Genomic DNA, 241,797 nt, shown 5'->3' on the forward strand with positions numbered 1-241,797 from the left:
TTCTCAATATTTTCAGTCTTTTCATGAGAGAATACATCTTCAATGTATATTTTCTCTCTTTTCAAAGTATTTTATTTTTCATGAGAGAATGGAAGGAATAAGGCTATAGGTTCAGAGGTTAATAGCACTTAAAACCCTTTGGTGGAGCTCGACATTTACTGTCGGCTGACAAGGAAGTCTTTATACCTTACCGTTGGCTTGATTTCTCTGCCACTTCTGGGGCGTAATCATTTGGATTCTGTTGCAAAACATTTCTTAAACTAAAGCAAACGGAATGAAACAGGGAGGGACCTACCTGAATTTATCCAATAGAAACTCTCATTTTAGTTTTGCAACTATTTGGCTATTGATTACACCCCAGGTGTGTGTGGTGCTTGTTGTGGGTGAGAGATCTGTGTTCTCACGCTCCTGTTCTGGAACTGTGATGTGTGGTTCTTCTTCAGGTATGTTAGTGTACATGTTTGTGTTGCTTGGTGTTTTCCTCAGGTGTCTACTTTTGCGTCTGTCCTGCTGACCTGATGATGACTCGATGTTGTAGGACCGTTGCTCACTTCTCTGGGCCGACTACAGTTGGACGCCACCCTTGTGGAGTCTCCATGTGCACTGTAGCACCTGGTTGAGTGGTTTTGCACTTCTGTTGTAGTACTGCTCTTGTTGTTCTTATAGTTGTGTGGACACCTTGTGGTATTGCAGGTTGGAGGCCTGTGCTGGAGCTTGGAAGAGTGCTCCTGAGTACTCTGCCCATGAGGATCTGTGCTAGGGAGATTCGAGATGTGTTTATCACCACTATGACAGCTGCTACGCAAAGACATGGCCTGGTAATGGCAGAGAAAACTCTGAAGAATTTAAAAACAACTCCGACCATGCTCCAACACTCAAGTTCTTTGATCAACAGAAATGCGTCATACCCGCAGACACCAAAAAAAAACGATGTATGCATTCAGTATACTGTAGTTGCGTAGCTACGCAAAAATGGTTTGCCCTTGTCGTGGAAATTCTTACACAGGGGCGATTGAAGTCAATCTTAAATTAGTAATTGTTTATTGTCAGCGCGCTGGAGAGGTTCCAACAAACTTAATGTACCAAGGTGAACATCTGTCAGAAGCTCTTACGAGGCAATCCCATTAGTTCCCTTATATACTGACAAGATATATTTGCATGATTTAGCTTATTCATCATTCATAATTAATGTTTGCTTCATTCATGTGACAACCAATACTGGGTCATGCATGTGACAGACCAATACCTCACAAGGCTTCTTCGCTCTACGCTGAGACCTTGAAACGGAGATATCCCTTTCTCTAAACAAGGTGCTGGGCGTTCTGCCACATTGAACAAATCCTCCCTATCAGTATCTGCAATCAGCCACTTGCATGAACACAGAAATTGGTTTATAGAAAAGCACAAACATAGAACATAGACATTTGTAAATAGAAAAGCGCCAACATAAACAATTCCATCACACCATGACTAGGGCTATGATGGTCATGGAATTTTAGATGAGGGCAATTGACCAGCCAAATTACCACTATCAGCATAATATTTATTTACATTTTTCATGATACTTATTTTTTGGAGACACATTTTCTCCTCTCCGCTTCTGCCTGCAACGGGCATCCCCATTCAAGTCAATGATGGCATAATGAGTGGACTGGCGGCCAATGCCAGGAACAAAGCAGGGAGTAAAAGCAGGAAGGGGTACCCATCAATATGTGCTGTGATTTGTTGATTCATCTTAACTGACATTACAAAAAATACATTCTGTTGCATGAGCCGCATCAGTTAACATCATTTGAAGGAACATTCTACATTACCATGGAAATTATTACATCACAATACCAGGCAGCCATTGCGAGTGTACACATGAGTTCCAAGCCTGTTCTATTCATTATTATTCATCCCTAAAGCCAATTCCTCCTTTGGCCGCCTTTCCTTTAAGTTCTCTGCTGAGAATGACTGGAACAAATTGCAAAAGGAATCACTGAAGCTGGAGACTTAAGTCTCCCTCAAAAACTTTAAGCATCAGCTGTCAGAGTAGCTTACCGATCATTGCATCTGTAAATAGCCCACCCAACTACCTCATCCCCATATTGTTATTTCTTTTTCTGCTCCTTTGCACCCCAGTATCTCTACTTGCACATTCCTCTTCTGCACATCTATCACTCCAGTGTTAATGCTAATTTGTAATTGATTTCCTCCATTATCTTACTACATTTGCACACACTGTATATAGATTGTTCTATTGTGTTATTGACTGTACGTTTGTTTATCCCATGTGTAACTCTGTGTTGTTTGTGTCGCACTGCTTTGCTTTATCTTGGCCAGGTCGCAGTTTTAAATGAGAACTTGTTCTCAACTGGCCTACCTGGTTAAATAAAGGTGAAATTATTTTTTTTATAAATAATATTTCTATGTGTGCTACTGCTGCAGGGAGAGTGGCTAGAATTAGGAATTAGAATACTAGAATGGACATGAACCTTCTTATGATGGTATAAAAGGTCAGCCATTTTGGAAGGATTTGGTCAGCCAGTGCTGCAATAAGATATTGTGTAAAACAATGAATTTGAACATTATTTGTACTGTATGTTTGTTAGCCAGACAGTTTAAGAGGAATGATTCCATACATTTTTCAAAATAACTGCTAATATGCCAACATTCCAGTCAAATAATGCAGTCAATACACAGCCTTACACTGGCTGAAATCAGTTGTAAATGTAACAAGTACTGATATTGTATCACAATAACACTCACAGCTTTATAATAAAACAAAAATTGAGACATGTATGGTCTGTTTACATATATTTTAGAGGCTATTTATACAGGAAATGTGTATAAAACTTGTATAAACTGCATTTATAATTATATGTCAATATGTTAGATATATTTCTGATATCAGATGCCTTACTTTTATTTTCCTGCATAAGTAAAAGCAAGAAATAACCTATGCCTTTACTACCATTCATTCCAATGAGACTGGTTTGGATTTGGGCTCCCGAGTGGTGCAGCGGTCGAATCCAAGCTGTGGTTGTTCGAATCCAGGCTGTATCTCAACCGGCTGTGATTGGGAGTACCATAGGGCGGCCCAGCTTTGTCCGGGTTTGGCTGGTGTAGGCAAACATTGTAAATAACAACACTTCAGTTTGGATACCGCCCCAACAGGTCCACAGACGACACAATCGCCATCACACTGCACACTGCCCTATCCCATCTGGACAAAAGTAATACCCATGTAAAAATGCTGTTCATTGACTGCAGCTCAGCATTCAACACCACAGTACCCTCCAAGCTCATCATTAAGCTGGAGGCCCTATGTGGTGTCAGGAAAACAACCTCTCACTCAACGTCAACAAAACAAAGGAGATGATCGTGGACTTCAGGAAACAGCACCCCCATCCACATAGAAGGGACAGCAGTGGAGAAGGGGGAAAGTTAAGTTCCTCGGCGTACACAGACAAACTGAAATGGGCTACCCACACAGACAGTGTGGGTGGCCTTCAACCTCATGAGGCTGAAGAAATGTGTCTTATCACCCAAAACCCTGACAAACTTTTACAGATGCACAATCGAGAGCATCCTGTCGGGCTGTATCACAGCCTGGTATGGCAACTGCACCGCCCTCGACCGCAAGGATCTCCAGAGGGTGGTGCGGTCTGCACAATGCATCACCGGGGGCAAACTACCTGCCCTCCAGTACAGGTACATCAAAGCTGGGACTGAGAGACTGAAAAACAGCTTCTAACTCAAGGCCATCAGACTGCTAAACAGCAATCACTATCTCAGAGAGGCTGCTGCCTACATTGAGACCCAATCACTGGCCACTTTAATAAATTGATCACAAGTCACTTTATACAATGCCACTCCAAATGATGCCACTTTAATAATGTTCACATATGTTACATTACTCATATCACATGTATATACTGTATTTTAGACCATCTATTGCACCTTGCCTATGCCACTCGGCCATCGCTCATCCATATACTTACATGTACATTTTCTCATTCACCCCTTTAGATTTGTGTGTATTAGGTAGTTGTTGGGGAATTGTTAGATTACTTGTTAGATATTACTGCACTGTCGGAACTAGAAGCACAAGCATTTTGCTACACTCACATTAACATCTGCTAACCATGTGTATGTAACAAATAAAATGTGATTTGATTTGATCAGCATAGCAGGTATTTGTATGGTAGTGTTTATAATGATACCTAATCAGCATAGCAGGTAATATACAGTAATATCTTTAACATTACCTAATCAGTATAGTTATTTATAATGTTACCTCATTAGCATAGCAGGTATTTATTTATGCAGTGCCATAATGTTACCTTATCAGCATTGCATCTTTACTTTTTTTATTTGAACATTTTAGTCATTAAGCAGATGTTTTTATCCAGAGCAACTTTTTCCCCTGTGGGAATCAAACCCACAACCCTGGTGTTGCAAGCACCATCCTCTATCAACTGAGCCACACAGGACCCTCCAACTTTACTATTAGCGAGTGTGTGGAATGATTCACCTACTAACTTCTGCCTATGAGCATGGCACGCTCAGGCAATTCCACCACGGTTGCTGACTAACCTATGGGCTCACTCGTGCAAAAATAATTGTCCTTTCTTTCAACCAATGGGCATGAATCTAGGGGAGTATTTATATGTCATGTTATGGAACAGTGGGATCTGTGAAACGACACGAAGACAGGCACAGACACATGCATACACACACGATAACATACTCACTATACACACACATGGATTGTGTTGTAGATATGTGGTAGTAGAGTAGTGGCCTGAGGGCACACACTTAATGTGTTGTAAATGTATTGTAATGTTTTAACATTTTTAGAACTGACTTAATTTTGCTGGACCCCAGGAAGAGTAGCTTTGGCAGCAGCTAATGGGGATCCATAAAAAATACAAATACACCTCACATGTTAGACCCAATCTATTTGACATCTTCTCAGCAATGGCTCCTTACCATAGCTACAGTATCAATATGTACTTTAAGTTTCTTGTGACACGCATGCATGTGGCGGTCATTCATATTACACTCGGCCTTTGGGTCAGACACTCTTTGGCACGTTTACTGTATGCTTGACTGGGTTCAAAGCAGCAAACGTCTCATATATTACAAATCGCATTACAGCATGTGTGGTTGGGTCCTACGTACCATCATATGTGACCGACCACCTCGATTCAGTCTTATGTTGGAACATTTGAAATTGTGCTTTTTTACATTGGATAAAAGTAAAGATTCAGAGCTACAAAATGGTATATCAAACACTGCAGTTCAGGAACAATGGGAAAGTCGTTCTGCTTTGAAAGTTGATAAACTTGTAACCCCATTTTTTAGAAAATGTCTGTGAATGTTTTGGTACACCTACTGGAGAGATCTTCTTTGTCTACACCTATTCAGCATTGTTCACACCCTCTTAAGCCTTAGCCCCAACCATCTCTTTAAGGATTCATATGTGAGGCCATGTGCTAAACAGAGTGAGTAAGGTAGTGTAGTTAACAACCAAATATTTCTAAACTACAATAAGGGGAAATCTCCAGGTAAAAATACAATATCTAGTCCTTGGCCTAAATCCTAATCTAACTTTGGGGCAGGTCATGTTGTTCTTCACATTACGGTCTCTGGTAAATACACACTATATCAAATCAAGATTTATTTGTCACATGCACAGGATACAGAAGGTGTGAATGGCATAGTGAAATGGTTACTTGCATATTTTCATTTTAGCAATATCAAAAATAGAAAGTTTCCAGATCAAAATATTGTATAAATATTTTATACACTGAACAAAAATAGAAAAGCATCATGTAGGTCCCATGTTTCATGTGCTGAAATAAAAATTCCCAGAAATGTTCCATATCAAGAAGCTGATTAAACAGCATGATTATTACACAGGTGCACCTTGTCCTGGGGAAATTCCACATTTGACCAAAAAAATAACACAATGCCACAGATGTCTCAAGTTTTGAGGGAGCATGCAATTGACATGCTGACTACAGGAATGTCCACCAGAGCTGTTGTCAGAGAATTGAATGTTCATTTCTCTGCCACATCCTCTCTTGGGTAGGGGGCAGTATTTTGATGTCCGGATGAAAAGCGTGCCTGTAGTAAACTGCCTGCTACTCAGGCCCAGAAGGTAGGATATGCCTATAGGATATGCCTATAGGATATGCCAATAGAAAACACTCTGACATTTCTAAATCTGTTTGAATGATGTCTGTGGGTATAACAGAACTCATATGGCAGGCAAAAACCTGAGAAAAAAATCCAACCAGGAAGTGTGGAAATCTGAGGTTTGTAGTTTTTCTAGTGATTCCCTATCCAATATACAGTGTCTGTGGGGTCATTTTGCACTTCCTAAGGCTTCCACTAGATGTCAACAGTCTTTAGAACTTTGTTTCATGCTTCTACTGTGAATGGGGAGAGAATAAGAGGTCTTGGAATCAGATGACAGAAAATGACATGAGTTCACTGGCTGTTGGCGGGGTGGGATGCTACCGTCCCACATACCCTAGAGAAGATATGCTGCCTCCAACTTTGTTTTAGAGAATTTGGTACTACGTCCAACTGGCCGCACAACCACAGACCACGTGTAACCACGCCAGGCCGGGACCTCCACATCCAGCTTCTTCACCTGTGGGATCGCCTGTGGGGGGCCTGGCTCCCCAGCGAGTGGGCTTGGCTGCCAAATGGGTGGGCCTATGCACCACTGCCCAGTCATGTGTAATCCATAGATTAGGGCCTAATACATTTATTTCAATTGACTGATTTCCTTATATGAATTGTAACAGTGAAATCTTTGAAATTGTTGCATGTTGCATTTTGTATTTTTGTTCAGTATAATTATTAGATGATGCTTACCCAGACACACTTGTCTAAATTGATGGTTCCTGTGAAAGAAAACCACCCCCCTGCCACATCTAGCTAAGTGGATGGGTCACTATTGTCTAGACATGTACACAAGTTCATGAAATACAATAGAGGGCCGTAAACACTCCTAAACACATGGCTAACTTGATGGGTCATGCAATCATCTGGCAAAGTGGAGTCTTTTATTTAGACAAGCAGCTAGCTAATTAATGAACCATAATCCCAGCCCATGAAGTACAAACGGATTGTCATTATTAGTCACCATGCATGAAATGCTGCAGTATGAATTTGCAGGTAGCTAAAGCTAACCAACTAGGTTCAATGTTAGCTAGCTAGCTAACATTAGGCTATAACTAGCAATGCAAATAGATTTCTGAGATACGAATAATATTACTATCACCGTTTCTTCCCCATTTCTGTCATCAGAAGACTACAATGTCTGGTTCAATGCAAATGTTTTAACCTAAATCAGGGATTTCCTTATCGTAAGATTCATTTACAGAGTCAGAGAGAGTCAGCATGGCATGATCGTCCACCAGAAAGTAGTCCATCATAACTTTTTCCCACTTGTCTTTGTTGATAGCGCCTGCTAAATTCAGGCCAGCAATGTTGTTGAGAGCAGTAGCAACACTTTTGCAGTTCTCCACGATATCTTTAAAAAAAGCCATGGTAGTAAGGATTATCTACACATACTGAGCAGCATGACAGACCAATCTGAACTCATCTCTCGGCATGCCCAGCCCATCCATTATCTCAGCCAATCATGGCTAGCGGGAAGGTTCCTTACTTTTTCCTTGGGTAAACCAACTAGGATTGTAATTTAACCAATTTATTCGTATTTACAGATGGCATACCAGTTTGTTATTAATGCACATTAAAGTTCACATGTTCCCAAAAATAATGTTTACATTAAAATGCCTCTCCTGTGAAGTAGTGACGTGCGACATATATCTAGCTTCTTGAAACGGGTCACACTTACAAGTGACATTGTGAAAATGAACAGTACTGGTTCTGGAGTAGCATGTGTACACGTGTAGATTCTGGAGTCACAAGGGCAATCGGCCTGTCTACTCTGATCAGAGAAGATGGGGGTGGAGGAGATGGCTGAGAACCCGAGAGAAGAAAAAACCCAAGGAAATCAAAAAATAGCAGTGGCAGCTGTACAGATAACTCATCCAAAAGGCTTTGACTTCTCAAACATGGTAGAAAGCCAACACAATATAATGCCCCGTCACCTTATTAATTCAGCCACGTACTTTGATAACTAGCAAGTTAAACTTAGGGGTCGCGTTTAAAGCAGAATTCTTCATTTGTCACGCTGGAAAAAATTATAAAACGTTTTAAGAAATATCTTGCTGCATTTTGTAAATGCAGATTAAAATGCTCTTTATTGTAATTTCTGCTCGGCATCAGACTAATTTTGTGCTTCAGTTACACTTCTCCATTCGAATGAGAATTCACAAACAGGCATCAGCAGACAGCACTCTGACTGATGTGTAGCTACTTTTCTCCAGTACATTCTTGGTGTAGCCAGCCTACACTTCTCAGGTAAAATGCAAGATGAACTTAAAACATTAGGACATGTAGCTGGCTACATTCTTTCTATGATAAACAGAATATGGTAGTCATGCATAGTTTTGCAAAAAATACCTTGCTTTTTAATTGTAAGCTCATTTAGCCTTCTTGTGACGCTGCCAGCCAAATAGCGTTGCACTTCTGTTGTCATCTGATGAAAATGAAGCTTTTTTTTGTAAAATGTGTTGCACTAATGTATTTTCTGTGAAGGAAAACTATAGTTGCATGTCCCTGATCACTCTATTGAAGTAAAAAACACTGTTGACTTTCAATTTAAAACACAACCCCTGTCAATACACAGCTGGACTCAACTTTTCTGGGGAACTACGATAAGCTTCATAATGTAAAATAATATGACATGTGAAATGAAGAACGCAATCTGCTTTCATTTTTTAACATATTGCACAAGTTGACTGCAGGTATTTACTTAAAAAGTAGCCACAAATATTAAATGTATAGAAAATCTTCAAAGAAATAGTTTCAACGTAATTGACGGTATTGAAAAACCATCATGTGGCTATTTATAAATACCCCGGTATATGGTATACTGCCCAAGCCTAATATCAACAAAACAAAGGATCTGATCGTGGACTTAAGGAGACAACAGAGGGAGTGCGCCCCCATCCACATTGACGGGGCGGCAGTGGAGAAGGTTAAAAGCTTCAAGTTCCGTGGTATACACATCATTGTCATTATGAAATGATTCATCCACAGACAGTGTGGTGAAGAAGGCACAACAGCGCCTCTTCAACCTCAGGAGGCTGAAGAAATTCTGTCGGACTGTATCACCACCTGGTACAGCAACTGCACAATCCACAACCACAGGGTTCTCCAGATGGTAGTGTGGTCTAGCCAGCACATCACCGGGGGCTAGGGCTGGGCGATATGGCCAAAATGTGATGGTATTTTATGTTTTTGAATAATAGAAATTCTAAATTTGCTTTATGCGTAGTGTGTGACCCTAGGGTGGCAACACATACATTCTAAGTGATTTCAATGGTTCATTCTCCATTCTGATTGTTTTATACTGTTCAATTCAACTTCAACCCAAAATAATTCTCTGCATTTTCATCAATTTCTGCATTTCCTGCACTCATTTGAGCTCATTTCCATACTGCCATGTAGGGCTACACAATATGAACAATCAATCTGTGCCTTATTTTTAACCAAATGTTATTGTGTTATTGTGACATGGTAGGAACCAGATTGTTGTTAAGTGTTTCCTAGGGGACCCTATAGTCTTTGGCTACATTGTATGTCCTCTTAGCTACTTCATGTAGCTAACATATTAATGCTTTGCATATTCCTCTTTGATTTAGAAGATACTGTTGCACAAACAACATGCTGATTTAAGTCTACACCATCACTGGTATTATCAGACTCTATAGGTAATTACATTTGCTCCGACTCAGTACATTTATTATTAGCTAGCTAACCAGTTAACATGAGATTAGCATTAGCGGCTAACAAAACTTAGGCCCAACTTGCTAAGAAAAGACAAACTAGCCATTTGCAGATGTAAGAAACACAAACTAATAGTGTAATTATAGAACGCTAGTGGATTTATATTGAGACACAAAATGAAAACAGCATCGTTGTCATCAACATTTTGTTGAATGTGCTGCATTGACTATGCAGACTGAACGCAAGTGTCTCAGGGTCGAGGAACAACAAATGAGCTCCTTGAGTGACAGGGAGCGGGGCTAGGTCTGTGTGGAAAACTGCATGGGGAGAGAGAGAGAGTGGAACATTAATCACTGTCACTGTCACTAGTACCACCCAGTACTCAACCCTGAACGTTAGAGATTGCTGCCCTATGTACAGTGCATTTGGAATGTATGAAAACCTCTCGCCTTTTACTACATTTTGTTAAGTTACAGCCTTATTCTAAAATGGATTAAATAAAAAAATGTCCTTATCAAACTACACACAATACCCCATAATGACAAAGCGAAAACAGGTTTTTTGAAATGTTTGCAAAAACAGAAATACCTTATTTACATAAGTATTCAGACCCTTTGCTATGAGACTCGAAATTGAGTTCAGGTGCATCCTGTTTCCATTGATCATCCTTGAGATGTTTCTACAACTTGATTAGAGTCCACCTGTGGTCATTTCAATTGATTGGACATGAATTGGAAAGGCACACACCTGTCTATATAAGGTCCCACAGTTGACAGTGCATGTCAGAGCAAAAATCAAGCCATGATGTTGAAGGAATTGTCTGTAGAGCGAGATTGAGCATTGAAGGTCCCCAAGAACAGTGGCCTCCATCAATCTTAAATGGAAGAAGTTTGGAGCCACCAAGACCCTTCCTAGAGCAATCGGGGGAGAAGGGCCTTGGTCAGGGAGGTGACCAAGAATCCAATGGTCACTCTGACAGAGCTTCAGAGTTCTTCTATGGAGATGGGAGAACCTTCCAGAAGGACAACCATCTCTGCAGCACTCCACCAATCAGGCCTTTATGGTAGAGTGGCCAGATGGAAGCCACTCCTCAGTAAAAGGCACATGACAGGCTGCTTGGAGTTTGCCAAAAGGCACCTAAAGACTCTTAGACCATGAGAAACAAGATTATCTGGTCTGATGAAACCAAGATTGAACTCTTTGGCCTGAATGCCAAATCACGTCTGGAGGAAACGTGGCACCATCCCTACTGTGAAGCACGGTGGTGGCAGCATCATGCTGTGGGAATGTTTTGTCAGCAGCAGGGACTGGGAGACTAGTCAGGATAGAGGGGAAAGATCAACGGAGCAAAGTACAGAGATCCTTGATTCAAACCTGCTCCAGAACTTCGGGACAAGTCTCTGAATGTCCTTGAGTGGTCCAGCCAGAGCCCGGACTTGAACCCGATCAGAAAATATCTGTCCAGTGACGCTCCCCATCCAACCAGACAGAGATAATGAGGATCTACAGAAAAGAATGAGAGAAACATTCCCCAAATACAGGTGTGCCAAGCTTGTAGCATCATACCCACAAAGACTCAAGGCTGTAATCTCTGCCAAAGTTGCTTCAACAAAGTATTGAGTAAAGGGTCTGAATACTTATGTAAATGTGATATCCTGTTTAGGATAGGGGGCAGTATTTTCACGGCCGGATGAAAAACGTACCCGATTTAAACTGGTTACTACTCTTGCCCAGAAACGATAATATGTAAATTATTGAAAGATTTGGATAGAAAACACTCTGAAGTTTCTAAAACTGTTTGAATGGTGTCTGTGAGTATAACAGAACTCATATGGCAGGCAAAAACCTGAGAAAATTCCAAGCAGGAAGTGGAATGTCTGAGAATTGTAGATCTTCTTTTGATTCTCTATCGAAACTACAGTATCTGTGGGGTTACGTTGCACATTCTAAGGCTTCCATTGCCTGTCTAAAGCCTTCAGAAAGTGTATTGAGCCGTCTCCTGTCTCTGGGCAGAGTATAGTAGCTCAGTTTCTCAGTGGTCTGCCTGGGGACAAAGAGATTGGATATGCACGGTCCCGTGAGCACGCTGTTTTTTCTTTTCCTCCTTGAATGAATACACTATTATCCGGTTGGAATTTTATTGCTATTTTACGAGAAAAATACGATAAAGAGTGATTTTAAACAGCGTTTGACATGCTTCTAAGTACGGTAATGGAACATTTACACTTTTTGTGTCTCGAAATGCGCTCGCCCGTCAGCCTTTGGATAGTGAAATGAACGCACGAACAAAACGGAGGTATTTGGACATAACTATGGATTATTTGGAACAAAAACAATATTTCTTGTGGAAGTAGCTGTCCTGGGAGTGCATTCTGACGAAGATCAGCAAAGGTATTACAATATTTCTAATACTAATTCTGAGTTTAGTTTGCCCCGAACTTGGCGGGTGTCAAAATAGCTAGCCGTGATGGCGAGCTATGTACTCAGAATATTGAAAAATGTGCTTTCGCCGAAAAGCTATTTTAAAATCTGACACAGCGATTGCATAAAGGAGTTCTGTATCTATAATTCTTAAAATAATTGTTATGTATTTTGTCAACGTTTTTGATGAGTATTTTTGTAAATTCACCGGAGTGTTTGGTGGGAATACATGTTCTGAACATCACACGCCAATGTAAAAAGCTGTTTTTGGATATAAATATGAACTTGATTGAACAGAACATACATGTATTGTATAACATGATGTCCTAGGAGTGTCATCTGATGAAGATCATCAAAGGTTAGTGCTTCATTTAGCTGTGTTTTGGGTTTTATTGACATATATGCTTGCTTGGAAAATGGCTGTGTGATTATTTTGGTCTATGTACTCTCCTAACATAATCTAATGTTTTGCTTTCGCTGTAAAGCCTTTTTGAAATCGGACAATGTGGTTAGATTAACGAGAGTCTTGTCTTTAAAATGGTGTAAAATAGTTGATTGTTTGAGAAAATTGAAATGTGGTATTTTAGTTGTTTTTGTATTTCGCGCCATGCGATTCCATTGGCTGTTGGCTAGGGGTCCCGCTAGCGGAACGTCTGTCCACAACAGGTTTTAATTTAGTTTTACATTTTTTTATAAATTTGCTAAAATTTCTAAAACCTGTTTTTGCTTTGTCATTATGGGATATTGTGTTTAGATTGATGATGGAAAAAAAAATGTAATACATTTTTGAATAAGGCTGTAATGTAACAAAATGTGGAAAGAGTCAAGGGGTCTGAATACTTTCCAAATGTAAAGTATATGTATATGATGGGATGTATAGACATAATGGACAGAAATACACGGATAGAATATGTAGTATATCTGTAGAATAGAATATATGTGGGTCTTTATATAAATAATGGGGCCAATGTGCAACATTGGGGTCAATGTTTCTAATTCGTTTGAAACAAAATAAAAATGATTTTCATGCAGTTCCACATGTGTACTTAGAGGAATAAAAGTGAATATATGGTAATTGCCCTTAAATCCACCTATACAGCAACATAGGCCTAGGACTATACATCCTTTAAGCAGGGTTCATAAAGACATTGGCAAGTCAAATTCAAAGATTTTCAGGGACTTTTTCAAGCACTTAATTGTAATTTTCAAGGAATTCAATGTTATACAATTGTATAATTTATATAATTGTACATATAAGGCCTAATATGGTACCTTCCCCAGATCTGTGCCTCAACACAATCCTGTCTCGGCGCTCTACAGAAAATTCCTTCAACCTCATGGCTTGGTTTTTCCTCTGACATGCACTGTCAACTGTGGGACCTTATATATACAGGTGTGTGCCTTTCCAAATCATGTCCAATCAATTGAATTTACCACAGGTGGACTCTAATCAAGTTGAAGAAACATCTCAAGGATTATCAATGGAAACAGGATGCACCTGATCTCAATTACGAGTCTCATAGCAAAGGGTCTGAATACTTATGTAAATAAGGTATCTGTTTTTTATTTGTAATAAATGTGAAAAATGTCAAAAAACCTGTTTTTGCTTTGTCATTATGGGGTATAGGGTGTGGATACATTTTTTATTTAATCCATTTTAGAATAAGGCTGTAACGTAACAAAATGTGGAAAAAGTCAAGGGGTCTGAATACTTTCCGAAGGCACTGTATATATTTATAATCCGGACTCTGACTTTGCTCATCCTAATATGTCTATATTTCTTAATTCCATTATTTGACTTTTTAGATTTTCGTGTAATGTTTTGTATTGTTAGATATCATACAACGGGTGGGTCTAATCCTGAATGCTGATTGGTTAAACCACTAGCCAGTGTCTAGTGGTTAGAGTGTTGGGCCAGTAACCGGAAGGTTGCTGGATCGAATCCCCGAGCTGACAAGGTAAAAATCTGTTGTTCTGCCCCTGAGCAAGGCACTGTTCCCAGGGCATCGTGGATGTCGATTAAGGCAGCCCCCCACACCTCTCTGATTAAGGGTTGGGTTAAAAGCGGAAGACACATTTCAGTTGGACAACTGACTAATATCCCCCTTTCCCTTTCTATTCCACAAGTTACCACCAGCTAAATCTATGAGGTTCAAATGTATATTTACTCTGTTCAATCTGACTGTGCAATCCACTGTCTCATCAGCCCAGCCAGGCAATTAATAAACTTGATCTCCACTATAAAAAGCATTTAGACATTCTCACATTTCTTTTAGACTAACATTTCGTTTTCAACAGTGGAGATTTGTATAAACCTTGCTGTCTGTTTCTCTGAGATTTGCAAAATTGTTTTAAAATTCAAATTCAATCTCCAGCTGTCGCATAGTAATGAGGAGTCGGGATGAGACAGACAAGCATGCAGCTTTTCTCAGCCAGTCGAAATCCCGAATGAGCATCATTTTGATGGATATATACAAAGAAATATCAATTGAATAAAGGTACAACGAAGCGCAGCTAGTTTGCAGTCTTTCCAGCTTCAGTTTGAAGTGATTGTGTTATCTCCTCTGAACTACAGTGTCCTGACAAGAGAGCACATTTTCTATGCCAGGTGAAATTGCGCTTCATTCGATTTTTTTACTCCACTCTACATTACGGTTTAATTGCCTACTGCCTGCTAAATCTTTTGTTCAACTATAAAAACAATGTTTCTTTGCAGGATCCTTGTCCTGACGGTTGGCAATGCAATCTTCACCATCCAATTATTTCAAATCTACCGGTGTGCAAGTTTCACCATGGCACAGACCGTGACAATATGTTGACACATGATAATTATTAGAATACAGTCAATTCTTGCATTCTATCTGTGTTGGCCTTTGTGGGCTATACTCTTAGAAAAAAGGGTTCCAAAACGGTTATTCGGCTGTTCCCATAGGAGAACCTATTTTGGTTCCACGTAGAACCTGTTTTGGCTCCAGATAGAATCATTTTGGGTTCCACGTAGAACCCTCTGTGGAAAAGGTTCTACATTGAACCCTAAAAAGGTTCTACCTGGAACTAAAAAGGGTTCTTCAAAGAGTTAACTGTCTTGCCTAGTTAAATAAAAGTTAAAAAAATACAAATATATACAGCTGTCGCAAATGTATTAATGCACAATTTGCCTAAATGGGTATTGGAAACACTTAAACCACTTCATTTATCAACAAGATTGTAAATGGAAAGGCACCATAGCAGGCAATTGTCAAATCTATTTTCTATGCAAATTTTCTAAATGTCACAAAAAAAATCACTGGACACAAGTAATTGGAAACATAGCTGATGACAATGATATGCCAATTGCACAGTTTTCTATTTATATAGTTGTTTTTCATTTGTTTCTTAATTTGCCCTGTAATACACTTCCTGTAGCCATTAAAGTTGTCTTGAGAATGCAAATGCATTTACAGTACAGTAAGAACTGAACATATTGTGCATTCATCCCAGCAATGGCTAACTGTATTAGAGTTAGCAAACTAAAACTGCAAGCCTCTTCATTCAAAACAGTCAGCTGACTGATGCCCTAGATGGGCGACGGCCAAAGGTCAGGAATGCATCCCAGGAGCTCGTCTCGTGGAAACCTATCTGCATTCGTTTTAGCTCGTCAGGGTCTCTCATTGCTAACTCTCTCACTGCTCCCAGATCATTGATCCTTATAAGGGGCCCCATGCCAAGTGTCAGCCAACGGTCAAGTGGTCTCAGTGGTCCCTGGAAAAAGTGAGCTGCTTAAAAATTAGGAATCCTGTGATTTTTTGAGAAGGACTAGGGAGAGATACACTTTGGCTGCGTACTACAGGCAGCCCAATTCTGATATTTTTTTCACTAATTGATATTTTGACCAATAAGATCAGCTCTGAAAAAGAGCTGAGAAAAGATCTGATGTGATTGGTGGGAAAACAAATCATAATTGGGCTGCCTGTGTAAACACAGCCCTTGAGTTACTGGTTTTGGTTTCTCTATCCATTTCAACGTTGATTGGGTGTGGGGCACTGATTGGAGTCACCTTGTTAGACCTCTTGGCCCAGTGCATCAAAATGGAAAGAAGATGTTGGGAGAGCTACACTTCATGCTAGCTGCAGTGTAATTTACAGCTCAACCACTTTAGTTAGCCAAAAGAAGCCTGAGTTTTGTGTTTTCTCCTGTTTGTTTGGCTCCATATTAGTTTTACTTCCTATCCTACGACATATTTTGTCTTGTGGGAACGAAACAAAATTGGAGCTCGTCTGGGATATTGTTTCCAATTAGTAGGGTAGTCGCTATAATCAACTACTCTGAAGCTCTACAGTGCCCAGGTATGACTGTTTAAATAATGCTTTCATTGTAGAGCTTCTGTCACTGACAACCAACACTGTGGTTATAAGATTGGTGAAATCAGTTTAAAAATTGCATAAGTACACAGGATTTTGGTTTGGAAGCATTTGTGGAAAACCCTACTTGGAAAATGCAAGATGAATGTAAGAATATGAATACGATCATTATTGCAAAGCATTATGACAGTGTGACTGCTCAAGGAGTTGCTTGATGCTGCTTTGGTGGAGAAGGAAATCCTTCAGGAGAGTGAAGCTGATGAAAAGTGCACTACGTGTATTAGGGTAAACCTCATTAGACGTGCAACTGCGGGAGTTAGAACTAAAGGCAAAATTAGAGCAACTGAAATTAGAGATTGAGTACAGGAAAAGGGAACTTGAGTAAGAGCACATAAAAAAGGAAAAAGTATGTGCAGCCAGTCTAGTACAAGAACAAGAATAACGTGCAGCAAAGGAGCAAGAACCTGAGCATCAGCATTGGATCAGATTTGTATGAACCCTTTGTTTCAGATGGGTTCGTGTCTCTGCTGAGTGGAGATGCTGTTAAGCAGCCTGTGAAGATACTGCGGGACACTGGGGCGGCCCAGTCCTTAATTTTGGAGGGTGTTTTGCCTTTGTCTAACACTTCAGCAACTGATTACAGTATGTTAGTTCAAGGTGTGGAGATGGACTGCATGGATGTTCCTTTGTGTAATGTGGAACTCGAGTCTGATCTTGTTTCTGGTCCTGTGGCCTTTGGAGTGAGGCCTAGCCTACCTTTGAAGGGGGATTAATTAATTTTGGTCAATGATTTCGCTGTTCGGAAGGTTGTGCTAAATCCTGTCGTTTATAAGGTACCCAGAGTAGAGGAACCTGATGGGTTATCAGCGATATACCCTAGAGCAGTGGTTCCCAAACTTTTTATAGTCCCGTACCCTTTCAAACATTCAACCTCCAGCTGCGTACCCCCTCTAGCACCAGGGTCGGCACACTCTCAAATGTTGTTTTTTGTCATCATTGTAAGCCTGCCACACACACACTATACGATACATTTATTAAACATAATGAGTGTGAGTTTTGTCACAACCTGGCTTGTGGGAAGTGACAAAGATCTCTTATAGGACCAGGGCACAAATAATAATATAATAATAAAAATAATAATCAATAATTTTGCTCTTTATTTTGCCATCTTACAAAAAAACTTTATTTGTTCATTGAAAATTGTGAATAACTCACCACAGCTTAATGAGAAGGGTGTGCTTGAAAGGATGCACATAACTATGCAATGTTGGGAGAGAGTCTGTCACGTCCTGACCAGTAAAAGGGGTTGTTTGTTATTGTAGTTTGGTCAGGGCGTGGCAGGGGGTGTTTGTTTAGTGTGTTTCGGGGTTTTTGGTTTATCTTCTATGTGTTTTTTCTCATTTTTCTATTTCTATGTTAGTTTTGTCAATGACCTCCAATCAGAGGCAGCTGTTTGTTGTTATCTCTGATTGTAGGCCATATTTAGTTTTGTGTGTTTTCACTTGTGTTTGTGGGTGGTTGATTCCTGTTTAGTCTGTGCACCTTACGGGTCTGTATTCGTCATTTGTTTTGTGTAAGTGTTTTTGTTTTTCCTTCAATAAAAGAAGATGATAAATATACCCTCAGCATTTTGGTCTACCTACAACAACGCGTGTGACATGTATTTAGTTTTCATGCTAATGAGGGCCGAGAATCCACTCTCACATAGATACGTGGTTGCTATAGCACATTTGACATTGTCCTTAAACTTGAGTCTATTTGCACACAATAAATCATACTATGATGGAAAGACCTGTGTGTTGTCCTTGTTAATGCAGACAGAGAAGAGCTCCAACTTCTTAATCATAGCCTCAATTTTGTCCCCCACATTGAATATAGTTGCGGAGAATCCCTGTAATCCTAGATTCAGATCATTCGGGCGAGAAAAAACAGCACCCAGATAGGCCAGTCGTGTGAGAAACTCGTCATCATGCAAGCGGTCAGACAAGTGAAAATGATGGTCAGTAAAGAAAACTTTAAGCTTTTGTTGGGGTTTATCCTAAATCCTGTCGTGTTTGTCAGCTGACAGGTAAACCGAAACAAAATGTGCCGGTTGCACCTTTGCAGCCTATAACTGCATTTGACGAACCTTTCAGCAGGGTTCTGGTGGACTAAGTTGGTCCTTTGCCCAAACTTAAAGAGTGGTAAGCAATTTATCTTAGCCATCATGTGTGCTTCCACTCATTTCCCCAATACCATTGCTCCCTGTATTGTTAAGGCCCTTGTGAAATAATTTTCAATGTTCCGCAGTGCAGTCAGATCAAGATTCAAAGGTCTTCGAGCAAGTGTTACAGCAGTTGGGAGTTATCCATTGCCCCTCTAGTACCTTCCACCCAGACTCTCTTGAGAGATTTCATCAGACTTTGATGTTGAGAACTTACTGCTTTGAGTTCGAAAAAGACTGGGATGAAGGGGTGCCTCAGCACTGGAGGTCGTTCAGGAGTCTCTCGGTTTCAGTCCGAATAAGCTTGTGTTTGGACATTACGTCAGAGGTCCATTGAGCTTGCTGCAGGACAAACACTCCATTGAGAATTTGTTGCAGGACAACACCGCAAAACAAATCTGTTGGAGCATGTTCGCACTTTTTATACAGATTGCACCACCCCTGTGAGTTTGCCAGTAAGAATATGGAAAAAATGAACGTCTGGTATGATTGAAAGTTGCACTTCGATGTGGGTGACCAAGTCCTAGTTTTGTTGCTCATTCTGCGGTCACCGTTGTAAGCTCTCTTTTCAGGCCCTTACCTCATGGAGAAAAAAGTTTGTAATCAGAATTACTTCATCATGCAGAAAACACCCAGCTGCTTCATGTCAACATGTTGAAGCCATACTTCTCCCATTGCGATCCTCTGCCTGTGGCCACTGCCATCACTGTTGACTTTAGTCTTCCTCGAGAGCATGAGGAAAGCCAAATATGCCCTTTGCCTGTGGTACGATTTAGTAACTCAGAGATTCTATAAAACCTTGATGGCTTTTTGGCACTCTTGCTGCCCTGCTTTTAGAATATAATATTTTTTTCTTAGATGTGCCAACTTGATTCTTGGGGATGGCTGGCTACTACTGGGCATTTTTCAAGGTTGTTGCACAACTTACGGATTTGACCAATCCCAAAGTCACTTTCCGTTGGAGCCCAGACTGTCAAGGGGTTTTTGAGAAGTCGAAGGCCCTTTTAGTCTCGGCACCGGCGCAGGTGCTGTGATCCTACAGCAGGACAACAGCGATACTGAGCACCCTGTGGGGTACTTTTTGAAGAACTTGGCCTCCTACCAAAAACACTAATCAACCATTTAGAAAGAAACTTTTGCTTTGATATTGGCTCTTCAGCACGTTGATGTTTGTGTCGGCCTCTACCCCGCTAGTTGTCTATACCGATCATAATCCTCTCGTATTCCTCCAAAAGACTAGTTCCAAAAAACAGTTCTTACACTTAGTATTATTCCATCATCATAGTGTGGAAATATATACACTACCATTCAAACGTTTGCAGTCACTTAGAAATGTACCTGTTTTTGAAAGAAAAGCTTATTTTCTGTCCATTCAAATAATAAATCAAATTAATCAGAAATACAGTGTAGGCATTGTTAATCTTGTAAATGACTATCGTAGCTGGAAACGGCTGATTTTTAATGGAATATCTACATGGGCGTACAGAGGCCCATTATCAGCAACCATCACTCCAGTGTTCCAATGGCACGTTGTGTTAGCTAATCCAAGTTTATCATTTTAAAAGGCTAATCAATCATTAGAAACCCTTTTGCAATTATGTTAGCACAGCTTAAAACTGTTGTGCTAATTAAAGAAGCAATAAAACTGGCCTTAGATTACAGGCTCAAAATTGCCAGAAACAAAGACTTTCTTCTGAAACTTGTCAGGCTATTCTTGTTCTGAGAACAAGAAATTGCCAAGGATCTGAAGATCTCGTACAACACTGTGTACTACTCCCTTCACAGAACAGCGCAAACTGGCTCTAACCAGAATAGAAAGAGGAGTGGGAGGCCCCGGTACACAACTGAGCAAGAGGACATGTACATTAGAGTGCCTAGTTTGAGAAACAGACGCCTCACAAGTCCTCAACTGGCAGCTTTATTAGCCCTCCCGTTGTCTCGGCCGGGTCAGAGCGACCCTCTGGGCCGGCCATGTGTTAGGAGCTGTTCCCCCGTGTCTAGGCTGGGTCAGAGTGACCCTGGCTCGGCCATGTGTTAGCCCTCCTGTTGTCTCGGCTGGGTCAGAGCGACCCCGGCCGGCAATGTGTTAGGAGCTGTTCCCCCATGTCTAGGCCGGGTCAGAGCGACCCTGGCTCGGCCATGTGTTAGCCCTCCCGTTGTCTCGGCCGGGTCAGAGCGACCCGGGCCCGGCCATGTGTTAGGAGCTGTTCCACCGTGTCTAGGCTGGGTCAGAGCGACCCTGGCTCGGCCATGTGTTAGCCCTCCCGTTGTCTCGGCTGGGTCAGAGCGACCCCGGGCCGGCAATGTGTTAGGAGCTGTTCCCCCATGTCTAGGCCGGGTCAGAGCGACCCTGGCTCGGCCATGTGTTAGCCCTCCCGTTGTCTCAGCCGGGTCAGAGCAACCCGGGCCCGGCCATGTGTTAGGAGCTGTTCCACCGTGTCTAGGCTGGGTCAGAGCGACCCTGGCTCGGCCATGTGTTAGCAATGTGTATGTTATAACCCCCCTGCTGTTGTCTAGGCCTGGTCAGAGCGACCCGGGCCCGGCTGCAGCATTAGCAATGTGTATGTTATAACCCCCCTGACGTTGTCTAGGCCGGGTCAGAGTGACCCACTGGGAGCTGCGGTGCGTCAGTGTGCAAGAGGGCAGCAGCCGTTCACGTGGCCACTGTTGGTCGGCCATAGAGATGCTACTAATATTGTCAGGAAGAAGAAGAAGAAGAAAAAGAAGAAAAAGAAGAAGATGAGGACAATAAGGACGACGATGAGGACGGTGAGGAATACGCCGACGCCTCGCAGTCCTAGTTTCAGCGCGGCTCAGGTCCTGGAACAGATAGCCTCCAGTGTCGACCGAGAAGACGAAGAAGACTACTGCGATTCCGAAGAGGAGGACATTTCGGAAGACGAAGACGGCGAGGAATACGACCCCGAACGTGACGCGGACGACTCGGCCTCGCGGTCGTGCTCCTCTTCTTCGGAGGAGGAAGAGCGAGAGGAAGAGCGAGAGGGAGACACGGCCGCTGCCCGAGAGCGAGACAGAGAGCCAGAGCGAGAGCGAGAGGACACGGCCGCGGCTGGCCAAGCCCAAAGGGAGACGTTGATGTCAAAAAACGGCAAAATCAAATGGTCCTCCGTGGCCTATCGCAGCCCGGACCGACCCCGCGCCGTCCGCCACCCCGGCCCCGCGGTGACACCTAGCCCCACGGCCTACGCCACGTCGCGAGCTCTCGACATCGAGTCCACCTTCCTGCTGTTTGTCACGCCGGCGATAGAAAGGATCATTGTGGACATGACAAATCTGCAGAGGGTGAGAAAATACGGCGACGGCTGGCGAGCCATGGACTCCACCGACCTGCGTGCCTACCTAGGGCTGCTAATCCTAGCGGGCGTCTACAGGTCCCGATGCGAGGCCGCGGCCAGCCTGTGGGACGTGGAGAGCGGCAGGACCGCGGCCACCATGCCGCTCAAGGTCTTTCACAAGTACTAGAGGCTGCTGCGATTCGACGACCGCCGGTCGAGACCTGCGAGACTCGCCACCGAAAGACTGGCGGCCATAAGAGAGGTCTGGGACCTGTGGGAGGAGCGGCTGCCGGCCCTCTACAACCCGGGGTCCGACTTGACGGTGGACAAACAACTGGTCCCGTTCAGAGGTACTGTCTGTGTATCTGTGTGTATCTGTGTGTATGTACGTATGTATGTGTAGTATAGAGAGGTAGCATTAGTGTGTACCATAAACGCCGTGCACCCCAATGATGAGCCAGCGGTAGTATAGAGAGGTAGCGTCAGCAGCAGCAGCAGTAGCATCAGCAGCAGCAGTAGCATCAGCAGCAGCATGACGCTGCTAATCTCCTTCCTCTCAACCCTGGGTCAGACTTGACGGTGGACCAACAACTGGTCCCGTTCAGAGGTACTGTCTATGTATCTTGACTTGACGGTAGACCAACAACTGGTCCCGTTCAGAGGTACTGTCTATGTATCTGTGTATCTGTGTATGTGTAGTATAGAGAGGTAGCAGCAGCAGTAGCATCAGCAGTAGCGGCGGCGGTGGCGGCGTGTAACATAAACGCCGTGCGCCCCAATGATGAGCCAGCGGTAGTATGGAGAGGTAGCGTCAGCAGCAGCATCAGTAGTGGCGTTGACGACGCTGCTAATCTCCTTCCTCTCCCTCTCCCAAAAGGACGCTGTCCTTTCCGACAGTACATTCCCAGCAAGCCAGCCAAATACGGCATCAAGTCGTGGGTGGTTCTGCGACGCCAAGTCCAGCTACGCTTGGAAGATGCAAGTCTACACCGGTAAGGCGGCCGGCGGAGCCCCCGAGAAGAACCAGGGTGCACGCGTCGTCCTCGATCTCACGCAGGGGCTGCCGGGTGGTCACAATGTCACCTGTGACAATTTCTTCACCTCCTACGAACTCGGGCAGCGGCTCCTCGAGAGGAACTTCACCATGGTCGGCACGGTGCGAAAGAACAAGCGCAAGCTCCCTCCAGCGCTGCTCCAGTCAAAGGGCAGACAGGTCTCGTCCTCCAGGTTCGCCTTCACGCCCACCGCCACTCTAGTGTCCTACCTGGCAAAGAGAAATAAGAACGTGCTACTTCTGAGCACGCTGCACACGGAGGCCGACGTTAGCGATCGCCGCGACCGGAAGCCGGCCCTCCTCCTAGACTACAACTGCAACAAGGGCGGCGTGGACAACCTAGACAAGGTGGTCGGCACCTACAGCTGCAGACGGATGACTGCCCGCTGGCCCCTGGTCATCTTCCACAACATCCTCGACGTGTCCTCCTACAACGCCTTTGTCATATGGCGAGAGATCAAGCCCGACTGGACGCCTCGGAAGCGGAACAAGAGGAGGGTGTTCCTGGAGCAGCTGGGAAAGGCACTTGTCAAGCCCTTAATACAAAGAAGGCAGCGTCTCCCCCGCACCGAAGGGGGATTTGCCTCCGGATGAAAGTGACGAGAGCGACAAGGAAAATGATCCAATATCGGATGAAGCAATTCTGAGGCTATTCAACTCCGAGTGGTTTCAGTGGTTCAGTGGTTTCAGTGCACAGGAGGCGGAAGATAGTGACCAATGACTTTCTTGGTAGGCTACTGTTTACTGCTAATTTTGTATTTTTTTGTGACAAGCCGTGTTTTGTTAAAGCCTATTTATTTTTGTTACAAGCCGTGCTTCGTTAAAGCCTATTTATTTTTGTTACAAGCCGTGTTTTGTTAAAGCCTATTTATTTTTGTTACAAGCCGTGCTTCGTTAAAGCCTATTTATTTTTGTTACAAGCCGTGTTTCGTTAAAGCCTATTTATTTTTGTTACAAGCCGTGTTTCGTTAAAGCCTGTGTAAAGTTAATTTGTTTCATTGTACCGGTAGGCACCTGCGGCTTATAAACATGTGCAGCTTATTTATGTTCAAAATAATATTTTTTTTTAAATTCAGTGGGTGCGGCTTATATTCAGGTGCGCTTAATAGTCCAGAAATTACAGTATGTGTAAATTTATTTTGGAATGCTCGCGCACGTGACTCGAGCGGTGTGGTCAGCATGTTAGCCTTAATGATGAAGTGTCTTCCAGTAACACCTTGAAACACCCCACAGTAGGCAGTCACGTAAATACTAGTGGTGAGATGTTGAAGTTCAAGTGTACTACATTTCCACAAGACCTGTCATTATAACCTGGAAAGTGAGGATCTGTTGAGAGAGCTATTGTTTTGCCTTTCAGCTGTGTATTGAGTGTTTTTCTTAAGTTAATTTGAGAGAAACTATCAGAACGTCCTCCTGCTCTCCCTAAAACTTTGCCTCCATATGTCATAAGTCATGTCCTGAAATGCCAATGAGGGAAACAGTCCCAACCCTTTGACACATTGTACTGAAGCACAATCACTAATACCACACACTCACTCCCACTCGGACTTGAAAAAGAGATGTCAATCTCAATTGTTACTTCCTTGGTTACATAAAGGATAAATACAAGTTTAAATAAATATACTCATGGCCCAAATATATTATGATATTATTGGCCATACTTCCTAATCGATTGTCTAAACTGAATCAATATGAATAACTTTTAGGAAAAGTTTTTCATATCATTTATATTTATTTAAGACTTATTATGGCTTAATAGGGCCTACCTCTTATGTCGACAATAGAGACAAATTCAAATAGCAATCAACATCATACAAATTCAAATAAGGATTTATTGAGTATTATTCAGTCTGACTTTATCAAGTTAGGGCAGGGAGGCGGAGACTTTCTTCTCTCTTGTTAACAAGACATGTGATTAACATTTCTGGATTTGCGCCCTTATGCAGTCGGTCTGTCAAGTTCTCTCAAGGGAATGTGCCACAGGGAAGGCTACGAACGAAGTTAGCGCGCAGGTCAAGGTAAGTGTAATATTTTACAGCGTTACTGTGCTAATAATAGGCTACATTACCGCTTTGTAGAAGTATAGGCCTATAGTAATGGCCCTGAAGTAAAATAGGTTAATACCTTTTGCCTTCTACATTCCCAAATGTAACATGAGGGATGGCGTGATAAGGTCCCTGTTTTGAGTCGTTTCAGTATTCCTTTTCTTGAATAACTTTCCAGATTGTCTGCACCATTGTATTTTTTTTTTGATAGCTGTGCATTCTTGCCCCAATAAATATTAATTCACTGATAAACGCGGTTTATGCGGCATTTAGCCAAATTGTATTTTGAGAGATTGAGTATAGTTTATAATGACTAATTTCCCATAAGTGCAAATATATGTTCACCTCAAGTTTTGCAAACAGTGAATACTGAGCAGATTAGCCTATACACCTGTTACATTCTGCTGCACGGCCCAGTGTGGAAACCATTATTATTGGTGTGACAAAGTATGCTTGTTTGCCCTCACACAATGGCTTGTCTGTCTGTGGGCATGAGGGCAAGTTACCTCATTTTCAGCTTATCTCAATACATGTATTGTGATGTCTGGGAAAATGTGCACAGGCTAAATTGCATGGAGTCCAGACAGACTGGCTATAATCTGCTCCACTGGAGAGTGATGTGATGGTTCTGAGTTGTGCCAATGCTAGGTCACATGATAGTGCTGGCGCAGCAGACAGAGGAACCTTTCACCACAAACAGAATCATGGAGTAAAATAGTATTTAAAAAATATAGGGGAATGAGGTGTGATGATTAGTGTTGGGCACCAATATTGATAAATATATGATATGACTGAAGCATGTTGTGATATCGTTTAATACTTATTTTACCCACCTTCTACAATCAATAAATAAATACATAAATAAATGCCGCGTTAGGCGGATAGCTAAGTAATAGCATGGGTTCACCAATGCGACCAGCTTGCTAGTTCACCCAAATTACAAAATGACATTAGTTTCCTTGCCCTTTAGTCTTTCGACAAAGTATGACAGCAATCCATGCTATGGTTTCGTTTCCCTGGCACCGTTTCCACATGCTAACATTTTAGCATTTGTGGCACAAATCCAGATGTTTTGAACATGATGTGCAACAATTTGAATATAGACATTTTTTGCTAATATTTTGAAAATGAAATACAGACATATCTTATTTGTATAAGTGTTCACATCCCTGAGTCAATACTGTTATAATCACCTTAGGCAGGGAGTAAGCAACTCCAGTGTAGATGTGGCCTTGTGTTTTAGGTTATTGTCCTGCTGAAAGGTGAATTTGTCTCCCAGTGTCTGTTGGAAAGCAGACTGAAGCAGGTTTTCCTCTACGATTTTGCCTGTGCTCTATTCAGTTTATTAAAAATAAAAACACTCACTAGGGCCTCTTGGTTGACACATCAGTTTAAGGCACTGTATCTCATTGCTAGAGGTGTCAATACAGACCCGGGTTTGATCCCAGGCTGTATCGCAACTGGCCGTGATCGGGAGTCCTATAGGGCGGTGCACAATTGGCCCAGAATCGTCCGAAATAGGGAAGGGTTTTGCCGGGGGGGGATTTACTTGGCTCCTCGCGCCCTAGCGACTTCTTGTGGCTGGCCGAGCGCCTGCAGGCTGACTTAGGTTATCAGTTGAACAGTGTTTTCTCCGACAAATTGGTGAAGCTGGCGTACGGGTTAGGTGGGCGGGTGTTAACCTCTTACATCTAGACGTTCCGCTAGCGGAACACCTGCTCCAATATCCAATGATAGGCGTGGCGCGAATTACAAATTCCTCAAAAATCCCAAAACTTCCATTTTTCAAACATATGACTATTTTACACCATTTTAAAGACAAGACTCTCCTTTATCAAACCAAACTGTCCGATTTCAAAAAGGCTTTACAGCGAAAGCAAAACATTAGATTATGTCAGCAGAGTACCCAGGCAGAAATAATCAGACACCCATTTTTCAAGCTAGCATATAATGTCACAAAAAACAAAACCACAGCTAAATGCAGCACTAACCTTTGATGATCTTCATCAGATGACACTCCTAGGACATTATGTTATACAATACATGCATGTTTTGTTCAATCAAGTTCATATTTATATCAAAAACCAGCTTTTTACATTAGCATGTGACGTTCAGAACTAGCATTCCCACCGAACACTTCCGGTGAATTTACTAAATTACTCACGATGAACGTTCACAAAAAACATAACAATTATTTTAAGAATTATAGATACAGAACTCCTTTATGCAATCGCTATGTTTGCAATATTCTGAGTAGATAGCCCAGCCATCATGGCTAGCTATTTTGACACCCACCAAGTTTGGTACTCACCAAACTCCGATTTACTATAAGAAAAATTGGATTACCTTTGCTGTTCTTCATCAGAATGCACTCCCAGGACTTCTACTTCAATAACAAATGTTGGTTTGGTTCCAAATAATCCATAGTTATATCCAAATAGCGGCGTTTTGTTCGTGCGTTCAAGACACTATCCGAAGGGTAAAGAAGGGTTACGCGCCCGAAGCGTTTCGTGACAAAAATTTTCAAAATATTCCATTACCGTACTTCGAAGCATGTCAAACGCTGTTTAAAATAAATTTTTATGCGATTTTTCTCGTAAAAAAGCGATAATATTCCGACCGGGAAACCCTGTTTTCGTTCAAAGACGAAAAAAGAAAAACATGGAGTCTTCTCGTGCACGCGCCCCCAGTCTCATTGTTCTCAGATCGACCACTATCCAAATGCGCTACTGTTTTTCAGCCATGGCCTGCAAAGTCATCATTCAGCGTTCTGGTGCCTTCTGAGAGCCTATGGGAGCGTTAGAAAATGTCACGTTACAACAGAGATCCCCTGTTTTGGATAGAGATGATCAAGAAGGCCAAGAAATAGTCAGAGAGGGCACTTCCTGTAAGGAATCTTCTCAGGTTTTGGCCTGCCATTTGAGTTCTGTTATACTCACAGACACCATTCAAACAGTTCTATACACTTTGGAGTGTTTTCTATCCAAAGCTAATAATTATATGCATATTCTAGTTTCTGGGCAGGAGTAATAATCAGATTAAATCGGGTACGTTTTTTATCCGGACGTGAAAATACTGCCCCCTATCCATAACAAGTTAACAAGCGCGGTTTGGTGGGTAATGTTTCCGAGGACGTATGACTCGATCTTTGCCTTCCGAGCCCGTTCGGGAGACAAGATGGAAATTGGGGATAAAAAAAAAAAATCCACAGACCTTGTCTATGACAAGCATACCTATAATATGATCCAGCCACCACCATGTTTGAAGAGTGGTACTCAGTGACGTATTGTGTTGGTTTTGCCCCAAACACAATGCTTTGTATTCAAATTTCTTTGCAGTTTTACTTTAGTGCCTTATTCCAAACAGGATGCATGCTTTGGAATATTTGTATTCTATACAGGCTTCCTTCTTTTCATGCTGTCATTTGGGTTAGTATTGTGAAGTAACCACAATGTTGTTGATCCTTCCTCAATTTTCTCCTATCACATCCATTAAGCCCTGTAACTGTTTTAAAGTCACCATTGGCCTCATTGTGATATCCCTGAGTGGTTTCCTTCCTCTCCAACAACTGAGTTAGGAAGGACACCAGTATCTTTGTAGTGACTGGGTTATTGATACACCATCCATAGTTTCTTCACCATGGTCAAAGAGATATTCAAAGTCTTCTTTTTACCCATATACCAATAGGTGCCCTGCTTTGTGAGGCATTGGAATACCTCCAGGGTCTTTGTGGTTGAATCTGTGTTTGAAATTACCTGCTTGACTTTCACTGCTCAACTGAGGGACCTTACAGATAATTGTATGTGTGGGGTACAGGAAGCTATATTTTTGGTTATTATTGCACACAGTCCATGCAATGTATTATGTGACTTGTTAAGCACATTTGTACTCCTGAATGTATTTAGGCTTGCCATAACAAAGGGGTTGAATATTTATTGACGCAAGACATTTCAGCTTTTCATTTTTTATTAAGTAGTAACATTTCTAAAAACATAATTCCACTTTGACATTATGGGGTATTGTGTGCAGAGCAGTGACACAAAATCTCAATTTTAAATTCAGACTGTAACACAACAAAGTGTGGTAAAAGTAAAGGGGTGTGAATACACTATGTAATTTTGTAAATTGGGTGAACTATCCCTTTAACAAAATAAAAAGGTCACCACTTGCAAGAAAATACTTTTATGGTCACAATGTATTTCATGTTTCATACATACGTGCATGTGTTTCTCCACGAGTCAACTGCCCCCACCTGCTAGCTAGCTAGTTAGCTAACTAGCTAGCCCACAAATAGTTACAGTTGATGGAACAAAGTATACCTATAGTGATCAAGATGTTATCTCATGTGAATTTAATAATTTTTTGTGAATGTGGTTTCCCCCCTGTCAAAGAAAATCTGAAAAATGTATCAAAATCCCTTGGATTACATTAAAACTGCAATATGTAACTTTTTGGACGACCCAACCAAATTCACATAGAAATGGTAGTTACAGATCTGTCATTCTTATTAAAAGTAGGTCTAATAAGCGGTAGAACTGTTTCTATGATTCCGGTGTTTAAGATGAGTTTTTTTTGCTTCTTTTACTTTTGGTTTTGTACACCAGCTTCAAACCGCTGAAAAAGCTATATTTTTGGTTATGGAAAAGATACTGTATTTCACAGCAGTTTAGGTGGCACAATGATCACGTCATTCTAAGGTCTTTGAAAGCCAAGTTAACAAACAGATTACCGACCATTTCAAATCTCACCGTACCTTCTCCGCTATGCAATCTGGTTTCAGAGCTGGTAATGGGTGCACCTCAGCCACGCTCAAGGTCCTAAACGATATCATAACCGCCATCGATAAGAGACAATCCTGTGCAGCTGTATTCATCGACCTGGCTAAGGCTTTCGACTCTGTCAATCACAACATTCTTATTGGCAGACTCAACAGCCTTGGTTTCTCAAATGATTGCCTCACTTGGTTCACCAACGACTTCTCCGGTAGAGTTCAGTATGTCAAATCGGAGGGCCTGTTGTCCGAACCTCTGGCAGTCTCTATGGGGGTGCCACAGGGTTCAATTCTCGGGCCGACTCTCTTCTCTGTATACATCAATGATGTCGCTCTCGCTGCTGGTGATTCTTTGATCCACCTCTACGCAGACGACACCATTCTGTATACCTCTGGCCCTTCTTTGGACACTGTGTTAACTAACCTCCAGATGAGCTTCAATGCCATACATCTCTCCTCCCGTGGCCTCCAACTGCTCTTAATAACCTGTTAGGGCTAGGGGGCAGTATTTACACGGCCGGGTAAAAAACGTACCCGATTTAATCTGGTTACTACTCCTGCCCAGTAACTAGAATATGCATATAATTATTGGCTTTGGATAGAAAACACCCTAACGTTTCTAAAACTGTTTGAATGGTGTCTGTGAGTATAACAGAACTCATATGGCAGGCAAAAACCTGAGAAGATTCCATGCAGGAAGTGGCCTGTTTGACAAGTTGTTGTTCTTCTTGCCTCTGTTTATTGAAGACTGAGGATCTTTGCTGTAACGTGACACTTCCTACGGCTCCCATAGGCTCTCAGAGCCCGGAAAAAGCTGAACGATATCGAGGCAACCCCTGGCTGAAACACATTATCGCTTTTGACAAGTGGCCGATCAGAAGACAATGGGCTTAGGAGCGTGCCCGAGTCGACCCCATGCTTTATTTTCTTTCGTCTGTTTACCTAATTGCAAATTCCCGGTCGGAATATTATCGCTTTTTTACGAGAAAAATGGCATAAAAATTAATTTTAAACAGCGTTTGAAATGCTTCGAAGTACGGTAATGAAATATTAGAATTTTATTTGTCACGAAATGCGCTGTGCTCGTAACCCTTATTTACCATTCGGATAGTGTCTTGAACGCACGAACAAAACGCCGCTGTTTGAACATAACTATGGATTATTTGGGACCAAACCAACATTTGTTATTGAAGTAGAAGTCCTGGGAGTGCATTCTGACGAAGAACACCAAAGGTAATCAAACTTTTCTAATAGTAAATCGGAGTTTGGTGAAGGCTAAACTTGCTGGGTGTCTAAATAGCTAGCCCTGTGATGCCGGGCTGTCTACTTAGAATATTGCAAAATGTGCTTTCACCGAAAAGCTATTTTAAAATCGGACATATCGAGTGCATAGAGGAGTTCTGTATCTATAATTCTTAAAATAATTGTTATGCTTTTTGTGAACGTTTATCGTGAGTAATTTAGTAAATTGTTAGTAAATTCGCCGGAAGTTTGCGGGGGGTATGCTAGTTCTGAACGTCACATGCTAATGTAAAAAGCTGGTTTTTGATATAAATATGAACTTGATTGAACAAAACATGCATTTATTGTATAACATAATGTCCTAGGGTTGTCATCTGATGAAGATCATCAAAGGTTAGTGCTGCATTTAGCTGTCTTCTGGGTTTATGTGACATTATATGCTAGCTTGAAAAATGGGTGTCTGATTATTTCTGGCTGGGTACTCTGCTGACGTAATCTAATGTTTTGCTTTCGTTGTAAAGCCTTTTTGAAATCGGACAGTGTGGTTAGATTAACGAGAGTCTTGTCTTTAAAATGCTGTAAAATAGTCATATGTTTGAGAAATTGAAGCAATAGCATTTCTAAGGTATTTGAATAACGCGCCACAGGATTCCACTGGCTGTTACGTGGGACGATTTGGTGCCACCTACCCTAGAGAGGTTAAATGCAAGTAAAACTAAATGCATGCCCTTCAACCGTTCGCTGCCCGCCGGTCCAGCATCACTACTCTGGACGGTTCTGACTTAGAATATGTGGACAATTACAAATACCTAGGTGTCTGGCTAGACTTTAAACTCTCCTTCCAGACTCACATTAAACATCTCCAATCCAAAATTAAATCTAGAATCGGCTTCCTATTCCGCAACAAAGGCTCCTTCACTCATGCTGCCAAACATACCCTCGTAAAACTGACCATCCTACAGATCCTCGACTTCGGCGATGTAATTTACAAAATGGCTTCCAACACTCTACTCAACAAATTGGATGCAGTCTATCACAGTGCCATCCATTTTGTCACCAAAGCCCCATATTTACATTTACATTTTAGTCATTTAGCAGACACCCTTATCCAGAGCGACTTACAGTAGTGAATGCATACATTTCATTTCATACATTATTTTTCTGTACTGGCCCCCCGTGGGAATCGAACCCACAACCCTGGTGTTGCAAACACCATGCTCTACCAACTGAGCTACAGGGAGCTATACTACCCACCACTGCGACCTGGATGTTCTCGTTGGCTGGCCCTTGCTTCATACTCGTCACCAAACCCACTGGCTCCAGGTCATCTGCTAGGTAAAGCCCCGCCTTATCTCAGCTCACTGGTCACCATAGCACGCGCTCCGGCAGGTATATCTCACTGGTCACCCCCAAAGCCAATTCTTCCTTTGGCCGCCTCTCCGTCCAGTTGTCTGCTGCCAATGACTGGAACGAACAGCAAAAATCACCAAAGCTGGAGACTCTTCCCTCACTAGCTTTAAGCACCAGCTGTCATAGCAGCTCACAAATCACTGCACCTGTAAATAGCCCATCCAATCTACCTCATCCCCATACTGTATTTATTTATTTATCTTGCTCCTTTGCACCCCAGTATCTCTACTTGCACATTCATCTTCTGCACACCCTACCATTCCAGTGTTTAATTGTTATATTGTAATTACTTTGCCACCATGGCGTATTTATTGCCTTACCTCTTATCCTACCTCATTTGCACATGCTGTTTATAGATTTTTCTACTGTAATATTGATTGTATGTTTGTTTATTCCATGTGTAACTCTGTTGTTGTATGTGTCGAACTGCTTTGCTTTCTTGGGCAGGTCGCAGTTGCAAATGAGAACTTGTTCTCAACTAGTCTACCTGGTTAAATAAATGTGAAATAAAAACAATTTGTGCAAAGAAAAGACAGAGAAAAAGGGAGTGGAGGTCGGGCTGCTTTCTGAGAATTCGTAGGCGAGTGTGTAAACCTTCACTGCCAACATTTCTATTGGCCAACGTGCAATCATTGGAAAACAAAAAAAGATTATCCTACCAACAGGACATTAAAAACTGTAATATCTTATGTTTCACCGAGTCGTGGCTGAACAACAACACGGATAATGTAGAGCTGGCGGGATTTTTCATGCATCGGCAGGACAGAGAATCTACGTCTGGTAAGACTAGGGGTGGGGGTGTGTGTCTGTTTATCAATAACAGCTGGTGCGCGATGTCTAATATTAAAGAAGTCTCGAGGTGTTACTCGCCTGAGGTAGTGTGGTCTACAGCTTATCATAAGGTACTCTATCTACCAAGAGAGTTCTCATCTCTATTTTTCATAGCCGTCTATTGACCACTCCAAAGCGATGCTGGCAAACAAGAAAATGCTTATCCAGAGGTGGCGCTCCTAGTGGCCGGGGACTTTAATGCAGGTAAACTTAAATCCATTTTACTTAATTTCTACCAGCATGTCAAATGTGCAACCAGAGGGGAAAAAAACTCCAGACCACCTTTACTCCACACACACAGACGCATACAAAGCTCTCCCTTGCCCTCCATTTGGCAAATCTGACCATACTTCTATCCTCCTGATTCCTGCTTAGAAGCAAAAACTAAAGCAGGAAGCACCAGTGACTCACTCAATACGGAAGTGGTCAGATGACGTGGATGCTACGCTACATGACTGTTTTGCTAGCACAGACTGGAATATGTTCAGGGATTCATCCAATGGCATTGAGGAGTATACCACCTCAGTCATCAGCTTCATCTATAAGTGCATCGGCAACGTCGTCCCCACAGTGACTGTACGTACATATCCCAACCAGAAGCCATGGATTACAGGCAATATCTGAGTCAAGCTAAAGGTTAGAGCTGCCGCTTCCAACTGGACACATCCGGACACTTATAAGAAATCCCGCTACGCCCTCAGATGAACCATCAAACAGGCAAAGTGTCAATACAGGATTAAGATTGAATCCTACTACACCGGCTCTGATGCTCGTCGGATGTGGCAGGGCTTGAAAACTTTACGGACTACAAATGGAAACACAGCCGCGAGCTGCCCAGTGACACGAACCTACCAGACGAGCTAAATGCCTTTTATGCTCGCTTCGAGGCAAGCAACACTGAAGCATGCATGAGAGCACCAGCTGTTCCGGACGACTGTGTGATAATGCTCTCGGTAGCCGACGTGAGCAAGACCTTTAAACAGATCAACATTCACAAAGCCAGATGGATTACCAGGATGTGTACTGTCGTTCTGCCCCTGAACAAGGCAGTTAACCCACTGTTCCTAGGCCATCATTGAAAATATGAATTTGTTCTTAACTGACTCGCCTAGTTAAATAAAGGTAAAAAAAAGCATGTGCGGACCCTGACCGAGTCTGTAATTAATACATACATGTTTTAAGCAGACCACCACAGTCCCTGTGCCCAAGGAAGCGAAGGTTTTTTTATTTTTTTTATTGAACCATTATTTAACTCGGCAAGTCAGTTAAGAACAAATTCTTATTTACAATGACGGCCTACCGGGGAGCAGGGATGCCTCTTTGGTTAAGTCAGCACTGGGCGAAAAGGTTTCAGATCAGGGGAAATCTTTTCATGACACATTTTCAATATTCCGGAGAATACAGACCCTTTCCAATGCATATTTAGAGTTTTGTGGATTTGCACCATATTCTGACAACTTCTGAATCCAGATTTGTCTTTTAGACATACACTGCCGTTCAAAAGTTTGGGGTCACTTAGAAATGTCCTTGTTTTTGAAAGAAAAGCATATTTTTTTTTGTCCAATAAAATAACATCAAATTGATCAGAAATACAGTGTAGACATTGTTCATGTTGTAAATGACTATTGTAGCTGGAAACGGCAGATTTTTGATGGAATATCTACATAGGCGTATAGAGGCCCATTATCAGCAACCATCACTCCTGTGTTCCAATGGCACGTTGTGTTAGCTAATCCAATTTATCATTTTAAAAGGCTAATCAATCATTAGAAAACCCTTTTGCAATTATGTTAGCACAGCTGAAAACTGTTGTATTGATTAAAGAAGCAATAAAACTGGTTTTCTTTAGACTAGTTGAGTTTCTGGAGCATCAGCATTTGTAGGTTCTATTACAGGCTCAAAATTGCCAGAAACAAAGACTTTCTTCTGAAACTAGTCAGGCTATTCTTGTTCTGAGAAATGAAGGCTATTCCATGCGAGAAATTGCCAAGGATCTGAAGATCTCGTACAACGCTGTGTACTACTCCCTTCACAGAACAGCGCAAACTGGCTCTAACCAGAATAGAAAGAGGAGTGGGAGGCCCCGGTGCACAACTGAGCAAGAGGACAAGTACATTAGTGTCTAGTTTGAGAAACAGATGCCTCAAGTCCTCAATATGCAACTTCATTAAATAGTACCCGCAAAACACCAGTCTCAACGTCAACAGTAAAGAGGCGACTCCGGGATGCTGGCCTTCTAGGCAGAGTTCCTCTGTCACGTGTCTGTTCTTTTGCCCATCTTAATCTTTTGTTTTTAATGGCCAGTCTGAGATATGGCTTTTTCTTTGCAAATCTGCCTAGAAGGCCAGCATCCCGGAGTTGCCTCGTCACTGTTGACGTTGAGACAGCGGGTACTATTTTCAAGTCACGGGTCCACCGAAACATGCCCAAACCGCGCTTCTTTACACCCGCCCGCTTAACCTTGAAGCCAGCCGCACCAATGTGGTGGAGGAAACACCGTTCAACTGACGACCGAGGTCAGCCTGCAGGCGCCCGGCCCGCCACAAGGAGTTGCTAGAGCGCAATGAGCCAAGTAAAGCCTCCCCCCCTGCCAAACCCTCCCCTAATCCGGACAACGCTGGGCCAATTGTGCGCCGCCCTATGGGACTCCCGATCAGACGGTTGTGATACAGCATGGGATCTAACCCGGGTCTGTAGTGATGCTTCTGACCGCTACACATGGCTACGAATGTATCATCTTGAAATTATACTGTGCAGTAGACTTAAACTATAAAAAGTACAAAAACTGTTTTGAATACCAAACATTCATTAGAGGCTTAAGTAATGCTGTATTCCATCTTTCGCTGAATTTATTCAAATACATTTCTTTCATGAATAAGACATTATAAATGCTTATGTTTTTAAATGTTGAAATGCTTATTTAGCCTAATAAAACCTAAATATACTATAAATAACTAGTTTATTATAGCATTAGACTACTGTTTGTTCACTCCTCAGATGAAATGAATTGCCCAATTCCTTGGAGGCCTTACACTGCTGTAGTCCAGAATGCTGCTATTAAACTCACATTTTTTTACACAATCTGTTGGGATTTATCACCACCTTAATGGTAGCAATTCAAAAATACTGCCAACTATATGACTGGTTTTGGAATGGGGATACAGTGGATATGTGTGGTTATACAACGGGTGTGTCTAATCCTGGATGCTGATTGGTTAAAGCCACATTCCAGCTGGTGTTTACTCCACAAGTTACCACTGGCTAAGTTTATGATGTTGAAATGCCTATTTACTCTGTTCCATCTGACTGCGCAATCCACTGTCTCATCGGCTCAGCCAGGCAATTCATATACTAGATCTACACTGTCAGGAGTCGGGACGAGACAGCCAAGCTGGCAGCTTTTCTCAGCCAATCGAAATCATGAATCAGCATAATTTTTATGGATATATATACAATGAAATGTCAATAGAAAAACACGAAATGCAGCTAGTCTGCTGTCATTCCAGCTTCAGTTTGACGTGATTGTGTTAGCTGTGTAGTTGGCTATCTCTTCTGAACAGTTGCCATGTAAGAGTGCAAATGTTCTATGCCAGGTGAAATCGCTCATTGTTATGGATGTATCCCAGAAAATCACTAGAAAACAGCTTAACTTCTTGGTGACAGGGGGCAGTATTCAGAAATTCAGATGAATACGTGCCCAAATTAAACTGCCTGCTTCTCGGGCCCAGAAGGTAGGATATGCATATGATTAGTAGATTTGGATAGGAAACACTCAGCCAATGGAAGCCTTAGGAAATGCAACGTCAACCCCACAGACACTGTAGTTTCGATAGAGAATCAAAAGAACAACTACAATTCTCAGACTTTCCACTTCCTGCTTGGATTTTCCTCAGATTTTTGCCTGCCATATGAGTTCTGTTATACTCACAGACACCATTCAAACAGTTTTAGAAACTTCAGTGTTTTCTATCCAAGTCTACTAATAATATGCATTTTCTAGTTTCTGGGCCAGAGTAGTAACCTGTTTAAATTGGGTACGTTTTTCATCCGGCCGTGAAAATACTGCCCCCTAGCCCAGACTGGTTAAACAAACACAAATGCAGCTACTTTGATGTTATTATGGCTGCACTGTTTGACATTACTGTGTCTGCCAAAGTTGGCTAGCTAGCAAGTAAGGGATAATAACGTTGCCAGCCATCATGGTAATGTAACATTTCTAACGAAGACATCTCAACATAAATTTTTCAGAGTAGACTGCGTGAATCAGGCCTTCATGGTCGAGTTTCTGCAAAGAAACCACTACTAAAGGAAACCAGTAAGAAGAAGAGACTTGCTTTGGCCAAGAAACTCGAGCAATGGACATTAGATCAGTGGAAATCTGTCCTTTGGTCTGATGAGTCCAAATTTGAGATGTTTGGTTCCAACCGCCGTGTTTTTGTGAGACGCAGAGTAGGTGAACAGATAATCTCCACATGTGTGGTTCCCACTGTGAAGCATGGAGGAGGAGGTGTGATGGTGTGGGGGTGCTTTGCTGGTGACACTGTCTGTGATTTATTTGGCTACCACAGCATTCTGCAGCGATTCACCATCCCATCTGGTTTGCGCTTAGTGGGACTATCATTTGTTTTTCAACCGGACAATGACCCAAAACACACCTCCAGGCTGTGTAAGGGCCATTTGACCAAGAAGGAGAGTGATGGTGTGCTGCATCAGATGACCTGCCCTCCACAATCACCCGACCTCAACCCAATTGACATGGTTTGAGATGAGTTGGACCAGAGAGTGAAGGAAAAACCGCCAACAAGTGCTCAGCATATGTGGGAACTACTTCAAGACTGTTGGAAAAGCATTCCTCATGAAGCTGAGAGAATGCCAAGAGCATGAAAACTTGTCATCAAGGCAAAGAGTGGCTACTTTGAAGAATCCAAAAATATAACATCACTTTTTTGGTTACTACATGATTCCATATGTGTTATTTCATAGTTTTGATGTCTTCTATTATTCTACAATGGAGAAAAACCCCTGAATGAGTTGACTGGTACTGTATGTCAATCATTATTTTAATATGTAACAACACCTGTGCCAATATTTCCTCCAAACACCGGCTTCCCGGGCATTATCACTTAAATACATGAGGCTGCACTGTATTGGGAGAAGGCAACTTAGCAAGACTTCTAAACTAAGTGTTGGATTGCTTGAATGATTATGCTTTTGACAATTACAAAAAAAACATACTGCCCAACTCCCTACTGAACATTAAACTCAAGATGAATACATTTCATTTGTCATTCACAAATGGGTTTGAATAACATTGCAACACTATGAATACCATAAATATGATTGCATTCAAAGCATTTCAAATGTATACATCTCCGGTGGGGCTATCTATCCCTCACCAAGTGATGAGGAAAAGGGAAATATAGGATGGGTAGGCCTAATGTTGCATAATTCTAGAGTGTGACAGGCTCCCCTGATAATATGTATTTTATGTACCTTTTTTACGTTTGCTGTTTAGTCAGTTCAAGGAACTGGTTCCGGTAAAATGGAGGCAAAGTGGACAAAAATGAAAGAGCCCCCAAGTCCTCCACCCAATTTCGGTTATTTGGTAACCCAGCGCTGGGTAAATATTGTGTGAATAACCCAACATGTTGTGTTGTTGGAATTACTCAAACATAGGTTAATTTAACCATCAGTTGGGTATTTTTTACTTTCATACTTGGTTGATCTAGCAGCTATGTCTTTTTGAATGTAATCCTTAGGTTATTGTCAGAAGTGTCTTGTTAGGGGTGTGGCTTTCAGATAGATCTCATTGGCCACCCATGAGAGTAAATGTGACCGACCGGCTCAAATCGGCCTTATGTAGCAAAATTTGAAATTGTGTTTTTTACATTGGATAAATGTAGACACTCAGAGCTAGGGTTGCACATTTTGGGGAATATTCAGAGGTGGAAACTTTCCGTGGGATTTAACGAGAATATATGGGAATTAACGGAAATATATGCAAATTAATATTAATACCATTTAAATGTAGATGTTTTTTTTGCATTGGATATATTTACCATATCATATGGAGACAGAAACATAAACCTTTTACCTTATCATAAGTAGACAGAATTGCAAATGATTAAATCCTTTCAATAGAAATTGAAAAAACTATTTAGTTACAAATTGAACTTTGACCCTTCACATGGGATGATTTCACTGAAAAACAAAAGAAAGGGAATATTGAAGGATCCCCAATGATCCATCGGATCTCCCAAAAACGTTTAACATACATCTGTAAAATGATAGTCTAGAAACTAATGCTTTGGTTGTCTTCCTCTCAGGCTTCCATGTCTTCTCCCTGGACCTCCTCAATGTCCACCTCTTGAACATCAGACTCTGAGGCCTCATCTTCACTGTCATTTTCCAACCTTGTTGAGGATGGCTCGTTGTCAGGCTCAAAAAGCCTCAAATTTGCCTGGATGGCCACCAATATTTCAATCCTGGTATTGGTCAGCCTGTTGCGCGCTTTGGTGTGTGTGTTCCCAAACAAGGACCAGTTGCGCTCTGAGGCGGCTGATGTTGGTGGGATTTGGAGGATGATGGAGGCAACAGGGGAAAGAGCCTCAGATCCACAAAGTCACTTCCACCAAGTGGCTGATGAGATATATTGGCACAACTGCCATGTTGCATCTCCATCCCAAAGCCCTTGCTTGGAAATGGACTTCGCCAGACTGCCAAGAACCTTGCCCTCATCCAGGCCAAGGTGACGAGACACGGTAGTGATGACACCATAGGCCTTGTTGATCTCTGCACCAGACAGGATGCTCTTGCCAGAATACTTGGGGTCCAACATGTACGCTGCGGTGTGTATGGGCTTCAGGCAGAAGTCTTAAAGCTTTTTGATGTATTTCAGAACTGCAGTTTCCTCTGCTTGGAGCAACAGTGACATGGGCAGGGCAGTACAGATTTCCTCTCATACATCTGCAAGCAGAGTCTGAACATCAGACAGGATGGCATTGTCTCCCTCAATCCATGCAATGGCTACTGCTATAGGTTTCAGGCTGCTTACCACTCTCCCAAAATACATCATCCAAGAGGAGCCTCTTGATGGGGCAAACTGTGATATGGCCATTTCTTGGAGAGACTCCTTCCCCTCCAGGAGACTGTCAGACATGATGACATCACCCCAACGGGTGTTGCTGGGCAGCTTCAATGTGGGCAGCTTCTTATTCTTCTCACTTTGCTTGGTGAGGTAGATTGCTGCTATAACTTGATGACCCTTCACATACCTAACCATTTTCTTGGCTCTTTTGTAGTGTGTATCCATTGTTTTCAGTGCCATGATGTCCTTGATGAGTAGATTCAATGCATGAGCAGCACAGCCAATGGGTGTGATGTGAGGGTAGGACTCCTCCACTTTGGACCAAGCAGCCTCCATGTTCGCAGCATTGTCTATCACCAGTGCAAATACCTTCTGTGGTCCAAGGTCATTGATGACTGCCTTCAGCTCATCTGCAATGTAGAGACCGGTGTGTCTGTTGTCCCTTGTGTCTGTGCTCTTGTAGAATACTGGTTGAGGGGTGGAGATGATGCAGTTAATTATTCCTTGCCCACGAACATTCGACCACCCATCAGAGATGATTGCAGTACAGTCTGCTTTCTCTATGACCTTCACTTGAACTCTGTTGAACTCTGGATCCAGCAAATGCGTATATAAAGCATGTCTGGTTGGAGGGGTGTATGCTGGGCAAAGAATATTCAGAAATCTCTTCCAATACACACAATGAGTATCAGACGTGAACCAGTTGCATACACAGCTCGAGCAAGACATTCATCAGTATTTCTCTGACTACATTCCTCCATTGAGTCAAAAAAACTACTGATTCCAGGAGGACCATGAGCTGTTGCTATCAATAAGGTGTCTGATTCATCATTTTCACCTTGAATAGAAGTAGAGGGACTTTTGTCAGAGGTTGCTTGTTGTGAGCGCTGAGGGAACTTTATGCACTTGGCCAGATGATACTGCAGCTTTGTTGCATTCTTCACATATGATTTGGCACAGTATTTGCAAATGTGCACAGCTTTTTCTTCTACATTAGCTGCAGTGGAATGTCTCCACACATCAGATACTGCCCGTGGCATTTTCCTGTAAATACTAGAAAAAAAATAATATTAAAATACAATTCCATGTACAGATAAATAGTTAAGCAGTTCGATTAATTAACTAATTTGTAAGATAAATGTTTTAAAATGAAACATGTATGGAAACAGGTTAATTAACACTCCTCAGTTAGCAGGCTCAAGCCAGCTAAAAACCACATGCTAGCAAAAACGAACTAAGTTAGAAATGATTTAAACACACTTTGCTGTTTAAAAAAAATATATATTTTACCTTTATTTAACTCAAATCAAAGTTTATTTGTCACATGCTCCGAATACAACAGATAAAGTAAAATGCTTACTTACAGGCTCTAACCAATAGTGCATAAAAGGTATTAGGAGAACAATAGGTAAGTAAAGAAATAAAAACAACAGTGAAAAACTGTAGCGAGGCTATATACAGTAGTGAGGCTATAAAAGTAGCGTGGCAACATACAGACACCGGTTAGTCAGGCTGATTGAGGTAGTATGTACATGTAGGTATGGTTAAAGTGACTGCATATATGATGAACAGAGAGTAGCAGTAGCGTAAAGAGGGGTTGGCGGGTGGTGGGTGGTGGGACACAATGCAGATAGCCCGGTTAGCCAATGTGCAGGAGCACTGGTTGGTCGGTAGTATGGACATATGTACATGAATGTATAGTTAGTGACTGTGCATATATGATAAACAGAGAGTAGCAGCAGTGTAAAAGAGGTGTTGCGGGGGCACACAATGCAAATAGTCCAGGTAGCCATTTGATTACCTGTTCAGGAGTCTTATGGCTTGGGGGTAAAAACAGTTGAGAAGCCTTTTTGTCCTAGACTTGGCACTCCAGTACCGCTTGCCATGGAGTAGTAGAGAGAACAGTCTATGTCTGGGGTGGCTGTGGTTTTTGTCAATTTTTAGGGCCTTCCTCTGACACCGCCTGGTGTAGAGGTCCTGGATGGCAGGCAGCTTAGCCCCAGTGATGTACCGGGCCGTACACACTACCCTCTGTAGTGCCTTGCGGTCGGAGGCCGAGCAATTGCCCTACCAGGCAGTGATGCAACCAATCAGGATGCTCTCGATGTTGCAGCTTGGCAAGTCAGGTAAGAACAAATTCTTATTTTCAATGACGGCCTAGGAACACTGGGTTCACTGCCTTGTTCAGGGGCAGGACAACATTTTTTTTTACCTTCTCAGCTCAGGGATTCGATCTTGCAACCTTTCGGTTGCTAGTCCAACACTCTAAACACTAGGCTACCTGCCGCCCCATAGGCTACTATTTACTAGTTAACAAAAAATGATATATGTCATATATATTCACCCCACCCAGTATTGTAATCAAAACTTACCAGAAAGCATGTAGTCCTTGGCTCAGACAGTGTAGTAGTGTGGGCTCAATAGCATCTCATTAGTGTGCAAGAGCTTGAGAATCAGCTGTACATGTGATGGAAAAGTGCACTGCACATGTGATGGAAGAATGCACTGGGCATGCAGAGGGTTGCAATTCCATTGAATTGGGGATAGTTTAACCAAAATATGCCACAAGACCTAGAATTATGTCTATCCCACATAAAATGGTTCACTGTTGAAAGCTAACTTTTTTGATGAATTTGAGCTAAATTCCCAAAATTCCCAGGCTTTACTACCCATGGAAAATTTCTGGAAAAATTCTGTCAATTTATCGGACAGTTTCTGACCCTTTGCAACCCTACTCAGAGCTACAAAATGTTATATCATACACTACAGTTGTGGCCAAAACTTTTGAGAATGACACAAATATTAATTTTCACAAAGTCTCCTGCCTCAGTTTGTATAATGGAAATTTGCATATACTCCAGAATGTTATGAAGAGTGATCAGATGAATTGCAATTAATTGCAAAGTCCCTCTTTGCCATGCAAATAAACTGAATTCCCCCAAAACATTTCCACTGCATTTCAGCCCTGCCACAAAAGGACCAGCTGACATCATGTCAGTGATTCTCTCGTTAACACAGGTGTGAGTGTTGACGAGGACAAGGCTGGAGATCACTCTGTCATGCTGACTGAGTTCGAATAATAGACTGGAAGCTTCAAAAGGAGGGTGGTGCTTGGAATCATTGTTCTTCCTCTGTCAATCATGGTTACCTGCAAGGAAACACGTGCCGTCATCATTGCTTTGCACAAAAAGGGCTTCACAGGCAAGGATATTGCTGCCAGTAAGATCAACCATTTATCAGATCATCAAGAACTTCAAGGAGAGCGGTTCAATTGTTGTGAAGAAGGCTTCAGAAAGTCCAGCAAGCACCAGGACCGTCTCTTAAAGTTGATTCAGCTGCGGGATCGGGGCACCACCAGTACAGAGCTTGCTCAGGAATGGCCGCAGGCAGGTGTGAGTGCATCTGCACGCACAGTGAGGCGAAGACTTTTGGAGGATGGCCTGGTGTCAAGAAGGGCAGCAAAGAACACTTCTCTCCAGGAAAAACATCAGGGACAGACTGATATTCTGCAAAAGGTACAGGGATTGGACTGCTGAGGACTGGGGTAAAGTCATTTTCTCTTTCGATTGTTTGGGGCATCTGGAAAAATTATTGTCTAGAGAAGACAAGGTGAGCGCTACCATCAGTCCTGTGTCATGCCAACAGTAAAGCATCCTGAGACCATTCATGTGTGGGGTTGCTTCTCAGCCAAGGGAGTGGGCTCACTCACAATTTTGCCTAAGAACACAGCCATGAATAAAGAATGGTACCAACACATCCTCTGAGAGCAACTTCTCCTAACTATTCAGGAACAGTTTGGTGATGAACAATGCCTTTTCCAGCATGATGGAGCACCTTGCCATAAGGCAAAAGTGATAACTAAGTGGCTCTGGGAACAAAACATAGATATTTTGGGTCCATGGCCAGGAAACTCCCCAGACCTTAATCCCATTGAGAACTTGTGGTCAAGCCTCAAGAGGCGGGTGGACAAACAAAAACCCACAAATTCTGACAACCTCCAAGTATTGATTATGCAACAATGGGCTGCCATCAGTCAGGATGTGGCCCAGAAGTTAATTGACAGCATGCCAGGGCGGATTGCAGAGTTCTTGAAAAACAAGGGTCAACACTGCAAATATTGACTCTTTGCATCAACTTCATGTAATAGTCAATGAAAGCCTTTGACACTTATGAAATGCTTGTAATTATTCTTCAGTATTCCATAGTAACATCTGACAAAACTATCTAAAGACACTGAAGCAGCAAACTTTGTGAAAATTAATATTTGTCATTCTCAAAACTTTTGGCCACGACTGTACAGTTGAGGAACAATGGGAAAGTAATTTTGCTTTGGAAGTTGATAAACTTGTAAACTCACTTTTGAGAAAATTGTCTTTGAATGTTTTGGTACTACTACTACTGGAGAGCCCTTCTTTGTCTACACCCCTTCAGCATCTCTTAAACTTTATCCCCACCCATCTCTTTAAGGGTTGGTCCGGGCGCTCTGTACTAACAGCAGTCAAGCACCCAAGCTAACTTGCTAGCTACTTCCAGACAAATGAGAGAACAGCACACTGAACATTACTTGCCCTAGCAGAGCTGGTTAGGCTGTTATGTTATCTAGAGCGTTAGTGACTGCAACTGTGCTGTCGGATTGTCCGTTAGTAAATTCAGAGCATTTCACTCAGAGTTCAGAGCGCGCAATGGACGCACAATCTGCGCACTGGCACACTCAGACGAGTATTTTGTTAAAACACGTAGCTAGGTAGGTAAACAATGAACCATAATCCCAACTCATGATGTTACTACCCTGCATGAATCTGCAGGTAGCTAACCAACCAGGTTCAATATTAGCTAGCTTTGTCAAGCTAATTTCTTTGAGATACGAAGAATAAGGTCATACATGTAATGTTAGCTAGCGAGCCAGCCAGCTAACGTTAGCTAGCTAACAGTACACCTTAACTTGAAATGAAACTACTTCCTGTCAATTTGAAATGTGTAATATCTGAAAATGTAGCTAGCTAGACTATAATGCACGTATACATCATGGATGGATGCGTCTCCTGTGCCAAAAAAATGCATTTTGATAAAAGTAAAAAAAGTTTACGTTAAAACGGCTCTCCTGTGAAGAAGTTACCTGCGACATACGCCTAGTTTCCTGAAACGGGTCACAAATGTCATTCCCATTCATCATGTTAAGTTTACATATAGTAAATGTAATTTGTCCTTAAAATGTTAAGCTTTTTACACATTCTTCTAGAATTTTAAGAATTTATTACATGTTATAATAAGGTGGTATCTATCCCAACAATGGGATTTACATAGGCTTTTAGGGACCTCGTACACTTCTCTAAGCCTCATTGAACAACAAAAATGTCAATGTTCAACCTTAACGTGACAACTATACTACAGAACAGATGAACAGGAATGACATTTACTCTCACAGGTGGGTAAAAAGAACAATCTGAAAGCCACACCCCTACTAAACTACGCGACCAGTCTTCTGATCTGACACACTGGGTCATATCTCAATAACCCAGCACCAATAACCCAGTATCAACAATGGAACCTTTCTATTTTTAAAGAAAACAACCCAACTAAGTGACCCAACGCCTACAAACCAGCAGTTGGTTCAACCAAACAACCCAGAATATTCCCTACCTCCCTCATGTTGATTTGTCAGTTACACTGTCTGCAAGCTTTTGTATTACTTTTGTTGCAATAGAAAAACAGACATTTTCATGACAAGAAGTGAATTTCAGCAAAGCTTGCAATTATTTTCTTTCTAAAATTGCTATAGCTTTACTACTCCATCCAGCTGTATCAAACATTTACTTTGGAACATCAACTGTAGTGTTTTATGTAGTAGTTATTAGGGGATTTGGCTTTTCTTGGTTGAGTTGCTGTTCCATGTATTTTTTTGTTGTTGATGACACTGTTGTTTTGTATTATAATGGTTTTGAGTAAACATTTCTTGTCTTTCTGTTGTTGCACTATGGTGGCAATCTAACTGGTTTTCTGTCCCACTTCTTGCAGTCCAATATAAAGCAGTGAATGGTCCCCGTGCGCCCAAGGTGACCATGATGCCTACCACCGCTGTGGGGAAGAAGCTGGATCTCTCCACACTGACAGAGGAGGAGGCCCAGCACGTGTTTCAGGTCGTCCAGAGAGACTTTGACTTGAGGAAGAAAGAGGAGGATAGACTGGGGTAGGCAAACCCCTTTTCATTTGATATATTATTGATCCTTTTGTTTTTCCTTTTATTTGATCATAGAGGTTTGTTGGTTCACAAAAAAACACATCTCTACTTTGTTGAAATGAAAGCAAACATTACCAAAAGCTGGACTCATAAGAGAGCCCCTGCCTTTTGTATATGTTTCAATTTAAGAAGTTTGTTGTTTTTTTGTTGCCAAATGATTGGTTTGATTTCAGTATGTTATATTGAAGTAGTATGCAAATACTATGCATATTGGATCATATTTGCTATTTCTCACTATTCTGTCTACCAGTGACTGATCTCGCCTAAGAATTAACAATGTCATATCTTAGTAACAGTCTAATTGAGTTACTGGATATGTTGAAATGTCAGAGGTTTACTGCTCTGTGATTTGGAACAGCAACTTTAAAGCTCGCTTACCATGCAGGATCAATCAGTTATTCTTTATTCATTTCATGTCATTATTTTGATACATTTGACCATATATCGGAGTCTATAGACATTACATAACATTTGAATAGGGATTATCATTCCACTTTGTTGAGGGAATCATTCTTTCTACCCAGAGAATAGCAGAGTTGGGTCCAGCTGACAAAGGCTACTTTTGAATATATCCACCATTGAATTTACATTGTGTGACCACGTAGATTAATAGTGTAGATTAGTGCAGATCAGGATATTTTGTTGGTTCAGACGGCTCTCTCTCCAGGAGACGTGGTAATCCGTCTCATTTTAATTGCAGTTTTCTGTAGACTGGAATTAGGAGTGACCTCAAGGTTCACATCAGAGTCAAATGCATTATACAGTACATACTTTCATACTTGTTGTTCCCTTAACTCCCTCTGGAGAGACACCCTAAGGGCTTTTTGTTGATATTTGATGTCAACCAAGCGTGTTTGACTAACGTGAAATTAACTAAAACCTTGACGCCTGTGATGGCCTTTGATTTCAGGCAAGACCAAAATTGAATTTTTCAAATCCAATTTGATTTCCATGTTGATACAATGATAATCCTACAATGTTAACAAGACGTTAAAGCAATGTCCTTTCAACCTGTTTGTACCCAGTGGGTAGGCATGATAGTGAACACTGATAGTGGGCCTTTATATATCTAAGCTCTACTGGGATGCCTGGTAGTGAGCCACAGATCACATGACCTGTACTGTAGCCCAGCTGTGTAATGCCAGATAATTGGCACATTCCTGATGTCCCGGTGTGTTTTTCTCTGGTAGAGATGGAGTCTACTAGTCAGCTGATTGGGCAGTTCATGATATTATTCCATAAAGGCAAGGTTGCATGATCCAATTGTGGTTTGACACTCACATTTGTTTCACTTGAAGGTTCACCTCACTTGTATGGTTTGACAAAATATGTCAACATTTTACAAAATTGCCCTCCTATATCATAACAAGCCAATCAATATTTTTTTACATGTGGTAAGATGCATTGATTCTCATAGGAGTCAGGTCAGAGCTAGCAATGTTATGAAGAGCATTGACTCTCACGCTGTGTGGGTTTCTAGGTAATGAGTCTCAGGACTATCTGTGCCATGCAGGAGTCAGCAGACAATGTGGACTATGTCCAGACTCCGGGAGGCACTGCTCCGCCTAGCCCGGCCATCACATGACTCTCTGGAGCGTCTCTGATGGTAGAGACAGATAAGCATGATGGGATGGGGATAATGGGACCTTCCCTGGCTGTGTCGTGGATTAGTTCTGCTGGGTCAAGTCTGAATCTTGCTCATCCAATATGCAGAATTGGACAAAGTTCCATGTAACCGCTGGTCCAGGGTCAGATTTGTTTTGATCCTTGTAAAGGTTAGGATCTGGGGTTGAATAATCGGTTAGTCAGTAGTTTTGAATCTAATGAACTACTAATTGCATGAATTTGTTACTCAAAGGGATGCACAGTGCTTATGATGTGTTCAAACGCCATGCAAAACGGATTTATGCAAAGGGTTTATGCAACGGTATTGACCTACCTTAGATTTTGCTTAATGCCTTACCTTTGTTTCTTTACCTCTACCAGTATGCAGATCCGAAACCAACCACTTGGTTTTACACTTTTTGACATCGCATCTAGGCCTATGATGGAGTATATACCATGTTGGATTCCTACGTGACTCCAGTTGATCAGCAAACAATCAATCCTGATCATCTGTGGATCACTATCACTTAGTAGCCTAATATAATTGTAGACAACATGCTATGTCTGATCACACCAGAGGTATCCTACGAAGCAAGCTAGATCTACTCAGGGTTTTCTAAAGCTAACCAGCTTCAGTTAGCTTCACATTCCAGCTCCGACTTCATCCATACTACGACAGTGGACGTTGCTCGTCCGCCTGCCTCTGACTCTAGCAGATTTGTAACTACGCGTGCATGTTGCACATTGCTAGTCGAAGGCCAAACTCTTCATTGAGACAATGTTGAAACATTAATCCAAGGGCAAATCAGTGCCACATTTTCATTTGTGCCGAACTGAAAATGAAAGTAAAAGTTATCTTGCAAATTCAGCAGGCTATGGTGTGAAATAGGCTTTTAGAAGTGCTGTCTTTATTTTATTACTTATCAACTTTGGTGTACTTATCAATGCACAAACACATTTACATTACATTTAGTCATTTAGCAGACGCTCTTATCCAGAGCGACTTACAGTAGTGAATGCATACATTTCATACTTTTTTTTTTCCCGTACTGGTCCCCCGTGGGAATCGAACCCACAACCCTGGCGTTGCAAACACCATGCTCTACCAACTGAGCACATCGATATAATTATTTTATTAAGTCATCCAAAAGTGTTACTGTGCGTGAAGTTTAAAATACATTGTCATTACTAAATGTGTAATGGGATATATTTTAATACTAAAACATTTTAACACCATTTTATTTATTAATAAAATATTAAATCAGTCGTCTTCCTCAAATGAAGGGGATGATGACGCAATCTTTGCAAGAGGGAGGGAATCTGATTTAATTGATCCTTAACTCACGGCTCAGTCATTTCATTCAGGGTAAGTGGAGTTCAGTGGCGGTCAGTGCCGTTTAAAATGAGCATGGCCTTATTTCTATTACAGCATATTGGATGACTCATTCATATTCCATTCACCCAGTTCAATGTAACAGCAATAGTTTTAGGCTACTACATGATACTCAAGTTTTCCCAATAACCATCATTAGGTTCCTACAATCTAGCCTATGAATGAAAGTGTACAACGTAGGTGAACACAGGTCGAGAGACAAATTTGTTGTGCGTTCTAAATGTTCTATTGCCATACTGGCTGGCAACGCTAACTTACAGTCACATCAAACAGTGCAGACAGAATAACAACAGTAGGGCATTTGCATTTGTTTTAGCTGTTTTCTAGTGACATTTATTTGGATATAACCATACAATGAGCTAATGAGACGCGATTTCGCCTGGCATAGAAAATGTGCTCTCTCGTCAGGAGAGTGTTGTGTCATAGGAGCTAGCCAACAACACAGTTTACACAAACAATAATGTAATTATTAGTCCAACAGTTGCAAACGAGAGTTTCTATTGGACAAATTCAGGTATTTTTATCCCTGTTTCGTTCCGTTTGCTTCCGTTTAAGAAATGTTTTTCAACAGAATCGGAATGAATACACCCCTGATCACGCGTAAACAGAGTTCCATTTCATAACAGCCACATTGTATTCCTTCTTTTCCCTTTGCTTGTGGACTAAAATGCACAACAAATCAGCTGTATGTGACCAGGCGAGAGAACCTTTCCAAGCCAAACCTCTACAAAAAGCCTACAATGTCATAGTCAGCATAGCTAATAGAACTAACATGTCGGTAAACCTGCTACAATCATGCAGTAATGTTAGTGTACAGTCAGTAAGCAGTTACAACTGCGAGCCCCGGTGGCAATAAATTAGTAATACCAAAAGCTTAACGTTATGTTGACTTGGAAGAGTTCCAGTGTTGTGTTGGAAAGTCATAGCATCCCTCTGTTTGAGCAGGGTGTTTCAGTAGGCTAAACAAGCTAGCCGCATTTGCTAGCTAAGTACAGTTGAAGTCGGAAGTTTACATACACTTAGGTTGGAGTCATTAAAACTTGTTTTTCAACCACTCCACAAATTTCTTGTTAACAAACTATAATTTTGGCAAGTCGGTTAGGACATTTACTTTGTGCATGACACAAGTTATTTTTTCAACAATTGTTTACAGACAGATTACCTGCAACATCGAGAGCATCCTGACCGGTTGCATCACTGCCTGGTACGGCAATTGCTCAGCCTCTGACCGCTAGGCACTTCAGAGGGTAGTGCGTACGGCCCAGTACATCACTGGGGCAAAGCTGCCTGCCATCCAGGACCTCTACACCAGGCGGTGTCAGAGGAAGGCCCTGAAAATTGTCAGACTCCAGCCACCCTAGTTATAGACTGTTCTCTCTACTACCGCATGGCAAGCGGTACCGGAGTGCCAAGTCTAGGACAAAAAGGCTTCTCAACTGTTTTTACCCCCAAGCCATAAGACTCCTGAACAGGTAACCAAATGGTTACCCGGACTACTTGCATTGTGTGCCCTCCCCCTGCCCCCCCCCCCCCCCGCTACTCTCTGTTTATCATGTATGCATAGTCACTTTAACCCCTGGTCGGGCATACGGGACGGACATCCAGCGAAAAATCCTATCGCCATTAGCATAACAAAATTATTATTATTTTTTTTTTCATTTTTTTTTTCAAATTATATTGTTTTATAGATACACCTCTCCTGAATCGAACCACGTTGTCCGATTTCAAAAAGGCTTTACAGCAAAAGCAAAACATTAGATTATGTTAGAGGAGTATATCGTAAAAGTAGCCACATAGCCATTTTCCGACCAACCACATGCATCACAAATAACCAAAAAACAGCTAAATGCAGCACTAACCTTTGACAATCTTCATCAGATGACACACCTATAACATCATGTTACACAATACATGGATTCTTTTGTTCGATAAAGTTCATATTTATATATAAAAACAGCATTTTACATCGGCGCGTAACGTTGAATAACTATTTTCCCTCATGCATCGGGTGAAACAGCGCTACAATTTACTAAATTACTATTCGAAAACATTTTTAAAATGTAATATTGTCATTCTAAGATTTATAGATGAATATCTCTTGAAAGCACCTGTAATGCCAGATTTAAAAATAACTTTACTGGGTAATCACACTTTGCGATAAAAGGGGATGCGATACTCAGAAAAATAGGCTAAGAATACAGGTCAGCGCCATCTTGGAACAATCGCATATCAAATCTAATCTTGTATACTATTGTCAATAATCCCTTACCTTTGATTATCTTCATCAGAAAGCACTTCTAGCACAACAAATGTATTTTTGTTCGAAAAAGGGAATCATTTACGTCCCAATAGCTTGTTCTTGTTAGCGCGTTCTGAAGGCTGCACCAAAAGTTCCGTCGGGCGCGGGACTATTCTTTCAACAAAATGCATTTTTTTCTTATTTAGGTTCGTTCAAACATGTCAAACGTTGTATAACATAAATCTTTAGGGCCTTTTTCAACCAGAGCTCCAATAAGATTCAAGGGGGACGGTTTCATTGTCTTTGTAAACGTTTCGAAAGGGGAGGGTAGCCAGGGGCGCCGGCGTCATAATGGTGATGGCCCTCTCCGTGTGACCACGTTCCACAGCGTGTCATTCTGTCAGTTTTCACAGTAGGAGACTCAAATCACTTTGTAAAGACTGGGGACATCTAGTGGAAGCAATGGGAAGTGCTCAATGAACCATTGCTCACGGTGTGATTTATAGGCAACGAGATGAAGTTGAGTCCGCAATTCAGAATTCCACTTCCTGTTTCGATCTGTCTCGGGGTTTTGACTGCCATATGAGTTCTGTTATACTCACAGACACCATTCAAACCGTTTTAGAAACTTTAGGGTGGTTTCCATCCACAAGTATTAATTATATGCATATCCTAGCTTCTGAGTTTGAGTAGTAGGCCGTTTAAAATGGGCACACATTTTTTTCTAAAAGCGCTGTGGCGCCCCCTATCCTAGGCGACCGTCAAGAGGTTAACTATACATTCATGTACATACTACCTCAATTGGCCTGACCAACCAGTGCTCCCGCACATTGGCTAACCGGGCAATCTGCATTGTGTCCCTCCACCCGCCAACCCCTCTTTTTACGTTACTGCTACTCTCTGTTCATCATATATGCATAGTCACTTTAACCATACCCACATGTACATACTACCTCACTAAGCCTGACTAACCGGTGTCTGTATATAGCCTTGCTACTCTTATTTTCAAATGTCTTTTTTCGCACTATTGGTTTGAGCCTGTAAGTAAGCATTTCACTGTAAGGTCTACACCTGTTGAATTCGGCGCACATGACAAATAAACTTTGATTTGATTATTTCACTTATAATTCACTATATCACAATTCCAGTGGGTCAGAAGTTTATATACACTAAGTTGACTGTGCCTTTAAACAGCTTGGAAAATTCCAGGAAATGATGTCATGGCTTTAGAAGCTTCTGATAGGTTAATTGACATAATTTGAGTCAATTGGAGGTGTACCTGTGGATGTATTTCAAATGTAGACCCCCACAAGTCTGGTCCATCCTTGGAATCAATATCCAAACACATGAAGTTACCACGTTCATTTGTACAAACAATAGTACGCAATTATAAACACTATGGGACCACGCAGCCGTCGTACCGCTCAGGAAGGAGACGCTTTCTGTCTCCTAGAGATGAACACACTTTGGTGCAGAGTGCAAATCAATCCCAGAGAAACAGCAAAGGACCTTGTGAAGATGCTGAAGGAAGCAGGAACAAAAGTATCTATATCTATTCTACCCTGCCTTTCTAAGGTCTTCGAAAGCCAAGTTAACAAACAGATTACCGACCATTTCGAATCCCACCGTACCTTCTCCACTATGCAATCTGGTTTCAGAGCTGGTCATGATGGGTGCACCTCAGCCACGCTCAAGGTCCTAAACGATATCATAACCGCCATCGATAAGAGACATTACTGTGCAGCCGTATTCAGCCATACATCTCTCCTTCCGTGGCTTCCAACTGCTCTTAAATGCTAGTAAAACTAAATGCATGCTCTTTAAACGATCGCTATCACTAGTCTGGATGGTTCTGACTTAGAATATGTGGACAACTACAAATACCTAGGTGTCTGGTTAGACTGTAAACTCTCCTTCCAGACTCACATTAATTATCTCCAATCCAAAATTAAATCTAGAATCGGCTTCCTATTCCGCAACAAAGCCTCCTTCACTCATGCTGCCAAACATACCCTCGTAAAACTGACCATCCTACCGATCCTCGACTTCGGCGATGTCATTTACAAAATAGCCTCCAACACTCTGCTCAACAAATTGTATGAAGTCTATCATAGTGCCATCCGTTTTGTCACCAAAGCCCCATATAGTATCCACCACTGCGACCTGTACGCTCTCGTTGGCTGGCCATCGCTTCATACTCGTCGCCAAACCCACTGGCTCCAGGTCATCTACAAGTCTCTGCTACGTAAAGCCCCTCCTTATCTCAGTTCACTGGTCACCATAGCAGCACCCACCCATAGCACGCGCTCCGGCAGGTATATCTCACTGGTCACCCCCAAAGCCAATTCTTCCTTTGGCCGCCTCTTCTTCCAGTTCTCTGCTGCCAAATGACTGGAACAAACTGCAAAAATCACTGAAGCTGGAGACTCTTACCTCCCTCACTAGCTTTAAGCACCAGCTGTCAAAGCAGCTCACAGATCACTGCACCTGTACATAGCTCATCTGTAAATAGCCCATCCAATCTACCTCAACCCCATACTGTATTTATTTATTTATCTTGCTCCTTTGCACCCCAGTATCTCTACTTGCACATTCATCTTCTGCACATTCTACCATTCCAGTGTTTAATTGCTATATTGTAATTACTTCGCCACCACGTCCTATTTATTGCCTTACCTCTCTTTTCCTACCTCATTTGCGCATGCTGTTTATAGATTTTTCTACTGTATTATTGATTGTATGTTTGTTTATTCCATGTGTAACTCTGTGTTGTATTTGTCGAACTGCTTTGCTTTGTCTTGGCCATTTCGCAGTTGCAAATGGGAACTTGTTCTCAAATAGCCTACCTGGTTAAATAAAGGTGAAATAAAAAAACAATTTGTGCAAATAAAAGACAGAGAAAAAGGGAGTGCAGGTCGGGCTGCTTTCCATAAAATAAAATAAAATCCACAGTAAAACGAGTCCTATATCGATATAACCTGAAAGGCCGCTCAGCAAGGAAGAAGCCACTGCTCCAAAACCACCGTAAAAAAAACAGACTACGATTTGCAACTGCACATGGGGACAAAGATCGTACTTTTTGGAGAAATGTCCTCTGGTTTTATGAAACAAAAATGGAACTGTTTGGCCATAATGACCATCGTTATGTTTGGAGGATAAAGGGGTAGGCTTGCAAGCCGAAGAACACGGGGGCGGCAGCATCATGTTGTCGGGGTGCTTTGCTGCAGGAGGGGCTGGTGCACTTCACAAAATAGATGGCATCATAAAGGAGGAAAATTATGTGGATATATTGAAGCAACATCTCAAGACATCAGTCAGGAAGTTAAAGCTTGGTCGCAAATGCATCTTCCAAATGGACAATGACCCCAAGCATACTTCCAAAGTTGTGGCAAAATGGCTTACAGAAAACAAAGTCAAGGTATTGGAGTGGCATTCACAAAGCCCTGACCTCAGTCCTATAGAAAATCTGTGGGCAGAACTAACAACGCGTGTACGAGCAAGGAGGCCCACAAACCTGACTCAGTTACACCAGCTCTGTCAGGAGGAATGGGCCAAAATTCACCTAACTTTTTGTGGGAAGCTTGTGGAAGGCTACCCAAAACGTTAGACCCATGTTAAACAATTTAAAGGCAATGCTACCAAATACTAATTGAGTGTATGTCAACTTCTGACCCACTGGGAATGTGATGAAAGAAATAAAAGCTGAAATAAATCATTCTCTCTACTATTATTCTGACATTTCACATTCTTAAAATAAAGTGGTGATCCTAACTGACCTAAAACAGGGAATTTTTTTACTAGGATTACATGTCAGTAATTGTGAAAAACTGAGTTTAAATGTAGTTGGCTAAGGTGTATGTAAACTTCCGACTTCAACTGTAACTGAAATTGAAAGTGAAAAAAAATTACTCTCTCTCCCTCTATTTCTCTCTAGCTTCTCCTTCATTTTGTTCAAATCTGTTAAACTATTGTCTTTCTCTCACCACATTTTCTCACCACACTCAACACATTTTATACACTGCACTGCAGTGCTGGCTAGCTATAGCTTATGATTTTACTACTAGATTCATTCTCTGATTGTTTGATTGGGTGGACAACATGTCAGTTCATTCTGCAAGAGCTCTGATAGGCTGGAGGATGTCCTCCGGAAGTTGTCATAATTACTGTGTAAGTCTATGGTAGGGGGTGAGAACCATGAACCTCCTAGGTTTTGTATTGAAGTCAATGTACCCAGAAGAGGACAGAAGCTAGCTGTCCTCCTGCTACACCATGGTGCTACCCTACAGAGTGCTGTTGAGGCTACTGTAGACCTTCTTTGCAAAATAGTTATTCGGTGACATGTTATTATATTTAGTATAGATTTATCTAAAAAGGATAACTTTTTAAATGTTTTAATACTTACATTTTTTATGAAATTCACTGAGGAGTATGGTCCGTGAATTAGCCTGCCCTGGAGCGGGTTAGTTCTGAAGGGTTCGTTGCCATAGAAATGTACCTGGCCAAAAGGGGAGACACTTTCATTTGACCGAAGTTACATCTCTAACTCCTCAAACCTGCTTCATAGGATACCCCTCTGGTCAAGTCTTTTACAACATTAGCCGAGTGCTTGTGACCCAAGCCACTCATTCCCTTCGGAAAACTTGCCTTTGTCCAAAATGTCACCCTATCCCTTTATAGTGTGCTACTTTTGACCAGAGCCCAACGGGTACACAAAAAAAAGTAGGACACTACATTTTTTTACATTTATTTTATTTCACCTTTTATTTAACCAGGTAGGCCAGTTGAGAGCGAGTTCTTATTTACAACTGCGGCCTGACCAAGACAAAGAAAAGCCCTGCGACAAAAACAACACAAAGTTACACATGGCATAAACAATCGTACAGTCAATAAAACAATAGAAAAATCTGTAAACAGTGTGTACAAATGAAGTAAGGAGGTAAGGCAATAAATAGACCAATGGTGGTGAAGTAATTACAATTTAGCAATTTACACTGGAGTGATATATGTGCAAATGAGGATGTGCAAGTAGAAATACTGGTGTGCAAAAGAGCAGAAAAACCAAAACAAATATGGGGATGAGGTAGGTAGGTGGTTGGTTGGATGGACTATTTACAGATGGGCTGTGTACAGCTGCATTAATCGGTAAGCTGCTCTGACAGCAGACGCTTAAAGTTAGTGAGGGAGATATGTCTCCAACTTCAGTGATTTTGTTTTTATTTTTTTAATAAAAAAATGCAATTCGTTCCAGTCATTGGCAGCAGAGAACTGGAAGGAAAGGCGGCCAAAGCAGGTGTTGGCTTTGGGGATGACCAGTGAAATATACCTGCTGGAGCGTGTGATACGGGTGGGTGTTGCTATGGTGACCAGTGAGCTGAGATAAGGCAGAGCTTTACCTAGCAGAGACTTATAGATGACCTGGAGCCAGTGGGTTTGGCGACGAATTTGTAGCAAGGACCAGCTAACGAGAGCATACATGTCGCAGTGGTAGGTAGTATATGGGGCTTTGGTGACAAAACGGATGGCACTGTGATAGACTACATCCAGTTTGCTGAGTAGAGTGTTGGAGGCTATTTTGTAAATGACATCGCCAAAGTCGAGGATCGGTAGGATAGTCAGTTTTACGAGGGTATGTTTGGCAGCATGAGTGAAGGATGCTTTGTTGCGAAATAGGAAGCCGATTCTAGATTTAACTTTAGATTGGAGATGCTTAATGTGAGTTTGGAAGGTGAGTTTACAGTCTAGCCAGACACCTAGGTATTTATAGTTATCCACGTTTTCTATGTCAGAACCGTCCAGAGTAGTGATGCTAGTCGGGCGGGTGCGGGCAGCGATCGGTTGAAGAGCATGCATTTAGTTTTACTAGCCTTTAAGAGCAGGCCACGGAAGGAGTGTTGTATGGCATTGAAGCTCGTTTGGAGGTTTGTTAACAGTGTCCAAAGAAGGGCCAGATGTTTACAGAATGGTGTCGTCTGCGTAGAGGTGGATCATAGAATCACCAGCAGCAAGAGCAACATCATTTATATATACAAAGAAAAGAGTCGGCCCGAGAATTGAACCCTGTGGTACCCCCATAGACTGCCAGAGGTCCGGACAACAGGCCCTCTGATTTGACACACTGAACTCTATCAGAGAAGTAGTTAGTGAACCAGGTGAGGCAGTCATTAGAGAAACTAAGGCTGTTGAGTCTGCCAATAAGAATACGGTGATTGACAGAGTCGAAGCCTTGGCCAGGTCGATGAATACGGCTGCACAGTATTGTCTTTTATCAATGACAGTTATGATATCGTTTAGGGAATAGGGTGCCAATTGGGACACATCCCTTGTTTTTATTCCTCCGATGTGAAATGTCCTTGTTACGTAACCCATTGCAAATGGATTAGCTGCTGGTTCCCATGTGTTCATAATGAATAAAAAGTTATATTTAACATGTTGAATGCCATGTCTGGTTTTTAAACTTGCATGTCACATATATTTTACATTAAGAATTTAAATGATTGTAATTCTTTGGTAGTAACATGTAGGATGATTAATCGTAGATATTAAATATTTTGATGTTCTACCGGTGTTTGGGAATTGCTGGGGTGTATGTGTGTGCGTGCATACATATGTACTGTACATGTGCATCTGGCATAATTTGTGTGTATGTGGTTTGAGAGAGACAGAAAAGGAAGGGACATAGCAGAGAAAGAAGCACCAGTTTGGCACACGCCCTGTCCTTTGGTCAGAAATCTAACCTGATCTAATCAAGCAATCATTCCTGGCATACTCAGAGCTCTTTTGCAGATTTGCAGAAAGCCCCCAAGTCCCCTGATGCCATGATGCTGACCTCTGCTGCTCCACATGTCTCGATAACTTAATATAGAGAAAATACACAGATGCACAGTAGCAATAAAACAGGACTAACGGTCCATTTTGTGTCCAGATTAAACACCCATGTATCCATATTCAGTGTGGTTGTTTGTGGTTAGAAAGATTTAGCTACAGTCACAGCTATACAGTAGGCCTAAGTATGCTTGGTTGCAGTTGCAGATGGTCTATGTTGTCCAGGCCATGAGTGTCTCTACGGCTCTGGAATGTACGTGGAATTTTCTTTCCCGTTGTAGAGAGGAACACAGCCATGTCACAGTCACAAGGCCAATTTTAGTCAGACTATTTCAATCTCTGAATGGAAAAACAAGATTCTCTCTCTCTCCTTTTCTCCCCTCTCCTGGGCTGTCTTTTTCCCAAAACACAAACAACACACTGTCTCCGCTTCCTTTCTAAATTCTGCCACACACTTTGCCAACGTCTTGATCCAGCTATTTATTCTCCGTGTTCTCCTGTGTTCTCTGTTAAAGTTAGAGCTGTTTTTGTCATTATGCTTGTTGTTGATTAAGTCCATTAACTAGTGGAATCTGGACACATTGTTACTCATGTGGATTTAATCAGTTTTAGGCCTAGTCTCTTAGTACTGAATAAGACATAGAAAAATGGGGTTTGAGAGATTGGTGTACCTCTGCTCTCTATGTGAAAATAATCTATTGTGAAGAATATTAACCACAAATCATGGAGCTTATTCATCACTGCCTTACTGTCCTAAACCCTCTAAGGTCGATGTCCGTGCCCCACGGAAATATAATTAGCATAATAAAAACATTCCCATAAAAGTCCATCAGTTTAAGCTCAGTTTTTTTTTTTGCATTGGATGCGTCTCAATCCACCGCATCCACCTTTGTAACACTTTTGCATCTGCAGTGAAAGGATGAAAGCGCGAGAGATGTATGTCAGACCATGAGACATCCCGAAACAATGTCTTCTCACAAAATAGTCTGTAGCGTCCGAACGGTTTGGCCTACAAAAGGAATATGACCCCTCTGTGTAAAGGTGACTCTCACGAACACCTACATGTCGGTTGTTTTGTTCTAGGTAGCGCAAAGGCCTCAAGACTCGTCTGAAAGTCCCCCAGTACCAGTCAAGAAATGATGGAAGTATACAGTATATGGAGACTGTTTAGTGACAAAAATACGGGGTTAAATACATGTAAAAAAAAAAAACTATCAAATGTTTCCTGATTTTTTTAAAACATTTTTTATATATATCTTTCAGATATAAACTCAGCAAAAAAAGAAACGTCCTCTCACTGTCAAATGCATTTATTTTCAGCAAACTTAACATGTGTAAATCTTTGTATGAACATAACAAGATGCAACAACTGAGACATAAACTGAACAAGTTCCACAGACATGTGACTAACATTAATGAAATGATGTGTCCCTGAACAAAGGGGGGTAAAAATCAAAAGTAACAGTCAGTATCTGGTGTGGCCACCAGCTGCATTAAGTACTGCAGTGCCTCTCCTCCTCATGGACTGCACCAGATTTGCCAGTTCATGCTCTGAGATGTTACCCCACTCTTCCACCAAGGCACCTGCAAGTTCCCGGACATTTCTGGGGGGAATGGCCCTAGCCCTCACCCTCCAATCCAACAGGTCCCAGACGTGCTCAATGGGATTGAGATCCGGGCTCTTCACTAGCCATGGCAGAACACTGACATTTCTGTCTTGCAGGAAATCACGCACAGAACGAGCAGTATGGCTGGTGGCATTGTCATGCTGGAGGGTCATGTCAGGATGAGCTTGCAGGAAGGGTACCACATGAGGGAGGAGGATGTCTTCCCTGTAACGCACAGCATTGAGATTGCAGGCAATGACAACAAGCTCAGCCCGATGATGCTATGACACACCGCCCCAGAACATGACGGACTCTCAACCTCCAAATCGATCCCGCTCCAGAGTACAGGCCTTGGTGTAACGCTAATTTCTTCGACGAAAACGCGAATCCGACCATTACCCTTGGTGAGACAAAACCGAGACTCGTCGGTGAAGAGCACTTTTTGCCAGTCCTGTCTGGACCAGCAACAGTGGGTTTGTGCCCATAGGCGACGTTGTTGCCGGTGATGTCTGGTGAGGACCTACCTTACAACAGGTCTACAAACCCTCAGTCCAGCCCCTCTCAGCCCATTGCAGACAGTCTGAGCACTGATGGAGGGATTGTGCGTTCCTGGTGTAACTCGGGCAGTTGTTGTTGCCATCCTGTACCTGTCCCGCAGGTGTGATGTTCGGGTGTACCGATCCTGTGCAGGTGTTGTAACACGTGGTCTGCCACTGCGAGGACGATCAGCTGTCCGTCCTGTCTTTTTTGTAGCGCTGTCTTAGGCATTTCACAGTACGGACATTGCAATTTATTGCAATTTTATGGCCACATCTGCAGTCCACATGCCTCCTTGCAGCATGCCTAAGGCACGTTCATGTAGATGAGCAGGGACCCTGGGCATCTTTCTTTTGGTGTATTTCAGAGACAGTAGAAAGGCCTCTTTCGTGTCCTACGTTTTCATAACTGTGACCTTAACTGCCTACCGTCTGTAAGCTGTTAGTGTCTTAACAACCGTTCCACAGGTGCATGTTCATTAATTGTTTATGGTTCATTGAACAAGCATAGGAAACAGTGTTAAACCCTTTAAAATGAAGATCTGTGAAGTTATTTGGATTTTTATGAATAATCTTTGAAAAACAGGGACCTGAAAAAGGGACGTTTCCTTTAGGATAGACACTTCAGAACAAACCTTCATAGATTTTTTGGGCGGACTATCTGTTATTCAATGCATTTGTATGGGCTCATAGCATTCAGGCCAAATAATAATGTTTTCTTAAAATATTTATTTTTATATATATTTTTGCTTCCATTTAAACACCTCGTTGACAAACGTCAAGGTTATGTCAGCACGGACAACAAAATGAATGATAGGCTACAGTCAGATAAACCTATTTTTTTGCATCATTTTTGATCTGAACTCTAAAAGGTTATTTGAATTAAAGTGGAACTGTGTTTTAACTTCTTTGCAGATGAAACAAACAGATAATCATAATATCAGTAAACATCAAATTCCCAGTTTATGCTACAAAACCAAGGTTTTAAAAATAGGTTCTATTTGATTCAAAATTCCAAAATGTAGAGTAAGGCATTGTTGGCAGATTAGTTCAATTATCACGGCTCAGGATTAGACCCAGATGCAGACAAAGGAGCTGGATAATTTGAATCTCAGAATGTTTATTTTAACATGGGGCAGGCAAAGGGCAGGTTGGAGGCAGGCAGAGGTTCGTAAATCCAGGAGAATCAGGCAGGTACAGGATGGCAGGCTCAGGACAGGCAGAAGGGTCAGAACCGGGAAGACTTAAAAACTAAAACTTAAGAAAAAGGAAAAAACACGCTGGTTCGACCTAACAAAGACGAGATGAACTGGCAACAGACAAGTAGAAAGTGCAGATATACACTACCATTCAAAAGTTTGGGGTCACTTAGGAATGTCCTTGTTTTTGAAAGAAAAGCAATTTTGTTGTTCTTTAAAATAACATCAAATTGATCAGAAATACAGTGTAGACATTGTTCATGTTGTAAATTACTATTGTAAGAATAGACTGACGAGTTTCAGAAGAAAGGTCTTTGTTTCTGGCCATTTTGAGCCTGTAATCAAACCCACAAATGCTGATGCTCCAGATACTCAACTAGTCTCTAAAGAAGTCCAGTTGTATTGCTTCTTTAATCAGTTTTCAGCTGTGCTAACAAAATTGCAAAATGTTTTTCTAATGATCAATTAGCTTTTTTAAATGATAAACTTGGATTAGCTAAAACAACTTGCCATTGGAACACAGGAGTGATGGTTGCTGATAATGGGCCTCTGTACGCCCATGTAGATATTCCATTATAAATCAGCCGTTTCAGGCTACAATAGTGATTTACAACATTAACAATATCTACACTGTATTTCTGATAACATAACATTTATTTTAATGGACAAAAAATGTGCTTTTCTTTCAAAAACAAGGACATTTCCCATTGACCCAAAACTTTTGAACGGTAGTGTAAATACACAGGGGGAAAATGGGAGACACCTGGTGGGGGTGTGTAGACAAGCACAGGTCTACAGATCAGGGTGTGACTTCAACGCATGAATGATATAATTTATATAATACATTTCTTGGTAGTCCAACAAATATTGCTATCAGGTTGTAAATCACAACTGGCCTGGTACGTTGTTTGCTCCCGCCATCCATTTGGGATGGACTGTTTCAGTTTCAATGACTCAATATTTTGGACAAAAACAGATCAATGTAATTTCTTGTTAAAAAACTATCGTTTTGGCAAGTCGGTTAAGACATCTACTTTGTGCATGACACAAGTTATTTTTTCAACAATTGTTTACAGACAGATTATTTCACTTAAAATTCACTGTATCACAATTCCAGTGGGTCAGAAGTTTACATACACTAAGTTGACTGTGCCTTTAAACAGCTTGGAAAATTCCAGGAAATTATGTCATTGCTTTAGAAGCTTCTGATAGGTTAATTGACATAATTTGAGTCAATTGGAGGTGTACCTGTGGATGTATTTCAAGGCCTTTCTTCAAACTCAGTGCCTCTTTGTTTGACATAATTGGAAAATCAAAATAAAACAGCCGGAAAGAAAACTGTAGACCTCCACAAGTCTAGTTCATCCTTGGGAGAAATTTCCAAACACCTGAAGGTACCACATTCATCTGTATACTTGCGTACTATCGTTTGTAAACACCATGGGACCACGCAGCCGTCATTTCTCTCAGAAAGGAGACGCGTTCTGTCTCCTAGAGATGAACGTACTTTGGTGCGAAAAGTGCAAATCAATCCCAGAACAACAGCAAAGGACCTTGTGAAGATGCTGGAGGAAACGGGTACAAAAGTATCTATATCCACAGTAAAACGAGTCCTACATCGACATAACCTGAAAGGCCACTCAGCAAGGAAGAAGCGACTGCTCCAAAACCGCCATAAAAAAGCCACACTACGGTTTGCAACTGCACATGGGGACAAAAATTGTACTTTTTGGAGAAGTGTCCTCTGGTTTGATGAAACACAAATAGAACTGTTTGGCCGTAATGACCATTTGGAGGAAAAAGGGGGAGGCTTGCAAGCCGAAGAACACCATCCCAACCGTGAAGCACGGGGGTGGCAGCATCATGTTGTGGGGGTGCTTTGCTGCAGGAGGGACTGGTGCACGTCACAAAATAGATGGCATCATGAGGAAGTAAAATGATGTGGATATATTGAAACAACATCTCAAGACATCAGTCAGGAAGTTAAAGCTTGGTCGCAAATGCGTCTTCCAAATGGATAATGACCCCAAGCGTACTTCCAAAGTTGTGGCAAAATGGCTTAAGGACAACAAAGTCGAGGTATTGGAGTGGCCATCACAAAGCCCTGACCTCAAACCCATAAAAAATGTGTGGGTAGAACTGAAAAAGCATGTGCGAGCAAGTAGGCCTACAAACCTGACTCAGTTACACCAGCTCTGTCAGGAGGAATGGGCCAAAATTCACCCTTGTTGTGGGAAGCTTGTGGAAGGCTACCCGAAATGTTTGACCCAAGTTAAACAATATAAAGGCAATGCTACCAAATACTAATTGAGTGTATGTCAACTTCTGACCCACTGGGAATGTGATGAAAGAAATAAAAGCTGAAATAAATAATTCTCTCTACAAATTTTCTGACATTTCACATTCTTAAAATAAAGTGGTGATCCTAACTGACCTAAGACAGAATTTTTACTAGAATTAAATGTCAGTAATTGTGAAACTGTGTTTAAATGTGTCATGACGTTGGCCTGTGGGTAAGGTTTATGACCCCCCCCCATAAATACCTTTCTCCCTTCCCCTCTCTTACTGACCCTACTGAAGGACTGCTGTCCTGTTAAATATAGAGAGTCTGGGAACATCAAACAAATGGGGAAAGGAACCATCTTTTGATAATAAAACCAGTAGGAAATATGCTTGATAACGTAATGAGTATGTATGTCAGTTCATTGTTATCTGAGACATTATGATTGATGACAGGACGACATAAACTGTACCTGAGAAAGTATACACCCTCTAGTTATCAGAGTCACATGGAATTGTTATGCAATTGAAATGTTTGATATTGAAATTGTTTGTTAGGAGATTAAATGTAATTTTAGCTTCCAAATGAGAGAATTGGGTTTTCATAAGGAAAGTGCCCTGCTCGATCAGTGGCCAACCCTGTGAAGAGACAGGGGTTATAAACGATGAAACACCTCCTTCCCTCCTCTCCACTATATAAGCCTTTGACGAAAAGACATTCACATGTTCCAGTACGGGAGGTCTGCAGCCTCTACGTTAGAAGGACACACACATGTTAACTAAACCATATCAAGGACAGAACTAAGCCAACCTTGGCGTGAGCTATGGTATGAACTGGTATGAGGTTTGAGCTTATTCACTACAGAAGTGATACTTCCTAGCCGTTGAGTTAGCCGCTGCTAATGTGGGCTAGGAAAGGACGGGCGACGGATCCAATCTAACAACCAGACGAAGATGCCTCCACGTATCCAATTTGCCACCATTGACATTCTTCCACTACAGGAAGATCTGTTGGCCAACCCGGCCAGCATCTACGACCAATCTACCGAAGCGCAGCTCAGAGTAAATATTTATTGCATTTTCCTTTTCCAAATGGGCGGTAATTTAGAATGCATAAAATAATGTATTTACGATAGCATAGCTGCTGTTTCTTTGTTCCTAAGTCTTCCCACTATTTCATTCAAGCCCAACCCCCTTTCCTTTGTGTAACCAGCTTTCATACAGGTTCCGTTCACCAGGGGTGAATTCTGTATGACATCATTGTATTCTGTGTATTTGTAATTCTGTGTGATTAGTTAGGTATTTAGTAAATAAATAATTAAACCCAATTTTGTATTGCTGATTCAACTTGTTAGCCAGGGTTCGTGAAGATAACCAAGAATTGACAACTTTCATTATGAGACTGAAAATAAGATAAGGGTTAATATTGACTGCTATCGATGTAAAATATTACTAAGTATTTTAAGAGTTCATTCGGAAGATAACGGCTCTATAAACGTTCTTCTGTGGTGCCCCGACTTTCTAGTTAATTACATTTACATGATTAGCTTAATCAGGTAATATTAATTACAGAGAAATAATTTTATAAGTTAGCATGTCATATCACTTAATCCGGCATAGCCAAAGACACGACAAATGTATTTGGCTTAGGTGTATGTAAACTTCCGACTTCAACTGTATTTATGTAGCTATTTATTTAGCAAGCTAAAAACAAGGAGCCTAATGTTAGCTATCTGCTGGAGGATGTTGTAATTGGAAGAGTGGATAATTTGCCAACTTCTCCCCCCCATATTATTTTTCCGTGGCTACAGCTAGAGACCCAGGGGCCGTTTGGTTAACTAGCAAGAAATGTGAATCACTTTGCTAGCAAGCTATGCTGACAGTTTACATAACTCTTAGTTGTCAATCAAATGTATTTCGCATCGATCAAATGGGTTCCCATTCAGTCGTCAAAATGTGGTTTTGGGCAAGCATGCATTGGCAGACAAGCTGCAGACGGGTGAGCAGGTTATTATTCCCCATCCTTTATAAGTGCAATTTTGACAGCCATCTACAAGCTGAAAAAATGTGAGTGGGTTTATCTATTGTTCCCTTGTAAGATTTTAGCTCATCTCGCTCTATCTATCATTAGTTATTGATCTAGTTGTTGTTGATGTTCATAGGCAATTGAGGGAGAGAGCCTACCTTTTCATGGTTGTTTGATCAATAGAACTGTAAAGTTCCCAAATGGAGGTGTCTGAAAACCCACTATATATTGTTGGCAACACTGCCCATGTGGCAAAGGGCTTATTTGCATATAGGCCTGCTGTAGCCCTGATTGGCAATGGCGCACCGGTCTGTGTAGACTCTGATCCTAGACAAGCCAGATGTTTTATTTACTGCAGTGTCTATTAACTGTCCAAACGCACGGCTGCATTTCCACTCTTAATTTCTATAGAAGTTTCACAAATGTCTTACTCTACGTCATTCCCAAACATTCTATGAATTTAATAACAATTGAAAATTACCATATCTATTTGCTTGCTTGTCAGATTTTTTTTAAAGGCATTCATATTCTTCCTGGGAGTGTATATTGAACCGATTTTAATAAGATCTCATGTTGCTATTAGCTGTCAGTTCCACTTTAAAACTCAAGCCATAATCCTCATTAGAGGTTCATTTGCATTTGAGAGGGGTTACATTTTCTTAGGGCCAGCTGTATTTCTATTTTATTTTACCCTTATTTTACCAGGTTAGTTGACTGAACACGTTCTCATTTACAGCAATGTCCTGGGGAATAGTTACAGGAGAGAGGAGGGGGGATGAATGAGCCAATTGTAAGCTGGGGATGATCTGTATATCAAAAGAAGTGGCGGGATGGCCATTTGGTTGTTTTTCGAATCCCAGAATGAAGCTTTAATTTAATAATATTATAATAACTGATTGCATTAATATAGAGGTGAGGATCTTATACTATGTGACAGTTAGGAATGAACACTTACTCTTGTATATATGCATTCACATTGATCCCCGCATTATGTAACTGTAATGTTGAAACCGGTCCATTTAGCAGAACTGTTTGGCCAAAGATTTATAAAATCAAGCTGAGGTTTTTGGGATCGAAAGGGAAAATGGCTCTTAATGCTTAGTAGTCTGCTCTGAACCGTGGGTTGCTTTTCAGTCTCTGGAAACCATTATGTTTTGGTTTTATAATTCTCTCTTTCTCTCTCTCTCTCCCCTTAACTTAATGTGGGCTATGAAGGATGTGGTGGTGGGGCTGGTGGGGCTGGTGTTGATGGGCATCCAGGAGATATCCTTGTATGGGAACAGTCTGCTAAATTGGATCTTCCCAGAATGTGGATGTCTGGCTCCCATACCAGGATTCCCAAGGAGTGCCAGCTAAGCAGAACTTTCTGGTTTAAGGTCATAATCAATTTAGTTTAATGTAATCCTAGGGACATGCTAATCCTGTGTATTTTATAAAACCTCTCAAATAGCTGTCTACTTGTAAAGTTATTTAATTTTTAGAACCCTTATACAGACTCAAACTTGGCTCAATATGTCTACACTAAAGATCACATTGAAAAGAAAAACATAAATATCTACTGTAGCTATAGCATGCTACAATTGAAGTAAAAAAAGATAATGTGCAAAACATTGTTTTTTATTACTTTGCACAAAATAAAATTCCAAGGCACTCTTCTTTGATAGTTAAATTGCTTTATTGACATAGCATATTAATGATAAAGATGTTTTTTTTTATTTTTTAAATATGTTAAAAATCATGTTAGCACTTACAATGAAGGCTATATGTGACATGTGCAAGGTAGTTATTTTTCCGGGTGCGAATCTTCCGCATCTCTAACCAGAGGGGTGTTGAATGGAACCTTGAGAGACAATGCTGCCACACGCCTCCATGCAACTAGCTAGGACTTTGCCCATGGTGCGGATATCCTCGCTATTCAAATCAGGAAGGCACAGGATATATACCAAGTCCCTGGGATTTGGGTTTTCAGAGGAGGACAGATTTAACAGATATACATTTTATATCCCATTGCTAATGCCTCACAGCTGTACTGCTGTATCTCTGAGGCACCATCTTGCTGACCGGGAATAGCTAATAAGCAGTAGTCTTCCTATTCTGACTCCTGAGAACCATGCACAGTTCGAAAAGCATGACCCCATATCATGGCATAAGTCTGTTAACCAGGGGTGTATTCAGTGAAAGGTTCAGAACCTTGCAGACCTGGGATAGCTATAGTTTTAAGTTAAAAAAAAAATTGGGAGAACAAATATTTACTTTGGAGGTGACTACAACTATTTGACTACTGATCTCAGAAAGTAACTACTTTTTTAAAAACTATTTAAATACATATCTGAGAAAGTAACTACTTAAAAAAAACTTTTGAAACAGATCTCAGGAAGTGACAACTTTTCAGAAACTGTTAGATTGACTGCGTTCAACTAATGCCAGGGCAAACTGTCCAAACAGATCCTCAAGGAAGGTGGATCCTTTTAAATATGCTATTGGACCAAAAACAGATTTCGCTAATTCATCTATATGGTCCAAATAATGATGATCCACAATTCTTAGAAAATATCTATATAATAATCTATTGAGCTCACAAGCAACAAATTACTCAATTATTATGGTGGAAGATTATAATACGGTTTTAAGTACCACAATGGACAGTAAAGGAAATCACACTAAAAACTATCCCCATCATGCAATTAGGGAAATTGCAAATATCATGGACACATTAGAACTACTGCCTTCGAAAAGTTTTCAGACCCCTTGACTTTTTCCACATGTTGTTAGGTTGCAGCCTTTTTCTAAAATTGATTTAAAAAAATGTTTTTGTCAGGTCAGGCACAGATATTTTCAAGTCTCTCCAGAGATGTTCAATCGGGTTCAAGTCCGGGCTCTGGCTAGACTTGCTGAGGATTTTTTTATTTATTTAACCCATTTTAGGATAAGGCAGTAACTTAACAAAATGTGGAAAAAGTGAAGGGGGCTGAAAAATTCCCAAAGACACTGTATGGAGGCTTAAAAATCCTGACCTAGTGAGATATACAATACCAGTCAAAAGTTTGGACACACCTACGCGTTCAATGGTTTTTCGATATTTTTACTATTTTCTACATTGTAGAATAATAGTGAAGACATCAAAACAACACATGTAACCAAAACAGTTTTAAACAAATCAAAATATATTTTATATTTGAGATTCTTCAAAGTAGCCACCCTTTGCCTTGATGACAGCTTTGCACACTCTTGGCATTCTCTAAACCAGCTTCACCTGGAATGCTTTTCAAACAGTCTTGAATGAGTTCCCACATATACTGAGCACTTGTTGGCTGCTTATCCTTCACTCTGCGGTCCAACTCATCCCAAACCACGTCAATTGGGTTGAAGTCAGGTGATTGTGGAGGCCAGGTCGTCTGATGCAGAATGCCATCACTCTCCCTTCTTGGTCAAATAGCCCTTACGCAGCCTTGAGGTGTTTTGGGTCATTGTCCTGTTGAAAAACAAATGATAGTCCAATTAAACGCAAACCAGATGGGAAGGCGTATCACTGCTGAATCCTGTGGTAGCCGTTGCTCGTTAAGTGTGCCTTAAATTCTAAATAAATCAGACAGTGTCACCAGCAAAGAACCCCCACACCATCACACCACCTCCTCCATGCTTCATGGTGGGAACCACACATGTAGAGATAATCTGTTCACCTACTGCGTCTCACAAAGACACGGCGGTTGGAACCAAAAATCTCAAATCTGGAGCCTTTTATTTGGCGAACCAAAAGCACACGGTACAAATGAACACGAAATACAAATACGGGTTGAACATAATCCAGCGCAACCAGCCTAACGTGCGCATACATGGAAACAGATAAACAATACCACACAAAGACATGGGGGAAACAGAGGGTTGAATACACAACACATAATGAGGGAAATGAGAACCAGGTGTGTGGGAAAACGAGTCAAAACAAATGAAAAATGGATCGGCGATGGCTAGAAGACCGGCGACGTCGACCGCCGAACACCGCCCGAACAAGGAGAGGCATCGACTTCAGCAGAAGTCATGACAGTACCCCCCCCCCCTCTCGACGCGTGGCTCCAGCAGTGCGTCGCAGCAGAGAAGGATCCAACACGTCCTCCACCAGAACCCAGCATCTCTCCTCCGGACCATAACCCTCCCAGTCCACGAGATACTGAAGGCCACTCGCCCGACGTCTCGAATCCAGTATGGAACGAACGGAGTACGCCGGGGCCCCCTCGATGTCCAGAGACTCCTGGAGCGGGCCAGCCACCACTGGCCTGAGGAGAGACACATGGAACGAGGGGTTAATGCAGTAATCGGGGGGAAGCTGTAACCTGTAACAAACCTCGTTCACTCTCCTCAGGACTTTAAATGGCACCACAAACCGCGGACCCAGCTTCCGGCAGGGCAGGCGGAGGGGCAGGTTTCGGGTCGAGAGCCAGACCCAGTCTCACTATGGTGACGGTCTGCGCGCTAAAGGTGAACATGGGCGGCGTCCCATGTTTCCTCCGCGCGCCGGAACCAGTCGTCCACCGCAGGAGCCTCGGTCTGACTCTGATGCCAAGGAGCCAGAACCGGCTGATACCCCAATACACACTGGAAGGGGGTGAGGTTAGTGCATAACCCCCCCCTAAACACCTACCTGAGCACTCTCGCGTGAGAGCCCTCTGTGGCCAAGAAACAGTGGGGTTATGACAAGCTAACCAGGGTAGGCCCAGCACCACAGGAAATGCAGGAGAGTCAATAAGGAAGAGACTAATTCTCTCCGTATGACCCCCCCTGCGTCACCATGCCCAAAGGAGCGGTGACCTCCCTAATCAACCCTGACCCTAATGGTCGACTATCTAAGGCGTGAACGGGGAAGGGCACATCCACGGGAACGATGGGGATTCCAAAACTATGGGCAAATGATCTGTCAATAAAATTCCCAGCCGCGCCTGAATCGACGAGCGCCTTATGTTGGGAATGTGGGAAAAACTGAGGAAAAGTAACAAAACAAAAACATGTGTGCAACAGAGGGCTCTGGGTGAGAATGGTGCCTTCTCACCTGGGGTGCCGCCAGAGTGCCCTGCCTGCTGCCTCAAACCCTAGAGGAACCAACACGGCACCGACCGGCAGTGTTACCTCTGCGGCCACAAATGGTACACATGAAAGCCGCTCCGGTCTCCCTGTGCGCAGCACCTCCCATCTCCATAGGCAGAGCCCTCTCTGAACATCCGTGGGTGGCCAGCAGTTTATCCAACCGAATGGACATGTCGACTAGCTGGTCGAAGGTAAGAGTGGTATCCCTGCAGGCCAACTCCCGACGGACATCCATGCGCAGGCTGCAATGGTAGTGGTCGATGAGGGCCCTGTCATTCCATCCCGCTCCGGCGGCCAAGGTCCGAAACTCCAGTGCAAACTCCTGGGCGCTCCTCGTCCCCTGCCTCAGGTGGATGAGACGTTCACCCGCCGCTCTACCCTCGGGCGGGTGGTCGAATACTGCCCGGAAGTGGTGGATGAACTCCGTGAAGTCCTCCAACGCCACATCTCCTTCTCCCCACACGGCGTTGGCCCACTCCAGAGCTCTCCCTGAGAGGCACGAGACGAGGGCGGACACCCTCTCCCTTCCCGAGGGAGCTGGATAAACGGTGCCCAGGTAGAGGTCCAGCTGTAGCAGGAACCTTGGCACCGTGCCGCCGACCCATCATACTCCCCGGGAAGGGCGAGACGCATCCCACTGGAACCGTGTACAGGAGGGACGGGTAGTGAGGACCCCTGTTGTGCTGGGGGAGGTACTGGAGGACCTCCCTGTCTCTCTCAGCGATCCATCGTCTGGATGACACGGTCCATGGCGGTGCCGAGATGGTGAAATCAACGCCGTGTGCTCCTGGACGCGCTCCTCAACTCCGCTACCATAGGTACCTGCTCCGGCTGACTCCATAATGGGTGTAGTATTCTGTCAAGGTATGCGTGAAGGGCTGTAGGAAGTCAGGCGCAGAAGAGCAGATATTTGGTAGCAAAACGGAGCCTTTTATTTGGCGAACCAAAAGCACACGGCACAAACGAACACAAAATACAAATACGGGTTGAACATAACCCAGAGCAACCAGCCGAACGTGCACATACATGAAAACCGATAAACAATACCACACAAAAACATGGGGGAAACAGAGGGTTAAATACACAAGACATAATGAGGGAAATGAGAACCAGGTGTGTGGGGAAAAAGAAAAATGGATCGGCGATGGCTAGAAGACCGTCGACCGCCGAACACCGCCCTAACAAGGAGAGGCATCGAAGTCGTGACAATAATTCACTGTATCACATTCCAGTGGGTCAGAAGTTTACATACACTAAGTTGACTGTGCCTTTTAAACAGCTTGGAAAATTCCAGGAAATGATGTAATTGCTTTAGAAGCTTCTGATAGGCTAATTGACAAATTTGAGTCAAGGTGTACCTGTGGATGTATTTCAAGGCCTACCTTCAAACTCAGTGCCTCTTTGCTTGACATCATGGGAAAATCAAAAGAAATCAGACGAGACCTAGGAAAAGAAATTGTAGACCTCCACAAATCTGGTTCATCCTTGGGAGCAATTTCCAAACACCTGAAGGAACCATTTTCATCTGTACAAATAATAGTACGCAAGTATAAACACCATGGGACCACACAGCCGTCATACCGCTCAGGAAGGAGACACGTTTTGTCTCCTAGAGATGAACGTACTCTGGTGCGAAAAGTGCAAATCAATCCCAGAACAACAGCAAAGGACCTTGTGAAGATGCTGGAGGAAACAGGTACAAAAGTATCTATATCCACAGTTGTGGCAAAATGGCTTACGGACAACAAAGGCAAGGTATTGGAGTGGCCATCACAAAGCCCTGATCTCAATCCTATAGAACAATTTAAAAATAATGCTACCAAATACTAATTGAGTGTATGTCAACTTCTGACCCACTGGGAATGCGATGAAAGAAATACAAGCTGAAATAAATAATTCTCTCTTCTAATTTTTGGCTAAGGTGTATGTCAACTTCCGACTTCAATGTATGTCCAATGCTAGAATTCAGCCATTATGCATACATAGAACTTTTCTGTCATGCAGCCACCAGCCAGCAGCCAGTTGTGAACGAATCGGCTTAATGCAGATTGACACGTAGCATAAGCCTACAAGTTAGAGCTAAAAGTCAGTTTTCACTCAAGAAGCACATTATGACATTTACCATTCCCTTACCATGGACTGTAAATATGTTACATTTGTCTTTCATTGTTACAAGTAAGCAAGGCTTTGATATTTGCAAAGAAAACTAAACATATGGTACCGCTTAAAGGAAGCAATAATGCTTCAGTTTTCATCTGCTAAGTGATAGCATTTTAGCCTTTGGCTAGTCATGTTGCTGTATATGAGATGGCTCACATGGCCTCACGGACTCATTTCCCAGGGCCATGTTTGCAGTTTATGTAAAATATATGTAACCACAGATGTGAGCCGTGCCTCTCGGGCTTCATAGAAAGCCTTTATAGATACCAGTGCACCTTCATTACTTTGGATAGCCCAAGGATACGCATGCCTTGGTTCATCACTGAACATATTACAGGATAGGAAAGGGACTGATTGCAGGCTTACAGAAAAATTGGGCCATTGTCTTCAACTCCTGTGACTGGTATAGAATAATCAATCTACTGTCTTTCCTATCTACTGTCAGTTTGTCCCTCCATTTGTCCTTTCCTATGTTCATTCTTCTCTCTTTACTTCTGTCTGTCCATCCATCCATCCATCCACTACAGCAGGGTTCCCCAACTGTGAATTTGGCCCGCAGGTGATTTTATTTGGCCCCCCAAGTTTTCTGAGCAAAATAAATTCTAGTTTTTTGGGGGGGGTGAAACCTATGATCCCTTATTGATGTCATTTGTTAGATCCAATTCAATCAGTGTAGATGAAGGGGAGTAAACAAGTTCAACAAGGATTTTTAAGCCTGGAAACAATTGAGACATGGATTTTGAATGTGTGCCATTTAGACGGTGAATCGCAAGACAAAATATTTAAGTGCCTTTGAACGGGTATGGTAGTAGCTGCCAGGTACACCGGTTTGTGTCAAGAACTGCAGTGCTGCTGGGGTTTTCACACTCAACAGGTTCCTGGGTGTACCAAGAATGGTGCATTACCCAAAGGACATCCAGCCAACTTGACACAACTATGGGAAGCATTGGAGTCAAAATGGGCGAGCATTCCTGTCCCAGTGCCCAGCTGTAGAACTCTTTCGACACCTTGTAGAGTCCATGCCCCAACAAATTGAAGCTGTTCTGAGGCCAAAAGCGGTGGTGCAGCTCAATATTAGGAAGTTATTCCTAATGTTTGGTATACTCATTGTATGTGATTGTATACAAATTCAAGCAAGGTTTGAAATTATTATGTTTTAGTCTAATATTATATCTGTTTGGGCTTCTTGCGGTCAATTTGCAGTCTACAAATTATTTGTAACTATCTGGCCTCTGCCATTCTATCCATCTTCTGTTTATATTTCTCTGTCAATCAATTTATCCATCCATTCTTGTGTATTTTGCAGAGAGCTAAAGACGCAGCTAGAGAAGGAGGACACCAAGAGAGAGCTGCTGGGCACTGGGACCAGCCTGACAGAGTCCCACTGCATCCGCTGCTTGCAGCCCTTCAAGTTCCTGGTCAACAGCAAGCGCCAGTGTCTGGACTGCCAGCTGTACGCCTGCAAGGCCTGCAGCCGCTACAACAAGAAGGAGCGCGGATGGGTATGCGACCCCTGCCACATGTCCAGGTGAGCTGGAGAAACATACTAATGCTAACGTCTCGGTATAACAACCTTCACGCTAATATATGCTGACAGGCTAGGGCCTGAAGCCACTACAACAAAAAGTATGTCAGCTGGGTGTGCGACCCCTACCGTATGACCAGTTGAACTGAAGAAACATGCTAAGGTTAGGACATTAGCACAACAACTGTAATGCTAATATATAGTGCCTTCAGAAAGTATCCACATCCCTTGACTTTTTCCACATTTTGTTGTGTTACAGTCTCAATTTTAAATGGATTGTTTGTAGAATTTTGTTGAAATTAATTAAAATGAAAAGCTGAAATGTCTTGAGTCAATAATTATTCCACCCCTTTGAAATGGCAAACCTAAATAAGGTCAGGAGTACAAATTTGTTTAACAGGTCACATAATAATTTGCATGGACTAACTCTGTGTAATAGTATTTAACATGATTTTTGAATAACTACCTCATCTCTGTGTCCCACATACACAACTATCTGTAAGGTCCCTTAGTTGAGCAGTGAATTTCTAACACAGATTCAAGTACAAACACCAGGGAGGTTTTCCAATTCCTCGCAAAAAGGGGCACCTATTGGTAAGATGGGTGAAAATAAAAAAGCAGACATTGAATATCCCTGCTCCAGTTCCAACTGTTCTGCCTGCAGCTATGGAACCCTGACCTGTTCACCGGACGTGCTACCTGTCCCAGACCTGTTGTCCCAGACCTGCTGGAACCCTGACCTATTCACCGGGCGTGCTACCTGTCCCAGACCTGCTGTTTTTAACTCTCTAGAGACAGCAGGAGCGGTAGAGATACTCTCAAAGATCGGCTATGAAAAAGCCAACTGACACTTACTCTTGTGTTACTGACTTGTTGCACCCTCGACAATTACTATGATTATTATTATTTGACAATGCAGGTCATTTATGAACATTTGAACATCTAGGCCATGTGCTGTTATAATCTCCACCCGGCACAGCCAGAAGAGGACTGGCCACCCCTCATAGCCTGGTTCCTCTATGGGTTTCTTCCTAGGATTTGGCCTTTCTAGGGAGTTTTTCCTAGCCACCGTGCTTCTACACCTGCATTGCTTGCTGTTTGGGGTTTTAGGCTGGGTTTCTGTACAGCACTTTGAGATATCAGCTGATGTAAGAAGGGCTATATAAATACATTTGATTTGATTTGATTTAAGCATGGTGAAGTTATTAATTACACGTTGGATGGCGTATCAATACACCCAGTCACTACAAATATACAGACGTCCTTCCTAACTCGGTTGCCGGAGAGGAAGGAAACCACTCAGGGATTTCACCATGAGGCCAATGGTGACTTTAAAATAGTTACGGAGTTCAATAGCTGTGATAGGAGAAAACTGATGATGGATCAACAACATTGTAGTTACTCCCCAAAACTAACCTAAATGATGACTGCAACTCCCCTCCAAGTCTCCGACCACTACCTTGTATCCTTTTCCCTCTCGCTCTCCTCCAACACTACTCACTCTGCCCCTACTCAGATGGTATTGCGCCGTCGCAACCTTCGCTCTCTCTCTCCTGCTACTCTCTCCTCTTCCATCCTATCATCTCTTCCCTCTGCTCAATCCTTCTCCAACCAATCTCCTGATTCTGCTTCCTCAACCCTCCTGTCCTCCCTTTCTGCATCCTTTGACTCTCTATGTCCCCTATCCTCCCGGCCGGCTCGGTCCTACCCTCCTGCTCCGTGGCTTGACGACTCATTGCGAGCTCACAGAACAGGGCTCCGGGCAGCCGAGCGGAAATGGAGGAAAACTAGCCTCCATGCGGACCTGGCATCTTTTCACTCCCTCCTCTCTACATTTTCTTCCTCTGTTTCTGCTGCTAAAGCCAAGGAAGTCCTAGGAAGCTCTTTGCCACCTTCTCCTCCCTCCTGAATCCTCCTCCCCCTCCCCCCTCCCCCCTCCTCCCTCTCTGCGGATGACTCTGGCACCCAGAGCGAACAGTTGTCCATTTGGAAGACCCATTTGCGACCAAGCTTTAACTTCCTGACCAATGTCTTGAGATGTTGCTTCAGTATATCCACATAATTTTACTTACTCGATTTTTGTGAATTGCACCAGTTCCTCCTGCAGCAAAGCACGGTTAGGATGGTGTTCTTCGGCTTGCAAACCTCCCCCTTTTTCCTCCAACCATAACGATGGTCATTATGGCCAAACAGTTCTATTTTTGTTTCTTCAGACCAGAGGACATTTCTCCAAAAAAGTATGATCTTTGTCCCCATGTGCAGTTGCAAACTGTAGTCTGGCTTTTTTATGGTGGTTTTGGAGCAGTGGCTTCTTCCTTGCAGGTTATGTCGATATAGGACTCGTTTTGCTGTGGATATAGATACTTTTGTACCTATTTACTCCAGCATCTTCACAAGGTCCTTTGCTGTTGTTCTGGGATTGATTTGTACTTTTCGCACCAAAGTACGTTCATCTCTAGGAAACAGAACACGTCTCCTTCCTGAGCGATATGACGGCTGCATGGTCCCATGGTGTTTATACTTGCGTACTATTGTTTGAACAGATGAACGTGGTACCTTCACGCGTTTGGAAATTGCTCCCAAGGATGAACCTGATTTGTGGAGGTCTACAATTTTAAACTAGTTTTAATCACTCCAACCTGAGTGTATATAAACTTCTGACTTCAACTGTATGTATGCTTGACATTTGGAAGGACTAAACAAAATAAAATAATATAAACAGAATAGAGCTAAGCACAGGCAAAATCCTAAAGGAAAACCTGGTTCAGTCTACTTGTCAACAGACCAGACACTAGAAGACAAATTCACCTTCCAACAGGACAATAACCAAAAACACAAGGCCAAATTTTCACTGCTTACCAAGATGACATTGAATGTTCCTGAGTGACCTAGTTACAGTTTTCACATAAATTGGCTTGAACATCTATTGCGCGACTTAAATGACTGTCTAGCAAATATCAACAACCAAGTTGACAGAGCTTGAAAAAAAAGTATAATAATAATGTGCAAAATTTGTACAATCCAGGTGCTCTAATAGACTTACCCAGAAAGACTCCCAGATGTAATCGCTTCTAAAGATAATTCTAACATGTATTGACTCAAGAGTGTGAATAATTATGTGTTTGAGATATTTCTGTATTTCTTTTTTTTTTAACATTTTCTAAAAACATTGTGTGTATATGGGTGAGAGAAAAAAACAATTTAATAAATGTTTAAATTCAGGCTGTAACACAACAAAATATGGAATAAATCAAGCGATATTAATATTTTCTGAAGGAACTGTATGCTAACTAAAACAAGCTAACAACTGTAATACTAACATATGCTAGCTTATATATGCTAGTTTGTTAATATATACTATGCTGACATGTTAGCATAACAAATCAATCAAATGTATTTATAAATCCCTTCTTACATCAGCTGATGTCACAAAGTGCTGTATAGAAACCCAGCCTAAAACCACAAACCGCAAGCAATGCAGGTGTAGAAGCACGGTGGCTAAGAAAAACTCCCTAGAAAGGCCAGAACCTAGGAAGAAACCTAGAGAGGAACCAGGCAATGAGAGGTGGCCAGTCCTCTTCTGGCTGTGCCGGGTGGAGATTATAACAGAACATGGCCAAGATGTTGAAATGTTCATAGATGACCAGCAGGGTTAAATAATAATAATCACAGTGGTTGTCGTGGGTGCAACAGGTCAGCACCTCAGGAGTAATTTCAGTTGGCTTTTCATAGCTGACTATTCAGAGTATTTCTACAGCTCCTGCTGTCTCTAGAGAGTTTAAAACAGCATGTCTGGTGAACAGGTCAGGGTTCCATAGCCGCAGGCAGAACAGTTGAAACTGGAGCAGCAGCACAACCAGGTGGACTGGGGACAGCAAGGAGTCATCAGGCCAGGTATTCCTTAGGCATGGTCCTAGGGCTCAGGTCGAGAGAGAGCGAGAGAGAGAGAATACTTAGATTCACACAGGACACCGGATAAGACAGGAGAAATACTCCAGATATAATAGGCTGACCCTAGGCCCCCGACACAAACTATTGTAGCATAAATACTGGAGGCTGACACAGGAGGGGTCGGGAGACACTGTGGCCCCGTCCGACGATACCCCCAGACAGGGCCAAATAGGCAGGATATAACCCCACCCACTCTGCCAAAGCACAGCTCCCACACCACTAGAGGGATATCTCCAACCACCAACCTACCATCCTGAGACAAGGCCGAGTATAGCCCACAAAGATCTCCCCCACGGCACAACCCAAGGGGGGGGGGACAGGAAGATCACGTCAGTGACACAACCCACTTAAGTGATGCACCCCTTCTAGGGATTGCATGGTAGAGCACCAGTAAGCCAGTGATTCAGTCCCTGTAATTGGATATGAGGCAGAGAATCCCAGTGGAGAGAGGGAAACCGGCCATGCAGAGACAGCAAGGGCGGTTCGTTGCTCCAGTGCCTTTTCGTTCACCTTCACACTCCTGGGCCAGACTACACTCAATTATAGGACCTACTGAAGAGATGAGTCTTCAATAAAGACTTAAAGATTGAGACCGTGTCTGCCTCTCTCAAATGGATAGGCAGACCATTCCATAAAAATGGAGCTCTATAGGAGAAAGCCCTGCCTCCAGCTCCAGCTGTTTGCTTAGAAATTCTAGGGACAATAAGGAGGCCTGCGTCTTGTGACCGTAGCGTACGGCAGGACCAAATCGGGGAGAGAGGTAGGAGCAAGCCCATGCTTTGTAGGTTAGCAGTAAAACCTTGAAATCACCCCTAAACTTAACAGGAAGCCAGTGTAGAGAGGCTAACACAGGAGTAATGTGATACATTTTTTTGGTTCTAGTCAAGATTCTAGCATCCGTGTTTAGTACTAACTGAAGTTTATTTATTGCTTTATCCGGGTAGCCAGAAAGTAGGGCATTGCAGTAGTCTAACCTAGAAGTGACAAAAGCATGGATACATTTTTCTGCATAATTATTGGTCAGAAAGTTCCTGATTTTTGCAATGTTACGTAGATGGAAAAAAGCTGTCCTTGAAACAGTCTTGATATGTTTGTCAAAAGAGACCCCGAGGTCCTTCACTAGTTTTATTTGAGACGACTGTACAACCATCAAGATTAGTTGTCAGATTCAACAGAAGATCTCTTTGTTTCTTGGGACCTAGAACTAGCATCTCTGTTTTGTCCGAGTTTAAAAGTAGAACATTTGCCACCATCCACTTCCTTATGTCTGAAACACAGGCTTCCAGGGTAGGCAATTTTGGGGATTCACCATGTTTCATCAAAATGCACAGCTGTGTATCGTCCGCATAGCAGTGAAAGTTAACATTATGTTTCCGAATAACATCACCAAGAGGTAAAATATATAGTGAAAACAATAGTGGTCCTAAAACGGAGCCTTGAGGACCACCGTAATTTACAGTTGATTTGTCCGAGGACAAACCATCCACAGAGACAAACTGGTATCTTTACATCAAATAAGATCTAAAACAGGCCAGAACTTGTCCGTGTAGACCAATTTGGGTTTCCAATCTCTCCAAAAGAATGTGGTGATCGATGGTATCCAAAGCAGCACTAAGGTCTAGGAGCACGAGGACAGATGCAGAGCCTCGGTCTGACGCCATTAAAAGGTCATTTACCACCTTCACAAGTGCAGTCTCAGTGCTATGATGGGGTTTAAAATCAGACTGAAGCGTTTCGTATACGTTGTTTGTCTTCAAGAAGGCAGTGAGTTTCTGCGCAACAGCTTTTTCAAAATGTTTTTAGAGGAATGTGAGATTTAATATAGGCTGAAAGTTTTTGATAATTTCTGGGTCAAGGCTTGGATTTTTCAAGAGAGGCTTTATTACTGCCACTTTTAGTGAGTTTGGTAAACATCCGGTGGATAGAGAGCCATTTATTATGTTCAACATAGGAGGGCCAAGCACAGGAAGCAACTCTTTCAGTAGTTCAGTTGGAATGGGGTCCAGTATGCAGCTTGAAGGTTTGGAGGCCATGATTATTTTCATCAATGTGTCAAGAGATATAGTACTAAAACACTTTATTGTCTGCCTTGATCCTAGGTCCTGGCAGAGTTGTGCAGACTCAGGACAACTGAGCTTTGGAGGAATACGCAGATTTAAAGAGGAGTCCGTAATTTGCTTTCAAATGATCATGATATTTTCCTCATAGAAGTTGATGAATTTATCACTGCTGAAGTGAAAGCCATCCTCTCTTGGGGAATTCTGCTTTTTAGTTAGCTTTGCGACAGTATCAAAAATAAATGTTGGTCTGTTACAACCCCCAAAACTAATTGGAGGTAGGTCTCAGGCTGCTTCAGGCAACCAGGAAGTTATATAGAATATATAAGTAAAGAAGAATTTAATGCATACTGTGGTTCCTCCTTAAAACGTTGTGTCATACTGCAGCACACCTTGCGGGCTGCTACAGCATTCCATGGCACGTTATTTAATTGTCAGCCATTTTTTACGTCAATGCAAGTTAGTGCTAGTTTGACCACTAGAGGGCATCTTTAAGAAGGATTTGATAGTCTCCCATATTGGCTTTACTAGAGAATTTAAAACATTTTTTGTAATAACATAGTACATCTAGATGTTCCGCTAGCGGAACACCTGCTCCAATATCCAATGATGGGCGTGGCGCGAAATACAAACTCCTCTAAAATCCGAAAACCTCAATTTTTCAAACATATGACTATTTTACAGCATTTTAAAGACAAGACTCTCGTGAATCTAACCACACTGTCCGATTTCAAAAAGGCTTTACAGCGAAAGCAAAACATTAGATTATGTCAGCAGAGTACCCAGCCAGAAATAATCAGACACCCATTTTTCAAGCTAGCATATAATGTCACAAAAAACAAAACCACAGCTAAATGCAGCACTAACCTTGGATGATCTTCATCAGATGACAACCCAAGGACATTATGTTATACAATGCATGCATGTTTTGTTCAATCAAGTTCATATTTATATCAAAAACCAGCTTTTTACATTAGCATGTGACGTTCAGAACTAGCATACCCCCCGCAAACCTCCGGTGAATTTACTAAATTACTCACGATAAACGTTCACAAAAAACATAACAATTATTTTAAGAATTATAGATACAGAACTCCTCTATGCACTCGATATGTCCGATTTTAAAATAGCTTTTCGGTGAAAGCACATTTTGCAATATTCTCAGTAGATAGCCCGGCATCACAGGGCTAGCTATTTAGACACCCAGCAAGTTTAGCCTTCACCAAACTCCGATTTACTATTAGAAACGTTTGATTACCTTTGGTGTTCTTCGTCAGAATGCACTCCCAGGACTTCTACTTCAATAACAAATGTTGGTTTGGTCCAAAATAATCCATAGTTACGTTCCAACAGCAGCGTTTTGTTCGTGCGTTCAAGACACTATCCGAAGTGTAAATAAGGGTCACGAGCATGGCGCATTTCGTGACAAAAGATTTCTAAATATTTCATTACCGTACTTCGAAGCATGCCAACCGCTGTTTAAAATCAATTTTTATGCCATTTTTCTCGTAAAAAAGCGATAATATTCCGACCGGGAAAGCGTGTAAACGTACAAAGAGAGAGAAAATAAAGCATGCTATCCTCTCGTGCACGTGCCTTAGTCTCATAGTACTTTTACTGGCCACTATCCAAACGCGCTAATGTTTTTCAGCCAGAGCCTGCAAAGCCACGATTCAGCTTTTTGCCGCCTTCTGAGATCCCATGGGAACCGTAGGAAGTGTCACGTAACAGCAGAGATCCACTGTAATGGATAGAGATAATCAAGAAGGGCAAGAAATGGTCAGACAGGGTACTTCCTGTACAGAATCTTCTCAGGTTTTGGCCTGCCAAATGAGTTCTGTTATACTCACAGACACCATTCAAACAGTTTTAGAAACGTTGGAGTGTTTTCTATCCAAAGCTAATAATTATATGCATATTCTAGTTTCTGGGCAGGAGTAATAATCAGATTAAATCGGGTACGTTTTTTATCCGGCTGTGAAAATACTGCCCCCTAGCCATAACAGGTTAAAAAAAATGAGGCTTAATTCATTCGATTAATATTATGGTGTTTATATTCCGAGAAAAACTAAACCCTCAGGGTTTCCGTTAGGATGGAATGGAGGGGCATTTTCCGTTAGGATCTGTGAAAATATCTAAGTGAGACGTTCTCATTCATTTGTAAATAAAGCCAGTTTGTTATTTAGAATTATTTATTTCTGGAGAAACCTACCTTGATTATTTAATAGACATCACTTCCTTATATTCAGTCAACACATAAAATCTGCAAAAAAAAGAAACGTCCTCTCACTGTCAATTGCGTTTATTTTTAGCAAACTGAATGTGTAAATATTTGTATGAACATAAGATTCAACAACTGAGACATAAACTGAACAACTTCCACAGACATGTGACTAACATAAATGGAATAATGTGTCCCTGAACAAAGGGGGGGTCAAAATCAAAAGTAACAGTCAGTATCTGGTGAGGCCACCAACTGCATTAAGTACTGCAGTGCATCTCCTCCTCATGGACTGCACCAGATTTGCCAGTTCTTGCTGTGAGATGTTACCCCACTCTTCCACCAAGGCACCTGCAAGTTCCCGGACATTTCTGGGGGGAATAGCCCTCACCCTCCGATCCAAAAGGTCCCAGACGTGCTCAATGGGATTGAGATCCGGGCTCTTCGCTAGCCATGGCAGAACACTGACATTCCTGTCTTGCAGGAAATCACACACAGAACGAGCAGTATGGCTGGTGGCATTGTCATGCTGGAGGGTCATGTCAGGATGAGCCTGCAGGAAAGGTACCACATGAGGGAGAAGGATGTCTTCCCTGTAACGCACAACAAGCTCAGTCCGATGATGCTGTGACACACCGCCCCAGACCATGACGAACCCTCCACCTCCAAATCGATCCCGCTCCAGAGTACAGGCCTCGGTGTAACGCTCATTCCTTTGACCATCACCCCTGGTGAGACAAAACAGCGACTCGTCGGTGAAGAGCACTTTTTGCCAGTCCTGTCTGGTCCAGTGACGGTGGGTTTGTGCCCATAGGTGACGTTGTTGCCGGTGATGTCTGGTGAGGATCTGCCTTACAACAGGCATACAAGCCCTCAGTCCAGCCTCTCTCAACCTATTGCGGACAGTCTGAGCACTGATGGAGGGATTGTGCATTCCTGGTGTAACGCGGGCTGTTGCTGTTGCCTTTCTGTACCTGTCCCGCAGGTGTGATTTTCGGATGTACCAATCCTGTGCAGGTGTTGTTACACGTGGTCTGCCACTGCGAGGACGATCAGCTGTCCATCCTGTCTCGCTGTAGCGCTGTCTTAGGCGTCTCACAGTACAGACATTGCAATTTATTGCCCTGGCCACATCTGCAGTCCTCATGCCTCCTTGCAGCGTGCTTAAGGCACATTCACGCAGATGAGCGGGGACCCTGGACATCTTTCTTTTGGTGTTTTTCAGAGTCAGTAGAAAGGCCTCTTTAGTGTCCTAAGTTTTCATAACTGTGACCTTAATTGCCTACCGTCTGTAAGCTGTTAGTGTCTTAATTACTGTTCCACAGGTGCATGTTCATTAATTGTTTGTGGTTCATTGAACAAGCATGGGAAACAGTGTTAAACCCTTTACAATGAAGATCTGTGATGTTATTTGAATTTATTTACGAATTATCTTTTAAAAAAGGGACGTTTTTTTTGGCTGAGATTATATTTTAAGAATATCATGGAAAATAATTGAACATTTTCATTTCTCCATGCTTGTCTCAGAGCAGCGCGAAACCGTGCTGAAAAAGACGTCCACAGCGGGAAGGCTATATATAACGATATTTTGGAGATTATTTCATTTTCAAAAAATTGACAGTGAGCGATTGTAATCTGAATAAAGGCAAAAATAATATTTATAAAGGCCAAAATATAGCCCTGCTAATAGCCATAATGACGCTGTACAATGTGACCATGTGTGTTTGAAAGCGTATTTCAGAAAGCAACAATTTGTTTGCCTTCATTAGACAACTTTGTTCCAATATTTCTGTAATTCAGTGAGATTTATTCCCATAGTAATTTGTTATGGATCAATAACTAAATCAACAATTGCATTTTGAAAGAGTATTTTTATCATTATTTTATTAATGAAAGCATAAAGATGCTGATGAAGAAATCCAGTACTGTACAGTATGCTTTTACATTTGGATAATAAAGCATTTAAAGCGTTTAAGATATAAGCCACCTGCATTTGTTTACTAGGCTACTGTGCAGTCTGACAAGTAAACATAGTCTACAATACATACTGTTGTAAACATGGGAAGGTGCCAAATTCCTTACATAAGGGAGAGCAGGCCATGTCCAGACTTTCTCGGTGATCTCAAGTACCTTCAATAATGGCTGTACTAGAGAATGCGGGCACGTGGGAGAGCGGGGTTCAATTCCCTGACTGGGAGGAAGGAGTAGGCTGTCCTTGTAAATAAGAATTTGTTCTTAACTGATTCCATATGTGTTATTTCATAGATGTGATGTCTTCACTATTATTCCACAATGTAGAAAATAGTAAAAATAAAGAAAAATCCTGGAATGAGTAGGTGTGTCCAAACTTTTGATTGGTACTTGCTTAATTAATTTGATTAATATTATGGTGTTTATATTCCAAGAATAACTAAAAACCATCTGGGTTTCCGTTAGGATGGAATGAAAAATATGGTGCTGTACAACGTGATGGTCGGCAGTGGGCTATTTAGCTAAAGAATCCCCATGTCTTGCAGGCAGGGCTCGTGGGAGACCGGGCTTCAATTCTTCGATGGGGAGGAAGGAATAGGTTGTCCTTGTAAATAAGATTTTGTTCTTAACTGACTTGCCTTGTTAAATAAAGGTTACACTAAGAGCATAACATTTCTGTACCCTATTTTTTAAAATTCTAGTCTAACCAACCAATCTCATTGATTTATCAAGACCAGTCCCCATGATTGTTTCAGAGCAGCGCAAAACAGTGCTAAAATAGTTTTAGGCTATTGCTTCAAATCCTATTGCTTCTAACTTCAATATGCTCTTTAAATAAATAAGGCCTACAGCACATTACTCAACACTATACAGTATCATGTCGCCTACGGTAGGCCTACAGTATATCGAAAAATATGATGTGACACTCCGCCAATAATTACATATAGAGGATTGGAGGATTCTAAATTAAAAACATATGCCACCTCATCGGTCTCCCGGTGGTGGCTGGCACGGGTATCGAACCTGCATCTGTAGTAACACAGCTTGCGTTGCTAAGCAGTGTCTTAGACTGTTGCCCCACTCAAGCGCTGTACAACGTGACCGGTCAGGAGTGGTCTACAGTATTACTGTAAGAGCAAAGTAATCCTAACAAAATAAAATAATAAAAACCTTAGTGTAACAACAGGTTTAGTAAGTAATGCTGAAGTCATGCACAATTATCAGTTTCTATTTAGGTTTATGTCACCTATTCATTGTTTTTTAGAGACACAGTAGGACCCAAAAGCATAATCAGTGCTCTAACTCCCCCTTGTGCTGGTCTGGAGCAATGAAGTGGTGACGCAGGGTACCGTACTAAACCACAAATTACCTTTAAGTCCCCCGGCGTAAGCTCACAACTTTTAAAACTTATTAAGGATCAAATCCCGTTAACGGGATAGATTTTGACAACATCCGGTGAAATTGCAGAGCGCGAAATTCAAATGACATAAATAGAAATATTTAACTTTCATGAAAATACAAGTGTCATACATCAAAATAAACCTTAACTTCTTGTTAATCCAGCCGCTGTGTCAGATTTCAAAAAGGCTTTACGGCGAAAGCACACCATGCGATTATCTGAGGATAGCGCCCGCGTACAAATGCATGTAAACCATTTTCCAACCAAACAGATGCATAACGAAAGTCAGAAATAACAATAAAATAAATCGCTTACCTTTGAAGATCTTCATCTTTTTGCAATCCCAAATGTCTCAGTTACACAATGAATGGTCGTTTTGTTCGATAAATTCCTTCTTTATATCCCCAAAATATCCATTTATTTGGTACATTTGATTCAGAAATACACCGGTTCCAACTCGCCCAACATGACAACAAAGTATCTAACAAGTTACCTGTAAACTTGGTCCAAACATTTCAAACAACGTTTCTAATCCAACCTCAGGTACCCTAAAATGTAAATAATCAATCAAATTTAAGATGGAATAAACTGTTTCCAATACCGGAGAAAAACAACACGGAGCGCGCAGTCATTCACGCGCACCAAAAGACTAGAGTCCACCTGAGTGACACTTCGAATACTTCTTCATTTAAAAAATAAAAAATAAACAATTTCTAAAGACTGTTGTCATCTAGTGGAAGCCATAGGAACTGCAATCTGGGTCCTAATAAATCAGGTTTCCCATAGAAGAGCATTGGATAATCCAATGACCTCAGTTTTTTTCCCCTGGATGGTATGTGCTCGGGGTTTCGCCTGCCAAATCAGTTCTGTTATACTCACATACATTATTTTAACAGTTTTAGAAACTTTGGAGTGTTTTCTATCCAATACTTCCATGCATATCCTAGCTTCTGGGCCTGAGTAACAGGCAGTTTACTTTGGGCACCTCAGTCATCTAAACTTCCGAATACTGCCCCCTAGCATTAAGAAGTTGTTTAAAGGAGGAACCACTGTATTTTTCATCTAAAGTTCCTCTCCCAATTCCTACTCAAGGTTTGAGGGCAAATAGATAGTCCCTTTCATCCATCCCTCTGACAAATCTCCCACACACCTGGTCTGATGCATTTTGCAAACTCGCATACTGTATATCTAACATACTGTGTGTGATCCAAGTACTGAAATGCTTACCCTACTCACTTGGGAGAGTGTGGTAAGTTGAGCCTAAGGCTTTGTTGAGACACCCCTTGTTTCTAGGAAACTAAACACAAAATTAATAATGTGAACACATATTTAGGAAGAGGTCATAATTTCATGCGTTCTGTGAAGGAAAAAATCGCATGGTAAAAAGTGGTAAACAAGTTCGGTCCAAAAACAGATTTCCACAGTCAAATTAATTATTTGGGGTACAGGTTTCATGATGCTTGTATGTAAACCAAAGTAAATACTGTAATTGTGTAAACTGTTCTATACATTAGTTGGGGTATCTATAAGCTTCAGTATGAAGTCCTAAACATAGCATGAAAGTGTATCCTTGTAGCTTTTTGGGCTAATATAGTAAAAAAGCTTTGCTGTGGGGCAAGTTGAGCAATTGGTTGAGCCAATGGAAAGTTGAGCAAATTTAAGTGTTTTCTACCCAGGTTTAATGCAAGGCATTATCACTGGGATATGAGGTAAAACCATGGCCTGGCCTATGTTAAGTTTTAAACCTGTGTTAAAAGATGCTTAAAATTACTAAAAGACAAAGTGATTCTGATTGTGCTGAATTGTGTAATATAATAGTTTTAAAAAGGTTGTGGTAATATCTAATTCAGTATATACATTTGTAGGCAGCTCAACTTACCCTGTCCCTATGCTCAACTTAGCCCATATCCAGGATAAGGTATGTTTTAAAAACTATGATGTAGATATCTTTGTTAGAAAGGATAGTATATTTCCCTTGACGTAGTGGTGCGTTAATGTACCAAAAAAAAGGCTCAACATATACCTTAAGAACATACTCCTAGAATAGCCGCTTCAGATTATTTAAACCTTGTAACAGTAACTTAGTGTTTATCTATTAAGGCATTATTGAAGTTCTCCCTCTCTCTCTCCAGGGTCCTCAAGATTGGCACTTTGGAGTGGTACCATGAGAATGTGCGCTCCCGTTTCAAGCGCTTTGGCAGTGCCAAGGTTATGCGCTCGCTCTACAAGAGGTTGAGTGGTGATCTCAGCGCCTCCCAGAGTGACCTGAGAGGTGGGTACTATGGGTTCCATGCCCACACCTGAAAAAGCCCTTAGGAGACCCCATCACCCCTGTATAAACCCTTAGGAAACCCCGTAGCCTCTTGTCATGGTGGATGGAATGTATTTACTGTAGGCTGCATCTATGGTATGGAAAATATCACCCAAAATGATGGTGTATGCGTCACCATGTTAACTCTGGAATCGTCATTTTTAACTCTGGAATCGTCATTTTTTGTAAACAACTCATAAAATGATGGTGTTTATAACAGCCTATGCAGGCATTGTAAATGTCACCAAAGCACATTTTAAACCAATTCTCTTCTCAACTTACCATTTATACTCCATAAATCAAACATTTGCATGGTATCTAACATGGGAGCTTTTGTAATCTGTTAAAGTAACTTTTTATCCATCTTTGCATAGTGCTTTTTGGGTGTGTGGAAGATTTACATGCAAACTTGTGATACACATTACTAATTTGTCCCACTTGGTGAATTCTGAATCATTGGAAAAGTTTTTCTTTCTTTCTTTCTTTCTCTCTTTCTTTCTTTCTCTCTTTCTTTTTTCTTTCTTTCTTTCTTTCTTTCTTTCTTTCTTTTCAGTCAGGGAGCTGCCTGCCAAATAGGACAGAGGGACTTAATCTTTTCCATCTTTTCTGTTTTTCTGGCTTCTTACAACTGTGTGGAGCCGTGTTAAGAGTAGTGTAGCACAAAGGCCTGGATTCAGTCTAAATGTCATGCCATTTTATCCTCCACTGACCAACAATGTTAGAGAAACGTTGCCTCCGTTGGTCCCTATATGACGCGGTCAGTTCCGGACGTTGCCTACGTTACCAGACTTATTGACATAGCAATGAAATGCTTTGTGTATGTTTGTCTGACATGTTTAAAGTTTAACGCAGTGACGATTGGGTTTAATCAAAGCAAAACTGACATGTTATTTGCCTGATGTTAACTATACAATGGAGCTTATCTGCTTATCTACACCCAAGGCATCATTAAAACGATGATACCTATGATGTATTGGCCCTGACGAGTTTGTGACGTTGCTTAAAGGAAAAGGAAATCATGCAAATATGAATTATAGTGAAAAGAGTTAAGTCACTATGGAGGATTGTGGGTAGGATGAGGGAGCTGGTAGGCTGGATCCAGCAGTCCGTGTGATTGCATGATCACATCTCGCTCTGTGTCTGAAATGTCATGTCTCTGGTTGATCCAATCCTGCAGAGTTCAATTGGCCAGATACAGGGAAAAAGAGAACAGACACCGGTTTTGCTTTTTTGTTAAATTAGTAACACACATTTAGGCAAATGTACATTTAAAGATATACACAGAAACACCCACACCTACAAATACATATACAAACAGATGCTTACACAGTCTATACACAGTCCACACGCAAGCACATACCAATGTGAACATATTGCTTCACACACACACATGCTGCATACGCCAGAACAGTGTGCATGTGCACAAACACATAATCCTTTCTGACAGTGGTCCATGAGGCCCCCAAAGCTCAGAGGGTGTCATCCCCACACCACTGTCTTCTGGTGTACAGAGAGACTATGACGACAACTTATGTTGAGACTTTCCATTCTGTTGAGGAGCAAAACTACATAAGGTTTCTTTACACATGCACAGTACAAGTCTCATTCTTCACATATGAGCATACATTGAAATTAGCAGCAATAGCAACAGTGTATCTTTACATTTTATGTTATGTCATCAAGATTATCTCTGATTGTGCATTTATTTACAAAGGAACCATCATTACTGATGACGTCAGGGGCCTTTATTTTGAATTGTTTGATTTTACCTCAGATTGTTAGTCTTTCTCCCTCTGTCTCTCTCTCCCAGAGCCTCGTGAAGATGACACACACAGCATGCCCGAAAGCCACAGTAAGTAGAGCTCTGTGTCTCTGCACAATTCTCAAGCACAATGGCTTTGTCCAGTGTCATTCCATAGACAATCTACCAAGAATGGCTTGTCTCACTGATCACTCACTCACTCCATCCACATACAGTAAAGAATGGGCATTTCAGACTTTGGAATCTAATTTCTTGTGAAGCACAAACATATTTTACCCTAAAACTTATTTGGTAATGTTTAAAGTGGATGTATTTTAATATTTTAGATGAGGGCAGTCAAAGACATAGATATTAACCAGCTAGCCAGAGCACGATTTAGTTATGGCTTAGGAAATCTGATTAAGGTAAAATATTAAATACAACTTCATTTACATTTATTTGATTGAAAAAGACCCGCTTTGTAGCTCTAGGCAGAGCCGTGGGCACTAGCTTGGGCACATACCAAGCGCCCTTTGGGTTGGCTGGCACATAGTTAGCCTCTCACACCCCGACACATTGGCAGTGGTGGAAAAAGTACTCAATTGTCATACTTGAGTAAAAGTAAAGATACCTTAATAGAAAATCACTCAAGAAAAAGTGAAAGTCACCCAGTAAAATACTACTTGAGTATAAGTCTAAAAGTATTTGGTTTTAAATGTACTTAAGTATGAAAAGTAAATGGAACTGCTAAAATGTACTTAATTATCAAAAGTAGAAGTATTTTTTATTGACAGATAGCACGGGGCACGCTCCAACACTAAGACATCATTTACAAACGGAGCATTTGTGTTTAGTGAGTCCACCAGATCAGAGGCAGTAGGGATGACCAGGGATGTTATCTTGATAAGTGTGTGAATTGGTTCATTTTCCTGTCAAAATGTAACGAGTACTTTTGGGTGTTAGGGAAAATGTATGTAGTAAAAAGTAAATTATCTTCTTTAGGAATGAAGTGAAGTAAAAGTAAACATTGACAAGAATATTCAGTTGAAGTCGTAAGTTTACATATACCTTAGCCAAATACTGTCACGTCCTGATCCTAGTAAGATGTCATTTTCTATAGTAGAGTAGGTCAGGGCGTGACAGGGGGTGTTTTGGGTTGTTCTATGTTTTCTATTTCTATGTTTAAGTTCTAGTTTTTCTATTTCTATGTTGGCATTGTTTGCGTTGATCTCTAATTGGAGGCAGCTGATTCTCGTTGCCTCTGATTAGAGATCATATTTAAGAAGGCGTTTTTCTTCCGGGGTTTTGTGGGTAGTTGTTTTCTATTTAGTGTATGTCACCTGACGGAACTGGTTTCAGTCGTTTGGTTAAAGTATATTCATTAAAACTAAATATGAGCACAAAACACACTGCGCCTTGGTCCCCTTTTATACGACCCACGTTACAAATTCATTTAAACTCAGTTTCACAATTCCTGACATTTAATCCAAGTAAAAATTCCTTGTCTTAGGTGAGTTAGGATCACCACTTTTTTTAAGAATGTGAAATGTCAGAATAATAGTAGAGAGAATGATTTATTTCAGCTTTTATTTATTTCATCACATTCCCAGTGGGTCAGAAGTTTACATGCACTCAATTAGTATTTGGTAGCATTGCCTTTAAATTGTTTAACTTGGGTCAAATGTTTTGGGTAACCTTCCACAAGCTTCCCACAATAAGTTGGGTGAACTTTGGCCCATTTCTCCTGACAGAGCTGGTGTAACTGAGTCAGGTTTGTAGGCCTCCTTGCTCGCACATGCTTTTTCAGTTCTGCCCACAAATTTTCTATAGGATTGAGATGGCCACTCCAATGCCTTGACTTTGTTGTCCTTAAGCCATTTTGCTACAACTTTGGAAGTATGCTTGGGGTAATTGTCCATTTGGAAGACCCACTTGCGACCAAGCTTTAACTTCCTGGCTGGTGTCTTGAGATGTTGCTTCAATATATCCACATAATTTTACTTCCTCATGATGCCATCCATTTTGTGAAGTGAACCAGTCCCTCCTGCAGCAAAGCACAACACAATGCTGCCACCCCCGTGCTTCACAGTTTGGCTTGCAAGCCTCCCCCTTTTTCCTCCGAACATAACGATGGTCATTATGACCAAACACTTCTATTTTTGTTTCATCAGACCAGAGGACATTTCTCCAAAAAGTACGATCTTTGTCCCCATGTGCAGTTGCAAACTGTATTCTGGCTTTTTTATGGCGGTTTTGGAGCAGTGGCTTCTTCCTTGCTGAGCGGCCTTTCAGGTTATGTCTATATAGGACTCGTTCTACTGTGGATATAGATACTTTTGTACTCGTTTCCTCCAGCATCTTCACAAGGTCCTTTGCTGTTGTTCTGGGATTGATTTGCACTTTTCGCACGAAAGTACATTCATCTCTAGGAGACAAAACACGTCTCCTTCCAGAGCGGTATGACGGCTGCGTGGTCCCATGGTGTTTATACTTGCGTACTATTGTTTGTACAGATGAACGTGGTACCTACAGGTGTTTGGAAATTGCTCCCAAGGATGAACCAGACTTGTGGAGGTCTAAAAAAAATTATTGTAGTTCTTGGCTGATTTAAAAAAAAAAAAAAATTATTCTCCCATGATGCCAAGCAGAGAGTCACTGAGTTTGAAGGTAGGCCTTGAAATACATCCACAGGCACACCTCCAATTGACTCAAACAACGTCAATTACCCTATCAGAAGCTTCTAAAGCCATGACATCGTTTTATGGAATTTTCCAAGCTGTTTAAAGGCGCAGTCAACTTAGTGTATGTAAACTTCTGACCCACTGGAATTGTCATACAGTGAATTATAAGTGAAATAATCTGTCTGTAAACAATTGTTGGGAAAATTACTGGTCATGTGCAAAGTAGATGTCCTAACCGACTTGCCAAAACTATAGTTTGTTAACAAGAAATTCATGGAGTGGTTGAAAAACTAGTTTGCATGACTCCAACCTAAGTGTATGTAAACTTCCGACTTCAACTGTAAATAGTAAAGTACAGATACCCCAAAGAACTAGTAGTTTAAAATATTTTTACTTAAGTACTTTACACCACCGCATATTGGTATGTCAACAGGGATATTAGAGTCCGGGACGTTTTAGGTCAATTAGAGTCTCGTGGAATTTATTAGAGGGTAATTTTGTGTATTTTGTTTGTGTGTGCACGTGCATGCGTGTAAGAGCATGTGTGAGCATGTGTGTGCTTTAAGCATCTACTGTGCCATTTATTTGCTGCACGGCCATTAGTTAATTTGCACGATCTTAACTTTTACAATCTTGTTTCAGTTTTTAGTTGTTTATTTTTTTGCTGAGCAGAGCAGCTGCTCATCCTTAAATCTTCTCCCACTTAGCATATCTTTTTCCCCCTCTCTCTCTCTGTCTCTCTTTCCCTGTCTCCTTGTGTCCTCTGATTCAATAAGCGCAGGAACCAGTAGAACAAAATGTTACTGAGCAAAGCAAGTCACTCATAAAAAGAGACTGAGAAACACTTTGTGTGCTCGCACTTTACCTACTTGTGCTGCTTTCGTGCTGGCAGACAGAAGCCCCATATGATTTGCTCTCTGACGTGTTTCTTAAAAAGGTCACTTAGCTCCTGCATTTCCATTACCTTATCTATTTAGAGAGCTATAAAAAGAAACAAACACTATACAGCTACAACATAGAAAAGAAAAGCACCTTTGTGCTAATGCTAAATTAGTCTTTGCTAATATGATCATGTTTTTTGACGTACAGTAGGGCTAGACGATATTGCCAAAATCTCATATCCGATATAGGTCATTTCATATCCCGATAATGATACGTATCACGATATAGCACATTTTCTGTAAATTCAATGAATACATTGTTTATATAAAATGTGGTCACATTGAAGGCCTATTTCTTAATACATTTTGAATTATACTCAACAAATAAAAGGTACTTAGTCATATTTGATTATTTCTCCTTTTATTTAAAACCTTTGTGCACATTTTCAATTAAGCATGTAACAAAATATAAATATTAATGTATAAAATCTAAAAAGGTAAATAGAAAACACTTAAATATAGGCCTAAAAAAAATTTAAAAAATTGGGGGGGTGGCTTGCCTGTTTTGCATGTTATTTTGGCATGAATACGTGTCACAGATCAATTTGCATTTGGTACCGTGTTAACCACCAACTCATTAAACCCCCGTTTCTCGACTGTGTAAATTGGGGCCATGTCTTTGCAGATGTAAGTTGTAACGGCAGCTGTTCTCTCCTTCCAACTTCGTGATTCTTTGCCATATGGTGTGCTGCGGGCAAAAGCCTCTTGCAATGTCTGAGTTGGGGGTTTGTTTTGAGCACTCGACTGTACTGTTTCACATGATTCTTGCGTAGGTGGTAAAAGAGGTTAGTGGTGTTTGAGCCTGTTGTCGGGACCGGCATGCGGCATATTTTGCAGAGGGCGGTTTCTGGTCAGTGTCAGACGTTTTATACCTAAATCACGTCTTTGCGACCGAAGTAGCCCCTCTTTTAGGTACGATCTCCGTGTCTCCGTGCTCTGTGTCACGTTCACTCTCGTCAATGTTTGTTTGTGTTGCAAATTTCCTTCTACACGGGAGGTGTGGAAGAAAGCAAAGCGTCGTCCAATTGACGAAAAATATTGCCGTAAAGAGTGTGATTTGCGACACAATGAAATAAACGATAGAGCAAAATCTAAAACAATAGACATTTTTCTATCGTCACACGATATACACTGCTCAAATATATAAAGGGAACACTTAAACAACACAATGTAACTCCAAGTCAATCACACTTCTGTGAAATCAAACTGTCCACTTAGGAAGCAACACTGATTAACAATAAATTTCACATGCTGTTTGGCAAATGGAATAGATAACAGGTGGAAATTATAGGCAATTAGCAAGACACCACCAATAAAGGAGTGGTTCTGCAGGTGGGGAGCACAGACCGCTTCCTGGCTGATGTTTTGGTCACTTTTGAATGCTGGCGGTGCTTTCACTCTAGTGGTAGCACGAGACGGAGTCTACAACCCACACAAGTGGCTCAGGTAGTGCAGCTCATCCAGGATGGCACATCAATGCGAGCTGTGGCAAGAAGGTTTGCTGTGTCTGTCAGCGTAGTGTCCAGAGCATGGAGGCGCTACCAGGAGACAGGCCAGTACATCAGGAGACGTGGAGGAGGCCGTTACCTCCGCCTTTGTGCAAGAAGGAGCAGGAGAAGCACTGCCAGAGCCCTGCAAAATGACCTCCAGCAGGCCACAAATGTGCATGTGGCTGCTCAAACGGTCAGAAACAGACTCCATGAGGGTGGTATGAGGGCCTGACGTCCACAGGTGGGGGTTGTGCGTACAGCCCAACTTAGTGCAGGACGTTTGGCATTTGCCAGAGAACACCAAGATTGGCAAATTCGCCACTGGCGCCCTGTGCTCTTCACAGATGAAAGCAGGTTCACACTGAGCACGTGACAGAGTCTGGAGACGCCGTGGAGAACGTTCTGCTGCCTGCAACATCCTCCAGCATGACCGGTTTGGCGGTGGGTCAGTCATGGTGTGGGGTGGCATTTCTTTGGGGGGCCTCACAGCCCTCCATGTGCTCGCCAGAGGTAGCCTGACTGCCATTAGGTACCGAGATGAGATCCTCAGACCCCTTGTGAGACCATATGCTGGTGCGGTTGGCCCTGGGTTCCTCCTAATGCAAGACAATGCTAGACCTCATGTGGCTGGAGTGTGTCAGCAGTTCCTGCAAGAGGAAGGCATTGATGCTATGGACTGGCCCGCCCGTTCCCCAGACCTGAATCCAATTGAGCACATCTGGGACATCATGTCTCGCTCCATCCACCAACGCCACGTTGCACCACAGACTGTCCAGGAGTTGGCGGATGCTTTAGTCCAGGTCTGGGAGGAGATCCCTCAGGAGACCATCCGCCACCTCATCAGGAGCATGCCCAGGCGTTGTAGGGAGGTCATACAGGCACGTGGAGGCCACACACACTACTGAGCCTCATTTTGACTTGTTTTAAGGACATTACATCAAAGTTGGATCAGCCTGTAGTGTGGTTTTCCACTTTAATTTTGAGTGTCACTCCAAATCCAGACCTCCATGGGTTGATAAAATGGAATTCCATTGATTATTTTTGTGTGATTTTGTTGTCAGCACATTCAACTATGTAAAGAAAAAAGTATTTAATAAGATTATTTCTTTCATTCAGATCTAGGATGTGTTGTTTAAGTTTTCCCTTTATTTTTTTGAGCAGTATATATCGTCATATCGCCCAGCCCTAACGTACAGTGCCTTCAGAAAGTATTCGTACCCTTGACCTATTCCACATTTTGTTGATAGATCCTCAATTCAAAATGTATTACATTTTATTTTTTTGCTGTTTCATTCCTCTCCAGCAGCTGTTAGGAAGGATGCCTGTATCTTTGTGGTGACTGGGTGTATTGATACATCATCCAAAGTGTAATTAATAACTTCACCATGCTCAAAGGGATATTCAATGTCAGCTTTTTTTTACCAATAGGTGCCCTTCTTTGCGAGACATTGGAAAACATCCCTGGTCTTTGTGGTTGAATCTGTGTTTGAAATTACCTGCTCAGTTGAGGGACCTTATAGATAATTGTATGTGTGGGGTATAGAGATGGGGTAGTCATTTAAAAATCATGATAAACACTATTAATGCACACGGAGTGAGTCCATGCCACTTATTATGTGACTTGTTTAGCACATTTTTATTCTTGAACTAATTCATGCTTGCAATAACAAAGGGATTGGATACTTATTGGCACAAAAAACATAATTCCACTTTGACATTATGGGGTATTGTGTGTAGGCCAGTGACACCAAATCTAAATGTAATCAACGTTAAATTCAGGCTGTAACACAACAAATTGTGGAAAAGTGAATACTTTCTGAAGGCACTTTATAATGTAATGTGTGTATGCATGTACCTAATGTATTTAAACTTGCACTGTTTTGCCCAGCACAGTTGCTTTTTGAGAGATAATTGAAGTCTTATGGAATTGAATTAAATAAAAATGTAACTCACACGAGACACTTCTCCCTCCTCATCAGATCTCTATGATGAGAACAACATGGACACCGTGGCAGATGGACGACACTACAGAATGGTATTGCCCACTCTCTATTCCTGACTTCCTGAATTACAGTATTACCTTTTTTCACAGTACCGAGCCAAGCCAAACTGGCCTGGGTTCGCATACACCAGAGTTGCTGGAACTGTACGCAAAAGGACAATGTAAAGAAAAGATATCAGAGCCAGCACAGTATGGTTCGGGTTGGCCCTACAGTGTTAATCAGTCAATTGTATCCTTGACTGTTCATGTTGGGGGGTAGAGGACATTCCTCTATGGCAGTGTTTCTTAGCTTGGGTCCTCGGGTGTGCCCGAGTGTTGCACATTTGTATTCCAGCCCTGCACAAACACATGCGATTCAACTAACAAAGGGTCTTGAGGAATTGTGGAATAGTTTAGTCGTTTGTACTTGTGCTGGGCTAGAACACACATGTGCAACCTTACCCTATGAACGATTATGGGAAACGTTTATTTGTGTTATACTGTACGTTTCATATCCATAAAACAAACACAAAACGTAAAATTAACAGTGACTCATTAGTGTGCATACAGCAGTATATATTTCTAAATGTTGCTGGGTCTTGTCAATGGTAATCCATGCTGAAGCATTGAGACCTTGACACATAGTAACATGTATACACAAATGAAAACCAAGTTTCTCTTGTTATATGCAGACTACAGTACCAACTTTGTCTTTTAAGTTTTATATGTTTGTTTTAACCCTCGTACTACAGACTGGGGTTTTTGACCCCAGAGGCATATTTTTGATCATAGCCCAAAAGATGGTTTATCAATTCTTCCAATATTTCATGACTTTGTCTATCAACTTGTTCTTAACGAAACTAAATCATTGTTTAGTGTTTCCGTATTCAAATGGATTAGAAAGAAAAGTCCTTTGGGGTCATTTTGACCCCAGCCAAAAACACCTAAATCAGCCTATAGTAATTTGGTAAATAGGACCTTTATTTGAATCTAAGTTTATCTGGGGACATAATTACCAGCTACCCTCTAAATGTACACATAGTGCTGTATTCGTGTGTATTCTCAGAAAAATAGTTTTTCTACGGTAAATGTTACATAAATTCCAGAATCTCCTCAATATCTTCCAATATTCTATATGTGCAACTTGTTATGATATTTGGGTTGCTATAACATTTAGTTTGAGCATGCTTTTTGAATCATCCTGCCATAGGCTCAACCACTCCCATTGTTTCAATGACAGCAATGCTAATGCTGGCTGTGGGGTAAGTAAATAAAGAAAACAAAGGCATATTCTTTGTAATTTCCTCTCAGGATCAATGGATGGATCACTTTTTGTCAATAAAATTAAGTATATTAAAAATGTTGGTGTACCGCCCCAAAATATGGCACAATTCTAAAGTCTAAATGATAATACAATCAAATTATCTTTTTAGTAACTACGTTGATTTATAATATGGGAAAAAGATGGGTCACACTTATTTGGATAGTCCATCAGTAGATGCTGTACAGATGGTCATACTATCTGTTGATAAGCAACTGCTTCCTAAGGCTACGGTTAGGGTAAGGCTTAAGGTTAGGCTAGGGTTAGTAGATAGTTAGTTGAAATGTCCAAATAAAGTGTTTGTCAGAGTGTGCGCAACTGGTCGAAGGAAGTCAGGTGCAGGAGAACAGAGATGAGTGAACAGGCACACTTTATTCAGGCAGAGGAAAACAGCCGGACGCAACTGCGTCACAACATTTCGGCCCAAGGAAAAAAGCGATAGCGCACAAATTATACAAATAGGTACAAATAACACAACCACGGGTTACAACAATACCCGGCGCAAAACCAGCCTGTAGCGTCACACACGTAACGAACAAACAATACCACACACAGACATGGGGGAAACAGAGGATAATATACACGTAGAGTAATGAGGGGATGTAAACCAGGTGTGCGGGAAAACAAGACAAAACAAATGGAAAATGAAAGGTGGAGCGGCGATGGCTAGAAGACCGGTGACGCCGAACGCCGCCCGAACAAGGAGAGGGACCTACTTCGGCGGGAGTCGTGATAGTGTTACAAAAAGCTGTACATTATTTAAGGGGAAAATGTGTATTTTCATTTGACAGAATATACAAATGACCTGTAATTTAGCTGAAATAAGTCTGTTTTGGTTATTCTTTATTTCAGATAAAATAATTTCTAATTATGTTTTTATAAGAATGAAGTTGATATTTGGCTATGATTGTTGCTTTTTCAAATAGTTTCTTCTTGGGGTCAAAATGATCCCAGTTGGTAATCCATGTATGTATAATATGTTGGTAGTATGAGGGTTAAGTTGCTTGTACAGGTCTTCTTGAGTGTTTGAGACACCTACGTTCATGTTTATGGTTGAGACATCCCTGTGTGCAAGTAAAGGTGAATTCAGACTTCAAAAAGTGGACATGTTTGTACAGCCCCTTTCTAAAAATGTATGTAGGCCCATAGTTTAGGAAAAGGCTGAAATTATACATCAACCAAAAGTCATTTAATTGGTCCTACGTGAATGCTATGTGGTCCTGTATGGCTCAGTTGGTAGATCATGTCACTTGCACCGCTAGGATTGTGTGTTCGATTCCCAGGACAACCCATATGTAAAATGTGTACATGCATGACTGTAAGTCACTTAGGACAAAAGCATCTGCTAAATGGAATAAATACCATATATATATATTATGTAGCACCTAGCTAGGCGATCTAAACCATAGATTCCTTAATCTTTATTCATACAGATCTTTTATTTGTTTTTATTATTTTATTAAATGTTTTTATTTTTTCTACCCACTTTTTCTCCCCAATTTCGTGGTATCCAATTGGTAGTTACAGTCTTGTCTCATTGCTGCAACTCCCGTATGGACTCGGGAGAGGTGAAGGTCGAGAGCTGTGCGTCCTCCAAAACACAACCACTGCTTCTTGACACAATGCCCACTTAACCTGAAAGCCAGCCGCAACAATGTGTCAGAGGAAACACCGTGCACTTGGCAACCGTGTCAGCGTGCACTGGGCCCGGCCTACCACAGGAGTCGCTAGTGCGCGATGGGACAAGAACATCGTTGCTGGCCAAACCCTCCCCAAACCCGGACGACGCTGGGCCAATTGTGCGCTGACAAGCAGCTGGTCAGGGTTAAGGCATTGCAAAACCAGCACTGGCCCGGTGCATCATTGGTAAATAAATACCAGGCTGTCATAGGTCATGACACACATTAAAGAGTCCCAGGTTGTGTCCCAAATTGCACTCTGTTCCCTATATAGTGCCCTTCTTTTAACCAAAGCCCTGTGGGCCCCGGTCAATAGTAGTGCACTACATAGGTAATAGGGTGCCTTTTGGGACGCAAGCCCAAGAAACGTCAAGTGTGAGAGACCCTGAAGTGTCTCCTGCTGGTTTTTGTTATGACTGTTGTACAGTCTAGATTGGTTGTTTAGTTCCAAATCACAATGAATAACCAAAACGAAGCACTTTCTCTCATTGTTGTCTGCTGACACAATAATCCTTGGCTCGTATTTACAGTGTTGAGAAGGAGTGCTTATCTAGGATAAGGCCAGGTCTCTGACCTCCTCCCTATAGGCTGTCTCGTTGTTGTTGGTGATCAGGCCTACCACTGTTGTGTCATCGGCAAATGTAATTTTTATTAAAAAAAATATTTAACCTTTATTTAACCAGGTAGGCCAGTTAAGAACAAGTTCTCATTTACAACTGCGACCTGGCCAAGATAAAGCGAAGCAGTGCGACACAAACAACAACACAGAGTTACACATGGAATAAACAAACGTACAGTCAATAACACAATAGAAAATTCAATAAATAGCCCGTAGTGGCGAAGTAATTACAATTTAGCAATTAAACACTGGAGTGATAGATGTGCAGAAGATGAATGTGCAGGTAGAGATACTGGGGTGCAAAGGAGCAAAAATAAATAAATAACAATATTGGGATGAGGTAGTTGGATGGGCTATTTACAGGTAGGCTGGGTACAGGTGCAATGATCTGTACGCTGCTCTGACAGCTGATGCTTAAAGTTAGTGAGGGAGATATGAGTCTCCAGCTTCAGTGATTTTTGCTATTCGTTCCAGTCATTCTCAGCAGAGAACTGTCAGGAAAGGCGGCCAAAGGAAGAATTGGCTTTGGGGGTGACCAGTGAAATATACCTGCTGGAGCGTGTGCTACGGGTGGGTGCTGCTATGGTGACCAGTGAGCTGAGATAAGGCAGAGCTTTACCTAGCAGAGACTTGTAGATGACCTGGAGCCAGTGGGTCTGGCGACAAATATGTAGCAAGGGCCAACTGACTAGAGCATACAGGTCGCAGTGGTGGGTGGTATAAAGCGATTTGGTAACAAAACGGATGGCACTGTGATAGACTGCATCCAATTTGCTGAGTAGAGTATTGGAATCTATTTTGTAGATGACATCGCCGAAGTCGAGGATCGGTAGGATAGTCAGTTTTACTAGGGTAAGTTTGGCGGCGTGAGTGAAGGAGGCTTTGTTGCGAAATAGATTTGATTTTGGATTGGAGATGTTTCATATGAGTCTGGAAGGAGAGTTTACAGTCTAGCCAGACACCTAGGTATTTGTAGTTGTCCATGTATTCTAGGTCAGAACCGTCCAGAGTAGTGATGCTAGTCGGGCTGCCGGGTGCGGGCAGCGAACGGTTGAAAAGCATGCATTTGGTTTTGCTAGCGTTTAAGAGCAGTTGGAGGCCACGGAAGGAGTGTTGTATGGCATTGAAGCTCGTTTGGAGGTTAGTTAACACAGTGTCCAAAGACGGGTCAGATGTAGACAGAATGGAGTCATCTGCGTAGTAATTTGAGAAACCAAGGCTATTGAGTCTGCCAATAAGAATGTGGTGATTGACAGAGTCGAAAGCCTTGGCCAGGTCGATGAAGACGGCTGCACAGTACTGTATTTTATCGATGACGGTTATGATATCGTTTAGTACCTTGAGCGTGGCTGAGGTGCACCCGTGACCAGCTCAGAAACCAGATTGCACAGCGGAGAAGGTACGGTGGGATTCGAAATGGTCAGTGATCTGTTTATTAACTTGGCTTTCAAAGACTTTAGAAAGGCAGGGCAGGATGGATATAGGTCTGTAACAGTTTGGGTCTAGAGTGTCACCCCCTTTAAAGAGGGGGATGACCGCGGCAGCTTTCCAATCTTTAGGGATCTCGGACGAAATGAAAGAGGTTGAACAGACTGATAATAGGGGTTGCAACAATGGCGGCGGATAATTTTAGAAAGAGAGGGTCCAGATTGTCTAGCCCAGATGATTTGTACGGCTCCAGGTTTTGCAGCTCTTTCAGAACATCTGCGATCTGGATATGGGTGAAGGAGAAGATGGGGAGGCTCGGGCAAGTAGCTGCAAGGGGTGTGGAGCTGTTGGCCGGGGTTGCGGTATCCAGGAGGAAAGCATGGCCAGTCGTATAGAAATGCTTATTGAAATGTTCGATTATCATGGATTTATCGGTGGTGACCGTGTCACCTAGCCTCAGTGCAGTGGGCAGCTGGGAGGAGGTGCTCTTGTTCTCCATGGACTTTACAGAGTCCCAAAACATTTTGGAGTTAGAGCTACAGGATGCAAATTTCTGTTTGAAAAAGCTAGCCTTTGCTTTCCTGACTGACTGTGTGAATTGGTTCCTGACTTCCCTGAACAGTTGCATATCGTGGGGGCTATTCGATGCTATTGCAGTCCGCCACAGGATGTTTTTGTGCTGGTCAAGGGAAGTCAGGTCTGGAGTGAACCAAGGGCTATATCTGTTCTTAGTTGTACATTTTTTGGAAGGGGCATTCTTATTTAAGATGGTGAGGAAATTACTTTTAAAGAACGACCAGGCATCCTCGACTGACGGGATGAGGTCAATATCCTTCCAGGATACCTGGGCCAGGTCGATTAGAAAGGCCTGCTCGCAGAAGTGTTAGGGAGTGTTTGACAGTGATGAGAGGTGGTCGTTTGACCGCGGACCCATAGTGGATGCAGGCAATGAGGCAGTGATCGCTGAGATCCTGATTGAAAACAGCAGAGGTGTATTTGGAGGGCAAGTTGGTCAGGATAAAATCTATGAGGGTGCCCATGTTTACGGATTTAGGGTTGTACCTGGTGGTTTCCTTGATAATTTGTGCTCGAACTGTTTCGGCATAGACCTGGAAAGTATGACAGAACTTTGCAAGCTATCTCTGCAGTAGATTGCAACTCCTCCCCCTTTGGCAGTTCTATCTTGACAGAAAATGATGTAGTTGGGTATGGAAATTTCAGAATTTTTGGTGGCCTTTCTGAGCCAGGATTCAGACACGGCAAGGACATCGGGGTTGGCGGAGTGTGCTAAAGCAGTGAGTAAAACAAACTTAGGGAGGAGGCTTCTGATGTTAACATGCATGAAACCAAGGCTTTTTCGATTACAGAAGTCAACAAATGAGAGTGCCTGGGGAATGGGAGTTGAGCTAGGCGCTGCAGGGCCTGGATTAACCTCTACATCACCAAAGGAACAGAAGAGGAGTAGGATAAGGGTACGGTTAAAGGCTATAAGAATTGGTGGCCTAGTGAGTTCGGAACAGAGAGTAAAAGGAGCAGGTTTCTGGGCATGGAGGAATAGATTCAAGGCATAATGTACAAATAAGGGTATGGTAGGATGTGAATACAGTGGAGGTAAACCTAGGCATTGAGTGACGATGAGAGAGGTTTTGTCTCTAAAGACACCATTTAAACCAGGTGAGATCCAAACATGTGTGGGAGGTGGAACAAAAGGGCTAGCTGAGGCATATTGAGCTGGGCTGGAGGCTCTACAGTGAAATAAGACAATAATCACTAACCAAAACAGCAATGGACAAGGCATATTGACATTAGGGAGAGACATGCGTAGCCGAGTGATCATAGGGTCCAGTGAGTAGCTAGGCGAGCTGGAGACACGGCGATTCAGACAGCTAGCTGGCCGGGGCTAGCAGGCTAGCAGAAGGAGCCTTAGGGACGGAAGAGTCTGTTGAAGCCACTTGGACGGTTACGTCGGCAGACCAGTCGTGATGGATCGGCAGGGCTCCGTGTAGGCAGTAAAAGGGTCCAGGCCAATTGGCAAAATAGGTATTGTAGCCCGAGAAATTGGCTGGTGGACCTCTTCAGCTAGCCGGGAGATGGGCCTAGCACGAGGCTAGCTCCAGGCTAACTGGTACTTGCTTTGGGACAGAGTAGCCACTCGGACAGCAGCAAGCTAGCTGCGATGATCCAGGTGAAAAGGTTCAGAGCTTGCAGTAGGAATCCAGAGATGTGGAGATGTGGTTGAGAAAAAGCAGTCCGATATGCTCTGGGTTGAATTGCGCTGTGCAGACTGACAGGAGTTGTCCGGGCTGAGGTTAGCTGATGACCGCTAGCAGTGGTTAACTGACTACTAGCTAGTTAGCTGGCTAGCTTCTGTTGGGGGTTCCAGTTCTAAAGTATAGAAAGTAGCAGATCCATACCACATTCGGTGAGGCGGGTTGCAGGAGAGTATGTTGAAATTGAGGTTAAAAATATAAAAAATATATACGAAGAAAAAAAAGATATACACGGGACAAAACAAAGACAAAGACGTCTGACTGCTACGCCATCTTGGATAAAATCAATGATGGTGTTGGAGTCGTGCCTGTCCGTGCAGTCATGAGTGAACAAGGAGTACAGGAGGGGGCTGAGCACGCACCCCTGAGGGGCCCCTGTGTTGAGGATCAGCGTGGCGGATGTGTTGTTACCTACCCTTACCACCTGGGGGCGGCCCGTCAGGAAGTCCAGGATCCAGTTGCAGAGGGAGGTGTTTAGTCCCAGGGTCCTTAGCTTATTGATGAGCTTTGAGGCCACTATGGTGTTGAACGCTGAGCTGTAGTCAATGAATAACATTCTCATATAGGTGTCCATTTTGTCCAGGTGGGAAAGGGCGGTGTGGAGTGTAATAGAGACTTAATCATCTGTGGATCTGTTGGGGCGGTATGCAAATTGGAGTGGGTCTAGGGTTTCTGGGATGATGGTGTTGATATGAGCCATGACCAGCCTTCCAAAGCACTTCATGGTGATAGACTTGAGTGCTACGTGTCGGTAGTCATTTAGGCAGGTTACCTTAGTGTTCTTGGACACAGGCACTATGGTGGTCTGCTTAAAACATGTTGGTATTACAGACTCGGACAGGGAGAGGTTGAAAATGTCAGTGAAGACACTTGCTAGTCCATATCCATGTAGCCTATGATTTAAACCTAATTTTGTTGTTGCAATTGAAGTGATAGTGAATACTTTTGTTTTCATGTTTATGGCCACAACTTTAGCATGGTCTTGCCAGCATTTCCTGCTTTGGTTATCTTGGGAAGATAGAGAGGGAGAGCACCCTCAAGTGGTGTAAGCAGAACAAGTAATTTGAATGACTCAGGGAGACATGAACCAGTGTAGTTGGGTGAAATGCTTTTTTCTGCTTATGTACTGTTCATTTCTGAAACAACTCAAATCCCACCTTCAAGAGCCTCAGTTTAGCATATGGTGATCCTTTGTTATTCCAAAAAAGGAAAGGTGACACCATCTCCCATAAATGACCACAGCAACAAACTTATGGTGATATTTCCATCATATAGTGAAATTTACTCAGGGAACGTCGTCCTCATTGTCATTCAACGTATGGCAGTCCACCCAAAGCCATGGGAATTATGCTTTTGCATGGCCTGCATAATATCCATCATTTAGCAAACACTTTTATCAAACCCATGTCCTTGGCATTGCAAGTGCTGTGTTCTACCAACTGAACCACACAGGGAGCCACGTGCATTCCTTATTGACTCATACAGTATTGGAAAGAAGAATAAACATCTGTTGTCACGTTCAGTAAAAGGATCATCTTCCTAAAAGAACATGTCAGCATGGTAAGCCTTATTGGACCAATGCTAACCCCACTCTAAGAGCTCTGGTCCCCTCCAGAGCTCTTGAGGGAGTGTGTCTCAGTAGTTCTTATTAGTGGAGAGTTACCATTTCTCACCGCCTTTACCCATCTTTGGTGTCATCCCTGTCTCCTCTCCGCTCTCCTGGTTCTATGTGTGATGATGTCTTTATCTCTACTCTCCTAAAGATGAAAAAGACCAAACGACTGCTCACTGTACACCCCGTCGATTTCGGTCTGGACCTTAACTACTCCACCCACTCTCTGTCTCGACAAGAATCCTGTCAGGTACTGTCTGGAAGACAAAGTCCTCTGTCTCCCTTAGACTCTCTCTTAGCCCTTGCTTGTCAATTTGTTGTCAAAATAAAAATGTACACCCATATAACCACACAATGCATACGGAAATACACACACAGACACACGTTTGTTTTACTATCCTTGTGGGGACCAAACAATTGATTCCCATTTAAAAATCCTATTTTCCCTAACCCTAACACTAATTGTAAGCCTAAACCTAATCCCTATACCTAAAATAGCCTTTTTTTTGTCCCCACTTGTCTGAATTTAACTTGTTTTACTATCCTTGTGAGGACTTCTGGTCCCCACAAGGATAATAAAACCAAACACACAGTAGTGTCTTTTTTGGCATTAACTTTAATCCAGTAACTATATTAAATTGGCCATATTTCAATATCTATTGTTTTATTCATACAGTCTAGTCAGCATGGTTCCCCTGGTTTCGCTTTCAAAGTGGACAATAATTCTTAACTGTCAATGTTGAGTTGCGCTATCAAGTCTGGAACACATTTGAGCTTGATTCAATAAAACAATCACATTGTACCAGCCAGATACCCTAGGGGAGGCTCAAAATATCTCCAGACCTATCTAAACTACTTGACTTTATGTGCTAGGGCTAACATGGCATTTTTATGAGAAACAGGTCCACACTTTGTAAACAGGTCCACACTGCTCTAGTTTATTGTCAATTTGTCAGTTAATTATTGTAACTATTGTGAATAGGCTTGTTGTGAATAGGCTTGGGCGGTATACCGTATAAATCAAATCAAATGTTATTAGTCACATGCGCCGAATACAACAGGTGTAGACCTTACAGTGAAATGTTTACTTATGAGCCCCTAACTGACAGTGCAGTTTCAAAAAATACGGATAAGAATAAGCGAAAAGTAACAAGTAATTAAAGAGGAGCAGTAAAAAATAACAATATATACAGGGGGGTGCCGGTACAGAGTCAATGTGCGGGGGCACCGGTTAGTTGAGGTAGTATGTACATATAGGTAGAGTTAATTAAAGTGACTATGAATAGATTTACATTTACGTCATCTAGCAGACGCTCTTATCCAGAGTGACTTACAAATTGGTGCATTCACCTTATGATATCCAGTGGAACAACCACTTTACAATAGTACATCTATATCTTTTTTGGGGGGGAGGGTAGGGGGGGGGGTAGAAGGATTACTTAATCCTATCCCAGGTATTCCTTAAAGAGGTGGGGTTTCAGGTGTCTCCGGAAGGTGGTGATTGACTCCGCTGTCCTGGCGTCGTGAGGGAGCTTGTTCCACCATTGGGGTGCCAGAGCAGCGAACAGTTTGGACTGGGCTGAGCGGGAACTGTGCTTCCGCAGAGGTAGGGAGGCGAGCAGGCCAGAGGTGGATGAACGCAGTGCCCTTCTTTGGGTGTAGGGACTGATCAGAGCCTGAAGGTACGGAGGTGCCGTTCCCCTCACAGCTCCGTAGGCAAGCACCATGGTCTTGTAGCAGATGCGAGCTTCAACTGGAAGCCAGTGGAGTGTGCGGAGGAGCGGGGTGACGTGAGAGAACTTGGGAAGGTTGAACACCAGACGGGCTGCGGCGTTCTGGATGAGTTGTAGGGGTTTGATGGCACAGGCAGGGAGCCCCGCCAACAGCGAGTTGCAGTAATCCAGACGGGAAATGACAAGTGCCTGGATTAGGACCTGCGCCGCTTCCTGTGTGAGGCAGGGTCGTACTCTGTGAATGTTGTAGAGCATGTACCTACAGGATCGGGTCACCGCCTTGATGTTAGCGGAGAACGACAGGGTGTTGTCCAGGGTCACGCCAAGGCTCTTAGCACTCTGGGAGGAGGACACAATGGAGTTGTCAACCGTGATGGCGAGATCATGGAACGGGCAGTCCTTCCCCGGGAGGAAGAGCAGCTCCGTCTTGCCGAGGTTCAGCTTGTGGTGGTGATCCGTCATCCACACTGATATGTCTGCCAGACATGCAGAGATGCGATTCGCCACCTGGTTATCAGAAGGGGGAAAGGAGAAGATTAATTGTGTGTCGTCTGCGTAGCAATGATAGGAGAGACCATGTGAGGATATGACAGAGCCAAGTGACTTGGTGTATAGCGAGAATAGGAGAGGGCCTTGAACTGAGCCCTGGGGGACACTAGTGGTGAGAGCACGTGGTGCGGAGACGGATTCTCGCCACGCCACCTGGTAGGAGCGACCTGTCAGGTAGGACGCAATCCAAGAGTGAGCCGCGCCGGAGATGCCCAACTCGGAGAGGGTGGAGAGGAGGATCTGATGGTTCACAGTATCAAAGGCAGCAGATAGGTCTAGAAGGATGAGAGGAGAGAGAGTTAGCTTTAGCAGTGAGGAGAGCCTCCGTGACACAGAGAAAAGCAGTCTCAGTTGAATGACCAGTCTTAACCTGACTGATTTGGATCAAGAAGGTCATTCTGAGAGAGATAGCAAGAGAGCTGGCCAAGGACAGCATGCTCAAGAGTTTTGGAGAGAAAAGAAAGAAGGGATACTGGTCTGTAGTTGTTGACATCGGAGGGATCGAGTGTAGGTTTTTTGAGAAGGGGTGCAACTCTCGCTCTCTTGAAGATGGAAGGGACGTAGCCAGCGGTCAAGGATGAGTTGATGAGCGAGGTGAGGTAAGGGAGATGGTCTCCGGAAATGGTCTGGAGAAGAGAGGAGGGGATAGGGTCAAGCGGGCAGGTTGTTGGGCAGCCGGCCGTCACAAGTCGCAAGATTTCATCTGGAGAGAGAGGGGAGAAAGAGGTCAGATGACAATAGAGAGTGGCAGTGGTGTGGAGAGGGGAGGGGGCAATGTGAGTAGTCTGGGTAACCATTTGACTAGATGTTCAGGAGTCTTATGGCTTGGGGGTAGAAGCTGTTTAGAAGTCTCTTGGACCTAGACTTGGCGATCCGGTACCGCTTGCCGTGTGGTAGCAGAGAGAACAGTGTCTGACTAGGGTGGCTGGAGTCTTTGACAATTTTCAGTGCCTATATACCTGGGTATTTGAAATAGCCAGGGGATGGTTTTTCAATAACATTAAAAGTTTTAATTTGACGTTTTTCAAAATGTTGTTGAATTTGTAGCCACTTTTTAAGTAAATACCTGGTGTCAACTTGTGCAATACATTAGGAGATAAAGCAGATCACATTCTTCATTTCACCTGTCACATTATGAACCTTACCATAATTCCCCAGAACAATTGAACCAGTCATATGTTTGTAAATAGCACAAAGGGTGAAAGCGGGAGCGGGTGAGTCCAGCTGTGTATTGACAGGGGACATGTTTTATATTGAAATTCAACAGTGTTTTTTTTGTTGCTTCAATAGAGTGATCAGGATAGTGTTACTATAGTGTTCCTTCACAGAAAATACATTAGTGCAACACATTCGGCAGAAAATAGCTTCATTTTCATTAAATGTCAACAGAAGTGCAATGCTATTTGGCTGGCAGCCACACATGTAGCCTAATTGAGCTTGCAAAAACGATGCATGGCCATCATATTTCTGTTTATCATAGAAGTAATGTAGCCAGCTGCATGTTCTAATATTTTGTTTAAAGTTAATCTGGAATTTTACCAGAGAAAAGTAGGCTGGCTACACTGAGAAAAAAGTAGGCCTACCAAGTACAAGAGAAAAAAGCTACACATCAGTCAGAGCGCGATGTCTGCTGATAGAATGCCCATTCGTGAATTCTCATCCAAGTGGGGAGAAGTGCAACAGATGCACAAAGTTAGTCTGATGCAGAGCAGAAATTACAATAAGTAGCATTTTAGATCAGCGTTTACAAAGCGCAGTACTGGATTTCTTACCCGTTTAATTTTTTCCCGCGTGAAAAATTAAGAACTATGCATTAACGCAACTCCTAAGTTTAACTTGCTAGTTATCTAAGTAAGTTACTGACTGAATAAGGTGATGGGGCATCATATTGTGTAAGCTTTCTGCTGTGTTTGAAAAGGCAGCCTTTTGAATGAGTTATCTGTACAGCTGCCACTGCCATCTTTTGATTTGCTTGCCTTTTTTCCTCCTCTCCATTCTCAGCCTGTCTACTCCTCCCCCATCTACTCCAAGCAGAGCAGGCAGGCCCATTGCCCTAGGGACTCCAGACAGGCACAGAGTGTACACATGCTACTTCAGAGCAGACAAGCGTGCTTCAAAACGTTGTTAGTTTGCACAATGTCTTTCATTTACATTCGCTTGTAAATGTCTAAATTTAGCAAAAATGACATTCGGTAACTCTTACCTATCTATATATGTACAACTTTATGAGCTAGATTGCTTGTCTTTGTAAATTGTTTATTTTCGTTTGCGCTCATTAGCATATTTAGCTAGCAGACTCTATTGAAATTCTATATCACTTGTGCTAATTTTGTTAGCATTCTGGTAACAGATGCCTAAAGGTATTTTTAGTTTTTTGGTGCCCCCTTCTGTACTAAGCCGGTAATACCATAAATCTCAGAATGAGATGTATGTCGATTTAAACTGAAATGTGATTCGGTGAATTCAAAGACTAATCTCTCAGAGGTTTGATTTTTGGTGCCACACTTCATCAAATTGTATTTGTCACATGCGCTGAATACAACAGGTGTAGACATTACAAGCCCTTAACCAACAATGTGGTTTTAAGAAAAATACATGTTAAGCAAGTATTTACTAAAATAAACTGAAGTAAGAATATATATATATATATATATATATACACACAAATGTAATAAAATTAAAGAAGAAAAAAATAACAAATATTTAAGGAGCAACAATAAAATAACAGTAGTGAGGCTATATACCGGGGGTACCGGTACAGAGTCAATATGCAGGGGGCACAGGTTAGTCGAGGTAATTGAGGTAATTATACATGGATAAACAGAGTCTTAGTGCTCTACACTGAAGAAAAATATAAATGCAAAATGCAACAATTTCAAAGATTTGACTGAGTTACAGTTCATGTATTGAAATCAGTCAATTGAATAAATTCATTATGCCCTAATCTATGGATTTCACATGACTGTTGGTCACAGATAGCTTAAAATAAATCTGAAAATAGTTAGTATCTGGTGTGACCACCATTTGCCTTATGCAGCACAACACGTCTCCTTCGCATAGTTGATCAGGCTGTTGATTGTGGCCTGTGCAATGTTGTCCCACTACTCTTCAATGGTTGTGCAAAGTTGCTGAATATTGGCAGGAACTGGAACACGCTGTCGTACACGTCGATCCAGAGCATCCCAAACATGCTCAGTGGGTGACATGTCTGGTGCACATACAGGGCATGGAATAACTGGGACATTTTCAGCTTCCAGAAATTGTGTACAGATCCTTGCGACATGGGGGCGTGCATTATCATACTAAAACATGAGGTGATGGCGGCGGATGAATGGCATGACAATGGACCTCATGATCCCTTTGTGCATTCAAATTGCTATCGATAAAAGGCAATTGTGTTAATTGTCCGTAGGTTGTGCCTGCTCATACCATAACCCCACTGCCACCATTGGGCACTCTGTTCACGGAGCTCCTCAGTGGGTGGGCCTGGCTGCCAAGGGGCTGCACCCCTGCCAGTCATGTGAAATCCATAGATTAGGGCCCCATTTATTTATTTCAATTGACTGATGTCCTTATATGACTTGAAATTGTTGCATGTTGCGTTTATATTTTTGTTCAGTATAGGTCAAGCAAAAACAAATCTACATCACAATTTTTCACACATCTGCATACAGTAATTGTTTCATAATTCACCCACAGAAATGACATACATAGAAATACTTGGAGTATATGAAGGCCCATTGTTTTATTGAATTAATTATTAATAAGAGTGTTGTGGATGGGTAGATCCTCATCAAGGACCGCTGATCACAGAAGGAGAGTAATGGCCCTCTTGAAGAGTCGTGTGATGGGTCAGATCTGCAGTGAAGAGAATCGTCGTGTTACAACTTTGTCAATTTGAGATTTTATAAGCAAAATAGAAAAGGACATTCTTGAAGAAACTTTGGACTCAACTGGCTGAAAGTATTTCAACGGTACTTGTTGAGTAGATGTCTTGGTACTGTATATGAGCAAATAGCTCATATACAGTACCAGTCAAAAGTTTGGACACCTGCTCATTCAAGGGTTTCTTTATTTTTACTATTTTCTACATTGTAGAATCATAGTGAAGACATCAAAACTATGAAATAACACATATGGAATCATGAAGTAACCAAAGAAAGTGTTAAACAAATCTTAATATATTTTAGATTTTATATTCTTCAAAGTAGCCTTGATGACAGCTTTTCAAACTCTTGGCATTCTCTCAACCAGATTCATGAGGAATGCTTTTCCAACAGTCTTGAAGGAGTTCCCACATATGCTGAGCACTTATTGGCTGCTTTTCCTTCACTCTGCAGTCCAACTCATCCCAAAACATCTCAATTGAGTTGAGGTCAGGTGATTGTGGAGGCCAGGTCATCTGATGCAGCACTCAATCACTCTCCTTGATAAAATAGCCTGGAGGTGTGTTTTGGGTCATTGTCCTGTTGAAAAACAAATGATAGTCCCAGTAAGCCCAAACCAGATGGTGTATTGCTGCAGAGTGCTGTGGTAGCCATGCTGGTCAAGTGTGCCTTGAATTCAAAATAAATCAGTGTCACTAGAGAAGCACCCCCACACCATCACACCTCCTCCTTCATGCTTCACGGTGGGAACCACACATGCAGAGATCATCTGGACACCTACGCTGCGTCTCACAAAGACACGGCGGTTGGAACCAAAAATCTCAAATTTGGTCTCATCAGACCAAAGGACAGATTTCTTGTTCGCATTTCTTGGCCCAAGCAAGTCTCTTCTTATTGGTGTCCTTTAGTAGTGGTTTCTTGGCAGCAATTTGACTATGAAGGCCTGATTCACGCAGTCTCTGAACAGTTGATGTTGAGATGTGTCCGTCTGTTACTTGAACTCTGTGAAGAATTTATTTGCGCTGCAATTTCTGAGGCTGGCAACTCTAATGAACTTATCCTCTGCAGCAGAGGTAACTCTAGGTCTTCCTTTCCTGTACTACACTTCAGAATTTGACAAATAAACAAACATTCTTTGGATATTTGAATGTCTAGCATCTGTTTGATGCGGCGGAGCCCTGTACAGCTTATATAAATATATTATGTTAATCCATGAGGGCAGACACATTTCAAAGACTTATAGAAGAGATCCATATTAATTATACGGTGGTATTAAACCAGTGCTCTCAAACCCTTGTTCCTGGAAAGCTACCTTCCTGTAGGTTTTCACTCCAACCCTAATCTAGTACACTTGATTCTAATAATTAGCTGGTTGATAAGCTGAACCAGGTTACTGACAACAGGGGTTGGAGCGAAAACCTACAGGAGCATAGCTCACCAGGAACAGGGTTGGAGACGCCTGTTCTACCACAGGAGGTTTGTGGCACCTTAATGGGGGAGAACGGGCTCGAGGTAATGGATGGAGCGGAATGGTATCAAATACATCAAATCTCATTCGCTCCATTCCGGACATGTATTATGAGCCGTCCTCCCCTCAGCAGCCTGCTGTGTGTTCTACATTGTCTTAAGCTGAGCCACACTGGCTGCGTTTACACAGGCAGACTAATTCTGATATTTTTTCCACTAATTGGTTTTAATCACATCAGATCTTTTTCAGAACTGATCTCATTGGTAGGGCTGACCCCATTTAGTCAACTGGTCGATTGGCAAATATATTTATAAAAAATTATGGCACACTAGACACCTGTCTGAGTGGACTAATCTTTTGCAGAGGCCACGTTGATGGCACACTAGTCAAATGAAATGTTATTTGTCACATGCGCCAAATACAACAGGTGTAGTCCTTACTTACAAGCTCTTACGTTCTCCCCTCGGGTGTAGCTCGTCTGAGGAGACGATAATGCCTGTGCTTACGCACACAAGGTAAACCAGATGGATGGGGAAGAAATGTGGGGTGTAATGAGCGGAAATAACCAGACCACAACTCAAGGATAGCCCTCGGGGGATGTTTAGTGAAGCAATTAAACAAATATAAAAACACCCAGAAAGTATCAGTAAGAGAAAAAAAAAACAGGGAAGGTAAGAGAAGAGAATGTTTGGGATCGGGGTCCAATTAATGAAAATAAGAGGTCCCTCTTCTACACACCTAATCCTTCCTAACACACTAAACCCTAACCCACTGTCCTACCTGGTTCCAAGAAAATACAAGGGTGACACCCGCCCGGCTAACCTAGTGTATAAAACAATGGGTTATCTACGTGGGAATGTACACCCATGGGCAGATCTACCTTTTCCCTTCTCCAGGACCTAGGTAGGGTGGAGTACCTCAGGAGGACAGGCTGAAACACAAACAAAGATAAATTAAAACAACAAATCATCAAATCCTCAACTAGTCAAACAAAACAAGGGTCTCTCGCTTTTCTCACACGGCAAACAGATATCCTCTTGTCAATCAGCTACAGCTGCCAGGACTCCGGACCGAAGCCACGCCCACCATCGTCAGCCGCAACTCAGTACACCTGTAATGCCTAGGACACAAACACACTAACATGGGAAAATGGGGAGCAAGAAAAACGTGTCACACGTAATACAAGCCCTTAACCAACAATGCAGTTAAGAAAAATACCTAAAAAAATAAGAAATAAAAGTAAAAAATAATTAAAGAGCAACAGTAAAATAACAATAGCGAGGCTATATAGGGGTAGCGGTACAAAGTCGATGTGCAGGGGCACCGGTTAGTCGAGGTAATTGAGGTAATATGTACATGTAGGTAGAGTTATTAAAGTGACTATGCATAGATAATAATCAGAGAGTAGCAGTCGCGTAAAATTGGGGGGGGCAATGCAAATATTCTGGGCACCCATTTGATTAGATGTTCAGGAGTCAGTATCACCAGTATTACATTTACCGTTAATTACCATAATTTCTAAGCTACAATGTTTGTTTGGTTATGGTCATTTCTGTTAATGCATTCAATATATTATTATTACAGTGTTTATTTTTTATTGTATACATTGTTTGTATGTTTTTGTATTATTTTTTTAAAAGTATATTGTTTTTTTATCCCTTCTTCTCCCCAATTTCGTGGGTTCCAATTGGTAGTTACAGTCTTGTCTCATCGCTGCAACTCCCGTACGGACTCATGAGAGGTGAAGGTCGAGAGCCGTGCGTCCTCCGAAACACAACCCAACCAAGCTGCACTGCTTCTTGACACAATGCCCACTTAACCCGGAAGCGAGCCGCACCAATGTGTCGGAGGACTCGAATCCAGAATCTCTAGTGGCACAGCTAGCACTGCGATGCACTGCCTTGGACGACTGCGCCACTCGGGAGGCCTATTATTACAGTCTTACCGTTGTCATTGTAGGAGTGGACACGTTGTTTGCAGAGCTCACAACCTAGTCTACACTTGGGAGGTTAAAGTTTTGGTTCATTTCATTCCATTTCTGTGTTGTCAATTTATTCATTGTCTTTTGTTTGGAGCGCTCCTTTCAATCTTGAGTAAGGATACGCACCTGATGATGTATAGAACTAGACCTAGACTACCTGGCCTGCGCGCAATAAATGTGCCTGTAGGCTAATAAATGTGCCCATTTAGGGATCTGATACTATTTCTGATTGTCTTAACTCACCATCACTGGATCTTCTCAAAGTAATTTGTTCTTCGCCTCAAAAAGCTAGGTAACTAAGTATGTTTTTACATCCATTGAGAATGACAATAGTTCCTCATCGTAGCCTATTTGATAACCACTCAGCATTAAAGGGGAACAAATGTCATGCTCTGATCCGGTGGAAATAAAAAAGGCCTACCTCATTACTTCTTATCGCTTGAGATAATAGCCTACAGCAATGTCTGTCCAGAGCTCACTGGCACTGCAAACTCTGCCACTACAAACAATGTTGCAAGTTTGCACGAATGAGTTTCAGGCCTGACCCAAGTTAATAGTTGATATAATGTTTCAAGTTCCTTGCAGACAGGCCATGTGTAGCCAATTTGATTTATAGGATATTTATTTTTATTAGATTTTGTACCTGCGGGTCAATGTTTTAAGTTGTTGGCTTTATATAGGCTATTTTTACATATTGGTAATGGCAATAGAAGTTACTTTTAGATTTGTATAATTTTCATTTAAATAGAATTTTGATTAACTACGTGACATTGATTTTGAGATATGAAGACTTTATTTGAAATTAAAACTGTTCCACGAAAATATGCATATGAAAATTATAACTGGCACGCAGATCAGTAGAAATGGTACGATAACATGGCACTACAAATGGAAAAGGTTGCAGACCACTGGTGTAGCCTATTACAGGCAACGTCATGAGCTTAATGGCAGAATCTGCGAAGGCCAGCAGCATCTGGCAGCGGGAGGGGGGTCGGGAACTGTTTTTTTTCTTCTGGTTAGGCTATAATGATCTCTGGCTCCCTCTTTAGTAATTTGTGTCTTTATTTATAATTGCAGTGCTTAAAGTATCAGGAAAAGTAGCCTACATACAGTATATTTGATTTATTTCAAACATAGGGTGTGTCCATATGTGGAAAAATACATGTTGACCAATCAAAATAACAGACGACTCTCGGTCAACCAAGATTTATTTTTGTTGGGGACAGCCCTACTGATTGGTCAAATATCAGAATTGGGCTGCCTGTGTAAACACAGTCATAGTCCTTTATCCGGCTTCGGTACACTGGCAATTGTGTTCGGCATGGTGGGCTGGACTCTTTGGGCTTATGGCGATGGGATTGTCCTGTCTGCAGTGAACGGCCAGCTGTATAAGACTGACGAAAGTGGTGTTGGGCCTCTTATCCACCGTTTAGCCCTCTTGCAGAAAATGTGCTGGTACTGCACGAGTCCTGGAAAGACATGGTTGTGGTTTTAGCATTTTACTCTTTTTGTGGAAGTGACGTAGTGCAACACACTTTTGTTGGTAAAGGTATCAACCGAATGGGACCGGCTATCTTATTGTTTAAGGATAATGAGGAGACATTGGGAGCTGCTTTTGACAGGAAAGCTCAGTCATCTAAGTGAATGGGCTGATGGGGGGGGGGCTAAAGAACCAAAACCCCTTCCTCATCTCAAAGTACTGTCTGTAAACCTCCCCCAGCCCATTGACTTTGACAGATCATTCTTGTCAATAGTAGCCCTTTGCAGGGGAATTTTGTAGACATGTCGTTGTGTTTTGTTTTGAGAATCTGCAGACAGAAGAATGAGGTGGTTGTGACATTACTATTGTAGTCTTCATTTTATACCTTTCAGTGCCCCTTCATAGGTGTGTCCGCTTCCTCATGCTTGTGTACCCAAGGTGTGTCCGCTTCCTCATGCTTGTGTACCCAAAATGCCCCCGCTTTGGGGTATTTTTTAGCAGGGCACTGTGGAATGACTCCAGATAATGTGATTTTTACAAAAAGAAAAGGTAAAAATAGAAGAGGGGCAGACTAAATTGCTTACATGGTCTGGAAGGTCCTCAGGCTACCTCTAACCACCTGTAACCCCATAGCACAAACCATACAAACACTACCCAATTTCTGTTTATGCCATGCTTACTGTAAATACAGCTATTTTAGCCATTAGCTTGTAAATATTTTGTCTAACTTACCTTCACCTTGTGCAGAGCTAGGGGTTAGAAGAGCATGTTGGTGGAATCAGATTCTGTACCACCTACAACAGAATACAGAACCATACACAATTTAGCCACCCCACTAATTGTATTGATTTCTATTAGACTGGCTAGCTAAGCATACCTAACATGGACATTTCAATATTGTCAGCTTGCTGTTAGCTAACTAGCGTCACTAAATTAGCAGCAAGATTGCTAGCCAGCTGAGACTGGCTAAGAATCAACTAACCAACCATAGACAATTTAAATCCATTCATCATTGCTACCAACACACAAACAGAGAGTGAGTTAGCTATATCAAAAATTATATTTTTAGTAATTGAGTGATTTCCAAACAAGGGTGGAATAGTTGGCTACCAAATTGAGATACCAAATAAGAGTAACATTAGCTAGCTTACGTTAGCTAATGTCAGTCAAAGATAGAACGAACAAACAAACAAACATGTTTACTCTGCTGAAGGTAGCTAACAGTCTAGCAATGACTAAGTTACCAGTATCATGGCATAAGCTAAATTGATTGACTGTGTATACCAAAAGATAGCTATTTGATTTAGCTGATGGCTTTCAGAGTTTAATACAGGATGTTAAGTTAGCTAACTAACTTACCCAGCTTGTCCAGCTAGGCTAGCAAGCTAGCTAACATTAGGTTATTACATCACTTCAGAGCTGTCTTCGAAATGGATTCCCCATTCGTTCAGCCTGAAAATCCCTCTGATAATCTTTGGTCACTGCATCATTTTTGATAGACGCATGCCACTAGCAGAATCGCAGTGAAACTCTGGTAGAACGGTTAAAGGTGGCAAATTTTTACGCTTGTTTGCAATTAGCACAGCCGGGCTCAAAACACCACAATGGCACGATGACAAACATTAGTGAAAAACAAATGTTTTCTAAAATAATCTTGCCTAGAGAAGTACTGACATGGTGGTGGTGATGTCTCCAGAGTCCACAGAGCAGTCTGGAGGGCGGCACACGGGAGTCCCTGACAGCCGAGGCCGACATGGCCTGCATGTTCCAGCAGATCCTGGAGGAGCAGGGTGAGAGAGACCCCGAGTTCAACACTGAGGTCCTCCACAGCCGCCGGATGAGTCTGCTGGACAAGCCGGCCCGCTTCGGTGAGGACTACGCCACGTGTGTTAGACGTACACCCCCACTAACATAAACATATTCTTATTCTATTGTATGTTGTCATTGATATTAGGACACAAAGTACATACACACAATTTAGCCATAGGTCAAGCCTTAGCTGTTCTTAGGGTTGCAAAGGGAGGGTATATTACTGTAACTTTTACCAAGTTTACCATTACACTACCAGAGGTTTGGTAACATTCAAGTTTTTAAAATTCATTTTAACAGATGACATCTAGTGGCATTTTCGGGTACTTTAGATTATCACATGTCTGATTATCTCTGGCCCTCTGTGTGGCCACGTAAAATATATAAAATAATTCAATTTGATGATTTTTAAATAAAAAATAGAATGATAAAGCTGTAAAACATTATCCTAAATATAAACCATCAATTTAGTGAATACCATTGGTGTTTAATATTAGGGTTTCAGCATGAAATATTTTTTTACAACTTCAATATGTCTTTGTTGTAAATGTTTTGGCGGCAAACTGGTGGCAGTTGTGAAAAAAGTCAATAAATTGAAGAGATGCAGCTCATTGAAAACAATGCCATTGTTTATTAGATGCTTTTTTAATTAATTAGGCTATTTTCTCTTGAACCAAAACTCATGGACAATATGAGCATAGATATAAAAAATGAATACTATATATAAATATATATATTTTTTAAGTTATTCAAGTACAAATGACCAAAGTTACCATAGATTGCCATAGATTACTTTGATAAATTACTGGTAGCTTTGCAACCCTTGCTGTGCTTGATTGAGCTTTCCTGGAGCAAAATGGAATAGTCCCAAAAGTGCAAATCCAACCTATTTGGCACTCAATATGGTATTCCAGTACTCCAATACTATTTGAACCAAGAATGCACTCTGGCAAGAATGCACTCTGCTAGAAGTAGCATATAACTGATCACCCAAAAGGTACACATTATTACACTAGGTACAACATCTCTTGCTCTTTCCTACACTAACATGGATTCCGTAATAATAACTTCACTAGGCCCCCCCGTCTATGAACTCTCTATCCGGACAGACGAGGTGCCGTACCCAGAGAACTGGATGATGCGGGCACGATCCTTGTCCAGGATGAGCCAGTCTTCAGGTGGCAGTGCCAACAATGGGCACCTCCGCAGCAGCGGACAACTGTATGGCCTGGAGGACTCGGAGGAAGAGGAAGAGTACCAGCGCCAGTATCATCGTCTGCTGTCGCGCCGACGTAGTCACAGCCACTTCTCCTCACAGGAAAGCCTCAACCACGGGGCACCACCACAGGTAAAGGACACAGACACACTAAGGGGCTCTGCTCCGCCAAATGTATAGGTCATTGGAAATGACACACCCACAAACACCATGGGACTCCAACTAGGTTTGCAGGATGTCTATAATGAATAGTTAACAATCTATTGAGACCAACTTGCCAGGATAAGTGTATATAAGGCTGTGTTTACACAGGCAGACCAATTCGGATATTTTTCCACTAAATGGTCTTTTGACCAATCAGATCAGCTCGAGTCAATAATTGGGCAAAAGATCAGATTTGGACTGCCTGTGTAAACACAACCTGAGTGTCTTATCTTGCATAATTGTTGGACTCTTGTGCTTAGAGTGGATGTTGGTTCTGTAACATAGACGGGAAGTGATCACTTGAGCTGAGTTGCGTTGAGATTTTCATGCAAGCATTCACCCAGGGTCCCCACCAACACAGGGAACAACATCAGTGTGACACATGGAGTGATGGAGAGGAGACACAGCTGTTAGAAGGGAGATATGGAGAAGAGGATATTGCATCATATTCATATGTTACTACTGACTCCGACCTTTACAGTGCCTATCATAAATATTCACCCCCCCCGGATTTCTTAACACGGTATTGTGTTACAAAGTGGGATTAATCCTATCAGACCTGAGACTTCAGCAAAAATCGACATTTCATTTATTTGACTTTCATTTATCTGCATGTCCAACCCCTATATTTAGCCTCGCAATTAAGTTTTCAGGACAACCAGGGCTACAAGTAGAACACAAAACAATTTGACATTAACAGTTGCATTCATCTGTTTTATTAACAAATGTGTCTGGATCGCTCAAGTGCTGTAAAACCGACATTCCTAATTCAAAGGAGATTTTTTCATAACAATGTTTATTCGGGGGGGCAGAAATGCCTTATTAAACATGTGTACTTTCATGTGCCTCAATAACAAACACGTAGGTGATCTGCAAATATGAATGAAAAATAAATGATGACGAGCTAGGTTTATTTCTCATGGAGAAACAAAGGATTCTTCCTGGCTAGCCTTGATTGTTAAGAATGTCGTGATTTACTTCTTTCTGGAGGAAGACGAGCTGACTCTCTGACTGAAAATGAATCAGATGATGAACAAATCCTTGACAGTTTTCTTATAGTGATGGTACACTGTCAGTGTGAACTGGAGCGAAATGACACAACTTCCCAAGAAAACTGAGCAGAAGAAATGCAAATAACAGAAGACATTTTACTTAGATGTACTATAGAGAAATTGCTATGCCATTTCCTGGTTGCTAAAATTAGAATAGTTTCCTGGTTGCTAAAATGTTTTGGTGAACCTACTGGAGAGCTCTACTTTGTCGACACCCATTCAGCGTCATTCACACCCTCTAAAGCCTTAGCCTCACCCATCTCTTTAAGGATTCACATGTGAACTTGGACACTGTCTCATTGGCCTAACGTTATATCCTAATTTGACTTTAGTGCAGGTCATGTTTTTCACATTACCGTCTCTGGTAAACACATACTATATCAAATAAAATCAAAGTTTATTTGTCACATGCACAGGATACAGAAGGTGTACTGAAATGGTTACTTGCATAGTGGAGTCTTTTGTTTAGACATTTAGTTAGCTAGCTAAACAATTAACCATATTCCCAACTCAACTTTACTACCCTGCATGAATCTGCAGGTAGCTAACCAACCAGGTTCAATGTTAGCTAGCTAATATTAGGCTATAACTAGCAATGCAAATGGCTCTGAGATACAAATAATATTACTACACAGATCATACACGTAATATTAGCTAGCGAGCCAGCCAGCTAACGATAGCCAGCTAGCTAACAGTACACTTTAACTTGAAATGAAAATGAATACCTGACAAAATTAAAAAGTATAATATCTGAAAATGTAGCTAGATAGACTATCTTACCCGTATACCTGGATGGACACTTCTCCCTCTCTGTGATGGATGCCAGGGTTGCCCTTAGTTTGAAGATGTAATCTGGAGATAGGTGTTTTATACAACAGCCTTCAGTGTTCTCTTTTTGACATCCTCTGCATATTTGCAATCAAACACCAGAATTGTCTCCATCTCCTTAGCTATCATACTCTAATTCCAATCGGCATTCCACTGATTTCAAAACTCGGTCCTCCAGAAAGTGGAGAGCAACACTTTTGCATTTCTACTATGTGATATCTTTCAAAAAAGCAGCGTTAGAAAGGATTACCTACACATCTTCTTCTGTGGGTTTTATGGCAGACTACAACCCCAAAATATGTATAGCCGCCACCATCTGGACGGGTTGAAAAACAAAAACAATGTAAAAAGAAAATCCATACGTGATAGGGAAACTAACTTAACCTCTCTAGGGTATGTGGGACGAAATCGTCCCACCTACTCAACAGCCAGTGGAATCACGTGGCGCGATATTCAAATACCTTAGAAATGCTATTACTTCTATTTCTCAAACATATGACTATTTTACAGCATTTTAAAGACAAGACTCTCGTTAATCTAACCACACTGTCCAATTTCAAAAAGGCTTTACAACGAAAGCAAAACATTAGATTATGTCAGCAGAGTACCCAGCCAGAAATAATCAGACACCCATTTTTCAAGCTAGCATATAATGTCACATAAACCCAAACCACAGCTAAATGCAGCACTAACCTTTGATGATCTTCATCAGATGACACTCCTAGGACATTATGTTATACAATACATGCATGTTTTGTTCAATCAAGTTCATATTTATATGAAAAACCAGCTTTTTACATTAGCATGTGACGTTCAGAACTAGCATACCCACCGCAAACTTCCGGTGAATTTACTAAATTACTCACGATAAACGTTCACAAAAAAAATAACAATTATTTTTAAGAATTATAGATACAGAACTCCTTTATGCAATCGCTATGTCCGATTTTAAAATAGCTTTTCAGCAAAAGCACATTTTGCAATATTCTGAGTAGATAGCTCGCCATCACGGGCTAGCTATTTTGACACCCACCAAGTTTGGCACTCACCAAACTCAGATTTACTATAAGAAAAATTGGATTACCTTTGCTGTTCTTCGTCAGAATGCACTCCCAGGACTTCTACTTCAATAACAAATGTTGGTTTGGTTCAAAATAATCCATAGTTATGTTCAAATATCCTCTGTTTTGTTCGTGTGTTCAAGACACTATCCGAAGGGCGTTTCGTGACAAAAAAATTCTAAATATTCCATTACCGTACTTCGAAGCATGTCAACCGCTGTTTAAAATCAATTTTTATGCGATTTTTCTCGTAAAAAAGCGATAATATTCCGACCGGGAAACCCTGTTTTCGTTCAAATACAAAAAATCTAAAATGGACTCTTCTCGTGCACGCGCGCCCCAGTCTCATTGTTCTCTGATCGACCACTATCCAAATGCGCTACTGTTTTTCAGCCATGGCCTGCAAAGTCATCATTCAATGTTCTGCCGCCTTCTGAGAGCCTATGGGAGCCGTAGGAAGTGTCACGTTACAGCAGAGATCCTCAGTTTTCAATAAAGAGAGTTTAGAAGGCCAAGAAATGGTCAGAGAGGGCACTTCCTGTAAGGAATCTTCTCAGGTTTTTGCCTGCCATATGAGTTCTGTTATACTCACAGACACCATTGAAACAGTTTTAGAAACTTCCGGGTGTTTTCTATCCAAATCAAACAATTATATGCATATTCTAGTTTCTGGGCAGTAGTAATAACCAGATTAAATCGGGTACGTTTTATATCCGGCCGTGCAAATACTGCCCCCTACCCTAGAGAGGTTAATCCACCCAAATAAAAATAGTACATTGACAAAAACAAAAACTCACTCTTCTTTCTTCTTTCAAATATCCATATCTCCCTTCTCAAGCTCTAGGGCCTGAGAGGGTGGTACGTTTGTGACAATATTCCATGTAACTCCTCCGCTGAGAAATTTTTCAGTCCCAGGAACCTCTCCGCCGCATCCACAATGACGTCTATTTTCCTGGACCGTCTCTCCACCTTGGCAGTGCTACACGTTCCGCTAGAGGAACGTCTGCTCCAATATCCAATGATGGGCGGGGCGCGAAATTCAAACTCCTCTAAATCCGAAAACGTACACTTTTCAAACATATGACTATTTTACAGCTATTTAAAGACAAGACTCTCCTTTATCTAACCAAACTGTCCGATTTCAAAAAGGCTTTACAGCGAAAGCAAAACATTAGATTATGTCAGCAGAGTACCCAGCCAGAAATAATCACACAGCCATTTTTCAAGCTAGCATATCATGTCACATAAACCCAAACCATATCTAAATGCAGCACTAACCTTTGATGATCTTCATCAGATGACACACCTAGGACATTGTGTTATACAATACATGCATGTCTGTTCAATCAAGTTCATATTTATATCAAAAACCAGCTTTTTACATTAGCATGTGACGTTCAGAACTAGCATTCCCACCGAACACTTCCGGTGATTTTACTAAATTACTCACGATAAACGTTCACAAAAAGCATAACAATTATTTTAAGAATTATAGATACAGAACTCCTCTATGCACTCGATATGTCCGATTTTAAAATAGCTTTTCGGATGAAGCACATTTTGCAATAATGTAAGTACATAGCCCGGCGTTACAGGGCTAGCTATTTAGACACCCTGCAAGTTTAGCCTTCACCAAAATCACATTTCCTATAAGAAAAATGTTCTTACCTTGCTTGTTCTTCATCAGAATACACTGCCAGGACTTCTACTTCAATAACAAATGTAGGTTTGGTCCCAAATAATCCATCGTTATATCCAAACAGCGACGTTTTGTTCGTGCGTTCTAGACACTATCCCAACGCTAAATCTCGGCCACGAGCATGACGCAAAATATGACAAAAAAATTCTAAATATTCCATTACCGTACTTCGAAGCATGTCAACCGCTGTTTAAAACCAATATTTATGCAATTTATCTCGTAGAGAAGCGATAATATTCCGACCGGGAATCTGCCTGTCTGTAAACTGAGGAAAAAACCGAAAGCCGGGGGCGGGCGTGTCACGCGCCTAAGGCTTAGTCCATTGAGTGACCACTTAGCTTTTGCTCTCCTTTGTTTCAGCCAGGGCTTTGAATTACGTCATTCCTGTTTTTCCCGGGCTATGAGACCTCATTGGAGACGTGCGAAGTGTCACGTAAGAGCAGAGATCCTTTGTAAACGATAGAGATAATGAAGAAGGGCAAGAAATGTTCAGACAGGGTACTTCCTGAACAGAAGCATCTCAGGTTTTTGCCTGCCATAGGAGTTCTGTTATACTCACAGACACCATTCAAACAGTTTCAGAAACTTTGGAGTGTTTTCTCTCCAAAGCTAATAATTATATGCATATTCCAGTTTCTGGGCAGGACTAATAATCAGATTAAATCGGGTACGTTTTTTATCCAGCCGTGAAAATACTGCCCCCTAGCCATAACAGGTTAATCACCATAGCTATAAAGGACACAAAGTCCACCATCTTAACCTTTAAAATGTCAGGGTCCTGCTGGTGAAAGGCAACCCCTGCAGCCTGCAATGCTGGCTTTTTCCACCACCATGGACTCTTCAGGAGCATCATTCAAACCCTCAACCCTTTTAACAGCTGTTGCATATGAAATGCTCTGGACAGCCCTGACTTTGGCCACCTTATTCTCTTTCATCCTTGTCGGGCATTCGAAAGACGTGACTTCATGGTTCCCACCACAATTGCATCAATCACTCCAGGAATACTTCAACATCGACTTCCCACAAGACGCCCCCTTGAGAGGTGCCTTCCAACGTATCAAATCGGGTGAGAAGCAACACACGTCCCTTCTGTTCCGTAGAAGCATAAAAAATCTAAACAAGCCCGCCTTGTGATCCTCACAGCCTTCACTTTACCCAGCACTCTCTCCACCAGTTTGGATATCTTCAATGGATTCTTCAAGATTGGTAATCCGATCAGCTGCTCCTCATTTAATAAACCGTACTTCTACAAGATACGAAGGGACGTTCTCATCACTGTACACTACTTTGCTCCATGTTCCATTATTTTGGAGAATATTCCAATTCTCCTTGATTCTACCCCCATTAGATTCAGAATCCACTTTATTGTCCGCTTCCTCCATCTTTTTTTCCGGTAATTACCTACTGACCAGCTCATGTTATAGACAGATGCGTATAACATGGTACACCAATCCGACTCATCTTGTCACGTCCTCACCAGCAGAGGGAGTAATTGTATTAGTTTTGGTCAGGATGTGGCAGAGGGTTTGTGTTTTTGTATGTATTTCTACGTTCTGTCTAGTTTAGTTTTCTATGTTTAGGTTTGGGTGTTGGACTCTCAATTGGAGGCAGGTGTTTCTAGTTGCCTCTGATTGAGAGTCCTATAATTGGGTGTGTGTTTGGTTTGGGTTTTGTGGGTAGTTGTTTTTGCATTGCTTTTAGTATAGCCTGCAAGACTGTTGTACTGTCGTGTTTATTTGTTTTTTTTCGTGTTCACTAATAAATAACAATGATGAGCACGCAACCCGCTGCGCCTTGGTCCATTCCTGACGACAGATGTGACACATCTCTCGACATGTCCAGTTCATCCATTATCTCAGCCAATCATGGCTAGCGGGAAGGTTCCTGGCTTTTTCTGTAGCTAAACCAACTGCCCTCGTAATTTAACAATATTATTTGTATTTACAGATGGCATACAAGTTTGATATTAAGGCACATGAAAGTTCATATGTTCCAGAAGGTATTTCTGGCAAAAAACACATTTTGATAAAACAATTATGTTCAAATGCCTCTCCTGTGAAGTAGTAATGCACAATATATTCCCAGTTTCCTGAAACCAGTCACAAATATTGTATATTCAGCTGTTGGAAGCTGTTGTACAAAACCAAAACTTAAGAACGGGAAACATAGAAATAGCGCACATAGAACAGATCTACCGCTTCTTAGACTTGCTTTCAATGAGTGACAGATCTATAACACATTTATGTGTGAATTTGGTCAGGTCGCCCAAGTTACATATTGCAGCTTTATTTATCAAAAAAGTTCCAGTCTGCCATGAAGCATCCATCCATGTATTTGGGTAAGAGTCTAACGTTAGCTTCATGTACAGGTATTGTTCGTATATCATTTTGTTATAAAGTTGTTTGCATTCTGTATACCACCCCTACCTTGTCACAACACACCTGATTGGCTCAAACGCATTAAGAAGGAAAGAAATTCCACAAATTAACTTAACAAGGCACACCTGTTAATTGAAATGCATTCCTGTTGACTACCTCATGAAGCTGGTTGAGAGAATGTGAAGAGTGTGCAAAGCTTTGATCAAGGTAAAGGGTAGCTACTTTTAAGAATCAAAAATTTGAAATATTTTTTTATTTGTTTAACATTTTTTGGGTTGCTACATGATTCCATATGTGTTATTTCATAGGTGTGATGTCTTCACCATTATTCTACAGTGTAGAAAGTAGTGAAAATAAAGAAAAACCCTGGAATGAGTAGCTGTGTCCAAACTTTTGACTGGCACTGTATGTCTCGTTTCGGAACCGTTGAATTGTGACTCTACTTTGTCTCTGTACTGACGTTTTGCTTGTTTGATTGCCTTGCAGGGGGCAAAATTACACTATTTATATTCAATCATATTCCCAGTCACCTTACCGTGGTTAAATGCAGTGGTTCACGCTTTCAGTTTTGCGTGAATGCTCCCATCTATCTACGGTTTTTGGTCAGGTTTTAATCGTCAGTGTGAACAGCATCCCCTATACACTGAAGTCATCGTGTCAGTGTATACGTTAATGTTATTCTCAGAGGCAAATCGGAACATGTCCCAGTCCTCGAGATCAAAACACTCTTGACTAGCGTTGAATAGACCTTAGCACGGGTACTTCCTGCCTATGGGAAGGGAGGGGCAAAATGTAGTCGTGATCTGATTTGCCGAAGGGAGGTCGGGGGAGGACCTTGCAGCCATCCCGGAACGGAGAGTAACAACGTTTGAGTGTTTTTGAAGTGTGAGTACTGCAGGCAATGTGTTGATAGAACTTTGGTAGCGTTCTTCTCAGATTTGCTTTATTAAAGTCCCCAGCTATAATAAATGCAGCCTCAGGATATGCAGTTTTCAGTTTCCACAAGGTATTCTACGTCGGCTGAACAAAAGGACTTGAGTGTCTGTACGTTACCACAATCACACCATGGGTAGTTAATCATGAAACATACAACTCTGCCTTTCTTCTTCCCAGAGAGTTCATTATCCCTATCCACACAATGTATTGGAAACCCTGCTGGCTGTATGGATGGGGACAGTATATCTGGAGAGAGCCATGATTCTGTGAAACAGAGCATGTTACTGTCCCTGAGGCCTCTCTGGAAGGAGATTCCTCACCCTGAGCTCGTCAACTTTATTGTCCAGGGACTGAACTTAACCTCTCTGGCGCATGTGGGACGAACTCGTCCCACCTACGTAACAGCCACTGAAATCCAGTGGCGCGATTTTTGAATCGTTAGAAATACTATTACTTCAATTTCTCAAACATATGACTATTTTACAGCTATTTAAAGACAAGAATCTCGTTAATCTAACCCCACTGTCCGATTTCAAAAAGGCTTTACAACGAAAGCAAAACATTAGATTATGTCAGCAGAGTGCCCAGCCAGAAATAATCAGACACCCATTTTTCAAGCTAGCATATCATGTCACATAAACCCAAACCACAGCTAAATGCAGCACTAACCTTTTATGATCTTCATCAGATGACACACCTAGGACATTGTGTTATACAATACATGCATGTCTGTTCAATCAAGTTCATATTTATATCAAAAAACAGCTTTTTACATTAGCATGTGACGTTCAGAAAAAGCATAACCCCCGCAAACTTCCGGGGAATTTACTAACAATTTACTAAATTACTCACGATAAACGTTCACAAAAAGCATAACAATTATTTTAAGAATTATAGATACATTACTCCTCTATGCATTCGATATGTCCGATTTTAAAATAGCTTTTCGGATGAAGCACATTTTGCAATAATCTAAGTACATAGCCCGGCATCACAGGGCTAGCTATTTAGACACCCACCCAGGTCAGCCTCCACCAAAATCACATTTCCTATAAGAAAAATGTTCTTACCTTGCTTGTTCTTCGTCAGAATACACTGCCAGGACTTCTACTTCAATAACAAATGTTGGTTTGGTCCCAAATAATCCATCGTTATATCCAAACAGCGACGTTTTGTTCGTGAGTTCTAGACACTATCAGAATGCAACATCACGGTCTCGCGCATGGCGCATTGGCGTGACAAAAAATGTCTAAATATTCCATTACCGTACTTCGAAGCATGTCAACCGCTGTTTAAAACCAATTTTTATGCCATTTATCTCGTAGAAAAGTGATAATATTCCGACCGGGAATATGCATTGAGCCTAAACAGCCGAATAAAATTTCTCCTCAGGAGCGAATCGTGCACGCGCCTCATTCAAAGGTCCTCTGAGCCGCCACTTGCCAAAGGCGATAATGTGTTTCAGCCTGAGGCTGCCTCGTCAACCTTCAGGTATTTCCCGGGTTCTGAGAGCCTATCGGAGCCCTGGGAATTGTCACGTTACAGCTAAGATCCTTACTTTTCAATAAACAGATGCAAGACGCACGACTCCTTGTCAGACAGGGTACTTCCTGCTTGAAACCTTGTCAGGTTTTTGCCTGCCATAGGAGTTCTGTTATACTCACAGACACCATTCAAACAGTTTTAGAAAATTCTGAGTGTTTTCTATCCAAACCTGAACAATAATATGCATATTCTAGCTTCTGAGTTGGTGTAGGAGGCAGTTAAAAATGGGCACATATTTTTTCCAAAATTCTCAATACTGCCCCCTATCCCAAACAGGATAAGCGAGTAATATACTCGGAAGCGGTGGATGGTGTGCACGCCTCCTGAGTCGGATTAAAAGTCCACTCCGAATACTTCTTCTCCGCCGGCGGCGTCTTGGTGCAGTTTCTGGGATAAGTTCAATCGCCTTGGAACGTACAAACAAAGGTTCCAATTTAGGAAAGTTGTATTTCTGGTCGAAATGCTGGTGAGTTACTGCCTATTTGATATCCGAAAGTTATTTCCCGCTGTATATAATAATACAAAAAAAATTTCTGTGCTAATAACATGAGAAAGAACATTTAAAAATAAAACTACAAAGTTGCTTAGGAGCTAAACAAGAAACAAGGCGGCCCTGTCTAATGGCCCATCTTCACATCTTTTTTGTTGTTGTTGTTATATATATATATATAGTGTATAGTTTGATATATATAGTGTATTTACCAGAAACAATGTGAAGAACAACATGTTAGGATATAGGCCAAGGACTAGATAAAGTGTATTTTTACCTGGAGATGTACCTTCTTTTAAGTTACTACTTCAACCACTTGTTTCCTACACTACCTTAATCACTTAGTTTAGCACATGGCCTGACGTGAATACTTAGAGATGCGTTGAACTAAAGCTTAAGACGGTATGAATGATGCTGAATGGGCGTATTCAAAAAAAGAGCTCTCGAGCAGAATGCCATGGTACTTGTCTACAAGGTGGAATAACACGTTTATCACATTTTAAATAAGCATGTTTCCACCAACTGCAGTGTATGATATATAATTTTTAAGCTCTGAGTATGTACTTTTAGAAAATGTACAAAAAACGAATCTCGGAAATGGTATATCAAATTCAAATGGGAAATGTAGTCACAAACGTCAATACAAAAAAATACGTTCTTCCAAAGCAAAAACATAACAAAAATTAATGAATATGAATGCTGTAAGTACAGAAATTGTTTGCTCAGAGATTAATATCCAACCAGTTTTATTGTCCCCAGCACAAGATGCACCTGTGTAATGACCATGCTGTTTAATCAGCTTCTTGATATGCCACACCTGTCAGGAGGATGGATTATCTTTGCAAAGGAGAAATGCTCACTTAGAGGGATGGAAGGAGAACTTTTGGGAGAACCATTTAAGAGCTAGAGTTATTATACAGTCTGACAGCAGTGGGTGGAGTGGCGTTTCGCAGGCGGTTCGTACGGGCAGTTATACAGGACAGTTCGTAGCTGTTTCTCAGGAGCCTGGTGGTGCAGTTACCTCCTTTTTGGAGGGAGCTGTTCTTTCAGTGGATGGTCAAGAGTGTGCATGTCCTTCACTAGGTGCACTGCTGCCTGCCACTCGCATGCTCTGCAGTGATGGGAGCTGTGGTTGGACTGCTCCACCTCTGGAGATGATCCTCAAGGCCCTCCTCTGCACCCTGTCTAGTTGGGCTTGCTGCTTTTTACTGCATCCAACTAACCGCACTCCACTGTATTCCAGACAAAGCCTGACCAGTGTAGTAAAGACTGTGACTAGATCTTCAGTGGGTAGGCCATTTCTGGCAAGAACAGGCGTTTTGAGGCCTTCCTCACTGACTGCTCCACATGTGTGTCACCACTGAGGTTAGAGTCTGGATGAAAAGCAAGATACTTAGTTGTAGTTACCACTGGTACTAAAAAAGTAAGAGATAAGAGTCAATGTGGCAATGTGCGGGGGGCACCGGTGTCGAGGTAATTGAGGTAATTATGTAGCTAACAGCTAACACTAGACAATCTTACCTGTTTACATTATCATGCATGATTGACGCGTCTCCCTGTCAGGATTGCCATACCACAGTTTCCCTTAGTTTGAAGATGTAATCCGGAGACAAGTGTTTTATCCATCTCTTTAGCTATCATACTCTAATTCCACTGATTTCAAAACTTGATCCTCCAGAAAGTGGTGAGCAACACTTATGCAGCTCCACTACACAATACATATTTTTAAAAACAGCGTTCAACAGGATTACCAACACAGACTGATGAGCTCAAATAGACAGAAGGCTTCTATATGGCAGACCAATCCTCTCTCCTCTCTCGGCATGTCCAGCCCACTCATTATCTCAGCCAATCATGACTAGTTGGAAGGTTGCGCTCTTTTTCTGTTTTTCTGTTCACATGTTTAAGAAGGAATTTCTGCCAAAAACCGCATTTTGATTAAAAAAAAAAAGTTTTTACATGCAAACGGTTCTCCTGTGAAGTCGTGACTTGCGACATATGCCTAGTTTCCTGAATCAGGTTTAAAATGTTATGGGATGCATTTTCTCCATTGCTTTTAATGGTAGGCCACTCTGGGTGGCCTACGTTATGATCAAATAGCCACAGTAGGCTACATTGCCACTGTTAAAACTGTAACTTAAAACGGGTACAGCCTCAGTGTTCACAGTAAACGTGCGCAGGAAGTGTCTTTTAAGACACTTTGCTGATTGCTTTGCCAACTTTCAGACACCATTTGAAACTCATTTTCTTTTTATTTAGTTGTCAAAGTGACTCATTTGTTAGTTAATTTTTCTGTTGAGCGACAACATCCAGGTTTGTCTTTAGGATACGTAACAAATTAGGGGCTCGTCCGGGATCTTTTTCCCCAGGATTATAGCAGTTGCAGGATTGTTGTACAGTTTCTGTCACTGACAAACAATGTAGGTGTTATAAGATTGATGAAATCAGTTTGAAAGTTGCATAAGCAAATAGCCCTTTGGGTGGCCATAGTGCTATTTGCAGCACTGGAGGATGTTCAGGAGTCTGTTTCAGTTCGAATGAGCTTGTTTGGACATTATGTCAGAGGTCTATTGGAGCACGTTAGCACTTTTCAATACAGATTGAACCGCTCCTTTGGTTTGCAAGTGATAGTATGGAAAAGATGCAAACGAAAATGAAAGTCCTGTATGATCAAATGGCCCGAAGTCGCACTTTTGTTGCCTGTTCTGGGGCAAGCTGGCTTTTCAGGCTCATACCCCATAGAGAGAACAGTTCCGTAAATTGCCGAAAGACTGTCGCAAAGGAACAGGCATGTCTTTTTGGTGGGGTGCTTCTCAAGAGGTCAAGAATTAAAGACACTCATACTGCTCTAGCAGTTCAAGAATTGCCTTCAAGAAAGAGTTGCTACCTACATTAATGAGCACAGTTCTCGCAGATGAATTTGTGTTGACACATAAAACTACCTTCACAAGCAGTACTTATTATCCCTACACAAAAAACTATCCAGATAAGTCACCTCAAACTACATGTTTTCAGCAGTCTTTTTCCCCAGTGCCCAAAGACAGGGATAGGCAGAAAACTGGTTCTTCGTATCATGATGTGGTAGAATTTAGTGCCACCTGGCCAGAACACCTTCAGGACATTATGGAGCCTGTTTGAACTATTTGCATCTGCCAACTTGACAGTTAATCTGTCAAAGAGTGAAATACTAAGGAAAAGTGGTGGGCCAAGGAAAAGTTGACCAGTCATGGCAAAAGTGGAGGCCATCAATAACCTTCCTGTGCCAACTTCTCGCCAGGAACTGTGCCGATTCTTGGAGATGGCTGGCTACTACCAGGCATTTTGAAAGAACTTTGCCCAGGCTGTTTCCCGCTTATGGATTTGACCAGTCCCAAAGTCACTTTTCTTTGGAGCTCAGACTGTCAAGCTGTGTTTTAGAAGACAAAGGCCATTTTAGTCTCCCCACTGGTGCTTGCTGGTCCAGATGGCCGTTCTCCATTTTCTTTGTACACATGCCAGTAATTAAGGAGAAGGTACTATGTTTCTACAGCAAGACAGTGATATTGAGCATCCTGTGGGGTACTTTTCAAAGAAGTTAGCCTCCTATCAAAAACACTACTCCACCATCGAGAAAGAAGTGTTCCCTTTGATCCTGGCTCTTCAGTACTTTGAGTTTTGTGTCGGCTTCTACTCTGCTAGTTGTCTGTACTGATCACAATCCTCTCTTATTCATGCAAAAGACTAGTTCCACAAAACTCTGACTCCTTTCACTGGAGTCTGATGTTGCAGGAGTTTCCCCTTGAAGTTCGACGTGTCCGTGGTAAGGACAACTTGTTCTTTCGAGGGTGGGCAGTCAATATGATTTTTGTGTTCTGTGTTTAGCCAGTAAGTAGACCTGGTGCACATTTTGGTTTGGCTGCATGTTTTCCCGTATTGTAGATGTAAGTTTTGATTTGGATTGGTTCGTCCGAGGGAATAAGTATAATAGAAAAATGTAAAATGTTTAAAAAAGTTTTGTATTGGGTTTTCTTTCTGTTGGTTGTGAGAATTTCTTGTGTTGGGGTTTGCACAACCACAACTTGTACAGCCTCAGGTTCCCTCGAAATCAGACCTTCTCCACCTGTATCTCCCTGAGAAATATATGTTTGTGTGATGTTAACGTACTGAATTTTATAGCTAGATTCATTCTTTGGAGTGGTCCTGGGCTGAAAATGCTGCAACCACCTAGGTAGTTAGCATTATCTACAAATGAAACACACTATCATGTCAACAATATGCATATTTAGTTTTAGCTAGCTAACATTAGCTAGTTGAAATAAAGCATTGGGCATCTTGTGGGGTTTATGCAGTGTAGCTACATGATGCTATCGTTGGATTCATTTGAATACAAAACAGTCAGAATACAGAAGATGTTACCTAGCTAAGTAGACTTGTTAGCTAGCTTGAACATTGAACACACTAAGGTTAGCAACTAACGTAGCTAGCAGGCTAAAAACGGAACTGTGGCCATTTTGGCGTCACTCTTCCACCTTTCAAAAATCCAATGTTTATCCGGTTTATGTATAGTTCATGAGCAGTCATTCTCGTTTCTTTTTCTCTTTTGGGGTCGAGTTGATTCAGATCCAAGAACAGAGAATGATGCTTGTTGACTTCGTCTGCTCTGTTTATTTCTGGTGGCTGTAACTTAAGGTTGCAAGTGACTTTCACTTCCTTTCCAGCAGGGTCATTCGAGTGCCCAAGAACACTAAGGTAACCTGCCTAAATGACTACTGACCTGTAGCACTCATGTCTGTAGCCATGAAATGCTTTGAAAGGCTGGTCATGGCTCATATCAACACCATTATCCCAGAAATTCTAGACCCACTCCAATTTGCATACCGCCTCAAAAGATCCACAGATGATGTAATCTCTTTTTTACTCCACACTGCCCTTTCCCACCTGGACAAAAGGAACAGCTATGTGAGAATGCTATTCATTGACTACAGCTCAGCATTCAACACCATAGTGCCCTCAAAGCTCATCACTTAGCTAAGGACCCTGGGACTAAACATCTCCCTCCACAACTGGATCCTGGACTTCCTGACGGGCTGCCCCCAGGTGGTAAGGGTAGGTAACAACACATCCCCCACGCTGATCCTCAACACGGGGGCCATTCAGGGGTGCGTGCTTAGTCCCCTCCTGTATTCCTTGTTCACCCAGGCACGACTCCAACACCATCATTAAGTTTGCCGATGACACAACAGTGGTAGTCCTGATCACCGACAACGATGAGACAGCCTATAGGGAGGAGGTCAGAGACCTGACCGTGTGATATAAGGACAACAACCTCTCCCTCAAAGTGATCAAGACAAAGCAGATGATTGTGGACTACAAGAAAAGGAGGACCAAGCACACCCCCATTCTCATCAACGGGGCTGTAGTGGAGCAGGTGGAGAGCTTCAAGTTCCTTGGCGTCCACATCACCAACAAACTAACATGGTCCAAGCACACCAAGACAGTCGTGAAGAGGGCACGACAAAACCTATTCCCCCTCAGGAGACTGAAAAGATTTGGCATGGGTCCTCAGATCCTCAAAAGGTTTTACAGCTGCACCATCGAGAGCATTCTCACTGGTTGCATCACTTCCTGTTATGGCAACTGCTCAGCCTCTGACCGCAAGGCACTACGAAGGGTAGTGCGTACGACCCAGTACATCATTGGGGCTAAGCTTCCTGCCATTCAGGAACTCTATACCAGGCGGTGTCAGAGGAAGGCCCTAAAAATTGTCAAAGACTCCAGCCACCCTAGTTATAGACTGTTCTCTCTGGTACCGCACGGCAAGTGGTACCGGAGCACCAAGTCTAAGTCCAAGAGGCTTCTAAACAGCTTCTATCCATCCCCAAGCCATAAGACTGCTGAACATCTAATCAAATGACTACCCAGACTATTTGCATTGTGTCCCCCCCTTCTACTCTGCTGCTACTCTCTGTTATTATCTATGCATAGTCACTTTAATAACTCTACCTACATGTACATATTACCTCAAATACTTCGACACCGGTGCCCCTGCACATTGACTCTGTACCAGTACCCCCTGTATATAGCCACGCTATTGTTATTTACTACTGCTCTTTAATTAGAAGTTTGTTTGTTATTCTTTTTTGGTATATTCTTTAAAACTGCATTGTTGGTTAAGGGCTTGTAAGTAAGCAGTTCACTGTAAGATCTACACCTTTTGTATTCTGCGCATGTGACAAATACAATTTGATTTGATTTAGCGCAAAGACACACCTTGCCCAGAAGGTCAGCCCAAAGCAGCTCAGGGCTCAACCCCCTTGTTTTCGTTGAAAGTGAAAACACTACACAATAAGTGGGGCGGCATAGGTTCGCCCACGACATGCGGATTTCATTTGGAAAGGAGATGTTGGGAGAGCTACACCTCACATTAGCTGAGTTGCGAGTTACAGCTCTTTCACTTTACGTAGCCAAACAAAGCCTGAATCTGGCCTTTACCCCTGTTTAGTTGGTCTGTATTCATAGTTTGTTCTTTCTTACTCACTATCCTCCGTTCATGTGGGTTTTTCCTTTAGTTTGTCTTTTCTAAAGCAAATCTGGTGGGCATCCATGGTGGGTGTCAAAGTGACTCCTTTGTTAGTTCTCTTTTCTGTTGAGCGACGACATTTAGGTTTGTCTTTAGAGAACGTAACAGTTCTTACTGAGGCATTTGAAAAACTCCATGGTCTTTGTTGTTGAATCTGTGCTTGAAATACACTATTCGACTGAGTGACCTTAACATTTTCTTTTCACTTTGACATTATGGAGTATTTTGTGTAGATCAATGACCAAAAACAAAAATCTATGAAATCCATTTCGTTCCCACTTTTAATGCAACAAAATGTGACAGAATCCAAGGGAGGTGAATACTTATGATAGGCACTGTACATGTACAATTATTGACATGGTCATGTTTACGTCCGTCAATCAAGCAAAAATACTCTACTAATTAGTTGGTGTTAAGTCCTGACCATTGAGTGCTCTTATTTTCTATGGTAGAGTAGGTCAGGGCGTGACTGGGGGGTTTATTCTAGTTTAATTTTTCTATGTTGTTTGGTTCTAGTTTCTGTTTTTCTATGTTTTTTTGGATGATCCCCAATTAGAGGCAGCTGGTCATCGTTATCTCTAATTGGGGATCATATTTAAGTAGTTGTTTTTCCCACCTTTGTTTTGTGGGAGATTATTTTGAGTTAGTGCATGTTGCACCTCTTCGTCACGGTTTGTTGTTTTGTTTATTAGTTTATTGTTTGTCTTACTAAGTTTCACATTCAAATAAAGATGTGGAACGATATTTACACTGCGCCTTGGTCCGTTCCTACAAACACACGTAACAGTTGGTCAGTTTACCAATCAATCAATCAATCAATCAATGTCCTCTCCACAACATAAATATAGCTTATTTTACTACTTGTATCGAGTTATTTATCAGAAGATAGGAGACATAACACAACATGTCTTTTTTAAATAAACATTTTAGCAAATATCAATGTTTCCCGAAACGATCAGATCATCTATCACTGAGGAGTAGAGGAGATAAGGCCAAAGAAAACAACAAAACAAAAAGGCATTAAGACAGTAGTCTGTCGCAATATCAAAGAGCTTTATCTTCTCAATCCCAGCTGTTCTCTCTCATTCCCATCTTAGAAAATATTGAGATATCCTGTGTCATGCTAAATTAGTCTCACAGCTGGGCAACACTAGGGAAGTTAGGGAGATGTTGAATAGAAGAGAGCAGCGCAGTCAAACACAGAGGAGACAGCAGAGCAACATGTGTTTGTCAGAGATCAAAAGAATCCATGACATCAATCTATGCATCAGTCTCCAAACTCTTATCGGCAGCCAATGGCAAGCCTTTCTCAGTGTCTATGTGAAATCATCATCCCTAACTACAACGTTTTCAGACAAGATAGAACGACCAAAGGGGGCGGTGTTGCAATCTACTGCAGAGATAGCCTGCAGAGTTCTGTCCTGCTATCCAGGTCTGTACCCAAACAATTTGAACTTCTACTTCTAAAAATCCATCTCTCCAAAAACAAGTCTCTCACCGTTGCCGCCTGCTATAGACCCCCTTCGGCCCCTAGCTGTGCTCTGGACACCATATGTGAACTGATTGCCCCCCATCTATCTTCAGAGCTCGTGCTACTAGGCGACTTAAACTGGGACATGCTTAACACCCCAGCCATTCTACAATCCAAGCTTGATGCCCTCAATCTCACACAAATTATTAATGAACCCACCAGGTACAACCCCAAAGCCGCAAACTCTGGCACCCTCATAGATATCATCCTAACCAATGTGCCCTCTAATTACACCTCTGCTGTTTTCAACCAAGATCTCAGCGATCACTGCCTCATTGCCTGCACCCGTAATGGGTCAGCGGTCAAACGACCTCCACTCATCACTGTCAAACGCTCCCTGAAACATTTCAACGAGCAAGCCTTTCTAATCGACCTGGCCCTGGTATCCTGGAAGGATATTGACCTCATCCCGTCAGTAGAGGATGCCTGGTTATATTTTAAAAATGCCTTCCTCTCCATCTTAAATAAGCATGCCCCTTTCAAGAAATTTAGAACCAGGAACAGATATAGCCCTTGGTTCTCCCCAGACCTGACTGCCCTTAACCAACACAAAAATATCCTGTGGCGTTCTGCATTAGCATCGAACTGCCCCCGCGATATGCAACTTTTTAGGGAAGTTAGAAACCAATACACACAGGCAGTTAGAAACGCCAAGGCTAGCTTTTTCAAACATAAATTTGCTTCGTGCAACTCCAACTCTAAAAAGTTCTGGGACATTGTAAAGTCCATGGAGAATAAGAACACCTCCCAACTGCCCACTGCACTGAGGATAGGAAACTCTGTCACCACCGATAAGCCCACTATAATTGAGAATTTCAATAAGCATTTTTCTACGGCTGGCCATGCTTTCCACCTAACTACCCCTACTGCATTCAACTGCACTGCACCCCCCACAGCTACTCGCCCAAACCTCCCCCATTTCTCCTTCTCCCAAATCCATTCAGCTGATGTTCTGAAAGAGCTGCAAAATCTGGACCCCTACAAATCAGCTGGGCTTGACAATCTGGACCCTTTCTTTCTAAAATTATCTGCCGAAATTATTGCAACCCCTATTACTAGCCTGTTCAACCTCTCTTTCGTGTCGTCTGAGATTCCCATAGATTGGAAAGCAGCTGCTGTCATCCCCCTCTTCAAAGGAGGTGACACTCTTGACCCAAATTGCTACAGACCTATATCCATCCTACCCTGCCTTTCTAAGGTCTTCGAAAGCCAAGTCAACAAACAGATTACCGACTATTTCGAATCCCACCGCACCCTCTCCGCTATGCAAGCTGGTTTCAGAGCTGGTCATGGGTGCACCTCAGCCACGCTCAAGGTCCTAAACGACATCGTAACCGCCATCGATAAGAAACAATACTGTGCTGCCGTATTCATTGACCTGGCCAAAGCTTTTGACTCTGTTAATCACCACATCCTCATCGGCAGACTTAGTAGCCTTGGTTTCTCAAACGATTGCGTCGCCTGGTTCACCAACTACTTCTCTGACAGAGTTCAGTGTGTCAAATCGGAGGGCCTACTGTCTGGACCTCTGGCAGTCTCTATGGGGGTACCACAGGGTTCAATTCTTGGGCCAACTCTTTTCTCTGTATACATAAATGATGTCGCTCTTGCTGCTTGTGAATCTCTGATCCACCTCTACGCAGACGACACCATTCTGTATACTTCTGGCCCTTCTTTGGACACTGTGTTAACAACCCTCCAGACGAGCTTCAATGCCATTCAACTCTCCTTCCGTGGTCTCCAACTGCTCCTAAACACAAGTAAAACTAAATGCATGCTCTTCAACCGATCGCTGCCTGCACCTGCCCGCCCATCCAGCATAACTTCTCTGGACGGTTCTAACTTAGAATTTGTGGACAACTACAAATACCTAGGTGTCTGGTTAGACTGTAAACTCTCCTTCCAGACTCACATCAATCATCTCCAATCCAAAGTGAAATCTAGAATTGGCTTCCTATTTCGCAACAAAGCATCCTTCACTCATGCTGCCAAACATACCCTCGTAAAACTGACCATCCTACCAATCCTCGACTTCGGCGATGTCATTTACAAAATAGCCTCCAATACCCTACTCAACAAGCTGGATGCAGTCTATCACAGTGCCATCCGTTTTGTCACCAAAGCCCCATATACAACCCACCACTGCGATCTGTATGCTCTCGTTGGCTGGCCTTCACTTCATAATCGTCGCCAAACACATTGGCTCCAGGTCATCTACAAGACCCTGCTAGGTAAAGTCCCCCCTTATCTCCGCTCACTGGTCACCATAGCAGCACCCACCTGTAGCACGCGCTCCAGCAGGTATATCTCTCTGGTCACCCCTAAAGCCAACTCCTCCTTTGGTCGTCTCTCCTTCCAGTTCTCTGCTGCCAACGACTGGAACGAACTACAAAAATCTCTGAAATTGGAAACACTTATCTCCCTCACTAGCTTTAAGCACCAGCTGTCAGAGCAGCTCACAGATCACTGCACCTGTACATAGCCCATCTATAATTTAGCCCAAACTACTACCTCTTCCCCTACTGTATTTATTTATTTTATTTATTTTGCTCCTTTGCACCATATTATTTATATTTGAACTTTGAACTTTCTTCAAACTACAAATCTACCATTCCAGTGTTTTTCTTGCTATACTTTATTTACTTTGCCACCATGGCATTTTTTTGCTTTTACCTCCCTTATCTCACATCAGTTGCTCACATTGTATATAGTCTTATTTTTTTTTCTACTGTATTATTGACTGTATGTTGTTTACTCCATGTGTAACTCTGTGTTGTTGTATGTTGTCGAACTGCTTTGCTTTATCTTGGCCAGGTCGCAATTGTAAATGAGAACTTGTTCTCAACTTGCCTACCTGGTTAAATAAATAAATAAAGGTGAAAGGTCTATGTTAGCTCATCTGGCATATGATCTGTCTATTGTGTACTGCTAGACTAGGCATTCATTTTGTGTTTTCAAATCAAGAGCTGGATTCAATCAAACTGGTGCTGTAGATACACTAAATATACACAAGAGTATGTGATCACCCCTTCAAATTAGTAGATTTGGCTATTTCAGCCACACCCGTTGCTGACAGCTGTATAAAATCAAACACACAACCATTCAATCTCCATAGACAAATATTGGCAGTAGAATGGCCTTACTGGCAGTAGAATGGCTCAGTGACTTTCAACGTGGCACCATCATAGGATGCCACCTTTCCAACAAGTCAGTTCATCAAATTTCTGCCCTGCTAGAGCTGCCCCGTTCAACTGTAAGTGCTGTTATTGTGAAGTGGAGCAACAACGGGACCGCAGAGTGCTGAAGCGCGTAGCACGTAAAAATCGCCTGTCTTCGGTTACAACACTCACTACCGAGTTCCAAAATGCCTCTGGAAGCAACTTCAGCACAAGAACTGTTCGTCGGGAGCTTCATGAAATGGGCTTCCATGGCCTAGCAGCGCACACAAGTCTAACATCACCATGCGCAATGCCAAGCGTCGGCTGGAGTGGTGTAAAGATTGCCGCAATGGACTCTGGAGCAGTGGAAATGCATTCTCTGGAGTGATGACTCATACTTCACCATCTGGCAGTCCGACGGGCGAATCTGGGTTTGGCGGATGCCAGGAGAATGCTACCTGCCCGAATGCATGGTACCAACTGTAAAGTTTGATGGAGGAGGAATAGTGGTCTGGGGCTGCTTTTAATGGTTCGGGCTAGGCCGCTTAGTTCCAGTGAAGAGAAATCTTAACTCTGCAGCATACAATGACATTCTAGCTGATTCTGTGCTTCCAACTTTGTGAGGAGTATTTCCGTCTGTAATAAAGCTCTTTTGTGGGGGAAAAAAACTAATTCTGATTGGGTGGGCCTGGCTGCCAAGTGGGTTGGCCTATGCACCCTCCATGGCCCACCTATGGCTGCACCCCTGTCAAGTCATGTGAAATCCATAGATTAAAGCCTAATGAATTTATTTCAATTGACTGATTCTCCTTATATGAACTGTAACTCAGTAAAATCTTTGAAATTGTTGCATGTTGCGTTTATATTTTTGTTCAGTATACATAAAATGCAGATAGCGTAACTTTGAAGGGTCAAAATAGCACCCATTCATTCAAATTGAAAGGAATGCAGTTTTGGACCTCTCAATAATTGTGAAAGTGTTTTTCAGAATTTAGTGGTTTGGGTTGGAACCCACTGCTTTAGATACAGTGCCTTCAGAAAGTATTCATACCCCTAGATTAATCCCACATTTTGTTGTGTTACAGCTTGAATTCAATTTTTTATACATTTTTTCTCACCCATCTACACACAATACCCCATAATGACAAAGAGAAACAGGATTTCGAAATGTTTGCTAATTTATTGAAAATTAAATACAGAAATATCACATTTACATAAGTATTCACACCCTTGAGTCAATAAAGGTTAGAATCACCTTTGGCAGCGATTACAGCTGTGAGTCTTTCTGGGTAAGTCTTTAAGAGCTTTGCACACCTGGATTGTATAATATTAGCACATTATTCTTAAAAACATTATTCAAGCTCTGTCAAATTGGTTGTTGATCATTGCTAGACAGTCATTTTCAAATCTTGCCATAGATTTTCAAGCTGATTTTAAGTCAAAACTGTAACTAGGCCTCTCAGGAACATTCAATGTCATTTTGGTAAGCAACTACAGTGTATATTGGACCTTGTGTTTTAGCTTATTGTCCTGCCGAAAGGTTATTTTGGCTCCCAGTGTCTGTTGGAAAGCAGACTGAACCAGCTTTTTCTCTAGGGTTTTGCCTGAACTTAGCACTATAGAAGGATTACTTTATCCTATCCTAGGTATTCCTTAAAGAGGTGGGGTTTCAGGTGTCTCCGGAAGGTGGTGATTGACTCCGCTGTCCTGGCATCGTGAGGGAGCTTGTTCCAGAGCAGCGAACAGTTTTGACTGGGCTGAGCGGGAACTGTGCTTCCGCAGAGGTAGGGAGGCGAGCAGGCCAGAGGTGGATGAACGCAGTGCCCTTCTTTGGGTGTAGGGACTGATCAGAGCCTGAAGGTACGGAGGTGCCGTTCCCCTCACAGCTCCGTAGGCAAGCACCATGGTCTTGTAGCAGATGCAAGCTTCAACTGGAAGCCAGTGGAGTGTGCGGAGGAGCGGGGTGACGTGAGAGAACTTGGGAAGGTTGAACACCTGACGGGCTGCGGCGTTCTGGATGAGTTGTAGGGGTTTAATGGCACAGGCAGGGAGCCCCGCCAACAGCGAGTTGCAGTAATCCAGACAGGAGATGACAAGTGCCTGGATTAGGACCTGTGCCGCTTCCTGTTTGAGGCAGGGTCGTACTCTGCAAATGTTGTAGAGCATGTACCTACAGGATCGGGTCACCGCCTTGATGTTAGCGGAGAATGACAGGGTGTTGTCCAGGGCAACGCCAAGGCTCTTAGCACTCTGGGAGGAGGACACAATGGAGTTGTCAACCGTGATGGCGAGATCATGGAACGGGCAGTCCTTCCCCGGGAGGAAGAGCAGCTCCGTCTTGCCGAGTTTCAGCTTGAGGTGGTGATCTGGCATCCACACTGATATGTCTGCCAGACATGCAGAGATGCGATTCGCCACCTGGTTATCAGAAGGGGGAAAGGAGAAGATTAATTGTTTGTCGTCTGCGTAGCAATGATTGGAGAGACCGTGTGAGGATATGACAGAGCCAAGTGACTTGGTGTATAGCGAGAATAGGAGAGGGCCTAGAACTGAGCCCTGGGAGACACCAGTGGTGAGAACACGTGGTGCGGAGACGGATTCTTGCCACGCCACCTGGTAGGAGCGAACTGTCAGGTAGGACGCAATCCAAGATTGAGCCGCGCCAGACATGCCCAACTCGGAGAGGGTGGAGAGGAGGATCTGATGGTTCACAGTATCAAAGGCAGCATATAGGTCTAGAAGGATGAGAGCAGAGGAGAGAGAGTTAGCTTTAGCAGTGTGGAGAGCCTCCGTGACACAGAGAAGAGCAGTCTCAGTTGAATGACCAGTCTTGAAACCTGACTGTTTTGGATCAAGAAGGTAATTCTGAGAGAGATAGCAAGAGAGCTGGCCAAGGATGGCACGCTCAAGAGTTTTGGAGAGAAAAGAAAGAAGGGATACTGGTCTGTAGTTGTTGACATCAGAGGGATCGAGTGTAGGTTTTTTGAGAAGGGGTGCAACTCTCGCTCTCTTGAAGACGGAAGGGACGTAGCCAGCGGTCAAGGATGAGTTGATGAGCGAGGTGAGGTAAGGGAGAAGGTTTCCGGAAATGGTCTGGAGAAGAGAGGAGGGGATAGGGTCAAGCATGCAGGTTGTTGGGCGGCCGGCCGTCACAAGTCGCAAGATTTCATCTGGAGAGAGAGGGGAGAAAGAGGTCAAAGCATAGGGTAGAGCAACGTGAGCAGGACCAGCAGTGTCGTTTGACTTAACAAACGAGGATCGAATGTCGTCAACCTTCTTTTCAAAATGGTTGACAAAGTCATCCGCAGAGAGGGGGGAGGAGAAGGTGGCAAAGAGCTTCCTAGGGTTAGAGGCAAATGCTTGGAATTTAGAGTGGTAGAAAGGGGCTTTAGCAGCAGAAACAGAGGAAGAAAATGTAGAGAGGAGGGAGTGAAAAGATGCCAGGTCCGCAGGGAGGCTAGTTTTCCTCCATTTCTGCTCGGCTGCCCGGGGCCCTGTTCTGTGAGCTCGCAATGAGTCGTCAAGCCATGGAGCAGGAGGGGAGGACCGAGCCGGCCGGGAGGATAGGGGACATAGAGAGTCAAAGGATGCAGAAAGGGAGGAGAGGAGGGTTGAGGAAACAGAATCAGGAGATTGGTTGGAGATGGATTGAGCAGAGTGAAGAGATGATAGGATGGAAGAGGAGAGAGTAGCAGGAGAGAGAGAACGAAGGTTGCGACAGCGCAATACCATCTGAGTAGGGGCAGAGTGAGTAGTGTTGGAGGAGAGCGAGAGGGAAAAGGATACAAGGTAGTGGTCGGAGACTTGGAGGGGAGTTGCAGTGAGATTAGTAGAAGAACAGCATCTAGTAAAGATGAGGTCAAGCGTATTGCCTGCCTTATGAGTAGGGGGGACGGTGAGAGGGTGAGGTCAAAAGAGAAGAGTAGTGGAAAGAAGTAGGCAGAGAGAAATGAGTCAAAGATAGACGTAGGGAGTTTAAAGTCACCCAGAGCTGTGAGGGGTGAGCCATCCTCAGGAAAATAACTTATCAAGGCCTCAAGCTCATTAATGAACTCTCCAAGGGAACCTGGAGGGCGATAAATGATAAGGATGTTAAGCTTGAATGGGCTAGTGACTGTGACAGCATGGAATTCAAATGAGGAGATAGACAGATGGGTCAGGGGAGAAAGAGGGAATGTCCACTTGGGAGAGATGAGGATTCCAGTGCCACCACCCCGCTGACCAGATGCCTCAGGGTATGCGAGAACACGTGGTCAGACGAGGAGAGAGCAGTAGGAGTAGCAGTGTTTTCTGTGGTAATCCATGTTTCCGTCAGCGCGAAGAAGTCGAGGGACTGGAGGGTAGCATAGGCTGAGATGAACTCTGCCTTGTTGGCCGCAGACCGGCAGTTCCAGAGGCTGCCGGAGACCTGGAACTCCACGTGGGTCGTGCGCGCTGGGACCACCACGTTAGAGTGGCAGCGGCCACGCGGTGTGAGGCGTTTGTGTGGCCTGTGCAGAGAGGAGAGAACAGGGATAGACAGACACATAGTTGACAGGCTACAGGAGAGGCTACGCTAATGCAAAGGAGATTGGAATGAAAATTAACTAAACAACTGGGGAAGCGAGAGCGCGGGGCCTCCCTCAGTAACCATTCACTGAAACACTCATATAACTTTTCCAACTTCCACTTTAGAAATATAATTGATGTAAACTACAGTGGTTCAATGTTTCCAGGAATAGGCTCAAACTTAGTTTATTCAGCTAGATAACTTGGTACAGTATTCTTCCGTGAATCCCACCCAGTGCACCGTGTCCTATGACGCCGTAGCTAACTAGCATGCTAGCATCCAATAACACACGGTTAGCACAAATACACAATGTTAGCACCAATACTTGGTTACAACAAACTACCAATGGATCATTCGTGTCCGTGTCTAGTACCTTTCATAACGCAGAAGTGATTAAACGTTGACCAGCTAACACAAAATCAGTCCTGCTAGCTATACAAGTGGACTACACATCTCGAAAGTTCAGAAAGTTAAGTGTAATTAATAACTTCACCATGCTCAAAGGGATATTCAATGCATGCTTTATATATATATATATATATATATATATATATATATATATATATATATATATATATATATACTGCTCAAAAAAATAAAGGGAACACTTAAACAACACAATGTAATGTCCAAGTCAATCACACTTCTGTGAAATCAAACTGTCCACTTAGGAAGCAACACTGATTGACAATAAATTGCACGTGCTGTTGTGCAAATGGAATAGACAACAGGTGGAAAATCCTATGCTTCCTGGCTGATGTTTTGGTCACTTTTGAATGCTGGCGGTGCTTTCACTCTAGTTTTAGCATGAGACGGAGTCTACAACCTACACAAGTAGCTCAGGTAGTGCAGCTTATCCAGGATGGCACATCAATGCGAGCTGTGGCAAGAAGGTTTGCTGTGTCTGTCAGCGTAGTCAGCGTAGTGTCCAGAGCATGGAGAAGCACTGCCAGAGCCCTGCAAAATGACCTCCAGCAGGCCACAAATGTGCATGTGTCTGCTCAAACGGTCAGAAACAGACTCCATGAGGGTGGTATGAGGGCCCGACGTCCACAGGTGGGGGTTGTGCTTACAGCCCAACACCGTGCAGGACGTTTGGCATTTGCCAGAGAACACCAAGATTGGCAAATTCGCCACTGGCGCCCTGTGCTCTTCACAGATGAAAGCAGGTTCACACTGAGCACGTGACAGACGTGACAGAGTCTGGAGACGCCGTGGAGAACGTTCTGCTGCCTGCAACATCCTCCAGCATGACCGGTTTGGCGGTGGGTTAGTCATGGTGTGGGGGGCCGCACAGCCCTCCATGTGCTCGCCAGAGGTAGCCTGACTGCCATTAGGTACCGAGATGAGATCCTCAGACCCCTTGTGAGACCATATGCTGGTGCGGTTGGCCCTGGGTTCCTCCTAATGCAAGACAATGCTAGACCTCATGTGGCTGGAGTGTGTCAGCAGTTCCTGCAAGAGGAAGGAATTGATGCTATGGACTGGCCCGCCCGTTCCCCAGACCTGAATCCAATTGAGCACATCTGGGACATCATGTCTCGCTCCATCCACTAACGCCACGTTGCACCACAGACTGTCAAGGAGTTGGCGGATGCTTTAGTCCAGGTCTGGGAGGAGATCCCTCAGGAGACCATCCGCCACCTCTTCAGGAGCATGCCCAGGCGTTGTAGGGAGGTCATACAGGCACGTGGAGCCCACACACACAACTGAGCCTCATTTTGACTTGTTTTAAGGACATTACATCAAAGTTGGATCAGCCTGTAGTGTGGTTTTCCACTTTAATTTTGAGTGTGACTCCAAATCCAGACCTCCATGGGTTGATAAATTGGATTTCCATTGATTATTTTTGTGTGATTTTGTTGTCAGCACATAAAAGTATTTAATAAGATTATTTATTTCATTCAGATCTAGGATGTGTTGTTTAAGTGTTCCCTTTATTTTTTGAGCAGTTTATATATTTATATACACACACAGTACCAGTGTACTGTGTGTGTATATATATATACACACACAGTACCAGTCAAAGTTATTTACTATTTTCTACATTGTATAATAATAGTGAAGACATCAAAACTATGAAATAACACAAACTGTTAAAATCCAAATATATTTCAGATTATTCAAAGTAGCCACTCTTTGCTTTTAAGACAGCTTTGCACACTCTTGGCATTTTCTCAATAGCTGCCTTTTTTTGCGAGCCATTGGAAAACCTCCCTGGTCTTTGTGGTTGAATCTCTGTATGAAATTCACTGCTTGACTGAGGGACCTAACATATAATTGTATGCATTGCGTACAGAGATGAGGTAGGTAGTCATTAAAAAATAATGTGTAACATTATTATTGCCCACAGAGTGAGGCAATGCAACTTATGTGATTTGTAAAGCACATTTTTATTCCTGAACTTATTTAGGCTTGCCGTACAAAAGGGGTTGAATACTCATTGACTGAAGACATTTCAGCTTTTCAATTTCTATTAATTTGTACAAATTTCAAAGAACATAATTCTACTTTGACATTATGGGGTATTGTGTGTAGGCCAGTGACACAAAATCTAAATGTAATCAATTTTTAATTCAGGCTGTAACAACAAAATGTGGAATAAGTCAAGGGGTGCTGTATGTTCTAGTATCATAGATTCAAGATTACTGGTATTTGAGACAATAGTCTCTGTTCCCTTGTTCACAACTGGATTGGTGCATTAAGCTCAAGCTCAGCATGTTTGGAATGACCCAAAACTCATGGCTGAAGTTTGCTTTAATTTTATACACAGTGAAGATTTTTACTCTTCAACACATACCATACAGTCACAATGTGCGGCAGCGTAGCCTAGTGGTTAGAGCGTTGGACTAGTAACCAAAAGGTTGCAAGTTTGAATCCCCGAGCTGACAAGGTACAAATCTGTCGTTCTGCCCCTGAACAAGGCAGTTAACCTACTGTTCCTAGGCCGTCATTGAAAATAAGAATTTGTTCTTAACTGACTTGCCTAGTAAAATAAATTTAAAAAAATGGTGTTTTGTCTCTCCTTTCCTCCCTTTCCTTGTCTCTGTGTGTGTCTCTCTCTGCTGTAGATAACTGAGCTGAACAGACGCATGTCGGTCATTGAGAAACTACTGAACCGCCTGGAGCAGAAAGTGACATCCCCCTATGACCAGGTAAAGGGCCTTACCCCTAGAGACTGTACAAAGAACAGAATGTTTGGGACAGTGCTCTCTACACCCGTCTGTTGTAAAGCTCTATGTTTTTCACTGTTATTTGTATGCTCAAAAGCTCTTTTGTCTCATAAATGTTATACCTGAAAGCAGGTTTTCACTCTAACCCTTTGTTAATGAGAGAAGAGAAGCCATACACACTAAAATCTCATGATTAATGATTTGTCATGCAAGTCTGAGATCATTTTTGCATCGACACTTCCGAGACCTCGTGTCCAAGCCGTCAGGTGCCAGGGGAAAACCAGCAGACCTTTGAAAATGTGTATTACGTTAAATTTAAAACACTTCACTATAAACAAGGCAGGCTTCGAGCTTGATTGCTCATTCTTTTCTGCTTCCAAAACGAATCAGCTCGACATTAACGAATCATGCTTTGCCTTTTTGTGGCTATTGCGCTATTACATTAATTATCTTTCAGTAAACATTTTTGTGAAAGCAGGATCTGCAAAGCATCTGTAAAGCAACTCCCGTACAAAGTCAAGAAAACATTTGGACATTTGAAAAATGTTGGCTTCTGGTTACACAACTACAGAATATTATTCATCCCTATAAACATCTGTCAAGAATTGTTTGTAAAATGATAAATCTGCAGTAGGCCTGTGTTTATGTAGTTATTACAGTAGTTGTCTTTATCTGTTCAGCAACCCTCTGATAAATTGAATTTTCCTTGACTGAAGAAAAGGCAAAAATATTTGATAGGATTTATTTAAGACTTTTAGTTTGTACTGTTGTTATGGTAATAGTGTCTTCAGCTTTAAAAGCAGGATTTTATTGTATTAATAAAGGGGGTTCATACAGTAAGTTTGTGTAGTCCATTGCTCTGTCAGACTGGATTACATTTAATTACTTTTGTGTCTCTGCTTCTATTTCTATTATTGAATGATTTGCCATGCTCAACTCTAAACAGAAATATATAGATGCGTTTTTGACTGGTTTAGCAAGTAATACATCTTCAAACAAGGCAACAGTAAAACCATGTCGTGCCCCACGAATGATGCAGCGCCCAAGGACTTTGTTTTGAGAGAAAAAAACAGCTAAAGGCAAAAAACATAGAAATATAATCCATAGATGACAGTTCGCATTCTAGTCAGGACTGCCAGCCATTGCTAGTGTACCCATGAGTTTAACAGTCACATTGCGGGAGTAAGAGGTTCCAAAAGCCTTCTATGGCCACAACGCAACAAGCTGTATATTTGGCACGATGCTGCCCAAACTGTTGCCTTTCCGACTGTAGGCATGCCAGTAACTGCCAAAATAAAATAAAAACACTTGAGTAAATGAGGGATACAAAGTATATGTTATGGTGTGGGGTGCATTTTCCTGGCATGGTTTAGGTCCACTTGTACAATCTATGCCAAGAATCTACCCCAAAATCTATCCCCAAATAAATTTAATTCAAAGGCGCATTGAAGCTGTTCTGGCAGGAGAGGGACCTACGTACCGAATTTCACGACTTTAGGTCAAACGGGTGAGAGGCATGACCTTTCAAAGTTAGCATATTCAATCGCTTGTTATTGCGCCACCATCTGGCCAATCAGTGTAATTTTGTAAATGCCGGATCTCTATGGCCAGACGCATCCTTCACCCAAGTGCCGTCAAAATTGGTCAGTGCTGTCTGAGATATCACGTGTGACGAACGTACTAACAGACGGAGATAGGTCCTCAGATCCAATAATAAAGAGGGTCATAAATGCTTTTTTTTTCATAACATAATAAACATTATGCCATTGTGTAATGAAATGAAACAAACAAAATAACCATATTTCTAAGTGATGACTGTCATTTCTCCCCGTTCTGTGTTTTCCTAGGGCCAATCCTGTACTTCTCCCCTGCCCCAATGGGAGGAGGTGGACCTGGAGGAACTGCAGCTGAGGCAGAAGCTAGACCAGCTGACAGGCAACATCAGTGACAAGGGTCTGTCCTCAGAGGAGGATGAACCCAAGAGGCCCCCATCACCCAAGGAGAGCCCAGGGAGGAGGAGGCGCCTTAGGGGGGACGTGAGCCCATCCGGGTCCCTCTCCAGACCCTCCTCCAGACCGGGCATCATGATCAGCCCACCCATCGATGAACTGCAGGAGCCCTCTGAAGTACAGGTAGAGAAACGCAAGGGTGAACAACTGGGTTTGACCTCAGTCATCTGTGTGCCACAAGATTGTTAGCCCGTCGAGCTAAAGCTAAGGCAATAGCTCAAGGAGCTAATGCAAGTCTTTAGGTCTCAAGCAAGGTTACTCATCATAGTATTTCACCGAACCACCTCAATTTCATCCTATTACACACCTCCAATGCACTGAATCCTGACCTGAGATATTTGAGTCAATGGAAGATTTGCATGTAAGTTTACAAAAAAATTCATCACTAATACTCATATGCACAACATTACAAACATGCGCACACACATATTGTAAACGAACATGCCTATTCTAGAAAACGCGTCACACCTGCACTGTGTTATGGATATATAAACTTACTGGCAGAAATTCAACGTACAATTGTAAGGCAACCAGCTGCAATGTTTACATTTTTTTGTTATATTTTGTTGAGAACTCACAATTCTATTGCAGCTCGTTGCCTTATAGTTGTACGTTGAATCAATATATACTATTTTTGCAGTGTAGGTTTTGCCTTCACTTTTAATCCTGAAGACTTTTAGCGATCTATTCTACCCTTTTTCACTGGATATCATTGGCTGGAGAAGAGCTTTTACAGCCACTTCACTGAAGTGCATGCTCAGCCATTATTTAAGTTGCTGAGCATCCCTGTTTACATGTTCCTTCTCAAACAGCTCGTTTCTAACAGATTTGTTGAAAAATTGGCAGAACAGGGAACATATTTTCTTTAAGTGGTCACTGCTGCAAATTCAAAACTGTTTCAATACAGATTTCAATCATGTTCTCTTGAGCAAAAAAAAAGTAGTGGGTTTTTCAACATGCTCTCTTCAAACAAGCGAAAGTTGTGGGTATTTTGGACATTTTTTTATTGAAACTCGTTATTATCACCTGACCATAAATGATATTAAAGTGTGATAAGGTGTTTATTCGAACATGTAATTTAACACCTAATGTCACAAAACACCAAGTTAAAACCCACTTTTTAGAACAGATATTTGTGTGCACACACAATGTATCTATTCGTTAAGTTGTAAAGACTCATGGGTGAACAAACATTAAGATGTGAAGCCATCTAATGGAAAGCACAAACCATGCAACACCTGAAGTTAAAACCATTCAATGTTTTAGGGCAGCCACATCTGTTCATTCAAGATGTGAAGCCAGAATGGTGGACATTTTGTGCTCAGATACTGAAGATGCTCATTACTGAACTTACAAAGCATGTGTTACCTTAGAAACAGAACAGAAGTTCGAAGGTCAGGCATTACTTTAACAGAGCTCTTTCTTTCTCATCAGCCCCTTTTTTGAAACGCATCGTCTGGGTTTGATTCAATGGCTAAAGTAATGTATGAATAGCAACTTAATGAAAAGAAGGACATACAGTACATCTAGCCAAAATTATTTTGACTCTAAAACCTCAAAAGCACAAGACGTACTGTATGTGTGACACACTATGCTTGATAGATAAATTTTTCAGGATGAATGAAGTCTCTTTCATATTTTAGAATTTGTCTTATCCACCTGTAGCCTTTGGTGAGCAAGTCTAATAGCACAGTTTCTCTTAGCCAGTAAGTTAATAGAAAAATAATCAGTTGCTACAGGTAGGACATGGACGTGTACAAACAGACCAGCTATGACTTCCATAAGGCAATCAGAGGCAAAACGACAGTACAGAGACAAAGAGAGTCGCAATTCAATGGCTCAGATATGAGACACATGTGGCAGGGACTCCAGACAATCACAGATTATAAAGGGAAAGCCAGCCACGTCGCGTACACCAACTCCTCTCTCATGGACAAGCTAAACACCTTCTTTGCCCGCTTTGAGGAAAACAACAACGAACTGCCAACGTGGGCCCCTCCGTTCATGAGGACCTTGTGTGCCGGATATCTTTGGCTGACGTGAGAAAGACATTTAAGCGTTAACCCACTCAAGGCTGCCAGCCCAGACGGCATCCCAAGCCGCATCCTCAGAGCATCTGCAGACTAGTTGGCTGGAGTGTTAACGGACATATTCAATCTCTCCATATCTAAGTCTGTTGCCCCATTGCTTAAAAATGTCCACCATTATTCCTGTACCCAAGAAAGTGAAGGTAACTTAAATAAATGACTATCGGCCCATAGCACTCACTTCTGTCATCAAGGTAAAGAAATCTGTTGTTCTGCCCCTGAACAAAGCAGTGTTCCTAGGCCGTCATTGAAAATAAGAATTTGTTCTTAACTGACTTGCCTAGTTAAATAAAGGTAAAATAAATAAATAAAATGAAGTGTTTTGAGATGCTAGTTAAGGATCATATTACCTCCACCTTACCCGACACCCTAGACCCACTACAATTTGCATACCGCCCCAACAGATTCACGGACGATGCAATTGCCATTGCACTGCACACTGCCCTATCCCACCTGGACAAGAGGAATATCTATGTAATAATGCTGTTCATCGACTACAGCTCTGCTTTCAACTACATAGTGCCCTCCAAGCATATCTCTAACCTCAGGGCCCTGGGTCTGAACCCCTCCCTGTGCAACTGGCTCCTAGACTTCCTGACAGGTCGACCCCAGGGGGTGAAGGTAGGCAACAACAACTCTGCCACGCTGATCCTCAACACATGGGCCCCACAGGGGTGCGTGCTCAGTCCCCTCCTGTACTCCCTGTTCCCCCATGACTGCGTGGCCACCCACGTCTCCAACTCAATCATCAAGTTTGCTAACGATACAACAGTGATAGAATGACTATAGTGGTAGTCATTCTATAGCTAGAGGACTCCTAATATCTCCAGGAATGATTTGGACAAACATTTTGCTTATCTGCTGTTGTCTTTGTCTAATTGCTAGCTAGGGCCATCTACTTTAAGTGCTGTGTCTTTCCAGTAGCCTACTTGCTGTGTGGACTGCTCATAACTTGCAGATATTGTTGACACATCAATCAGGATTAAGTGGAAGGGCAATCTGTGACTGTTGTTGTTTTTGTAATCAATGGCTGTATTGGAGGGGCAGTGGTTTCTCCTCTCCTAGGCAATCAGTAATTAGTACCGGGAGGTGTGCTCTTCACCTCAGTAAGGCAATTATCAATTAGTGTCCCCTGTTTTCTCAGTGGCAGCTGTAGGCGGCAGTCATGTCAGTGGCAGTCTTGTCCCAAAACTAAGACGGTTCTGCGGAGTTGTTCTGCGGAGTGGTTCGAGGAAGGCTCCACACCACTCTCTCAATATCTTAACTAGTTATTTTCTGATGATGTCATTTAGCTCTTTTGTAGCTTTGGCAACTGTGTGTGTTTTCTATACCTGTTCGCGCCTCTCTCTGTAGGCTTTACAGACGCTCCCCACCCCTTGCAACCCTTCTAATTTAGTGTACCCTCCACTTACAACCCTTGTGGTATTCTTGGTCTCTGGTAGCGTTTGGAACTGCCAATCCGCGGTCAAGAACGCCAAGTTCTTCTCAGCTATGTTACACTTCAGTCCCTTGACTTCTTGGCCCTGACGGCGACATGGATAACCCCAGAACAGGGCTGTGGGCAGCTGAGCAAAAATGGAGGAAAACTAAACTTCCTGGATAGAAAGTGGCTTTAGCATCAGATACAGAGGAAGAGAAGGGAGTAAAAGGATGATTTTACTCCCTTCTCTTTCTCTGTATCTGATGCTAAAGCCACTTTCTATCACTCAAAATGTCAAGCTTCTTCCTCTAACCCTAGGGAACTATTTTCCACTTCTCCTCCCTCCTTAATCCTCCACTCCATCCCTCTTCCCAATCTGCGGATGAATTTGTCAACCACTTTGAAAAGAAGGTTGACGACATCCGCTCCTCATTCACTCAGCCTATTGAGTCCACTGGTCCCACTCACACAGAACTACCCTACGCCTTGACCTCTTTCTCCCCTCTCTCCAGATGAAATCCTGCAACTAGTGTGGTCCGGCTGCCCGACAACTTCCCGCTCAACCCCATCCCCTCCTCCAGACCATATCTGGAGACCTTCTCCCGTTCCTCACTTCCCTCATCAACTCATCCCTGACCACTGGCTGCGTCCCCTCTTACTTCAAAATGTCCCAAGTCATTCCCCACTTCAAGAAACTAACACTTGACTCCCCTGATGTCAAAAACTACAGACCAGTATGTTCTTATTTCCAAAACACTTTCTCTGACCAACTCTCTTGCTATCTTTCAGAACTACTCAGAACTCTCTCTTCTTGACCCTAACCAGTCAGGCTTCAAGACGGGTCACTCAACAGGGACTTCTGTTCTGTGTCAAAGAGGCTTACAGAGGCCCACACTGCCAAAGCTGATTGCCTCTTCTGTTCTCATCCTCCTAGATCTATCCACTGCCTTCGACACCGTGCCCATTCTAACTTTCTATTGAACGGGGTGATCCAGAAGCTAATTCCCTGCAATTTTATCAATTTTGCCATGGGGTTTTATACTTTGAATCGACAGCTCATTCTAATATTTCTACTTCCGTACATTGCATTTTAGTTACACTGTTTATACACACACCGTATATTTATTTATATTGATATGTACTGCTGTACATATTCTTAGCATATCTTGTGAAAATTCATCCCGTGTATATAAGCACAGATTGCATTTGATTACTGTTAGTGCTATTTGGGTTGTTAATTGGATTCGTTCTGACATTTTTTGATTTCTTGTCATTGTTTTTTTTATTATTTGTGTACTTGTTTGACATTTTACTGCATTGTTAGGAGCTAGTAACATAACCATTTTGCTGCACCTGCTATAACATCTGCTAAACTGTGTACGCGACCAAAAAACCTTTAATTTGATTTTGATGTAGAGAGGAGTAAAAGGCGCTCAACCAACGTGTTATGTGATAAAATTCTATGAGCGCTGAGAAGGAAAATGAGCAACTCTCACAATTAAAAACACGATACTTTATATATATACGCAACTATTAAAAACAAGAAGTTTCGGCCGTCAATGTCCTCTATAGATGTGCAGATGTATCAGAACATGTTGCATAGATGCAGATTGGTTAATCATTGGCAGAATTGTGTACATAATGCATGTTAAAAGATAGCAATTACGAACAACTAATTCCAGTACAATTAGGTAGTGAACATAGTAAGGCCTTTGTGTTAAAGTGGATCTTAGGGTAGCCTAAGGTTATATTCATTTTATGTCATTCATTTAATGTCCCAATCTTTCTCTGTAGGCCTATTTTTCAACAGGACATTCCAGGAGCCTCCGTGTGGGCAGTTCTCTGACCCGCTACCGTCCCACCACCACCACAGAGCTGTTTGAGCTGGAAGGCAAGGTGGCGATGGCCGCTGCCACAGTACAGAGCACAGTGAGCGAGGTAGGGGTCAATTTACAGTGAGGTCCAAAAGTATTTGGACAGTGACACTTTTTTTTGTTTGGCTCTGTACTCAAGCACTTTGGATTTGAAATTATACACTGACTACAAGGTTAAAGTGTAGACTGTCAGCTATAATTTGAGCATATTTTCATCCATATCGGGTGAACAATTTAGAAACCATGCATGAAATCAGCAGAAGGCAAGGCAGGTTGACGTGCTCAGAGTGTAAATGTATTTACAGGTCTTGGTGATCCAATGGTGAAAGCGCCATATAATACAAAATATACAAGTACATTTACGAAATATACACACGGGCAATAGCCCGAAAGAAATAGCTTGTATCAGGCTTAAAACCCTTTCCTATCTGAACGGACACAGGTAAATGGCAAGACAGCACAGCTTCCACTTGAGAAACCAAATCAAATCTGTTTAACAGGACCTTAATCAGATAGCCTACAAAACGGTTGCGTTCCCCTGCTCAGACATTGCATGCATCAACCAATGGTTGCAAGCCATGTCATCAACTGTGTCATTGACTGAACGATTGCTATAACATATGTGGTTAGCTGATATGTAAAATACAATTTCAGGCATTGTAAGCTGTGGCATGCGTCAGCAACACCTGGGCAGGGGAACGCGCCCATAAGCAGTTGGCCCATTGGCAATTACAGAAATATTTTTTTTATTTAAACTTTATTTAACTAGGCAAGTCAGTTAAGAACAAATTCTTATTTTCAATGACGGCCTAGGAACAGTGGTTAACTGCCTTGTTCAGGGGCAGAACGACAGATTTTTACCTTGTTAGCTCTGGGATTCGATCCACCAACTTTTCGGTTACTGGCACAACGCGCTAACCACTGCCCCCCCAAAAAAGCTCATATTATGTATAACCAGAATGACCGAAACACAGGACACAGGCAACTCCGACATAACCTGGGAATTATGAACAAAGGAAACCATGCGTAGAATTAAATAATCAGAACTTGAGTCTTGAGAATGTTCATGTGCACAATAACATCGCGCCCAATCAGAGGGTAAGAAATGGTAATTGAAAATGTGCTGTATCAAGCAAACAGAAACGTCTAAATGTTGCAATAAACGGTAAGGGATGGAATAATTAAATTCTAGCCGTTATTGTAAGGTTAAATGAAATATAGATTTACCACATACTGTATGCATTTAAACGTGTGAAAGCAAACATTTCAACAAGAGAACAAAGCGCTTTCCACTGGCGGGTGTAACGTATACGCAGGGAGTCAGACAGAAGGTGATTTTAATAATGAAACCATACAAAATAACAAACATGAGATGCTTACTGAACGTGAGAGCAATCAATACTGCCTGATGACTGAGGCTTACTGAAGGCTATATGAAGGGAGAGTAAGGGTGGTGATGAAGTCCAAGTTTGCTTAACGATGGTAGAGCAGGTGTGTGCAATGATGGTTGCCAGATGTGCGCAATGTGGGTTGTCAGGCCCGGTGGTTAGTAGACCAGCAACATCGAATGCCGGAGGGAGGGAGCAGGAGTGACAGCGGGAGTTTGGAGAAAGTCTATGGTGCTTCTTCGCCACAGTAATAATTAATTGTAACAACAAATTCCAAATGCACGCTTAATACTTCAAGTAAATAAAAAATGTAATTATACATTTCTGTAAATTTTGACATACCAAAAGACCAGTAGGCATATGCTAGTAATTGTTGCTTGATACCCCATTGTTGGTGAGCTTGCAAACAGTTAATATTCTTGATCACCAAACAATTTTTGGAACCGCATATTTATTTATTATGGCAATCCTATCGACCTACAATTTGACGAAATCAGCAATCTTTTCGCTAGCCCACCCGACTAGTGTAGAGTGAAAGGTTTCTGGTTCAATCAGTGGGCTGAGTGTGCGTTTCACTGGCCAATATGTTGCAAGATATTTTGCAATGGCGATGCTACTGTCTCTGTCTGCTGCGTGGAGAGTAATCCACGGCGACTCTGTGCCACAAAATTAGTGACAAAACGGTACAAAACCTGGCCAGGTCAATTCAAGTAATCAGTCTCAAGTTAGTCGAGTCTTGAGGCTCCAAATTAAGTTTCAAGTTAATAGAACATAAAATAAGTTGAGTCTCAACTCATCATATTTGTGGCTTGAGTCAAAGTCATGTGACTTGAGTCTACAACTCTGTATTTATGCCTCTAACTTCCTCACTCATCAATTAGGATTCATTCATAACATATTCTATTCTTATTTACAATAAAAGTGACTCAAATTACACAATATTATTTACCATTTAATTTATATTGGGCACAAATTAATCTGAAACACAACCAAAACAAACTGCAAATGCCTCCAAGTTTGTAGAGTTACAAGCTTGATGTAGGATTATGGGACCAAATTCAACACTTTTGACTACAAACCTGTTCAACTCTGACACCCTCTGGTGAAATTTTCTAAATACATAATATTGTATACTACCCTCATAAAGTACATTTTGGTTTCAAAACTACAAGTCCTACAAACACATGCTTTGAACTGTGGGATTCTGATAAAGGCGTCAGAAATAATGTGAATATTACAGAGCTGGGGGTGTCCCCCAATTGTCAAACGTTGGGGGATAAGAGATTTGAAAGTCTAGGTTTGACATAAAATACAGTGCGTTCGGAAAGTATTCAGACCCATTGTTTTTTTCCACATTTTGTTACGTTACAGCCTTATTCTAAAATGGGTTAAATCGTTTTTTCCCCTCAATCTACACACAATGTTTAAATCAAGAAAAAGTGAAATATCACATTACATAAGTATTCAGCCCCGTTACTAACGACTTTATTGAAGCACCTTGGGCAGCGATTACAACCTCGAGTCTTCTTGGGTATGATGCTAAAAGCTTGGCACAGATGTATTTGGGGAGTTTCTCCCATTCTTCTCTGCAGATCCTCTCAAGCGCTGTCAGGTTGGATGGGGAGCGTCGCTGCATAGCTATTTTCAGGTCTCTCCAGAGATGTTAGATCGGCTTCTATTCTGGGCTCTGGCTAGGCCACTCAAGGACGTTCAGAGACGTGTCCCGAAGTGACTCCTGCGTTGTCTTGGCTGTGTGCTTAGGGTCGTTGTCCTGTTGGAAGGTGAACCTTCGCCCCAGTCTGAGGTCCTGAGTGCTCTGGAGCAGGTTTTGAAATCAGTGGAATTTGAGTATGATAGCTAAAGAGATGGAGAAACATCCTGTCTCCGGATTACATCTTCAAAGTAAGGGCAACCATGGCATCCGGCAGGAGACGCATCCATCCATGATATATACGGGTAAGATAGTCTGGCTAGCTACATTTTCTGATATTACACTTTACTAATTTTAACAGAAAGTGGTTTAATTTCAAGTTGAAGTGTACTGTTAGCTAGCTAACATTAGCTGGCTAGCTCGCTATCTAATGTTAGGTGTATGATCTATTATTCGTATCTCAGAGCCATTTGCTTGGCTAGTTATAGCCTAATGTTAGCTAGCTAACATTGAACCTGGTTGGTTAGCTACCTGCAGATTCATGCAGGGTAGTAACATCATGAGTTGGGATTATGGTTCATTGTTTACCTAGCTAGCTAGTAAGCTAAATGTCTTAGCAAAAGACTCTCGTCTGAGTGTGCCAGAGCACAGAATAACTGATGAATTTACGAATGCTCAACACCTGCAAACAAGTGTAATTAATTTGTTGCCAGCAGCACAGTTAGTCACCAGCGCTCTGATAACATGAAAACAGCCTAAGTAGCTAGCACGCTAGTCAATGTTAGCCAGTTAGCTTGGCTGCCGTTGTGAGGTCAGAACATTCGGATCAACCCTACTCATCAGCCAGAGCGTCCAGTGTGCGTTCTGAACGCTCCGAGAGCGAAACGCTCTGAATTTATGAACAGACAATCTGACAGCAAAGTTGCAGTAACCAACGCTCTGGATAACATAACAGCCTTACCAGCTCTGCTAGGGCAAGTAATGTTCAATGAGCTGTTCTCTTGTGTCTGGAAGTAGCTAGTAAGTTCGCTTGGGTGCTTGACTGCTGTTAGTACAGAACGCTCAGATCAACCCTTAACCCTTTCACACATACCATCACACGGGTGTGATCATTCTAGAGTGGTCCCTGAAGCGTACAATCACACCCATGTGATTAGAATGCTCATTTAGAACGCTTATTTAGAACGGCCAGTTTCGAATGACGCAACAATCAGCATTTGAGCTGGCCACACTTTTTTCAGAAACTATTTACACAAACACAGTCATGTCCAGTATGTGAGCAGTTTATTTTTGGATGCAATGTTCAGAAGTATCTATAGCATAACACAATCATCCAAACCGGAAAAAATGTAGGATACATTTGTCCTAGTGCTAACTGAGGAAAGATTGACGCAACACAAGCGGTCATATTTTCTAACACTCGGCTGACATAAACTACAATATGAATTAACTAATAGCAATAACTATGTATAATTTATCACATCACGGGTGAGCTCACCGTTGATCAAAGTAATTGAGTATAACACTTTGTAGAAATTGAAAGTAATCCGACGATTAGTTTCAGCACGCAGCCATGCTTTTTTTCCTCACAGAAACCAAAGATAATAAGAGAAGACAAGATGAGTTTGGTCTGTTTATAGTATGCATGTTGAAGGGGTGTGTCATCTACCATCGTTCACATCCCACCATTCACTAACTGAAGTTCTCCAAAAATTTGTGAACCTTTACTCACCTCATTTTGTTATAGCATCTTTGGTCCGACAGATCATCTCGTGAAACCCAGAATGCATTGTATATCAACAAACACGGCTCCACACACATAGCTGGAATTAGTTTAGCTCATCATAATCAGTACAACATTCAAAAACGTATTTTACACACATACTATGTTCCCATTACAATCTATGCAAAATTGGAATTCATGATTTATCATCGGTAATTGAAAAACGTGAATAAAATAGTAAATATATCAATAATACCACACAACATTTTCTGATAGTGATTAATTGATAGAAATGGCGCGTGCAGGCAGTAAATCACGTAACCTCTCACTCCCACTCTGAGCCATTCAGTGTTGTTGTTTATGTATGTAGCTAATGAGCTAAGCTGTAGCATTAGCAATGTCTTTCAAAAGGAGACAACTCACAAATGCGGAAATTCTGGAGATATAAAAAATGAGTCTGAAAGTCAGGAATCAGATTCTGACAGTGACCGTGAGGAGCTGCCCCCCAGCCATTTAGAACTCTGAATCTGAGGACCCCTTGTCCCTGACAAAGTCCCAGTTCCCTTTGAAGACGCTGGTGGTGATGGAGGCAGACCGATAGTGGATGAAGTACAGGAGTTCTGTGGTAGCTGGAAGGCTGCCAGCCATTTCACCCCTCTTGGCCCTGCTGTTTGCTTTGATGAGTCCCAGTCTGGAGTGCAACGCCCCTTACCTTTTTCATCTGAGGCAGTGCTTCAAGTTGTTTCTGACAGAGGAGCTGGTGGGAGAAATAGCAGAGACCGATCACCATGCCTTGGAGCTCCAGGAGAAGAGAGAGCCAGGAGTGGGGGGGACAACCACAATTAGTGAAATGTATACCTTCCTGGTGACAGTCCTTCTCATGGGGATAGTAAAGAAGAACTCCCTAAGAGAATACTGGAGCACAGATCCTATGTTTGCAACTCCCTTCTTTGCCACCCTCTTTTCCCAAGACTGCTTCCTAGTTCTGCTGCTATGACTGCACTTCATCAACAACGCTACTGCCATCCTAAATGACCCGTTATACAAAATCAGAAATGTCAACAGCTGGCAGTAAAGTGCCATGACAAATGAGTCGTCCATGTCTTCTCCACTGTCCATACAGCAACCATTTCGCCCATAGGGAAGGTGGACCACCTGACGGGAGAGAGAAACATCAAACCAGACTGCGTGCTTGACTATAACCTTAAAATGGGGGCAGTGGATAAGGCGGACATGATAAACAGCTTTGTGGCATGCACTCAGAAAACGACCAAGTGATATAAGAAGATATTTTTCAATTTTTCCAGGGTAGCTTCAAAATACAACAAGCCAATACTTCTGAAGCAACTAGCATTGTTTTACAGAGCTAATATAAGAATGTAGCCAGCTACATAAGCACGATTGAATATAACACCATAAAGGTTATGAAATGATTAACATTTCCTCGCGAGTCCGCGGTTATAAGGAATATACACAAATATATTATACTCCATACACACAGTGAGCTACAGTAGAAACAGTATAACATGACACACAGAAACTATTATAACGTAATAAGGCACTTACTTTGATAGAAACGCAGTCTGGATTTGAACATGGGTGTCTGTAGTGACGTCTCTAACACTGAGATGCTGTGCCACTTGGGAGTCATACCCAGGGTAGCTTCAAAATACAACACATGCTAATACTTCTCTGACGCAATTAGCATTGTTTTCCAGAGCTAATAGAAGAATGTAGCTAACTACATAAGCACGCTTGAATATAGCACCCTAAAAGTTATGAAATGAGTAACGTTACCTCGTGTGTCCGCGGTTACAAGGAATATACACAAAAACATTATGCGACAGTAGAAACGACATAACACGACATGCAGAAACTATTATAACGTAATAAGGCACTTTGATAGAAACACACATTTCCAAAGTTATTATTGGTAACGAAAACAACTTTGATTGCGATGCAGGCAACAGACGGAAAATGTGAACATGTGTATGCAGGACGGGAGATGAGCAAATGTCTGCAGACTTGAACTGCACAAACAATTGGGAAGTGTTTGGGGAATTTTGTCTGGGTCAGAAATGTCAAAAAAATGAATTGGTCCGCAAAAGTAAAAATGACTACTTTTATAATAATGAATGAGGTGGAACACCTCAATTCCAACTGTTCTTAGAAAATAATAACTTGTTAGAAAATAATTTGAAATTGACAAGTTGAAAACAGCCTATAAATAAAAACAGGCTGCGTGCCTTTGTTTGAAGGCAGAGCGGATTAAATGTACTGTTGTGTAACAATCACATTCTGGAATGGAGAGAACATTCTAATATCACGTGCATAAAAAAACTCATGCTGGGGTGACCATTAGAGATATTTGGAACTCACACGTGAAAGGGTTAAAGAGATGGGTGGGTCTAAAACTTAAGAGGGTGTGAACAATGCTGAATGGGTATAGACAAAGAAGGGCTTAACAGTAGTCGTACCAAAATATTTAAAGGCCATTTTCTCAAAAGTGAGTTTACAAGTTTATCACTATCAAAGCAGAATTACTTTCCCATTGTTCCTCAACTGTAGTGTATGATATACCATTTTGTCACTCTGAGTCTCTACTTTTATACAGTGTAAAAAAAACAATTTCAAATTTTGCTACATAAGAACGATTTGAGCTGGTCGGTCACATATGAGGAGGTTTCTACCTATTTATTGATGTAAGTATATCCCCTTTCTGATTCCCAGTTCGTCCACTAGTAAGAAGTAGGAGATCACATGGCGTCTCTTGGCCACTTGAAACCAGTTACGTCTGGTTTGGGTAGTCAGTCACTGCAATCAGAGATTTCAAATTATCAAGAAAAAAAAACACAGACCGGTGAGAACTATGGATACACCTACTGATTCAAAGGTTTTTCTTTATTTTTACTATTTTCTACATTGTAAAATAGTAGTGAAGACATCAAAACTATGAAATAACACATGGAATCACGTAGTAACCAAAATAGTGTTAAATCAAAATCTATTTTATATTTGAGATTCTTCAAAGTAGTTACAATATGCCTTGATGTCAGCTTTGCACACTCTTGGCAATCTGTCAACCAGCTTGATGAGGTCGTCACCTGGAATGCATTTCAATTAACAAGTTTGCCTTGTTAAACATTAATATGTGAAATGTCTTTCTTTCTTAACCTGTCTGGGCTAGGGGGCAGTATTGAGAATTTTGGAAAAAATATGTTCCCATTTTTAACTGCCTCCTACACCAACTCAGAAGCTAGAATATGCATATTATTGTTCAGGTTTGGATAGAAAACACTCTGAATTTTCTAAAACTGTTTGAATGGTGTCTGTGAGTATAACAGAACTCCTATGGCAGGCAAAAACCTGACAAGGTTTCAAGCAGGAAGTACCCTGTCTGACAAGGAGTCGTGCGTCTTGCATCTTTTTATTGAAAAGTAAGGATCTTAGCTGTAACGTGACAATTCCCAGGGCTCCGATAGGCTCTCAGAGCCCGGGAAATAACTGAAGGTTTACGAGGGAGCCTCAGGCTGAAACACATTATCACCTTTTGTAAGTGGCTGCTCCGAGGACCTTTGAATGAGGCGCGTGCACGAGTCGCTCCTGAGGAGAAATTTTATTCGGCTGTTTAGGCTCAATGCATACTCCCGGTCGGAATATTATCACTTATCTACGAGTTAAATGGCATAAAAATTGGTTTTAAACAGCGGTTGACATGCTTCGAAGTACGGTAATGGAATATTTAGACATTTTTGACACGCCAATGCGCCATGCGCGGGACCGTGAAGAAGCATTCTGATAGTGTCTAGAACTCACGAACAAAACGTCGCTGTTTGGATATAACGATGGATTATTTGGGACCAAACCTACATTTGTTATTGAAGTAGAAGTCCTGGCAGTGTATTCTGATGAAGAACAAGCAAGGTAAGAACATTTTTCTTATAGGAAATGTGATTTTGGTGGAGGCTGACCTGGGTGGGTATCTAAATAGCTAGCCCTGTAATGCCGGGCTATGTACTTAGATTATTGCAAAATGTGCTTCATCCGAAAAGCTATTTTAAAATCGGACATATCGAGTGCATAGAGGAGTAATGTATCTATAATTCTTAAAATAATTGTTATGCTTTTTGTGAACGTTTATCGTGAGTAATTTAGCAAACTGTTAGTAAATTCCCCGGAAGTTTGCGGGGGTTATGCTTTTTCTGAACGTCACATGCTAATGTAAAAAGCTGGTTTTTGATATAAATATGAACTTGATTGAACAGACATGCATGTATTGTATAACACAATGTCCTAGGTGTGTCATCTGATGAAGATCATCAAAGGTTAGTGCTGCATTTAGCTGTGGTTTGGGTTTATGTGACATGATATGCTAGCTTGAAAAATGGGTGTCTGATTTTTTCTGGCTGGGCACTCTGCTGACATAATCTAATGTTTTGCTTTCGTTGTAAAGCCTTTTTGAAATCGGACAGTGGGGTTAGATTAACGAGATTCTTGTCTTTAAATAGCTGTAAAATAGTCATATGTTTGAGAAATTGAAGTAATAGTATTTCTAACGATTCAAAAATCGCGCCACTGGATTTCAGTGGCTGTTACGTAGGTGGGACGAGTTCGTCCCACATGCCCCAGAGAGGTTAATGTCTTTGAGCCAATCAATTTTGTTGTGACAAGGTAGGGGTGGTATACAGAAGATGGTCTTTTACCAAATAGGACTAAGTCCATATTATGGCAAGAACAGCTCAAATAAGCAGAGAAATGACAGGCCATCATTACTTTAAGACATGAAGGTCAGTCAATACGTAACATTTCAAGAACTTTGAAAGTTTCTTCGTGCAGTTGCAAAAACCATCAAGCGCTATGATGAAACTGGCTCCCATAAGGACCACCATAGGAAAGGAAGACCCGGAGTTACCTCTGCTGCAGAGGATAAGTTAATTTGTGTTACCAGCCTCAGAAATAGCAGCCCAAATAAATGCTTCACAGAGTTCAAGTAACAGACACATCTCAACATCAACTGTTCAGAGGAGACTGTGTGAATCAGGCCTTCATGGTCGAAAGATGGCGCCGCAGGGGATGGCTGCCATTTTATGGGCTCTTAATCAACCGTGCTATTTTGTAATTTTTTTCGCATTGTTTGTAACTTATTTTGTACATAATGTTTCTGACACTGTCTCTTATGACTGAAAAGAGCTAATGGACATCAGAACAGTGATTACTCACCTTGAACTGGACGAATAATGTTTCTTTAACCTGTTACATCTAGGGGGCAGTAATTTCACGGCTGGATAAAAAACGTACCCGATTTAATCTGATTATTAGTCCTGCCCAGAAACTGGAATATGCATATAATTATTAGCTTTGGAGAGAAAACACTCCAAAGTTTCTGAAACTGTTTGAATGGTGTCTGTGAGTATAACAGAACTCCTATGGCAGGCAAAAACCTGAGATGCTTCTGTTCAGGAAGTACCCTGTCTGAACATTTCTTGCCCTTCTTTATTATCTCTGTCGTTTACAAAGGATCTCTGCTCTTACGTGACAATTCTCACGTCAACAATGGAGTCTCACAGCCCGGGAAAAACAGGAATGATGTCATTCAAAGCCCTGGCTGAAGCACACGAGAGCAAATGCTGAGTGGTCAGTCAATGGACTAAGCCTTAGGCGCGTGACACGCCCCGCCCCCGGCTTTTGGTTTTTTCCTCAGTTTACAGACAGGCAGATTCCCGGTCGGAATATTATCGCTTCTCTACGAGATAAATTGCATAAATATTGGTTTTAAACAGCGGTTGACATGCTTCGAAGTACGGTAATGGAATATTTCGAAATTTTTTGTCATATTTTGCGTCATGCTCGTGGCCGAGATTTAGCGTTGGGATAGTGTCTAGAACGCACGAACAAAACGTCGCTGTTTGGATATAACGATGGATTATTTGGGACCAAACCTACATTTGTTATTGAAGTAGAAGTCCTGGCAGTGTATTCTGATGAAGAACAAGCAAGGTAAGAACATTTTTCTTATAGGAAATGTGATTTTGGTGAAGGCTACACTGGGTGGGTGTCTAAATAGCTAGCCCTGTAACGCCGGGCTATGTACTTACATTATTGCAAAATGTGCTTCATCCGAAAAGCTATTTTAAAATCGGACATATCGAGTGCATAGAGGAGTTCTGTATCTATAATTCTTAAAATAATTGTTATGCTTTTTGTGAACGTTTATCGTGAGTAATTTAGTAAAATCACCGGAAGTGTTCGGTGGGAATGCTAGTTCTGAACGTCACATGCTAATGTAAAAAGCTGGTTTTTGATATAAATATGAACTTGATTGAACAGACATGCATGTATTGTATAACACAATGTCCTAGGTGTGTCATCTGATGAAGATCATCAAAGGTTAGTGCTGCATTTAGATATGGTTTGGGTTTATGTGACATGATATGCTAGCTTGAAAAATGGCTGTGTGATTATTCCTGGCTGGGTACTCTGCTGACATAATCTAATGTTTTGCTTTCGCTGTAAAGCCTTTTTGAAATCGGACAGTTTGGTTAGATAAAGGAGAGTCTTGTCTTTAAATAGCTGTAACATAGTCATATGTTTGAAAAGTGTAAGTTTTCGGATTTAGAGGAGTTTGAATTTCGCGCCCCGCCCATCATTGGATATTGGAGCAGACGTTCCGCTAGCGGAACGTGTAGATGTAAGAAGTTAATGAGTCAGACGAGAGGAATTTGCTCCAGACACCAGACATGGCCCTCATCCCCATCATTTGCAGGAGAAAGAGATGGAGATATTGCGGAAGGAGATCGGGGTGCCTTGTAAAGATCCGGTGACGAGTGGCTAAATCTGCCTTTGTCATCGGTACTGTTGGCCAACGTACAATCGCAGGATAATAAAGTGGACCAACTACAAGCACGTATATCCTACCAACAGGGCACATTAAAAACTGTAATATCTTATATTTCACGAGTCGTGGCTGAACGACGTCATGAATAACATACCGCTGGTGGGTTAGACACTGTATCGGCAGGATAGAACAGCAGCCTCTGGTAAGACAAGGGGTGGCGTTCTCTCTATATTTATAAACAACAGCTGGTGCACGATATCTAAGGACGTCTCAAGGTTTTGCTAGCCTGAGGTAGAGTATCTCATTGTAAGCTGTAGACCACACTATCTACCTAGAGAGTTTTCATCTATATTCTTCGTAGCTGTCTATATACCACCACAAACCGATGCTGGCACTAAGACCACTCTCAATGAGCAGTATACGGCCATAAGCAAACAGGAAAACGCTCATCCATAGGCGGCGCTCCTAGTAGCCGGAGACTTTAATGCAGGGAAACTTAAATCTGTTTTACCTCATTTCTACCAGCATGTTAAATGTGCAAAAAAAAAACTCTAGACCACCTTTACTCCACACACAGAGATGCGTACAAAGCTCTCCCTCCATTTGGCAAATCTGACCATAATTCTATCCTGATTGCTGCTTACAAGCAAAAACTAAAGCAGGAAGAACCAGTGACTCGGTCAATGAAACATTGGTCAGATGCTAAGCTACAGGACTGTTTTGCTAGCAAAGACTGGAATATGTTCCGGGACTCTTCCGACAGCATTGAGGAATACATCACATCAGTCACTGGCTTCATCAATAAGTGCATCGATGACGTCGTCCCCACAATGACTGTACGTACATACCCCAACCAGAAGCCATGGATTACAGGCAACATCCGCACTGAGCTAAAGTGTAGAGCTGCCACTTTCAAGGAGCGGAACTCTAACCCGGAAGCTTACAAGAAATCCCGCAATGCCCTCCGATGAACCATCAAACAGGCAAAGCGTCAATACAGGACTAAGATCAAATCATACCACACCGGCTCCGATGCTTGTCGGATGTGACAGGGCTTGCAAACTATTACAGACTACAAAGGGAAGCACAGCCGTGAGCTGCCCAGTGATACGAGTTTACCAGATGAGCTAAATTATTTCTATGCTCACATCGAGGCAAGTATCACTTAAACATGCATGAGTGCATCAGCTGTTCCGGATGACTGTGCGATGACGCTGTCTGTAGCCGATGTGAGTAAGACCTTTAGGAGTCTCATGGATCCTGGACTAACCGATGCCCCCGCACATTGACTCTGTACCGGTAGCCACTGTATATAGTCTCGCTATTGTTAATTTACTGTTATTATTATTATTATTTTCTTAACTGCATTGTTGGTTAAGGCCTTTAACCTGTTTGGTATAGGGGGCAGTATTGAGAATTTTGGAAAAAATATGTTCCCATTTTTAACGGCCTCCTACACCAACTCAGAAGCTAGAATATGCATATTATTGTTCAGGTTTGGATAGAAAACACTCTGAATTTTCTAAAACTGTTTGAATGGTGTCTGTGAGTATAACAGAACTCCTATGGCAGGCAAAAACCTGACAAGGTTTCAAGCAGGAAGTACCCTGTCTGACAAGGAGTCGTGCGTCTTACCTCTTTTTATTGAAAAGTAAGGATCTTAGCTGTAACGTGACAATTCCCAGGGCTCCAATAGGCTCTCAGAGCCCGCGAAATAACTGAAGGTTTACGAGGGAACCTCAGGTTGAAATATATTATCGCCTTTTGTAAGTGGATGCTCGGAGGACCTTTCAATGATGCGCGTGCATGAGTCGCTTCTGAGGAGAAATTTTATTCGGCTGTTTAGGCTCAATGCATACTCCCGGTCGGAATATTAACACTTCTCTATGACATAAATGGCATAAAAATTGGTTTTAAACAGCGGTTGACATGCTTCGAAGTACGGTAATGGAATATTTAGACATTTTTGACACGCCAATGCGCCATGCGCGACACCGCGAAAAAGCATTCTAGAACTCACGAACAAAACGTCGCTGTTGGAACATAACGATGGATTATTTGGGACCAAACCAACATTTGTTATTGAAGTAGAAGTCCTGGCAGTGTATTCTGATGAAGAACAAGCAAGGTAAGAACATCTTTCTTATAGGAAATGTGATTTTGGTGGAGGCTGACCTGGGTGGGTGTCTAAATAGCTAGCCCTGTAATGCCGGGCTATGTACTTAGATTATTGCAAAATGTGCTTCATCCGAAAAGCTATTTTAAAATCGGACATATCGAGTGCATAGAGGGGTAATGTATCTATAATTCTTAAAATAATTGTTATGCTTTTTGTGAACGTTTATCGTGAGTAATTTAGCAAACTGTTAGTAAATTCACCGGAAGTTTGCGGTGGTTATGCTTTTTCTGAACGTCACATGCTAATGTAAAAAGCTGGTTTTTGATATAAATATGAACTTGATTGAACAGACATGCATGTATTGTATAACACAATGTCCTAGGTGTGTCATCTGATGAAGATTATAAAAGGTTAGTGCTGCATTTAGCTGTGGTTTGGGTTTATGTGACATGATATGCTAGCTTGAAAAATGGCTGTGTGATTATTTCTGGCTGGGTACTCTGCTGACATAATCTAATGTTTTGCTTTTGTTGTAAAGCCTTTTTGAAATCGGACAGTGGGGTTAGATTAACGAGATTCTTGTCTTTAAATAGCTGTGAAATAGTCATATGTTTGAGAAATTGAAGTTATAGCATTTCTAACGATTCAAAAATCGCGCCACTGGATTTCAGTGGCTGTTACGTAGGTGGGACGAGTTCGTCCCACATGTACTAGAGAGGTTAAGTAAGCATTTCACTGTATTCTACGCATTTGACAAATAACATTTGATTTGAATCGCTGCAAAGAAACCACTACTAAAGGACACCAATAAGAAGAAGAGACTTGCTTGGGCCAAGAAACACGGTCTGATGAGATTTTTGGTTCCAACCGACGTGTCTTTGAGAGACGCAGAGTAGGTGAACGGATGATGTCCGCATGTGTGGTTCCCACCATGAAGCATGGAGGAGGAGGTGTGGGGGTGCTTTGCTGGTGACACGTCTGTGATTTATTTAGAATTCAAGGGACACTTAACCAGCATGGCTGCCACAGCATTCTACGCCATCCCATCTGGTTTGGGGAACTATCATTTGTTTTTCAAAAGGACAATGACTCAAAACACACCTCCAAACTGTGTAAGGGCTATTTGAACAAGAAGTAGAGTGATGGAGTGCTGCATCAGATGACCTGGCCTCCACAATCACCTAAACTCAACCCAATTGAGATGGTTTGGGATGAGTTGGACCTCAGAGTGAAGGAAAAGCAGCCAACAAGTGCTCAGCATATGTGGGAACTCCTTCAAGACTGTTGGAAAAGCATTCCAGGTGAATTTGGTTGAGAGAATGCCAAGACTGTGCAAAGCTGTCAAGGCAATGGGTGGCTACTTTGAAGAATCTGAAATATAAAATTTATTTTGATTTGTTTAACACGTTTGGTTACTACATAATTCCATATGTGTTATTTCATAGTTTTGATGTCTTCACTGTTATTCTACAATTTAGAAAATTGTAAAAAATAAAGAAAAACCCTGGAATGAGTAGGTGTGTCCAAAATGTTGACTGGTACTGTACAAGGTAATGTTGATGGAGAAGAAAATGCATTGCTTAATAATGACTATCAGGGTAGTCATATCCATTCATACTAAATGTTTGCACTTTTAGTGACTTGACCTACATTGCATACTCTATGAATATGACCACTGCGCATTATTTATGGCCTTTATGGGGGGGCGGCATGATTCTAATGATGTTGCCAGCAGTAAGATTTGATTTTGATTTTGATTTCCCAAAAAACAAGGGCTCTTTCAAATGATATGTTGTTCTATATTTTCTGACCCAAAATGTTTGGGGGGATTCCTCCTAAACTCTCTGGACCTGTCTAAAACAAACGCTCAGATTTAATTTAGGGCTGACAGTCTGCACTTTAACTTCATAGTCATTATATAATTTAAAATCCAAAGTGCTGGAGTACAGAGCCAAAACAACAACAATATGTCACTGTCCAAATAGTTTTGGACCTCACTTTATATACCGTAGAACTATCATTTGAGGTGTCAAAGTCAGACATTTAAGGGCGCTTTCCCGGACACAGATTAAGACAAGTCCTAGCCTCAAAAATATTTTCAATGGAGATTCTTAGCAGGGCCGGCTCTAGCCTTTTGGGGGCCCTAAGCGCAATTTGGTTGGGTGGCCCTTCACCTTTCGCAGCAAAACATTTCAGTGGATTTCCTCCTGGCGGTGGAGAGGCAATTCATTTCAATGTTCATTTCCTGCAATTCTACAAATTTTGCCATGGTGCATAGAAAAATGTTGCCATTTTAAAGCAGGTTTACTGCAATTCTACATGCTTTGCCTTGGGGCGGAGAGAAAACGTTGCAATTTTACAGCTTATTTCCTGCAATTCTACACATTTTGTAATGACTTATGCCAATGCTAAGATGCTATCTGAGTGAGAATGACTATCAAAATCAATGCGGGCCCCTTGGAGGTCAGGGCTCCTGCCCGGTCAGTATTCAGCCATTATTACTAAACTGAGCAAAAAAATAAACGTCCTCACTGTCAACTGCGTTTTTTTTCAGCAAACTTAACATGTGTAAATATTTGTATGAACATAACAAGATTCAACAACTGAGACAAACTGAACAAGATCCACAGACATGTGACCAACAGAAATTGAATAATGTGTCCCTGAAAAAAGGGGGGGGGATCAAAATCAAAAGTAACAGTCAGTATCTGTTGTGGCCACCAGCTGCATTAAGTACTGCAGGGCATCTCCTCCTCATGGACTGCACCAGATTTGCCAGTTCTTGCTGTGAGATGTTACCCCACTCTTCCACCAAGGCACCTGCAACTTCCCAGACATTTCTGGGGGGAATGGCCCTGGCCCTAGCCCTCACCCTCCGATCCAACAGGTCCCAGACGTGCTCAATGGGATTGAGATCAGGGCTCTTCGCTAGCCATGGCAGAGCACTGACATTCCTGTCTTGTAGGAAATCATGCACAGAACGAGCAGTATGGCTGGTGTCATTGTCATGCTGGAGGGTCATGTCAGGATGAGCCTGCAGGAAGGGTAAAGGGTACCACATGAGGGAGGAGGATGTCTTCCCTGTAACGCACAGCATTGAGATTGCAGCCAATGACAACAAGCTCAGTCCGATGATGCTGTGACACACCGCCCCAGACCATGACGGACTCTCCACCTCCAAATCGATCCCGCTCCAGAGTACAGGCCTCGGTGTAATGCTCATTCCTTCAACGATAAATGTGAATCCGACCATCACTCGTCAGTGAAGAGCACTTTTTGCCAGTCCTGTCTGGTCCAGTGATGCTGGGTTTGTGCCCATAGGTGACGTTGTTGCCGGTGATGTCTGGTGAGGACCTGCCTTACAACAGGCCTACAAGCCCTCAGTCCAGCCTCTATCAGCCTATTGCGGACAGTCTGATCACTAATGGAGGGATTGTGTGTTCCTGGTGTAACTCTGGCAGTTGTTGCCATCCTGTATTTGTCCCGTGGTGTGATGTTCGGATGTACCGGTACCTGTGCAGGTGTTGTTACACATGGTCTGCCACTGCGAGGACGATCAGCTGTCTTACCTGTCTCCCTGTAGCGCTGTCTTAGGCGTCTCACAGTACGGACATTGCAATTTATTGCCCTGGGCACATCTGCAGTCCTCATGCCTCCTTGCAGCATGCTTAAGGCACGGTGCATGTTCATTAATTGTTTATGGTTCATTGAACAAGTATGGGAAACGGTGTTTAAACCCTTTACAATGAAGATCTGTGAAGTTATTTGGAATATTACGAATTATCTTTGAGACAGGGTCCTGAAAAAGGGACGTTTCTTTTTTTGCTGAGTTTACAAGTTCAGATAGCTGGCTAGACTAACTATGTCGCTAAAAATTGTTAGCTGACATGGCCAATTCAATGACAGCATTTGCTACACCCTCAATAACATATGCTAAATACAGTGCATTTGGAAAGTATTCAGACCCCTTGACTTTTTCCACATTTTGTTACATTACAGCCTTATTCTAAAATTGATATTTTTTTTAATCCTCATCAACCTACACACAATACCCCATTATGACAAAGCGAAAACAGGATATTAGAAATGTTTGCAAATGTATTAACAATAAAAGCAGCTACCTTATTTACATACGTTTTCAGACCTTTTGCTATGAGACTCAAAATTGAGCTCAGGTGCATCCTGTTTCCATTGATCATCCTTGATGTTTCTACAACTTGATTGGAGTACACCTGTGGTAAATTCAATTGATTGGACATGATTGGAGAGTCACACACCTGTCTATATAAGGTCCCACAGTTGACAGTGCAAAAACCAAGCCATGAGGTTGAAGGAATAGTCTGTAGAGCTCCGAGACAGGATTGTGTTGAGGGACAGATCTGGGAAGGGTAGCAAAAAATGTCTGCAGCATTGAAGGTTCAAGAACACAGTGGCCTCCATCATTCTTAAATGGAAGAAGTTTGGAACTACTAAGCTGGCTACCCGGCCAAACTGAGCAATCAGCGAGAAGGGCCTTGGTCAGGAAGGTGAGCAAGAACACGATGGTCACTCTGACAGAGCTCCAGAATTCCTCTGTGAAGATGGGAGAAGCTTCCTGAAGGACAACCATCTCTGCAGCACTCCACCAATGAGGCCTTTATGGTAGAGCAGCCAGACAGAAGCCACTCCTCAGTAAAAGGCACATGACAGTCCGCTTGGAGTTTGCCAAAAGGCACCTAAAGGACTCTCAGATCATGAGAAACAAAATTATCTGGTCTGATGAAAACAAGATTGAACTCTTTGGCCTGAATGCGAAGCATCACGTCTGGGGGAAACCTGGCACCATCCCTACGGTGAAGCATGATGGTGGCAGCATCATGCTGTGGGGATGTTTTTCAGCAGCAGGGACTCAGAGACTAGTCAGGATTGAGACAAAGATGAACGGAGCAATGTACAGAGAGATCCTTGATGAAAACCTACTCCAGAGCGCTCAGGACCTCAGCCTGGGGCGGAGGTTCACCTTCCAACAGGACAACGACTCTAAGTACACAGCCAAGACAACGCAGGAGTGGCATCGGGACAAGTCTCTGAATGTCCTTGAGTGGCCCAGCCAGAGCCCGCACTTAAACCCGATTAAACATCTCAGGAGAGACCTGTCAGGAGAGCTGTGTAGCGACGCTGTCACGTCCTGACCAGCAGAGGGTGTATTGCTTTGTCTAGGTCAGGATGTGGCAGGGGGTTTGTGTTTGTTAAATGTTGGGTGGATGATTGGGACTTCCAATTGAAGGCAGGTGTGTATAGTTGCCTTTGATTGGAAGTCCTATATAGGTGTTTGTCTTTGGGGTTGTGGGGAATTGTTGTGTGCACTGCGTTTGTTTGAGCCTGCCACACTGTTGCTGTTGTGAGTATTGTTTGTTGTTTTGTTTTTTCTCAAGTGGATACCTTACATGTTTTTATCAGTAATAAACATGAGTGTCCACAATCCCGCTGCGCCTTGGTCCTTCTATCTCCCATACGACATATTCAACGACAAGTATGACATTTTCGGTGACAGACGCTCCCCATCCAACCTGATAGAGCTTGAAAGGATCTGCAGAGAAGAATGGGAGAAACTCCCCAAATACAGCTGTACTAAGCTTGTAGCATCATACCCAAGAAGACTTGAGGCTGTAATCGCTGTCAAAAGGTGCTTTGACAAAGTACTGAGTAAAGAGTCTGAATAATTATGTAAATGTGATATTTCAATTTTTTTCTCTACATTTTTTATAAATTTACAAAAATGTCTAAACTGTTTTTGCTTTGTCATTATAGGGTATTGTGTGTAGATTGATGAGGGTGAAAAAACAATTCAATATATTGTAGAATAAGGCTGTAACGTAACAAATTGTGGAAAAAGTCAAGGGGTCTGAATACTTTCCAAATGCACTATGTGTATGCGACCAATACAATTTGATTAGATTTTTGAGTTGATTGTCAGTGACTGACATAACAAGAGAGAAACTGGTGATGCACAACCAAATTGCACCTGGTGTATTCTTCCTCTCAATAGTAAATTGGGGGGGGGGGGCTAGCGATCAGGACCTAAGCAACCGATTATGTCGCTTATGCCTGGAACCGGCACTGCCCCTTAGTGTTGTCAAGCATTAGAGATGGGCGAACAGCATATCTCAAGCCATACACTTCAAACCAAGGAGGCACATTGTTCAGAAAGGTCTTTAAAGATAATCTGTTCCTGGACTAAAAAATCACTTTCAATGGAGATTCTTTATTGAGCTACCTTTTTAGTCCAACAGCAGGCTTAATCTGGGTCCAGGAGACACAGGCCCATTGAGTTATTGTCTTTCTCCCCTGAAGGTGACAGACATCGAGAACAAGATCGCTGCCCTGAGTGCTGCTGGGATGTCTGTGGATATGACCAGGAGAAAGGTAAAGTGGGTAGAGCCTGGGACCTGTCAAAATCAGATTTGAGTATCTCTATACTTACCCATGATTTTGATGAAAACAGGACCCTCATGTGTAGATTGCGTAATACTATGGAAAACAAAACATGGTGTTGTGTATTTTTCTTAAAGTGACATTTTCACCCATATAGGCTCATTACAAGGCACTCTCCAAGAGATGAAACAAGCTTTTTTACTTTTTTACAGATCAACTCCCATGTCACCATAACATAGCATAGACATAGCATGGAAAGAGATGTCTCTGACTGATTCCAATGTCTAATTTGAATCAGACTACTGCTGAGTCTTCATGTGCGTCCAAGGTCCTCCTCACAATAGCATTATTTTTTCTTCTCTTGTTTCTTTTAGTCAACTGGCCCTCCCCAAAGAAGGAGAAGTGCCTATGACCTTCCAACAAGTAAGAACCGAAACTGCTGCGCTTGCAGAATCTACAGGGGCTCGTAACCCTAAAGTCTTAACCTTTTTTCACTTAGAACATGATAGGATTGAGAAACATTGCAGAGCTCATTCCTGAGTGTACCAATTGGCCAAGAAACCTTGGAACACTTCCCATGCTTTTGACAGTCATAACCGTGTCATGCATTGTTACAGGTTTATAGTATGTCAATTATCATATGTTTCTGGTTGATCGTCATAATAAGCTTCACTACATGACATTATCAAATGTTTATGACAGCACTATGTCAGAGTGAGGGCTATAGTTGAACTAAAGTGTCACCAGGAACCTAGCTTGGTCCCAGATCTGTTTGTGCTGTCTTGCTAACCCCTATGGTGATTGAAGTTGGCAAGACAGCACAAACAGATCTAGAACTATGCTACCGGGAACCTCCCTACATGAGAAAAGACATGCTTGTGGGGGACCCCAAAAACACTTTATAGAGAGGTTGCAAACAGCTTTATACGGTGGTTGCTTTCTAATAATCTCTTCTTTCTCCCGCAGTGTGCACTTGTTCACTTTCCTTAATGGATTTGAAAGGAAATGAAGGGTAATGCATGAAATGGAAAAAAAATGCATGAAATGAATGAAATGTATGCATTCACTACTGTAAGTCGCTCTGGATAAGAGCGTCTGCTAAATGTAAAATGTAATGTAATGTATATGAAAAGTCACTCTAGCCCATGCCTACACCAATCCAATGTTTTAAACTTGTTGGGAGTAGTGAACAAGTGCACACTTCAGGAAGGAGACATTGGGACGCAACCTGTGTGTTCCAACTTCCAGGTGAGTAGGAAGAGTTGTAGAGGTAGTCAGTCAACAAGGGCTCCCTGACCCAGTGGGAAGGCCTCAGCTCCAGCGCACCACATCCTGTGGGGTACGACCCAGTCTCAGGGTGGCTGGTGATGGGTTCACCAGTGGTTGGTTACACTGGGCTTATACAGGCTGGGTTGGCTATGCCTGTTGTTGGTTTGTGGTTGCTCTCAGTGCTTCATTTGTGCCGGATCCTGCCGGAGCAGGATCCAGCACCTCTGTTTCTGACTGTTTTGTTTCGGATCCCATTTGCCAGGATGTGGTACAGTACCTTTCATGGCATGAAAAACAATCCGTTTTCAATGTAAAAATGATAATAAAAGCAATTCAAGTTGACACCTCTGTAATTCTCCTGTCCCCTAAAAAACATAATGTGAAAACGCGCCTGCCCGGGTTTAGCCTATGGTTTGCGTAACATTGTGGCCTATATAGACCAATGCGTGGCCATTGCTGTGGTGAGAGAAGCGCGTCTGTATCTCACAGAACTGAAATGAGATTCACTTTCTATAATCCAATTCCCTCTCTCTGCTCTGCTAGACATGAGCCTTCAACTCCCATCTCTCCAGTGTAGCACTTCATTTATTTCTTTATAGAATCAAATCCACGGAATGGTGCTGGAGGTGCCGCAGCACCCATGATAAATTGAAATACATTTGCCACAGTTATAGAATTAATGCTGTCTGTTCAGAAAGAAATTAAATAATATTGAATACTACACCAGGAGTAGACCTATAATTTAGCTGTGGATTGTGTGTAGGCCAATCTCTAGGCATGCCTACAGTCGGGAATGCGCGACATAATTGTCAGTGAACAACATGCAGCCAAAACAGGCCTTTCGCAATAGTTCAAATACAATCGCGGGAAAACACAGGTTGGAAAACAAATGGATCCTGCTGAAAAGAGAAGACTAATCTGTCTGTAGACTACCAAATGATCACCTTCCAACTAGGCATATTGAGCGGACAACATAATTTTACTAAGTAAAATGAGAGAGATAAGCTTTCGGCACGAGCGCGTCAGCCATCAGCGTTGAGTGAGCTGTGCATCATTGGGTGAGTCAGTGAAACGGAAAAGCTTTTTTAGGACTATCATTTCCTCCTCATATTGTAGCCTACAATATGTGTCTCCACACACCTAGGCCTAGGCTAGTGATGGATTCAAGACAAGGTCATTTTTATTGATCTCAGATTCACAGTTTGTCAGTGTCAAAGTAGCCTGTCATTTTGATCATTTGTGAGGTATTAAAAAAGATTATGCTAAAGTCTCCAGTCATCTAAAATGATGTAGAATTGCATGAAATGTGTTTATAAAAGGCCACATTTTTCCCGGACTCTAGGCTACAAAAATGTTGCCTAATGTGTGCAACTTTTGCAAGCCCTCTACTCTACTGCTCTATGCCAAATTAAGCACTGGTTGCTCTGTGTGGTGTTTCTCTTGTTGGCGTACTCCTTCATACTCTCTGGGTTTATTCCACATGGGGTAGGCATGTGGTTGGTTTGTGGTTGGTTTTGGTTCATCTGTGTGTTGATTGGGTTTCTGTTGTTTGGGTACATTGGGTAATTCATTAATTACCGGAGCTCATAAAATGGTGTTGATCTAAGAATCAAAACATTGTTTCTCTTGTTTTGGCCTCCAGATGTAAAGCTGCAGAGGTATAATCATTCTCTTATTTCTACATTGCATAGTCATTAGAACAGGGTGGTGAGGCTTGGAGTCATTCTGGCTGAACCTTTGTTCACTTTTCTTCATTGTCAGTTGCCTGTGTAGGCTCTAAACACTGTGATGCACTCAACGACGTTCTCTATCCCATAGATACTCCCATAGAGAAATCAACCTTGATTGTTTTGCACTGCCGCCCTTTCAGTGACACATGCTTTGAACACTGATAAGAGAGACACAGAGAATAGGAAGGGATGAGGAAAGAGGCGAGCAAGAGAAAGTTGTTTGGGGTGCTGTTCAATGCCAAAATGTATTTCTTATTCGGGTTGATTTAAAACATGTGGTCACACCACTAGTTTGGTTTAATAAGGTTCTTTGTGGAGGATTGCTGTATGCGTTGAGTTGCCAGACTTCTACAAGAGTTTTATGAGAGCGCTGTATGAGTGTGGGAAGTATACTGTACACACAACACTTTCTCATCAGCCCCTTAGGTATAGTTAGTTATTCAGCCTATTTTAGGTGGCCCTAAATTATCTTAGTTATAATCATCGGCATGATTTACAATTTGTGGTCCCAGTCTTTTCTTTTCAGCTGACCTAACAACTAAGCATCAAGGGTATTTATGTGACACATTCTGAACTATTATTGTGTCCCAATGTCCCAGTTTTATAAGTCAGTCATGTTTGGGATAATCATCCAATCACTCTCAAATGGAATCAAAGCATTCCCTCCCCCTCCTCCCTATTTCTCTCTCTCTCTCTCTCTCTCTCTCTCTCACACTCTCTCTCTCTCACTCACTCTCTCTCTCTCTCTCTCTCTCTCTCTCTCCATTCTGCAGAAACCAGTAATGGCACAGGGTCCATGAGGAGGAAGTTGAGCATCTTGTGACTGAGTACAGTGATTCTTATAACAGAGAATCTGCTGGAGCAGGAGTACATTTTGAATACTGGGTCAAGTTCTTTCATTGACTATAAGTTATTGTGAACTGAACCAGGGTATAATGCCATTATCTCTCTGTCTCTTTGTTTATTACATTTATCCAATATTATTTCTAATAATATTTATATTCAAGAATGTGAAATGTTATGCTTCATGTTTCAATGTCTTAATGCATTTGTTGAAAAGTAAAAAATAAATAAAAAAAAACATTATAGCAATGATGTAACCTGCCAACTTTATTAAAATGTACTTATGACTAGACTTAGACATCCATAGTACATTAACTGTAATCACATGTTTGTATTACTGTTGAATGAGCCTGTTGAAAGCTTTATTAACTTAACTATTAACAGATTACACAATTATATGTAGGGTTTTCTCCAGAGAATTGCAGCTGTTTCTCATATAGGCTTCATTCCATAGGGTTCATGGAACACCTTGTAGGAACCAAATCTCAGTGGTCAATTGATAACCAATTCCAGGAGGCACACATGGTTCTCCATTGGGTTCCAGTCTATATGCTTTCTGACATCAAGGGACAAGAGATTGAGTCATGGTCTGCATCCAGACCCGGCGCCAGAACTAATCATTTGGACTGCCTTTGGTTTCCATAGGCGGGCCCGTTTTTTCACGGGACCTCATGCGTGCAAATGCTTGCGCGTTCACAGTTTTTTTTAATTGGTGTAATAGTAAAGCCCATCCGCAGCTCGTGGGTTTCAAGTTTGGGGAAGCTTACAATTTATCCTACAATTTCCACCGATCTGCGTGACAGTTCTGATTATTTTCATACGCACATTTTAAATACGTTTTCATGTATCAAAATCACTGGCTTTGTGATTATCGAGGCTGGAAGTGGTGGGAAGATTTTTCAAATACTGACGAACAATCATTCGCAATGGATGTTAAAAAAACAGACTTCGTTGACTTGTGTGAGACGAAGAAAAAATGTGTGGTATACGTGGTGGTTTAAGACAATCAGAAATAAGGCATTGCCAAATAGGCACTTTCCTACATATGCATGCATTCTAGATAGAGACGTACCATATTCTTGCCACATGACCCTTGCCATTTTTCTTGATGCAGTATTTTAAATTATACTCAAGACACATTATCTTCACACATATTTTAAGGCCCGCCCATTACGCCGGGCCTGTTGCATCCAAATGGCACCCTATTTCCTATGTAGTGCACTTATTTTGACCAGAGTCCTATGGGGTTACAGTCAAAAGTAGTTTTTTAAATTTGATTTATTTAACCCTTAATGTAGTGCGCTATAACGGGAATAGAGGGACATTTAATTATGTAGGTGTAGGAGATAGATACAGCAATTTGATGCTGGAATATTAGGGCATATATTCAGGATATGCACACAAACATGGGTGTATGAATGATGCAAGAAAGAGGTTAGAGCTATGTACTGACTGCCTCTATTGTACTATGTAAAACAGTAAAGTTTCATTAATGTAGCTATTAGTACAATAGACTTAATACTGCTTTTTTGCTACTGAATTGCTCTGTACATTTGTAGTCATCTGGATTAATTAATTTGAATGAATTTCTATCCTCTGCATGAACTCTAAATTGCTATTTTATATTTATTAGTAGATATCCTAATGTGAACATCACTATAAAGTACGTGAACCATGTTTCCAATACTATAGTGCCAAGTAACACCTTTGACATTGTACTAATTAAAATGTAAACAAAGTAAATGTTTTTGTGTTTGTCTTTTATTCATGCCGCCACTTTTGTAATTAATGACTCAATAAATTCAAGGTCACTTATATTTATTTCAACAACTACCTTTTCTCCCAACATATGTTTCCTTATCCGTCTTATTATTCAGCCTGTCACAAAAAGAGCCGTGGTGAATAGACCAAACTGCAGCGGGATTATGGATACTCATATTTTAATTTTTTAAAAAATGAGTAAAGCATCCACTGGAAAAAAAAAACAATACACACGACAGGAACAGTCTTACAGGCATACAAAAACGCAGTGCAAGAACAATCCCCCACAAATGACAAACAAACACACCCTAATATATGGGACTCTCAATCAAAGGCAAATAGACCACACGTGCCTTCAATTGAGAGTCCCACCCTAATTAACTAAACATAGAACCAGACTACCTAGACTAAACATAGAATACATGAATCTCAAACAGTGCCCAAAAAACCCCGGAAAACTTCAATCAAATGCCCTTACTACAAAAACACCACCCCGAACCACATAAACCAAATACCCTCTGCCACGTCCTGACCAAACTACAATGACAATTAACCCTTATACTGGCCAGGACGTGACAGTACCCCCCCCCTAAAGGTGCAAACCCCGGAAGCACCTCAAGAAAAAAAACAAACAACAACAAAAAATCCCCCTAAACTAAAGGGAGGGAAGGGAGGGTGGCTGCCGTCAACGACGGCACTGTGCTACACCCTCCCTCCCCCAACCCACCTATCCTGGAGGTGGCTCAGGTGCGGGACGTAAACCACGCTCCACCTTTGGCGTCGTCCACTTTGGCGGCGCCGATAGCTGCGCCGGGCAGACAGGCCACTCGGGCTGACCCTGGCAGACGGGCCGCTCGGGCTGGCCCGGAGGACAGGCGGGCCGCTCGGTCTGGCCCGGAGGACAGGCGGGCCGCTCGGGCTGGCCCGGAGGACAGGCGGGCCGCTCGGGCTGGGCCGGAGGACAGGCGGGCCGCTCGGGCTGGGCCGGGCCGCTCGGGCTGGGCCGGGCAGTCGGGCCGCTCCGGGCAGTCGGGCCGCTCTGGCGGCTCCGGGCAGTCGGGCCGCTCTGGCGGCTCCGGGCAGGCGGGCGGCTCAGGCGACTCTTGACTGGCGGGCGGCTCAGGCGACTCTTGACTGGCGAGGCTGGGCTGACGCACTAGACGCCTGATGCGTGGGGCTGGTACTGGATGTGCCAGCCTGGAGACACGCACCTCCATGCTAGTGCGTATGGCGGGAAACACCGGACCGTAGAGGCGCACTGGCGGTCTTGAGCGCAGGGTTGGCATCACCCCTTCCGGCTCGATGCCTACTTCGCCCTGGCACATGCGGGGCGCTGGTACTGTGCCTGGGGCTCCAATCTCGTCCCGCCGGCCTGAAAATCCCAGGCCTCACCACAGCCCCAACCCCAAAGCACGGGACCTGTCCAGTCTGCCCTACAAGGGTACGGGGAGCTGGCCTGGGGCTCCAATCTCGCCCCGCCAAATAGCCCTTGTGCCCCCCCAAAAAAATGTATTGGGGCTGCCTCTCGGGTTCTACCTGCCTCCCAGGCAGGTTGTCACAGTGGGCCCGCAACTGCTCCCATGTCCAGTCAAGCCTCTCCTCCAATACTTCCAGTGACCAGGAATCCATCTCCTCGCGAGCACGCTGCTTCCAATAGTCCTCCTGTGGCTTCCTCCTCTTCCGCTGCTTGGTCCTTTTTAGGTGGGGGATTCTGTCACAAAAAGAGCCGTGGTGAATAGACCAAACTGCAGCGGGATTATGGATACTCATATTTTAATTCAAAAAAAGGAGTAAAGCATCCACTGGAAAAAAAACAATACACATGACAGGAACAGTCTTACAGGCATACAAAAACGCAGTACAAGAACAATCCCCCACAAATGACAAACACACCCTAATATATGGGACTCTCAATCAAAGGCAAATAGACCACACCTGCCTTCAATTGAGAGTCCCCACCCTAATTAACTAAACATAGAACCAGACTACCTAGACTAAACATAGAATACATGAATCTCAAACAGTGCCCAAAAAACCCCTGAATACTTAAATCAAATGCCCTTACTACAAAAACACCACCCCGAACCACATAAACCAAATACCCTCTGCCACGTCCTGACCAAACTACAATGACAATTAACCCTTATACTGGCCAGGACGTGACACAGCCACAAGTTTACACACCAATAATTATTTGTAGCTTTGTAAAGTTTTTGTATTTCTTGTGGATGGAGTCTTATCTCATCATAATTTAACCATAGACATAGGATTAATTCCGTCTAAAAGAAAACATGGCGATATTTTGATCATGACATTTCCTTTGACATAGGGACGGAATCAGATACTCTTAGGATATTAGTTTTCTTCGGGCTGCTGCTTATTGAAAAGTATGCCACGTGCCCGGCCATTGCCTTAGCGAAAATGATTTTTTTCCACTAAGATCCCTCTGAAAGGTCTCGCTAAGGTCCACTGGTGTGAGACTAAGATGTTTCCCATGTCGTTATCAGCAGCCTAGTCATGAAATGGCCTCTGAACGAGCTGAATGCCTGTTGCGAGTGCACATAGACACACTGCAGGAATTCCATTACAGATAGCTACCATACATTACTGTTTCACTCTTTTCCTATCTATATGGGACCACCCATTATGGTCAAGAGAACATCCACACAACCCACATTGCACTTACTTGTGTGGCCTGGGTGGTCAAACTGTCAACAGCACTCTCTCTACTCTATCCAATAAAACATACAATACAGAAGGAGTGGGATTGCACAACTCATTATATTAAACAAACCCTTACAGACATCTAGATTAGCCAGTCATAATGTAGTTAAATAATATTAATAGCTCTCTTAATCCCCTTGCTGGACATAAAATATTCCATATACTGCGCCCCTCGATTTTCTCACCCCTTATTCCAAGATTTAATGTAGGACCATGAATAAAGGCTCATGAATGAAGGATCATAAATGGAGGATTGTGGTCATGGCTATTTACAGAAAGCAGCATACCTTGCCTTTAAATAATTCATTTATTCAGACCATTGTATAGTTTGTGCATATTCATGGTTTTGTAGGTATATCTTGATAATTTTAGATGACGCAGTTATAGGTGTCACTGAGGATGTGAGTCATCTATGTGCTCATGATTGGCTTTGTGTGAATGTTTGAGAAGATGCATGTGCGACTTGACCTCTCAACCAAACATACAATTTAAAAAAATGTTTTGCTAAACCTTCATTTATACCCATTTATGAAACTGCAACATACAGCAAGTGGTTAGGGTAAAGTCGATCATTTTATGAATGCTAACGAGTGGTTAGGGTTTGTTAAGTGGTAGGGTAAGGTCAAGTTTAGCCAGCTAATGTGCGCAGCGTCACCAAATGTACAGATACAGTACGATGCATAAAAACGAACAATAAATCATTTTATTATCATGCCTCAAGTAATAACAGGCTCATGAGAAAGATGTCAATATTTAATATCCATGTACACAAAAGAGAAATGAGACACAATGTAGATACAGGTGTGTGTGTGCGTGTGCGCACGCACAATGTGACATCAGCATCCCCTCTGTGTGGATATAAACCTACTTCCAGAGCAGGTCCTTTTCTGAATGACTCTCCGCTACAGCCATACACCTCAACTCCATCCACCTCACAGGATAAGCAGAGGCATGCCAAGACACTTCAGCTCTCCCTAGACCCATAGACTAAATCCACTGAGTAACTCTAGTCTATCATACTTTTTATACTCTAGTAGCTAGCCATCGGAACAGAAGATTCTCTTTAGATTCTCCATTCAAGCCGAGGGACAACCTGAAGCCTGATTTTCTGTCCGTCCTACACCTGAGGTTCCTAAAGCCTAAGGATACTTGGCTCTTCTCCACATTGTAAGTTTTCATTTCTATTCTTTACTCTTAAATGTCCTTGATTTAACTCTAAGATGTTTTATTTTAATAGCGGTTGTTATATTTTGAGCAAATTTGATTCTTGTTTTTTACACGCCTGAAGCATATTTGATATCAAGTGAACTCCATGACCAGTCTATCCCCAGGATTTACCAATGCTATTTTTCTATTGTGTTTTAGAGGCACTGCAATTATTTTCATAGCCAAGTCCTATAGCAAAAACTGGATGAATCACTGATGTTTCTGCGTCATTTTAACCAAAATAAATCTGTGATTACGTTGAATCAACATGGAAAACTGATTGGATTTGCAAAAAGTCATCAATGTAAAGGCATTTTGTCTTTTTTTCAACCAACATTTTTCCAACCTAAAATTCCTAATATTGAGTTGCACCCCACTTTGCCTTCAGAACAGCCTCAATTTGTCGGCATGCACTACAAGGTGTTGAAGGCATTTCACAGGGTTGCTGGCCCATGTTGAGTCCAATACTTCCCACAGTTGTGTCACGTTGGCTGGATGTCCTTATGGTCCTTATGATGTCCTCCTGCCTGGCACCTACTGTCATACCCCATGAACCCTGTCTCACCCATTCATGCTCTGAAAGGCACACACACAATCCATGTCTCAATTGTCTCAAGGCTTAAAAATCCTTCTTTAACCTGTCTCCTCCCATTCATCCACACTGATTGAAGTGAAATTAACAGGTGACATCAATAAGGGATCATAGCTTTCACCTGGATTCACCTGGTCAGTCTATGTTATGGAAAGAGCAAGTGTTCCCAATGTTTTGTACACTTAGGGTATTGTGCTATTTTCTTGGAAGTCCATGCAATGTTTACAGAATTGTTTCATGCATAATTTGGTAGTCAGTGTATTGCGCTTATGATAGTTTGGCAACAGAAGACAGACATGTACTACGAGTTTGGTATTCTGTTGTACTGTATCTTCTGATTGTTATTCAATGAACACATTAATCTCATATTATAAATTCCTGGACTATAATCAATTATTCGATAGCACCTTTATAATCAACAAAGTTATGTTAATTGGTTCTGGTTGATCATTGATTTATATTATTATTTGCATGACAAATGTTATTTACTTTCTGTGAACCTATGCTCATTTAGCAGAATTCAATTCTAAAGTAAAACTTTATTGTTCCAGATTGACGTCTGCCCCAGCCTAGGACTCAGTGATCGACATCTGTATGATGACCATGAGGGTGTGTGCGGTGCTCTATGCCCTCTTGTTACTGCTGTCATGGACTCTATCCAAAACACACGTTGGGTATCCACAGCGCTCCATGGAGATAAGTATGTTATTTTCCAATCTGTCTTTCTTTACTCTTCATCTTTCCTTTAACTAATTTACTAAAAGTCATATGATCGCTCTCGACACTTTCATTCTTTGGACCGCATTCACACACTCACTCTCTCCTACCATGTTCTTGTGCATGCTCCTCTCATTCTCTTCTAACTTCTCCCACAGTCCCTTTCACCCCACGGATTCTGTTGCAACCTCACCTATATTTCTCAGCTCCCCCAACATTGACATCATTATTTATTTTCAGAAAGGTTGTTATGTGTGTCTTCTATTTTTCCTCAAAAATATTATTTGTGACACTCAGATCCAGACATCGATGCCTCGTGGTACACGGAACGAGGGATCCGACCAGTAGGACGTTTTGGGCGACGGATGAACGGGAGAATCCACAGGCTGGCCCTCGCCACACATAGTCTGTGTTCCCAACATGGAAAACGAAGACTGGCGAACGGATTAATTACTTCATGAAACTGTTTTGCCTCTTTATTTCTCTTCTTGTTTGTATTTTAAGAAGTGATATGATTGAATAAAAACATTTAGAAACTAAGGTGTCATGGTGAATTCTGCTCTTCTTACATACAGTACATCTGTCATATATTGTGCATTTGTCTTGGCTTTGACTCTAAATTGTAACCTTTAACATTTCTGGACAACATTTTTAGTTCCGCTTTATATTACAGTCATTTTACAGTGAGGTTCAGGGTCGGACTTGGACCAAAACTCGTCCCTGGCATTTAACACACTGGCCCATTTTTTTCCTCGAGACCCCCTATTATTAGACAGTTAATAATTTGTGCAAGGTATAAAGATTACTTAGGTATAAAGACTAGTAACATAGGCTGTAAAGTAGTAGGGAACACCATCCATTTCCACTGAAAAACGGATGCATCCGGTTGGGTCCAAACCCGCAGGTAATTGCCTGTAGCTGATTGGCTAGATACACTATATATACAAAAGTATGTGGACACCCCTTCAAATTAGTGGATTCGGCTATTTCAGACACACCCGTTGCTGACAGGTGTATAAAATCAAGCACACCGCCATGCAATCGCCATAGACAAACATTGGCAGTAGAATTGGCTTATTGATAAGCTCAGTGACTTACAATGTGGCACCATCATAGGATGACACCTTTCCAACAAGTCAGTTTGTAAAATTTCTGACCTGCTACAGCTGCCCCGGTCAACTGTAAGTGCTGTTATTGTGAAGTGGAAACATCTAGGAGACAACGGTTCAGCCGCGAAGTGATAGACCATACTAGCTCACACAATGGGACCGCTGAGTGCCGAAGCAAGTAGCGAGTAAAAATCGTCTGTCCTCAGTTGCAACACTCACTACCGAGTTCCAAACTGCCTCTGGAAGCAACATCAGCACAATAACTATTCATCGGGAGGTTCATAAAATGGGTTTTCATGGCAGAGCAGACACACACAAGCCTAAGATCAAATCACCCTTCACCATCTGGCAGTCCGAGGGACAAATCTGAGTTGCCAGGAGAATGTTACCTGCCTGAATGCATAGTGCCAACTGTAAAGTTTGGTGGAGGAGGAATAATGGGCTTGGGCTGTTTTTCATGGTTCATACTAAGCCCCTTAGTTCCAGTGAAGGGAAATCTTAACGCTACAGCATGCAATGACATTCTAGACAATTTTGTGCTTCCAACTTTTCGCCAACAGTTTGGGGAAGGCCCTTTCCTGTTTCAGCATGACAATGTCTCCATGCACAAAGCGAGGTCCATTCAGAAATGTTTTGTCAAGGTCAGTGTGGAAGAACTTGACTGGTCTGCACAGAGCCCTGACCTCAACCCCATTGAACACCTTTGGGATTAATGTCAGAGTGTCAAAGAAGGCTGCAGAAGCTTTTTCCACTGAGGGAAGGCATTAGGATTGTAACTTGTCATAACTCTCCTGTGACGATCTGAAGGATCAGGTTACAGTGGGTCCGCTCTACAGTGTGCTCTCTCTTGTAGAGGGGGAGAGCAGGAAGCCTGCTGTGTTATGGTCGGTCATAAAATACGCTGCCCCTATGCTCTGTAGTGTTCGAGTTTGGAATGTAAACTGTGGAACACAGAGAGATTCTTGGACATCAAGTTTGAATAATTAAACAATATTTCTATTTTTGAGAATGTGGGAGTGGTCCGTGGACACTTAAGGGAAAGTCATGACGAGTGTGTTTAATTTGGTGATCTCATGAAGGACAGGAGACCCACATTACTGTATCTCTGGTTGTGTACACCTTCCAGTTATGGGGTTTACTGATGGTTGTGTCATGACGTTGGCCTGTGGGTAAGGTTTATGACCCCCCAGTTGAAAATATGCGTTGGTACTCAATGAATATGATGCCAGATCAGTTGGCGTCTGAGACATTATGACTGATGACAGGACGACAAACTGTATCTTGGAAAGTCTACACATTCTAGTTATCAGATTCACATGGAATTGTTGTGCAATTTAAATGTTTAAATATGAAACTACTTGTGAAATGATGAAATGTAATTTTAGTTTCCAAATGAGACAATTGGATTTTCATAAGGTTAAAGCTCTGCTCACTAAGTGGCCCGCCCATGTGAAGAGACATTGGTTATAAACTATGAAACACGCCCTTCTCTCCCCTCCTATATAAAGCCCTTGACGAAAATGTACCTTTCTGTTCCGATGACATTAGGGCGACAGTCCTATGTTGAAAGTGTTCAGATAATAAGCTGTTCTAACATAGGACGAGAGCCCTATTTTAGAAGGACAAAGACCACCTACAGAACTAAGCCAACCTCAGCAAGAACCTAACGAAATTAGCATCGAATTTCAATGTGAAGGTGACGACCTCCATGCCGGAAGGATGAATTTCGACTATACCAGCCAGAATATAGCATGAGCATATAGCATGGCAACTTGGTATGAACTTTGAACTCTTATTCACTCCAGAAGTGATACCTCCTAGCCGTTGAGTTAGCAGCGGCCGCTATAAACATGGGCTAGGAAAAGACGGACGACCTATCCCGTCTACCACATAACAACGTTACTACAACATATTCAGTTTACCACCAGAGACACTCTTCAAAGGACAAGGAAGATCTCTGTTGGGCAACACAGCCTTCCATCTACCACCAACCTATTGAAGCGCACCTCAGAGTAAATATTTATTGCATTTTCCTTTTCCAAATGGGCGGTAATTTAGAATGCATAAGATACTGTATTTACGATAGCATAGCTTCTCCCTTTGTTACTCAAGTCTTCCCGCTCTTTCGCTCAAACCCAACCCCTTCTTTTTGTGTAACCGGCCGTCGTATCTGTTCCGTCCACCAGGGACGTTTTCTTTATGACAGTTAGTAATCAATGTATGATCCATTCAGTATATGTAATTCTGTGTGATTAGTTAGGTATTTAGTAAATAAATGATTAAACCCAATTTTGTATTGCTGATTCAACTTGTTAGCCAGGGTTCGTGAAGATAACCAAGAATTTACCACTTTCAGATGAGACTAAACAAGGTGATGATTAAGTATCGACTGCTATTGACATAAAAGATTACCAGGTCTTTAAGAGTTTATTCGAAAGATACCAGCTCTATAAACATTCTTTCATGGTGCCCCGACTTTCTAGATAATTATCTACCTGATTAGCTTAATCAGGTAATATTAATGACAGAGAAATTATTTTATAGAATAGCATGTTATATTACATAATCCGGCATAGCCAAAGACACGGCAGTTGGGTAAAATATATGATTACATATGAAACTATTTGTTAAAAGATTAAATGTGATGTTAGCCTTCTAAATGAGAGTATGGATTTTCAAATGAAGTTTAATTAGTCAGTGGCCACACCCCCGTGATCACAGACATCACATTAGGCATAATAGAACCACCCCTTCTTCCACAGAGTATAAAACCCACTTCCTACAAAATGTACATTAAGTCAGAGAACTCCAGGACAGAGTCCCCACATTGGAATGGCTACAATTTTATAAACCATTAGACTAGAAAACATGCAGCTGACGCAACATGTGAAATGGTTAAGAACCACAACTCTATATGCCACGGAGACCATAGAGCGTGTAGCGTTGGCTACACGGCTAGAAATGGTTAAACTATTGATCACTACAGAATAAGAGCAAATCCTAGACGTAGTACTCCTAGTCTGCAGCTGAAAATAACGTAAGTCTAGTACGAGAATACCGACAACCGCGGAAGCATCTATTCTATGCAACAACCTTCTGTACACCTGACATATCCATAACAACAGACACTATCCAGAGCCGCTGAGAAGCAACAACTACTAAAGACATCGTGACTTCTGGGGAAGTTAACCAGAGACTCTCTGATGAACTGACTCTCCAGCAGATTCAAACAGAGAAGACAACGACATACAGGCATAAATATATACATTGCAATTATTCTAGAATGAGCGGCCATTCATGTGCAAAATTAGCATTTCAATGAACATAATTATCAACTGTGTGTAGTGAATCCATTTTGTCTTTCCCACTCTTTTATCTGTTCCCACCCCTTTCCATTGTTTACCAAGCCGTCATACCGGTTTAGGCCACTAGGGACTCATCAATGCATCATCTTAGTAACCAATATCTACTGTTTGTTTGTTATGTATTTCTGTGATTATTTATTTAGTTAGTAAATAAATAATTAAGCCAATTTGTATATCGCTGATTCATCATTTAGGCTAGGTTTCATGCAGATATCCAAGGGTTTGCAACTTTCAGTAATGAGAACTGATGAGGTAATAATGATACACTAATAAAAGACTAATCGATAAGATATGAAAATATCTGAGGAGTCGATTCGGAAAATAGAAACTATAAACATTTTCCCGTGGTTCCCTGACTTCCTAGTTAATTAAAGTTTACATGTTTAGTTTAATCATGTAATAATACTAATAATTACACATAGAGAAGTGATTTGATAAAGTAAGTCTCCACATTTAACGATTGTCCAGACACGACAAACTGATCTTAGATATTTATTGATACATATTAGCTCGAGCCAGTCAGTAATGGAGAGGTGAATCCTAATAAAAATGTAATCATAGTCATTATATAAAAATATGGGGAAAATAGACGTCTAAAGGCTATTGTTGACAAGGATCATTTTAGTGGTGTAATATATGAGCTCATATTTCACAAAACAAAAATTGATTGTAATTATCATGTGTAAGTTTCCAGCCTCAATTAAATCATCTTCTGCTTAGAGATGGCCCCTCACTTAAATTAGTTCCATTTCAAGTATATCCTCTCGATAGCTCACTTTATGGGGATTCACTCAGGCGAATTCTCTAACGGAAGTACCAATCACAGAGTCTGTTGGAGACAGACAGGTCGAATGGCGAATGAGATTAAAACTCCTCTTCACAAGACACCACTCGCCCCGCCTCTGGTCATTATTGCCTCTCTTCCTTGAGAAGAGTTCTTTCTAACTCCGGAAGATCTCAGCATGACTAGATTCCTGTCTTCCTACTTAACTGTTCTCTGGTGAACCGCAAGGTTCCAAACCGACAAAGCACAACGACAACCAAGCAGGGCCCAGCGGATTGACATTGAGTCCGACCATACTGGCAGCAGCACCACCAGCTTCAGGTAACTTAGCAAGCTAGCTACTTACCACCACCAGCCATGTATCTAGCATGATGACAATCTATTTAGCTAGATGTTATACAGTGGGGCAAAAAAGTATTTAGTCAGCCACCAATTGTGCAAGTTCTCCCACTTAAAAAGATGAGAGAGGCCTGTAATTTTCATCATAGGTACACGTCAACTATGACAGACAAAATGAGGAAAAAAATCCAGAAAATCACATTGTAGGATTTTTAATGAATTTATTTGCAAATTATGGTGGAAAATAAGTATTTGGTCACCTACAAACAAGCAAGATTTCTGGCTCTCACAGACCTGTAACTTCTTCTTTAACCTCTATGGGCTAGGGGGCAGCATTGAGAATTTTGGAAAAAATATGTGCCCATTTTTAACTGCCTCCTACACCAACTCAGAAGCTATTGTTCAGGTTTGGATAGAAAACACCCTAAAGTTTCTAAAACTGTTTGAATGGTGTCTGTGAGTATAACAGAACTCCTATGGCAGGCAAAAACCTGAGAAGGTTTCATGCAGGAAGTACCCTGTCTGACAAGGTGTTGTTGTTCTTGCTTCTGTTTATTGAAGAGTCAGGATCTTAGCTGTAACGTGACAATTCCTAGGGCTCCAATAGGCTCTCAGAACCCGTGAAAAACCTGAACGATGACGAGGCAGCCTCAGGCTGAAACACAGAATCCCCTTTTCCAAGTGTCCCATCAGAGGACAATAGAATTAGGCGCGTGCGCGATTCGACCCCGTGGAGTATTTTCCTTCGGCTGTTTAGCTAATTGCAGATTCCCGGTCGGAATATTATCGCTTTTCTATGAGATAAATTGCATAAAAATTGATTTTAAACAGCGGTTGACATGCTTCGAAGTACGGTAATGGAATATTTAGAAATTTTTTGTCACATTCTGGGCCATGCGCACAACCGTGATTTAGCATTGGGATAGTGTCTAGAACGCATGAACAAAATGCCGCTGTTTGGATATAACGATGGATTATTTGGGACCAAACCTACATTTGTTATTGAAGTAGAAGTCCTGGGAGTGCATTCTGACGAAGAACACGAAAGGTAAGAGCATTTTTCTTATAGGAAATGTGATTTTGGTGAAGGCTAAACTTGCCGGGTGTCTAAATAGCTAGCCCGTGATGGCTGGGCTATGTACTTAGAATATTGCAAAATGTGCTTGATCCGAAAAGCTATTTTAAAATCGGACATATCGAGTGCATAGAGGAGTAATGTATCTATAATTCTTAAAATAATTGTTATGCTTTTTGTGAACGTTTATCATGAGTAATTTAGCAAATTGTTAGTAAATTCCCCGGAAGTTTGCGGGGGGTATGCTTTTTCTGAACGTCACATGCTAATGTAAAAAGCTGTTTTTTTATATAAATATGAACTTGATTGAACAGACATGCATGTATTGTATAACATAATGTCCTAGGTGTGTCATCTGATGAAGATCATAAAAGGTTAGTGCTGCATTTAGCTGTGGTTTAGGTTTTTGTGACATTATATGCTAGCTTGAAAAATGGGTGTCTGATTATTTCTGGCTGGGTACTCTGCTGACATAATCTAATGTTTTGCTTTCGTTGTAAAGCCTTTTTGAAATCGGACAGTGTGGTTAGATTAACGAGAGTCTTGTCTTTAAATAGCTGTAAAATAGTCATATGTTTGAGAAATTGAAGTAATAGCATTTCAAATGTTTTAAAAATCGCGCCACAGGATTACACTGGCTGTTACGTAGGTGGGACGAATTCGTCCCGCCGGTCCCATAGAGGTTAACCTCTTGCGAGTACCCTACCAATGGGGGCGCCACAGCGCATTTTGGAAAAAATTAGTTCCCATTTTCAACGGCCTACTAATCAAACTCAGAAGCTAGGACATGCATATTCTTATTTTATATGGATAGAAAACACCCTAAAGTTTCTGAAACTGTTTGAATGGTGTCTGTGAGTATAACAGAACTCGTATGGCAGTCAAAACCCCGAGACCGATTGAACTAGGAAGTGGGATTCTGAATTGTGGACTCGACTTCACAGCCTTCCCTATAATTTACAACGTGACAAAATGATAATTGAGCACTTTCCAGTGCTTCCACTAGATGTCCCCAGTCTTTACAAAGTGTTTTGAGGGTTCTACAGTCGAAACTCAGTGAAGGAGACGATGTGGCAATTGGTCACAGTAGTAGGGCCATCAGCATTGTGACGTCGGCGGCCGTGTCTGCCCCCACCTTTGGAAACGTTTTGAAACACAATGAAATCGTCCCACTCGAATCTGATTGGCTCTCTTGTTGAAACAGGCCCTGAAGATTAATGTTATACAACGTTTGACATGTTTGAACGAACCTAACGGAGCGAAAACAGTCATTTTTCGTTAGCCAGCTGCCGCGCACGTAATGGAACATAAAGGATGGACTTTTTCGACCAAAAATACATTTGTCATGGACCTGGGATCCCGGGAAATGCTTTCTGATGAAGACAACTAAAGGTGAGGGATTATTGGCAATATTATACAAGATCAGATGTGATGTGCGATTTTTCAAAGATGGCGAGGAGCTAGGCTTTCTAGCTCACTTTCTGGGTATCGCATCCCCTTTTATCTCAAAGTGTGAATACCCTGTAAAGTTAATTTAAAATCTGTTATGACGGGTGTTTTCAAGAGATATTCATCTATAAATCTTAGATTGACAATATAAAAAAAAAAATCGTTTTCGAATAGTAATTTATAAAATTGTAGCACTGTTTCCCGGGACGCATTTTATGGGAAAATAGTTAGTCAACGTCAGGTGCCGATGTAAAATGCTGTTTTTATATAGAAATATGACCTTTATTGAACAAAAGATTGCATGCTGTGTGTAACATGATGTCCTAGGTGTGTCATCTGATGAAGTTTGTAAAAGGTTAGTGCTGCATTTAGCTGTTTTTTGGTTATATGTGATGCATGTGCTTGGTTGGAAAATTGATATGATGCAACTTTTACCATGTACTCCTCTAACATAATCTAATATTGTGCTTTTCCTGTAAAACCTTTTTGAAATCGGACAACGAGGGTCGATTCAAGAGAGGTGTATCTATAAAACGATATGAGACAGCCCTATATTTGAAAAAAAAATATATTGAATTTCGTTATGCTAATGTCGCTACGAGTTTTCGCTGGAAAATGATCCCGCTAACGGGATGATATGCGCAAGAAGTTTTAAGAGGCTCCTCTGTCCTCCACTCGTTACCTGTATTAATGGCACCTGTTTGAACTTGTTATCAGTATAAAAGACACCTGTCCACAACCTCAAACAGTCACACTCCAAACTCCACTATGGCCAAGACCAAAGAGCTGTCAAAGGACACCAGAAACAAAATTGTAGACCTGCACCAGGCTGGGAAGACTGAATCTGCAATAGGTAAGCAGCTTGGTTTGAAGAAATCAACTGTGGGAGCAATTATTAGGAAATGGAAGACATACAAGACCACTGATAATCTCCCTCGATCTGGGGCTCCACGCAAGATCTCACCCCGTGGGGTCAAAATGATCACAAGAACGGTGAGCAAAAATCCCAGAACCACACGGGGGGACCTAGTGAATGGCCTGCAGAGAGCTGGGACCAAAGTAACAAAGCCTACCATCAGTAACACACTACGCCGCCAGGGACTCAAATCCTGCAGTGCCAGACGTGTCCCCCTGCTTAAGCCAGTACATGTCCAGGCCCGTCTGAAGTTTGCTAGAGAGCATTTGGATGATCCAATAGAGGATTGGGAGAATGTCATATGGTCAGATTAAACCAAAATATAACTTTTTGGTAAAAACTCAACTCGTCGTGTTTGGAGGACAAAGAATGCTGAGTTGCATCCAAAGAACACCATACCTACTGTGAAGCATGGGGGTGGAAACATCATGCTTTGGGGCTGTTTTTCTGCAAAGGGACCAGGACGACTGATCCGTGTAAAGGAAAGTATCAATGGGGCCATGTATCGTGAGATTTTGAGTGAAAACCTCCTTCCATCAGCAAGGGCATTGAAGATGAAACGTGGCTGGGTCTTTCAGCATGACAATGATCCCAAACACACCGCCTGGGCAACGAAGGAGTGGCTTCGTAAGAAGCATTTCAAGGTCCTGTAGTGGCCTAGCCAGTCTCCAGATCTCAACCCCATAGAAATTTTTGGAGGGAGTTGAAAGTCCGTGTTGCCCAGTGACAGCCCCAAAACATCACTGCTCTAGAGGAGATCTGTATGGAGGAATGGGCCAAAATACCAGCAACAGTGTGTGAAAACCTTGTGTTCAAATATTTTTTATTGAACACATACACAAGAATGGTGTATAGGTATAAAAGACAAGTTTACAGTTCTTATCTAAACATAAGAGAGCAGACATTAACCAAAAGACCCAGAGTTCTGGGCACAAAACAAATATTACAAAACAAGACATACAAAACAAGGACAGGTAGAAAGAAAAAAGAAAAAAAAAAGAGAAAAAAAAAAAAAAAAAAAAGGGTCGATGTAGCCCCCCCACTTATACCACACTTTATCCCCCCTTATTCCACCCTATTCCCCTCCCAACTGCTCGGGTGGCGGGGCCAGCACACGCTGCCCAAAGGTAGATTACCGCATGACAATTGAAAGTGCGTTAAGTGCAAATTCACAGCGCCGCCTGGTCCAAGTAAGAGAGGAAAGGCTGCCAGATTTGATCAAATGTTGATAATTTATTGTTCAAAATATATCTAATTCTTTCTAAGTGTACAGTGTTTGCCAATTCGCTGAGCCATAATTTGGTAGAGGGCGCTTCCCTCTTTTTCCAAAACAACAAGATAAATTTTTTTGCCGAAATGAGACTGTAAGAGATGAGTTGTTTTTGGGAGTTGGTTAATCCGTTTAGGGAATCGGACACTCCCAGGATTATCAGAAGCGGGTCTGGGTCTATTGAAGTCTCCAGAACTTCAGAGAGGACCCCAAAAATTCCACACCAATACCCATACAAGTTAGAGCATAGGGCAAAGCAGTGGAGAAGTGTACCCTGCTCAGCCTGACATTTATCACACATAGGGGATGTACCAGGAAATATCCTATGCAGTTTGGTTTTGGAGTAGTGTAATCTGTGTAATACCTTGAATTGTATGAGACGATGTCTGGAGTTAATGGAGCAGGTGTGGATATACACCAAGCTATCTTCCCAGTCTGCCACCGAAATGTCAGTCCCTAGTTCTTCCTCCCATTTTGCCTTAATGGCATCAGTAGAGGGTGCGCTAACAGATTGCAAAGCATCATATATACGAGATATCAGTTTGTCTGAGGTGGGGCATATTTTTATGCATCCGTCAAACATGGAAGGTTTAGCATTCCCAAATGTTGGGAGGTATTTTCTAACATAGTCTCTAATCTGTAGGTATCTGAAAAAGTTACTTCTGGGAAGATTATAAGTTTCCCTCAGCGATTCAAAGGAAGCAAAGGTTCCCCCTATATATAAATCCCCTATGGTACTTATCCCCAACTCTCCCCACCGCTCAAAGGTGTTATCGAGGTTAGAGGGGGCAAAGGAGGGATTCCTGGCAACAGGAAGCATGAATGATATTGGTCTAAGATCAAAGTGGACTTTAATTTGCTTCCAGATTCGGACTGTGCTATGTATAATAGGATTGTTACGGTAAAGTGACATCTCCAGATTGACAGGTGACAGAATCACAGCACCAATAGAGAAGGGGTGGCACTCCTCTCGCTCCATACTAAGCCAGCTGGGTGGCGGGAGTGCGTCATCCAGCAGAAACGTAACAGCGCGGAGGTTGGCGGCCCAGTAGTAAAATATAAAGTTTGGGAGAGACAATCCTCCTTCCAGCTTGGATTTACAGAGGTGTTTTTTACCTATCCTGTGTGTTTTATAATCCCAGATGAAAGGATTGATAATAGAGTCCAGTTGTTTATGAAAGGCTTTAGGTATGAATATTGGGATGTTCTGGTATAGGTAGAGCAGTTGTGGGAGGAAGACCATTTTAATGGCATTAATTCTTCCGAGCAGAGAAATTGGGAGAGTTCTCCAAAATTGTATGTTTGCCTTAAGTTTTTGCATCAGAGAGGGGAAATTCTCTTGAAATAGTAAGGAGTATTGTTTGGTAACTACAATTCCAAGGTAGGTAAATTTATCTGAAGATAGCTTAAGTGGAAGATGTTCTAGCCAGGAGGTGTTTTGCAACCGAATGGGCATTAATTCACTCTTGTTCCAATTTATTCTGTATCCCGAGAAGGTACCAAACAAATAAATCACCTCCAGAATAGCTGGAATACTATCTTGGGGTTCTGTTACATAGAGGAGAATGTCATCTGCGTATAGGGAAATCTTATTTAGAGTATGTTTAGTATTATAGCCGTGTATTGCTGCGTGAGATCTGATCGCTTGAGCGAGAGGTTCAATAATTAGAGCGAAGAGCATAGGCGACAGCGCACAACCCTGCCTTGTCCCTCTGTGAAGGTTAAATCGGGGCAACAATGATTGGTTAGTGAGTATTCTCGCACAGGGGTTCCTATATAAAAGCTGGATCCACTTTATGAACCCATCTCCAATATTACATTTCTGTAGGACCTTGAATAGATAGGGCCACTCAACTTGGTCAAAGGCCTTTTCAGCGTCAAGAGATATAACGGCTAGGTCCACGTTAGGTAACCTCTGAGAATACATAATGTTGAATAGGCGCCTGAGATTGAAGAATGAGTTTCTGTTAGGGATAAAGCCGGTCTGGTCTGAATGGACCAATTTGCCAATTAAAGTGCTCAGCCTGTTAGCCAAAGTTTTTGCTAAAATCTTTTGGTCTGTATTAAGGAGGGATATTGGTCTGTATGACCCTACCTCTTCCGGATCCTTACCCTTCTTATGTATAACTGTAATAAACGCCTCATCCAAAGTGGATGGGAGCACTCCATCCTCGTTGGCCTGAACCAACATTTTGTGTAGGTAGGGAGAGAGCATGTTGCTGAATGTTTTGTAGAATTCACTCGGGTATCCATCTGGGCCCGGGGTCTTGCCACTCTTTAGAGATTTTATTGTTTCTGTAATTTCTTCAAGAGATATTTCCTTATTCAGGAAGTTAGAGTCTTCCTGGTTCAGGGCAGGAAGATTACAGTTCTCCAAAAAGTTTTGCATAATTAAGGGGTTAGGGTCCGCTTTAGATGTATATAAAGTCTCATAAAACTGACGGAATCTGTCATTTATGTCTCTGGGGGAAGAGAGTAATTCCCCAGATGCAGATTTAACTTTGTGAATCATACGGTCACTCACATTCTTACGAAGTTGTCTGGCGAGTAGTTTGTGTGGTTTGTCACCAAACTCAAAATATTTTTGCTTGGCATAGAGAAAAGATTTAGCAATTTTAGCAGAGAGGATCTGATTGTATTTAAATTTTAAAGACATCATTTTTTTATGTTTCTCCCTAGATGGGTGTCTAGCATTCTCCCTATCCAGTAAGTGAATTTGTCCCTCCAGTTCTACCAATTCTCTTCTGTTTTGCCTACTCCTGGCAGTCTGAAAGGAGATGATACAGCCTCTCAAATAAGCCTTCAGTGTTTCCCACAATAATGCTGGGGAAGTCTCTGTGTTGTCGTTGGTATCAAAGAAAAATGTAATTTGATCTTTAAGATGTTCACAGAATGTTGGTTCAGTGAGGAGCTGAGGATTCAACCTCCAGACCCTCTCGTCTGGTACGATGTCACCCAATCTCAGGGAGAAGGTGAGTGGACTGTGGTCAGAGATTATAATATCATGATACCTCACATTACAGGTATAGGGGAGTAGTTTAGCATCAACCAAAAAGTAGTCAATTCGAGTATAAACATTGTGAACATGAGAGTAAAAGGAGTATTCCCTACCCGTAGGGTTAGAGATCCTCCATATATCAAATAAGTTCGAATTTTTTATGTAGGTATTCAAGAATTCGCTTGAATAGGAGGTAGGGGTTCGCCGGGTAGAGGATCTATCCAAATATTGGTCTAGCACACAGTTAAGGTCCCCTCCAATGACCAGGTTAGTATGGGAGATATCTGGAATCAGGGCAAGGACTCTTTTGAAAAAAGAGGGGTTATCAATGTTTGGCCCATAGATATTTAGTAGAGTTACAGAAGTAGAGTGGATCTCTCCTATTACGATCACATAACGACCCTCTTTGTCCACAATAGTGGTTTTATGTTCAAAGGGAATTCCTTTCCGTACCAGAATCGCTGTGCCTCTCGTTTTGGCAGAGAAGTTAGAGTGATACACTTGCCCCACCCACTTACATTTAAGTCTGTTATGAGAATTGTTTTTCAGATGGGTTTCTTGCAAAAATATAATATCAGACGAGAGTGCTTTCAAGTGGGCTAGGACCTTGCCTCTCTTAATTGGTTCATTTAAACCCTTGACATTCCAGGAAGTGAATGTAAGCCCCGCCCTCCTCTCATTTGTAGTTCCTATGGTGGCCTGCATAGCATGTAAGTTACTAAAACGGTAAGAAAGCGCACCAAACCATCATGATCAGCATATGTAGCACCTACACCCGAGCAGTATCCAACCCACCCCTCCCCCCCTGCAAGCACCTTTACTTTCCACCCTGTTCCCCTACTTTCCCCAAAATGTACCCCTCCCATCAACCCACATTTAACAGGCATACACAAAAAGGAGAGAAAAAAACATGAAAATAAAAATAATAAACACATTGTCTGGCCGATGCCAAAAAAGCACGGCGCGACCTCGAACAAGAGGTAAAACAAAAATAAAATCCCAACTATACGTTCACCTCTCATTATCCTAGAACTTCTACTAACATCTGAACTGAGGAGGCTCCCGCGAATAAAGTGTTCAATTAGCATCTATTAAACCTAAACAGAATAAGTTGCAACTTAAACATATTGTGCACTTAAGCTTCATCTTGGGTCAATCCCTGAGATAAGCAAGATATAGCGTCACAAGATTACATTGCTAAGCAATGCCGGTCTAAACATAAACCATCAGCAACCGACATAGACAGCAGTACAATTACATATTGTGGGTTAGGAGATGGGAACAAGGATTTTGATAAATTGAACGTACCCCCCAATAAAAAAAATAAAAAAATAAAATAATAATAATAATAAAAATACATTTTTTTCCCCTTCTAAATAAAATTTAAAAAATTATCTTTTTAATAACTAAAAAAACAATAGTGATATATATATACATACATACACACATACATACACACACATACATATACATACACACACACACACACACACACACATACACACACATATACATACACACACATACATACCTATATACACACATACACACACACATACATCCATACACACACATGTACATATACATACATACATACATACATACATACATACATACATACATACATACACACACTTGTACATATACATACATACATACATACACACACACGTGCACATATATACACGTGCACACCTACCTACACACACCCATGCGCAAGTATATACACGCATACCCACATACGTACACACGTGCATACACATACACACACGTACACACACATACAACCAAAAATATATACTTATAGAAATAAATATTAAAAAAAATATATATACAGACACACACACACACACACACACACACACACACACACATACATCTACATACCCACCCCAGAATAGTAATCTACACTAATTTAAAATATACACATACCTAATACTAAAATGCTAAGAGAGAATAATAATAATAAAGTACACATAGTAATTATATGTACGCACACCTACACAGACACAAGCACCACGGAGGTCTGGTGGGAATCTAATCGTGAGAGCGGGCCAGGCTATGACAAAGGCAGAACAGCACAAAACATCAACTTGCAATCCAGGTGTTTGCGTCTGCCCCTTCCCAGCCATCACCCCCAGACCCCCGCAAGCAATAACTAACTGGTATGGTAATAGGAATAATGTAAGAATTGAAAAATAAATAACGAAACAAAACAAAAATGGGGGAACATAAGTATATCCATCCGAAAGTGTCAATGATCAGACCTGGAAGGCCTCCCAAACAGGCACCACCCCGAACCCAGTCGGAATTAAAGTGAAACTGACGTTAAATGAGAGCTCTAACCGCCCTCCATTGGTCAGCTCAGCGTGTTACATGTTCGGCAGGCCCTGTCGAGACCGTTTAGTACGGTTTCACCCGTTATGGTATAGTATGGGTTCGAGTCCATGAGCAGACCCTAACACACAATGACAAGGCACTCTAACCTGTACGGGGGATTGGCGTATATTCCCGGATAAACTTCTCTGCGTCCGAGACCGAGGAGAGCCAAATCTTCTCTCCGGAAGGCGGGGTAATTCTTAGTCTTGCAGGGAAGAGCAAGGCTGGGCGAAGATGGAGTTTGTAAAGTTTGGTCATGACATCTCTGTAGCCGGCGCGGTGCTTTGCCACATCGGGCGCATAATCCTCGTAGACACGGAAGAGGTGCCCTTTATGTAACAGGTTGCCCCTCAGTCGAGCCTCGCGCAGGATAAGATCCTTGGTCTTGAAACTGTGACAACAGATGATTACTGGGCGAGGACGTTGGCCCGGTCGAGGCACTGGGACAAGGGCGCGATGTGCACGGTCCAGTTGGGGATCTGAAGCCAAAACATCCGATCCCATTGCATCCTTCAATAGCTTGGCGAAGAAGTCGGTGGGGCGAGAGCCCGCCTCTATCCCCTCTGCCAGCCCAACAACGCAAAGGTTGTGACGTCTGGATCGGCCCTCCAGGTCGACCACTTTCACAGAAAGCCTCTGCACACTATCCTGCAATGACGTGCATAGCTTCTCCAACTCGTCGATCCTACCAGCGTTGAATTCAGAGGCTTTCTCAAGGTCCACAATACTCTGGCCCTGTGAGGCGACCGTTCGAATGGTGCTCTCAATTTTAGTGTCCAGTTCAGCAATAGTAGCCTTAAGATCCTCAGCTATAGCAACACGTAGTTCTCCCAGAGCGCAGGTAAGTTCTGTAAGTGTCACGTTGTTACCTGTGCCTTCCGCCATGTCTGTCTCATTGTTTGGCGGGGAGTAGGCCTCCGAAGTGGATTTATTGTCCTTTGGTCGCTTATTACTCGGCATTTCCACATAGAAAGTTACAATATTGTATTAGAAAGAAACGCTTGTTGTAAAAAGTGCAATAAAGTAGGTTAAGTTAGATTATTTCGCTAAAAAGTTGCAGGAGCCTCTCACACACAGCCGTTCACTCCAACATGCTAGCTCCGCCCCCTGAAAACCTTGTGAAGACTTACAGAAAACGTTTGACCTGTGTCATTGCCAACAAAGGGTATATAACAAAGTATTGAGATAAACTTTTGTTATTCGCCAAATACTTATTTTCCACCATAATTTGCAAATAAATTCATTAAAAATCCTGCAATGTGATTTTCTGGATTTTTTTTCTTCTCATTTTGTCTGTCATAGTTGAAGTGTACCTATGATGAAAATTACAGGCCTCTCTCATCTTTTTAAGTGGGAGAACTTGCACAATTGGTGGCTGACTAAATACTTTTTTGCCCCACTGTATGTATATAATGAAAACAAGTCATTCAGATTCAATCATTCATGTGTCACACACTGAACTTATGATAGCTAATTAATGGTGGTGCTTGCTAATGACTGTCCCAAGATGACAATGTGGACGTTGGTAGCAGCAACAGCACCACCAGTGTTACTGCCACTGGCGACACCAAAGGAAAAACAATACCATCAGGTAGGCAGGCAGGCCCTAATTGAGTTCCCTCTAGCTAGCTACCACCAGCCCAGGACTTAGCATGATGATGACAACCCCATTAGTTCAATTGTTTAGCTATCTGAATGTTAGGGATATGTAATCAAATGTGTTGGCTTGCTTGCTAACAAGTCAGTCAGATTCCATCATGAGTCACACTAAGCTTCTGATGAGCTATTCAATGGTGCTTGCTTATGACTGTCCCTAGATGACAATGTGGACGATGTGGTCGGTAGCAAGAGCACCAGTGCTGCCTTGGGAAACGGTAGTGATGATAATGATGCCGCCGCTGGGACCACCACCAGACCTTGTAACACAGACCTCGACCCGGGATGTTGGTCAATGACAGCGCAGTCGATGACAGCGTGAAGGTCAATGACAGGGCATGGACCTACTGGGTTGATAAAGGGGTAGCGGGACCAACATCAAGCCAAAATAGGAATGCAGATTTCTCAGCCTCGAAGAAAGAATACAAACATCAAAAGTGATCCTTTTCAAAACTCTTTTGCAATCGCAAGCTTTTGAATGGCGAGTCTGTGCCCCATGAGTGGCTCCTTTACTCTCCTTCAAAACGGTCTATTTCGTTTTGTGTGTCAGTTGTTTGGGGAAAAGGATAACATGTCAAAATGTGCAACTTGTACTGGATTTAATGACTGGAAACATGCAAATGTGTGCATAACCGAACATGACGGTGGGGTTATATCCTGCCTGTTTGGCCCTGTCCGGGGGTTTCATCGGATGGGGCCACAGTGTCTCCTGACCCCTCCTGTCTCAGCCTCCAGTATTTATGCTGCAGTAGTTTATGTGTCGGGGGGCTAGTGTCAGTCTGTTACATCTGGAGTATTTCTCTTGTCTTATCCGGTGTCCTGTGTGAATTTAAATATGCTCTCTCTAATTCTCTCTTTCTCTCTTTCTTTCTTTCTCTCTCTCTCGGAGGACCTGAGCCCTAGGACCATGCCTCAGGACTACCTGGCATGATGACTCCTTGCTGTCCCCAGTCCACCTGGCCGTGCTGCTGCTCCAGTTTCAACTGTTCTGCCTGCGGCTATGAAACCCTGACCTGTTCACCGGACGTGCTACCTGTCCCAGACCTGCTGTCCCAGACCTGCTGGAACCCTGACCTGTTCACCGGACGTGCTACCTGTCCCAGACCTGCTGTTTTCAACTCTCTAGAGACAGCAGGAGCGGTAGAGATACTCTCAAAGATCGGCTATGAAAAAGCCAACTGACACTTACTCTTGAGTTGCTGACTTGTTGCACCCTCGACAACTACTATGATTATTATTATTTGACCATGCTGGTCATTTATGAACATTTGAACATCTTGGCCATGTGCTGTTATAATCTCCACCCGGCACAGCCAGAAGAGGACTGGCCACCCCCCAAGCACAACATTTCAGGCAGTTCAAAATTGGAACTGTCTAACGCTGTACATTTCGTGGCCTCCTTGAGAGATTTTGTGGCTGGGCTCCAGGACCAGTTTGATCAGCTTTGAGGCAAAAGAAAAGGCCTGGTTCCTCTCTAGGTTTCGTCCTAGGTTTGGCCTTTCTAGGGAGTTTTTCCTAGCCACCGTGCTTCTACACCTGCATTGCTTGCTGTTTGGGGTTTTAGGCTGGGTTTCTGTACAGCACTTTGAGATATCAGCTGATGTAAGAAGGGCTATATAAATACATTTGATTTGATGACAGATCAGAGGCCCATCGCAAATGTATGCTGACATGGATCTCAAGGACTGCAGAAAAAGGACTAATTGACTCGGGGCTAAAATAACCATTTGAGACCAGCTGCCAGTATTGGAGAACAAAATATTTGGTTCCATCTCAAATTACAATTATTTGGATATACTTCAAGTTGACATTTCTACATGAACACGCTGCAAGATATGGAAATGCAGGAAGAGGCAACCCATCTTATCTACCATTTGTATCAACTGTGCAGTTAATGGGAGAGAGGGTACTCCTAGAAATAATATTGGAACTTAAAATATAAAAATATTTTTCTATCAGTGTTGATTCCACCCCAGATGTTACCCACGTAGATCAGCTGACTTTTATCATGAGATATGTCTTGCCTGATGGTAAAGTTGAGGAGCGTTTCCTAAAGTTCCTTACTATAACAAGTCACACAGGAGAATCACTTTGCTCCACATCCACTTGGCAATAGCAGATAACATCAGGTTTACAACCAAATGTAAACAGTCGAATTGAAACCCTCAAATCTCTTTCCGGTACAAGGTGGTCTGCCCATGCACAAGCCACAAATGCAATATGTCTCAATTATGCCAATGTTATTCAGTCTTTTCTAGAAGTATCTGAGGACGAAAATCTAACTCTGGCCACACGTAATGAGGCTCTAACGCTCTATACCTGAATGGATAAACTTGAGATAGCTTTTTCTGTAACTTGTGGAACACGATACTCCAACGTTTTCAGAATACAAGCACAACATTTCAGGCAGTTCAAAATTGGAACTGTCTAACGCTGTACATTTCGTGGCCTCCTTGAGAGATTTTGTGGCTGGGCTCCAGGACCAGTTTGATCAGCTTTGAGGCAAAAGAAAAGGACATGTTACCAAGCTTCCCAACGCTTTACAAATCTGACACTCAATGATAGAGAAGAGGCAGAGGCAGATCCTGACTGTCATTTATCACACACTCACACATTCTACACTGACACTCCAACACACAAATACAGTGCATTTTGAAAGTATTCAGACCTCTTGACTTTTTCCAAATAATGACAAAGCAAAAATAAGTTTTTATAAATGTATTACAAATAAAAAAAACTGAAATATAACATTTACATAAGTATTCAGACCCTTTACTCAGTACTTTGTTGAAACACCTTTGGCAGCGATTGCCGCATCGAGTCTTCTTGGGTATGATGCTACAAGCTTGGCACACCTGTATTTTGGGGAGTTACTCCTATTCTTCTCTGCGTATCCTCTCAAGCTCTGTCAGGTTGGCTGCACAGCTATTTTCAGGTCTCTCCAGAGATGTTCGATCGGGTTCAAGTCCGGGCTCTGGCTGGGCCACTCAAGGACATTTAGAGACTTGTCCCGAAGCCACGTCTGCATTGTCTCGGCTGTGTGCTTAGGGTTGTTGTCCTGTTGGAAGGTGAACCTTGGCCCCAGTCTGAGGTCCTGAGCAGGTTTTCATCAAGGATCTCTCTGTACTTTGCTCCGTTCATCTTTGCCTCACTCCTGCCACCATCATGCTTCACTATAGGGATGGTGCCAGGTTTCCTCCAGACATGACACCCATCTCTGCGGAGGAACTCTGGAGCCCTGTCAGAGTGACCATTGGGTTCTTGGTCACCTCCCTGATAAAGGCCCTTCTTCTCCAATTGCTCATTTGGGCTGGGCGGCCAGCTCAAGAAAAGCCTTGGTGATTCCAAACTTCTTCCATTTAAGAATGATGGAGGCCACTGTGTTCTTGGGGACCTTCAATGCTGCAGACATTTTTTGGGTACCCTTTCGCAGTTCTGTGCCTCAACACAATCCACAATTCCTTCGACCTCATGGCTTGGTTTTTGCTCTGACATGTACTGTCAACTGATGGAGCTTATATAGACAGGTGTGCCTTTCCAAATCATGTCCAATCAATTGAATTTACCACAGGTGTACTCCAATCAAGTTGTATAAACACCTCAAGGATGATCAATGGAAACAGAATGCACCTGAGCTCACTTTCGAGGTTCATAGCATAGCGTCTGAATACTTATGTAAATAAGGTATTTGTTTTTTAATTTTAATACATTTGCTAACCAATAATATTGAATCAATTTTAGAATAAGTCTAACGTAACAAAATGTGGAAAAAGTCAAGGTGTCTGAATACTTTCCGAAGTTTGGACACCTACTCATTCAAGGGTTTTTCTTTATTTTACTATTTTCTACATTGTAGAATAATAGTGAAGACATCAAAGCTATGAAATAACACATGGAATCACGTAGTGACCCAAAAAATTGTTAAACAAATACAAATATATTTCAGATTTTCCCAAGTAACCACCCTTTGCCTTGTGACAGCTTTGCACACTCTTGGCATTCTTTCAATCAGCTACATGAGGAATGCTTTTCCAATAGTCTTGAAGGAGTTCCCACATATGCTGAGCACTTGTTGGCTGCTTTTCCTCCACTCTTGGCCCAAGCAAATCTCTTATTATTGGTGTCCTTTAGTAGTGGTTTCTTTGCAGCAATTTGACCATGAAGGCCTGATTCACGCAGTCTCCTCTGAACAGTTGATGTTTAGATGTGTCTGTTACGCACGCCTCAAGAAAGAGGGAACGCAACACCCTGCTACAACTTAACTCTCCGTGGTGTGAAAAAGGTATTGAAGTGTAGGTGTGAGCAAGGATGACAAAAAGGCAGAGAATACCGTTTACTGGGAATTTATTCCTTCACGCGGTAAGTTTGGGGAAAAGGGGCTGGACGGAACCAAAGCAAAGAAACTAAATATCAAAGCCCCCTCTCCTACCTTACCTGCCTACCCACTACTTACCCAACTAGCACCACCTGGTGCACTAACCAAAATACAGGGGATGGTCCGCCCAGGTCTTTCCTAGTGTGCATAGACAATAAATTACTACGTTTATATGTATGCCCGCACTCCCTAGGTGCCTTCTCCTTCCCCCCTGGGAACAAATGAAACAGAATATTCCAAATGTCTTCACAACAAACTGAGAAAAAACAATTAACTCAGGACATTAAAGAAACTCTCTCTGAGCAACAAACTAACACAGAACATTACAATCAGCTCTCACAGCAACAACTACACAGTACATACCAAATGTCTTAGCAACCCCCAACATGCTATAACTCTCAACCATTATCTCTGTGTCTCTCTCCTGATCAACAGAACTGGGGCTTATATAGCTTCAGAAGAAGTTAGTAATTGGAGACAGCTGCGTCCTGACGAGGGGGCGGAGTCAGCTCTCCAATCATCAATGTTGATTGACCAATCAGCTGCTTGTAGAGAATTTCAGGAATCCATTTCCTGAAATACATACATGATAATACACAAACTACAACACAGAAACTGGGGAACGTAACATCTGTTACTTGAACTCTGAGAATAATTTATTTGGGCTGCAATTTCTGAGGCTGCTAACTCTAATGAACTTATCCTCTGCAGCAGAAGTAACTCTGGGTCTTCCTTTCCTGTGGCGGTCCTCATGACATCCAGTTTCATCATACCACTTGTTTTTTGCGACTGCACTTGAAGAAACTTTCAAAGTTCTTGACGCTTTCTGGATTGACTAACCTTCATGTCTTAGAGTAATGATGGACTGTAATTTCTCTTTGCTTATTTGAGCTGTTCTTGCCTTAATGTGGCAAACTTATTAAGGAACGAAATTCCACAAATTAACTTTTAACAAGGCACACCTGTTAATTGAAATGCTTTCCAGGTGACTACCTCATGAAGCTGGTTGAGAGAATGCCACGAGTGTGCAAAGCTGTCATCAAGGCAAAGGGTGGCTACTTTGAAGAATCTCAAATATATAATATATTTGTTTAACAATTGTTTTGGTTACTACATGATTCCATGTGTTATTTCATAGTTTTGATGTTTTCACTATTCTTCAATGTAGAAAATGGTCAAAAAAATAAAATAAGAAAAACCCTTGTGTAGGTGTGTACAAACTTTTGACTGGTACTGTATATATATGCTTTGTGGACTTTACCGGATAGATATTGCTCTCCGGTTTTAACTGTGATGAAACACAAATGTATAACTGTTCTGCTTTACTGTGCTGTATTGTAGACTAGGCCCTATTTTATTTGTTTATTTAGAGAAGATGCCTATAATCTTGTGCCTTTATCACACATGTTATATTTTATAGTAAGAATAGGCATATAATGGAATGAAAGACAACATATATTTTCCCCAAACTACCTTGCTGACTGTTGCGGAGCAGTGTGCTGGTTTATATATTCTGCCTACACTAGCCTCATGGCTAATAGTGTTCATACACAGTGCTCACTTCAGCTAACCATTAGCCGTGAGGCATCTAATGAACTATCGCACTCCCGTCAAGGCTAATTCGCAGCAAACATTACTTGGTTAGCAGGCCCTTTTCCACGAATTAAGAAGGGTAACGGTGGCTTGACCGCAGCCCATCCTGACTCTCCGGTTCAATGACTTATGGTCACTGCTGCCCCGCTTCGGGGCGAACCTAGCCAGGCACTCATGCCCTCTCGCCCTTGCGCTGGTGGCTCGAGGGTGCCGAAAAGCCAGCTACTACTGGCCAGCTTGCTTCTCTCATATAGTACACCAAACAACATTTGTACCCGGTTTGTGCTGCTGCCAAGATGTGTTGCCACCATGTTGTCATGATGTGTTGCTGCCATGCTATGTCGTCGTCTTAGGTCTCTCTTACACCACTCTGCCTCCAGAAATATATCACTCTTTGTCCCCTTGAAACCAAGTGTACAGAGCCGTGTTATGGAAAAACACTATGCTTATATGCCCCGGACACATTGCAAGATACCCCAGTTAACTGGGACACTCTCAGCCCCTGTGGTGTTATCGACTTCTGAGAGTCTATCCAGAGTGATTCCACAGTCTGTTAGAAATGACTACCCTATGAGGGTTGTTTGGAGGCTCCATTCCCACATAGTGTTGACAAAAGGATGGAAGCGCTGACACACTTTGACTAGGGTGATGCCCCACGCCTTTCCTCCTCCATGCCTGGCTCTCTCCACTCCATTAAAATAGCCTTATCCCTCTTCCTTGAGCCCCCTCGATGACCAGGGATGCCTTGGTTGCGGAGATCACTCTCTTGCTTACAACCAGCCCTGGCAGTTGCAGTTACACTGGGATTGATTTGATTTGATCCTCAGACCTATACACACAGAGAAATCTACCATCCTCACCCATGCCATGACCCTCTGGGCGTGACCCGTGAGAGATAAAGATTGAATGAGACACACCTGCCACTCGGGATCATCAGCATCCAGAGTGCCAGTGCCCCTCTTTTTACGCTCACTGCGGAAACTAGTGATGTGTTTTTGAGAAGTGGTCTGGCCTGAACAGATAATTTCATAATGCTCTGTATCCTGGGCGTTTAATGCTTCATCACATAACCTTTTTTGGACAGAGGGAAGCTCTCCACTGCCAAGGTCCATTTAAACCACTATCTCGGCCTGTCATACAGGCTCCGATAGTTGGATTAAACCCTCTGGTATTCTGTTGATAGAGGATGCGCATCGCTTGCACCTAGTCTGGAAGCCTTTTTAGGGCTTCCGGACCGCTGGTGGAAAGCCTCTCCTTCTGGCCGCTTTACCATCTGCCTGCCTGCAAAATGAGTGATCGAGCTACACAAGGTGAAAGTCCAACATTCTTGCCTACTGTTGGCAGAGGATTTCCTAAGTAACCTTATTACCTGATCCAACCTTCGATGTCTCAGGTTAGTGACAACTATGCTTGCTTCACCTTACAGCTTGTGGTTGCCCACCCCTCGCGTCTCCTCTGTTTGTGTCCAGTATGCGCTTTGCACTTTTACTTGGATGGAGCGAGAGTATTGGGCTTTTTAGGTCGATGACTGGATGTCACATATCCGTTGTTGGCGCATACTTTCTCAGTGTCGAGGCCTCTGATGGGTGGTATTGTTAGGAATAGCCTTGCTTCGGAGAGAATGCCTGTGTTACGGGAGTAGTTTATAGCCACATAAAGTGAGATATAGAGACGATACAGTATATTTGAAATAGAATTTAGGGTTACTTGCATAACCCCGGTTCTATGATAATATGAGTGAGATATCTTACCACTTTTCCCTGCTTGAAAGAGAGGCACGCTTGAGAATGACCAGAGGCAAGGCGAGTGGCGTCTTATAAAGAGGAAAGGGGCTTACCTCATTCACCACTCGACCTGTCTGTCTCCAACATATGGTGTGATTGGTACTTCCGTTGGAGAATACGCCTGAGTAAATCCCCATTAAGTGAGATATCTCACTCATATTATCATAGAACTGGGGTTATGCAAGTAGCCCTAAGTTTCTGTCTCAAGTTCTGTAACACAATAAAGACCCGGGCCATGCTCATTCATGACCAAATGGAAGAAAACGGATTACCTGGATTAATTAATCCAACGAGAAATGCTAGTTTCCTTTTTCCATAGCAAAACTTTTTTTTGATTACAGCACCTGGTATTCCCAGGCGGTCTCCCATCCCAGTACAACCTGGCCCAACCCTGAACAGGCATGTTCAGAGTGGTATGGCCACAAGCTTATATTTTTTTTGCCCCTTTTTCTCCCCGAATTAGGTCCTTTGGCTCATCTCTCCAACTCCTTAATGGGCTCGGGAGAGGCAAAGGCCAAGTCATGCGTCCTCTGTAACATGACCCACCTGGCTGCCTACTTATTATCACATTACTCGCTTAACCTGGATGTCAGATGCACCAATGTGTCAGAGGGAACTCTGTTCGACTGACAACCGGAGTCCACTTGCAGTTACCCAGCCCTGTCACAAGGATTCGCTAGAGCACAATGAGCCAAGGAAAGCCCCACCGGCTAAACCCTTACCGACCCCAGACGGAGCTGGGCCAATTGTGCCCCGTCCTATGGGGCTCCTGGTCACGGCCGGTTGTGACACAGAATAAGATCGAACCCCAGGCTGTAGTGGCACCTCAGCACTGTAGTACAGTGCTTTGATTGCTGCGCCACCCAGGACCCCTGAAAAAGGTTTTTCAACATTTTACATTGCGTGCCCTAATGAACACAACCCACAACCATGTTTTCAATCAGTAAGAAATAAGATGCAACACTGTTGGAAACTTGGAACAATCCTCTGAAAAAATACTGCTTGAGTGTCTTGAGAAGACAGAAGAAAAAATTAAATCAAAAACATTGTGAAAGAGTCCCATGCTGATATATTTGACATTTACATTTTAGTAATTTAGCACATGCTCTTACAGTTAACTTACAGTTAATGCATTCATTTTAAGATAGCTAGGTGGGACAACCACATATCACAGGCATTGTAAGTACACTTTTCATCAATAAACTAGCTATCAGTAAAGTCAGAGCTAGAAGGCGGGGTGGTGGGAGTCAATTGCAAGTGTTGGTTCAGGAAAGTTTTTTTTGGGGGGGGATCATTTAAGATACTCTTTGAAGAGGTAGGGTTTCAGGTGCTTTTGGAAGATGGACAGGGTCTCTGCTGTCTTAGCTTCAGGGGGAAGCTGGTTCCACCATTGGGGTGCCAGGACAGAGAAGCGCTTGGACTGGGCTGAGCGGGAGATGCCCTCCCATAGGGGTGGGGCGGCCAAGAGACAAGAGGTGGCAGAACGGAGTGCTCAGGTCGGGGTGTAGGGTTTGAGCATGGCCTGAAGGTAGGGAGGGCAGTTCCTCTTGCTGCTCCATAGGCAAGTATCATGGTCTTGTAGTGGATGCGAGCTTTGACTGGAAGACAGTGGAGGGTGCGGAGGAGCGAGGTGTCATGGGAGAACTCGGGAATGTTGAAAACCAGGCTGCAGCATTCTGTCGCCAACAGCGAGTTTCAGTAGTCCGGACGGGAGATGACAAGTGCCTGGATTAGGACCTGCACCGCTTCCTGTATGAGGTAGGGTCGTACTCTACGGATGATGTAGAGCATGAACCTGCAGGAACTGCTTTGATGTTTGCAGGAACGACAGGGTGTTGTCCAGGGTCACGCCAAGGTTCTTTGCACTCTGGGAGTGAGACACTGTGGAGCGGTCAACCATGATGGAGAGGTCTTTGAGTGGGCAGGCCTTCCCCGGGTTGAAGAGCAGCTCCGTCTTGTCAGGTTTGAGCTTGAGGTGGTGGGCCAACATTCAAGCTGAGATATCTGCCAGGCACGCAGAGATGCGTGTTGCCACCTGGGTGTCAGAAGGGGGGAAGGAGAAAACTAGTTGAGTGTCATCTGCATAGCAATGATAGGAGAGACCATGTGAGGATATGACAGAGCCGAGTGACTTGGTGTATTTGTATTTATTAGGGATCCCCACTCTTCCTGGGGTCCAAACACATTAAAGCACTTACATTACATAAAAAAACTAAATATAAAACAGTACATCATATAACATTATTACCACACTACATATCTACAATACAAAATGTATAATACCACCATACAACAATATAATAATGTATGCGTGTCTTTAGCTTTGTGTGTGTCTCTTCACAGTCCCCACTGTTCCATAAGGTTTATTTTTACCTGTTTTTTAAATCTGATTCTACTACTTGCATCAGTTACCTGATGTGTAGTAGAGTTCCATGTAGTCATGACACTATGTAGTACTGTGCGCCTCCCATAGTCTGTTCTGGTTTCTGGGGGGTTATGCATGTCTTGTGGGGTATGCATGGGTGTCTGAGCTGTGTGCTAGTATTTTAAACAGACAGCTCGGTACATTCAGCTTGTCAACACTTCTTACAGAGATTGACATGCATATCATTAATGTTAGCTCTCCATTTACTTTTAAGGCCTGCATGCTGCCATGTTCTGAGACAACTGCAATTTTCTTAAGTCCCTCTTTGTGACACCTGACCACACTACTGAACAGTAGTCTAGGTGCAATGAAACTAGGGCCTGTAGGACCTGCCTTGTTGATAGTGTTGTTAAGAAGGTAGAGCAACGCTTTATTATGGATAGAATGCTCATTAGCTACTGTAGTATCAATATGTTTTGACCATGACAGTTTACAATTCAGGGTTATTCCTAGTAGTTTACTCACCTCAACTTGCTCAATTTCCACATTATTCATTATGAGATGTAGTTGAGGTTTAGGGTTTGTGAATGATTTGTCCCAAATACAGTGCTTTTAGTTTTGGAAATATTTTAGTGCTAATTTATTCCTTGCCACCCATTCTGAAACTAACTGCAGCTCTTTGTTGAGTGTTGCAGTTGTTTCAGTTGCTGTAGTAGCTGACGTGTATAATGTTGAGTCATCCGCATTAATAGACACACTGGCTTTACTCAAAGCTAGTGGCATGTTGTTAGTAAAGATTGAAAAAAGTAAGGGGCCTAAACAGCTACCATGAGGAATTCCTGATTCTACCTGGATTATGTTGTAGAGGCTTCCATTAAAGAACACCCTCTGTGTTCAGTTAGACAAGTAACTCTTTATCCACAATATAGCAGGGGGTGTAAAGCCATAACACATACGTTTTTCCAGCAGCAGACTATGATTGAATATGTCAAAAGCCGCACTGAAGTCTAACAAAACAGCCCCCACAATCTTTTTAGAATACATTTCTCAGCCAATCACCAGTCAGCTGTGATTGAATGTCCTTCCCTATGAGCGTGCTGAAAGTCTGTTGTCAATTTGTTTACTGTAAAATAGCATTGTATCTGGTCAAACACCATTTTTTCCCCAGAAGTTTACTAAGGGTGGGTAACAGGCTGATTGGTTGGCTATTTGAGCCAATAAAGGGGGCTTTACTATTCTTGGGTAGCGGAATGACTTTTGCTTCCCTCCAGGCCTGAGGTCACACGCTTTCTAGTAGGCTTAAATTGAAGATATGGCAAATAGGAGTGGCAATATCGGCCACTATTATCCTCAGTAATTTTCCATCCAGATTGTCAGACCCTGGTGGCTTGTCATTGTTGATAGACAACAATATTTTTTCACCTCTTCCACACTCACTCTACGGAATTCAAAAGTACAATGCTTGTCTTTGGTCAGATAATTTGATCAGGTATACCTGGATATGTAGTGTCAGCATTTGTTGCTGGCATGTGGGTTTTGTGATGAATGAGCCATCTGATTCAATTAATCAAAATTTAATTGAAGGTGCTCAAAGCTTTTTACTATCATTCTTTATATAATTTGTTTCATAGTATAGATTATTTTTATTTAGTTTAGTCACATGATTTCTTAATTTGCAGTACGTTTGCCAATCGATTGGGCTGCCAGACCCATTTGCCATTTATTTTCCCTCATCAGTCTCAACCATACAATTTTTCAATTCCTATTCAATCCAAGGGGGTTTAACAGTTTTTACAGTAATTATTTTAATTACTTATGCTTATTAGTAACTGGAATAAGCAATTTCAGAAATGTGACAAGTGCAGTGTCTGATTGCTCCTCATTACACACCACAGACCAGCAAATATTATTTACATCATCAACATAAGAAACACTACAAACCTTATTATATGACCTCTTATACACTATATCCTGTTTGGGATAGGGGGCAGTATTTTCACGGCCGGATAAAAAACGTAACCGATTTAATCTGGTTATTACTCCTGCCCAGGAGAATATGCATATAATTAGTGGATTTGGATAGAAAACACCCTAAAGTTTCTAAAACTGTTTGAATGGTGTCTGTGAGTATAACAGAACTCATATGGCAGGCCAAAACCTGAGAAGATTCTATATGGGAAGTGCCCCGTCTGACCATTTCTTGGCCTTCTGTAGCCTCTTTATCGAAAATACAGGATCTCTGCTGTAACGTGACATTTTCTAAGGCTTTCATTGGCTCTCAGAAGGTGCCAGAACGTGGAAAGATAACTCTGCAGTCTCTGGGCGAAAAACAGTAGGGGTTTTGGAGAGTGGTACTTCTGAGAACAATGGCACTGGTGCGCGTGTGCATGTGACGACTCCATTTTCTTCTTTCAGTGTTTGAACGGATACAACGTCTCCCGGTTGGAATATTATTGCTATTTTACGAGAAAAATTGCATAAAAATAGATTTTAAATAGCGTTTGACATGCTTCGAAGTACGGTAATGTAATATTTAAAAAGAAATTGTCACGAAATGCGCCGGCGCGTCACCCTTCGGATAGTGATTTGAACGCATGAACAAAACGGAGCTATTTGGATATAACTATGGATTATTTGGAACCAAAACAACATTGGGTGTTGAAGTAGAAGTCCTGGGAGTGCATTCTGACGAAGAACAGCAAAGGTAATCCAATTATTCTTATAGTAAATCTGAGTTTGGTGAGTGCCAAACTTGGTGGGTGTCAAAATAGCTAGATATGATGGCCGGGCTATCTACTCAGAATATTGCAAAATGTGCTTTCACCGAAAATATATTTTAAAATCGGACACCGCGATTGCATAAAGGATTTCTGTATCTATAATTCTTAAAATATTTGTTATGTTTTTTGTCAACGTTTATCGTGAGTAATTTAGTAAATTCACCATCTAGGGCACACCGCCTCAGTGCTAACATTGTAACTCTGGTTCATAGGCACATGAGTACTGCATACAATAGCAGTAAGATAAACAGAGGTATTCGGTGCAATTAGGGCACATAAATTAAGTTACTTACATTGTGTCTGCCAACGCCCCTCAGATAAGGTACATTTGATGCAGCATTATTACAACTCATTGTCACAATGGTAGGGATTAACTGAGCTGATCTTGGGTCATTGAGAAGTCATTGCCTTAAACTTAAATCTTTGAACATACACTTCCTCACAAAAATATCAGACACACAACACACATTAGGGTCCAATGGAGGGGCAACAGTATGTAGGTCCTATGATTGAGTGTAGTCAGACCCAGGAGTGCCAAGGTGAACGGCAAGGCACTGGAGCAAGGAACCACCCTTGCTGTCTCTGCCTGGCAGGCTCCCCACTCTCCACTGGGATTCTCTGACTCTATTACGGGGACTGAGTCACTGGCTTACTAGTGCTCTTCCATGCCGTCCCTAGGAGGGATGCATCTCTTGAGTGGGTCGAGTCACTGACGTGATCTTCCTGTCCGGTTTTGCACTCCCTTGGGCTTGTGCGGTGGAGGAGATCTTCATGGGCTATACTCAGCCTTGTCTCAGGGTAGTAAGTTGGTGGTCTGTTGATATCCCTCTAATCGTGTGGGGGCTGTGCTTTGGCAAAGTGGGTAGGGATATATCCTGCCTGGTTGGCCCTGTCCGGGGGTATCGTCGAATGGGGCCACAGTGTCCCCAGACCTCCCCCTGTCTCAGCCTCCAGTATCTATGCTACAATAGTCTATATGCTGAGGGGCTAGAGTTATGGTTGGTGTAATTCTCCTGTCTTATATGGAGTCCTATGGAACCTTATCTGCGGCTATGGAACCCTGACCTGTTCACCGGACGTGCTACCTTGTCCTCAACTTTTTCTCTCTCTCTACCGCACCTGTTGTCTTGACCTCTGAATGTTTGGCTATGAAAAGCCAACTAACATTTACTCCTGAGATAATGACCTGTTGCACTGACCTACTGACCTACAACCACTGTGATTATTATTTCACCCGGCTGGTCATCTATGAACATTTGAACATCTAGAAGAGCGATCTGGCCTTAATATCCATGTACTCTTATCTCCACCCGGCATAGCCAGAAGGACTGGCCACCCCCAGAGCCTGGTTCCTCTCTAGGTTTCTTCCTAGGTTCCTGCCTTTCTAGGGAGTTTTTCCTAGCCACCGTGCTTCTTCATCTGCATTGCTTGCTGTTTGTGGTTTATGCTTGGTTTCTGTATAGCACTTTGTGACATCTGCTGATGTAAAAAGGGCTTTATAAATACATTTGATATGTCTCACCAAGCATTGTTGCTTACTCACTTTTCTTCTGCATAGACCATATTGTTCCATTATAAGAAATATGATCAATATATGCTTGTCTATCTGCTGCCCTCTAGTGGTCTATCTTCAGAGATACAAATTCAAAGCTGTCACAATTATGAATATCAAAGAACATAAAATGAGAAATATTTTCACACATAGAGGGCCTGACTACTTACCAATAGCCAGCATCAGTTCACTGACTTGATTCCCTGACTTGGCCGAGGTCTCCATAAAAAGCACGCCTCTGTCGACGGCAAGACTATGCCCTTCCTATGAAATGAATAGAGAGGATCAAGTATTAATCAAATATGAGTGGTACATTGCACTGCTGTCATGTGGTGACCAATGTGAAAGTACAGTACAATGTGTATATGTGTGTGTGGTGGGGGAAGGGATGTTTATGTCAGATTGATCATCATATAGGAGTACCGATAATATCCACATGGGACAAACTGTATATATGACTGAGTCTCCCTACAGTCTGGGTGAATGTGTTTGTTTGCTGTAACATGTACAGTGTATGTGGTGTGTTATAGGGGTTGGTGCAAGTGTGACTATGCATGAGTGTGTATTTGTGTGTGTTGTGAGTACAGTATCTGTAATGTCACCTGGCACAGCTCTGAAAGATCCCCCTTGTTTCCTACTAGTACCATCACGGTGGAAGCCGGAATATAGTGCTTCTCCAACTCCCGAAGCCACATCTGGGCCCTTATGAAGCTCTCCTAAACACACACACACACACTGTGAGTGACAGAGGTATTGGGACAGTGACACATTTTTTGTTGTTTTGGCTCTGTACTGCAGCACTTACACTACCGGTCAAAAGTTTTAGAACACCTACTCATTCAAGGGTTTTTCTTTATTTTTACTATTTTCTACATTGTAGAATAATTGTGAAGCCATCAAAACGATTAAATACCACATATGGAATCATGTAGTAACCAAAAAATATATTTTATATTTAAGATTCTTTAAATAGCCACCCTTTGCCTTGATGACAGCTTTACAAACTCTTGGCATTCTCTCAACCAGCTTCCCCTGAAATGCTTTTCCACCAGTTTTGAAGGAGTTCCCACATATGCTGAGCGCTTGTTGGCTGCTTTTCCTTCACTCTGTGGTCCACCTCAACCCAAACCATCTCAATTTGGTTGAGGTTGGGGGATTGTGGATGCAAGGTCATCTGATGCAGCACTCAATCACTTTGCCTTTTGGTAAAATAGCATTTACACAGCCTGGAGGTGTTTTGGGTCATTGTCCTGTTGAAAAACAAATGATATTCCCACTAAGCCCAAACCAGATGGAATGGCGTATCGCTGCAGAATGTTGTGGTAGCCATGCTGGTTAAGTGTCCCTTGAAATAAATCACAGACAGTGTCACCAGCAAAGCACCCCCACACCATAACACCTCCTCCTCCATGCTTTACAGTGGGAAATACACATGCAGAGATTATCCGTTCACCCACACCACGTCTCACAAAGACACAGCGGTTGGAACCAAAAATCTCAAATTTGGACTCCAGACCAAAGGACAAATTTCCACCGGTCTAATGTCCATTGCTCGTGTTTCATGGACCAAGCAAGTCTCTTCATCTTATTGGTGTCCTTTAGTAGTTGTTTCTTTCCAGCAATTCGACCATGAAGGCCTGATTCACGCAGTCTCATCTGAACAGTTGATGTTGAGATGTGTCTGTTACTTGAACTCTGTGAAGTATTTATTTGGGCTGCAATTTCTGAGACTTTCAAAGTTCTTGACATTTGCTGTATTGACTGACCCTCATGTCTTAAAGAAATGATGGACTGTCGTTTCTCTTTGCTTATTTGAGCTGTAATTGCCATAATATGGACTTGGTATTATACCAAATAGGGCTATCTTCTGTATACCCCCCCCTTGTCACAACACAACTGATTTGCTCAAACTTATTAAGAAGGAAAGAAATTCCATAAATTAACTTTTAACAAGGCACACCTGTTAATTGAAATGCATTCCAGGTGATTACCTCATGAAGCTGGTTGAGAGAATGCCAAGTGTGCAAAACTGTCATCAAGGCAAAGGGTGGCTATTTGAAGAATCTCAAATATAAAATATATTTTGATTCGTTTAACACTTTTTTCGTTACTACATGATTCCATATGTGTTATTTCATAGTTTTGATGTCTTCCCTTGTATTCTACAATGTAGAAAATAGTAAAAATAAAGAAAAACCCTTGAATGAGTAGGCCTTCTTAAACTTTTGACTGGTAGTGTATATAATGACTATGAGGTGCAGACTGTCAGCTTTAATCTGAGGGTATTTTCATCCATATCAGGTGAACCGTTTCAGAATTACAGCACTTTCTGTACAATGTCCCTCTATTTTAGGGGACCAAAAGTATTGGGACAAATTCACTTATGTGTATTAAAGTAGTCAAAAGTTTAGTATTTGGTCCCATATTTCTAGCACACAATGATTACATCAAGCTTGTGGCTCTACAAACTTGTTAGATGCATTAGCTATTTGTTACGGTTGTGTTTCAGATTATTTTGTGCCCAATATAAATAAATAAATAATGTATTGTGTAATTTTGGAGTCACTTTTAGTGTAAATATAAATAGAACATGTTTCTAAACACTTCTACATTAATGTGGATGCTACCATGGTTACGGATAGTTTTACATTTATTGTGAATAATGATGAGTGAGAAAGTTACAGTTTGTGTTCGTGTGTTTGCATTTGTGTGTTAGTTTTACTCGTTTGCTGATATCGTACACCCCCAGTGCTGCATGGGCTCCTGTGTAGTACAGCGGGGTAACACTGTGGTACTTCTCCTGTCCCGCCGTGTCCCAGATCTCAAAGTGAAATGTGACATCACTCAGACACACCACCTGGGTGAAGTAGGCACCTGTGGGGGACAGAATATACTGTGACACCAGGTAAAAATGAAGACATACAGTAACCTACCCTAACATTCTTCAACTAGATCCCTGAGGTTAAGCACAATGACATACTAACAATGTTACTCAAACTTTAATCCACATCCCCTTATACGAAGTTAGAGTGGCCACTTTGCCAACCTTATGAAATAAATACATTTTTTGCATAACAACAGAGCAACAAGTGTTCTTGATATACCAGAGACAACTTAGCTTAGTGCTGTGGAATAAGATACTACTATATGAAAAAACAAGCTCCTGAAAAACGCTAAAAGTGCACAGCTGAAATAACATGCCACGGAAGTATATACATATCTTTGGCACTAGAAGCATAATTCTATAATAGCTATGCATATGGTACCAATACACTTGTATCCACCCTAATACTACTAATGACACAGTATTATATCACATATATGTGTACTCACAGCCTACGGTGGGTAAAGTGACTTTAAACTCATCCTTGCTGAAACGTAATGCCAGACTGGACTTCCCCACCCCAGAGCTTCCCAACAGCACCATCTTCGCCCGTATTGTCCTGGTGTCTCTTGTTGGAGTTGTTGGCCCAGGGGACCGGGGCCCTGTTGATTCCCTCATCCGAGTTCTCTTCCCCATTGAGAGAGGAGGGACACCCACAGGATAGTCCACGGTTGCCGGTACAGACAAAGCCAGCGGACATAGAATAGAAATATCTGGTGTTGTAGTTTTAGCTTTAGAACTCACAAGTACACAAGACGGTTAAATTAATAATGTGAAACCAGTCAAAACTTGCAGGATTATGAAGGTTAGTCCTCTAATTTATCTTGTTATAGGTGAAGATCAAACCAAAGTCCAACGTTGGATCGCAGACCACAATATAACTTACTGTAATTTCCGGACTATTAAGCGCACCTGAATATAAGCCGCACCCACTGAATTTTTTAAAATATATTATTTTGAACATAAATAAGCCGCACATGTCTATAAACCGCAGGTGCCTACCGGTACATTGAAACAAATTAACTTTACACAGGCTTTGTAACAAAAAAATTAAATTAGCAGTAAGCTTTAGTTGTCTTTTTGCACTGAGTCAATTCCTCACGCAGCTGTTTCCAACGTCTTATCATCGACTCATTAAGACCAAGCTCCCGTGCAGCAGCTCTATTTCCTTTTCCAACAGCCAGATCAATCGCCTTCAACTTGAAAGCTGCATCATATGCATTTCTCTGTGTCTTTGCCATGATGATGGTGACAAAATGACTACCGTAATCAGAATGATGGGAAGTTTGAGAGCGCTCGATTTAATCTAAACAGTAAACAAAAAAGTTGTTTGACCTTAACCCGTTCGGCAATTTCATTGGTCTAATGAAAGCTTCATGCCGCCAAAAAACTGAGCACGTCACAGAATGTGTTTTTTTGGAAGAAAGAAAATTGAAAGCGGGAAAAATCCATATATTAGCCGCGTCATTGTTTAAGCCGCGAGGTTCAAAGCTGGGAAAAAGTTGCGGCTTATAGTCCGGAATTTACTGTACTCGTACACACCTCACACCAGCTAGGCTGTAAAAGGGTAAAGCTAATAAAAATTCTGCTATCTGAAGAAACGGTAAATAAGAGGTCAAGATAAAGACAATACAAGTGCAAAAACAAGACTCATTTTCCCAGAGACAGAGAGCAGCTACAATAGCAGTGCTGCAATTCTGATAAATATGGGATATGGCCATTTTTTTACTTTGCTTTTTTACTTTGGTTTCTGGATAGGACACCAAAATAAAGGAATTGAAACTGAATCATGCTTTTCAAAATACCCACAGTCACGTGGGATGGTGGACTGGTGTTGAAAGGCATCATACACATATAGCTTGACAATTACATTTATTTCAATAAGAAATACAAAAAACAACTGAGTCATTTCACTGGCTACTACTTTATTGTTGATTATAATAAAACAACTTTAACACAACCATCATACATGTGTATGTCCTGCAGGAATGCATGGCCTGATTTTTTATGTGGTTTGTTATGAAAGATGTATGTAAAACCTAATAATGTCTTGGCCTGAAGGACAATGTTTGGTATGCTGACCACACCGCCTGCGTCTGGTGCGTGAGCGTTGCAAAATAACTGTACACATGCATGTTATTCAATCTGCACCCACACTGCTCGCGCACGTCAACGAACGTCTTGTAGCCAGGTGCTAAACTTGGTTCTATTTGTGATGCTTGATGCGCTGCAAGTCCCGCCTTTCCCATCTCCTCATTGGTTTTTAGGAGCATATACCCACGTGGGTGATTGAAAAATGAACTAAGGTCCACACTCCAGTAAAGTTGGTGGTGGTAATGCACCTTAAATACAGTTGCCAACTGCCATATAAAGTCCAAAGAAGAAGAATACTGAAGGAGGAGAGATTACTAGAAACTAAATTGTGATTAGTTCCAGGTGCTGCAGGTTAGTGAGGGGCGGGGGGTTGTGAATAAATGCCTGGTGTTTCCCTGTGTCCAGCAGATGGTCGAGTTGGGGTCCTTGCTGGGTGGACGGATAGTCTATGGATCGGTCAAGATGGCGAATGGCGAGAAGGGCCGTGTGAGAGTCTTGGAGGTCGGGCTTCCCTGTGGCTCAGTTGGTAGAGTATGGTGTTTGCAATGCCAGCATGGTGTGTGCAACGCCAGGGTTGTGGGTTCGATTCCCACGGGGGGCCAGTACAAAAATGCATGAAATGTATGCAATCACTACTGTAAGTCGCTCTGGATAAGAGTGTCTGCTAAATGACTAAAATGGAAATGGTGGGGAGTAGTGTGGACGAAATGGAGGAAATTGAGAAAAAGTTGGTGAAGCAACAGCTGTGCTGGAATGAGAACAATATAGGTGTCAGTTCTGATGGTATGGAGGATGAGGGTCAAGGACCAGAATTGCCAATAATGGAAAGACATAGGAAGAAGAGAGATCATGATACAGAAAGCAGTGGAGCGTCTAGTAAAGAAAGCATGAAGAGGGTCTAGGAAGCAAGAGTAATTATGTGTTGGAGTGGATAGTGGTGATAGTGTTTGAGACCACAGGGCCTCACCTACACCCTATCTGACTAACTAATGCCGTAGAGAAAGAGGTAAGTGAAATTAGCTTGGTTCATCAGAAATAGTAGATTGTTAAAATTGTGTGGTAGCCAGGCTCAGCAAGAGAAGATTCTGAAAAAGGAAAAGCTTAATGGGAAGAAGATTAAAAGCTGTGTCCCTGGTATTTATGCTAGATTGAAGAGAATGATCACTGGGGTCCCAATATATGTGTCCATGGGTGATATTAAAGAAAATGTAAAGGGAGGCAAAGTGATTGAGGCCAAAATGTTGATCAGTAGGAAAGAGGGTCAAAGAAGTGAAAGCTTAGATTTGAGAAAGTCTTGCCGGGAAAAGTACAGATCGGATTCCTGTTAGAGAATTTGTCCCATATGCACTGCATAGTTTTAAATGCTAAAGAATGGGACATGCAGCTGCTCAGTGTAAAGGAAAGAAACGATGTGCCAAGTGCGGAGGGGAACATGATTACGGTGAATGTGGTAGCAATATGAGGGTTAAGTGCTGTAAGTGCTGTAATTTTGGGGGAGAACACCCTGCAGCATTTGGTGGATGCTAGAGATGCTCGGAGATATAGGATCAGTCATGATGTATCATATGCAGAGGCCGTAAAACAGATTGGTAGAACTACAGTGCGGACTGATGGAGCTTACATTGACATACCTGTATTAAGTGGACCTCTATCAAGGCTAGTGCTTCTGATTGGTGCCGAAGGAGATGGCTGCCGTTTTACGATCCTGTAACCAAATTGTGCTATTGTGTATGTTTTTTTTTGCGTTATTTGTAACTTATTTTGTACATAATGTTTCTGCCACCGTGTCTTATGATCGAAAAAAGCTTCTAGATATCAGGGCACCGATTACTAACCCCGTACTGGAAGAATACTTTTTCTTCAATGAGTCGGATGGGAAGGATTTACTTCAGATGCCCGACAAGGCCCTCATCCCTGTCATTCGCAGGAGAAAGAGACGGCGGTATCGAGGACGAAGGTCCGGCTTCCTTGTAAGGATCCGTCACCGAGAGGGTAATCTACCTTTACCATCGGTCCTATTAGCCAACGTACAATCAATCAATAATAAAATAGATGAACTACGAGCAAGTATATCCTATCAATGGGACATTAAAAACTGTAATATCTTACGTTTCACCGAGTCGTGGCTGAACAACGTCATGAATAACATACATCTGGCGGGTTTTAAGCTTTTTCGGCGGGATAGAACAGCGGCCTCTGGTTAGACAAGGGGTGACGGTCTATGTATATTTGTAAACAACAGCTGGTGCACGAAATCTAAGGACGTCTCGAGGTTTTGCTAGACTGAGGTAGAGTATCTCATGATAAGCTGTAGACCACACTATTTACCAAGAGTTTTCATCTGTATTTTTTGTAGCTGTCTATATACCACCACAAACCGATACTGTCACTAAGACCGCACTCAATGAGCTGTATACGGTCATAAACAAACAGGAAAATGCTCATCCAGAGGCAGTGCTCCTAGTGGCCGAGGACTTTAATGCAGGGAAACTCAAATCCATTTTACCTAATTTCTACCAGCATGTTAAATGTGCAACCAGAGGGAGAAAAAAAACTCTAGACCACCTTTACTCAACACACAGAGACGTGTACAAAGCTCTCCCTCGCCCTCCATTTGGAAAATCTGACCATAATTCTATCCTCCTGATTCCTGCTTACAAGCAAACACTGAAGCAGGAAGCACCAGTGACTCTGTCAATAAGAAAGTGATAAGATGAAGCAGATGCTAAGCTACAGGACTGTTTTGCTAGCACAGACTGGAATATGTTCCGAGATTCTTCCGATGGCATTGAGGAGTGCACCACATCCGTCACTGGCTTCACCAATAAGTGCATCGATGACGTCGTCCCCACAGCGACCGTACGTACATACCCCAACCAGATACCATGGATTACAGGCAACATCTGCACTGAACTAAAGGGTAGAGCTGCCACTTTCAAGGAGAGGGACTCTAACCCAGAACTAATAGGAAATCCCGCTATGCCCTCCGACGAACCATCAAACAAGCAAAGCGTCAATACAGGACTAAGATTGAATCGTACTACACTGGCTCCGATGCTCGTCGGATGTGGTAGGGCTTGCAAACTATTATAGACTACAAAGGGAAGCACAGCCGAGAGCTGCCCAGTGACACGAGCCTACCAGACGAGCTAAATTACTACTATGCTCGCTTCGAGGCAAGTAACACTGATGCATGCATGAGAGCATCAACTGTTCTGGACGACTGTCTGATCACGCTCTCTATAGCCGATGTGAGCAAGACCTTTAATCTTTTCAACATTTACAAGGCCACAGGATCAGATGGATTACCAGGACGTGTACTCCGAGCATGCGCTGATTAACTGGCAAGCGTCTTCACTGACATTTTCAACCTGTCATAGACTGAGTATGTAATACAAACAGGTTTCAAGCAGACAACCATAGTCCCTGTGCCTAAGAACACTAAGGTAACCTGCCTAAATGACGATCGACTCGTGGCACTCAAGTCTGTAGTCATGAAGTGCTTTGAAAGGCTGGTCATGGCTCATATCAACCCCATTGTCTCAGAATCCCTAGACCCACTGCAATTTGCATACCGCTCCAACAGATCCACAGATGATGCAATCTCTATTGCACTCCACACTACCCTTTCCCACCTGGACAAAAGGAACACCTATGTGAGAAGGCTATTCATTAACTACAGCTCAGCGTTCAACACCATAGTGCCCTCAAAGCTCATCACTAAGCTAAGGACCCTGGGACTAAACACCTCCCTCTGCAACTGGATCCTGGACTTCCTGACGGGCTGCCCCAGGTGGTAAGGGTAGGTAACAACACATCCGCTACGCTGATCCTCAACACGGGGCCCTCAGGGATGCGTACTCAGTCCCCTCCTGTACTCCCTGTTCACTCATGACTGCATGGCCAGGCACGACTCCAACACTATCATCACGTTTGCCAATGACACAACAGTGGTAGGCCTGATCACCGACAACGATGAGACAGCCTATAGGGAGGAGGTCAGAGACCTGGCCATGTGGTGCCAGGACAAAAACCTCTTCCTCAACGTGATCAAGACAAGGGAGATTATTGTGGACTACAGGAAAAGGAGGACCGAGCACGCCCCCATTCTCATCGATGGGGCTGCAGTGGAGCAGGTTGAAAGCTTCAAGTTCCTTAGTGTCCACATCACCAACAAACTATCATGGTTCAAGCACACCAAGACAGTTGTGAAGAGGGTATGACAACCTATTCCCCCTCAGGAGACTGAAAAGATTTGGCATGGGTCCTCAGATCCTCAAAAGGTTCTACAGCTGCATCATCGAGAGCATCCTGACTGGTTGCACCACTGCCTGGTATGACAACTGCTCAGTCTCCGACCGCAAGGCACTACAGAGGGTAGTGCGTACGGCCCAGTACATCACTGGGGCCAAGCTTCCTGCCATCCATGACCTCTATACCAGGCGGTGTCAGAGGAAGGCCCTAAAAATTCTCAGACTCTAGACACTCTAGTCATGTACTGTTCTCTCTGCTACTGCTTGGCAAGCGGTACCGGAGCACCAAGTCTAGGTCCAAAAGGCTTCTTAACCGCGTCTACCCCCAAGCCATAAGACTCTGAACAGCTAATCAAAGGGCTACCCAGACCCCTCTTTTACACTGCTGCTACTCTCTATTTATTATCTATGCATAGTCACTTTAACTCTACCTACATGTACATATTACCTCAATGACCTCGACTAACCGGTGCCCTCGCACATTGACTCTGTACCGGTACCCCCTGTATATAGACTCGCTATTGTTATTTTACTCCTGCTGTTTAAATATTTGTTACTTTTAGTTAAAACAAATTGACTTATCTGTTTTTTACTTAACACTTTTTTTTCTTAACTTCTTAAAGAACTGTTGGTTGTAAGGCTTGTAAGTAAGCATTTTTTACTGTAAGGTCTACCTGTTGTATTCGGCGCATGTCACAAATAAAATTTGATATGATTTGATTGTCCTGGCATGCTTCTGAGGCCTGTTCAGAAATCTTGTGCTCATAAATGTGCAGTGTCAAAGGACACTTTGATAATGAATAACATTGATTTCATAGCTTTTATTGGTAAGGTTATCAATACGACTCGGGTTATGGAAAGCAGAAATGCCAGGTTGAAGGTTATTGTGGAGACGGTAAAAGAGATATTGGGGGTATCAGATGTTACTGTTGAAATGGTTGTTGACATGCTGAACAATCCTAAGGATGGAGTGTTTCAGCATGATATAAAGTCTAATGGGGTTGGGGAGGGTGTGGTAGAAGTTAGGGATTTATTTGGTTTGGAACTTTATTTTCATGGTAGTACTGAATTGGGCAGATCATGATTGATCATACATTCCAGCACAGTAGGTGGAAGCATGCACTTTAAACATTTGTTTGCGGACCGTCATGATATCATAGAAGAAGTGTCCAGTAGTGGCAGTCTGATATTTTGAGTATTTAGGCAGTGTGCCCATATCTCCAGGATCCATTCTCCTCCTCCCTGGGCATGCCCTCAACTGGTTGCACTTGTTGTAATTATTGCGAAACTCTAACAATTTAATATTAGTATTGGATAGTGTGTTGTACGAGCTACAGTGCTGAAGATAATGTTGAATGTGTGTGTGACGCATTCCATTATTTATTGATTGAATGGTGATAACATTGCTGGTTCTCGTTGCTGCAGTAAATAAAACAAGCTTTCTAATGAAATATCTTTCTTGTTATTTCCATGCTCCTCCCTAGCCAACCGCTGCTATTATTCCTTTTATAGCGTTTGTCATCTTACTTCCGGCTTTAACATGCTCAGCCACCAGTACACTCGTGTCCAACATGGATCGGCTCTCCCATAAAACATTCTATATTCAGGCTGCACAGGCATCGGTTTCCTCCTTAACTCGATTTAAAGGAAAATTCCACCCTAAAACTATATTTTGGTATTTGTTTCATTTTTCCATTGTTTATACAGTCCCAAAATATTTTGCATGTCAGCATCATATGATGAGTTATCTTAACTTGATTGCTGACATGCAAAAAGTTTGTGTTTGTTTTAATAAGATAGTACAGCATATTTCTCCCCTTTCTTTTGCCACCGATGAGACATTAAATTGAGTTAACCTCTCTGGAATATGTGGGACGCTAGCATCCCACCTAGCCAACAGCCAGTGAAATTGCAGGGCGCCAAATTCAAACAACAGAAATCTCATAATTAAAATTACTCAAAACATACAAGTATTATACACCATTTTAAAGAAACTTCTTGTTAATCCAGCCAGTGTCTGATTTCAAAAAGGCTTTATGGCAAAAGCACACCATGCGATTATGTTAGGTCAGCGCCTAGCCACAGAAAACCATACAGCCATTTTCCAAAGGAGAGGTGTCACAAAAGTCAGAAATAGCGTTAAAATGAATCACTAACCTTTGATGATCTTCACCGGATGGCACTCCCAGGTCTCCATGTTAGACAATAAATGTTTATTTTTGTTCGATAAAGTTCATCTTTATGTCCAAATACCTCCTTTTTGTTCCCGCGTTTAGTTCAGTAATCCTAATGCACAAGGCGCACTCAAAAAGTCCAGATGAAAAATCAAAAAAGTTCCATTATAGTTCGTAGAAACATGTCAAACGATGTATATAATCAATCTTTAGGATGTTTTTATCATAAATCTTCAATAATATTCCAACTGGACAATTCCTTTGTCTTTAGAAAGGAAAGGGAACGGAGCTTGCGCTCACGGCTGCGCGCGATAAACAACTCAAGGCTTTCAGCCAGACCCCGGTTGAAACAGCTCTTATTCGCTCCCCTTTCACAGTAGAAGCCTGAAACAACGTTCTAAAGACTGTTGACATCTAGTGGAAGCCTTGGGAAGTGCAATCTGACCCCATAGACACAGTATATTGGATAGGCAATCACTTGAAAACTACAAACCTCAGAATTCCCACTTCCTGGTCGGATTTTTTCTCAGGTTTCTGCCTGCCATATGAGTTCTGTTATACTCACAGACATTATTTTAACAGTTTTGGAAACGTTAGAGTGTTTTCTATCCAAATCTACTATTATATGCATATTCTAGCTTCTGGGCCTGAGTAGCAGGCAGTTTACCTTGGGCACCTTATTCATCCAAGCTACTCAATACTGCCCCCCCCGTTCCCAAAGAAGTTAAGGAGGAAACTGACGCCTTTGCAAGCCAGAATGAAGGGTGTTTTAAGTACTAGCCGGTCCATGAGAGAATTGCTGGCTGAGCAGTTAAAGTCGGCTGTAAAATGACAAATGACAAAAATAAAAATCTTGGGGCCTGTTAGGCTAGCTCCACCCCTGATGTTTCGAACCTGTGTTTTCTTAAAGGGAAATGTCACTGCTGCTCTTCCACTGTACATGAACGTGTGTCATAAAAATCGAGAATTTCCTCACTACACGCAAATACAAGCATTTCTGCATCTCACCAGGCCATCTACATTTCCTGGATGTAAGCAAACTGTACAAGCAAGCACATTCTGCTGGGGTAACATTTATTCAGTTACCTTACTAAGAAGTCGGGCAGAGATAATGTAGCTTACTTAGCTAGCGAACTACGTTTTGTTTATCTAAACCAAAATATAGATTGCTAGCATTTGTAATATGGTTGCTAGACATTCCAAAGCTATCTGGTGACGTGATTTGTGACTTTGCAAGCTAACTTTAGCTACATTAGGTTGCTTTAGCTATAGTCTAACGAAGTGTTCCCCAACCCTGGTCTCCGAGTAAGTTACTACTGTAATAAATATATTCTTTATGTCTCTTGATACTAATGCGATATTGCCTAAACACTGCCAGTAACCTTACACAATCATTATACCAAGATAACATCTTGCAGAACAGTCAATCCTAACCACCCACACACACACACAATGCCTGGTTGTGGGGCCGCTCAAGGACAGGTGTACAGGAGGGGCTGGTAGCAGAAACTGTCTTAACTGTAGCATAAAAACAGGCACTGTCCTTGGGTGTCTGACTCTCGGGTACACACATGAAGATAAGCTAGAAGTAGTGTAGGCTGAGTAGACTCCTGACACACACACACACACACATCCCTGAGGGCTGGGTTTCAAGAACAAAGAACACTGTCAAGAGCCAATGAGAAGTCGACATTAGTCGGGGACGGGACCGCCCTCAACACTCATCGACCAGTCAGGAGAGCGAATCTACCAGACTCAACCTACGTCATTTCATTATTGTTACACTGTATAAAATGTAAACACAACATGTTTTCGGGGCTCTCTTCTGCTGTCTCCTTAAGAGGTGACGGAACGAGTCCGTGCACGCTATGCCAAATATCTTTGTATCTTAATAAAGCTGCCTTACGATAATTGAATCCACCCTGTCCGGCGTCTTGACTTGGTCTCCGTCTCATGAAACTGATCATCAACAAAACTTGGTAGCAGAGGATGGTTTCACACTTCTGAATTCGGTCCATGAAAGGTTGATGAGAGAGGGGACAAGTCAAGGGCAATCTCGAGGGAACGGGTGACCTGTCCGCAGGAGTCATCGGCGATTCTGCTTGCCCCGGGAAACTGATCAACGAGCTCGACTAAATAAGGTAAGCAGAGCCTGTTAAAACAAAAATCTGCATATTGTACTATAGTCTTATCCAAATTTTTGATCAGTAGTACTGGGCGTGAGTATGAATTGTTGTTAAATTTTATACTAAATTGTATTATGTTGACAAGGCTGATTACAAAGATATTTGACTGGATAGAGCGATCCTGTGTGGATCTGTGAGCCTGTGTGGCATAAGAGTGAAGATAGAGAGCCTGTGTGGCGATCCTGTGTGGGTCAAAGAGTCTGTGTGACTCTTCCCGGTTAAAACTGATAGCCTGTGTGGCACAACATTGATAGTGACGACTGCTAACTAGAGAAGGCCTCCTGAACTGGCTGACCAGGAGGGAACACTCAGCATAAGCGGGTCGGTTAAAGTAGATATAACTCAAACAATAATAATCCAGTTAAAATTATTTAGTTTCGTCCCGGATCTCCGGAATTTATTCTGGTTTCGGTTTAAGACTTCATTTAGGGAATGATTGGAGTAGCAAGTAGCTAGATAAGCCGATTTTGGTCGGAAGTCCCGAAATTTTATTGTGATAACGTGTTTAGTTTCGTCCCGGACATCTAGAAATAGTTCCGGTTTAAGACTTTGTTTAGGGAGGGATTCGTGCGCCTCCAGGGCGCCTGGAATCTGTTTCCGGCCCTGTTTTGAGAGCGTTTTGTTTGTACGTACCCCGAAGGCGCGAAGCGATACCAATAGTTTGGGTTTCAGCCCGGGTGTGCGATCTGTCTGTCTATAGAACTGAGTAAGGGTTTGATGTGTAAGTACCGAGGAGGACCTAAATAACATTGAACACCAAATTGAGGTAATCACCGGGGAGTTGGTATTGACCGGGTTAATGTTTTAGCCTATTCAGAATATTAGTCCTAATATTTTAAAATAACTTTGTTTACGAGGGTGGGGCACCAGAGGTAAGACAAGACTGTGCCGGCACCGTGAATACATCGTTGGTCTTGACCAACGACGGGCTAAGTATACAAAGGATAGTGGGTAATTCATAAATAAATATGGCGTCTATTCCGCCGACTAAACTTAAATTCAGTGAATATTTGGAACAAAAAATACAGGATAGAGCGGGAGGAGAGGAACAGTATAAAGCAATTAGAAAAGTGTGGGAGGAAGTGAAACTGACATGGACACAGGCGGGCTATTTTAGCGGGGGAGCCCCCACTAAAAGCCAGCTGTTAGTGATGGAAGAAGGGTTGAAGGAGGTAGTGCAGAAAGGAATAGCAGGGGAAGTGGAAGGCAACAGAAGGCATATGTTTAAGAAACAAGGAACTAAAAACAGAGAAAAGGCTGAAGCAGAATTGAGAATAGGAGTTTGGGCCATAGAGGAGACTAGAAGGGCGCTTCCATATAAAAAACCAGATACCAGACGCCCATGGGATCTTACCCAGTACCCAATGCCTGTTTCCAAGACATTAGTATAGATTACACAGACATGGGAGAAGATAACGTGGTGGGAGGAAAAAGGTACCTGTTAGTAATGGTAGACAGGTTCTCTAGGTGGGTAGAGGCAATACCAACGGCACGGGAAGATGCCAAATCAGTCATCAAATGGCTGCAAAGAGACCTCATACCTAGGTATGGGGTTCCGAGACAAATCCGTTCCGGTAACGGATCCCATTTCAGCAATAAACACCTGAGACAGGTGGAGGAAAGGTTTGGAATTGTGCACAAATTCGGGTCAGTGTACAGGCCACAATCTCAGGGCCTAGCGGAACATGCAAATCAAACTCTTAAGGCTAAGATTGCTAAGGTATGTGCAGGTTCGAAGCTAACCTGGGTGGAAGCCCTACCACTGGCACTGATGGCCATGACTGGCGGGGACCCATCTCTCTCTCCCCATGAGATAATGACGGGGAGAGTCATGCCTGGCCCACCAAGGGAGGGAGGTCATATGCCCCCTCTTGATGTGCTGAGAATAGGAATGTCTGACTATGTGAGAAAACTGACGGAACTTTCTGTAGCTCTCTCTGCGCAGGTACGGAAGGCCCAAGAGGGGGAGCTGCCGGAGGACCAGTCACCTAAGGTAAAAGTTGGGGACTGGGTGAGGGTCCGGGTCCACAAGAGAAAGTGGTCCGAACCCAGGTGGACTGGACCGTACGAAGTGAAGGAAGTTACTTCACACTCTGTCCAGGTCAAAGGTAAATCAGGCGCACCTTGGCACCACCTGACACATTGCACACCAGCCCCAACTCCTTCACGTACTCTTGCAGAAGTACGGAACGATTTGCGTTCCTCCAATTAGGACTCCAAAATGCCGCCTTTGAGGTGGACCTTGATGAAGGAGGAGGCCCAGGTGGAAGGGCGTAGGAGGCTAATATATCCCTGGGAGAGGTTGGGAATATCCACCAGGGCGTTTATTATTTGTATGGTAATTATGGGGCTTACTATTGGGACTATGTTGTGGCACCACCTTACACACTGCACTCCGGCCCCAACCCCTTCCAGAACTTTGACTGAAACCAGGGCCGATTTGCGCGCCCTAAAATTCGATTCCAACCACTGAAACCTTAGTTGTGGAAAATGGGACCACAGCTCCCGTTTCCACGACCTAAGGCGCCACGCCCAGGGTCGGGTTATCTCCCTCCCTGGGAGAGGCTGGGGATATCAGCTCCCCTGTTTGTTATTTTCATAATCATTGCCGGAGTATCCTTAGGAACTCTCACTGGTGGGGATTTGAACATTGCATGGAAAAATATTAAGTTAGTAAAGTGAATTGCAGGTGGAGTTAATTTTATTTTTACAGGGACGGTGCACATTAAACACAGTTGTGTATAATGGCAGGGTATTCCTAGCAAACAGAATGGGCCGGTTTGCAGACAAACTGAAGGGGTTTAAGGTTTTAAGCAATCTTGGGTTAAATTAGTCAAGCAGTATGTTAAAGTAGGGGAGTTTAATAGGTTTGAAGTACAGTATTGTATCCAAGGGTAGCGCATGTTCAAATAAGTTTAAAACTAATGACCGGGGGGAGTATAATGGAATTATAAAGTATTTTTAGGTTTTGTTTGTAGTTAACGTTTGGGTTTTTGAATCGGTGTAGTATGAGGAAATGCTGACCAAGTGGTTATTTTATGGAAAAAGGAGCGCTTAACTGTCTTTGGAAAAATCCTAGGGACAGGATATCTTAAAGGGGTATACACACATGGCATTTTGGAAGTTTTGTTTTCTGAGTTTTAATAAACACACGAAATTCTTTTGATAAGGGATGTTCTGGGAACCTGGGATACAAATGTAGATAAAGTTCTTAGCTTTAATTTGTTTAATGTAGTAAGAAACACGGTTCTGAAAGGGTGGTATGACTTTTTAACCCCTCTGGTGACTTTTCCTGTGTGGTCTGATCAGCCACATTGAAAAGCCATTTGGATGGTGAATTTAAGGGCATTGGTGATATTGATTTTAAGGGAATTTGTAGAACTGATAATTATGATGGAGTTAAAGCTCTTAGACACAATTGATAATTTGAACCAATGATAGGACTAAAAGGGCAAAGCCTTAGACTAAGGGTAGGCTTCCTTAAGTCTATTTTCCTAGAACAATAAGGGTAAAATATTTTTCCTGGGTGGAGTAAATCAGATGAGTCATTTTGATCTGATTATGTGATTTTAAAATATTTTGGCCAGTAGCAGGGGTATTTTTTTTTACATGATCTAGATACGTTTATTTTCCCTTAGGAAGTCAGCTGTTGTTGAATTCAGTGTAAGAGATTTAACACAACAAGGCTGTGGAATTGATATACTAGTATTATTATATTTTGTTGTGAATAAGTTTAATAATGGTGGACTTATGTCAACAGGACAGGGATACATGACATCTGTAGGTGATCCAGAATTATTGAGGGTATCGAGATAAATTTAAGTAGATATGCAATATCTAGACAGGTTGATTTTTCTAAAGTTCAGGAGTGCAACCAAGGAGACAATGAGACATTTAGTCAATATTTGGAAACAACCCAGATTTGATGCTTTCTGTTATGAGAAAAAGCTGGAGACAGATAGAAGGGCAGACAGAGAGATCCTCCCCTGCACTGCTGTAACCTTGAGGGTTGGGGAGTAGCGGGAAGAAAGAAGGGGGGCCAGCAGGAGTAGATAGGAAGAGAATTTGGTTCACTTAGCTTTAGGATATTAATTCATGGAGAGACTATCGGCTCCATTGGCAGGCATGTATTTTAGTTTTGATTTTAAGTTTTTGTTTGGTAAATTCGCTAGGAGGAGATATGAAAGCTTAGTTGGTTTCAGGTGTTAGACTCTGAACCATTGCTCAGACACTATTCTGCACAGTAGGCCGAAATAGTAGCATTGACTAGAACCGGTGAAATAAGAAAGGAGAGAAAAGTTACTATTTACATAGACAAGCACATAGACATTTAAAACCATACAAAACAGCACAGATACATCTTAAAGAAGATAAAACACTTGACAGAGAATTGTTACAGAATAGCCGAGGATGAAGGCCCCAGGGAGAATTGGACATGTGGGAAATAAAAGGGGGCAATCCTACAAGAGAAGGGCTGACATAAGGATAATTTGTTTAGATATGCAGCAATATTGATACATGGCTTGAGCCATGTATAAATAGGGGGAGTATGGTAGAGCAGGTGATAGAACAGGTTAGGATAATTATTTAAACAAAAAACATTTTTTGTAGAATATCCATTCCAAACATTTGGAAATTGACTTATTGAACTATTCCGGATTGAGGGGAAGAAGGGGTGTTTAACAATAACAGATAAGTATAGCAAATGGGTAGAAGCGTTCCCAACTTACTTGGTGGACATGATTATGGTAGCTAGAATATTAGGTCAAGACATTATCCCTAGAGTTGGTTTACTAGGATCTATCTCTTTAAATGATGGATGACAGTTTAGCTAATCAGGTAGAGCCTATAGAAGGCCAGAGTTAGAGATGCCAGAACAGGTAGACATAGAAATTAAAGATATACTAGCAGAGCACATGAGAAGACTGTTTGTTAACCAAACCCGTATGTCCAAGAATTTGTGTCCAACAGGTGAATTACAGGAGAAGGTGATTCACTCAATCCAACCAGGAGACTGGGTGTGGATCCAGTCCCTGAGGAGAAAAAACTGGAAGCAACACCATTGGGAAGGCCCATACCAGGTTCTGTTAAACCACTGCCTTTGCCATTAGAAAAGCTGAGAGAGTCACTTGGGTCCACGTTACCCACTGCAAGGAGGTGTGTACACATATGAACACTGTTGATCACACACAGAGTTAGGAGAAGAACCGATACCAATAGGGTCCGGGGGTTACCTCCTTAACGAAGATTTCCTATCCCGACCGTTCATCACTGTGTGTGCTCCTAGAGGTGTGAGTATGGGGTGATACCTAGCAGAGAGACTAAGGCCAGGAGAGGGTTGGCGGTTTTTGGGAAGAGTAGAGACTCTGAGCTGCATCATAGTCTAATCTGACTGATACATTCAGATCCACCACCTTCTGGCACTAATCATACGATACCGTTGTCATTGAGAAGAAGTAGAAGATAAACTATATAATACACTGATGAGTGACATGCAGAATAAGGAATCAAAGAAGATCAAGATGTAGAATTTAAGGTAAACATTAAACAATTTCCTGGGGAAGCAGACAACTGTACAGGAATTGGGGTTGGCCAGATTGAAGTACTCAGCCAACCCACCTCGGGTTCACCTAAATTCCTGATGAGCACCAGTGTTATAGATACAAGAATGGCACCGAGAACTTAGATGACTTTAATGGCTGAAAGTAATCGTGAATGTGACTGACTTAGGTTTGAAAGATGAATAGAAAATGTTTAACCTCACAGCACCTATAACTGATGAAGGGTGGGCTAGTACCAGAAAAGGACGCATGCGACAGAAATTACCACGAAGGGTGGTTAGCTTGCGCCCTGGGGTTATTGGTCCAGTTCGAGTTAGTCATCAGAGGCCAGTTATAGGAGGCTAAAGTAGGGACAGGAGGAGTTTTGACCAGGATGGGAGTAGCTTTGTCTAGATGGATGCTATTGGAATCCTCAGGAAAGTTCCAGATGAATACAAAGCTATGAATCAAATATGTGAAGTTTTTAACCCTACATTATTTTGGTGGTTGACAACAAATAAAAATGTGGATGGGATTAATGACATATTTTATAATCAACAGAGATTCATGAATGAAAACAGGGATGCAGTAAAGAGGTTCTCTGACCAATTATCCGCCACCCCCCTCATGACCTGGTAAAATAGACTGACTCTCGATATGTTATTGGCAAAGGAGGATGGTGTAGGTAGAATGATTAGGTTCATTGCTGTACGTACATTCCTGATAACACAGCCCATGTTTGGTAAATGGAAAAGTGTTGTAAGAACTGTATTATGGGCTGCTTTCACCGGTATGAGTGTTTGTGTTGTGTGGTTGTTGTTTGGTCCCGTGTGCGAGAGGTCTCATTTCCAGGATTCTGGAGAGATTGATAACGGAGCAGATGGGCAACCGGAATGATGCCTTTGATGGAAGTGACCCCAGAGGACACTGAATCCAGCTCTGGGCAATGATCATTGGTTTACTGTTGAGGAAGCAGAACCTACTTACATATTTCAAGACTAGATGTGTCACGTCTCTTGTGAGACGTGAAGAGGGGGACTCACAAAATTTGTCTTTGACAAATTTGTGTTTTACTCCAACCTTGTGTAATCAGTTCGTGTAATGTTATTCTTCCGGGTGTGAAGGTTTTAAGATCCTGGGTGACTGGTACCCAGCACATGTTAGGTGTAGCCGGAAGTTGTCACGTCTTTTAGACGTGAAGAGGGGGACTAAAAATTTGCTTCTGCAAATTTACTTTTAAACTTGTTTGGTGGTCACGTCTCTTTGGAGACGTGAAGAGGGGGATTTGTAATAAATATATTCTTTATGTCTCTTGATACTAATGCGATATTGCCTAAACACTGCCAGTAACCTTACACAATCATTATACCAAGATAACATCTTGCAGAACAGTCAATCCTAACCACCCACACACACACACAATGCCTGGTTGTGGGGCCGCTCAAGGACAGGTGTACAGGAGGGGCTGGTAGCAGAAACTGTCTTAACTGTAGCATAAAAACAGGCACTGTCCTTGGGTGTCTGACTCTCGGGTACACACATGAAGATAAGCTAGAAGTAGTGTAGGCTGAGTAGACTCCTGACACACACACACACACACATCCCTGAGGGCTGGGTTTCAAGAACAAAGAACACTGTCAAGAGCCAATGAGAAGTCGACATTAGTCGGGGACGGGACCGCCCTCAACACTCATCGACCAGTCAGGAGAGCGAATCTACCAGACTCAACCTACGTCATTTCATTATTGTTACACTGTATAAAATGTAAACACAACATGTTTTCGGGGCTCTCTTCTGCTGTCTCCTTAAGAGGTGACGGAACGAGTCCGTGCACGCTATGCCAAATATCTTTGTATCTTAATAAAGCTGCCTTACGATAATTGAATCCACCCTGTCCGGCGTCTTGACTTGGTCTCCGTCTCATGAAACTGATCATCAACACTACCAACAGTACACATTTTTCTTGTAGCCCTTCTCATGAAACATTTGATCTCATTGAAGTTTTCGGTTCCCAGAACTAAGAATCTGTTACGAACAGTGGACTAAGTGTTATTTGCCAAATGTTCTAAACAGTGCTTTGTTCAGGAGTGCAAGGGTGAATTGACTTAATGCATACCAGCGTTTCAGAATCCCTAACGGAAATATACAAATAATGCTAGAACGCAGCAATAGGATCTCGCTAGCTCGTGATTGGCTCTGCCCACCTCCTTGCTTATTCTGCCCACTGACTCATTTGCTCCTGTTGGAAACGACAGGCTGTGGTCTATCTTGGGTTAGTTATCT

The 241,797-nt window shown here is 42.2% G+C and overlaps 3 protein-coding genes across 7 annotated transcripts; 2 read left to right on the forward strand and 1 right to left on the reverse strand.

The window, feature by feature from the left end:
* Positions 1–25,110: 25,110 nt before the first annotated feature.
* LOC115156213 (melanophilin) lies at positions 25,111–183,337 on the forward strand. 5 transcript variants are annotated; one of them, XM_029703596.1, is made up of 15 exons: positions 25,111–25,196; positions 46,580–46,751; positions 75,055–75,276; positions 89,005–89,144; positions 90,994–91,035; positions 98,016–98,071; positions 107,098–107,196; positions 119,741–119,912; positions 120,930–121,201; positions 150,131–150,214; positions 152,080–152,364; positions 157,543–157,686; positions 177,672–177,748; positions 178,127–178,175; positions 181,525–183,337. In XM_029703596.1, exons 2-15 carry the CDS (start codon positions 46,624–46,626, stop codon positions 181,549–181,551), a joined length of 1,797 nt encoding a protein of 598 aa, XP_029559456.1. In that variant the 5' UTR covers positions 25,111–25,196; positions 46,580–46,623; the 3' UTR covers positions 181,552–183,337. The 5 variants fall into 5 exon arrangements, with proteins under 5 accessions (XP_029559456.1, XP_029559454.1, XP_029559457.1 ...); XM_029703594.1 differs by having other exon boundaries at positions 177,672–177,743; XM_029703597.1 differs by having other exon boundaries at positions 120,963–121,201; positions 177,672–177,743.
* A 3,570-nt stretch (positions 183,338–186,907) lies between these two features.
* On the forward strand, positions 186,908–189,134 carry prlh (prolactin releasing hormone). The gene is made up of 3 exons (XM_029701930.1): positions 186,908–187,246; positions 188,429–188,577; positions 188,892–189,134. Exons 2-3 carry the CDS (start codon positions 188,472–188,474, stop codon positions 189,053–189,055), a joined length of 270 nt encoding a protein of 89 aa, XP_029557790.1. The 5' UTR covers positions 186,908–187,246; positions 188,429–188,471; the 3' UTR covers positions 189,056–189,134.
* A 31,153-nt stretch (positions 189,135–220,287) lies between these two features.
* Positions 220,288–224,148, reverse strand: LOC115155372 (ras-related protein Rab-17-like). Its single transcript, XM_029701931.1, has 4 exons — positions 223,717–224,148; positions 223,106–223,257; positions 220,986–221,099; positions 220,288–220,647 (listed from the first exon to the last, which is right to left on the reverse strand). The coding sequence occupies exons 1-4, from the start codon at positions 223,901–223,903 to the stop codon at positions 220,546–220,548; spliced, it is 555 nt and encodes a 184-aa protein (XP_029557791.1). The 5' UTR covers positions 223,904–224,148; the 3' UTR covers positions 220,288–220,545.
* Positions 224,149–241,797: the final 17,649 nt, after the last annotated feature.

Source organism: Salmo trutta, chromosome 20, assembly GCF_901001165.1.
Source record: "Salmo trutta chromosome 20, fSalTru1.1, whole genome shotgun sequence".
Lineage (NCBI taxonomy): Eukaryota > Metazoa > Chordata > Actinopteri > Salmoniformes > Salmonidae > Salmo > Salmo trutta.

What these genes read in the sequence shown, in the direction of transcription:
- LOC115156213 (XM_029703594.1), top strand. Translation starts at nt 46,624, where the DNA reads ATGATGCCTACCACCGCTGTGGGGAAGAAGCTGGATCTCTCCACACTG. An exon ending in GACCCCTGCCACATGTCCAG is followed by an intron (nt 75,277 to 89,004) that starts GTGAGCTGGAGA and finishes CTCTCTCTCCAG; the next exon opens with GGTCCTCAAGATTGGCACTT. An exon ending in CTCGACAAGAATCCTGTCAG is followed by an intron (nt 107,197 to 119,740) that starts GTACTGTCTGGA and finishes TGATGTCTCCAG; the next exon opens with AGTCCACAGAGCAGTCTGGA.
- prlh (XM_029701930.1), top strand. Translation starts at nt 188,472, where the DNA reads ATGATGACCATGAGGGTGTGTGCGGTGCTCTATGCCCTCTTGTTACTG. An exon ending in ACAGCGCTCCATGGAGATAA is followed by an intron (nt 188,578 to 188,891) that starts GTATGTTATTTT and finishes TGTGACACTCAG; the next exon opens with ATCCAGACATCGATGCCTCG.
- LOC115155372 (XM_029701931.1), bottom strand. Translation starts at nt 223,903, where the DNA reads ATGGGGAAGAGAACTCGGATGAGGGAATCAACAGGGCCCCGGTCCCCT. An exon ending in TGTACGATATCAGCAAACGA is followed by an intron (nt 221,100 to 223,105) that starts GTAAAACTAACA and finishes GTGTGTGTTTAG; the next exon opens with GAGAGCTTCATAAGGGCCCA. An exon ending in ATCTTTCAGAGCTGTGCCAG is followed by an intron (nt 220,648 to 220,985) that starts GTGACATTACAG and finishes TTCATTTCATAG; the next exon opens with GAAGGGCATAGTCTTGCCGT.